General features: G+C 42.2%; 6 protein-coding genes and 2 long non-coding RNA genes across 44 annotated transcripts in view; 4 read left to right on the forward strand and 4 right to left on the reverse strand.

The window, feature by feature from the left end:
- The window catches only part of NRG1 (neuregulin 1), a 503,801-nt gene extending 503,049 nt beyond the window's left edge, over nt 1-752 (forward strand). For 24 of the 25 annotated variants that reach the window (XM_083593317.1, XM_083593316.1, XM_083593320.1 and 21 more), the window contains one exon: nt 1-752. This exon is cut by the window's left edge and continues 114 nt beyond it. In XM_083593317.1, the coding sequence (XP_083449443.1) occupies nt 1-541 (541 nt within the window). In that variant the 3' untranslated portion in view covers nt 542-752. The other variant, XM_083593312.1, reaches the window with a different exon arrangement.
- The window catches only part of LOC310753036, a 76,350-nt gene extending 75,172 nt beyond the window's left edge, over nt 1-1,178 (reverse strand). For 2 of the 3 annotated variants that reach the window (XR_014543095.1, XR_014543096.1), the window contains exon 1: nt 1,123-1,173. This is a non-coding gene — a long non-coding RNA (uncharacterized lncRNA). Of the gene's footprint in view, nt 1-1,122 lie in introns of all 3 variants that reach the window. The other variant, XR_014543094.1, reaches the window with a different exon arrangement.
- A 74,872-nt stretch (nt 1,179-76,050) lies between these two features.
- On the reverse strand, nt 76,051-87,552 carry FUT10 (fucosyltransferase 10). 2 transcript variants are annotated; one of them, XM_083593622.1, is made up of 5 exons: nt 87,335-87,552; nt 84,296-84,601; nt 82,303-82,597; nt 77,883-78,718; nt 76,051-76,570 (listed from the first exon to the last, which is right to left on the reverse strand). In XM_083593622.1, exons 2-5 carry the CDS (start codon nt 84,374-84,376, stop codon nt 76,346-76,348), a joined length of 1,437 nt encoding a protein of 478 aa, XP_083449748.1. In that variant the 5' UTR covers nt 84,377-84,601; nt 87,335-87,552; the 3' UTR covers nt 76,051-76,345. The 2 variants fall into 2 exon arrangements, with proteins under 2 accessions (XP_083449748.1, XP_083449749.1); XM_083593623.1 differs by lacking the exon at nt 84,296-84,601.
- Nucleotides 87,553-94,994: 7,442 nt separating this feature from the next.
- On the forward strand, nt 94,995-108,726 carry FNTA (farnesyltransferase, CAAX box, subunit alpha). Its single transcript, XM_083593807.1, has 9 exons — nt 94,995-95,309; nt 96,438-96,523; nt 98,224-98,338; nt 98,963-99,067; nt 100,989-101,115; nt 101,802-101,950; nt 102,443-102,505; nt 105,528-105,699; nt 107,984-108,726. The coding sequence occupies exons 1-9, from the start codon at nt 95,176-95,178 to the stop codon at nt 108,113-108,115; spliced, it is 1,083 nt and encodes a 360-aa protein (XP_083449933.1). The 5' UTR covers nt 94,995-95,175; the 3' UTR covers nt 108,116-108,726.
- Nucleotides 108,727-114,673: 5,947 nt separating this feature from the next.
- Nucleotides 114,674-158,122, forward strand: KCMF1 (potassium channel modulatory factor 1). 3 transcript variants are annotated; one of them, XM_083593759.1, is made up of 7 exons: nt 114,674-114,792; nt 142,836-143,003; nt 149,051-149,190; nt 152,643-152,744; nt 154,436-154,610; nt 155,124-155,406; nt 157,493-158,122. In XM_083593759.1, exons 1-7 carry the CDS (start codon nt 114,777-114,779, stop codon nt 157,752-157,754), a joined length of 1,146 nt encoding a protein of 381 aa, XP_083449885.1. In that variant the 5' UTR covers nt 114,674-114,776; the 3' UTR covers nt 157,755-158,122. The 3 variants fall into 3 exon arrangements, with proteins under 3 accessions (XP_083449885.1, XP_083449886.1, XP_083449887.1); XM_083593760.1 differs by lacking the exon at nt 114,674-114,792 and adding an exon at nt 115,505-115,526; XM_083593761.1 differs by lacking the exons at nt 114,674-114,792; nt 142,836-143,003 and adding an exon at nt 146,075-146,932 and having other exon boundaries at nt 147,414-149,190.
- Nucleotides 119,316-124,065, reverse strand: LOC310753105. The gene is made up of 2 exons (XR_014543186.1): nt 119,578-124,065; nt 119,316-119,472 (listed from the first exon to the last, which is right to left on the reverse strand). It is a non-coding gene; the product is annotated as an uncharacterized lncRNA (long non-coding RNA).
- A 3,747-nt stretch (nt 158,123-161,869) lies between the features above and the next one.
- Nucleotides 161,870-218,118, reverse strand: HOOK3 (hook microtubule tethering protein 3). Its single transcript, XM_083593274.1, has 22 exons — nt 217,833-218,118; nt 207,110-207,195; nt 201,555-201,627; nt 197,769-197,819; nt 195,889-196,021; nt 195,350-195,417; nt 191,221-191,283; nt 190,056-190,139; nt 188,950-189,113; nt 187,260-187,400; nt 186,459-186,660; nt 184,933-185,043; nt 182,187-182,274; nt 181,353-181,422; nt 180,977-181,117; nt 179,590-179,677; nt 175,520-175,554; nt 175,090-175,172; nt 173,884-173,984; nt 173,360-173,464; nt 171,687-171,758; nt 161,870-169,698 (listed from the first exon to the last, which is right to left on the reverse strand). Exons 1-22 carry the CDS (start codon nt 217,887-217,889, stop codon nt 169,558-169,560), a joined length of 2,157 nt encoding a protein of 718 aa, XP_083449400.1. The 5' UTR covers nt 217,890-218,118; the 3' UTR covers nt 161,870-169,557.
- Nucleotides 218,119-218,273: 155 nt separating this feature from the next.
- RNF170 (ring finger protein 170) lies at nt 218,274-243,593 on the forward strand. Of its 8 annotated transcripts, none has more exons than XM_083593968.1 (9): nt 218,274-218,323; nt 227,090-227,179; nt 228,854-228,997; nt 230,102-230,177; nt 232,058-232,166; nt 232,777-232,850; nt 233,942-234,046; nt 237,486-237,590; nt 239,241-243,593. In XM_083593968.1, exons 2-9 carry the CDS (start codon nt 227,175-227,177, stop codon nt 239,508-239,510), a joined length of 888 nt encoding a protein of 295 aa, XP_083450094.1. In that variant the 5' UTR covers nt 218,274-218,323; nt 227,090-227,174; the 3' UTR covers nt 239,511-243,593. The 8 variants fall into 8 exon arrangements, 6 of the variants coding, with proteins under 6 accessions (XP_083450094.1, XP_083450095.1, XP_083450097.1 ...); XM_083593969.1 differs by having other exon boundaries at nt 232,061-232,166; XM_083593971.1 differs by lacking the exon at nt 237,486-237,590.
- Nucleotides 243,594-243,793: the final 200 nt, after the last annotated feature.

Here is a 243,793-nt window from a genome sequence, read left to right on the forward strand (position 1 = left end):
GTCTGTCCCTTCTGTGGCAGTCAGCCCGTTTATAGAAGAGGAGAGGCCTCTCCTTCTGGTGACCCCACCCCGGTTACGGGAAAAATACGAGCACCACATGCAACAGTTCAACTCGTCTTACCACCACAACCCCGCGCATGAAAGCAGCAGCCTGCCACCAAGTCCGCTGAGGATAGTGGAGGACGAGGAATACGAAACCACACAAGAGTATGAACCGGCGCAAGAGCCCCCCAAAAAACTAGTCAACAGTCGGAGGGCCAAAAGAACAAAGCCCAATGGCCATATTTCCAATAGGTTGGAAATGAACACCGACACAAGCTGTGAGAACAGTAGCTCAGAGAGTGAAACAGAAGATGAGAGGATAGGGGAAGATACACCTTTTCTGAGCATACAAAACCCCATAACAGTCGACCTGGAATCAGCTACTGCATATCGACTGGCTGACACCAGGACTACCCAAAACAGTCGGTTCTCAACACAGGAAGAATTGCAAGCAAGATTGTCCAGTGTAATAGCTAACCAAGATCCCATCGCTGTATAAAAGAGAGAGAGCGAGAGAGAGAGAAACACTTTAAAAAAAAAAAAACCAACCCACATAGATTCACATGTAAAACTTTATTTTATATATTGAAGTACTCCACCTTTAAATTAAAAACAATTTATTTTATTTTAGCAGTTCCGCTATTAGGATTAAAAAAGACAAAACAGGAAAAAAACTTTTATAAATTAAATATATAATGTATATACAAAAAGTGTTATGTGCCATATGTAGCAATTTTTTTACAGTATTTCAAAAATGAGAACGATATCAATGGTGCCTTTATGTTATGTTATGTTGAGAGCAAGTTTTGTAAAAGTTACAAGTGATTGCTGTTCCACAGTATTTCGCAGAAGTCTCTAACATTCTGGGTTATATCTTCCCCACAACCTCTGCCCACAACCCAGCCCCCTTATTTTCTTTGTGCATTGCATTAGTGGCGACTGGCTGTACAACTTGCAAGAACTGCAACAGTCCCTGTGTTTGCTTGCTGTAGCCCCTGATCAAAAATGTTCTGTACTGGCATAGCTACCTAAAGAACAAAGCATACGCCTTTCTTTTATAAGAGGTGGTTATTTCCTTACCTTATATGAGTTGGGTTTTGTCTGCTCTCTCACAGGACCACGGTTTGCTTTGGGAGCCTTGAAGGAAATGGTAGATCCAACCGTTATGCCATTGTTTACGACAGGTCAATACCAAAAGACGCAAAGCTATATTAAATATTTAACAGAAATACTGTGGGCTTTAAGTTTAATAATCAACCAAGAATCTCCCTGAACCTCTATAATTTTTTGTAATCGTGTTTCTTTGAAACACAAGTTCAGGCTTGCTTGGTCACAAAAAGTAAATGCGCCATAATCCAGCAGGGAAGTCCTCCTATGCAATCAACTTTGAAATAAATGGGATCTATATCACAGCCCTTTTGACCAACTCCTATTTATTTCAGTGTGGTTTATACAGGAGAACGCCCTGCTGCATTGTGCCCAAGGTAAGTTGGTTGCAGTTCCTGGGTAAAATATTAGAGCAGCTTTTGTAACCAAACAAAAAAAAGAGGGGGACTCATAGTGCGGGGAATTAAAATGCCAATGATAAAACCACAGTCATTTTGAACCTGTATCTGTACCCCTACCATGGAGTGAAATGTGGTGCGCTTCAAGTGGGTAACATTTTTTTATGTTCAAACTGGAAAACAAATGTCTCTTCTACTGGGGGGATCTCTTCCTTTGCAATCATTGGGACTTAAACATGCTTAACTTTGGTTAGATTTGGATCGAGCCCAAAACTGCCAGCTTACATACAAGATGAAACCCAAATAAGCTAGAATGAGCAGTCTGGTGGGGAAAGGCTAAACATTTAGTAAAATAGAAGGAAAGTGTTGATCTGTATTAGTTTTCATCTAAGTATTTGTAAGGCAAAAATGGTACATTTGTCAAGCATGCATTTTGTTAGATACATTATGCCACTAATCAATCAAATGACTTTTTTTGCCCCAGTCACCTAGAAGGTGAGCTAAGCGAGACCCTATTTTTAGAGAAAAGGGGAGTGCAAAAGGGGATCGTTTCCCCGCATCACTTTTCACCTATCCAAACTTATTCCTCAGAGCTCAACTGAGGATAAAAGAGCTGGGCGTAGGGCAGGCTGTATGGGCATATGCTGCAGGTAGCCCTCCCCTCCAATTTATCCTTAAAATGTGGGCCTCCTACCCTCATTTTATGTGTGAGTGAAGCAGTCTCTGGTTTAAACAAATAGGTATCCCATCTAGTTTGGTCCTTAGGCACCAGGAATAGAGTTATTTCAACTTCTCACCTTGCAAGCCAACAGCCCCTTGTTGGACCTGAGTTTGGGTCAGAATGATAGTCCTGGCCTTTATACATCTCAGTTTATGCAGCACAGACTGGTGACCGAAGGTGGTATTTTCATTCATTTTTGTGAATGAAAAAATAAGGTTGGTTGTGCTGACATTGACTCTCAGGAGAGGGTTAGGAAAAACAAATCTGTTCACAGTTCGTAACTAGTCCTTTGAGTTCAGTTAACACTGATGTATGAGGCTGAGATCTTTGCAACTCCCAGAGAGCCTAATCTGGATAATGTAACTTGAGTGCAGCGTAGTCTAAGGCTGCAGTCCTAATCCTATGTACCCCGAGAAACTTAATCAGTAGGATTTACTTCTGCATAAAGCTATTTAGAATCATGTTGTAACTGTTGATTAAGTTATATTACAGGGGAAAAACCATTGAAACAACTTTCCTGCAATGTAATTTACATGAACACAAGCTTGAAGTTTCCATTTCATCATACTGACTTCAAGCGCATGTTTAAGTGCTTTGCCGAGTATTGGCTGCCGGTTCAGAACCTAACAAGGGAATGTTTTGTAGCATTAGCTTCCTGGAACCCTGGGATTCAGCAGTATTGTCTTCCTTTACTGGTGAAATCTTGTTTTCTCAAGGCAAGAGAAAGCATTGCTCTGTTACCCAGAAACCCTACACTGTCTCCTAAGCCAGCTCAAAACATTACATGGCTATAAGACTTATACTCTTGTGACTTATTTGACCAATGCAGTGTAACAGTAAGAGGCAGAAGGAAGGAGATTCTTTACCAATCTCCAACATTAAACCTAAACCCTGCCACTGGCCTTGGAAATGCATACCTTCTGCATTCATCTTTATTCCACTTCCTAAGGTTTCACATGTATTAAGGTGAGCTACTGCTTCAGTTTTGAGCTCTAGTGTGAGTTAGGCCCTGCTACTGTGTGGATCTGAGAGAAGAGTCTAAATTGAAAGCGGATCAGCTTTAATCCACTTTACAGAGCAGCTGATGTCAGACCTCAATGTTTGGACTGAGTACAATACTGTGCAGTAAAAACATCAATAGAAGCTTCAGACTTCTCATTAATATTCCCAATAGATTTCTTCATTGTACTTGTCTTCCTTTTAGCTGTGTTTGTTTTGCTCCATTTTGTCACATAACAGAAAGGGAAATCACTGGACCTCGTTCTTCACCCGTGTCAGTTTTGATCCTAACTAAATTCACTCTTCCTAACCTAGGACTTGTGCAGACTTTTGCTTGTCTTGCCACTTCCCACCCCCACCCAGTCTTTCCTCTGAAATGGAGTAAAATTCATCGAGTTTTCCAGCGATTGACAATTCAGCGCTAAATAGTGAATTTTCCCAGGGAAAAAGGCAGGGCAATCAGAAAACCTCTTAGTGCGTGACTGTACAGGATTTTACCATTATTCTGTGGTGCAGTGCACCCCTGCAAGTCCAGAAAATGTTACCAGTTACATGATGTTTTGTGTACCTACCCACTCCCTTTAATGCTGAACATTCATGATTTCTCGAAATATGTTGTGCAGACTACTGCAAGATGAAAACTGAATGTGGTACATCAGCCCATCCAAAAACCGAAGAAGAAATAGCACATACTTTTATTACCTTTTGTCCCTTTCTGCTGGCTAGCGTCATTGTTGATAAAGGTTGCTGGATCTCACACTGCTCTGTTAAGCTCATATCTAGGCAAGGAGCTGTCACATTTCTCCATTTAGCACCCTGCTGCAGCTGACAAGTCACCACTAGAAACTGCCTGTTAAAATCATAAAAGTGGGGAAAGAGTATAAGGGCTTAATATTATCCCAGTATTGTAATAATATCTTGGAGGGTAAGTCTGAGTATATATGATATATAAAATATATTTGGTGATACATTACCAAAGGATATTTTAAAGTAAAAGCTAAATGTGACTTTCCCATGGCAAGGTGATAAAAGTTAAAGAGTTCCGCCAAAAGTAGCAAGGATTCAGAACAGTTATTACATCTCTTATGCTGACATTTTATTGATGTAAAATAAAATAAAAAGTTATTTGCTACAGCTGAGGTCAGCATTTCCAAGGTCCGTATGCACTATCATGGATTTGAATGCCGTGGTAGAGGAATTATCAATTTAAAATGTCAGTGCAAATGCATTTTGTTGTTCATTCTATCTGCAACTACAATATAGAAAGTAGGTCTCATTCTTATGCACCAGTTTTATCATTGTTTCTATATTGACAATATATCCTCAGCTATGCCCAAAAATCTGTCATTAGCTGCTGTGCAATAATATAATTAATTAAAAGTTACTAGAGAAATTCTGGAAAGAATGGATTAAAGAGATGAGAAAGTCAGTAGCTAAAATGGAAGGGGAGTATCTATGCATTTTAAGGTGGCCCTTTCATTTACTATTATTTTGCATTTTGGAAATATCACTTAGTTAACGAGAGCAAACACCTATGAATGAGTAAAATATTTGTGAAGCGGATGTTTATAACCAAATCACAGAAAGGCTGCTGAGAATTAGGTGTCTTTTGCTAGATCTCTAAGTTCTTCTGAAAACAGTCTTGTGTAAAAAGTACTACATCTGATTTTAAGTGGTTAGACGATGAGGGGATTGCTAATACTTACATGCGCCCAAGTAAAAATGGGTTACCTATGTATCACCACCTTTGCTTAAAAAATACCTGGAATGTGCTGTACATTAACTACAGTCCTCTGAAATGTAGTAGCTTCTCTCTGTTCTGTTCTTAAAGCTCTGTTCTCTGAAGCACATGAGGTCATAGATTTCCAAAATGGGAACAGTACAAAAGAATCTGTTTTAAAACAGTTTTCCCCCAGTTGTTGTGGTTGCTAAGGAGCCCACAGCCATTGAAATCTAAAAAAGAGAAAAGCCACCAGTGATCAGCTGATTCAAGTGGATTAAAATTTAGGCACAATTTTTTGAAGTAGCTTAAGTTCAATGAAAAACTGGTGGTAAGGCCTTTTAGACTTTTCAAAAAATCTCGGCATTACAACCCTAAGACAATACAGCGGAACCTCGGGTTCCGAAAGTCTCTGTTGACGAACATTTCAGAACACTCAAAACCCGGAAGTAAGTGCTTCCGTACGAGCTAGGAAGTCGAACTTCCAAGGCGGCCTCCGTTTTGAGTCTTTTGCATTGAGTTTTCGGTTTTCAAACATTTCGGAAGTCGAACGGTCTTCCGGAACGGATTATGTTCAAAAACTGAGGTTCCACTGTATACAGAGTGGCTTAAGACAGGGATGGGGATCTTGCAACCATCCAGGAGTCATGGAACTTCAAATCCAATCATCGCTGACCACTGGCCAGTGACAGTCATGCAGATGCTGGAGGAAGTGTGTAAGAACAGAGGACACAAACAGAGGGCAACAAAACATTCTGATCAACATAAAGCTTCCCGTTAGTTCATATATACATGAACTTTGGTCTCTCGTTAATTGTTTGGTCTCTCGTTACTTGTTTACAGTTAAATGTATTATGTTAAAACAGTTTATTTTGGATGACAGGAACATTCCGTCTGGGTTATTAATCGGCAATGGCTCATTTGCACATCTGCAGCAATGCTGCATCTATGACAGAGAAACATGAGGAAATAAATCAAACACTTAGACAACAGCTGTGGTAATGAGCAAGAATTTCTGACCCATCAAAGCAAGCTCTAGAAAAAGCTGCTATTATTATTAATATTTTTTAAAAAGCAACTTCAATTCTCAGGGCACTCTGTTCCAATGCATTCAAGCTTTGCACCATCATCAGGTGCATTTATTAGGTGTAGTCTCCCGTCTCCCACTTAATGTTTGCTAAAAACTTGTCCTGAACGAAACAGCAGTCAAAATAAAGAACTCCTATTCTGAATGTAGTTCATGCTCCCCTGTGGCAAATAGTACCCTATCTCATAAGAAATAAGAGTTCTCCGCACAAGTAAATATCTGCCAACGGATAATTTGTCTGCATCCTTATTTTGTATCCCATCTCACATTGCCATTAATGCACAACCAACAATATAGGCAATGCCCAACATTGGAGTGTACCCATTGAAATCAATTGGCTTAAGTTCATTTGTTTCAGTGGGTCTACTCTGGGTAACAGTCTTATGTGTTTCCTTTTACCTCTTATTTCTTGATCCCAAAGCTGCCACCATGTCCATATTTTCCCTCAGCTCCTTCATCTTAATCCAGCAAAGGATTGGCACCTTAAGCATTTAGAAAGCCTGGCTAAAAGTACACATCTTTCACTTGGAGACGTAGCAAAGGCTGTTCTCACTCTTTTCCAGTACTGGCTGAATTCCTACCAGCCGTGGCAATATCCAACAAATCAAACATATATACGAAATGCTGCAGAGAAATGTAGACAATGAAATGGCCACATACCATTTTAAGTATATATTCTTTTTTCTGTAAATACATCTTGTACATACGTGGATGTTCCCCCACAATCATTTATTGTCTTTATTGTCTTTATGAGTTATATATCAGTTATATCACTGTAAATAACAATGTTCTTTATTATTTATATTTAGGCATTTAAGAGAAAGAAAAGAGGAAGTCTTTTATTTTAAGATAAATGTCAAAAAATGTTTGGTTATACCTTCTCCCTCCCCTCCCAAAAAAAACCCTATAATGTATCCATTAATTTTCATATATATATGAAAATTATATATAATTTTCATATGTATATATATATATATATATATATATATATATATATAATTTATTGGTTTGGAGAGAATGTATCTGTAATGGAAAATGTACAAGGAATGCACAGTGGAAGGCCGCAAGGTACTGATAAACTAAAGAACCTATAATCCCAAATATTAAGCAATAAGCAATTGTTGATTTATTTAACGTTTTGTTGTTCATTTTCAGTAAAGAGGTGCTGGAATAAATTGCTACTGTGTAGTATTGGCACAGTTGCTCTGTAGACCATTTCAGTCCACGAGAGTTCTCCCAACACCACCTGCTCCTCCAGTTCCTGGCACTTGTGTCCAAATATAATGACAGAGTTCTAATGTCATCTATGTTCAGACATCTGTTTGAGAAAAAGTTTGATTCTTTGTTGTCAGTTCCCCCTCCTCTTCCCAATTTCCTCTGTTCTTATTTCTGGAGTAGAGTTGACCATCCAAGTCTGTTACTTGTTGCCTGTGTTCTTAGAGATCACATGTCTAATTGCTGCTAAGCAGTTTGGCATTAATCAGGGTTCAATAAAACAATTAACAATAATTCAGCGACATGTCTGACATGTCCTTAATGTCGCTAGCGGAAACAGCGCAAAAAGATTAGCGGCGGTGGTAGGAATGTGGAAGGGAGAACAAGAACCCGCAAACTGCAGTGTTACGTTTACATGGCTAATTGCAACCATTTCATGGTAACAAAGGCACTGTTAGCAAGAAGCTACAGCCAACCCCATCTACCTGACAAGGGCACCTGTGTGCATGCTCATTTTCAAATACCTGCTTCTCACATTTGTATACACCTACATAATTCACTTTTACATTGTCAAAAATATTAGCTGTGCACCTTGAAAGGAGAGGGGTGAAGAAGACTGTCACATTGCAAGCCGGTCCGTATCCTGAAAAGCAATGGAACTAATTTTCACTATGACCACAGCATCCCTTTGTGAAGCTTAATTCAAGCATCAGGTGCATATGCACTATACAATAGGTTACTTAAGAATGCTTGTGGGCCACTCATTGCTACACAGTTCCCTGGTTCAGATAATTGGCTTACAAGATGCTGCCCATTCAGACCATCACCATTCTATTATTCGACCCAGGGTATATTTTCTCCACAAATATCCACACACATCAGGGCTGGCCAAGGAAAGTGTGCATTTTTCAAAAATCCAAGGATTTAAAGGGGAAAGCCTCTTGGGAGACACAGTTATTCATAACTATCCCATAGTAAAGGTAAAGGTACCCTGACCGTTAGGTCCAGTCGCAGACGACTCTAGGGTTGCGCGCTCATCTCGCTCTATAGGCCGAGGGAGCCGGCGTTTGTCCACAGACAGCTTCCGGGTCATGTGGCCAGCATGACTAAGCCGCTTCTGGCAAACCAGAGCAGCGCACGGAAATGCTGTTTACCTTCCCGCCAGAGTGGTACCTATTTATCTACTTGCACTTTGACGTGCTTTCGAACTGCTAGGTTGGCAGGAGCAGGGACTGAACAACGGGAGCTCACCCCGTTGCGGGGATTCGAACTGCCGACCTTCCGATCAGCAAGCCCTAGGCTCTGTGGTTTAGACCACAGCGCCACCCACGTCCCTATTAATATATACATATATACTATCCCATAGAAACAGCATATTTATGACATGCTCTTGTGGTAGACTGACATCACAGTTGCACACGGAGTAGACAAAGGAATTTGCTCAACCCACCCAGCTGAAAAATAGGGAACACAGCATGGTCGGCTGGGATGGGTAGAGCATGAGGCTCTTGATCTCAGGGTTGTGGGATCAAACTCCACATTGGATGAAAGATTCCTGCATTGCAGTAGGTTGGACTAGATCACTCTTGTGGTCCCTTCCAACTCTACAGTTCTGAATCTAATGGAGAGCAGACAAAATCAGGAAAGAAGAGCAGATTAAGTAGGGTTAGAAAACCACTCTACGGTGCTTACAGCTACAAATGTTTTTAAACTATTCTTTGCTGAAGCAAGGAAAATTGCTCACTCAATTTAGGTTCCACCTTTTCTGATATTTTCTGCTGAAGACAAACTCATAATTTTTCAGTGAAGCAAATGACCAGGGCTTTTTTTTCCAGCTGGAACACATTAGAACTCAGTTCTGGCACCTCTCAGGTGGGCGCCATTGCCATTCTAAGAGAACAAAGGTTCATGATGAGTTCTGGTACCTCCTTTTCTAGAAAAATAGTGCTGCAACTGATAATTTGCGTATTAGAAAGAGCAGATAAGTTCCACACATACTTCAGTTCCAGTACTTTAAAGGTAAAGGGACCCCTGACCATTAGGTACAGTCATGACCAACTCTGGGGTTGCTGTGCTCATCTTGCTTTACTGGCCGAGGGAGCCGGCATACAGCTTCCGGGTCATGTGGCCAGCAGGACTAAGCCGCTTCTGGCGAACCAGAGCAGTGCACAGAAACGCCGTTTACCTTCCCACCGGAGCGGTACCTATTTATCTACTTGCACTTTGACGTGCTTTCAAACTGCTAGGTTGACAGGAGCAGGGACCAAGCAACGGGAGCTCACCCCGTCACGGGGATTCGAACTGCCGACCTTCTGATCGGCAAGTCCTGGGCTCAGTGGTTTAACCCACAGCGCCACCCGCGTCCCTCTCCAGTACTTTAGCTGGGTACAATTATCTTAAGTCAGAGTATTGGCCCATCTAACTCAGCATTGTCTCTACAATGGATGGGAGAGGCTCTCCGGGGTTTTAGGCATGTCTCTCCCAGCCATAACTAAAGATGCTGGAAAATTCTGCATACGAAGTGGATGCTCTGCCACTGAGTGGAAGTGCTAGCTTCCCTTAGGAGAAGTTGCATCAAACGGCAGGCAAAACTAGTTTTCTATTGCTCATGCCACGTCCTGCTCCTACAAGCAAAGGAAGCTGTGCATAATGCAGCTTGCAAAAATTGAACGTGCTAAGCAAAACCAAAACCTTATTTCAAACCCTTGTGAAAGTTCTTAGATGTGGTGACAGTACATTATTCAAGGTTAGGATCTATTCAGTAAATACAGTCGTACCTTGGATCTCAAACACCTTGGTACTCAGACATTTTGGCTCCCACAAACCCAGAAGTGAGTGTTCCAATTTGCAAACGTTCTTTGGAACCTGAACCTTCCACGGCTTTCGATTGGCTGCAGGAGTTTCTTGCAGACAATCAGAAGCTGCGCTTTGGTTTCCAAACGTTTTGGAAGTCGAACGGACTTCCGGAACGGATTCCGTTTGACTTCCAAGGTACAACTGTAAATGGCATTGTGTCTAAAAAAGCCCAAAACCATGTTCATGAGCTGCTTCTCATTGGACCCAGTAAGGATGCACTATGCACAAACACATATCTGCACTCAGATGTGTGAAAAATATACACAAACAGCCATGTATGTCCTCTCATCAATGCACAAAGATTCCACACTCTTCACGCATAGTCCCATGAATCCAAGACAATGTGCCTGTAATCATGTAACCAAGTGTTAGCCTGTAACCATATGTACATTGAAAACGACAGTCAGGGAGAAGGGTTCTCATCTAAACTCCCTGACATGCAAATTTTCTTTGTGTGGGGATTTTCTTTCAGGGGAGGAGCATTCAAGCAAACATGTCTCTTTCCCAGCACATGCACACACCTGCAACAAGTGGTATGATTCAGGAACAGTAAAAGCCATTGTTTATGCACATCAGCCAATACTACATTTGCCTGGGAAGCAATGGGAGTGAGCACAGAAGCAGAAGATTCAATTAGGAAATCAGATTGATCCACTCACATGCTTGAATAGGATCTGCTACGTGGTCACGGTGGGGGTGGGGACAGCTTGGCCTGGGGGTGAGGATTCAGCAGCTATAGCTTTCCACAAGAAGGAGATAAACACTGTTGCCTGCTAACACATATTAGGGAAAAGTTTGTATTAAAATGCAGAGTGAAAAATAGAATTAAAAATGCCTTTTACTAGGAGAAACCGCTTGTAAGAATGGGCATAGTAGGCAAATTTGCATACAAAATTGTATGTTGGGAGTAACGAACAATGAAATGTTGACAAATGCTTGTTAGGCCTTTAAAAAATACACCCACGGAAACTGACGTGGAAATGTGGTGGAATCAAGTCTGGAAGGCTAGAAACTGAAATTGACTGGTGTGCCCATTTCTGACCAAGCATACAGGTACAATTCCACCTGCCCTGGGCCCATTTGCATTGCCTGTACAGTGGTACCTTGGGTTACATATGCTTCAGGTTACAGACTCCACTAACCTAGAAATAGTACCTCGGGTTAAGAACTTTGCTTCAGGACGAGAACATAAATCGTCCTCCGGCGGCGCAGCAGCAGCAGGAGGCCCCATAAGCTAAAGTGGTGCTTCGGGTTGAGAACAGTTTCAAGTTAAGAACGGACCTCCAGAACGAATTAAGTACTTAACCCAAGGTACCACTGTACATACAAAGAACAAATGTCCAGGCCTCTTGTCCGATCCCCTCGCTTCAGCCGGGAAACTCCCAGATTTAACAGAAGAGTAAGGATGTAGATGCCCAGAACAGACAGTTCTTGGCTGACCCAGGAGGAGAACTTACAGTCTGAGCAGCTCTGTTAGGCTAAGCGGAATTGCTGATAGGTTCATTTCTGCCCTTGGCACTTTGCCATTTATCCTTCACACTGCCTCTGAAATGAAAATTACTGTGATAAAGACCCAAGTGCTTGGGGGGGGGGTCATGCGCACAAAGGGAGGGGGGAGCATTTTGCTGTTCATCACTTTCCTGCCCTGTCCTACAAAGCACTCAAGAGAAGCCCAGTCCCCTATATTACTTACAAGAAAGCTCCATATTACTTACAAGACAGCTGCTTGGTCCTAGAGCCTTAGAAAACGAGACAGCAGCCTGCTCTGTCAAGTAACATAAGGCAAGGCTTCTCTTTTTCAGATTAGAGATCTAATAAACGCAAATGCAGGTTGAGATGTGAAGCTGGAGAAGCAAGGAGGTTAGGATGGCATTATAAGGCTGCTATTCCTTTCCATTTTAACAGTGTTAGTGGGATTCTGGTCTGCTATTTAATCTTCACGCTACTGGTTGGCACCGACCCAAACTGTTCTATAAATGTCAGCTACTACAGACCTTGCAGCTTGCTTTATTAGAGAAATGCCTCTTATCTAATAGGAAACAAAATGTTAATCTGTTCGGCCAATTGGGCTTATGCAGAGCCTGATTATCATATGCAAATAGAGAGCACGCTAATTGCAAAATGCTGAAGGGCCCCATTTGTCTTCTGACCTTTACAAAAGCTTAGTGGATAGATTTCAAAGACATGCTGGCGGCGGGGGCGGGAGCAGAGGGACAACCAGCTGAACTCTGATAGGGCATTTAGCAAGAGGAGACTGCTGGCACAACCTATCAGTGGACTGCCACAACCTATAGTTAGAGTTACCAGCTTTTTTTGGCAAAGCTCCTGTGCTATTTAGTGGGACGCGGGTGGCGCTGTGGTCTAAACCACTGAGCCTAGGGCTTGCCGATCAGAAGGTCGGCGGTTTGAATCTCGGCGACGGGGTGAGCTCCCGTTGCTCGGTCCCTGCTCCTGCCCACCTAAGCAGTTCAAAAGCACATCAAAGTACAAGTAGATAAATAGGTACCACTCTGGTGGGAAGGTAAACGGCGTTTCCATGCGCTGCTCTGGTTTCGCCAGAAGTGGCTTAGTCATGCTGGCCACATGACCCGGAAGCTGTCTGGGGACAAACGCCGGCTCCCTCGGCCTAGAGCGAGATGAGCACTGCAACCCCAGAGTTGGCCGCGACTGGACCTAACGTCAAGGGTACCTTTACCTTTACCTGTGCTATTTAGCATTAGGGTGCTCAATGTGCTGTGCATGGGCACCACCAGCACGCTCCTTAGCACCCCCCAAGGCCCACTCCCCTCATAGTTTTTTAAAATATGTTTTTGGGGGGGCGGGGGGGAATTTTGCTTTTTATTTTGATGGTTTAGTTAAGAAGGGCTGTCTGGTGGGGAGTATGGATTTTTGCTTTTTTGTTTTAGTCTGTGTTCTGTTTTGTTTTGTTGTTGTTGTTGTTTTTGTAGGTAGGTAAATTGCTTTTCATGGGGTAGTACTTCTCAGCATTACCAGTTTTCCTTCTCAGAAATGGATATTTTTGTGGCGCTCACAGCAGCCTTGCAGCTTTCCAAATGGCTCCCCAGGCTCAGAAATATCAGGGAAGGCCGCTTTAGACAAGCAGACATTTGGCAGATGATGCCTGGTGGGGAAAGCTCCACTTACTGAGACCTTGTTAAATGCAAAGGACAGGAGACATGCCAGAAAGCTCCTGTTAGAAGAATTAGCCTCCGCCCCCCACCAGAATGTTAGTCCCAATTTTTGAGACTGTGACATTCCTATGTGATGGTGTCTAAAATGTCCTTGCTCAGAAGTATCTCCAAAAAAAAAAGTATGCTTTAATTTCAATCTATCTCCCCTTCTAACTATAGATTTGCTACTTCATTCACAGAAAGCAGCTGCAGATCCAAGCCTGAAAAATCACAGTCATTCTCTTCCTCCCACCCTTCTCTATCCGTTTAACAAGGGCAGCTGCCTGGATAACAATTTCAATTACTATACAGAAGAGGGAGGGAGAAACCTTCACTGCATCTCTGTAAATTCTCTCAATCAATAAGGCAATGGAGTGATGTTGCGGGGAAAACAAACTGTATTTACTCTTCCAATTCAGGCGATTGTGAAGGGCTGCTGGAAAGGTACTTACTGAGAAATTAGCCCAGTGTGAGTCCAATTGGAGGACAAAGCAGCATGAAATGGATGGTGGCCTGAGGGTACCACTCCATCCAGGGGAAAGTCTACTGACAATGAACACTGGATGTGCCCCCTTCTGATTCGGAAACTGCTGCAGCCAAAAAGAAATGAGAGAGAGAGAGAGAGAGAGAGAGAGAGAGAGAGAGAGAGAGAGAGAGAGAAGGTGGGGAGGTTAATTTCATGATAGCAAGCTCCAGTTCCCCTGCAGCAATTGGGAGACGACAATTCCTCCACACAAATTGCTTTAAAAAATGTGAACTCCCCGCAAAAGCTATGCTGATAACCTCTTTCAGCTTTATGCTAACTGTAAAGGATGGGGCAGGTGCTGACAAAGCCATAAAGGGGCCTGGAAGAACTATTTTCACATTTAGCCAAGAAAAGAAAAGAAAATGAGTGCTACTGCACTAACAAAGCCAAGTTCCCAACACTTGTTTACACACCACAGTGAAACTTTTGCACAGCAAAACATTATGTTTCTGAAACAAAATATATTAAAAAAAAATTCCTTCCAGTAGCACCTTAGAGACCAGTTTGTTCTTGGTATGAGCTTTCGTGTGCATGCACACTTCTTCAAATGTTTTTGTTAGTCAGGGACAGTGAAGTTCTACTTCCTAAAAATGAAAATCCTGCTCTGGCTCCCTCTGGCTTTTGAGTTTGCATCAGGCACTATAGCAACATGCTTCAAGTTTAGAAGGTAGAAGCAAAAGCTGAGGTTCTCCAGATGGTACGTTCTGCTGTTCTGCTTTCAGGTGAAGTTTGTTTATAAAGTGACACTTGGCATCAGCAGAAATGGAGCTTTAGCTGAGGGCAGCCTCTTCCATGGCAAAGATCCTAACCGCATAATGCTATGCATGTTTAGTTAGAAGTAAGCCCCACTCTCCCCCCCCCCCCAAGTAAATGAGTACAGTGGTACCTTGGTTCTCAAACACCTTGGTACACAAACAACTTGGAACCTGATTTGCGAACTTTCTTTGGAAGCCGAATGTGCTCCATTTTGAGTGTTATGCTTCCGATTTGAGTGCCACACTTCCATTTTGAGTGTTACACAGAGGTCTGTCTGTTTTTGCTTTTGCGTTTTTGTTTTTACGGCTCTTTTTTTTGCGACTGTGTGGAACCCAGTTCAGCTACTGATTGATTGATTGTGTGACTTCAGTACATTGATTATTGCTTTCATCTTATGGATCAATGGTCTCATTAGATAGTAAAATCCATGTTAAATGGCTGTTTTGGGGGTTGTTTTTAAAAGTCTGGAACGGACTGATCCATTTTGCATTACTTTCTATGGGAACGCGTGCCTTGGTTTTGGAACGCTTTGGTTTTGGAACAGATTTCCAGTATTAAGTAGTGGGTTGACAAAGCAGACGACACAGAGATTTCTCCAAGTGGTTCTTTATAGTAAGCTGGAACTGAACTGAACTGAACTGAACAGCAAACTGCTCAGCCGGCTTGCTTTTATAGGCAGCCGGCTGTCAACATTGTAACAACAACAACCCAGGGTTTCCCACCTAAAGTAACTGACGTGGACCTGAGTGAAAACTATATACAGTGGTACCTCGGGTTACATATGCTTCAGGTTACATACGATTCAGGTTACAGACTCCGCTAACCCAGAAATAGTGCTTCAGGTTAAGAACTATGCTTCAGGATGAGAACAGAAATTGTGCTCCGGCGGTGCGGCGGCAGCAGGAGGCCCCATTAGTTAAAGTGGTACCTCAGGTTAAGAACAGTTTCAAGTTAAGTATGGACCTCCAGAACGAATTAAGTACTTAACCTGAGGTACCACTGTACATGATACTCCTGGTGGCCAGGGTGAGTACTTCAATACATAACATCCAGAATGGATTAAGTTTGAGAATGAAGGTACCACTGCATAGGATTACAGCTCAGGAGATGGGAAATTGGCGGCTACATTCTGCTTCTGCAGACCAGTTGCTGGAAGCTACAGTTCCTGCAGGCATCTGGGTGACCACTGTTGGAGCAGAGCTCATCTTGTGGTCTTAGGAATTCCTCACAAGATGAACTCACTGGGTAGTATTAGGTAAGCCACCATGCTGTTAATCAAACTCCCCCCTACAATACACCATGAAGATATTATAGAGTTGTTGTCAGGATTAACTGAAACCAAACTCTCCAAATGCCCCTATTTTCCAGGGCCAGTCCCAGATTTGCAGAAGCCATTCCGGTTTCTGATTTGATCCTGTAATGTCCTGCTTTTCCTTAGGACATCCCTATTTTCATCAGAGAAATGTTGGAGGGTATGTGATACGATGTACTTTTACTGTAAGGCCCTGCTGTGCAGGCTAGGATAAGCTGGAGGTGGGGGATTAGGGTTTTTTTAAATGCCATTTCAAAATAAGAACATGTTTCTCAGGATTACACTGAAGATAGAGAGCATCAGATTGGGGGATTTTATTTTAAAATACGAGGGAAATCTTAATCGGTGCTTCATTAAGTTTCCCCTGGCTTTGTTGGCTCAGACAATGGCAATACGCTGGATATTTTCTCTTTTGTTTATCAACATCTGTGAGTCGTTCAGGTCAATTAGTTCCATCTGTAGCTGTGACAGCAGCATCTTCTGGTGACACAGCAAAAGGGCCATTAAACGGCTAGAACAGCTGCCTTTTATGTTCCAAATAAGAACTTCCTGCAGTTTCTTTGCAATTCACGTTTGAGTCCAGCATCTTCTGCACTGTTCTTCTGCTAAATAATGGATAGTTTCTATGCAGAGCTTAGTGTGCTCTGTTTTTTTTGTTTTTTTTAATCTGCACCTTGGTAAGACATCTTCTGTGTCAAGAAAGGCAAAGTGCTGCAAACTGAATAAAGTATGCAAAACAAAGACATTTTTATTGCTTATTAATTTTACTCTTTTTCCCAGTTCTGCTTCTTTTATTTACAAGGCCAGGTAAAGACACAGAGGTTCTGATGAACAGTCACTTCTCCAGCTTTTCACTAGGCAAGCCCTATTGTGGGCTGGTGTCAAAGTCTTATACACGTTTACTTGGAATTAATAGGTAAAGTTTGACTCAATGGGGTTTACAGTGAACTTGGGGAACTTGCAGTCTTATAGATGTTGCTTCATGATAACTTTCATCATCCCTGACCTTGATGGCTGGGAATGATAGGAGCTGGAGTTGAATAACTACAAGTTCCCATATAAGTCCAGGGTAAGGTCTTAAGGGACCCCTGACCATTAGGTCCAGTCGTGACCAACTCTGGGGTTGTGGCGCTCATCTCGCTTTATTGGCCGAGGGAGCCGGAGTACAGCTTCCGGGTCATGTGGCCAGCATGACTAAGCCGCTTCTGGCGAACCAGAGCAGTGCACGGAAATGCCGTTTACCTTTCCGCCGGAGCGGTACCTATTTATCTACTTGCACTTTGACGTGCTTTCGAACTGCTAGGTTGGCAGGAGCTGGGACCAAGAAACAGGAGCTCATCCCATCGCGGGGATTTGAATTGCCGACCTTCTGATCAGCAAGTCCTAGGCTCTGTGGTTTAACCCACAGCGCCACCCGTGTCCCATAAGTCCATTAATTACAGAAAGAGGAATCCTTGCCTCTGAGATGTGTGGGAAATCTCTATGTCTTGATGTAACATCTTTGTTTCTGTTTGTGTGAAAGAGGGAGGGAGGGGGGAATTTGGAACAGCTCAACTCTCTGCGCATTGCTTTAGATTGTACAGCTTTTTCCCCTCTCACCTCTCCAGCAATTAGCAAAGGCAGCTGAACACCCAGCTAGATCCAAGAAGGTCGGGTTTCTAGTCCAGAATGGAAATGGCTGCATGCATGACCCATGAAAAAGCTAATGGCAAAAGTATGAACCCAGATCGTAAACAACAAAACGTAGCTGGGAACAGAGCTGGGCTCTTCTACAGCAGTTGTGTTCATTCAATCAAACAGAGCAGCCAGCAAACACTCACTTTTTCTGAGCAGAAGCTAACAGTTCCCAGGCAGACCATATTCAAAGTACATATGGACACACACACACATACATATATATGAGGATGTAGAAGCACAGCTGATATGATTGTGTAAGAAGCAGAGAAGAAGCCTGGAGAGATAAAAGCCATTTTAAAAGCTCTGAACAACTCCTGCCACGTGGAACAAGCAAGAAAGCAAGCAAGCAAACATCACTGCCCTTTTCCACATGGCTAGCATTTTAATATCTGCTGCAAGAGCCCAAAGCCCGCTTACAGCACAATCCAATGCATGCCTGTTGTTGTTGTTTAGTCATTTAGTCATGTCCGACTCTTCGTGACCCCATGGACCAGAGCACGCCTGGCACTCCTGTCTTCCACTGCCTCCCGCAGTTTGGTCAAACTCATGCTGGTAGCTTTGAGAACACTGTCCAGCCATCTCGTCCTCTGTCGTCCCCTTCTCCTTGTGCCCTTCCATCTTTCCCAACATCAGGGTCTTTTCCAGGGAGTCTTCTCTTCTCATGAGGTGGCCAAAGTATTGGAGCCTCAGCTTCATGAGCCAGTGTGGTGTAGTGATTAAGAGCGGTAGACTTGTAATCTGGGGAACCGGGTTCGCGTCTCCGCTCTTCCACATGCAGCTGCTGGGTGACCTTGGGCTAGTCACACTTCTCTGAAGTCTCTCGGCCCCACTCACCTCACAGAGTGTTTGTTGTGGGGGAGGAAGGGAAAAGGAGATTGTTAGCTGCTTTGAGACTCCTTCGGGTAGTGATAAAGCGGGATATCAAATCCAAACTCTTCTTCTTCTTCTTCTGTCCTTCCAGTGAGCACTCAGGGCTGATTTCCTTAAGAATGGATAGGTCTGATCTTCTTGCAGTCCATGGAACTTTCAAGAGTCTCCTCCAGCACCATAATTCAAAAGCATCAATTCTTCGGTGATCAGCCTTCTTTATGGTCCAGCTTTCACTTCATGCCTACTTAGAAGTAAATCCCTAGGTAAGTGGATGTAGGACTGCGGCCATAGCATCTCTGGTTGGCCACTGTGGGAACAGGATGTGGGACTAAGAAGGGCCATTGCCCTGATATCTGAGAGCAGCAGAGAGATAGCTCAGTTAGTAGAGCATGATACACTTAATCTCAAGGTCATGGGTTTGAGCCCCACATTGGGCCAAAGATCCCTGCACAGCAGGGGGTTGGACTAGATGACCATCGTGGTCCCTTTCAACTCTACAATTCTATTCTTCTTATGTTCTTGGCTGTTTAGCAAGTCAACTTTAATAACAGATGAAAGATCCCTTCTTCTTTAGATTAGAAGGAAACAACATCACCCTACCCTTAAAAAAAAACAACTCCTACATGATAGAGTGTTTTATTCTCTTCTTTTATCCAAATCTGTTTCAATTTAAATGGAATATATTCTCCCCCATGCAATTTTCATGAGGTACAACATGAGAGAGAGCGCAGAGCGGTTGTATCATTAGTAGTCGTGCAGGAGAGGGATTTCTGCAAGTGGAGTTTGTCACGCCACAGGGCTGAAGGGATTTGAGAAACTACTCCTACCCAGATCCCCTCCATCTACTGATATTACTGGTACAGAATCCCTTAGCATTACTATCTGGAGTGAAAAAAATAAGGCAGCCCCTTTTTTGTCAATCCATGAGCCTAAAAAAATGATGAGCCATGTTGGGCATTGAAAATGAGTAGTTTTCACAGGAAAAAACCCAACATTACAATGTAATCCTATACATACCTACTCAGAAGTAATTCTCAATCTGTTAAGTTAGTCTTACTCCCAGGTAAGGATCGCAGCCTTAATTGTGTAAAAAAACCAAAAAAACCCATAGTCAATAATAGATAATTTTTAAAAATCTAATATTCAAGTGGGCTATCGGTTTCATGCCTTTAGCCCAAGACGGCAATAAATTTGTGGAGCTTCACTGAAAAAATGCAGACTGAACAGGGTAAACTCTGTAATGATTGTGATGGAAAAACCTTATATTTCACTTATGGATAAAATTGAACTGTCTTCTGCATTTAATACAGCAAAATGTTCCTCACTTAGCCTGCTTTCCGACACTGATGAGCGATTAAACATCTCTTTATCGAGAGAACATTGCTAGCGGAAAACAATATTCTACTTTCATCCGTCAGCACAATTCTAATTATACAGACTTCAAAATGGGGTGGTTGGTACCATATTGAGGAACTAAACTATTTTTATAGACTTGTAACCTTAGTAGAATTACTAGACATGCTGGCAGTACTGGATAGCTTTCACTGAAAAAACATCTTGGCTGGGTAAAAGAGTAGGCGGAATCTAATCCATAATACCCAAATTTGAGCAACAAAACGACTTGACAAATCTGACATATTCTGTGACAGTGGATTGTGTCCAATGAAGTCACTTCACAATACAGTGGTACCTCAGGTTACATATGCCTCAGGTTACATACGCTTCAGGTTACAGACTCCGCTAACCTAGAAATAGTGCTTCAAGTTAAGAACTTTTCTTCAGGATAAGAACAGAAATCGTGCTCCGGCGGCACAGCGGCAGCAGGAGGCCCCATTAGCTAAAGTGGTGCTTCAGGTTAAGAACAGTTTCAAGTTAAGAACGGACCTCCGGAACAAATTAAGTACTTAACCTGAGGTACCACTGTATGTGACTTCCACTCACACAACAGAACTTCGTCTCCCTCTCCTCCCCACGTGCCCCCCCTACCTCGCAGTTGTAGTGGAAATGCGGAAGACAATTGTATTTCGAGGAGTTAGGTGGCATGTCCCTTTCCCTTTGACACCCCCAGTTTGAGGTCTGCTGGATTCTTGTGTTTCACACACCTGTCGGGAGTTTCTTGGGTTCTTCTGTGTTGCAAGTGCTGGCTAGATGCCCGGCTGCAGGTAGTGGGAGACTCTCAGCCGTTCTGTATTAATTCCATCTCAGGGTCCTGGGCTAATCATGAGTAATGCCAGGTGCACTTGATTACATCAAGGCAGGCTATAAAAGCCATAGGTGGGAGGGGCCCAGAGAGCTTCTACCCAGATCAAAGGACCTGATGCTGGGAGACCAACGGTCGGGGTCTTTCTCCTGCTGCTCTACCTGGGGCTCCGGGCAGCTGAAGGGGAGATTGAGTAGCCCCTGTCGGGTATGTTTTATTTTATGCTTTGCATGCCTGCTGTTTATTGTTAATAAAACTGTTTTGGTTCCCCTTCCACCTCCTCATTCCTTTTGTCCTGAAAGAACTGCTGTATTTGGCAGCACAGCAGCTTCCAAATATGCTCTGTCTAGCCCAAAGGTCCCATGGAAGGGCATTGTACAACCTTGGAGCCACTACTAAGAAGGCTCTGTCCCAGCCACCTAGACATGGAGGTGAATGTAAAAGACAGTTCATGTAGAAGAAGCCAGCCCTTCAAATACCTTGGCCTCAAATTGTTTAGGAAGTTGATCCCTGAAAAGTGGACTACACATCTTAACCACATTCAGTAAGGCAGGCAAGAGTGTTTCAATTGGGTCTTTCCGGTCCAAGTCTAAACACACAATCTGCTAAGGGTTTATGTTTGCGTGACTTTGGGCTGGTGACTTTCTCTTAGCCTAACCTACCTCAGCTGGTTGTTGTGAGAATGAAAGAAGATAGCATGGATGGGTGCTCTGAACACTCTGGACAATCTGAAAGAATTTTGTTATTATTAAAACTATCCAATGAGTTCATACTCAGTGCCCCAAACAGTCATTCCCTAAGAATGCGCATCTAACCATTTTTGGCATAAGAGCCTACAGAATGGAATTTGTCGCACAGATAAAGCTCTCAAACAACAGCGAGCCCTGATTCCAAGGACATTTCCTCTGATAACAAACCGTCAATGTGGGGGAGAAAAAATATATATTATCCACTAATTTGTCTGAGGTCAATGATTTCAAAAACAATGTTTAGGAACTCCAGACAAGCCCCGTGCAAATAATCGTTTTATAACTAATCCAGGCTGCAATCCTAAACATGCTGGCAGCAAATCCTATTGAACTGGATGTGACTTCCGAGTAAACATGCTTAGGAATCCTCAGGAAGGCTGAAATTCTACGCTCAGTTGCAGAAGAGTAAGGTACATTGTGCTCTATGGGACTTCCTTCCACGCACAAGAACGGGCTGTGGGTAGTTTGCTAAGCCTTGCAGCTTTTCTTTCAGCCAGGTACATACACGTGAGGTAGCAGGACAAGCCACAATGGGATCAGTGCTGATTATTTAAAAATCCAAACATGAGTTTAAGCGAGAGTGCTGAGGTTGGGGGGGGGACTTTGGCTCAGTTCCCTTTTCTGATATGAAGCTCACTGTGGGTGTTTCTAGACACTGGTGCTAGGAGTGACAGCAACATGAAGACACCTCCTGAAACAGGACAGTTTACTCTATGGTTTTAACCCCTTCATGAATTAATTAGACTCAAGCATGCTGGTTATAGTCATACCTCAGAATAAATACGCTTCAGGATAAGTATTTTCGAGTTGCGCTCCGTGGCGACCGGGAAGTAACGGAGGATGTTACTTCCGGGTTTCGCCACTCACGCATGCGCAGACGGTCAAAATGATGTCACGGGCATGCGCGGAAGAGGGTGAAACGCGACTCGCACATGTGCAGTCGTGTCTTACTTTCTGTTCAGGATGCGAACGGGGCTCCAGAATGGATCCCATTCGCATCCCGATGTACCACTGTATGAGTCAAATTTCATATACAAATCTCATCTTAGAATGCTTGTTGAAAAGGAAGGTCTTCAATATTTTATTTTATTTTATTTATTTATACAGTCGTACCTTGGTTTTCGAACAGCTTAGTTCTCGAACGTTTTGGCTCCTGAATGTCACAAACCTGGAAGTGAGCGTTCCAGTTTGTGAACTACTTTTGGAAGCCGAACGCCCCACCAGGCTTCCGTGGCCAGAAGCTTCCTGCAGCCAATTAGAAGCCATGCTTTGGTTTCCGAATGTTTTGGAAGTCTTCCGGAACAGATTCCGTTCAGCTTCCAAGGCACAACTGTATTTCATTTCAATTATTAAATTTGTATACCACCCTTCTTCCAAAGATGTCAGGGTGGTTCACAGCATAAAAATACAAGATTAAAAAATACATAATAAAAACAAGAATAAAAACAAAGCACACTAATAGCACCCTCCAGCAGACACTGAAAAGACAACTATTCAACTGTCTACTATTCAAGGGGAAGGACTTCCACAATGTTAAAGGCCCAATTCCTATATTATGTGGAAAGGACCTTTCAATGAATCAGCATCCACAGACACGCCTCACCTGCAGAACGCAAGGATCTGCTAGGCACATAAGTAGCTTTCTCCACCTACATAAAGGCAACCCAATGAATCTCCATAATATTAATAATGTGCTTTTTAGCTGCCAGCTCTGCATGCCAAAAAGGCGTGACAGGGGTCTGACAGGAAAACCTCAAATCTGCATCCTTTTAAGATTCAACTTCTACACTGCATTTCTGGGTGACATTTCAGCGCTGAAACAGGAACGAGCCGTTTCATCTATTGGCAAGCTGTAGCTCAAATCCTGGTCTCTAGAGACTACCAGTTAGGAAAGAGAAGAGTCTCTCGAAGGTTGCTTGTACATTTTGTAAACTTCCCCCTCCCTGCCACGCACCTACAATCCCCATTTGGAGGGGTTAATCCGATGACAAGTAAAGGGATTATTAATCGAATCGGCTTTAGACAAGTGCAGTCCAGGGAGCTGTATACTTCTGCCAGTACACCTGCAGACTCCTTTCCCTGTCTGTAGCCCACCCCCTCCCTCCACAACACACACACCTGCTATTCTTAGGCATTTCCCAAGGAGAGACTTGCAACGCTGCCAAGTGGTATGGTTCATTCTGCGTGGTGGATTAATATCCACTCAGGGATCGGGATGAGATCATCTCGCTCAGTTTCATCCATGCTGTCAGGATTCTGAATCTTTGCTAAGACCTCATATATGCTGCAGGCTTTAGGCCCAGTACCCCCATGCACTCAGAATCCACTCTAACATAAGGCTGTAATAAGAACATGTCGCATTAGTACTGCAGCAAATGGCAAAAACCCAAGTCTTCATGAAGAGCAGCTCTAGCCAATAAAGGTAAAGGTGTGTGTGTGATGGAGTAAAACCAGCTGAGGAATAATGTAAGTATACAGTGCCATGCATTCACTTAATTTTGGAAGAGCCCCCACCCCACCTCAGAGTTAAGCAGTTTGAGTTGTGAGAATTAAGGGACGTGGCTTCCTGAATGGAGATAAATGCTTCTCTTTCTTCCCATGATTCATCATCATCATCATTTATTATACCCCACCCATCTGGCCAGGCCTCCACAGCCACTCTGGGTGGCTCCCAATAGAATATTAAAAACATGTTAGAACATAAAAAAATAAAAACTTCCCTAAACAGGGCAGCCTTCTAAAAGTTGTGCAGTTGTTTATTTCCTTGACATCTGATGGGAGGGCATTCCACAGGGCTGGTGCCACTACCGAGAAGGCCCTCTGGCTGGTTCCCTGTAACTTCACTTCTCGCAGTGAGGGAACCGCCAGAAGGCCCTCGGCGCTGGACCTCAGTGTCTGGGATTAAGGTTGGGGGGTGGAGATGCTCCTTCAGGTATACTGGGCCAAGGCCAAAGATGTGATGATGGCCATTAACTTAGCCTCTTCTTTTTTTTAAGAGCTGGAAAAATTGATGGAGCATAGGTCTAACAATGGCCATTAGCCATAGTAGCTACATGGAGCCTGGGCACGCAGATAATCTGGAGGTAAGTTTTTTTTTCTCTAACATTAGTTGACAAGCACTCTCCTTTCACTGGCCTTGCTCAAACTTGCAATGGTTCGATGGCGAGATTGGGTACCTTTCAAAGATCCTTGCTTCTAGCAGCTGTAGCACACATTTTGGCAGGGGAGTGACCTGTCACTTGCAAAAGCAGATGGCGTCTAGGGCATCCTGGAGCCAGAACTTGTCATTTGCCAGCCTGTTGTTTTCCCATCTAGCTCAGGTGGCAGGCTGGAAAATGCCACTGAAAGATGACAGACTGAAAAAATCCCACCTTCGCTTAGCAATGACCAAGTGAAGGGAACATGCATACTTTGATCCATGAAGGAAATGTTAAAAATGGCTCTGTCGACAGTGGTAGGATGATACGGTCAGAAGCACAGCAACTTGTTATCTCATCTACCCCACGGCCCCCTCGCATCATGGTTCATTTATGAGAGCTGAGCACCAGTTTGTGATCTGTCCATGCCTGCAAGCTATGAACCTCAAACAGACATCCATACATACATATGGACAGCTCCCTTGCACACCAAACACATTTTATAATTTCTATAATATTCCCTGAGTGCTCACTGGAAGGGCAGATCCTGAAGCTGAGGCTCCAATACTTTGGCCACCTCATGAGAAGAGAAGACTCCCTGGAAAAGACCCTGATGTTGGGAAAGATGGAGGGTACAAGAAGAAGGGGACGACAGAGGACAAGATGGTTGGACAGTGTTCTCGAAGCTACCAGCATGAATTTGACCAAATTGTGGGAGGCAGTGGAAGACAGGAGTGCCTGGCGTGCTCTGGTCCAGGGGGTCACGAAGAGTCAGACACGACTAAATGACACAACAACAACAACATAATATTCTTTCTTTCTCTCTGACACCCAAGCATACACTGCTCCCTATCCAGCTATACTTCTATAGAAGACAGTGTGGTATAGTGGTTAAGAGTGTTGGACTAAGATCTGGGAGACCAGGGTCCTGGTTTCCACTCAGCCATGAAGCTTACTGGGTGACCTTGGGGAAGCCACACTGGTGCCAGATTAAGGGAGGAGGATTTGCAGCAATAGTCAATAATATAAATCTGAAAATAGGACGAACGTGACAGAACAGGGGGTAGGCAGGAAGATGACAATCTCCTCCTTCACTTGATTTGACAATCATCAGAGAAGGGAGGGGTGGTAGTCCAGAACATATGTTTGCAAAAGGCAATGTGTATTTACTAATGTTTAGCAGGGGTTTTAGCAGCGAGTCTGCTACGCCATGAGCGAATGAAAAAGCAAAATAAGAGTGCTGCAGGAAACCCTCAGGGGAAAGTGTGTCATGATGGACAAAATCTACTGCTCACAAAAGCGGCCCGTAATTTTTTTACTAGCCTTGCAGCAGTGTGGGTAGGGTGCTCACCTGACACCACAGCCAGGATTTACAAGTTTCCCTTGCTCAGCCTCATTCAAATAGAAGCTTCTTCCAGTGACATTTCCACGTTTAAAGCCTTGATGAGCACTGGATGCTCTGGCACCCATATAATTTATAGCCTGTCATTAAGGGCGTTAGATGGAATCTTTTCAAGGCTCGCAAGTTACACGGGGGGTGCTTATGGCAGTGGATGCTTTTGATAGACTCTCAGTCTCACTCATCCTAGTGCTCTGTGTGAGCAACTATTATACTTTTATTGCCTGCAGAAGATGAGCTCGACTGGTTTTGAAGTGTGACCAAGTTCCTGGCATTGTATTGCAGTAAGCCAGAATGACAACATGGCTCTGTTGGGGGATTCCCCACCACCTAATGGTAATTGCCCCACCGGGGACAGGGGGAAGGGATTTTAATGGAAATTGAGACTGGGGAGGGAAGGCTTATTGCACAGCAATCTCTACAAGCATCATGGGGAGAATTGCCTCAAATCTGGTTTTCTCTTCATTAGAAGGAAGCTTTTCATTAGGAATGTATCCCCTTTAAAGATAGCCTTTCCCAGTCTCAAGTCTATGGTTGCTACCTTTGTTCTGGCAAAATACAGGACAGGGTGCGCAATTGGTGGACAATTTTTTGTCTTCAAAAGCAATCCATTACAATGTACAGCGGTACCTCGGGTTAAGTACTTAATTCGTTCCGGAGGTCCGTTCTTAACCCGAAACTGTTCTTAACCTGAAGCACCACTTTAGCTAATGGGGCCTCCTGCTGCCGCCACACCGCCGGAAGACGATTTCTGTTCTCATCCTGAACCAAAGTTCTTAACCCGAGGTAATATTTCTGGGTTAGTGGTGTCTGTAACCTGAAGCGTATGTAACCCGAGGTACCACTGTACTACAGTCTAACAGGATGGTCCCTCTTGAATTTCTCTCTCTCTCTCTCTCTCTCTCTCTCTCACACACACACACACACACACACACACACACAATTTGTAAATTTGTCTATGCTTGGCTACCCATAGCTTAAATACATGACCTTTCACACACCTTTTCCAACACATGCCTTTGGAGAGGATCCCTAACTTGGTAGAGAAAGAGAGAGAAGACCTGAAATACAGGACAAAACTGTATCAATACAGGATGTAACATTTTACATTGAAATACAGGACAATCCTGTATTATACAGCACAGGTGTCAACCCTACTCAAGTCCCCAGATGTTGTAATGCCCATCAACTCCAGCCCACATGATGCCCAGTTGGGATTGTGGGAATTGTAGTCCAGCAACATCTGGAGGGACACGGGTGGCGCTGTGGCTTAAACCACAGAGCCTAGGACTTGCCAATCAGAAGGTCGGCAGTCTGAATCCCCGCGATGGGGTGAGCTCCCGTTGCTCGGTCCCTGCTCCTGCCCACCTAGCAGCTTGAAAGCACGTAACAGTGCAAGTAGATAAATAGGTACCGCTCCGGCGGGAAGGTAAATGGCGTTTCCGTGCGCTGCTCTGGTTCACCAGAAGCGGCTTAGTCATGCTGGCCACATGACCCGGAAGCTGTATGCCGGCTCCCTCGGCCAATAAAGCGAGATGAGCACCGCAACCCCAGAGTCGGCCACGACTGGACCTAATGGTCCGGGGTCCCTTTACCAAACTCCTCTTCTTCTTCTTTTACCTAACATCTGGAGACCCAGGTTTGGGGAAAGCTGTCTTTAAGCCTCAATAGCAGCGTTTTGCCTGCCCACACTGGATAAGCAGCAACCGTCCCTTATTCAATCCGGAAAACTGACATAAATCAACGCAGAAAACAATGAATTACAATGATTTGACAAAGATGTCGCCTGGACTCTCTGTTAAAACAAATGGGGTGGCGGTGGGGAATTGCAATTCCAGAGGAAAGATGGACTATAATTCACTTAGTCCATCTCTAGAATAATGACAGAATTCTCTCCACATCGCCACCTAGGCATAAGCATGGCAGTCCATTATGGCAGCCAGCCCTTGCTAGCAGATCATTCATGGCTAAGGCTTCACATCTCTTTGACAGTAAGCACTGTTTGGCTGCCCAACACTTTTGCAAAATAGAAGGCAGGTCATTGGTCTATGTTTGCACACACAGCACAGAGAGACACCTAGTGGACACACCTGGTTTTGCCTTGTATTGCAAAACAGCTACCTGCCTTCTAGACTGACCAAGTTGCTTCCATTTGGACCTTCAAACAGGTCAGTGGGGCTTTACATTTCGTTGCATTTTTAAGCTAATAACATAAAATCTATTTTAAAAGTGCTTTTTTTCTTAATTTCAAAGTCTGCTTGAAAGTCTGTTTTAGAGGAGTCTAAACCTCATTTTTTGTGAGTTGGGGGGGGATAAGGAAAAGCAATGCTTTTTATCCTCATTAATCAAATTCAGCCAATTGAAACAAAGTAAAGGAGGAGCTCCCAGGCTAACATCAGCTTAAATGCAAGTGTTTGGTTTGGTTTCTGAGCCAGGGATGAAGGGAAAAATTAGTTTCCTTTCACATCTTAATGCAAACCCAGCTTATTCGCGCTTCCCAAACCCAAATGCGCAAACCAAAGCATAGCTACCTTTCCAAATGTGCACTTCTCTGAATGTTGCGGTCCCATTGGAAAACCAAATAAAAGCATACAAAAACAAGTATATTAGGGGAAAGAGTGTCCAAAATGGAGTATGTTAGGAAAAGTAATGTGCACAAATGCATATTGGGGGGGGGGGACATTTTGCAAAAATGTGGGCATTAGACAAAAAATTGTGTACAAAAAAGAATGAAAGAATGTATTGAGCGACATGCACATGTGTATTTGGTATGTACAGATTTACTTTTTAAAAAAGCAAATGGATACGTATATGAATTTAAGGTTGGGGACATGAGACACTTATATCCGATTATCTTCCATCGCTTTCTGGGTCATTTGCTAATGGTGCCTGACAAACTTTCATTCAACATTACGCACCACAACCAAATATCGCTACCTAACTAAAAGCGTGCCAAAATTACATGTGCGAAGTGTGTGTGTGCATTAATTATCTGTCGTGGTGGGGGGAAGCAGGTGCCAGCCAAGAGGCCAAATACCTATCCAAATAATAAATTATTATTATTATTATTAATAATAATAATAATAATAATAATACCCCGCCCATCTGGCTGAGTTTCCCCAGTCACTCTGGGCGGCTCCCAATCGAGTGTTAAAAACAATACAGCATTAAATATTAAAAACTTCCCTAAACAGGACTGCCTTCAGTTGTCTTTTAAAGATAAGATGGCTGCTTATTTCCTTGACATCTGATGGGAGGGTGTTTCACAGGGCCACTACCAAAAGGCTCTCTGCCTGGTTCCCTGTAACCTCACTTCTTGCAATGAGGGAACTGCCAGAAGGCCCTCGGCACTGGATCTCAGCGTCTGGGCTGAACGATGGGGATAAAGACGCTCCTTCAGGTATACAGGACCGAGGCCGTTTAGGGCCTTAAAGGTCAGCACCAACACTTTGAATTGTGCTCGGAAATGTACTGGGAGCCAATGCAGATTTCTCAGGCCCGGTGTTATGTGGTCCTGGCAGCCACAAAGGTGCTGTCCTTAAACATTTCCGGCCACAGAAGCTCTTGTCTCCCTCCACCCATCTTGCCAGGTAAAGCCTTGCCACTGGTTAACCAGGACAGAACTATTCTGTCGCCAAACTACAAATCAGCCCCATGTACAGCCCCTCTTGCTGATGACAAAACGGTTATTGAAGGCTCTCCATCGCTAGCATTGCAGTTGGAAATGTCACAGTTCCAGATGGCACAGCCTCCTGGAAGGGCGGGGGGCGGATGGAGGCTCTCTGCAAATACTCTTCAAGAGTAGCTTCCATTTCACTTCCAGCCTATTGCTAATTTTATTTAGTCACTGATGCAGGCTATTGATTTCAAGGCAGATTTAAACGTCTAACCAAGCCACGGGGGAATAGCGGCATGTATTTAAATTCCATATGTTGATTAAAGCTGTCAAGGGTCACAGATGCAATTATATATGCAAAGCTGAATGCAGTCTATTCCCCGTGTCCTGAAAGGCAGTGATTAAGGAAATGGAGCAAAGCTAAATCCAGAAGCCGAAAAGATTGCGGAAAGGGGGAGATGGGTTCCTCCTGCGAAGACACTTACATGCGTTTATGTTAGAGGTCCATGGATATTGCCCATGTTAAAGGGTATGTGGTGTAGTGGTTAAGAGCGGTGGACTCGTAATCTGGGGAACCAGGTTCACGTCTCCGCTCCTCCACATGCAGCTGCTGGGTGACCTTGGGCCAGTCACACTTCTTTGAAGTCTCTCAGCCCCACTCACCTCACAGAATGTTTGTTGTGGGGGAGGAAGGGAAAGGAGACTGTTAGCCGCTTTGAGACTCCTTAGGGTAGTGATAAAGCGGGATATCAAATCCAAACTCCTCCTCCTCTTCTTCTTCTATGGCAATCCACTGGGTAAGCCATGGACTATTTACCCATCCTAGGAAAGTGAGGGGCAAACCCCATGTTGGACTATAGCCACCAGTTATATTCAGGGCCGGATTTAGGTTTGCTGAGGCCCTAAGCCACTGAAGGTAATGGGACCATTTATATGCCCAGCTGTCCTTTGTCAACAACAATTTGTCTCTGGTTTTTTGTGTGTTGGATATACAGTGGTACCTCGGGTTAAGAACTTAATTCGTTCTGGAGGTCTGTTCTTAACCTGAAAATATTCTTAACCTGAAGCACCACTTTAGCTAATGGGGCCTCCTGCTGCCACTGCGCTGCCGGAGCACGATTTCTGTTCTCATCCTGAAGCAAGTTCTTAACCCGAGGTAATATTTCTGGGTTAGCGGAGTCTGTAACCTGAAGCGTACGTAACCTGAAGCGTATGTAACCCAAGGTACCACTGTATGCTATATGGTAATTTATGTACCTAATAGGTATCTAAAGCCATTTGCACATAACAAATTGTGTATTTTATCAAAGTACAGTCATACCTCGGGTTACTGATGCTTCAGGTTGTGTTTTTTCGGATTACAGACTGCCAAAACCTGGAAGTACCAGAACAGATTACTTCCAGGTTTTGGTGGTTGCGCATGAACAGATGTGCTAAATCGCGCTTTGCACATGGGCAGACGCGCCACTGCTGGTTGCAAACGCTGCGGATCCCTCACGGATCACGTTCGCAATCCAAGCATCCACTGTAATTGTTGAACTTATCTTACATTTTGGAAATGTACATCCAAGTTTTTTCCCCTTTAATTCCCCCCCCCAAGAGAGTGGGGCCCTAAGCTATAGCTTGTTTGGCACTGGTTGTATTAACAGTCACACATTATGCCAAGTTGCAAAGTGCCCTTGGGAGGAGGGAGGGATTTGTTCCAAGTAACTTTACCCTGACCTTCCCACAAAGCTACTTCCACCCAGATCCAGTACTGACTATCAGGGATCAAAACTGATGGTGGGAGAATTTGAGGGGAAAGTCAGACGGCAGGGATAGGATTAAGTAACCACTTTCCTTCTTCTGCACAAACATGCACTCCTGAGAGCACTTTGCAGCAGAGATGGGCAATGTCGCGATTAGGTCATTTTAGACTTTGAACCTAATGGTGAGGAGGGGCTGGCGGGTGAGCACTTTGCGGCCGATATTTGTTTATTTATTTACCTAGCAAAATTGATACATTTACTTTAGTCGTCGGAAGACCTCTAAGCAGCGTACAAAGGACACTGCTTAAAATAGTCATTTTAAAAAAAAACCCTTATAAAAACAAACTTTTTAAAAAAAGTTAGCATGAAATTTAAAATATGAATAAGGCCAACAATGTCAAACAATTATAAATAAAATATAAACAGGAATCAGCAATTTTAAACAATTAAAAATAAAATTACTAGGTGAAGAGTTTCCAAGAGAAGATAAAAGACGTTTTATGTATGCAACAATGGCAGTGAGAATGCTTCTAGCCCAGAGATGGAAGGAAGGAGAAATACCTACAAAAGAAGAATGGCAGATGAAATTGACGGAATATGCGGAAATGGCGAAAATGACAGGGAAGATCCAAAACCAGGAAGATCAAGTATTTTCTAAAGACTGGAGTAAATTTGTAATTTACTTAAAACGCTACTGTAAACAGTTAAAATCTTTGGCAGGGATGTAAAGACACTTGTGATGTGGAATTGTTTTAATGGTAATTATGGTTATATAATAGATAGATAAAGGTAAAAGATGCAGTAAATTTAATCTTAAAAATGGAACCCATGGAGGGACGGAAGGTGGTCTAAGAGTTTGAAAGAACTCTGCATTTTGATGTTTGACATCGCTATGTTTTATAGGTATTAAAACTTTTCGAAACTTAATTAAAAAATTATAATAAAAAAACCAATACAATGAAGACATCTGCCTAATATCAATGGGCAGGGAGTTCCAAAGAGCACAAGCAACCACTCCCTTATGCAGGGGTTGTGTTCTGGGCCTCTGTGCGCAAAAGCCGGTGGCAGCTGTGGTGCAGCAGTTGGACAATGGCAGTGAGGAGGCATATTCATGAAGGAGGGGGACTTAGAGATGGTGTTTTGCTAAGAGCCTTCACTGGAAATTAAACATTATGGACATAAATCTGATATCAGGAATCACAAGACAGAGAAACCAGTAGGAGAACACTTCAATCTCCCAAGACATTCTATACAAGATCTCAAAGTAGATGTCTTATTACAAAAGAATTTGATAAATAGACTGGAAAGAGAAGTTGCTGAATTGCAAGTTATTACCAAACTTAAAACCATGGAAAGACCTGGTCTGAATATAGTGGTACCTCTGGTTACGTACTTAATTCGTTCCGGAGGTCTGTTCTTAACCCGAAACTGTTCTTAACCTGAAGCACCACTTTAGCTAATGGGGCCTCCTGCTGTTGCCGCACCGCTGAAGCACGATTTCTGTTCTCATCCTGAAGCAAAGTTCTTAACCTGAGGTAATAATTCTGGGTTAGCGGAGTCTGTAACCCAAAGCGTCTGTAATCCGAGGTACCACTGTAGAGACATTGGGTTCTTATCTCATTATACATGATAAAGCTATTTTTAGCCATCTCACCCCTTGCTTTTTTCTGTAAGACCAATTGCAGTCGTTAACAGTCGTCAACAGGTTTACCACACCTATCAGCCAATCACCCATTCCCACTACCTTTCTAAGTAATACCCCTCCCCACCCTCCCACTATATATAAGGGTCTGGTGACTTCTGTTTCAGTGTATCTGAAGAAGTGTGCATGCACATGAAAGCTCATACCAATAACAAACTTAGTTGGTCTTTAAGGTGCTACTGGAAGGAATTTATTTTAATTTTTTGTCCCACATTAATTAGTCTATGCAGGGGAAAGGATGCCAGGATGCAGCAGCTGCACAACCGGACAGCTGCAACAGAACATGTCTCTCCCGTATCTGTCTCTAGAGCCACAGCAAGCGCTGTAGCCTTCCAACAGTTTGGCTTCACCCCAAAGGCGCACTTCTCCATTGTCTCCTGAGACAGACAGATGCCAACAATTAGAGTGGCTAGGGAAACCCAGCCAGATGGGTGGGGTATAAATATTAAATTATTATCATTTTTATTATTAAATGTTTTCAAAACTTGGTTCATTTGCCATGCATCTGGGCACGTCTTAAGAGACTGTCACCCAATTTTGCATGACGGCTCCTCAGATCACGGAGCAGATTTCTGTCTATGTTTGGATACAGTTGGGTGCCATTTTGAATCAAGATGGCGGCAGACGGAACCTTTCAAAAGTGCACAGATTTTAACCGCCGATATCAAAACTTCACCGACTTTTTGGCTTCTTAGAATACCTGAGCAACAGCAGGTATGTATGAAACAGCTAGTAGTCTATACAGATGACACTCAGGCAGTGCTGCTGACCCAAACCTGCGTGGCAGGGCTGGGTCTGTAGGAAGAAGAAGAAGAGGAGGAGGAGGAGGAGTTTGGATTTGATATCCCGCCTTTCACTCCCTTTAAGGAGTCTCAAAGCGGCTAACATTCTCCTTTCCCTTCCTCCCCCACAACAAACACTCTGTGAGGTGAGTGGGGCTGAGAAACTTCAGAGAAGTGTGACTAGCCCAAGGTCACCCAGCAGCTGCATGTGGAGGAGCGGAGACACGAACCCGGTTCCCCAGATTACGAGACTACCGCTCTTAACCACTACACCACACTGGCTCTCACTGGAAAGAGTAACCTTCATGGTACTGCCATACAACGGAAAGCCGGTATTTGCGAAGACCAACACACCCTGCTTACTGCAATTTGTCATAAAATTGGATGTTTCCCCACCTCTCCTTCAGCGTGATGTCTGACCCACAAAAACCACAAAACAGATGGAACAGAATGCTGGGGTCTTCCAGTTTCACTCTCACCTTCAAGCAGACTCAAGGAGGGTGTCAAACGCAGACTCAGAGGGGTGTCACAGGTCCAGCAGTAGGAGATGAAGCTGAACAGCTGCACTCCTTCAGACTGCAGGCGGAAAACTGCATGTTGTTGGAAAACTCTCCGCATGTCAAAAGCTAGCAGAGGATGAGAGAAAGACAAACCTGTTTCCAGTGCAACTATAGGAATGAGCGGTATTGAACGTTTGCCTCAGTTGTGATTACCGTATGTTATTATTTGGCTTTTGAGAAGTGCACAGGTGACAAGCACTACCTGTTAAGCGTTAAGTCATAACTGAGGCCTGGTGTGTGAAAACATGGCAGTAGAAATACTGAGGTGGTAGAATGGACTGTGCCAATTTGGACCAGGGTGCTTTTCATTTTAGAATAAATTCATGTTTAGAGTTCTCTGCAAGATTTGTTGTTGTTGTTTTTTAAAAAGCCTAGCATGTAAGGGAAAGGGGTTCCAGCAAAGCCCACACCCTGCTATTCTAGTTTTCTACATGTAGTGAGTTTTTATGCAAAAAGCAACCACCACCAAACCGTTCCGTTGTGTACGTAAACCAGGCCTGTGTTCCACACAATTGCTTTCAATGAGATATAGATCATGATGAGTCTTTGCTGCGTTTGTACTTTTATGTCTTTTCCTCTCTTTCCTTGCAACTAAATGCCTTGTTCCACTTAGTCCTTTGGCTCAACTTTAAGCGCTGCATCAGTTGGCTGTGTTTAAAAATGTACCAGTCTTCCTATTCATAAAATCAGGGCTTAATCAGTTGTTTCTCAGGGCTTAATTTCTCTTAAGATTCAGGTTTGATCTCTAGAAAATCTTTACCCAATCTTAGACAACACACTTACCTGAGAGAAGCTTTTAGGCAAGACCTTCCAAAGTACATACGACCTGTCACAGTCAACACTGCCGGTCACTGTCTCCTTCAGCGTTAATTAACCCCTCTCCACTTCAGAGGTGGCATTTTTGTTTTTCAGCTGCTTGCTGTGATTTCACAGGACTATTTCTCCTGTGAACACAGCAGAACCAGATAACTAAATTGCACCCAATCATTACTGATTTGCTCAACCTGAACTGCCTCAAGTCAGCTGAAACATTTCACTCAACCTGAGCAATCACTCCTGTAATAACACTTTTAATGGAATTTGTAATTTTGACATAAAAACACAGCATTTCTCGTTTCATAAGCTCATTTACCCATGGTTTAATAGTGTGTGTATTAAAACTTCATTGAACCAGATCACCCATATCAGAATCTTTTTTTTTTATAAGCTACGAGTGTTTTATGTCTTTACATGGATTTTTATATGCCTTATTTTCCCTTTCTGTTTCTGAACCACACAACACACACCATGAGAGCAAGCCTTGGGCTCAAGTGCGCCTCTGACCTGTCCTTCTTAACACAGAGACAATTAAATTATTAAATTCTGTGTTTACCATGTTTTATTTGTAAACACAATCTTTCTATCACAACACCGATTCACTCCATCCATGGATGGGATCACCATTAACAGGCCTCCTCAAAGATCCACAGAGGCCTGGGGGTCACTTCCAACTTTTGGGGCTCCTGGCCATGATAAATATTCAAAAATGACAACACAACAAACCCAAAATAAGGCACTCCCCTTTAGGGAGTGGGGCATAAGGCAGCTGTCGCTAGTTGTGGTTTGTTTATATCAGGTGTGGAGAATCTTTGGCTCTCCAAATGTTGCTGAACTACAATACCCATCAGCCTCAGTAGGCAAGCTCAATGGTCAGGAATGATGGAAGTTGTAGTTCAGCTACACAGAGGGCCCAAGGATCCTCACACCTGGTTTATATAATCTGCTGATTTGAAAGGACACAGTCATCATAGTCTGCTGTTGTGCCATCAGAATTGATATATTTTTATATCAATTTAGACCTGAAGGAGCATCTCCACCCCCATCGTTCAGCCCAGACACTGAGGTCCTCTTCCGATGGCCTTCTGCTGGTTCCCTCACTGCAAGAAGTGAAGTTACAGGGAACCAGGCAGAGGGCCTTCTCGGTAGAAGCGCCCTCCTTGTGGAACGCCCTCCCATCAGATGTCAAAGAAATAAACAACCACCTGACTTTTAGAAGACATCTGAAGGCAGCCCTGTTTAGGGAAGTTTTTAATGTTAGATGTTTTGTTGTGTTTTTATATTCTGTTGGGAGCTGCCCAGAGTGGCTGGGGAAACCTAGCCAGATGGGCGGGGTATAAATAATTTTATTATTATTATTATTACTTACTTACAAACAATATTCTTTATGGCAAAACCTACATCATTTACCAGAACTCCATGCCTGTCATCACACATCTTATTTGCAGCTCTAAGCCAAGAGTGTATGTCACATTTTGGTCCACTGCCCATAAGAATAAGTTATCAAATGCAAAACCATTAACAGGTGTCTAAATTGGAGGCCCACTTTGAACATAATGTGTAGGCCACATCCCCACCACCAGGGGACCCCTGTAATTGGCCCTGAGCACAAAGCTCTCTGCAGAAGAGATGTTCAAGTGCTGAATAATTTCTGAGTGAGAAGCAAGGGCTCAAAGCCCACACCGATTTTTGTTCACATTCGGCATTGATGCCTGTAGGTGGGGAGCTGGTAGACGTGCCAATGCACAGATCCCAAGGGGCAAAGGGAGCTGGCGCATGTGGTGTTTGGGGAGGGGCCATGTAGCACATGATTCAACAATTCAAGCATTGCTTCTCAAGAAGGCTGCAATGTCAGGGAAATCCTAGCTACAGGTTGTGCCATTTATTCCTCTAAGTGGTGAGGAGGATTCTACAACTCTTCTGCATACCCAGTTAGAAACCTTGGCATACCCTCCAACATTTCTCCAATGAAAATAGAGATGCCCTATTATTATTATTATTATTATTATTATTATTATTATTATTATTATTGGTAGTGGCACCCACCCTGTGGAACGCCCTCCCACCAGATGTCAAAGAGAACAACAACTACCAGACTTTTAGAAGACATCTGAAGGCAGCCCTGTTTAGGGAAGCTTTTAATGTTTGATGCATTACTGTATTTTAATATTTTGTTGGAAGCCGCCCAGAGTGGCTGGGGAAGCCCAGCCAGATGGGCGGGGTATAAATAAATTATTATTTTTTAATTATTATTTATTAATTCCCCGCCCTTCTGACTGGGTTGCCCAAGCCACTCTGTATGGCTTTCAACATATATAAAAACATAATAAAACATTTTTTTAAAAAAAATCCCTCTACAGGGCTGCCTTCAGATGTCTTCTAAAGGTTGCATAGTTACAGTACTTACCACCTTGGCTTGAGGGTTGTATAACTCCATACCCTCCAACATTTCCCCCGATGAAAATAGGGACGTCCTAAGAAAAAGCAGGACATTCCAGAATCAAATCAGAAATTTGGGACGGCTTCTGTAAATCTGGAACTGTTCCTGGAAAATAGGGACACTTTGAGGGTCTGCAATGGGAGGAGTACAGGGACTCGGGTGGCGCTGTGAGTAAAACCTCAGTGCCTAGGACTTGCCGATCGCATGGTCGGCGGTTCGAATCCCCGCGGCGGGGTGAGCTCCCGTCGTTCGGTCCCAGCTCCTGCCCACCTAGCAGTTCGAAAGCACCCTTAAGTGCAAGTAGATAAATAGGTACCGCTGTATAGCGGGAAGGTAAACGGCGTTTCCGTGTGCTGCTCTGGTGCCGGTTCGCTGGAGCAGCTTCGTCACGCTGGCCACGTGACCCGGAAGTGTCTGCGGACAGCGCTGGCCCCCGGCCTCTAGAGTGAGATGAGCGCACAACCCTAGAGTCTGTCAAGACTGGCCCGTACGAGCAGGGGTACCTTTACCTTTAATGGGAGGAGTGTTACAGCTAACCAGGTGCCTATGTAATAATGAATTCTTGCAGTTTCTTCTGATTCAGGTTTGGGGCAGATGTGCGGTGAAATTATTCCGAGCAACTGGAGGGCGAAACAGATGATCTACCTGGCACGTGATTGCATGAGCACTACGATAAGTGACCTTCCAGGTGGATGGAAGTGGACGTTCCAGAGTGAGAGAGCTCCACTCCATCATAACTGGCCTCCTGGTTAGGGATCTTTGTACACAGCCACCCAAGACAGCAGCAGAATGGCATGCGTGCTGAGAGAAATATGCAGCGCTCAGCACCTACAAAGCTTCACATCTGCAGCAGAAAGAGCTGCATGGCTCTCCGAGATTGAAGCTAGCTGCGGCAAAAAAAAACGGATGGACGGTCCTCCTGCCAACTGCTAAAAGCTTTTCTCCAGCAGTAACAGACTGCCAAGCACTATCCTTCTGGGATATGGCTAGGTCATGTCAGGGTCAACTGCTCTGACAAATTACTGGAATTCTGTCAAGGTACGGAAACTCAGTACTTCCCCCTCCTCCCCTCAGCCCACTTGCGCTACAAGAATCCCCCAGGCTAAACAGTGGCTGCTCTGCTGAATGAATGAATGAATGAATGAATGAACTAATCTAGGAGTTAACATCAGGAGTATGAATGTGTGCGCTGCCGTCAGTGGTACTGGATTACAACTACATCCAATAAAGAGGTGGCCTGCAGCGCAATCTGGGTTTGTTTGTGTAGAAGGAAAACCTAGGGAGTTCCGTGGCGCTAAACTCCCCCTAGTAAGTAAGGGCACATCCTTAAGACCTTAGCTTTCACAGCGGTTTTTCAAGCACACAATATCTATATTTTTTTCCAGTAGCGCAAACCTATACGGTCTACCCAGGAGTAAAACCCATTGAGTTCAGTGGGGTTTTATTCCTAGGTAAATAGTAAAATCATAATATTAAAACAATAAAAACGTAATAAAAATCATAATAACAGACAGCATAATAATGGAATAATCATAATAACAGTCCCCGTCCCCCCAACAAGCTTCAACAGGCCATAGATTATTTAATGGCTAAAGACCTGTATCCCATATAAATAAACAGTAGTAAAAATGCCCTGGACCCTTTTAGAGTCTAGGTCAGGCATAGGCAAACTCGGCCCTCCGGATGTTTTGGGACTACAACTCCAATCATCCCTAGCTAACAGGACCAGTGGTCAGAGATGATGGGAGTTGTAGTCCCAAACCATCTTGCGGGCTGAGTTTGCCTATGCCTGGTCTAGGTGAAGGCTCTTATGACTGAACCCTCGTGCCATACAAGATGAAGTTCTGAATTAGAGATGGAATTTCCCCCATATACACACTTTCATATGAGTATGCATTCAGTCATGCAATTCCCCACCAACCGGTGTAGATCCAGTCTTGTCAGGTTTTAGGAGGAGGTACAAATATCACTCGTAATGCACAGGCTAATAATGGCCGATACAGAATTTCAGCACAGCAAGGGGAAAAACAAATTGGTACCACTCTACACTTCCCCATGGTAAAGATATGGCAGTTGCTTTCACACCCCTTGCCAGTTTAAGTGACTCCTTAAACTACATTCAGATATGTAGTATAGCCAGAATCTATTAATTGTTTCTTTCTCTCAATTTTCCTGAAGCTTCTAACATCACATAGGCCTGTGCAAAGAATCACTTCCTGAAACAATTCTCACATCGCCAGTGAATTAGAGCCTTGGAATTTAACACTTTATTGCTCTTTCATTATTTTAAGTACTGGGGAGAAGAGGAGGGAATTCTGCACTGAAGACATGACCAAACATTATTCAAAGATCAATGTGATTTTTTATCGGACTGCCATCGCAACTGCTTGAATGGCCTTACATGTTCATTACAGAAGGAACAATTCTTCAAAAATTATATTGGTTTCTTCTATTGACTGGTTGTCTGGATAGCATTTCTTCAATTTGGAAGCATAAAGGTCACCTAGAATTACAGATATATTTTAGATGAGGAAAGTACCTGTAAAAATATTTATCTGAAAGCCAATTGTAATCAACCCCAGTGACTTGTTTGCACTAATCCAGATTTTTCATTTGTGTGCTAGTGAAAGCCCTCTGTGCACACAATACAGGCCAGGGAATGTGTATGCAATCACAATTCTCTATATAACCTGCACAACTGAGCCGAAAAACTATAGCTGTGCAAAGAAGGCTAGGGAGGGGCATAGGGTCCACCTCTCCTAACACTTTCCTGAATATGGGGAAGGGCACACAGCTAGCAATGTCAGAGGATTCCTAAGGAAATGGGAGCAGAAATTGCCAAGGTTTGCTTATTTACCCCACGCTCGGAAAGGAAATCAATCCAGCAAATACAATCAATATTCACTGTTGCTGTTGTTTTCAATCCATAAATAATATGGATTGAATTTGCACTGCATTTCCTTTGCAGTTAAATGAATGGTGTGGAATAACATGAGAACCGTGTAAGTAATTATGTAGAATTGTGCCACACCAGGCAGCAAGTCAAGTAACATAGCTTTTGTCAGAAGCCAAGCTGCAGTGGAATGGAAACAGCGCTGCATGCAACCGGTATTACACGGAACGGAAATCAGTACCTTTTACGCCTCCATTAAATGAACTCCCCGTCCTAAGTAGCCCAGTCTTTTTTTCAGTTTTGGTCACAGTGGCCACCGTTTCCCTGTCGTTCCTGTTGGGATTGCATGTTGGGAAACATGCATGCCATTGCATGTTTCAGTAAGGGTCAAAGATATTTTGGAGTGTGTGACTAGAATGAAGATTCCCAGCAAAGGTCAGAGGATGGTTTTGTGATACATTCAAGATTAAACTGCAAAAAGCAGCGCAATGTAAGAACATTTATTCTGGTTATTTTTTATACTACCCAATAACCAGAAACATAGCTACCTACGAAGAACAGTCATACATGATCTGTGAAAGAATGAGAAGTGTTGCGTTCTGTTTAGAGGCCGTTATCCTAATTGCTCTTATGATTAACTGCTAAACTGTTTTGATTTTTCCCCCTTAGAAACATATTCCTTAGAAAAATCTTAAATTGTTGGTGATTAAACCTTGATGCCTTGATTTCCATACCATGCATAACTGCCTTAACCAGATTTATCCCCTCACAGAGCTACAATTCCCAGCACCCATAACAAACTGCAGTTCCCAGGATCCTCTGGGGAGTGCTTTAAATATATGGTGAGTACATGGCTGAAAGCTGGGATAAGTGTTTGTGTGTCTGCTTTCAAACAGTTTTGGGGATTGGGATTTATGACCTCAAATCACTTAAGTTGAGCCTATTGGGGGTCTTGCTTGAAGCTGTGTGCATAGCCCTAAAAATATCTACATGTCAACCCCCTAATTGTAGGTTTATAAATGTGGCCTCTAGCACAAGGCAATATAAATCTATAGAACAATTTCATTTATATGAATTAACTGGGCTGACATCCAAAACATTACGAAAAGTGGAATTATTGGGAAATGGGACGTTGCTTCTCTATAGTACAATCTAGCAAGGCTAAGCAGTTTTAGGTCCCATTTAATTTAAAGTTAAGTAGGTGCATGGCTAAGGAAGCCTATGCTGATATTGTAGTACAAGGAAGAGACGCTGGCACTAAATGGATGCAATGGCTGCCATGTTTTATACTCGCCTAAGAAGGGAAACCCATGGCTAGGAAATTCTCAGAGTGACAGGAAAAACAGCATGCTCACTGTCTCCTCCACAATCAGCAACGTCCAAGCATCACATGGGCAATAAGAGAGCCAATCTGGCCGGTCCAAGCCTCTCAAACCCCCAAACCTCCAACACAGAAAGAAACCAGACTACCAGGTGGCTGCCACAGGTACAACCAGGTAGGACTGGGAGAGACTCCTGCCTTGCTACCAGCCAGTTTAGACAATACTGGGCTAGAAGGTCCAATGGTCTCATTTGGTATAAAGAAGCTTCCTACAAGGTGTGACTGGAAAGTTCGGTGAATGGTCAAAAAAATTGGACGGCGAAAAATAATTGAACATACACACCTTACAGGCCTTCAAAGTAGGTCCCCTCTGATACAATGCACCATTGACAACGTTCGTAGAAATGTTGGAAACTTCTGGAGAAGTCCTCTTTTCGTACTGCTTTCAGTTCCCTCGTCACAGCAGCCTGGATGTGTAAAATATTGGGAAATCTGTGTCCTTCCGGTGCAGATTTCAGTTTTGGAAACAGAAAGAAATCCGCTGGGGCCAGATCGGGAAAATGTGGAGGGTTACTCAGTAACCTCAGTAACAATTTCACACGGAATATGCAATTCTTCCGCCATCATTCGGACAGACAAATGCTGATCCCACATCAATAACTCACGAACTTTGTCAACATTTGTCACCGTTCTGCTCGTTGGTGGTCTGCCAGAGCAAGGGTCATCTTCAATGGTTTGCCGCCCTTCACAGAAACGCTTAAACTACTCATACACTGTCTTTTGAGTTACAGCTTCATTTCTGTGCAGAACTGTGAGCCTTTCGTGGGTTTTCGATGCTGATTGTATGTTCGAATATTTCTCGCTGTCCGATTTCTGTGACCATTCACAGAACTTTCCAGTCACACCTTCTATATTCCTAGCTCTCTGGAGAGTTCTATGATCCCCTTGTAGCTGTCTTTCCTCTAGTGGAGGAAATGCATCCAGCCGCACGGCACCAACAACCAGTGCAGGATTTACGTATAAGCTAAACAAGCTATAGCTTAGGGTCTCCACTCTCTTGGGGGACCCCAAAAAAATTAAAGGGGAAAAAACTGGATGTACATTTCCAAAATATAAGATAAAAAACAAATAAAATAAAACCTACATACAGCAACAGTGTTTTGTGTTGTGTAGGCTCCTATGATGTAAGTAATGGACCCCACCTGCTAGCCTGCTCCCTAAAATATCACTGGTTTGCTCATTTGTATATATAGGGTGCCTACATTCTGCATGGACTGGTTGCATGACAACTTGTGCGAATGGTTTTAGATACCTATTAGGTCCATAAATTACCATATAGCATATATTCAACACAAAACAACCAGCGACAATTTGTTGTTGACAAAGGACAGCTGGACATTTAAAGGGCCCCATTACCTTCAATAGCTTAGGGCCTCATCAAACCTTAATCCAGCCCTGCCAATAATCAAAGAGACCTTATGTGATGTGCCCTACTAAAGCCCAGACCTAAAGCACAACCACTGGCCCAGAATCAACACTTCAAAAACGCACAAGGGATATTTGCTCCATTCACTTCATCTGAAGTTTTCAGAGAACTTAATAGCACATTTTTCCATGTCATTAATTCTGGATCCCACAATGTCTTGTTTGCCTGTCTGTTTACCGTTACTAGGTATTGGGCTGTTGAAGTCAGTCCCTTTCGCATGGACCCCTTCCCATTTGCTGCTCCATCCATCAACTATTCCCTCGACTGCTTCTTTAATTTCAGGCAAATAATTATTTTATCATTTTGTGATGATTTGTGCCATCTGCTAGCCCAGACACTTCAGTAATCCAATCTTGGTGACACTGTTTCTTAGTATTTGTGCCTGCTTTGCTTTTTTGCTTGTGTGTGTGTGTGTGTGTGTGTGTGTGTGTGTGTGTGTGTGTAGGGGGTTTAACTATAAATTCAGAGACCAACTCCACCTTCGGCCATACCAGTGTTTTCGAAACAATTCTCTGGCATGCATTTTCAACACCTCTATCCAAGAAAAAGAGGGCTGCATTTTTATGTGTCGGTAATTTACATGCTGTGAACAACAGATGTCCTAAATTTAGCAGCGAGGGAAGTGTTTCTGAAACTATCAATACCTGAGGCAGAGGGTTCCCCCTCTTCACTGCCTCGCAGGATATATTCAGGAGACAAAAAGGCTCAGGACAAACCCCATCGCAAATCGGAAGTGGAGTCCCTAGGACAGTTGAATGGCACCTCCTTCTGGCAAATCCTGCAGCCAAGCTGGTGTCAAACGTATTGCTCTGCTTTCCTTTGGACCACGTCAGCGAAGCCGAAAGAGGGGTCTTGTTTTCTGGGCAGCCCAAGATCTCCATATTCACTGCCCTGGCTTGCGCCCCGGGGAGGTCACTGCTAATACAGCAGTTTTACTACACCCGTGGAAGCGCACTCCATTCTCTCTTGAGACAGACGGATGCCAGCAACATGGCTGGATCATGCCCACACGTTGATTCCAGCCCAGATTAATACATTTTGCTGCTTAGCAGAAGCCTGAGTTTATTTAATGCTCAGTTTTCCCGCTGATAGAAAGTATATAGCAGTACATAATACAACACTGTGACATGTGTCCGGGGATGACAGTTTATGGCACTTTGTGGAATAAACTGTAAAAATCCTGGGAAGCCATCAGTTGCGTTTTGCTGGACAATTTATGCCGGGATGCTGGGAAAATGAAAGCAGCATTGTTAAATAGTAACTGGCCCCCCTCACCTCCTGTGAGAAATAGCACTTGTTGGGGGGGAAGGAAGCAATCCAACACATTTCACCACAGCACTCCTTATTCTCCTATTTCAACGAAGGTGCCAAAAGTTACAGCCCAATGTATTTTTATTTTTTTATCCGTGAATGTGAATGGGCCCGAATAACTGAAGAAACCATGGAGACAAGGCATGCTCAAGATATGGGGCAACCCATAAGAACTGCCAGAGTTTTACCCCCATCAAAGCTGCTATGCCTTTTTAGCAGCTGGGTGACAAACCGATATTTGGGCTTTTCTCCTCACAGAGGCCCTGTGAGGTAAGTTAGGCTGAGGGACAATCATTGCGCCAAGACCACCCAGTGAATTTGACTGACCTAAAAGAGACGGGGGGGGGGGGGAGAGATAAGATACAGGGAAAGAGGAATGGATAAATGTGTTATTTTAAATTTCTTACTTTTCCAATCTTAAATTCAGTTCTCCTTGATCCTGAAAAAAATTGTGACTTTTTTTTTTTAAGGCTCATTAAATGTTGTCAGCACTTTAGTGTGAATTTGTCCCAAGGTGTTTTTGCTATGGAGTTTCAACTAATATAATGTACAAGCAGGTCCTGCTACCTGCCCACTCATTACCATCCACAAATTCACTTATGCAAACATAAAGAATTATGCCCCAAACCTCACTATACGCTCTGAAGATTCAAACAATATCCAGACAGCTGCAGCTTTCTCACTTCTTTCCTTGTTGTGCTTTGCTGGTCAGCAGCAGCTATTTTGGGGCAGAAAACTTGGAGAGAGCAGGGAGAGAGATTGGACAAATCAGAGAGCAGGAGAGAACAGGCAAATCATTTTTTTTTCCTTTGGCTCTCTTCTGTTCATTGGCCACAGCAATTTTAGGAAGAAACCATTTCAGGAGCGGGGGGGGGATCACTGACTCTCATTGAAATCAATTGAAATCTTGGGCTCGTTAGGCAAATAGGGCCCATGTGTATACATTTTTGCAACTACCTTCCCCTAAAATAATACATTTCTGTAAGTTATTTTCAGTAATATATGACATTTTGTGCACTCTTTACCATAGTATATGTGCGTTTTCGTCCACATTACTTAGCTGGAGAACTGCATTGCAAATTTTAGAGTATTTCAAAGGATGGTTCTCATATTGTTTTGGAAAGTGAGAATTTGGTAGGTTTGCCTTTAAATCTGAACTGAGTTGAACATCTGCCCCCTCCCCAGTGCCGGATTTATGTATAAGCTAAACAAGCTATAGCTTAGGGCCCCACTCTCTTGGGGGCCTCAAAAAAAATTAAAGGAAAAAAACCCTGGGTGTACATTTCCAAAATATGATAAAAAAACACTATTAATATACTTCTTAATTGTATTTCACTAGTAATATACTTCTTAATTGTATTTCAGTTCAACAATTACTTTGACAAAATACATAATTTTGTTATGTGCAAATGGCTTTAGATACTTATTAGGTCCATAAATTACCATATAGCATATATTCAACACAAAAACCAGCAACAATTTGTTGTTGACAAAGGACAGCTGGACATATAGAGGGCCCCATTATGTCCAGTAGCTTAAGGCCTCATTAAACCTAAATCCAGCTCTGCCCCTCCCAATGGGGTAATAAGCAGTGGGAAAGGAAAGTTTCAACTCTTTTTAAGAAAAACATATACCATAAGCGATTGGGACAGACAACGTATCTCATCTGCTGTCATCACATGCAAGATTGATCCTGATATAGCAAGAAGAAACCCCTGTTTTGAATTCTTAGTACTGTAACGCTTTTCTGTTGCCGTTCCAATTGACAAATTTACTCATCCGCGGCTTACCGCTGCAGCCTTTGACACAGAAACCCTGGCCACATATCTGTCAGTGTTAATAAGTATACATGCTATGTAGATCTTTCAGTACACATCAAGTCCAAGTAAACAAATTGCAGTTCCATCTGGTCATCTCCAAGGCAGGTTGCCATTAGCAAAGTGACTAGCAGTCCTCAGAAAAGCTTTCGATTGTATGAGTCATACTTTCCCCCAATCAGTGCAGTCTACAATGTAGGTGATTGTGTAAGAAAATGTCTGGAATGCAATTCACCTAAGTTTAGAATTGTGTCGCAGGGCATGGCTAGGTAAAAATAGCAACCTTTGCTCTATGATGGAGGTGGGAGAGAGAACATTCATTCACACTCACATCCTCACTCTCTCTCTCTCTCACACACACACTATACCTGGTTTAGTTCTGAACTGTTGAAAGATGTCTTTAATATTATCAATAGAGAGATTTTACTTTCTTGGCCTCCATGATCACTGCAGATGGTGACAGCAGCCACGAAATTGAAAGATGCCTGCTTCTTGGGAGAAAAGCAATGACAAACCTAGACAGCATCTTAAAAAGCAGAGACATCACCTTGCCAACAAAGGTCCGTATAGTTAAAGCTATGGTTTTCCCAGTAGTGATGTATGGAAGTGAGAGCTGGACCATAAAGAAGGCTGATCGCCAAACAATGGATGCTTTTGAATTATGGTGCTGGAGGAGACTCTTGAGAGTCCCATAGACTGCAAGAAGATCAAACCTCTCCATTCTTAAGGAAATCAGCCCTGAGTGCTCACTGGAAGGACAGATCCTGAAGCTGAGGCTCCAATACTTTGGCCACCTCATGAGAAGAGAAGACTCCCTGGAAAAGACCCTGATGTTGGGAAAGATGGAGGGCACAAGGAGAAGGGGACAACAGAGGACGAGATGGTTGGACAGTGTTCTCAAAGCTACCAGCATGAGTTTGGCCAAACTGTGGGAGGCAGTGGAAGACAGAAGTGCCAGGCGTGCTCTGGTCCATGGGGTCACGAAGAGTCAGACACAACTAAACGACTAAAGAACAACATTTTTTAAAAAGTTCTTATAACTGTATTTCCAATCATATTTATGCCTGTAAGTGGCCCTTAACGGCTGAAATTCCCTGGCATTTTGGAGCTTGAACGAGCACATAGCTGTCAACGTTTCCCTTTTTTTGAGGGAAATTCCCTTATTCCGAATAGGATTCCTCGCAAGAAAAGTTGACAGCTATGAACGAGCATGGAAAGAAGCCCTTAATACAGCAGGTTACACTTAAAGGTTTTTGTTTTAAGTGAATCCTCCTTTCATTTGCTTTATGTGGCTCTATCTAGCATCTTGGGCTGCCTCTGACTCCTCTTCCTTCCCGCTTCCCTCCCATTGCATCTTGAACCAGGCCCTCGTTTCTTAGGATATATCCTATCCTGCTTAATTGCCTCTTCCTCATGCTTTGCACAGGTCATAAAATGCAATTAAAATAATCAAATTCAGTTCAGCCTCTTATCATGCTACTTTCAGGATTCTTACAGCCGATTGTCTTGTCTCCAACCTGCACCATCATGCTGCCTTTAAGCAGATCTAAATCAAACCTAAAGCACACAGGGCTTGATTATACTGAAGTATTCTTTTATCAAATTGCAACCATAAACCATTTCGGCACATAGCAAACCACAGCCATCCTTGATTCAAACCCCCTCATCTCCCCTGGCTCTCTAGTACTCCAGAAGCTTCTTAGAGTCATGTCATGCACACAGTTCCCCTGCTTTCCTCTCTCTCCGCCCCACAAGCACTTCGATCCCACATGCCATTAAGTGCTGTCAGAAATAGAACCGACTGGGCTGATCACCATTTATTTCTCATCCTGCAGCAAGATCAAGGAACAAGGTCAAGAGGCTTCTCTTGACATATTAAAGAAAGAGGGAAGGGAGGCACATAAAAATCTGTTTGCAGAACAGCAGGCATGTTCGTGTCCTGTAGCAAGAACAACAAAGATCCCAGTGGCCCGCTAGAAAAGACTTGGGCAAATTTATTGCTACATGAACGGCTGCAGAATGGAGCCTCTGCCTTGTCAGATGCCTGTTGAAGGAGTCTAGAAGTTGGTAGGGAAAGGGATGAAGATCTGTAATTTATTTATTTATACATTTACAGAGCAAACCTATATAAGTCTACTCAGAAGTAGGGCTAGGGGAGAAATTAGATTCTGTTTGCATTAACCTGCCCACACACTTTCTCGCCAGAATGGTATGTGCCCTGGTTATCTCCCACTTGCAATACAGCAATGCGCTCTATGTGGGGCTACCTTTGAAGGTGACTCAGAAACTACAACTACAGTAGAACCTTGGAAGCCGAACGCCTGTAAACTCAAACGTTTCGGCTCCCGAATGATTGGAAACCGGAAGTGATTGTTCTGGTTTTCGAATGATTTTTGGAAGCCGAACGTCCGGGACAGCTTCCGCCACTTCTGATTGGCTACAGGACGCTCTTGCAGCCAATCGGAAGCCGTGCCTTGGAAGTCAAACGTTTTGGAAGTCAAACGGACTTCCGGAATGGATTCTGTTCGACTTCCAAGGTATGTCTGTTGTCCAGAATGCCGCAGCTAGACTGGTGACTGGGAATGGTCTGTGGGATCACTGGCAAATTTGCTGTATTGGGTCTTAAAAACCAGGAGCACTTGGGAGCAGCTGCTCCTTCAAACATGGTGATAAATGTCCTAGTCCTGCTGGTTTCAATGGGAGACTTGCTTAAATCTCTACCTTTGACGTCAATGGTATTTTTTTTAAGGTTTATTTTGCCTAGGCAGTGCTCTGAAAATTAACCTTGTTTAATTGTTTCTCACTGCATAGTTGTTTTCTGCATGAATAATCTTCAATTTTTCAATATAGCTGATTTGTAACACATCCCTAAAATTATTGGTCTGTAGAACCGACTTTTGAATGGCATTAGTTAATGCATATCCATTGTGCATGATGCTTTCTGCAGATTCCCTCTATAAACCAGCCTATAATTTTGTGAATATAAATATCTTAGTACTTCATGGGTAGCAATTAACCTTTCCCCAGCAAGCTCATTTATCACTTGAGGTTGCCCATGAAGAAACATCTAGATTCTACTGCTTTCAAATAATTCTGAACGTAAATGAGCCCAGAAATTTGCAGTATGGCATATAAACACCGAGAACAACATAGAGATGTTCAGCATGCTTGCATCTTATTGATTTTGCAGGGAAGTATTGAAGTCCTATTGATTTGATGGGACATAAAACTTGTTCAACATGTTTCAAGGGCAGCTTTGAGCAATTGTGTTGGGAGGGACCCTATGTCTGAATTGGCCAACTTTATAAATTTGATTTTGCACCAACAGTTCTTTGTGAAACAGGAGTATCAAACACAATAAAATGTATCACTGTATCGCAAACGTGCCTTCAGCAGTGGTGAAAATAGGCACACTCCTATCCTTTGGGTTGCCAGAAACGAAACAACTGGGTATTGCCCAAGCAAAAAGCAAATGAAGTAGGAGGTGCAGTGACAGAAAGTCCACAACAGAAAAGGTAAAGGTAAAGGACCCCTGACTGTTAAGTCCAGTTGCAGACAACTCTGGGGTTGCGGCACTCATCTCGCTTTACTGGCCAAGGGAGCTGGCGTTTGTCCGCAGACAATTTTTCCAGATCATGTGGCCAGCATGACTAAGCCACTCCTAGTGAAGCCAGAGCAGCGCACGGAAACACTGTTTACCTTCCCGCCAGAGTGGTACCTATTTATCTACTTGCACTTTGACATGCTTTCGAATTGCTGGGTTTGCAGGAGCTGGGACTGAACAACGGGAGCTCACCCCGTCGTGGGGCCTTGAACTGCCGACCTTCCGATTGGCAAGTCCAAGCGGCACAGTGGTTTCAACCACAGCGCTGCCCACGCCCCCAACAGAAAGCCACCACAAACTCATAGTGAACCTCCCATTGAAAAATGAAGGCACAATGCACTGAAGCATATCTACAGTTGGGCAAAGTATGAATTTATGCAGGAGGTGGACCCAATGTCAAGAAAGTGCAGGCGGGCACTTGGATGAGGATGTTAAGCAGATGTTGGGGAAAGCATGCAGGTGTGAGTAGCTCCAGATCCACTGCCATGTGGATGAGCTCCTGGTTCAAGAGGCGAGGGAGATGGACTTGCAGGCATCTCAGTAAACCCCAGAGAGCTTCTGCCAAGAGGGTGCTATGCTGTCTGGGCAGGAAAGTCAGTAAATCATAAACTGAGAATGGCACCTCAGTGATCAGTAGGCTTGCCGCATTTTTCCTGGTCTCGAAAGACGACTCAATCCACTGTTCCAGAAATGACTCTGCTTTCCCCACTTGGATCTGTACTAATTTGCTGACGGTCTTATACAAAGCATCTCATAAAAGCTCATAAAGTCCCAGCTTGGGAATTGCTAAGAGACGTTCATAGCATTGCCACCTAGTGGCCAGAAGCCAAATTCATTTCATTAGAAAAGTTGAGACTCAACGTTCTTCAGAGGTCGAACACTTTTTCCAAGATGGATGCCATAGGCTTGGGGCCTGTGTGAACAGAGAGCAAAACGAAAACCAGTCATTACCTCAGATTGCTGGCCTTGCCTCAATAAGTTATAACTGACACAAGGCATTACCCAAGTTTCCATTTTAATGTGACATCGTATACCAATTTGTTTTCCCAAAGTTTTATATAGTACAGTGGTACCTTGGTACTCGAACGGCTTGGCTCCCGAACAAATCGGCTCCTGAACGCCACAAACCCGGATGTGAGTGTTCCGGTTTGCAAACGTTTTTCAGAAGCCAAATGTCCGGCACGTCTTCCGCAGCTTCCGACTGAGTGCAGGAAGCTCCTGCAGCCAATCAGAAGCCATGCCTTGGTTTTCAAACCGTTTCAGGAGTCGAACAGACTCCCGGAATGGATTAAGTTCAAGAACCAATGTACCACTGTACCTACCGTATAATGAACACTCGTTTTGATTTGTCTCTAGAGAGGTTATATGACACTGTGTCAATCAATTGTTATCCTGCACTTTCCAGTGCTCCCCCAACCTGTGACTTTTGGTACTGCGAAAAGTTCGGGTTTTCTTAGCATTGAGTTTGCTGTTCCAGAGTGTCAAATCTATGTTTGTGCACCCTAAACTTGCAGTGTATTATTTAATCCCACCTGCCAAAGACAGGCAGCCTGAAAGTGGATTTTTATTTTCTGAAAACTTAATCTCTTATTGTGTGGTGTGAGAATAACATTGTTAGAGCCACAGCCCTTTTCTATTTCACTGCCTTAATCTTCCATACTTCATTTACATCGTTAAGAATCAAAGCTTTTTGGCTGTGCAAGCTTTCGAACTTTTGAACATGTTCACACTGGTGAGTCACAGTTTACCAAGCTGCTTCAGAGCACACAATTGCTTTCCTTGCGGTAAATAACGGGAAATGGGAGGGGGTCAGAGAAAATATTTGCTTGAGCTATGCATGCATGAAGCAAACTGAGTAAGAGGCAGAGGCAATGAGGAAAGAATACAGGCTAGCATTAGGATTTCTACCATGAGCCCTCCCTGCTTTAAAACATACAATGAAACAGGCACTTTATCCAAGCTTGTGGGGTTTTCCAGTGTTGAGTGGGATCAATGCTTCCTTCCCAAATGCTTGGGGAATGAGTCACTAATCAAATGTCAGCTACAATTTCTTCATTGTGCAAAATACCGATTGCTCTGCAAAACTTCACAGAGATGTCGTTTTGCAGGAGAGGGTATTCTGGAATGGGCCCCCCTCCCACCAAATCTAGGTCTCCCCCCCCCACTCCCAAATCTAAGTTTGTTCTTAAATGTCACTGTAAAATATTGACAGATTCTAGAGTTGCCATACGTCTGGACATATCCAGAATACTGCAGTCGTAAGCAGTGCCCGTGCTACCAACTATGTGAACCACCAGTGGCTTTGCTGCCTGTCTGGATCTGCAGAAACAGGCAGTGTTGGTTTGGTGGGTTATGAACTGTGCAGGCCTGCACTAGAAGAAGCAAGAAATCCACTAAATGTTTGGAATCTGTATTTTTAAATGGGTGAGGGGTGGGTGGTGTTGGAGAGAGGTTTGGGAGAGAGAGTCTTACTCTCTTGTGGCTGAGTGAAGCACAATGGCAATTGCTCTTAGCACATTAAAACTTGGTTAGATTTACAGTTGCCCTCCCCCACCTTTAAACAAATGTTCCCCACAAAAATACTTAGGCTAGAATAAATCACAGACACTTAGCTTTGTACATAGGTGAACATTTTACTAATGAATTTTCCAGATGTTATGGCAAACAGGCCTCCATGCTGGCAGTAAACAAAGATGAAAAAGGTTCCAAACAACTTTAAAAGAAGATAACTTGGTTTCCTTGCAAAAGGGATCTTAGAATCTGTGGGTTGGCAAAGATGCAGGCTTTAAAAGCTCCCTTTGGGGGAGATCCAGTTCACTTGGTTTTTGTTGCAGTTGGGAGCCATAGCCACATGGCTTCTTGCTTACTTGTTCCTGGAAGTTACCTTAGCAAGGATCATGCCACCCTGACTTGTGGCTAGATAATACCTCCGCTACCACCTCTTGGTTGACTGCCTTACTGTCACCAGAATTAACCCTTAAATTACTAACTCAATAATGCCTTCCATTGTACTTTCAACGCTTCTCCTTCTTAGCTTCTTTAAAATGTGATAGCAGTGTGTATGTGTGTGTGTGATAACTTTCAGGAACCAGAGAACAACTTCTGTATTTATCATTTTCTTACTGCATTCTTGCAGAAATTTGCTTGGCACCTGTAGAGCAATAGGAGGGCATGTATAGGTGATAGAAGTTTAAGCACCAGCAGAGGCTCCGTTTTAATTTCATTAAAAGCTTCTCGTAAAGTTCTCATTAATCACTTGGCAATGCTTTCACATTAATCTTCCCACTGTGAAGCAACTGCAGCTTTGTACCTCGTCTTTAAGATGCAGGGAATATAATACTGCCGCTGCTTTGCAAAGAATAGAACTTGGAAGATATGATAGGCTGGCCAGGATAGCCCGCCAAAGTCCCTTGAGCCAATCAGAAGGCTGCTAGGCCTCCCTATTTAGGCCAGCAGTCCCTGGGTGGCTGAAGAACAACCCTCCCGCCTTCACATTATGTTGTGCTATGTGTGTCTGTTCTTTCACATTCAAAGATGCAGTGCCTGATGTGTGTAGTTGTATGCTAACCCCTTTTCTTTCCTTCACTACTTCACTACTCAAATGGTGGAACATCCCTATCCCAAACAGGTGTGATCTCAGGGTACCCTGTTAGAGGGGTCTAGTGGGAAGTCTCTGTCCAGAAGCCAGGCGTGGAGCAGATGGACCAAAGAGCATTCAGCAGCAGCCTCAGAGGTCCACCTAGGTAGACTCTCATCTTGAGGTGGTCCTTCCATTCCAGGTTTGACCAACAGGGGCTGAAAATGAATATAGACCCAGTGGGCCAAAGTCTACCTACATCTGGAATCAATAAAGTTGATACCACGCCCTTAGAAACTCTTGGCCCTTCTGCATAATTTTTTCCTAGGTACTTGCATAGATGTTTGTGCTGTGCTTGGACTCTGTGCCTCTTTGCCTGAAGGTTATAATTTATTGTTAAAGACTGCAGGCATCACTCCTTAGCCAATTGTATGCCTACATGAGCTGCACTTGATTTTAAAGAAATGCTCAGATTTACACTACTGGAGAATCTACTCCATTATGTGAACTGTGTGCGACTCAGTGACAAAAGACATCAGCAACGCAGCAATTTGAAAATGAGATAGTTACTGAGAGAGAAATTTACTAATGGAAAGGCCATGTAAAGCAAACTAATGATGTTTTATCTAGACTTTTGTCAGTATGGTGTAGTGGTTAAGAGCGGTGGACTCATAATCTGGTGAACCGGGTTCGCTTCCCTGCTCCTCCACATGCAGCTGCTGGGTGGCCTTGGGCCAGTCACACTTCTCTGAAGTCTCTCAGCCTCACTCACCTCACAGAATGTTTGTTGTAGGGGAGGAAGGGAAAGGAGATTGTTAGCCGCTTTGAGACTCCTTAAGGGGAGTGAAAGGTGGGATGTCAAGTCCAAACTCCTCTTCCTCCTCCTCCTCCTCTTCTTCTTCTAACTAATACCTTGGAATGTCACTTAATTACCACTGGTGACTATTAAGTAGTTGCTTAAATGAGAATTTATTGCTGATGGCTACTAGCTAGTGAGCACCACACCACACTCAGTACTTAATTAAATTTAATTACAGGAAGGAGTCAAGTACTTACTGGAAATTTACCGGTAGTCTAGTAAGTGGATTAAAAGCCCTTTGCCACATTTGTGCAACAAATCCACTTTTATATATATATATATATAAAATCAGCCTTTTTGCTGTTAGAAAAGTGATGGGGAAATGCTCTGAAAAGTGTGGGGTCAACAAACAATTAACAGGAAGCTATATCAACACCCCACAAGCAAAGCCAAGATCAAAGCAAGATGAATGCTCTTTGTTGTATAACCCTCTGCAAACAAATCAGAATGAATAAAGACCGGACAGAGTCTAAACCTCCGTTTAAGCTTTGCAAATCAGGATGAATGCTCAATAAAGAGGTTATCTGGAGGACCCTCATGTCCCCCCAGCTTTGGAAGAAGAAGAGTGATATTGCACTTGATGGTTCAGTTTATGCAGCACCTCACTTGCTGGCACCAATACGAAATGATCTCACTGCTGCTTTCAAGCAACCCACTCCTAAATTCACAAAAGCAATCTCTTTTTATGACTCTCCGGTGCCAGATATCTTTGTCATGTCAGAGTGTATGTTTGTGCTGGTTGTTACTTTGATTGATCTTTACAGCTTAGCATTTTCGCTTTTTATTCACCAGCGTTACAATCCCATGTCACGGGAACTTTATAAATGCTCTGCACGACAGCACTCCAGATTCAGGCAGTCTCTCCCAGGAGACCAGCAGCGTCAGCCCTGTCATTCTCCTGCCTTTTCAAGCCAAAGGCTTATTCCGTCTTGACAGCCAGTAGGTAGGTATGTGGGTGTTCACATCCCCACATTTCCTCCAAGGAGATCAAGGTGGCAAAGATGATTCTCCCACTTCTCATTTTCTCCAGCCCAAGGTCACCCAATGAGCTTCACGGCTGAGTCAGGATTTCAACCTGGTCCTGCATGGACACTCCACTTTTGGTGCTGCATTCTGTATACAAACTCATTTGGGTATCATGGTGCACATAGGCACCAAAATACTTCGATACAGACTCCAAAAAAACTTCAATCCTGACTCAGCCATGGTTACTTTCTATATTATAGCAGTCACACAGGGGCTGCATCTTCCAAGGAGCATCTTCCCGTGGTCCTATCCTTTCCAAGAGTGAACACACCTAAGAAAGGCATCTTTGGCAAGTTGGGCAGCTCCAGGTAACCAGCTTCTTCTGAGAATAGCCCTCTAAGGTGTCCTCACCACCATCATCATTATTACTTATGCCCCGCCCACCTGGCTGGGCCTCCCCGGCCACTCTGGGCAGCTCCCAACTGAATGTTAAAAACACAATACAACATTAAACATCAAAAACTTCCCTAAACAGGGCTACCTTCAGATGTCTTTTAAAAGTAAGATAGTTGCTTATTTCCTTGACTTCTGATGGGAGGGTGTTCCACAGGGCAGGTGCCACTACTGAGAAGGCCTTCTGCCTGGTTCCCTGTAACTTCGCTTCTCGCAGTGAGGGAACCACCAGAAGGCACTTGGAACTGGACCTCAGTGTCTGGGTCAAACAATGGAAATGCTCCTTCAGGTATACTGGGCTGAGGCTGTTTAGGGCCTTAAAGGTCAGCACCAACACTTTGAATTGTGCTTGGAAACATATTGGGAGTCAAGGCAGGCCTCTCAGGACCAGTGTTATATGTTCTCAGCGGCTGCTCCCAGTCACCAGTCTAGCTGCCACATTCTGGATTAATTGCAGTTTCCGGGTCACCTTCAAAGGTAGCCCCACATAGAGCACATTGGAGTAGTCCAAGCGGGAGATAACTAGAGCATGCACCACTCTGGTGAGACAGTCTGCAGGCAGGTAGGGTCTCAGCCTGCGTACCAGATGGAGCTTGTAGACAGCTGCCCTGGATACAGAATTGACCTGCGCCTCCATGGACTGCTGTGAGTCCAAAATTTAAAATCCTAATTAAACATGTGGATGAAAAGGAGGGGTAGGAGAGGCATGCCTTGTCCCCCTCCCTCTCACCTGACTATGGAAGGCCCCCTAATTGGTTTGGGGCCCGGATCCAGGTTGGATCGCGGCCACTTTGAAGTTCTGGATCGGGTCCTGAGACAGATAGGGGTCTAAATGTGCTTTACTGTGTCAGGCTGCAGGCATGGAGGTCAGTGAGGAGCTGCAACAGTGTGGACTTTCCTCTGAGCAAACCGTTAAACCTGGCTTGAAGACAAGCTCAAATATGTGGCATATTGAAAATAAAACATAATGTAGTTTAATATAATTTTAACAGCTGTCAATATATGACACGATCTATGATGCCCATGTTGGGTCCTTTTCCGCATTGCACCCGTGCTAGGTCTGGTGGATCGTTTACGCAGAGTTTCCCTGTTCTTCTCTGCCCCTGCATCTTATTAGCATGCGACGGAGCATTTTTAGAACTGCCGAGTCATCAGATGTCAGCCTCTAATATTGAAACAAATCAATTGAGTGCTGCAGCGAGCGTGCATTTCTGCCAGTTTATGTCACGTCCCCGAGGTTAATGCTGTTGCTACTTCCAGGGTATATTACATTATTGTGCCTGCCGTTTTCATGTCTGTGTCTATTTTTGGATTTCAGACACACACTGTTAAAGACATTGCCCTCCCGTTGAATTACAGAGTTGTGAGATGTTAGCTGTGAATATATGCCCAAGTGTGTGTTTTTCTCTCAAAAGCAAAACAAGACACGGTGCTTTGCATGTAATGACAGACATCTAGATAAAGGTAGGTGTACTCTGTAAAGGTAAAAGGTAAAAGATAAAGGACCCCTGGACAGTTAAGTCCAGTCAAAGGCGACTATGGGGTTGTGGCGCTCATCTCACTTTCAGGCCAAGGGAGCTGGTGTTTGTCAGCAGACAGCTTTCTGGGTCATGTGGCCAGCATGACTAAACCGTTTCTGGCTCAACGGGACACTGTGACAGAAACCAGAGCACACGGAAATGCTGTTTACTTTCCCGCTGCAGTGGTACCTATTTATCTACTTGCACTGGCATGCTTTCAAACTACTAGGTTGGCAGGAGCTGGGACAGAGCAATGGGAGCTCACCCCATTACAGGGATTCAAACCGCCAACTTTCTGATTGCAAAGTCCAAAAGGCTCAGTGGTTAAGACCACAGCGCTACTCGCATCTCTCTGTAAAGGAAGATGACCTCAATGGCCATCTAGCCAGTGGGATGTAGTAGTTAGAGTGTTGCACCAAGGCCTGGAAAACCAGGTTTGTTATAAACAAGCAAACAAACCCATTTGCAAACTGATGCAAAAAACATGGAGGACCAAGCTTCTCAGTTTCTGGAAAAACCGGAAACTGAGAGGAACAGAAAGTGACAGATTTACTCATTATAATAAGGAATGCCTTGAGGAACAGGAACTGGCTAAGGTGCTGAATTATCAATCCAATTCCCCAGGCATCAGCACTCAGAAACTGGTGCTTATATAGTCACAATGGGCTGTGTCATCGGGCATGCTGAATTTTTCAGCAGTCAAATTCTCAAAATGAGGGTTGCTAGAAAGTTGCAACATGACTTGGGGATTCAAAAGGTATTTCGGTTAAATCAATACAATTTAGTTTTGCTTGGTATGTAAAATGCGTGTAAAATTGCATGGGAATCGTTAAAAATGATTGCCAAGTACTTGCAGTTATGTATTAATATTAATAGTATTATTATTTAGCATTGCTTGACATTTTCAGTAGGTAAAATTAAAATTATTTTTGTTTTCCAAAAGCAGTTTATGTACTTCTTCATCAAACGTAGACTCACCAAGCTAAATGTTGTCCAGTCCACAAAAATAATAGCAGATTCAAATTCCTCGCAACCATATTTTTTAAGAAATCTGTCTTACTGAAGAAATGTGCAAAAACTAACCCCCGCCCCATGAAAATGGCATGTGTCCTACTATATCAGTTTGACTTGCCACTATTTGCCTGCAAGGGCACAGGGTTTCTAACGTGGGTTTAGGCCTGATTCTGTAAACATCTGACCTTGTACATGTACTAGCTAAGTCTAGAAGTAAGCTACAGAGCCCAGGCTTTCAGCTACCTGGGAGGTCTGAACATATCGGTGCAGCCAACTACCGATGCTGAAAATACAGATGATATATTGCAACAGCCCTGAGAAGGTTGCTGTTGTGAGAGGCACGCTAGCAGCAGAAATGTGCTGGGGTTGATGTGTGCCCAGCAGCAGCTGTTGAGTTTTACATGACCCTTTTCATGAGAGTGTCAAGGAAAACAGCCCCCACCCCAATGACTATAACAGACCCCAAAAAGCCACAAGAAACAAGCATTTCATTTCAGGCAGTTAAGGGTGATGCTGTAAGAGCCAGGCAAGTGAAGGAAGGAAATATGCTATATTGGGCTTGAGAAAACTCATACCAAGTCAATAATAATAATAATAATAATAATAATAATAATAATAATAATAATTTATTATTTGTACCCCACCCATCTGGCTGGGTTTCCCCAGCCACTCTGGGCGGCTTCCAAAAGGACCAAAAATACACTAATATGTCACACATTAAAAGCTTCCCTGAACAGGGCTGCCTTAAGATGTCTTCTGAATGTCAGGTAGTTGTTTATCTCTTTGACATCTGGTGGGAGGGCGTTCCACAGGGCGGGCGCCACTACCGAGAAGGCCCTATGCCTGGTTCCCTGTAGCTTTGCTTCTCGCAATGAGGGAACAGCGAGAAGGCCCTCGGTGCTGGACCTCAGCGTCCAGGCAGAAAGATGGGGGTGGAGACGCTCCTTCAGGTATACTGGGTATACCAAAGCCAACCAAAAGACAGCATCTCCAGTGGGCTCAGAGAGTCATGAGGTTGCTCCTCTTATTTTAGCCTAATTAGGGATTTAAAAAAAATAGTTTCATAAGTTGTTTCTCAATTTGATTCTTTTAGATGGTTTTGTATGCACTGTGGCATTTTATGCGTTGTGGCTTGCAGTTTTTTTTATTGAACATAGTTTAATAATTATTGCAGTTGTTAAAGAGTGAATTTCTGTTTAATTGTTCTCCGCCGATGTTTTGAGGGTTAACTTCATTGTTTACTATTATATTCTAATACATTGAATATAACTTGCACTGATATAAGACATTCCATTTTAAAGTTAACGTTTTACTATGGCTTTTTGCAGTGGGTCAGATTATTATAAGGGGTGCGTGTGGAGTAATATAGAAAGGTGGTATACAAATAAAAAGTGAAATGAAAAAAATGAAATGTCTGTGTTTGGAAATGGCAAAATGTGTGTGATGAAGGCTTTAACATGCAGGCTTGCCATGGGGAGTGTGGAAACTTCAGTGCAGTTGGAAAGTGCCTTTGATATGTTGTGACTGCCATCATGGCTATTACAAAACCATTGTAATTTGTGGCATGCCATGCCTCCCTTGCTTGAGGTTTGTATGCTGAATGTCGGAAGAGACAGAAAAGAGTCTGAGTGTACCCCTGGCTGGTAAGAAGCTACTCTTGGGGGCTGCTTTTGCTTTTCAGGACTGATGCTTCTTCAGGAATTAGCATTGTCTGCAATGGCTTTTCAACCTACACATATAAGGTAAAGGTAAAAGTTAAAGGGACGCGGGTGGCGATGTGGGTTAAACCACAGAGCCTAGGACTTGCCGATCAGAAGGTCGGCGGTTCGAATCCCCGCAAAGGGATGAGCTCCCGTTGCTTAGTCCCTGCTCCTGCCAACCTAGCAGTTCGAAAGCACGTCAAAGTGCAAGTAGATAAATAGGTACCGCTCCAGCGGGAAGGTAGACGGCGTTTCCGTGTGCTGCTCTGGTTCGCCAGAAGCGGCTTAGTCATGCTGGCCACATGACCCGGAAGCTGTACGCCGGCTCCCTTGGCCAGTAAAGCGAGATGAGTGCCGCAACCCCAGAGTCGGTCACGACTGGACCTAATGGTCAGGGGTCCCTTTACCTTTACTAAAAGGTAAAGGACTCCTGGCCGGTTAAGTCCAGTCAAAGGCAACTATGGGGTTGTGGCGCTCATCTTGCTTTCAGGTCGAGGGAGCGGGCGTTTGTCCACAGACAGCTTTCCGGGTCATGTGGCCAGCATAACTAAACCATGCCATTTACCTTCCTGCCACAGTGGTACCTATTTATCTACTTGCACTGGCATGCTTTCGATAGGTTGGCAGGAGCTGGGACAAGGCAACGGGTGCTCACCTCGCTGTGCAGATTTGAACCGGTGACCTTCTGATCAGCAAGCCCAAGAGGCTCAGCGGTTTAGACCACAGCGCCACCAACCTACACACACACACACACACACACATATATACAGTGTTCTACAAAAGGTGCCACTAAGCGCCAGCATTCTGTCCTCACAAGAAAACTGACCCTGTAAAAGTTTGCCCTTGGGATTTCCTGCAACTTGGGCAGGTGCAAAATGACATGAGTGGGTTATATTTCACAGAGTTGCAGGGAGGACTTTTAAGCAAAATGAAAGCTAAGTCTTCAGCATAATAAGCTTCTTTTTTTGTTAGCAATCTAGTCACCATTTCATCCGAACCGTGGAACTGTGCAAACAAAACCAAGACAAAAAAAATGGAAAGCCTCTAATCAACTCTGCCTATAATGCCAGCCCTATAAACTGGAGATTGGCTTGCAGACCAGATGTGCTATGATGTTTGCAGATACAGATTATTTGTCTCTTTCATTACGGTTATCAAATGATGCATTTGTGGCGTGTGGCATGAAAATCTCCCTGTCCTATTAAGTGGAATACCAGCAGCCTTAGGCCAACCAATCTCTCTCTCTGCATTAAATATATATTGCCTTCCAGATTTCTATCTTTTTTATTTTTTTAAAAAAACAAACCTAAATAAACTCACAATGAAGAAATGTGTGTTCTTCAGCCACCTTAAAAGGATTAGCTGCATCTTTATTTGTAGATCGGGCCAAAAGCCAGAAAAAGCATTCATGCTGTTGCAGGAACTGAATATTTTTTTTTTAGCAGATAGGAATGGGCAGTGGCGGGGGGGGGGGGGGTTGCAGGGGAGACACTCACTCAAGTCCTGGCCTGGCACCCAGCAGGCCAACTGGGGACAAACTAGACATTTGCATGATTGGATCAGTCTGTGTTAAATTGTTTTGTTCTCCTAAGAGAAGCTGGAGAGGTGCTCCTGCTTTTAATCAGATCACAGCATGGAGACAAGGAGGCTCTAAACAGTGGGCGCTGGTCTGTTAGGGCAAATGGGACACAGACCCACCTACCTCGTCTGCTTGCCATCCTACTTACGACCACTCCAGGAGGTAGCACTGGCTGTGAGCTTCCTCCTCCTTGGTTTCCGGAGCTACCCTTGCAGAACTCAGCAGGGAGGGCGATGGGTATAAAATTAGAATTACTCAACTCTGCATGTCATTGGCTCTGGTCTCACCTACAGTTTGGCTTCCTCGCCTTTTGCCCTACCAGCCCCAGTGGACACTAACCACTATTCTGCATGAGGCTAGATGTTGGGGAGGGGGGCGGAAAACATGTGCTTATGAGGTGGAAAGAGTTATGTTCAGGAAAACTGGGTCAGGGAGACTTTTGAAACTTTGCCCAGCTCAGAACAATCTGTTGTTGTCGTTGTTGTTGTTGTTGTGTACTGAAGTTCTCACCCTGGGCCAGCAGGGGCATACTGTAGATAGTTTTCACTCAGGTCCGCATATGCAAATAAGGAATTGAAAGTGACGTTCAGTGACTGGATAGTTACAGAAAGTTGTTACTGTTGCTTTGTGGTTGAGCTCTATATAAGCAGGTTGGCTGAACCCTTCAGTTCAGTTCTGTTCTGGCCTGTGAATAAACAAGAGCTGTCTGAAGAATCGCTGTGTCGTCTGATATGTTCACCCACAACTTAACAGTTGTTGTTATTGTTATTTTGTTTTCCTGAATATTTACCTGACAGTAAGAGTTCTCAGCGGCACCGTTTCTTTTCACACAGTATTTTACATCGAAAAGTAACCACTGCAAGGCCCATTCTCATAATTTTTTTTAGTGTGTGGCGAAACTTGTGGTTTTGAGGCAGCCTGCGTGTTTTCTGTGGAGAGGCAGAATCAAACAGACATTCTCTTCCATCTTCAAAGGCCACAAGCAAAAGCAGTTGTATGAATGCGGATAATCTACACAGAATTCGGATGTCAGGATTCTTCGTGCTGAGATTATAATCCTTCCAACTGTACTAAAAGCTTAAAGCAATGCCTCCTCCCCAATTTCTTATAGGCACACTTTTAAAAATTGCTGGTACACTTCGCTCTTAGCAACCCATGAGAAAGTCATGTCAGCTTTAGGTTCTCTCAGTTTTTCCGTCTTAAAAGTTACTTGTGAGTTTTTGTTCTAGCTCTGGTGTGCCTTCTGATTGGAAGGTAGCACATATAGAGCTGTGTGTGTCTCATGCAGAGACACAGTAGGAACCCATTTTGGAGGACAGATAACTACCGTATTTTTCGCTCTATAAGACGCACCAGACCACAAGACGCACCTAGTTTTTGGAGGAGGAAAACAAGAAAAAAAAAATCTGAATCTCAGAAGCCAGAATAGCAAGAGGGATCGCTGCGCAGTGAAAGCAGCAATCCCTCTTGCTGTTCTGGCTACTGGGATAGCTGCGCAGCCTGCATTCTCTCCATAAGACGCACACACATTTCCCCTTACTTTTTAGGAGTCTTATAGAGCAAAAAATACGGTATTTGTTTAAGAAGTAGCAGAGCAACTCATTTGGACCTGAGTGAGGCTGTTTGGAAGGACAGCAGGCTGGTGCAATAAGCCATGCATAGACGCAGCAGACAGAAGTGAAGACAGAGAACCCATCTCCATTGATGGTTACCTTAAATTCACACAGGAACTTTTAACTATTTTTATTTTATTTTTCGCAGCACACAATCTGGCCTAGAGAGAAGGCCGTCATGCGTATACCTAAAGACCAAGTTGGCAATAAAACTACTGTTTCACATAACGGCTGAAATCGAAGCACTTCTCTCTCTTTCTCTCTCTTCAGGACAGCATGTCTTTTTAATGTGTTTTGAGTGGAAACTGTGAAATACAAGTTTTATGTATTATTACACACAACATCCCTCCTGCCAATCACATGCCTTATAAAGGGCAACAGGCATAAAAAGCAAACCTGTGATGAAAAGTTATGATCAGGATACTGAGTTTCACGGGGAGCCGTTTTCAAGGCCTTAAGTTTGCCTCCATCTGTTTAAACGCTCCATAAATCTCACCAAGTGCACAGATGTACCCACTGAAGCAATAATTACGTGTGTGAGGTTTGATCCTCGGCTGGTAGAAGCAGAAGTTAACCATTTTACCTCAACTATAGAGTCAGCCTTGTCCTGGGAAATAAACAATACACCATACCATGATAAAAAAATGCACGGTACAGTGAGAAGATGACCTAGAGCGAAATAAGGTGCTTCCAGATTGTCATATTCAGTGCTTTTTTCTTTGGGGGGGGCACAGGGGTACGCATACCCCTAGGGGGGCACAGGGGTACGCATACCCCTAAACATTTTGTGAATCTTTGTACTTTGGTCCATATTTATTTCCCCCTATTTGAACTATGGGATGCGGGTGGTGCTGTGGGTTAAACCACAGAGCCTAGGACTTGCTGATCAGAAGGTCGGCGGTTCAAATCCCCGCGACGGGGTGAGCTCCCATTGCTTAGTCCCTGCTCCTGCCAACCTAGCAGTTCGAAAGCACGTCAAAGTGCAAGTAGATAAATAGGTACTGCTACGGCAGGAAAGTAAACGGCGTTTCTGTGTGCTGCTCTGGTTCACCAGAAGAGGCTTAGTCATGCTGGCCACATGACCCAGAAGCTGTATGCCGGCTCCCTCGGCCAATAAAGCGAGATGAGCGCCGCAACCCCAGAGTCGGCCACGACTGGACCTAATGGTCAGGGGTCCCTTTACCTTTAAGCTACAGTATCCTCCCCTCTCTCCCACAGCAACCCTGTCACCTCTTATCTGTGGTATTTGAACTATAAAATGGTGATTTTCTTCAGTCAAAAGGAGAGTACCCCTAAACATTTTTTTAAGGAAAAAAGCACTGGGCATATTTACACACAATCCTATATTATTATTCGTATCATTATTGTTACATTTATTTTATTCATACACACCCTTTCCTGCAAAAAGCTCAAGTGGCACACAGCGTTCTCTGTGTTTACCTTCTTGACAACCCTGCAAGGTAAGCCAGGTTGAAAGATTGCGGCTGGCCCAGGGTCACCAGGTGAGCCTCATGAGATCTGAACCCAATTCTCCCTAGCCCCAGGCCCAACATTTTATCCACAACAACCACAATAAAACTTTTTTTAAAAAAAGTTTTTATTTATACTTTTCAGGTTTATACATTTCATCAATTTTACAATCATTTTAACATTTCAAAGCTTGACTTCCTTCCCCCACTTTCTGGGTTCCTTACATTTATTTTTTAATATCTTGTGCATATCCTAATTCATTTAATTAGCTCAATGAATTATCTTTTAAATATATACCCTTATGAAACTGCAGGTTATTACAATAATCCTGCAAATGTTTTTATCTGTTTGCAATTTATCTGTAAATATTCAATAAACTATTTCCATTCTTTTATCAACAGTTTGTTACCTTGATTTCTTATTCTTGTGGTAAGTTTTGCCATTTCTGCATATCCCATAAGTTTTTGTATCCAATCTTCCTTTGCTGGGACTTCTGCTTCTTTCCATTTTGGGGCAGGTAACATTCTTGCTGCTGTAGTAGCATACATAAATTAATTTCTATACAATTTAGGTAATTCTGTCCCTATAATTCTTAGAAGGAACGCTTCTGGTTTGTTTGTTTTTACAAGGGTTATTTTGAACACCCTTTTCAATTCATTATATATCATTTCCCAGTAAGTTTTAACCTTACTACAAGACCACCACACATGATAAAAAGAACCTTCTTTTTCTTTACATTTCCAACAACCACAACAAAACTTCCAAGGCCATTTCCCCACAACCTTTGGTGTAAGTAATGTTTTCATTTGGGATTTCAAAAAAGGCCCATGAAACTGAGCGGGACTTACAGCACATGTCCTCTCAGAAGAAAGTGCTGCTGAATTCAGCAGGGACTTACTCTCAGGTAAGAGGGGGGTAAGAATGCATCCAGGGGCGTCTTACCCATAGAGGCTAGTGGTGCGGGCGCCAGGGCGCCAACTTCTGGAGGGCACCAGGGAAGAGGCGGAGGCTGGAAGAGGCCTCCTGGCATCAGCTCGCCGCCCTCACCCACCTCCACCATGCCACGCCGAAGTGGCGCCGCGCCTGGAGCCTCCGTCTGCCATGGCCACCATGGCACGAAGCTGCCAGCTGAGCTGGGAGGCGCCGTGTCCAGCCTCCGCCTCTTCCCTGCCAGAGGAGCCACCCTCTGTGGCAATCACACAGGGTCCCTGGACGTTTCACTGTCTATTGATGCCTGCACCACCACTTTATTTCTCGCTGCCACCACCCAGGCCCTACCTGGTACAATACTGAGTCCAGTCAGGGTTAAATTGGAACATAAACTTCTGTTTATTTATTGCAGTTTAACAAGTGTGTGGTTTCATAAACGGTATCGGTCTATTACAATCATGGGGTGCCTGTGCAGACCTATAACTTCCGCTACCTGCTCTCACTCACTAAACCACCTCTCAGATATTTACTTGTCTTCCTAGCCCCTAATTATTCCAGACTCAGCTTATTTCGCTACACTAACTCAGCCTACCCACAGACTCTATCCCAATTCACTCCCACTCCAACCAACCACCCAACGAACTCCTCCCTTTGCCCCTCCCAGAGCTGGTTTTATAGTCCCTCTGACTCCACCCCCTGGGTCCTGATTGGGTAACCTGTTTAACTATTTCACCTCCAGCACTCTCATATGTTAACGTCACACCCTCCAGCTGCTGCACGCCTCCTCCAGCCCCACCGGCAGTGCCGTCCTCCCTAAAAAAAAGGTCAGCAACTCTGGGGAAGGGGGGGCGCCGGAGGGAGCTTTGCACCATGCCACCGAATATGCTTAAGACGGCCCTAAATGCATCCTTACTCACCAATGAACGTGCATAGGTGCAGGTCACAACATTTTCCAATACAGCAAGTTGTATGAAGGTGTTTTTTTAGAGAGAGAGGCGCTCAGACTGTCCCTTTTTAAAACACCAGCCTTAGGTCAGGCCGTGCAAAAGCTGAACCAATGCAGCTGAGGTAATCTGAGCCCTCTGTTTATTCACAGAGGAGATAAAAGCAGACTGCGCAAGCCCTGCCAGCTTCCTTAACGCTCTTATGAGCTTCAGTGAAAGACTTACTTGATGGGGAGAGAAGGAATTTCAGTCTAAAGTAACTCATGGGTCACTGACCTTCCGACTAACGTCACTTACCAGCCACATGCACACCGCCCAGATTGCTCCGGAATCTTCCATCAGAAGTTTAACTGGTGTGAGACTGGGAAGGGATGGCACAGATAGTGAGAGAAAACCCATTTCAAAAGCGCTGTTCTAATTCTTTCACTTTTCCTGAAGAGGTGACTCTTCCAGACTAAGAAAATGCCTGTAAATGTCTTAACAACCTGCGCGTGCATCGTGTTAAAAGTCAAAACCATTTTTTAAAACTGTTCAGATGACAAGGATGCAAATTGTGCTTCTATGGCCTACACCACAGTGACCCCTGGTGGTCTAGATCCAGACAGCCCCATCTGCAATGTCGAAAAGACCTGGGGAAGTTATATGCCATGAGACCACTTAAAGGCGGAAAAAGCCATGGTAATTTCATTTCAATATTGATCCTTAGGATGCGGTTGGAAACTTTATGAGGAGGAGTATATATATTGTAAGAGCTAATAAAAACCCCTGGAATTAAAATGTTGTTTTTAAACATCTAAGTCGCTGCTCACAAGAGATGCAGCTGGCACTATGCTGTTAAGTAATGTTCTGCTTCGTCCTCGGGTTTGTCTGTGTTAAGAATTTACTTATGCTGAGTTCCAGGAATTGACGGAGCAGTCATGACAAGATGCACTTGCACAATTTACGATGTGCCCCTCTGAAGAAGGTAATACTTTCATCTAAAATTATGCAGAAATGTTGTTGTTGTTGTTTAGTCATTTAGTCGTGTCTGACTCTTCGTGACCCCATGGACTGGAGCACGCCAGGCCCTCCTGTCTTCCACTGCCTCCCGCAGTTTAGTCAAACTCATGCTGGTAGCTTCGAGAACACTGTCCAACCATCTCGTCCTCTGTTGTCCCCTTCTCCTTGTGCCCTCCATCTTTCCCAACATCAGGGTATTTTCCAGGGAGTCTTCTCTTCTCATGAGGTGGCCAAAGTATTGGAGCCTCAGCTTCACGATCTGTCCTTCCAGTGAGCACTCAGGGCTGATTTCCTTCAGAATGGATAGGTTTGATCTTCTTGCAGTCTATGGGACTCTCAAGCGCCTCCTCCAGCACCATAATTCAAAAGCATCAACTCTTCAGCGATCAGCCTTCTTTATGGTCCAGTTCTCACTTCCATAGAAGTATTATTTCCGCAGAAATATTATGCGGAGACAAAGGTGCCCCACTTGCCCTAATAGACCAGCCTCCTCTGGCCAAATCTGATTGGCTGCAGAGCATCATGACATTATTCTACCAACTCTGCAGTGTTCGAAACTCCCATTGTTCTATGCGCATTTTGCAGTGGGGGATTTCATTAGTGCGAGCAGTTTCTGAGCTCTGGGTGCAATGCTGAGCCTAAGATTTCAGATTACAACTGCAGAGTGGAAGGAAAGGAGGACCCTTTTCTGCCTCCCCACTTCCAGCTATTCTCTGAAGACTGGAGAAGAGACCCTCTTAAGAATATTAGTGGGGTGGGCAGGGGAAGGACTGGACCATGTGAAAAATGAACAGAATATTTTAGCTGCAGTTCATTCACTTTCAGCTTTGTATTCTTGTTATATGTATAAAAAAGTGTGCCTAGACATTCAATTGTTGCGCCCACAACCTAGCTTTAAGGTGCCATTTAGCTCCTAGCTTTCATATCTCAGTTTCTAACACTGCAACTCTGTGGTCCCTGTGTGGCTGAGACTGGCTGTGCTACTTTACCCAGGAAAAGGAGACTCCATAATTCTAAGGGGGAAAGTGGTCCCAGGACAGCAGCAGGTAGGCAGCGAAAAGCGTCAATGAAAGCTGAACCATCGCACCATTTCACGGGGAGCAGGAAACATTTCTGTGCTATTTTTGACCCCAATGTGGGAGAACATCTGGCACAGCTCTAATTCTTCGTGAACCGCCCCCCCCCCCAATCAGTCGTCTTGATTGCTATGGATTGCTGAAAATATATACCACAACCCAGAGCCAGCTGTCAAATATAAAATATATAGATCAAAGTATGTAACACGGTGAAAACCATGTTTTCATAAATATGAACCTCTAGAGGTCAACCTTCATTTTAAAATAAAGTGTCCTCATGCAAGATGCTATTGTTTGCAATGCAACCAACAACAACAAAAAGAGCTGGGAATCCATATTACATTCAGCTGCAACACATGGAGTGAATAAGGTGATGATGTACTAATAATGTGCCGGTGTCAGGTGGCTCTCCATTGGCTCCACAGTGTGATCAGCCTGGCCAAAAGTAAGCAGAGGAAAGCCAGCAGTGTGGCAAGATTGCCAATGCAGACGTCACCCCATATAAGATGATGCTGTGGTGAGAGCAGTGGGTCGCTGGAGGGTGAGGCAGCAGCTGGTTAGAGGGAGTGGAAGGGTCACGTTTCCCAGCAACTTGGCCTTAAGGACAAGGTGAAGGCAGAGCTAAACGGCTTTGGAAAAAGCTAAGCCAGGATCCTAAGGAGAAGATTCAATAAAGGCACTTTTGCCACTCCTCCCTGCCAGGAATAGAAGGTGGTGTGAACACTTGCTGGTGGAGCACAGTAGAGGCAGCAAGAAGTGAACATTTGGTACAGTTGCAATCAAAATTATTCAGTTCCACCCCATTGCAAATCAGGGGTGGAATAATAGTGAGACTGGAGAAACCAGTACAGTCATACCTTGGTTGCCGAACGCCTTGGAACTCGTACGTTTCAGCTCCCAAACGATCGAAAACTGGAAGTGAGTGTTCCAGTTTCGAACGATTTTCGGAAGCCGAACGTCCGACGCAGCTTCCGATTGGCTGCAAGAAGCTTCTGCAGCCAATCGGAAGCCTCATCTTGGTTTTCGAATGGTTCTGGGAGTCGAACCGACTCCCGGAACGCATTCTGTTCAAGAACCAAGGTACAACTGTATAAGTTGCAATTTCAGCTGAATTTGGAGAAACCACTTGAAGCATCCGTTGTGTTAAACTATTTCAATTGCTTTTCTTTGATTTGCTCATTGCAAACAGCTGAACGTCTGTAAATAGACCCGACCACCACCATGGATGTGAACTCTCTAGAACAAAACCTTCTGCAACACGCACACATGAACACACACCATTCTAAGGCAGATGGCTTTGGTCCTCCTGCAGATACCTCAGTTCGGAAAGTATGAAAAAAAATCTCGCTGTAGGAGAGGAGCATTCCACAACTGAAAGATCTCTGTGTGTTTGGAAATCATTTCCCTCTGTGATCCTAAAAGCATTTTTCAGCAATTAGCACACACATGCGACGTCGTCAAAATGGGAGAGAATGCAGAAGAGATTTTTAAGATCAGCTGTATGTTCCAGGGATTGTAGGTTTCACGTTCCCGTTGTAGAAATGCAAGAAGTGATTTTCCTGGTGCGTGTGAAAGGTGCATATGAAACCTTTCACCGAATTACAGGAGACTGGAGACAGACTAGGCTTTCTTTTGGGAGAGTAGAAAGCGATTTGAAACAGCCATCACACTGTTTGTGCTCTCGCCCCATTCTTGCCTTTGGTAGGCAGGACATGGGTGGCGCTGTGGGTTAAACCACAGAGCCTAGGACTTGCCGATCAGAAGGTTGGTGGTTCGAATCCCCATGACGGGGTGAGCTCCCGTTGCTCGGTCCCTGCTCCTGCTGTTAGGATATTTCCGTTCCACCTTAAAAGGGAGCAGGCTTTGTGAGTCACAGAGTCTGCATATTTCCTGTTCACAGGATATTTCTGTTGTGTCTATGCTTTCGTTTCTCTCTGCCTGAGCAGACCGAAGCAGGCAGTCATGTCTTTTCTTTGTTCTGACCAACGCTGAATAAACTTCTAAATAATACTCTCCTGCGTGCATCTTTCGCTGTGCGAATTCTGCTGATAGAGCGTGCATCAGTTCTGGAATGTGGCAAGCTATTTTCTGGAGCTCGTGTCGCTAATTGCTGATACTGTATCTATGGGAGGTCAATGGATCGTCCGGAGGTGACGTGGGGGCCATGATGGGCCATATCTCCCTGGCAGTATCCCAACACCTGCCAACCTAGCAGTTTGAAAGCACGTCCAAGTGCAAGTAGATAAATAGGTACCACTCCTGCGGGAAGGTAAACGGCGTTTCCCTGCACTGCTCTGGTTCACCAGAAGCGGCTTAGTCATGCTGGCCACATGACCCAGAACCTGTATGCCGGCTCCCTTGGCCAATAAAGCAAGATGAGTGCTGCAACCCTAGAGTCGGCCACGACTGGACCTAATGGTCAGGGGTCCCTTTACCTTTATCTTACCCCAGCTGTTAAAAAACAAAACCAAGTCCTAGCAGAAAAAAATGGTGGCAACACATCTAGGTACCTACATATATACAGTTGCCATTTTCCCCCCGGTAGGGCTGTTGCACTTTTTTAACAGCTAGGTAAAAAGCACCAATTTTCACTGATAAAAGGATTTCCCCCTCTTTTATTTCCCCCTGGAATCAGCATGTTGGGAAAAGCTGCACTTACTATGCATGAAGAAGTCTTTTGGCCCCGTACTTCCAGTTACTTCCAGGTTAATCCCCCTTCCCCATTCAGCAATCTTAATCTGGATAGTGGATCCCCACAGCTTTTCATTAAGAAAAAGAGGTACTCAGTCTTAAGCACACTGTTTAAATATGCTGTTATTCTTGTATGGCATAGTCTCCGTTGGGAACATGAGATGCTAAGGAGTTAGAATTTTCAGTAGCGGGGTTGAAGCAAGGCAGGATATGTGTATTATTCCAGGAGGCTATGCCAGGAACAAGGGGAAGCAGGGGGCAATGGGAGGAGCCATTCCTCAGAAGACCTGTAGACTTACCAAAAAAAGAGTAGATCTGTAAACATTGCAGCAAAAGTGTAGAGCTGGTTGGAGTGATACATGATTCTTCTGCCCTTCTATGCGAGTTTACCCACGTTTGCCATCTTGCTCCTTCCGTTTCTGCTGCATAGTCTCATCTTTCCAAATCATAAATGTGCCACAAAAGCTCCCCTTCAGTAGAATTCAATTTTTCATGGACACTAAATTATTCATGCCCTAATGTGTCCTCCTAGCAGTTGCTTGCAATTTAAGCTATTTGTTCCTCCAACCCCAACCCTCCGGCCAACACACAATAACTCTGCCATTTTGACTGAGCCAGCGAAAACATATCCTGGGCCTTCCATCTCGATGTACATGTTTACAGTTACCACAAGTGTTTTGCTACAGCTGGAGCTTTGCACTGGATATTTTACTACCAAGAGTCAAATGGATATTCTTGGAGATGTCCTTCAACAAAGATCTCCATTAGTCCTGCTTTTTCCTTTTCCTTTTACACAAATGACTCAAACATATACTGTAAGAGGTTAAAATACAGATTCTGTCACAAAGACTCATTTAAGTGCGTCTCAGTAGCTGACTCATGCAACGCTGCCTACAGAAAATGTGCTAAGGAAAATTACCCAAATTATCCTAGCACAGAATTTTCCTTTTTCATAACTGCTGCACACTGGGTTGACATCTTCATCAAGCTATCCACCTCAACCAGTCAAATTCCTGGTAAATCATTGCCAGTTCAGACGTCATGAGTGTACATGTGAATTTAAGAATTTTTTTTGCCTTGATATGCATTGCTGTACAGTGGTGCCTCTGGATACGAACTTAATTCGTTCCGGAGGTCCATTCTTAACCTGAAACCATTCTTAACCTGAGGTACCACTTTAGCTAATGAGGCCTCCCGCTGCCGCCACACCGCGATTTCTGTTCTCATCCTGAGGTAAAGTTCTTAACCCAAGGTACTACTTCTCATCCTGAGGTAAAGTTGTTAAACCAAGGTACTACTTCTCATCCTGAGGTAAAGTTCTTAACCCAAGGTACTACTTCCAGGTTAGCCAAGTCTGTAACCCGAAGTGTTTGTAACCCAAGGTGTTTGTAACCCAAGGTACCACTGTACACAGCTTTACAGTGAATTGCACTTGCCATTTTAGAAAACCATAGAATTGTAGAGCTGGAAGGGACCATGAGCTCATCTAGTCCAACCCCCCTGCGACGCAGTAATCTTTTTGCCCAACATGGGGCTCGAACCCATGACCTGAGATTAAGAGTCTCATGCTTATACTGACTGAGCTATCTTACCTTTTTACTACCCATTCACTCTGTTTGGAGAGATCAGATGGGGCTCCTCACCATCCTTTTTTGTTTTAACTACCCTGAACAATTTAGTATCAGCAAACTTGGCTGCCTCACTGCTCACCCCTCTCTAGATCGTAGATCGTAGAATTAGAAGGGACCCCGAGAGTCATCCAACCCCCTGCAATTCAAGAATATCAACATGCAGTCTCCCATCCAATCTGAAACCATACCGGACCCTGCTTAGCTTTACAAACGTGCTAGAAGTTTTATTGCTGCCCACCTGTCACTCAACCAATGCCATGATGCCAGATTAGCTGGTCTTGTGTCAGCCATGAAACCACCAGCTCTCCCTAACCAGAGCAAATTTGGAAGTTTAAACAAACAGTGAGCGAAAGCTTTTCTCTTTCTTTCTTTCTTTCTTTCTTTCTTTCTTTCTTTCAGCACCCAGAAAACCCTACAGTGGATAAACTGGCAGGATATGAGGAGTGGGGGGGGAGTAGAATATACACCCTGCCTGGAATAGGTGGAAACTTCTTGTGATCCAAAGTCTGTTTGTGGCCAGGGGAGCCAACTTGAATAAAATATTGGGAGGGGGGCAGATAAGGCCTGCCCTGCATAATCAATCACAAGACACGGCATACGCACACCATTTGAATGATGATGCCCATAAACGTTGCAGTTTATTTTATTGGAGGGCAGAGGGACCTCAGCCCCTAGGAGTTGGCTCCTATGTTTGTGGCAACTGAGGAACAATGAAAGGCAACAGAACTCACCCTGCTGTTGAAAAAACCCATTCCTCTTTGGGTGTACAGTGGTACCTTGGGTTAAGAACTTAATTCTGGAGGTCCGTTCTTAACCTGAAACTGTTCTTAACCTGAAGCACCACTTTAGCTAACGGGGCCTCCTGCTGCCACTTTGCTTCTTATCCTGAAGCAAAGTTCTTAACCTGAGGTACTATTTCTGGGTTAACAGAGTCTGTAACCTGAAGTGTGTGTAACCCGAGGTACCACTGTATTTTAATGACGATAAACATCACAATCCCTCCCTCTGTAGATGGAAAGCTTTTTTACAACGGCAGGCTGATCGTCTGCACTCAGAAGCATTCCAGCCTGGCCAAAGGATACAGCTTTCACTTTGACTGAATTTATAGAGAGACCTTTGCTAATCGTTATGGTTGCCAGCTTGTTCTTGAGGTTCTGAGAAATGTCAAGGACCACGTCAAAGAAGGAAGAGCATCAGCAAACACCGGATCAATGAAACTGATGGATGCTGGAAAGGAATCCGGTTGAAGTCCAAGAGGGGGCTGGTTTGCTTTTCTTTTCTTTAAGTACGTAAAGTTAAGATAACCAAACGAAATGTAGTGAGAATGAATGGAAGCATTGCACCTTTTTTTAAAAAAAATACTATGGTGGGCTTTGGTCTGCATAGACTGGCTGGGGAACCTGTTTGTCTCCAAATGTAATAATAATAATAATAAATTTTATTTATACCCTGCCCTCCCTGGGCTCAGGGGGCTAACACCAATGTAGCTGGGCAATTCTCATCACCCCGAGCATTAATGTGCAGGCCTGTGTTAGTGGGGCAAAATTCAAGGCTGCAGTCCCAGGCACACTTACCTAGGAGTAAGCTCTATTGAGTACAGTGGGGCTTACTTCTGAGTAGGAAGTGGTGTTGTAAATATGCTACCGAGGATATTTGGAATGATGCCCGAGAATCTGGAATGCAGCCCCTATCTGTGGATGTTCCCTTTTTAAACACTAGATGGTGGGTAAATCTTAACCAGCACTTTTTGGCCTGTCTCCGGATCTCAGCATATGAGTGCCAAGTGCTAATGCATTTTATATTCTTCCTCCGTATCAGGAAATTTCAGTCTGCCAAATAACAATGGAAACTGCTGATGCTGGGGGTTGGGGTGGGAACGGATGATGCATAAACATGCTGAGCAAAGGAGCACTCTGATAGATCCACTCACCTGCTTTGAGGTGTGTTTGGTCAGAGAGGTCAAACCTGCAGTGCATTCGCTGTTCGTGCCACCCAGCATGGCCTCCATCGCTCACCACAAAAAAAATGTGCGATCAAGAGCAACAAGCTGTCTGTTTATGCACACTTCTTCAGATACACTTCTTCAGTGTATCTGAAGAAGTGTGCATGCACACGAAAGCTCATACCAAGAACTAACTTAGTTGGTCTTTAAGGTGCTACTGGAAGAAAAAAAATTTTTTTTTTTTGACTATGGCAGACCAACACGGCTACCTATCTGTAAGCTGTCTGTTTGTGAGCCTTGATTATGCCTTGTCAGGTCTTGATGCTGCAGATAATGATGTAGTCCTAAATTGTCCCCAGTTCCACATGCAGTGATGAGAACATGTTGACACAGCGAGCGGAGGGGAGGGGAAACCTCTATAAAGATACTCAAATCAAGCCCCAAATCATTTGATATTGTACAGGTCTTAACAAAACAAAATCCCTGCCTCCATGTGCCTCTACACGGTCAGCCCTCCCTCCTTAAGAGAAATGCTTCAGACATTATCAGACCATGGACATGCTGCCTTGCGTTGCTGTTTATAATACTGTTCAATAGATGACATCTCCATCACCCTGGCCCAGCCAGAAATGAAAAGAAAGAAGGTCCTTCATTCAAACCACAAAGTGGCTCTTTACAGAATTTACCAGAGGGGCACAGAATCCAGTCTCCAATAACATGGACCACACTTAGGTGAGACTCTATTTCTAAGGCCTGCTTTCCGTAAACCATCCCCCCCCCAATAGCATTTGGCACACTGCCCCTGAGGTTGCTCCTCCTCCTCCACTGCTCTGCGATTCATCTGCAAGGTCCTCCTTTCTCCTGCACGGCTTGGCTTCCTGTCAGGTGCAGAAATGACATAAGCAGCAAGGCCACCCCTTTAGACAAGGCCCTTTGCTTGAGAGATGCCAGGAAGCCAAACCATCTGGATGGAAGACTTGACACGTATCCAACTCAAGGGTGGGAGGAACGGCAGAGGCAAAATAAACCACACACACAGAGAGGGAAAGTAAAGTGCAGATGGCTGCATTTTGCTGTGAATGCTCCAATGTTAATTACACTAATAATTTATATTAATAGTTTATACAGAACGTTAGTATAAAAAATATAAGATGACCCAACTGGGTCCTTCGTCTTCTGGATTAGTATTCGCTGAATACGATGATTTCTCATCATCTCAGTGGTTAAAACTGCTTCCTATCTTATTAAGGCAACCGACAAACAACAGCTCCTCATAGAGGCTCCTCTGTGTTAGTTTGTTTCCCCCTCTAGCTTGAGTCAAGGGCCTATTGTCTCCCTCTAAGCTCATTCTCTAAACACCATAGTCCAAAACTCCTGAGCCGTGAAATTTCTGTTCCTTTCGACCAGCTGCCTCAGCGCGTGAGCTTCTCTCTTGGACTGCTCAAAGCTCGGTATCCACATCTCCCGCAGAGCCGTTCTGTGCGTATTGCGAGACGGAAAAACAAATGGTTGAGGTTTGGGGCAGCTCAGGTGGCTTGCTTCTGCATTCCACTTTTTTGGTAACATTCCCTGGTTGAGAGAGAAAAAGAGAGAAAGAGAGGTGGGAGGACACAATCTGAATTTTATCAACCACCATGTAAGCAGGGATGAATATACACTCACTTCCACTTAAATAGTGGGGCCTTGGCTGGGGAGGGCGGGGTATTAATAATAATAATAATAATAATAATAATAATAATAATAATAATAATAATAATAATTCTTAAGCTCCCTTAGGAGTGTAGCCAATTATGTTAGTGGAATGGTTTGCACAAGAGAAGGTGCAGGAAGCCGGAATGCTTCTGATGGCTGGTTGCACAACAGACTGCTGCAGTCACAACCTGTCACACAGCCATCTTCCACTAGCACAACTGTTGTGCTGGATTTCATATTGCACAGGTATTATCACCATCATGTATTTATTTATATAGCGCCATTTGTGCGCATGGCTCCGCATTGCGAATGCAGCCCTCCGTCTGAAAAAGACTCCCCTCCCCACTGAGCTAGGAATGAGGTCCACATGTTCGCTCCATGTAGCTTCGAACGGCTGAAACATGCTTGATGCATTTAATAATAATAATAATAATAATAAATTTTTATTTGTTATTGTATCCCACCTTCCCAGGCCAAAGCCGGGGATGCAAACTTGACAGGGCTTGGATGAAAATGTGCCCGCCACTTCTTACCGTCTTTTTTAATGCTGCGGCGATTCTGTAAACAAGCATTATGTTTCACTCAAGAGGCTGTGAAATATTGCAGTTTAATAAACTGTGGGCTGTCATTAGATCTAATCATTGCTTGATGTGTGCAGCCCACTCTGTAGGTCAGCCTTGACTGCCAACTGAAGACTAAGTCAGCAGCATTTTCACTCAAGGCAATGCCTGATGAATTATTTCGCTGCAATATTGTAGGCAGCTGGAGAAGAGTTGAACTCACAGAATATGAGACGGGGGGGTATTTGAAAGCAAAGAACCTGTGGCCCTGCAGATGTTGTTGGACTCCAACTCCCTTCCACCCATGACCATGTCCATGCTGCTAAGTCTGATAGGAGTTGGAATACAGTGGTACCTCGGGTTAAGTACTTAATTCGTTCCGGAGGTCTGTTCTTAACCTGAAACTGTTCTTAACCTGAAGCACCACTTTCGCTAATGGGGCCTCCTGCTGCTGCTGTGCCGCTAGAGCACGATTTCTGCTCTCATCCTGAAACAAAGGGCTTCTATCTGTCAGAACTCATACATCACACCTGCCACAAAGTGACTCCACTCTACAATTAGTACCTGGCAAGTCTGCCTCAGAGATGGTGCGAGCCTGGCTATAACAGGGCAGATGGCTTTATAATTACCTTTGCTTGTCTCCTCATATTTCCCCATATTCTAGTGCACACCATGCATTCAAAGGCATCTATGTAATTGTCCTTCATGATATCTTGCACTCCCCATGTGCGTTCCTTTATAGCAGCAAGCAGGTGTTGGTTGGAGATGTCCCCTTTCAGCTTCCATTCAAGGTAGGCCTCATATTTCTCATCGTCTGCATCCAAAGCTTTGATGTACTGTGCCAGGTCCTTGGGGTGCGAGAATCCTGTGACCAGGATTGCACTCCTATTGCTGGGAAGCCAGTCTTTGACGCTAGGAGAGCCGTAATAAACTGGTACCACACCCAGCTTCAGTGGTCTCCAGAGCTTTTCAGTGATATAATCTTCACAGACAGCATTCTCAAAGGCAAGGACAAATTTGTACTGAGCAAGTATCTTGTAGAAGTTATCGTTATCCATGGAGGCAGGGTTTTCAAGCTGCTCTGGAAGATCTCTGTTATGCAAGCAGGCACCATAGGAGTCTACTTCAATGTGAGCCATAAGCTCCTGTACATAGCTGTCCCGGTCAGAGGGAGGATCGCAGTCAGACTGTACATATACGAGGGGCGCAAGCCTTTTCCTCAAGCTGTTCTTGTTTTGCAAAGGAATCATGTACCTCAGGGATTTTAAGGCCTCAATACTTTCAAGGTACTGTGTGGTGAGTGGCAGATGTGAGTGGCGGCTGAACGTTGCTGTGTGGTTGAACAGAGTGATGGCGGATCTCTGGAAGAGCTTGTAATTGTTTTTGGGTGACTCCTCGTGGAAAAGGGCCCAGTCATGGTGGTATTTTCGGGGGAGAGGTAAGCTATCTATGCTGAAGTCAGTACCTAGATGTTGAAAATACAAATGGGAGAGAGAGAAACCAGTATTGCTCCCAGTGAAAGAAATATTGGAAAACATTATTCCATCTGGCTGCGCTTCCGTGAATGATATGAACAGCATATTACCAAGGCAGCATAGTATTTACGACCATCACCACCCCTCTCTCGCCTATGGCTCCTCCCCACAACATCTTACTAACATGCAAAACAAGTGGGACCCACAATGGAATGTTGCATGTGCTTCTGTTGAGAGAGCAATTTTCCAGCATACTCCATTCCATTCCCCTTTCTCCTTCCCCAAGGTTGCCATTCCACTCATCACACACACACTGTAGCGATCACACAGGGCCCCCGGACGTTTGACGGTCTATTGACCCTGTGCCACCACTGTGATTGCTTTCTTCGCTGCCACCACCCCGTTTCTCACGGGGACACACAGAGTCCAGACAGTTGTTAACATTAACAAATAATCAAGTTTATTTTAAAATGCAGAACAAGCTTATGGTTTCAGTTAGTTTTTCTTGACAGTTTCTTAATCTTAGTTCCTAACAACTTCAAACTGATTATCCCCAACTATCTATCTGACTCCACCTAACAATTCCTCTCACTCTCTCACAATACAACTCTACCAACCCACACCTAATCCTCCCTCTTCCTTCTTCAACTCCCAAACCTCAACTGACTTTCAAAACCTCCCACTCTAACTTTTACTCCTCCCCTTGCATTCCCACTGGCCAATCACATCACACTCATTTAACCCTTTCCTTATGACCCATCTAGGAAGCAAACACCACACACACCAACAGTTGGACAGCATTTCATGCCTGTTGAGGATGCTCAGTTGTCAGAAGCAAGCCAGTGGCAAGTCACACTGTGCAAAGTGGAGTTAATTAGCAAAAATATGGTCACTTGGCGGAGTGTCAGACCTAATGAGCACAGCAACTCGTCTCTGTCAGGTCTTGCTTCCTATGAAGTAGTCACTGAGAATGAAGATCACAGCTGCCTAAGTACCCTCCTCTCCATGGTTCTCCCCCCCCCCCAAGAAATAGGAGACTGTGCCTGTGTGTGAATCTAACTTCTCCTTCACCCTCTTCATGCCTCTTCTGGTTCTGGGAGACCAGGGGGGAAGGGAGCTGGTCTCAGCAGAAGGGGGAAACACCCATGACTCTTCACCAGCCTGACTCATCTCTGCTTCTTGGCCTCCCTTACCCCAATTTCATGCTTCAGCCTCTGGTTCTGGTTCTGGACTGCTCTCTGCCACAGACTCTCCCAGCTCACTAAACCCTGTTACTCCTTCAGATTCCAACACCTTCTCTTACCAGTCCTCCTCCTTCTCCCTCTGACCATTCATCATTGTCCCACCACCACTCTCTGAGCATTGAACCTTCTTCCCTTGGTGGTTCCCCAGCTGGTTCTTCCCACCATTCCTCTGTGTCCAACCAGTCCATGACATCAGTCTTCAGTGAGCTATACCCAGATATACACTTGGGTTCTTCCTAAAGCTTGGGTTTTTTTCTGTACATCTAGTCCTTGGTGTTCCTCCAGATCTGCTGAGAACTCCCAGTTCTGTGTGGGTGATGCCATTTTAGCTACAAATGGGATCCTGATTCTGCTTCTAAGCAGGTAAGCAACAAAGGCTGCAGCAAGGCAGTTCCTAATGGGTCTTCACAATATAAAACAGTTAACACTGCAATCCTATATACAACTGTGAGACCCATTGAATTCAACAGGACTTGTTTCTGAGTAGACATTTATAGGACTGCACTGTAAGTTTATGCTAGTTTTCTATTTGGAGTTCATAAAACATTGCAGGATAAAAAGTGCTGTGATAGGTATCTAAAGTTATATATAAAAAGGATGCTATACATTCTGAGAAAGCTCAATAAAACTTGATTCCCTTAAACTTCCAGTGTTCGAGTCTATCTGAATAATAAATCTCTCTAGATGTGGTTTTGAATTATAAAGGGAATATCCTGCGGACATGTATTGTGAAAATAATATTTTTATTACAGCTCTGAGGAGAGAGATAATAAAGTCAGTTTTGTGCTTGACAGCCAAAATAATTCAGCCCAAGAATCACCAGCTCCATGGGAATCGTGAAACTTGTTTCAAAACTTTTATCTACTTTTCCTGCTCCTGGATTTGAGTTGTATCCATTGGGAGCAGCTGCATGTTTTTAAAGAGAGTAGCTGCATGTTGTGACTTGGGTTTCAGAAACGGAGGCTTTGACAACATTAGCAGCAAAAAAACTGCAGTGCACCCACTAGAGAAGTACTGAATACAATTTTTAAAACCGCATTAAACTGGGGAAGTATGAGACCCTCGAGTGGATATTACAACTTTTTGGTGATATTGTAAACAAACAGAGTCCAATTCTTGGTGAGAAAATAAAGTCAGAGCTGTCTACTAATGGTGAAGATAAAGGATATGCAGAGAGAAGCCTATAAAAGGATACTTCCAAGGTGAAACACTAGGATGACTGATTGATTTGATACAACGCATTAATCTTAGCCAAGCTGATAGACAATATGTCTTAAAGGATGGAAGAGATGATAAAAAATATGCTTAAGACCAGAAAAAGACAGAGAGGCATTACAAGGTTTATGATGAGAAAATGCAGAATAAGATTTGCAATTATGAGCACATTTCATACTTTAATGTTTGTGACAAAATAAATAATGGTCTAAGTTACGGATGGGCAACATGCAGGTCACTGACATAACTGAAGTTTTCTTATGATCCCCATAGGTATTTTCCAAGAGCTTTTATTAAAGTAAGTAGCCAGTCCTTATTTAGTAAGTAGCCAGTCCATTTAGGCTTGAACTGAGATCATGGTTTCCTGTCCCACTTAAGGTATTATTAAGATTTGCAATGCTAGGATGATTGTGTTACAACCAAATAGTATTGTTGTGAAAGGTACATAGATTTTTCACAGACTGTACTTTTTGCATCATGTTGCCATTTGTCTTCATTGTTTGCAATATTTTTTCCTCTAAAAGTGTGTACGTATGCACACACACACACTCTACAATTGAGGATAACAATTCATGCACCTGAGGAAGTAAACATAGTTTACGCCCAAGTAAATCTGTTGGTCTTTAAAGTAACGATAAAATTGGTTTTTTTGCTTGAAACTAATATGGCTACCTCTCTGAAAACTGACTATTCACATTAATTATCTCCATTTCCAGTGTTCAGCTGTGAGTGCCAATCTTTATATGGCCAAAATGGCACCGTCCCCACATAAAAGGGAGGTTTCAGCAGACTTGGGGAAATTTCAGGGTTTGCAGAAGTACAGAAACATCCTTTGGGGGGGAGGAGACTTAAGGCAGTAAGATCAATGGCCATAGCATGCTCACTGACCATGGTGGGGAACAGAAAACCCAGAAGAAAGGAGGACTGAAACTGAGTGGCTGGAATCCCAAACAGCAGACCCCAAAAAGCAGCACGCCACGCTGCAACATTCTGTTGCAGGCCCCACTTCTTTTCTCTGTTATGCTTGGCAGCTACAAGATAAATGAACCATGTGAGCAAGGGGGAAAGGCAAAGTCACTCATCATCTTGAAGAATAAAATGAACCAGCCTCTTACCATAAAACAGAAATGCTTTAGTCATAGAGTTGTGCTGATAGGTCCTGTTGATAGTAAAGAAGCAAGCGTCTTGTCCGCACCGACCAAGCCGCCCTGTCTCTCCTGTCAGCGGAGACCACCACAGCAAGATAGGATATCGGTCGTTGTTCAAAATGGTCTTTGTATCGCTGGGGAGTTCCGGTTTCTTTACAAACAGATAGGTGTATTTCTGCCATTCTTCATCTTTCAGTGCGCTGTTTTGTGAAATGGAGGTTTTCGTCATCTTCCTTTCAGACTTTCCAAGCTCTACAACCACCTTTCAAGGGGAAAGAGAAATCTATCCTTATTGAAGTCTCATTATACATGGCATGAACTATCATTCTGTATAACAGAGCACCCACTGAGGCCTGCTTTAAAATGGAGAAAACAGTAGGCCCTGGTCTCTGCAGAATTTAGTTCTAGTAGATAGTAGTTGGGGAAATTATTAAATGATTGTGACCTTACTATTCTCATGTGACTTAAGATGTTGGGTTGGTTGGATTATTGTTTTCATCATTAGGCTGCCAACTGTTTAATCAACCACAGCAGCTGTGTCTCTTAACAGTATATCCCTGAGAAGCTCAGGCTTCCTCAGCCCTCCAGATGAGTTGAGACTACAATTCCCATCATCCCTGACCACTGGTCCTGCTAGCTAGGGATTATGGGAGTTGTAGGCCAAAAACATCTGGAGGGCCAAGGTTGAGGAAGCCTGCATTAACTCATAATATTTACCTCCATACAGTGGTACCTCAGGTTACATACGCTTCAGATTACATATGCTTCAGGTTACAGACTCCGCTAACCTAGAAATAGTGCTTCAGGTTAAGAACTTTGCTTCAGGATGAGAACAGAAATCGTGCTCCGGCGGCGCGGCGGCAGCGGGGGGCCCCATTAGCTAAAGTGGTGCTTCAGGTTAAGAACAGTTTCAGGTTAAGGATGGACCTCCGGAACGAATTAAGTACTTAACCTGAGGTACCACTGTACTGCTAAAAGCTTCACATGTTAATATCATGCATGCATTAAATTCCTTTACTAATGAAAAATCCATCAATGGGGGAAGCTCATCAGCAGAGGGCAGAGGTTGGGAGAGTTGACTCAGGGAAGGGATGTTGCAGGAGTACACAACTCCCATCAGCCCTGACCATTGGCCATGCTGGCTGGGCCAGATGAGAGCTGGGAGCCCAACATCCATGGCACCAATAGGAGACCTAGTATTTTGGAACACTGTTCCTATTGGATGTAATTCAGTGTAGTGCTAACTGTGGCATGCATGCAAGGACTGCTCACGCAATAAGAATTCCCCCCTTCGCCCCCTTTGTCTAGGTGTTCCCCCAAACCTCCAGAGCAGATTTAGGGGGGCATGGGGAAATCCTGATGCAGGAACAGGCCTTGTTCCATGCATGCACAACAACTTAGTTCAGTCCCAATGAAATCAGTCAAGCACCTACAATTTTGATGCTCTGTCATCTGCTGAAAACGAGGTCTTTTTGTTTTGGTCTTGTCAGGAGTTTTTATTTAGAGAAATCTATTGTTGGTCATTTGCTTTGATGTATTATTATATTTTAGTCCGTTGTGTTTTGGGTGCACACAGCCACAATATTTTTCTTATATGAGTCGGTGCCTTATAAATAAATATAAATACAATCTGGGTGGTCATGGAGACGCCGCATCCCTGGGGTAGAAAGATAGGCAAAAGAGGATCTCCCTTAGGCCCTGGGGACCCAGGGAAAGGTTATGTGGGACTGTGCTGAAGCTGTCTGGGTGGGCAAGCCTGCCCTCCCTTCTCTTTATGCCAACAGTCCCGCCATAGAATCATAGAGTTGGAAGGGACCGCAGGGGTCATCTAGTCAAACCCCCTGCAATGCAGGAATTCTTTGCCCAATGTGGAACTTGAGCCTATGACCCTAAGATTAAGAGTATGGCATGTTTCAGCCTAAATCAGTGCTCATCTCCTGACCCTGAATATCTGTAGTACCTGGAGGGTGACAAGCAGAAAAAAGATGGCCATTAAGCAGAAGCAAGATGCCCAAAATCTCTTCTTCCTCATTGCATTCATGCCTTATTTTTGGGCATAGGAAGCAGGTGTTGCCTCTTCAGAATTGCTGCAACATACTCCACAGATGGTCTTAACTGCTGTTTCCCTTCACCTCCTGGTCCTTCTCCATTGCCACCAGTGATGGGGGAACCAATGTCATCAAGGGCAGTGATGAAAAATTTGCTGCATTTCTGATCTTCTACCATGCAGCTTCTTGAACCAATGGCTTCTTGGAAGCGAATGCATCTGGTAAAGGAAAACAGGGCAGAGGTGTGTTTTAGAGGCACTGGTACAGCCAGTTTGATATACAGTGGTACCTTGGGTTACATACACTTCAGGTTACATACGCTTCAGGTTACAGACTCTGCTAACCCAGAAATAGTACCTCGGGTTAAGAACTTTGCTTCAGGATGGGAACAGAAATCGCGCCGCTGCGGCACAGCAGCAGGGGGAGGCTCCATTAGCTAAAGTGGTGCTTCAGGTTAAAAACAGTTTCAGGTTAAGAACGGACCTCCGGAATGAATTAAGTACTTAACCCGACCTCTAGATGCGAATGGGATCCGTTCTGGAGCCAGAAGCGAACGCAACCCATGTCTGCATGTCTGCATGCGCGGGTCATGATTCACCGCTTCTGCGCATGCCATCATTTTGACCGTTTGCGCATGCGCGAGCAGTGAAACACAGAAGTAACGCGCTCTGTTACTTCCTGGTTGCAGCGGCGCGCAACCCGAAAATACTTATCCCGAAGCTACTTCAACCCGAGCTATGACTGTACTGCGCTTCACTTTATATCAGAAAAGATATTGGACACAGATGTTATTTCATCGTAATCAAGGCTTTGTGTGTTTTATGTCTGTCACCATACAAGTACAAAAGAGAACAGTCTTTCATTTTAGGAACGGAATTCTGCAGTCCAAGAACTTCAGCTTTCTTTATATATAACAGAGTTTCTATTAATAACCAGTTTATAGTCCTTATGGGCTTTGTGCAGGCAACCTCCTTTTAAAAACTGGTGTTCCACTGACGGCTTTCTAGTCTGCAGGTATGGAGGCTCATCTAAGTGTCAAGACATACATACTTTTGTTAGAAGACCAGCAACTTCACATTTGAGTCCTTTAGGAAATCTCTACAGAGTGCCATCTGAACCCAATGATATGTCAGTTTTTAATTTGTCCGTAAGGCCTAAAACCTTGTCACCACTCACTTCTTCAGGTTCCCTTTCCAAAAAAGTTGGTTCAGGCACAGGAATCTATCTGCCCTCAGACTTCCAGCGTGAACAACTCATTCAATTTCTCTGTCATCTTGTTTGCCTCTTTTAGCACATATCTGACTCCGGTCATTGCTGAAAGCTCCCTATCTCATTTCCTGCTACTGCTGTACTTAAATATTTTCTATGGTTGGCACTTATGTTTTTAGGAACATGCTCCTCAAGCTTTTTGTTGTCTCCATCATGGTTTGATTGCATTTATGTTAACAAAAGTCTGTATTTATTTATTTATTTTTTTCATTTGCCCAAGTCTTCCATTCATTTGCCCAAGTCTTCTTGCCTTAAATAGTTTCATTGACTCTGCTTATTAACCAATAAGCAGAGTACTGGCATCCTCTTACCCTGGATTATCTGTTTGGGGAAAAAACCTGAAGCAATTTGTTTCCTTTTCGTGGGATACTCTGGCGCAGCACTACAGTGGTACTTCAGGTTACATTCCTTCAGGTTACATATGCTTCAGGTTACAGACTCCACTAACACAGAAATAGTGCTTCAGGTTAAGAACTTTGCTTCAGGATGAGAACAGAAATTGTGCTCCAGCGGCGCGGCAGCAGCGGGAGGCCCCATTAGCTAAAGTGGTGCTTCAGATTAAGAACAGTTTCAGGTTAAGTACGGACCTCCGGAATGAATTAAGTACTTAACCCGAGGTACCACTGTACTGTTAACTAGCTAAGGCTCACACAAGACAAGACCTCTCACTTTAAACAGGGTAGTACAGTGGGTCAACCTTGACTGCCAACTGAAGACTAAGTCAGCAGCATTTTCACTCAAGGCAATGCCTGATGAATTATTTCGCTGCAATATTGTAGGCAGCTGGAGAAGAGCTGAACTCACAGAATATGAGACTAGGGGGGAGGGTATTAGTAAGCAAAGAACCTGTGGCCCTGCAGATGTTGTTGGACTCCAACTCCCTTCCACCCATGACCATGTCCATGCTGCTAAGTCTGATAGGAGTTGGAATACAGTGGTACCTCGGGTTAAGTACTTAATTCGTTCCGGAGGTCTGTTCTTAACCTGAAACTGTTCTTAACCTGAAGCACCACTTTCGCTAATGGGGCCTCCTGCTGGTGCCGCGCCGCCAGAGCACGATTTCTGTTCTCATCCTGAAGCAAAGTTCTTAACCCAAGGTACTATTTCTGGGTTAGCAGCGTCTGTAACCTGAAGCACCACTGAAGCACCCGAGGTACCACTGTATAAGGATCCCTTTGACTAGAAGAAGCTTCCAGAGTCAAAGTTGCCAACTTTCCTTTACTGGCCCTACTCCTCTGCCTTGAGCAGTAGTGACAAGCATAACTACTGCTATTTCTTCTTTTTAAGTAAAGCTGTTCCTGGCACAAGGATAAAATAAAATGTGAAAATTAAGCAAGCAAACGTTTCCCCATCAGCCTTCTGTTACAGGCACAAGGGACCAGGCAGCAAAACACGATTAGAAATCTGAATTCCTATCCTTGTTTCCCGATGGACTGAAAGACTCAAACGGCCCTTTTATCAGGGCAGCTGGGAGGGCGGAGGAAAGCTTCAGGGAACCAAGAAAGTCTTTCTTTTCTCTCTTTTCCCCGGTCCTTTAAAACATACAACAGCCTCAAGCGGCTCCTTCATCTTTATAGCATTGTGTAACATCCTAGACTGCAGGAGATCTGTCTCTCTCTCTCTCTCTCCCTCTGTGTATGTTTATATATCTATATTTATATTATATTTTAAAAAAAACTCACCCCGGATAACAGCTCTTCCGTCTTGTTGCTGCTAGGCTGTTTTTTGTGGGTTGGTTTTTTTGTTTTTTACTTTCAGTTTGTACTTCTTTTTTTTAATCGCCCTCGGGATTACTGCAAAACCTGGAGAAGGATCGGAAAGCTACAGTGCTAAAAATCGACCGTCCGTTTGGGAAAGCGCCTGGGAAATCCTGTTCATAAATTCCCACGTTCCGGGTTTTACTTAGGAACCAGCTTCGGGAAGCAGAGCCGGAGCCGGGATTTGCGGAGAGAGGCGACGTCGTCGTCTCTCTTTCTCTTTAGATTTTTGTAAAGGAAAGTTAGTCTAATTGCACTAATAATATCAACATTTTAGCGAAGTCATTCCCTCCCTGGAAGAAACCATCGCCCGAGCCAGGCGATCTCGGCAAACCGGGTAGGAAACAACAACAACACGCAATTAAATAAATTGAGCATCAGCGGCAATCTGGGGGTTTTTTGGGAGAAGGGCTTCGGGCTTCTCGTTGGAAAGAGCGCGTTTAAAAGAACCGGCGGCTGCGGCTCTCGCTTTTGCAGGATGGACGGCTGCTGCATTATGCTAAAGCTCTTTGCCAGCGGGAGGACTGAGCTGCGTCAGTGGAATACATACATATATCTTTACAGGAGCGCTAAAAAGCCCTTTGAGATCATTCATCACGAAGCAGCTGAGGATCACACACACATCCGAATCATTTAAGGCGGGACAGTTCCGTCTTTTATCCCTTAATAATGCTTAGCATGTCTTTACTTAAGGTAATTTGTGCATCACGCCTTCTTCTCAGGGAGAGTTCACATAAAACTGAAAATAAGAAATTTAGCAGCCAGCAAATTATCTGTCTTATCAGCTCTTCAAATATATATCCATATGCATAGATAATTTGAAATATGTATACTCTTCAAATATATATTCATATGCATAGATAATTTGAAATATGTATACTCTTCAAATATATATTCATATGCATAGATAATTTGAAATATGTATACTCTTCAAATATGTATCCATATGCATAGATAATTTGAAATATGTATACTCTTCAAATATATATTCATATGCATAGATAATTTGAAATATGTATACTCTTCAAATAGATATTTCAAATTATCTATGCATATGAATATATATATCTACTCTTCAAATATCTATTCATATGCATAAATAATTTGAAATATGCATAACTGGTCATAGAATCATGGAATTGTAGAATTGGAAGGGTCCACAAGGATCATCCAGTCCAACCCCTTGCAATGCAGGAATCTTTCACCCAGGGGTGCCAATTTGAATAAAATATTGGGGGGGGGCGGGCAGCAGGTAAGCCCATCCTGCATAATCGATCACATGATGTAGCACTCACCATTTGAATGGCAATGCCCATCAACTTGAGGGGCGCAGGGCCCCCTCAAATATTTTATTGCGGGAAGTTGGAGCCTATGCTTTCACCCACCATGGGACACAAACCCACAACCCTGGAATGAAGAATCTCATGCTCTACCAACTGAGCTATCCAGCCACTAATGTGGCATTGTGGTGTGCCTAGGACAGGGGTCAGCAAACTTTTTCAGCAGGGGACCGGTCCACTGTCCCTCAGACCTTGTGGGGGGCCGGACTATATTTTTTGGCGAGGGGAATGAACGAATTCCTATGCCCCACAAATAACCCAGAGATGCATTTTAAGTAAAAGGACACATTCTACTCATGTAAAAACACCAGGCAGGTCCCACAAATAACCCAGAGATGCATTTTAAATAAAAGGATGCATTCTACTCATGTAAAAACATGCTGATTCCTGGACCATCCATGGGCCAGATTTAGAAGGTGATTGGGCCAGATCTGGCCCCTGGGCCTTAGTTTGCCTACACATGACCTAGGAGAACAGGTTCATATCCCCACTCAGCTATTGAACACACTGGGTGGCTTAGGGCCAATCACAGCCTAACAGCAAGGTCATTGTGAGGATGGCTTGGGATGGCTCATGCATGCCCTTTCGAGCCCTTTGGAGAAATGGTGGGATGAAAATAATACACACACACACACACACACACACATTGTCTCTCAAGATAGACAGGTGCCAGCAACAATATATGCACACATACACCAAACACTATAGGGACGCAGGTGGCCCTGTGGGTTAAACCACAGAGCCTAGGACTTGCTGATCAGAAGGTCGGCAGTTCAAATCCCTGTGACGGGGTGAGCTCCCGTTGCTCGGTCCCTGCTCCTGCCAACCTAGCACTTCAAAAGCACACATCAAAGTGCAAGTAGATAAATAGGTACCGCTCCAGTGGGAAGGTAAATGGCATTTCCATGCGCTGCTCTGGTTCGCCAGAAGCGGCTTAGTCATGCTGGCCACATGACCCGGAAGCTGTACGCCGGCTCCCTCGGCGAGATGAGCGCCGCAACCCCAGAGTTGGTCACACCTGGACCTAATGGTCAGGGGTCCCTTTACCTTTATTTTACACCAAACACTCAGGACAGATAGTAGTGCACAGTTAGGTTTTTTGTTTGCTCTGAACTTGTCTCATGCCTCCCCACCCCACTTTAAGGGACATCCTTGAAGCTGACGCAGAAAATCCAGCTACTGCAAAATGCAGCGACTTGGCAGACAATTAGCACCATGTTACTTATGCCTGCTGCCAATTAGCTACAGTACCAAACTACTGAACAAAATTCAGAGTGTTGGATCTGCTGTACAAAGCCCTTTACAGTGTGGGGTCGGGATCCTGAGAAAATCCTCCCACCCCTTATGTACCCATCTGTGCTCTGCAGGAGAGGGCATCCTACACATAGGATCTTATCAGGAGGCCCATTACGCATATTACAGGGATCAGGCCTTTAGCCTGTCAGCACCTCCCAGCTTAGGAATTCCCTCCATTATATATCAGGTGTCCCCTTTGCTAATTAATTGTTATTACTTTTCAATTTTTAAAATGAATTTACACCCAATTAATTCAATTTAATACAAATTTAAAGTTGACCTATGTTGTTTTCCGTGGTGTTGCCCTTCTCCCCCCCATTCTGGCTGCATCATACTTTACTCTACTTCACTTAAAATAAAAAACCTTTGATAGCACACTGCTTCCAATTGTTTTTAAATTATTTTTTATTTTTACTTAGATTTTTTTTGTGAAACGAAAACAAACAAGGAGAAGTACATATAGCATCTCCACTTTCAATTCATAAGAGTCTTTTTTCACAGTTCGTTTACATTTGACATGAAACACCATTGTCATAGACTTTGATTGTTGAAGATAATTTAGTGTTGGATAGATAGATTAGGTTAAGTACTTAATTCGTTCTGGAGGTCCGTACTTAACCTGAAACTGTTCTTAACCTGAAGCACCACTTTAGCTAATGGGGCCTCCTGCTGCTGCTGCACCACTGGAGCATGATTTCTGTTCTCATCCTGAAGCAAAGTTCTTAATCTGAAGCACTATTTCTGGGTTAGTGGAGTCTGTAACCTGAAGCGTATGTAACCCGAAGCGTATGTAACCCGAGGTACCACTGTATTGGTTGATGATGTGATAATGAGATGGAATATAACTATGTTACTTGACCTGCTCTGCCATCCACAGGAATCAAGAGGTTACTACATTCTTACTACTGAGAAAGTTTAACATGAAGTAAGTTTCAAAATTTAATGTATGGAGGGCAGTGTTGACAACCTACAAGCTATGAGCTCTTCTTCATGGTACAGTAGTAGGAAAAATACATTGCATCCGATGTGTGTTCACTGTTGACACTTCAGGGATCTGATAACAATGTTAAACCTTTATTGCAAGCTTGTAGTCAGGGCTCTTTTCTTATGTTTAGGGTTGAGCAGAAATGGAAACATTTTGCATGGCCACAAAAGTGGTCCTTATGTCTCCAGAGTTCTTTTCAGACTGCTAGTTTAGAGAACAAGAGGCACAAAACACAAAATCACTCCTCCCAGCTTTTCTCCACTGGCACTCCACATTTCTTCTTTCCCACAAATCCCCATTTGCTCTAGGGCAGTGTTTACCAAACTGTTTTGGACTACAGTTCCCATCATCCCTCACCTGCTAGCTAGGGATGATGGGAGTTGTAGTCCAAAAACAGCTGGAGACCCCAATTTGGGAAACCCTGTTCTAGGGAATAAAAGAGGAGATCCCAGCAAACCCCAGTATTTGGTAATTTGGGCCAAATTGCCAGCCTTTTATAACAGCAGCCCAGCACTGTTTTTGTTTTATTTTATAGTGAACTGTGCCTTGTTTTTAAGGCATTTAGGAAATTGTTGTTACTGCTTGTTTATTAAACTTCCAGTAGAGGAGATCACAGGGCACAATAATAAAAACCACTGCTCCCCCGGCAGCGCCTCCTGCCCTGCAAACTAGTTCCAAGTCCAGTCATGCAAAACTTGTGGGCTCAGATGCAAATGTGCAGAGCTTTTATTAAACAAGTACAAAACTTTGGCATCGGTTTGGAGGGGGTCCCAAAATTTGGGGTCCATCTTTAATAAAGCTGATGTGCCGGTATGTAAAAAGCCACATGGGGTCTGATCTGGATGAGCAATCCAGATGTCACTCTGCATGTATGCATTCTCTGAAGACTCCTGCTCTCCCACAGAGATCTGTCTGGACTGGGTTGTAATGATCTATTTTAGCTTATAGAGAAAACCAAATAATGATACATAAAAGCAAAATGTACAGCCCAGCTCTGTGCATGTTTACTTGGTAATTAAGGCTGCAGACTAAACCTCATTTGCACCGGGTAACCTGGGACCATAAAGATCGCCGAAGAATTGATGCTTTTGAATTATGGTGCTGGAGGAGACTCTTGAGAGTCCCATGGACTGCAAGAAGATCAAACCTCTCCATTCTGAAGGAAATCAGCCCTGAGTGCTCACTGGAAGGACAGATCCTGAAGCTGAGGCTCCAATACTTTGGCCACCTCATGAGAAGAGAAGACTCCCTGGAAAAGACCCTGATGTTGGGAAAGATGGAGGGCACAAGGAGAAGGGGACGACAGAGGACGAGATGGTTGGACAGTGTTCTCGAAGCTACCAGCATGAGTCTGACTAAACTGCGGGAGGCAGTGGGAGACAGGAGTGCCTGGCATGCTCTGGTCCATGGGGTCACAAAGAGTCGGACATGACTAAACAACAACAACAACAAAAAAGGTTTGTATTGGGCAGAGGTGGCTAGGTGCAAACGAGGGCAGGGTTCTTGCAACCTAACAGCAGGTACAGTGCTGAAATTTCCCTCTTCTGTTAAAGGTTCAGGAACTGCCTTCCCCTCCTTTTTTTTGCAGAAATTTTGTATTTATGCAGCCTCTGAGATGGGGGGAAGAATCTGCAGTCTTCCTGATGCTAATACAACTTCTACTCTTCCTAACCATTGACCATATTTTATGAGACGGATGGGAGTTAAGAGTCCAGCAACATCAGGATCACAGATCCACACACCACCCCCTGCTGCCTACACGGTAGCTAGAAACTGTGTTGCAAACCTGTTATGTACTGAGTTGAATAGGATCCAAACTGCAGCAGTCTGATTGGTCCTAGAACAATAGGATTCAGAATGCAGCAGTCTGATTGGTCCTAGAACAATGCAGCAATATGATTGGTTGGCAGGAACCACCCAATCATGCTCCAGATAGAAGTGAATCCACAACCTGATTGGCTTACAGTAGAATTCCGGAATTAGCCAATCATGTGCAGCCCATTGTGTAAATAATGTATATAAAGCAGATACCTTGAGGGGACTTTCATTCATTCCTCCTCACCACTATGAGCTGAATAAAGAGCATGAAATCACTTTGCGACTCTGAGTATATTTCAAAACCATAAATAGCCTCTGTTATAAATGCCATCGCACCAATCTCAGACAAGTTACACTCTTGCAAACGCAACTCCTGCATTTGTACCAGTACTTTCTCTATTGAATTCTGTTTAAAATATCAGTCCTCAAAAGATATGACACTATGCTAAAGAAGAAAATCTCTCTGTAGGGATGGGATTAACATGAATCTGCCTAATTTACTCTTCTTGACTAATAATAATAATAATAATAATAATAATAATAATAAAATTTTATTTATATCCCGCCCTCCCCAGCCAAAGCTGGGCTTAGAGCGGCTAACAACAACAAAAATAGCACAGTTTACATAAAATCAGAGTCAATTAATTGAAATACATTCTAAAATCAATTCAAATTAATGGCAACCATTAGGCTAGAGTTCTAATGAGGATTACAGAAGGAGAGAGGTCAGGCTGTGTCTTGGCCAAGGGCCTGGTGGAACAGCTCTGTCTTGCAGGTCCTGCGGAAAGATGTCAAGTCCCGCAAGGCCCTAGTCTCTTGTGACAGAGTGTTCCACCAGATCGGGGCCACAGCCGAAAAAGCCCTGGCTCTGGTTGAGGCCAGTCTAACCTCCCTGTGGCCCGGGATCTCCAATATGTTTTTATTTGAAGACCGTAAGGTCCTCCGTTGGACATACCAGGAGAGGCAGTCCCGTAAGTATGAGGGTCCTAGGCCGTATAGGGCTTTTGAAGCAGCCATACTCCAAAATTCACACAACTCTGAATTGTGCAGTGCAGTTCTCCAACCCAAAAATGTGTACAAAATCATGTATATTCGTTTTTCTTCTTAAAGTTGTATCACTATGCTTGAAAGTAAGCCCCACTGAACTCACTGGGGACTTCCTCCTGAGTACACGTGCCTAGGGATCAGGTTGTAAGAATCAGGCTGCAATCCTACACGCATATATCTGGGAGTAGACCCCACTGATCTTGCTCCTCTGGTCAGCTAGTATTTGGTCATCTACACAGGTCCCCACTAGCAATGCTGCGCATTTCCCTCCATGACATAGACACTTGAGCACCTCCATCCTGTAGGAGGAACCATAAGCAAGAGAAAGAGACGGATTCGACCCTTTCCTACCCAGAGACACAGTTAAAAACATCTTCACAGGCTCTGACTTAGCAGCCCTCCGATTACTCCACGCATTGGGGGGGGAGGGAGGGAAATGGGTTGGGTTTTTTTTAAGGGTAAATAAAGCAGGTATTTGCAGTGCATTGAAATAATCATGCTCTTCATCTCCCACCCACAAAATTATTTACTCTCAGGAGGGTGATCCTGATCCTGTTCCCTTGCCAGACATGTATATATGTGTATGTATGCATGTATGTATGTGTGTATACATACATATATACATATACATATATATATATGTATAATGTATATCTAAATCAGTGGTTCCCAACCTTTTTTGGCCATGCCCCACCTAAGCATCTCTAAAACCTTGATCCCCCCACCGTGACATATACCGTAATTCTTATTATTCAAAAAGTGAATTCCTATTCACGTGGGGGAAGCCTAAAAGGCCATTAACTGTTAATAACTCATCCTCAAATTGCCCCCCTTAAAAAAATCAAATTGCCCCCCTGTGGGGCGTGTGCCCCACAACGGGAACCACGGATCTAAGTATGCTATTTATCAGTATATATATATATATTAAAGGTACAGACGATGAAAAGCCCCACGATGCCTTGCATATGGCAATGAAGGCGTTCAACTGAGTACCCGAAGTGGAACTAAGGAATGCAAAGCTCTTTGGGCATCTTGTTCTTCCTGCACTTCCGGTGCGGCGACTTCCGCTTTCCTATCTCTATGGCAAAAGCCTTGTTCCCGTTGGCGGAGAGAGAAAGAAGGGCGCTGTGAATCTCTCCCGTTCCTTCCGGCGCGGCTCTTTCGTTGTGGAGGCGCTCTAGGCCCAGCAGCTGCGCCTCTATGCTGCGGGGCGGCGCGTGTTCCTCATAGAGCAGCCTCCGCCGCTTCCTCTCTTCCGGGGTGGGCGGGAGGCGGCGGTGATGATGGCGGACGGGGAAGGCGGCTTAGACCCCGAGCCCTGCGCTCCTCACCTGGAGGCGGAAGGCGAGGCCGCTGGGGACAGCGAGCTGGACTCCGGGCTGCCCCTAGACGCCGACGGCTACGTCCTGTACAGGTATGTACGAATGTCGTGTTTTATATACATATATACATGGGTCTTACTTATGAGTAGACGTGCAAAGGACTGTGCTCCAAAACTTAGTTATATATGGAGAGAAAGAGAGTGTTTTGGAGCGCAGTCCTTTGCATGTCTACTCATAAGTAAGCCCCATGAAGTCCAATGGCATCGACCCCTAGGTAAGCGTGCTTAAGATTGTAACCTCGGGATGCCTCTTTTGTTGTTGTTTAGTCGTGTCCGACTCTTCGTGACCCCATGGACCAGAGCACGCCAGGCACTCCTGTCTTCCACTGCCTCCCGCAGTTTAGTCAAACTCATGTTTGTAGCTTCGAGAACACTGTCAAACCATCTCATCCTCTGTCGTCCCCTTCTCCTTGTGCCCTCCATCTTTCCCAACATCAGGGTCTTTTCCAGGGAGTCTTCTCTTCTCATGAGGTGGCCAAAGTATTGGTGTCTCAGCTTGACGATCTGTCCTTCCAGTGAGCACTCAGGGCTGATTTCCTTCAGAATGGATAGGTTTGATCTTCTTGCAGTCCATGGGACTCTCAAGCGTCTCCTTCAGCACCATAATTCAAAAGCATCAATTCTTCGGCGATCAGCCTTCCTTATGGTCCAGCTCTCACTTCCATACATCACTAGATGCCTTTTTTATGAAAGCCCAAAGCCCCAAACCTGCTGTTTGGTTTATTGCTAGGTTTGTGTGTATTTTGTATTTTGAGTTTGGTTGTTTTAGTAAGTCTGGGTGTAAATGTACAGATAAATGAATGAAACAGATTCACCTAAGCAAGGCTTGGGTTTTTAAAATGAAGGATGCCCAGGTGTGTTTGGATATAGCATCCTCCACTTTCCTGGGCCTCCTTATTACTGGAGAGGGGCTGATCGCTGTGCTTAGCATAGATGGAGAGACACTCTGAATTTTATAATGTCATGAAATATGTGGTTGAAAATAGGGGAATTGTGGTTGGGGTGCAGGGCAGTGGGGAAATTGCCTAAAGGAATCATGGAGTGCTGCCCGCATGTGCGAACCAACCTTGGTTTTTAGGCAGTAGCTCTGAACAATATATGCCCTAGTATTTCATACTTTCCTCTTGGTTGTCAAATTATGATTATTATTATTTTTTACAGGGATAGGAAGGAGTGGGCTGATGTTGAGCCCGTACCTCAAGATGATGGGCCAAATCCAGTAGTCCAGATCATATATAGTGAAAAGTGTAAGTTTCAAGTTCTTCAGTTAAAAAATAAAAGTGGTATGCCCACCTAACTAGAAGTGTAGCCATAGAAAGGTGATTCATTGTTCATTACTATTGTCTTTATGGGAATTCAGAAGTAGAACCGACAGAGTAAGTCAATTAGGATGATTCAGGTCATGAAATAGGGTGTGAGATTAGAACTTCACTTGCTACTAGCACTTAGGTGGAGCTGAAGATTGTTTACAACCCCACCCACATATTAGAAAGCTATCATTAAAGCTTCATGTATATGAGAAGCTGGGATACACATTTAAACCTTATTTGATGCTTGATTGCCCTGGGTTTCTTCAGAACAAAATACCATCAATAAAGAGTTGTCAGAGTTATTGTTTTTAGTAGATCATCTAGATGCAGATAAATCAGTAGCTTTAATGCTTGTTAATGCTGCTGTTTCAGCAAGAAAAAGCAAGCTGCATTAGGTACTTCTGTGTTTGATACACAAACGTACCAAAAGGGTATTTACGTTTTAGGTGCATTTTCCAGATTACTGTACCTTCAATGGGTGGGGGTGGGTTTAAAACAATATTTCTGTAAGCTAAGAGGTTTTCTTACAATCAAGCAGTATATAAGTTTTGTTAAGTAAATAAAACACAATAAGTAAAAAAAAAAATAGAGAGAGAAAGAGAGGACAGGTTTCTTTCTCCTCTGAACCTTCAATCCAAGTGTCGACAGTGGGAGTGACAAAGCAGGAGGAGGGGAGGCAAAGTTAACGACAAACTTTAACAAGTTAACTTCAGCTGAAAATGGTAATTAAAGGTTAAAGCCATTTTGAAGAAGGATTTAAAGGAAGAGGTTGGGAGGTGACCAAAGAGAGAGAGACTCAAACTGTGTTGGTTTTCTGAGAAAGAGTTCCAGGCATAAGGGTGAACAGGCAGAGTTGATGAAGAAAGCTGTGTGGCCTGTGTGGCACATCCCTTGCTCTTGATCTGGAAGCCACAGTTACTGTAGAATGCAGCAGAGCAAGACCCTGTCAGCATATAACACCTGAGCTGGGAGACCTGCGCTGCTTGCCGGTTTGCTAGCAGGCCAAGTTCAAAGTGTTACTATTATTGTAGAAAGCCCTTAACAACTTGGAACCAGGTTACCTGCAAGATGGCCTTATCCCATATAGACCCACTTGGCTGCTTCGAACTGCGGAACTGGCACTGTTACAGGTGTTGCATCATACTGAAAATGGCTTAGGGTGCCAAGAATTGGAGAAGGGAAGATCACAGGCAAGGACGGGGCAGGTAATAAGGGCAGGGAGAGGGTGGGGCAAAGCAGTGGAGAGCTCTAAAGGCCACAGGGCGTTTATGCTGGATAGGGAGCCAGTCTAGGGAGGCCAGGGTATAAGCCATCAGGGATGTGAATGGTTTTGCCAGTAGAAGTTTGGGAAGAGATGAGAAGATCTTTGTTCTTCGAGGAGGATAAGACAATTGATGGTCATGATGGCTGGTGTACTGCCTCCAGCAATGGCCCTGGTATGCCTCTGAACACCAGTCGCTGGGGAAGACTGTTGTTGTGTTCATAGCCAGCTTGAGGGATTCCCATAAACATCTGGTTGGCCACTGTGAGAACAGGATTGTGGACTAGATGGGTATTTTGGCTTCTTCTGACCCAGAAGGAAGGCTAGAGAGTGATTTGACATAAAGTGATTTCTCTCTCTCTCTCTCTCTCTCTAGTTAAAGATGTATATGATTACTTCCGGGCTGTTCTGCAATGTGATGAAAGGAGCGAAAGAGCTTTCAACTTAACGGGGGATGCCATTGATCTTAACGCTGCGAACTACACTGTGTGGTATGTAGTGATGATGAATCTGTCATTTATTGTTAGGTGGGAATTGCTGAGTATACATGAAGAAAACCAGAAGTTGAGTCTGAATTTCTTTTATTTTTGTGTGGAATCTCTAATATTTGGGTAATTTTTATCTGAATAGCTTGATTAAAATGCATTTTTAACTAAGCAGTGAAACTGTGCTAAAATGCTACCTCTCCAGACCTTGTTGCAAAATAAGTGAGTAGACTTTTTCCTTGCAGAAAATTATTGCTCATGTGAGACTTGTATACCATGAGACATGATTGCCATTAATGCATGGCATTGTAACCTTGAGGTTGGATTACTGTCATGAGCTCTAAGTTTGGCTGTCTTCTTTAAAAAAAAATGTCCAGAAACTGCAGGTGATCCAACATGTAATGGCTAGACTCCCTACTGGAAGAAGCTGGGGGAGAACCATGCAATATCTGTCCTTCAACAGCCAATGATTGCTGGCCTCGATGAGAAGTGCTGGTGTTCACTTTAAAATCTCTGAATGGCTGCACCAAGGCCACCTGAAGGAGCAGGTCCTCCTGAGTATTCTTCTTTGGGTCTCGCATTTTGCTGAAGAATATTTTTCTTGTCTGATTATTGTTTTTTCTTCTGCAGGCATTTCCGCAGGGTTCTTCTGCAGTCCCTGAACAAAGATCTACACGAGGAACTCAATTATATCACAGCTATCATTGAAGATCAGCCAAAGAATTATCAAGTCTGGTAATGTCTGGCTCCTTTCTGATAAGGAAAGTTATTTCCCTTGAAAGGAAATGCCCACTTGCTTGGTCTTGGCTGTCTTTTCTAAATTACAAGTGCAGAATCCTTACATGGAGACCATTGTAGATGGCAAGAATGCTTAAGATGAGGAGGGTTTTGTTTATATGATGACACGACATACATAATACGTTTTGCAGAAATGCCAGTATTGTAAATGCTTATAGAAAAAAAAAAAGAAAGTAGGAGTGTTTGCAAACATGCACAAACAGCAACAGAAGGGGGGGACGGGACCCAAAGCAACATTTCATTGGCCATTTTCTGTGTATAACTTGAGAAGAATTACAGTGGTGTATGTTAATATATTATGAGGTATGTTAATATATTATAAAGTCAGTTGCAGCAAACCAAAAAGATTTCGGGGGGGGGGGCAACACAAACTCACAGTCATATAAATTCAAAATTCTTTATAAACATTCTGAATGAAAAACAACAATAATTTGATGTCCACATAAATGCTTTGAGAAGGTGAACAAAATGTCCTTATAAACCAAGCTACTAGGTCCATCAAGAATTACTAGTCTATGAAAATGGTCAAAAGCCTACTTACTAGTTCTTCATAGCATAACAAATAACATTACCTTTGTAAACTTCCCTGTCTGATCACCTTTGTGCAGTTTGTGCTCGCCATAGATAACTAGGCTGATGGCTGTTTTCATGGCTACCTTTGTCCCTCTTTATTTGTTCTTGGTTTGAATATGGCAGGCTGGCAGATGCTTTTTGACTGTGTTCTCGGTCTGTTTCCTTTCCCACCCCAGGCTCAGTTTGACACAACAGCCTGCATTTCTTTTTCCTCATTTGCTAAGGGTCCAACAATAGCTGAAACCCAGAAGGGCAGCCTAAGCCCAATGAGGCTGCTTTAGTCCAGCAGTAGAACTGGTAGCTTACACTGTTGCAGCTGCAGCATCTTCCGGCACTTGACAAGGCAGGGCAGCGTCATGTGGCTCTTGTAAAGTGCCTGAAAATCCTTTTGTTAGCAGGAAAGCTGTGGGCAAGAGTCTGTTGGTTTTCCTGAGATGACATGCTAAGACTGCATGCATTGGGGTGTTGCATCTGTGGGTGGGACTCTGTGTCCCATCTGATTAATGGCTATTAATACTTTGCACAGAAGACGTGGCAAATTCAGACACGTACATCACTTGCATGCTGGCTGTGGCATCAAATGATGAAATTGTACATATGAATAAGCTAAGTGGATTAATCGCTGCAAGGACAGCTTTCTTTCTGCCTCGTATAAACTCAAAACACAATGCTCGTCAGTGGGTGCAACTTGCACTTTCAGCGGGAGAGTTGATAGAACATTGCGGCCTTTAGAAACAACCAAATATGACGATGTGCCACTCATTCAATTACCGTTCCATTGAACGTTTTTGTTTTCGAGTGCAAATGCCCATTATCCATCACTCTTGGCAGGATTGCATTTCAATAAAAAACGGCTAAACAGTAAACAGGCACTGAAGGGTTGCTGGGTTTTTAAAAAAATGGTAAAGGGACCCCTGACCTTAGGTCCAGTTGTGAACAATTCTGGGCTTGTGGTGCTCATCTCACTTTATTGGCCGAGGGAACTGGCATACAGCTTCCGGGTCATGTAGCCAGCATGACTAAGCCGCTTCTGGCAAACCAGAGCAGCGCACGGAAGCACTGTTTACCTTCCCGCCGGAAGGTAATTTATCTACTTGCACTTTGATGTGTTTTCGAACTTCTAGGTTGGCAGGAGCAGGGACTGAGCAACAGGAGCTCACCCCGTCACGGGGATTCGAACCGCTGACCTTCTGATCAGCAAGCCCTAGGCTCTGTGGTTTAGACCACAGTGCCACCCACATTTTTTTTTTAGTTTTGTTTAAATAAGGATTTCTTTATGTTTTAGGCACCACAGACGAGTGTTGGTGGAGTGGCTGAAGGATCCATCCCAGGAACTTGAATTTATAGCAGACATTCTTAACCAGGATGCCAAGAACTACCATGCATGGCAGCACAGGCAGTGGGTCATTCAGGTATTTTGATGTTGCTCTTAGTAGCAAAATGCCCACTGATATTGTACATTGCAAGGAGCCCTGGGGAATGCCACTGGGAGTGGAATCCCTTCACCGATCACTATGGTGGGTAGAAGGCAGGTTTTGCCCCCTCTGCAATGTTGTTCCCATTTGCGTCACTTTTATTTCCGAACCTCCTAACTCTGGGAATGAATGGCAACCATTGACCAAACTGCTAAGGAAGCAAAAAGATGCCCCAAAATTTGGGTTCAGTTTCTTTGTCATACTAGAGTGTGACAGAATGTTGGGAACTGTTGTTTATGTATACAGGTTATTACTGCTTTGAAATGATTAATCAAGGTTGCATTGCAGGGGGTTGGACTAGATAACCCTTGGGGTCCCTTCCAACTGTGATTATAAGTAATTAATCTCATGACTAATGGTATTCTCACGACATGACTCTCATGACATTCTCCTGTGTATGGTATTCAAGATGCTATACCATGTCTGTATTTTTGCTTTTCTCATGGGCATCTTGGCTTGCTAAAAGCTGTCTTGTTGTCCAGACATTGTTCTGTTCATCCTGAATTTTTTTGCTGACTAACTCTTAAAATCTAGAATTGCTTCAGTTGCGGCTGTGGAAATGAGGCTATTTCTCAAATGTACTTCCTCCTTCTAGCATTTCTCCTTTATTGTTGTGCTTTTAGGAATTTAAACTGTGGGATGATGAACTAGAGTATGTGGAACAGCTCCTGAAAGATGATGTCAGAAACAATTCTGTCTGGAACCAAAGATACTTTGTCATTTCAAACACAACTGGTTATAACGATCCTGCTGTTTTAGAGAGAGAAGTCCAGTAAGTAAAATTAATACTCAACTTCATTTGAGGCCATTTACACTTGTCACAGGCAGAAGGATACATCAGAGATGCTTGCTTATATATCCTTGCATGGTTTTTCTTTTGTTTTAGTATATTGGGTTTTACCATTAGATAAGGTAGCCTCTGCCAACCTGATGCCTCCTGATGTTTGGGACTACAACTCCCATCAGCTCCAACCAGCACAGCAGAGTTTGAGAGTTGTAGTCCTCAAACTTTGGAAGGCATCAACTTGGTGAAAGATGAGCTAAGGACATCAAAACTCATGCCCTTGGATTATTTTTGCCTTGGGAATAAATCTTTCTATAGTATTATCTTGAGATATTCCCCACTATTTTTTTTCTTTTTAAAAAAAGAATCTGTAGAACATCTTTTCCTTGGTAGGAAATTTGTTTATGGGAGAGAAGACATTTTTAGTTGAAAGACATATTTCCACACTTCTTTATCAAATACTCTGCTTTTCTTTTTCAGGTTTACCCTAGAAATGATCAAGATGGTGCCCCATAATGAAAGTGCTTGGAACTATTTGAAAGGGTGAGATAAATTTGTTAGCGGCTTTGGCTATTCTGAAGTGCAGAATATGCTAGTGTTTGTTATTTTATTTATTACATTTATATACCACCTTTAAAGGATGTGGGTGGCACTATGGGTTAAAACACAGAGCCTAGGAATTGCCGATCAGAAGGTTGGCGGTTCGAATCCCCGCGACGGGGTGAGCTCCTGTTGCTCGGTCCCTGCTCCTGCCAACCTAGCAGTTCAAAAGCAAGTCAAAGTGCAAGTAGATAAATAGGTACCGCTCCAGTGGGAAGGTAAACGGCGTTTCCGTGCGCTGCTCTGGTTCGCCAGAAGCGGCTGAGTCATGCTGGCCACATGACCCGGAAGCTGTACGCCGGCTCCCTCGGCCAATAAAGCGAGATGAGCGCTGCAACCCCAGAGTCGGTCACGACTGGACCTAATGGTCAGGGCTCCCTTTACCTTTTTACCACCTTTATCTTCCAAGGATCTCAACGTGGTGTTCATGGTTCTCCTCTTCCCCATTTCATCCTCACAACAATCTTGTGAGGTATGTTAGGCTAAGAGATGGTGACTGGCCCAAGGTCACCCAGTGAGTCCAACACTCTAACCCAGGGGTTAGCAAACCTTTTCAGCACAGGGCCGGTCCACTGTCCCTCAGACCTTGGGGGCGGACGGCGGACTATATATGAACAAATTATATGCCCCACAAATAACCCAGAGATGCATTTTTAAATAAAAGGACACATTCTACTCATGTAAAAACACGCTGATGGGCCAGATTTAGAAGGCGATTGGGCCGGATCCAGCCTTTGGGCCTTAGTTTGCCTACCCATGCTCTAACCATTATGCCACACTGGCTTGCTGCACTAATAGCAGGCCCAGGGTTCAGCTTCCTGAAAAATTTTGCTTTCATTTTTAAAACAAGTTTCCTGCCTTTCACCGCAGAGGTATTTGTGAATGTATGTGGGCGGTGCCTATTGCAGCCAATGCGGTTGTGGAATACAATTTCCTACGGTTGGTAAGCTCTAAGTGCATTTGTTTTGCCCCCATGACTAGCAAAACCAGAAGGAAATTGTGCAAAAGAAGACGAAAACGTAAATCTATTCAGTTTGCCTAATTGTTATAAGATGCAGAACCTATGCTTTTTTTCCATTTGTTTTTGACTGCATAACTTCCATATTTTTAGCACAGTGTACGTGGAGCCCTGGATATTTTGTAATTCCAGATATTTTGTAATTCCAGAGGCTGTAAGAAGGAGTTATTCCAAATGATTTTCTGCTCCCGGTTTTGGCAGGGGTAGCAAACCTTAACACAAGTAGAGGATGACTGAGTTGCAAAGCAGCGTGGAGTGCAGACACAAAATGGCTTGCAGAAGGGCTGTGTCCTCCATGCAGGTTTGCTAGAGGGGTGGAAGTTCTCCAAGTGCTTCAGGTGCTGTTGCATGTGCAGAGTGATATTGATCAGCTTCGGGTACCAGAGAAAGACTGCCACTACCCAGCTCTGGAGGCTTTGCGTTTAAGATCAGAAATGAAAATGTCACATTGTAGAGGAAGCACATACTGGTGAGGATGTGGTTGTCTTCAGGGTTGTTGTGTTTTTTTTAAAAAAATTAAAATCATGTAATTTTTCGAGCTGCCCCTAGCATTCAGGGATAGAAGTTGTGAAGAACTGTTGTTGTTGCATATTCTGTACATGGTGGGTGGGTGTCTTATATAATGTAAATGGCTTACATAAACATATTTATATTGGTGTAAGCCATTTTATTGCATAGAGCAAAGTGGTTTGCAGTCAGCATAATCTTCTTCTTTTTTTAAGGCTACAAAAAATAGAACGAGACCAGGAACCACAGTTCTGAAAGAGCCTATAGCCTTGGTTGTTGTTTGTTTCTTTAAAAAATAATTTTTATTAAATATTTTCTTGGTTTACAAAAGTACGTGCAATGTCTCTTTTTTCAGGTTGTAAAGTGTTTTCTGCAGATCAGTTTTGAGACATTAGCGTTGTGTACAGTCTAAGGTTGGGGAAGAAGAGAGGGAGGAGAGGAGGGGCGGGGTGGCGAAACTTATATTCTGTTACATAGTGTACGTGTGGGGTTTTGTGTCAGCATCAACTGAGCAGGTTCTCCTGCCTTGTTGAATTAAAGTTGTACCTGGTGCCCAGATGACATCTGGGAGAAGGCCAGTCGGATTGCACACGCCATGGAGTTCCAGATGTTGTTGGATTCCAGGTCTCCCAACCCCAGCCAGTATAACCTGTGGTCTGAGATGATGGAAGGTAGGGTCCAACAATGTCTGTGGAGCCACAGGTTCTCCAGCCATAGTGTAGACTTTAGTGCTGAGCAAATTGCCAAATCCTGCTTGGTCTGTTGAGGTGCTTTCCAGGGCCTTGTTTCATTTTCCAGGACTTTATCAGCTGTGCACGTTCCCTCTTGCACTTAGCTCATTGCCATATTTCAGGGGCAGGGGGATCTTGCCGCTTGTCCTCTGAATAAAGGTAAAGGGACCCCTGACCATTAGGTCCAGTCATGGCCGACTCTCATCTCGCTTTATTGGCCGAGGGAGCCGGCGTACAGCTTCTGGGTCATGTGGCCAGCATGACTAAGCTGCTTCTGGCGAACCAGAGCAGCACACGGAAACGCCATTTACCTTCCCGCTGGAGCGGTACCTATTTATCTACTTGCACTTTGACGTGCTTTCGAACTACTAGGTTGGCAGGAGCAGGGACCGAGCAACAGGAGCTCACCCCATCGCGGGGATTCGAACCGCCGACCTTCTGATCGGCAAGTCCTAGGCTCTGTGGTTTAACCCACAGCGCCATCCGCGTCCCTCTTAATACCTGGCACTGATTCATGATACTGGTTGAGATGGGTTGTAGGTTAATGATACCTGACACTATTTGTAGTTGCTTGCTTGCTTATCATTTTATATAGGCCATAGGAGATTTCCACGTTCTGTAGGAAGCGTCAGATTGGTAAATATACAGCAAATCGTGTGGTGACCGCATGCAAATGAAGTGTGGCGTTCACAGCTGCATTTTATTTCAGGATCCTGCAGGATCGTGGCCTTTCGAAACATCCAAACCTCTTAGGACAGCTACTGGAATTGCAGCCAAGTCATAGTTCCCCCTACCTGATTGCCTTTTTGGTGGACATATATGAAGATATGCTGGAAAATGAGTGTGAAAACAAGGAAGAAACTCTCAGCAAAGCATTAGAGGTTAGTTTTTAAAAGTTGTTCAGCCCTCTGTGTTACCCTTTCAATAGACTAGTTGCAATAAGCAGATGGGGAACTCAATCTTTTCTCCAGTCTTCTGTAGAATTTAATCTCACCTGTGGATAAATAATCTGTCAGTTTGAATGTGGTAGCACCAACTTTTGGTACCGCAGACAAATTTAGTGAAAGGATAGTGATTTTTAAATTGACATAATTGCAGAATGTTATCCATTTTTGCAGAATTGAAAATTGGACAGAAATGCCACAGACCACTTCTCTGCCATGCACTGCAGTCTGGAAGTTATAATTCTGAGGAAAATACTTGTTTAAGATGCAGTATTAATATGCTGTATAACTACTGTGACTATTACTTTCATGCATGCTGATTATCAGATTGCTAACTATTTAATCCCAGCTACAAAGGAAATGTAAAAATTAAAGGGGTTTCAGTTTTTATGTAACCATTTTGCCTCTTTCCATATATGCTGTTCTGTACAGCAGCTGACTCTCATTTCATCCCTAAAATATGCGCTCAGAACTTTTGACTTATTGTTAAAGGCTTTCAGCCATCTGCGATCAGTCAACACATGAGGGACAGGATTTGCCTTTCTGTCTAGATTCAGCACTATTTATTATTATTATTTTGGTTAGAACCGTGGCAGTTTTTTTTTAAAGGCTTGGTTATAACCTGTGGTACATTGAGAAATGCAGTCTTCAGTTGACAAAAAAACTAGACTGGAAGGGTTGGAAAGCTGTATTTTAGTGTCCATTAAGAGAATTAGGCTTGTATTTTATCCTGCCATGTAGGAGAGAGAACTTTGTGTATTTCATTTGCTTTGCCAAATCTTAAAAGCCAGGCTGAGCTGCCAGATTATCTGGATAGAGTATTTTGCTTTGAGAAAAGGAAAGTCTTTTTTTTACATGCTGATAAAGCCCTCTACCAACTTCCTTTGCACTTCAAAAGATGCCTTTTAATTATTATACTATTATTACAATATTGTATAAACAGTGAAAGTGCAGGTCCCTGCCCAGTGGTGCTTACACTTTAGAAATAGAGAAAAGGGAAGCAACAGAAGGAGGTTAGGAAAACTGAAACTGGTAGGGGAATACAGTAATGTGAATGAATACTCCCGTTGTACATCATTCCACTTCATTGTTGGTGTGTATGGGCCTTGGGGGGAAATGCTAAAGGTTGTATTCATAATTAGGTGACAAAATAGTGAACTGACCCGCTTCATTCTGCAAGAGATGGGATGGGGTATATATAAATGTAATACCTTGCTGCATATACTAAGCCTTCTCCTTTCTTTTGGAGATAACAATTGATTTGCCATTTCAGGACGTTGCCACTGGTACTCTGTGTGTGATGTTCCCAAAGGAACATGAATTACTGTTAACTATTTTTTTTTTCTGAGCAAAATAAATACCCACTTACAATCTACCCCATAAAACAATTGGTTTTTCTCGTTGGGGGTAAGTTTGCACCCTGGTCGGTGTTATATTTTAAGGTGTAAAGATACCCTAAATATGTTTCCTTTGTGTTGCCCTGCTGACTGTCATTTCATCACCTCGGCTAAATTTCTGTTCTTTGCTGTACCTTAAGATTTCTTTCTTTCTGCTGGAAAAGAATTCTAAATCAGTTAGCATGGAGTGGGTTGGAAATTGGAAGATTGTTGGGTATTTACTACTGGAGAATCGATAGTGAATTCCATTACTTGTCTCTCTTCAATATTTCAAGATAAATATCACTGGTGAATACCACACATAACTACTACATCAGGCTTTCTAAGGGCACTGATGAGTATTCCCCAGGAAAACAACAGCAGAGGATTCCATCCTTTTTGGGTCAAAAAATATTATAGAAACTTTTATAAATAAAATCATTGGCTTAAAAACAATCCCTGTAGAATTAGTCTTGATAAATCTTGGTTAGGTTAGGATTCCACTGCTGAAAAATATAAAATAGTTCTGGCAGGGGCTGATGGGAGTTGGAGTCCAAAACATCTGGAGGGTTACCATGTTGTGGCACGCTGGGCAAGATTAAACCCATAGTTTGACTTGGCAGAATGTAGCTTCAGATCCATACACCTGCTTGACCCAGCAGAGTTCTTCCAGTTCCACTATCCAGTGTTGTCTTCTGGTCTGTTGCAGGTTTCCAGAGCAGGGAACTGCCTTTCTGCTTATATTGGCAAAATATGGCCATGAGCGTTTGGGGTGCTATATAATAAACAAAATGGCGGGTGTAAACCATGCAAACTGTCCAAACTTGTAATTCTCCTTTCTGTAGCTATGTGAAATCCTGGCTAAAGAAAAAGACATAATCCGGAAGGAGTACTGGAGATACATTGGACGGTCCCTTAAGAGCAAACACAGCCCAAGTGAGGAGCAGAATGTGCCAACTTACGATGATCCGCAGTAACTCCATGTTAAAGCAGGAAAGAATATGACATTCGGCTCTGGGTGAACTACAAGAACTTTAAGAGTGGAGATAGCTAGGCAGGCAATTAAACAGAGTGATGTTCTCCACCCCTTCCCAAAATATGTTGCAACTCTACATTACTACAGAGGTATTGCTTCTAATCTCACCAGGAGTGTAAGGCACTCTCGATAACATACTGACCCCTGGTTACTGCTGCTGTACAGGTTAACTGTGGGGGTGGTCCAAAGCACTGTGCATTTAAAAAAACACTTAGCAATTACTTGAATTGTACCAAATAAAGGAATTGTTTTCTTCATTTTATGTGAATAATGCTGTACTAGTGATTTTAATGCCCTAAATTGGTTCCCAGTCTTGGCCTCCGCAGAGTGGCCCCTGTTTTCATAAAGCAAGTGCATGTAAGATTCTGAAAGTATTTGAGTTGGATTGCAGAGTCCTCGTTTACAGTGGATTTATGGAGTAACTTAATTTCAGTTACTTGAAGGAATGAAGTTGTATATCTGAGCAGCTATGCAACACTGACGTGTGTTTTCATTGTATCCAACTAATGCCATCAATAATTTGTATTAAAAGATATAGAACTTGTACAAGGACTTGATGTGTGTTTTGAGATTTGGATTTTCTTTAAAAAGAAAGAAAGAAATGGTGTCCCATACAAAGTGGGAATGGCGATGCTGTTGTGAACTCACTGCTAGTTTTGCAGTGCAGGGAAAATGCCTGATCTTGCCACCTTGGCAGCCAGCCTTGCAACAAACCCACTCTATATAGTACAGTACAGTCAAACCTCAGCTCCTGAATGGCTCCATTTTCGAACGTTTCAGCTCCCAAACGCTGAAAACCTTTGAACGTTCTAGCTCTAGCAACCAATCGGAAGCTGCTCCTCGGTTGTCTAACATTTCGGAAGCCGAACGGGTTATTTATATGCCACTGTTCATCTGAGGATCACAGAAGCTAAACCAAGAACAATTCTGGATTATTCCACCTCAAACCCAATATGAGTTTGCAAACCGTGATTCTCTTTCTGGGACAAAATCAACATTTTCTTTCGCTGGGACTATATTGAGTGTGCATGGGGCTTCCCCTCCATTTAATCTTAATATCCTAGAGCTGGATATTTCTGTGTAATCTACCTTCCAAACATCCTAACGGAAGCATCTTACCACTTAAGTTAATGAAACCATGGGGCATAAGAATGTTTCACTCCAGCATGTGGAATTTGAGAGTACTTTAGCATCTAATACAGTACTCATATATTTTGTCTTCCCAAAGGGCCATGGCAATGGAGCCATAAAGCTGCCCTTCGTAAAAATGGCTGTCCACTTTCCTATATTCTTTGAGGCCAGGCTGCCACTAGCAAAGATGGCCACTTTTTTTTTTTTGCTTCCAAGAGGACCAGATCAAAAAATGTCCTGAGAGAAGAGTGTCACAATTTGGTTAGGGGAAACTGGGTAGAAAAATCACTGGAGGGAAAGAGTAGGCAGTGAAATGCAAGAAAGGAACAACAAGAAGTACTGTGGCATCTTAATGACTAACTCTTATTGTGGCTGAAACAAAATAAAAAAATTCCTTCTAGTAGCACCTTAGAGACCAACTAAGTTTGCTATTGGTATGAGCGTTTGTGTGCATGCATATAGTATGCATAATACAGTAGTCCACAAAAGTTTATGCACTACTATAATAAATTTGTTAGCTCTAAGACACTGTAAGTCTTTCTCTGGTTTTTATTGCAAGACACTAACACACAGCTACCCCACTAGAAAAAGAGATAGGCGTTGGAAAGGATACGGGAAATGGGCAATAGGTCTTCAGAGGTGTGAAGAAAAATGAGTGGGGTTGATGAAAAGTTTGGGGTAATCAGGGACAATGAGAATCAATGCATGGCGCTAAAAATATGGAAATTTAGCCTATTGGAATTATTTATAAATAAATCAAAATATACCTTGTGCCTCAGCCCTTGAAGGGCCTGCCAAGACGTTCGTGACATGGGCAGTCACAGACACACAGTGACACCAGCAGCCTCCAAGTAGGATGGGGGGAATGGAAGGTGGTGGGTGCCCTCGTGTGCAAAGGTATACCTAGGGATTGGTTAGGTTGGCCCCTACCAAAGGTGCAGGCCCAGGGGGTTGCAAAAATGGTGCCTCTTACTCTGGTTTGGAGTGCCTAGGAACCCGCCCGCCCATCCAAGCACTCCGTGAACTGCTTTGCCTCGTTGGGTGGCTAACATCTCCTTGCCAAGCGCCCAAGGGAGCCTAAATATGCCTCCGGTCATGCGTCAATATATAAGCTTGTTTTTTTTTAAAAAAAACAACTACCTATTTATTTTCAGCGGTTGATGTGCGCTATTAAAACAGAAGTACTGTATCATTGTTGCCTACCCCCCATATTAATCTTACATGAAATCTTTGTTTATGTAGGATTGATATTCTCATATCCTGGTTTTGGCTTTATACCATAGCTAGCTATATCTTATCCTTCTCCCTTTGTAGTGTTGATCTTTCAAATAATATAGCAGCAACAGCACAGCAAAGTTTGCACCATTGTAATTATTTCAATTCCCCCCACAAAAGTACACTGGCAATTGAAGAAATTCAACATACTACTTTGATTAAACTTGCCTTTTGTCACAAAGCTGTTATTATGGAGGACCATTTTGAGAATTGAGTGAGGGGGCCGACACTTCAAAACCCATCCCATAAAATGGCCTGACAGAAAATTCTGCCACAGGCTTCTCCACAGCTTTTTTGCTGCTATATTGGCAGTTGTTTGAGAAGTCAGCATCTTGCAGTTGGTCAGATTTGGACCAGAACAAAATTAATAAATGGTGCGAATCCTGTTCTTCTGGATTTACTTGGACTTCCAATACATTTTCTGAGGTCCCAATTTGTTGCAAATGGTCACAAACGATAATGCAACACAACCACATATTACACGTGTTCACCTCATGCAAATTCAACCATGCATGCTCAGCCAGAAAAAAAGGGGTGAGCCATCAGGAAAAAAAGCACAGGAAATCCCACTTGCCCTTCCACTCATCAAACAGCCTCAGAGTAAGTGTGGTCCCCTCACTGAGCATGGTTAGTGATTAAAGAACAGTGCAACATTACCCCAAAACGTAAGTCACCTATCTGTATTGGTGTGCAGCTGAAGAGCCAGCAATGTTTCAAAGCTGGAGGAAAAACTTGTTGTGCTGGACTTACTGAGGGATGGCATGTCGATCTGCGTTGGTTCCACAACTACTTTGTCCTGGAGATTAAGTGGTACCTTGCGGAGAAAGAACTTGACCAAGTGTTGCTGTTTGTAGACAATGCTCCTGGTCACTGCACTGTGCACATACAGTGGTACCTCAGTTTATGAACTTAATCCGTTCCGGAAGTCTGTTCTTAAACCAAAACTGTTCTTAAACTGAGGCATGCTTTCCCTAATGAGACCTCCTGCCACCAGGGTCCTTACAGTTCGGATTCCGTTCTTAGACCGAGGTAAAGTTCGCAAACCGGGACACTACTTCCAGTTTTGCAGAGTTCGTAAACCGAATCGTTCGTAAACAGGACTGTTCTTAAACTGAGGTATCGTGTAGTAATGTTGAAGTTGTCTTTCTCTCTCCCCCCCCCCCCATATCACCTCCATCATCCAACCTGATGAGCAAGGTTTTATTTGCTGTTTCAAGGCAACTTACATAGGCTTACATCCTCATGGGTCCATAATGCTAGGGGTGCTGATCCCAGTCTTAATGCGATTGAGTGTTGGAAGGCCTTTAACATTACCAATTGCATCACATATATTAAGCAGGCTATGGATGCAATCAAGCCCGAATCAGTCAATGCATGTTGGCGAAACTTAAGGAAAGAACGTGTGAATGATTTTAAGGATTTCCCTACTATTGACAATGAAGTGGAATTGTTCAGATGGCCAGGCAAGGGATCGGTGATGGCTTCACTGATACCCTTGAGGAAGAAATTGAAGAATTAATTGAGGGACAAAGAGTAACATTGACTAATGAAGTGTTAGAGGAGCTGATAAAATTATGAACAAAAGAAGATGAGGGTGATGAACAGGGTGAGCCAGCAAGTTGGAATCTACATAAATTAGTTGAAGTGAAATGCTTGAATAATTTAACTGCTATGATCCCTCTATGGAATAAAGGCTCAAAATCACACATGCTGTTACAGACACTTTGAGATCATACCAAAAGTGTTTATTTTATTTAATATTACATTTATATTCCATCTGTCCCCCAAAGAATGCACGGTGGCATACAGACTTCTCCTCTGCCCCATTTTATCCTCATAACGAACCTGTGAGGTAGGTTAGGTTGAGCCTATGACTGTCCCAAGATCATCTACAGAGCTTTATGCCAGCTTGAACCCTTGTCTCCCAGGTCCTAGTCCAACCCTCTAGCTGCTTCACTCTTCCACAGTGTGAATATATATGTGAGGACCCACTACACTACTTTTACCTGTAAACAAGAAAATGGATTAAGAGAAGGATTTGCAAGTGTAAATATGTCTCCGACTCTGAGTTTGAAATTCTAGTGGATTTCGAGACATAAATATATATGGGTTTTTTTGGGTGGGAGGGGTGCTCTTTGATTTAAAAAACCCACACAACTACCCACAGCCAGGGCAGAAAACTGATCAAGAGTAACAGTGTGAGAGGGGAAATTAGCAAACAGGAAGGAGTAGCCAATATCACAGAAGACAGAATTGGGATTCAATGTGACCTTAACAGATTGGAGAGGTTCTGCACTTAGGCAGGAAGAACCAACTGCACAAATATAAGATGAGAGACACCTGGATTGCCAGTAGTACATATGTGAAAAGGATCTAGGGATCTTAGTAGACCACAAGCTTTGCATGAATCCACAGTGTGATGCAGCAGCAAAACAAGCTAATGCTGTTTTAGGCTGCATTATCAAGAAGTATAGAGTCCAGATCAAAGGAAGTCATAGCAATAATCTATTCTTCCTTGGTCAGACCAGACTAGGATTACTTTGCCCAGTTCTGGACACCACAATTTAATAAGGATATTGACAAGATGGACCTTGTGCAGATGAGGGTGACCAAGATGATCAAGGGTCTGGAAACCAAGCCTTACTGAGGAAAGGTTGAGGGAGTTTGGTATGTTTAGCCTGGATAAGAGGACTGAGAGGAGATTTGATAGCAATTTTCAAATATCTCAAGGACTTGTCACATGGAAGATGGTGCATGCTTTTTTTCTCGTGCTCTGGAGGCTAGGACATGAACCAATGGATTCAAGCTACCAGAAAAAAGAGATTCCTACCAGCAAGAGCTTTCTGACAGGAAGAGCTGTTCAATAGCGAACAGACTCCTAAAAGAGGTGGAAAGACTCTTTCCTTGGAGGTTTTTAAGCAGAAGTTAGATGGCCACCCATCATGCCTAATTTAGCTGCCATCCCTACATTGCAGGGGGGTTGAACTAGATGACCCTCAGGGTCCCCTTCCAACCATTCTCTGATTCCAAGCCGAGCCTCCCGAGTTTACTCGGAAACAAACCCTACTGTGTTCAAACGATGCCTTCCTGACATGTAAATTAACGTGGTAGCCCAGTGTGTGCTACTGGGACCCCCAAAGCTGCAAGGGCGGGGAACAAACCAGCGCTTGGAGTTTGGACCGGAGTCTTAGTAAAAAAACCAAATCCATAAGCGATGTAGGAATTCCGCCCCGACCCCCAAATTTCTGCACATCTCCCAAGCTGTACATCTATGGGGAGGGCTGTAGGGCCTGGTCTTCCGAGGCTGAAGCCCAGCTTCTCTATTTTATTTTCTTCTTCAAACGAACGGTTGTTGTAGCCGCCCAGAGAGGGAAAGCGCGTTTTGTGAGGGAAAAGAAGGCGGTTTTGTGAGGGAAAAGGACTGAGAGCCGAGAGCGGGGCTGAGGTGCGTGAGGGGAAGGCGAGACCCTCCTCCCCTCAGCCGCCCGGCCGGCTCTTTCCTCCCTCTCTGGCCCGCTGTGCTATTTCCTCTTCCTCTCGGCGGGCGGGAGGAGAGACAGAGAGAAGGGGAGGTAGGCTGGGCAGGCCGGGCAAGGAGGAGGAGGAGGAGGAAGAGGCAGCAGCGGCGGCGCTGTTACCGCCGAGCGTGGTGGTAGGACGACGACGACGACGGACGACGTGGGGAGGGGAATAGACCAGGGAGACCGACGAGACCCGCCGCCGCTGCTGTCGTCGTCGGGCGGGAGGGCGGCGCTAGGAGCTGGCGGGGCCCTGAGCGAGCTTACAGAGTCACCGTGTCACGGCGGCGGCACCCGCCCGTCCGCCCGCCCGCTTGCTGCCTCCCGGGAAGGCGGGGAGGGAGGAACTGCAGCCGCCGCCGCCACCATCCCGGAGAGGCCTCACCATCACTACTACTACGAGCGCCGCCGCCGCCGCCGGAGTCGATTCGCCTCCCTCCGCCCGCCCGCGCCGAAGCGAGCCGCCTCCTGCACACGGAGGGGGTGACTTGGGAGAGGCTAGGCCCAGCCTCGAGCCTCGCCCGGGCCCAGGCTGCGGAGCCGGTGCCGGACAGCCAAGACCGGGGGTGGGTGGGTGGGTGGGGAGGGAAGTGGGGGGGGGGAAGGGAACTGGAGCCCGGGACGGGCCTGGGCTGGGCCGGGCCGGGCCGCTGCCGCCGCCTTCTCCTCTGAACTAGGATGTCCCGACATGAAGGTGAGTGAGTGCGGGGCCGCTGCTGCTGCTGCTGCTGGCCGGGCCTGGGCGACACCGGGCGGGGGATGGGGAGAAGGAAAGGAAGCCAAGGAGAGAGCGAGAGGTGGATCATCATGGCGCCGCCGACGCTGCACTAGGAGGGGTGGCGGTAGTTCGTAAGTCGGCAGCGGAGCCGGGCCTCGGGTAGCAGCCGCAGCCGGCGGTGGCGGGAGAAGGGCGGGCCGGAGCTGCTTTGCATTGTCATGGGGCCTGTGTCCGTTACGGCTCCCTTTTCGTCCCGGACCAGGAGGTGGCCTGAACTGCGGCCTAAAAAAAAACGAGGCCCAGGCGGTTGTGGGCGCCTCAGAGCCTGGCCTGGCTTTGGCCCCGCCCTAAGGGGGGGAATATAGTAGTTATGGGGCGAATGAATGCCGCCCCGTTTCCCGGGACGATCTGCGCCTTTATGGCCGGCGTGATTTGATACGGAGGGGAAGAGTGGATGTGAGCGAGCCAGGCCCAGCTGGCAGGGCAGGGAAGCCCATGGCTTGGCGGGGCTGGGGGGAGAATAGGAAGGGTGGGTTTTAGGGGCAGGCTTGCATTGCCGGACAGAGTTGGGGGTTGTTGTGGGGCACGTGGGAATGGCGTACATAAGGCTTCAGGGCTAACGGCAAGTGAGCGCTTGGGACTGGAGCCGGAGAGGGAAGCTACATTTCGGTGTCTAGGCTTGGTGAACCAAGAGGAAGGGAGAATGGCAGGTAGGGGTGGCTATGCGCAAGGAGAGGATGTTGGGAAAGAAGTGGGGGCAACGCAGAGGGAGGACAAATGTAGTTTGGCACTGTATTGCCGAAGGAAAATGGATGCATGCTCGTCAAAGTTATGGGTGGGGTGGACGATGATTAAATGGTGGAGAAAAACTGGCAGCAGTACCAGTGGGGATATATGCCCGGCAAGGAGGGTAATGTGTGGGTACCAGAAGCCTGAAAAGTGCACAGAGGGCACTTCGTATGTGTGTTAATCTGGTAAGAGAAATGTGCACACAGAGTTGTGCCAAAGTGAAGTGTGGACATGTGAGGAAGTGAGTTTTGAAGAGGAAGTTGAAATTGGGAACACTTCAGAGTTGGTGTGACTTGCAGCATATGCTTCAGGGAATTCTTATTTTGGATGGCAGAGAAAGGCTTGTGATGGGTGGTAGCCATGAAGAGCAGCAAATAATGTAAAGTTGAAAAGGTTCCCTAAGGGAGAGTGAATATATAGGGCCGGATTGTTGATGTAGATAAGGGCTTGGATGATATTCTAAAGTGGTTGAATATATATTTTCATACTTTTTTGCTGTAAAGTTGATTGTAATCTGAGTAGCTGTTGAGAAACTAGTAAATTGCAATTCTATCTAATCTGATAGGTCTCCCCTAGTCTAGGGCAAGTAAGAATTATTTATTATTTACCACATTTACATTCTGCCTTTTTCTCCAAGTTGCTCAGTGTGGTTCTCCCCCTCTTCATTTAATCCCCGCAATAGCCCTGTGAGGTAGGCTAGTCTGAGAGGCTGTGGCTGGCCCAAGGTCAGCCAATGAACTTCATGGCCAAGTGGGAATTTGAACTCTGGTCTCGCAGGTCCTAATTTGACCCTAACCAATGCACCACACTCAAGTATATATACATTCAAGCGTCTTTGTGGCACATACGTCCATATGGGCTGATAAATTCACAATAGCTATTTACAACATGACACCTTAAAAAATAAGTGGCTAATGTGTGGTCCTCCTGATGTTGCTCTACAAGGACCTTCATCTTCCTTGATCGTTTACAGTTCTGGTGGCGCTTATGGGAATGGTAGCTCACCAAGTTCTGAAGGACCACACATTAGCCGCAGCTAACTTGAAACTTACTTTCTTGGATATAATTGTATGCTGCCTTCCTCCTTTTGTTTACTCACATTTTGCAGCACCATAGAAGACAACACGGACAATAGTTCACTTTGCTCTTGATATTCTTTTTTTGTTGATGTGGAAGTAAGTGGATGATCAATAATCAACAGTGAGAGGAACTGAAAATTTGAAAAGGTTTGTGGGTAATAGGAAGAATTATGTGTGACTAATGGACCCTATTTTGTTTTGTTTTCATTTTTCTGGTGATGTTAATTAGCAATAAGATGACATGCAGAAGTTATATGTAGTAAAACTTTTAAACAAGCAAGCACGCATTTAACAGCCAATGGATATGGAACATTGTCATGGAGGCAGATACGTATATATTAATGATACTGAGGAATAAGTAATCCATGACAACCAAAACTTTTGTATTTAAATGTTAAATGTTGCTGAAAGTGTTAACTTCGATTACGTGAAAAATAATCTTCCATTTTTTACTAATGGTTGGTGTCTTTTTGATAGTTGAAACTCCATTAGCTAATTCCATTAGCAAATTCCAGCTATCAAAGGGCACGACTAACCCAACAGTAAAAGATGGAAGATAGTTTTTCAGTGTTATGTAAAGTTCAGTCTTCCATATTTACTATTGGTTAGTGCCTTTTGACAGTTGAAATTCCATTAGCTAATGGAATTTGCTGCCAGATGTGTCAATGAACACAGATTAAATAACTTTACCAGGGGATTTGATGAATTCATGGAGAGGTGTGCCTATCATGGAACCCCCCTGTTCATAGACAGTAAGCCACTGAATACCATTTGCTAGGGGCCAAATGATATGGGAGTGTTCCATTTGTGCTCTGCTTGTTGGCTTCCTGCAAGCCTCTGATTGAAAACTGTTGGGGACAGACTGCTGGACTAGATGAATCCTTGGTCTGATCCAGCAGAGCTGTTGCTTTTAAATTAGTGAATAGTAAGTTATTTTACTGTTGTCCTTTTGAGGCTGAATGGTTCTTACAAGGGCTGCAATCCAGTTGTGTGCAGGCTTCAAGTATAGTAGTGGAATAAAGATCCATTGTAGCTGTGCTAATTAAAATTATAACGGAGAGGTGCCAAGTACGTCTGAGGTTTATATGTATCCTGTAGATGCCAGCTCTTCAAAGTGTGAGAGCTTTCTACTATAAATGACTGTAATAATAGCTGCTTTCAAAGTATTTGTTTGAGGGTAGGATCTTGGAGATTCTGTAGCCACACAATCAACTTGGTGCATGTGCACATGTCCTTGTAATTTGTGAACTTCTGCCGTTTTACAGCCTGATCCTGTGCATTTTTACTTGGAAGCCCCAGTTCAGTGTTCATAGGGCTGCAGCCTTAAAGTCAGTTTTAGTTCCTGCAATGAGATTTCAATGATGAAGAGATTTTTTTTTATTAATGTGGATCAACCCAAACTCAGACACTCTAAAAAAATCTGAAAGAAGTGTGATAATCTGGAGTGTTGTTTTGCAAATTATGGATATTATTCTTAGCTGCATCTTGTTTTAGTATTTGCTGTGTTAGTATTTTGGTTGTTGTTTTTGTTGTGGCCAGTCCATAAGAGAGGACACTAAAATATGATGCAAACATGGCTACAATGCTTGTTTTGGCACCTTCTGAGTTCCCTGACCTTTTTGTCCACTAATAAATCTACATCAGCTGTGAAATTACCTGAGTAACTCCTGTTTCAGTGAGTAATGTTGATTTTCTCAGAAGTAGTTATCTGGACACCCAGTTTGAGTCTTAGCAGGAAGCAAGTAAGAAGACAAATGGAAATACAGTAGAAAGTTTTTGTGCATCAGACAGCTGTTTGAGAGAACTATGTGTTAATGATCTGAGAAGCCTTGGGTTACCAGGGTCCTGTTGTTCAGGAGTAGGTTGGGGTATATTAACTGGTGGCAAAGACTTGGGAACCAAAGCTGGAGTTCCAGGAAGTCAGCCTACTTAACTTGTAGCTGATCTGATATTGGATGTGGCCTCAGTGCCTACTAGAGCATGCTGTCAGTTTATGTAGTGTGGCTGCTCAGATCCCTGCTGGTAGCTTAGTAAAGGAAAGCTTTGATTCTGCAACTAGTTATTGGCTTTCAGTGAAACTGCTTGCTGAACAGTTGTGTTTGATATATTTTCAGTGCTCAGACCATATTTTTTGTTGCTCCCTCTTTGGGTTATGGCAGCTGAGCAATCTTGATCCTGGCTGTAGGTTTGTGGGAACATTTGTTGGGGAATAGTATATATCTGAAAGGCAAATTCTCCTCTGTTTTATGATAGTTCTGAACTGCCCCATGACATTGTCATTGTTTTTGAAGAAATTGTTTTATTCACCCTTCAGTGCAGATGCATTGTAGGAGGGATGGCTTGGACTTAGCTTGATTCCACACTTATTTTGGCATTCTTTGGCTGGTACCCGGTTTTGGCACTTAGGATACACAGCTCCAGAAACAAGTACATAACAAGTTTGAAACATTGTCTGTAATAATGTGTGACATTGCAGGTTTGTGTATTGCTCCAAATATTGTACAAATTGGTCTCTGTAATGTATGGATGTTGAGAATTGCCAAAAGCCTATCTCATCCAGAATTCTATTTACAACAGCAGTTAACCAGATGACCGTGGGACAAACAGGGCATCAAGCAAGCAGAGGTATACTGCCTTTGAATAGGAGGTTTGTTTTTAATTCTCATGGCTCATAATCAGTGAGATTCTTGATGCTCCATGAATTCTTCCAATTCTCTTTTAAAATCATTAAGTTAATGGAAACTACATCTTGAAGTAGTGGGTTTCTTTTGATTGTGCTGACCCTGTCCTAATAGAATGAAAAAGAGGAATAATTTGATTAAATTTATTCTGTGTACAGTGCATAACATAGCCTGGATCCCCCGTCCCTGGCCCCTAGTGCGTAGGTACTCACAATTGTTGCAGGGGATGGGAGACCTTGTAAGCACTCTGCTTGTCCTCTTGTACTCTGTAAAGCCACACTGACATTTGACATCACAGTAGACAAACAATCTGTAACTAAAAAATGAAACAACAGAGGTGAGGGGTGGAAGTGAAGGCAGGAGTTAACAGAGGAATAATGTTATTTCAGTTATACACAATTAGATTGAGTTATGGAGGGGATCGTGAGTTGTGTCAAAGTCTTCACAGAAAAGCTTGGTTTTGAAGGAAAAGAGAGAGGGGGCACCATGAAGTTTTTCTGGAAGGCAGTTCCAGGGGAGAAAGTAATTTCAAGGAACAGGGGATCTTGGGACACCTGTGGGTAGTGGAGCTGCTGGAGCAAAGGTCACAGGCAGTCATATATAGACATGTAAAAATCAGAGATAAAGGAGGTTAAGGCTATGGAGAGGTTTTCAGGTAAGGACAAGGAGCTTATACCTGAGACTGGAAACCAGTGTAGGAATACAAAGAGGGGAAATATGAGCTTATTATCCACGTGCCTAAGCAGGAGGAGGAATACTGATCAAGGAATGTTGATCAATTTCCTAGACAAAGCAGAGTGAGGAGGGCTGCTAGGGAATTAGTTGTATTAATGAATCCCACTTTTCTGTTAAAACAATAGAAGCAGTTTACAGTAGGAGTATAAAAACACATTAAGGTAAAATGAAACTTCAGAAACACATAACAATATAACAGCAGCAATTAAAACTATCAAAAAGCGAGCTAAAAACTCCAGGAAATAACATTTCATATACCGTACCAAACTGGGATTTTAAAGAAAGGCTTTACTAACTGTCTGAAAGCAGGAGATAAGCATGGTAGATCTTCACCAGGAGGAAGTTTTCTAGACCTTTTACAATCTTGGTGCTACCATTGAGGAGGCTCTGTCTCAAGGACCCACCTATCTGATCTTATGTATGAGTAGCACAGAGAGCATGACGTCCAAGGTTTTTTTTTATTGACATTTTTAGTAATCCAAAAGTGCAGTAGCAGGATTTTACATTGTACCATATACATAACAACCAATAAATAATAAGAAACAGAATTAGTGACACCAAGACATCCATGTTTCCTTAGCTGGCATGAATGTTAAATATTGAACACCTAAGTCTGAAGCAAAGGAAATAAAAGTTCCACCAGTTGACATAAAAATGTTCTGGATCTTCGGTCCGTCCTGTAAATATGCAGTTTTGATATGCAGGTGTGTTTTTTGGGTGTTGTTGTTGTTTACTCGTTTAGTCGTGTTCGACTCTTTGTGACCCCATGGACCAGAGCACGCCAGGCACTTCTGTCTTCCACTGCCTCCCACAGTTTGGTCAAACTCACGCTGGTAGCTTCGAGAACACTATCCAACCATCTCGTCCTCTGTCGTCCCCTTCTCCTTGTGCCCTCCATCTTTCCCAACATCAGGGTCTTTTCCAGGGAGTCTTCTCTTCTCATGAGGTGGCCAAAGTATTGGAGTCTCGGCTTCAGGATCTGTCCTTCCAGTGAGCACTCAGGGCTGATTTCCTTAAGAATGGAGAGGTTTGATCTTCTTGCAGTCCCTGGGACTCTCAAGAGTCTCCTCCAGCACCATAATTCAGAAGCATCAATTCTTCGGCGATCAGCCTTCTTTATGGTCCAGCTCTCACTTCCATACATCACTACTGGGAAAACCATAGCTTTAACTATACGGACCTTTGTTGGCAAGGTGATGTCTCTGCTTTTTAAGATGCTGTCTAGGTTTTTTGGGTAATCTGTCCTAATATGTTTAGGGCTTTAAAGGTTAGTGTGAGCCCTTTAAATTGAACCCAGAAACAAATTGGCAAAGAATACAGATAGAACAATATTTCTTTTTTTTTCTTTTTTTTGGTCTTGATCCCTGAAGATGCCAGCAGCATTTTCCATTAAATGAAATGTCTGTGTTTTCAAAAAGGCAGCCCCATGCAAAGAACTATTGCAGTAGTTGAGTCTGGAAGTAACCAGGGCCTGGGTAACTGGCAGTAGGTTCATCTTCTCCAGAAAAGGCTGCAGCTGATGAACCAGTTAGAAATGATAGAAGGCCCATTGCCCATTGCCACCTTCATTATCAGAGAGGTAATGGATGGAGTACCCACAAGCTGCATACCTTCTGCTTCAGGGGAGTATGTCTAAAATAGGTTAAATACCCTTATGAAGAAATACTGCTGGACAATATTTTTATTTTATCTGGATTACATGTGAAGTTAGGATTTCTTGGTGCTGAAGTTGAATCTGTTTAAGTTATTCTGTTTGCTTAAAAAAATTCCAAATGATTTCGTGACACAATTACAAACTTTGACTATCAGTGCTGTTCACTCCAGCTTGCATTCTGTGCATTAACTGGCACTTGCCAAGTATATACATTGTTGTTGTTGGAGTGTTCACCGTTTACTTCCCTCCACTGTGAAAAATATTCATGTAGGACTATCCCATGCTTTTCAGCTTTGCTTAACTACTTAGTAGTTTGTAACACCCATCTCCTTATCCTATAACTGCTAAATTTCCTTAAGAGCATTTAGTAATGCACAAAGTCTCTTTGAAAGCTCAAACACAAAATGTCAAGACTGTCTTTGTTCTTGACATCCTCGATGTATCTTAAGAGGCTGGTGAAGCAAAACTTCCCATTGCAGACTGCTGATTCCACACCCCCCCCCAAAAAAGCAAATGATTTTCCTTCTATATAAAGCCTTCATATCCTTAAGTTTACTTATCACTAATTTATCTGATGGACATGTTATTTCCTGAAGACTCTTGTTTTGAAATTCTACACAATTGGCTACTACCCTATTGGCAAGGAGGCAGGCAGATTTTTAGAAATCAAGTGTTACCGTATTTTAGTCCTTAAAATATTAAATTGGATTGATGACATTCCAACCCTAGTTACTTGTTGCTTTGAAATTGAAATTCGAAATTGTCAGTTCTAAAGCCTCATCCTTTCTCACCTCTATCCTGTTTTAAGATTAAATGCTTGAAAATAAAGGTTCACTTGTGACCATCTTTCTAGCATCTTATGTAGTAAATAAACATGGATGCAAATGACTTTGCTTCACCACAATTTCCCTTTCATTAGTACTCCTTGCATATCTTTGTTACCTACTGCTCTCACTGCCTCTTTGATGGGATTCTTGTTATTAATGTGTATTTTTATTTAAGTTCTGAACTTGATTTATTGTAGTTTTATAAGTTGAAGATCTTTATCAAGCAGAGGCCCTTGGCTTTTGTTCTTTAGTTCGCATACAACATGGAATAATTTGTGGCCCCCAGGAAGAGAAACTAAATCTTCACATCCTTTGTTTTAAGACAGCCAGAGCACAATCTATTCATATATATATGGCCAGGATGTGGGCATATTACATATTGGAATATGCTGAATGTGTATGTCTTTACATTTTCCTGTTGGTGCAGTTTAGATTAGCAATTCAGCTATTAATGAATTCTATTTATCAGTAGCTAATGGGATGAACTGCACTTTGAACCATTTTACTTGCTAAATGCCTGCCTTGGAAGGCCTGTGCAACATCATGGTTGTACAAACGTAATGATCTGTGCAGAACAAGGACTTAATAAGACATTAATTTTTTTTAGTCTTGTCTGCTGCTCCTAAAGACCTTATACCCAAGGTAGAAGTGGACGCTGAGCGGGGTGAGATATATTCCTGATTCTCTGGTTCCTGCCATCTGTGATTTTTTGGAACATTGTCAGTTATTGGCCTTAAATGCACAAAATCATGGGTGGCTTATGAACGGAATTATAGAATAGGCCTGAGTCCTCTTTCATACTTATATTTATAACCCTTCCTGTCAGTACTGAATACATATTGAATAAATATTCCAAGATTTATTCTACAACTTTGTTTACAAAGTGTGTATCTTCTTACACTGAAAGCTTGTTGTAACTTCAGTGGTTGGAATTCAACATATGTACTGTACATGATGAATGAGGTCTACTCGTGCAAGAGGACTTCCTCCCCCTGTGTTTTTGAAACACCTTCAACTTCTACACAGGAAACTAATTCAAACTCCAGAAATATAGTTTCTGTGCAGCATTACTCTACACACTTCACAAAGCTTAGAATCTTAGAATTATAGAGTTTCAAGGTACCAAAAGGGTCATCTAGTCCAACCCCCTGCAGTGAAAGAATATTTTGCCTTACGTGGAGCTTGAACTCATAACCCTGAGATTAAGAGTCTCATGCTCTACCAACTGAGCTATCCTGTTTTTAATCAAGGAGTAATTTGCACTGATATTTTCTGCGCTTAATATAGTTTGCATCTGCCATTTGTTCCTTCTTTTAAAGAGACAAGATAGTATCATTTAGTAAGGCCAAGTGGGTTGAGCAAGTCCTGTGCTTACCTTATGCTGGGTCGAGATATATCACAGAATCATAGAGCTGGAAGAGACGACAAGGGTTGTCTAGTCCAACCCCCTGCAATGCAGGAATCTTTTTTGCCCAGCATGGGCTCAAACCCATGAGTCTCATGCTCTACCAACTGAGCTATCCTTCTCACATTCTGCTGCTGTGCTGGCAGAATGGCTGCCATATCCAATACAGGTCAAGCATATGTGAATAGGGCATATTCAGTAGAATGGTGGGCTCTCCCTGTGTATTTTGCCTGCAGCAGCCAAAAGGCCATCTACTTGGGACACTCATTCACCTTATTCAGGTGATGCCTTGCAGCAGCTGCTGCTGCTACTGCTAATGGCTTTTCTCTCAGAGGGGTAAGATGTATCTAACAGATGGCCTTAATGGAAAACTTGTACTACCAGAACATACAAATGCAATGAAATGCAAATGCACTACCAGAACATATAAATGCAATGCAAAAAAAGCAACACCCACCTGCATAATCTTTTGAAATACAGCCCATTGGTGGGTACAGCCCACCAATCAGAGACACTTCTAACAGCCAATGAAATCACCATGATGAGCACACACTTCTGCACCATCATACACGCAGCAGCCAAGATTACACCAGGACACCCCCTCCTCATCAGCCTCAGTGACACCACCAGCAGTTAGCCCACTATTGCCAGTCTCCAGACATCCTTAGATTGCCATAAGGGGTTCCAGTTCCTTAAAGCTTTTCATAAGCACATACACAAAGGAATGGAAGGAAGATACACACAACACTTGCATGTATTTCTGGGCAGGCTTCTTCTGCAGAGCAAATACAGCATTCCTGCAGTGGGTTCAGGATCTACAAGAGAAAGAAGCATCCTTTTACAAAGCAGCCAAGGGGATGGGCCAAGACATGACAGCAATGATACATACACAGTGACAGCCTTCAGTGACATTGTAAGAGTCATACATTTCTTTTTCTACTGCCCTATTTATGAGCTAATAAGAACTAAGCTCCTCCTCTTGATCCCGCCCACCATCACATCTAAGGAAGACTGTTTGAAATCGCTTCTTGTGGATGCAAATCCCCAAATTTCACGTGGGGTGGCAATCTTTATAGTGCAGGCTTTGAAACTCAGGGCTACTCTGACTGGGTAGTGTGTCCCAGACCTGGACCTGTTTTAATTCTTTGTATTACCTTTTTAACCTAATGTGCCGAGCCTATTTTGGGGCCATTATATGTTTTATATACATCTGCATTTTAGATTCCCGGCGCTGGCAACTAAATTTTTACATTATTGTTTTAGGGTAATTTAAATGTCACAATGCCAGTAATATCGTTTGAATCTTGTTAGGTTGCTTCTCTCTAGCATTTTTGTCTTATCCTGCTATGGCTGTATGCTAATGCAATAAAGGTTTGATGATGACATTGTAGGAGTTAAAGTCCTATGAAGGAGAAGGGGATGGGACTGGCCCTACTCACCTTTTGCATGCATGGAAAAGCTTAGTCATTTACAGTGGACCCTCTGGATATGGATTTAATTCATTCCGGGGGTCTGTGCGCATCCCGAAAAATATCCAGAGGTGCCACTTCTGTGCATGCGCACGATAGGCGAAACCTGAAAAAATACTTCCGGGTTTGCCGCTTTTGCAACCTGAACTTTACGTTACTCTAGAGTAATATAACCTGAGGGTCTACTGCTTTTATTTAAATATTTGTAGGACACTTTACAGGGATTAGTCCTTGCAAGGCAGCTCACAATATTAATTACATTCAAGTATAATTAAACATTGAAACATCTAAAATTATTATAGAATTGGCAAGAAAACACAGTATCAACAAAAAAGGTATAAATATAAAAACAAAAACAAGCTATACAGAAAGTTTAGAAGACAACAGTGAAACAACAAAATGCTCTCTTCCCTTGTGTTGCGGGGTGGAATATTTTCTGTTTCATAAGTTAAGTACTAACAGTGAATAAATGCCAGTTGCAAATACAGGATTGGCTAAGCTTGAAAGTTTCAAAGTTTTTAGCTTTGTTTACTACAACAACAGGCCTGGAAGGTTGCATTTGGCCCATGGACCTGAGCTTTCCCATCACTGCTCTATAGTGCATCAGAAGGCTTTCCAATGCAAACTGAAGAATTAACCTAATTTGCTTAGGAGAACCCACACAATTGCTTCCTCCACTATCTCTTGAGATATTGGAATAATGAAAGTTTTCCTGTCTGGGGTAGTTGTAGGAGTTACTGGGATCATGTACATGAAGCACTCAAAATTTGCTGTTTAAAATCAGAAATGGTTTTTTAAAAAAACATTGTTACTGGTCTTCTTGCCAAATTGAATTTATTTTTAGCCTTGCACATCTTTGGGTAGTTCTCAGATCTTCTACTTCAGCTTCTTCTTAGACTTCTGTGTAACATACCATGTTTAATTTAGAATCATTTTGCATTTGAAATCTTCTGCAGTTTGTGGAATTATTTTGGCCCTTTTTGTTGTAAGTGTGCCATGCTGTTTATGCTCCATGCAGCTTGCAGGCACTTCTAACTGCTGATGACGCATTGGGCAAAAGATTCCTTCATTGCAGGGGGTTGGACTAGATGATCCTCGTGGTCCCTTCCAACTCTACAGTTCTGTGGTTCAATGATTCTATGAATAGCAATGCACTACCAGCCCTCATTTGATTTTGTTTTAATTCAGATGCTGCACTAGATTTTATAGTTGTGTTGTCCAGCGACACAATGTTGAATTTGACCACTGTTGTGCTTAATTATGGTCAATGCTACATTCCTTTATTCAGTTAACAGACACGCAGAATCATTGGGTTGGAAGGGGACAAAAGGCCTCTGCACAGTCTTGTTTGGTATCATTTTCTTTGATTAAAAACTGAGACAAACAAGACAAATGCTCTTTAATCTCCTTTCCATCCTTTAGGTACAGTGGCTCCACATGATTTCTGTTCTTTTTATATATGAAACTGCAAAGTCTCTTGCTAGCTTCAAGGGATTCTTTTATATTCTACACAAGGATGAATTTTACTTTGCCTTTAGCTCTTCTTTCTACTTACAACTCCTAGTATAGGCTTCTTATATTACACTGGTCTAGAGCAGACTTTACATTGATAGAAAGTTCACCCATAGTTGCATACATACATCATTTTATTTATATGCCGCCTTTCCATAGTTAAAACCAGTTCAAGGCAGCTTACAACATAAAAATTATAATTGCAAACATAGCAAAAGTAGTTGTAAACAATAAATAAAATATCAAAAAGTACACAACCAAATTAAACAATTTCCATATAAATCGTGATAGGATCTAAAATAAAGGTACAAAAAATTAATATTAGTAGCAGCAGCAACTCCCCCCCCCCAAAGAAAACCACCTAAACCAGGGGTCAGCAAACTTTTTCAGCAGGGGGCTGGTCCACTGTCCCTCAGACCTTGTGGGGGGCCGGACTATATTTTAAAGAAATGAACAAATTCCTATGTCCCACAAATAACCCAGAGATGCATTTTAAATAAAAGCACACATTATACTCATGTAAAAACACCAGGCAGGCTCCACAAATAACCCAGAGATGCATTTTAAATAAAAGGACACATTCTACTCATGTAAAAACAGGCTGATTCCCAGACTGTCCACGGGCCAAATTGAGAAGGTGATTGGGCCGGATCTGGCCCCTGGGCCTTAGTTTGCCTACCCATGACCTAAATGGTACCCTAGTCCAAGGGTCTGTTCAGCAGCATTCGCTTTTGTAGCTGGAGTCATTTGGGGCCTCGCCCTTTCAGGGCAGGTGGGAAAAGGCCTGCAAGGCAGGGAGCCGGTATTCCAGGACTCACAACCAAGATGGTCTGATAGTTATGAGATCATTAGTGGGACATGAAGTTGCCTGTCCTCTATCTCCGCTTACCCCCCACCAACATACTACAGTGGTGCAGATATTTACTATTGTTAAGGTTAATTAGAGTTCCCTCTTGTCAGGATGTCAGACACCTACCGATGAACATTAGCCACGGAAATATGAAATCTGGATTGAAGAGCATAGCCTTTTCTGCATCCTGCTTCATTTTGAACATTTTGCTCATATTCATATTTTTATTTAATATTTGACTAATAATATAGCTTCTTACCTGATCTTTCCTCCCTTTCAAAATACAGCTCTTCAGCAGTTCAGAATTGTCACGTTTGGACCAGTTGTCTTGCGTGTCAGGAACTGCAGTTCTTGAGTGACAGTGATGTATTGGCCTGGGCATTAGGCTTGCATCTGAAAGATCTTGGTCAAATCCCTAGTGAGCCACAAAGCATACTGATGACTTTGGCCAAGTCACTGTGTATCAGTTGATTCTGTCCCAGAGGTTGTTAGGAGTAAGGAGAGGGGACCCTACCCTGTCTTGAGCTCTTTGGCAGAAAGATAGGATAAAACTTTAATTCTGAAGAACAGGATTAAATTGACAGAGCAACAGTTTTTGAACATCTTGTTGTCTGAGATCTCCTATACATTGTAGATGTGAAGAAGTATAATTATTTGTTAAAACTTAATTATTTTTCTAAACCTGTCAATTTGGTAGTTTATGATGGAGTAAATGGTGTCTAACATGTTTTTAAAATGTCTGATTTCAAGAGAGGATGGAGGTATATGGCGGAAGGAGGTTTTCTTTGAAAACAGTTGAAAGAAAATTCTAGGTACAGCAACAGCTTATAACTTACAAAATCCATGCACTTTGCAGGCTCCTGGGCTAGACTGCTCTGTACTATTTTGGAGATTACAAAATCTGGATAGAGAGGATTTCAAGCATTCCCTAGGAGACCTGGTACAAAAAGTTTGATGGACCACTCTGTGTACTAATATGAAAATACAGTGGCTTGTGTGGTTTATGATTATGGGAGCTGGTGAGAATACAATGAGTGTGTTTACAAACAGAGTGTGGGTGGTGTAATGTGGTGCTTGACGATTCATAAGTCTAAATGCAGGAATAATCGGAATGGGTGTTTTGTCTTTAGGAAATGAGACTTGTGATCTGGTGCAAAGTATTCATAGGCATCAGTTTTTGAAAAAGGTGTCATGTAGTCTCTTGAATTTATTCCAATACATTAAATTGACAAGGAGTTCAAGCTATTTGAGGAAAAGGTACTAAATAAAGTAAAACAAGGAAGCATATGGCCTGTGTGCTGGATCTGGCCCACCCGTCTCCACAGCTTTATCTCCAATTCCTGGCATGATCTTTTAAGGGCAGCTTGCTTTATTGTTTCATCTCAGGAGATAGCAGAGGTGGGAGAGAAAGCCCCTGCCTGCTCTTTAAGTGTAATGGGCAGCATTTTCACTCACTCCGGCACTAGAAATGTTGCCTTTTAGTTTGCAGCTCCTTTAGTTGAGGTTCAGGAAAAGCAAAACTAAATGCTGCAGAAATTGTCTTCACAGTTGCATGGGAGGAGACAAGGGAGGGGGGAAGTGTGAGAGCTTGATACTTGCTTAGTCTTGTTCCAGCTTAAGCATAAGTGACATGCATGTGTGTTTTATCAATATAAAGAAAAGAAGGAAAAAGAAGACAGTGATCAAGTAATTACCTGAAAACCAGTAAAAATTTCCTTCAATACTTTTATTTAAAGAATTGGAACCAAAAACTATTTTTATTGTGGAACTGAAGTTAAGCTTTCCCATAATTGTATTTTCATGCTAGAAAAGGCTTAGCCTGTTGAATTTCTGTATGCCATATTAAAGGCACAAGAATCCTGTGTGTCCCCCCCCAATGTCAACCATAAACTGAAGCCTAGGTGAACCTTTTAGAGACCGAGTGCCCAAACTTCAACCCCAAACGCACTTATTTATCGCAAAGTGCCAACACAGCAATTTAACCTGAATACTGAGGTTTTAGTGTAGAAAAAACAATTCATACATTAACATCTTTTGTCTTAAAAGGAAAATGCAATAACAGAGCTTTCAATGATACAAACAACTTTTTTTTGAAAGGTAAAAGTTTGCATTTGGCATGCTTTTGAACAATTAATGTGATTTTTGCTGTTGTATGCATGCCGATAATTTGTCTAACCTTGCTGAACTCAAGGCGGCTTCCTCCCAAGTAGAAACAACAGACTGGCCGGAGGCCCTGGCGCTTCAGAAGTTGACAACTGCTCAACTGCTCACCAGGGTTACCACCCGAGAGCAGAACAGGAAGGCGGGTCGGGCACAACCAAGCTTGATGGCGGAGAGGCGGAGCTAGCCCAGAGGCGGCCGTCAGGTTTGGTTGCGGTGGCAGATGGGCTTCATCGGTGACTTGAGTAGCGGTGGCACAGGCTTTGGATGGTGCAGCAGTTTCCCAGCATGAGCCCTCCTCCCCACACCCCACCCCCGGTGCAGCCCCGAGGGTGAAAATGGTGCCCTAGCAGTGCTGGGACCATGCTGGAAGTGGCCAGGAGCCTCCTGCAGTGCTGGAGTGCCAGTTTCACCCCCCTAGCTATGGCCCTGCTGGGGTGATGGTGTGTGTGCCCACAGAGAGGGCTCTGAATGCCCCCTCTGGCACATGTACCATAGGTTCGCCACCACTGGCCTAGGCTGTCAAATATTGTTGGATTACAGTAGCTCTCATAAGCCTTAACCATTGACCAGCTCTTACGAGCTCCCTGGTGTCCAAACAACTCACACATGAAACACAGCTCTGACTCCAGTCATTGGCCAAAAGCACTGTTACTAAAAACACTCAGAGGTCCTCTTAACGTTAGGTAAATTTTAAATTGAAATACAGTCGAACCTCCGTTTACATAACCCTCTGGTTACGTAAACATTGAGATGTGTGCACGCACGGCAAACCAGAAAGTATTTTACCAGGTTTCGCCACGCGTGCATGTGCAGAAGTGGTCCTCAGGTTGCGGAAACTTCGGAATCCACCTGGACCTCCGGAATGGATCCCGTCCGCAACCGGAGGTACCACTGTTTTAACCTATTCTAGTATTTTTTCCCCCAGAGGAGTAACCTCTTTGTAGCACCTTAAAGACTAACAAATTTAAGTAACTAAATTTGGCACTGTTTATATACTTTAGAAGCAACATGTATATATTTTGTAATAACACAGATTAAATATTTGTTTTGCAACTATGGTTTCTAAGAGCATTTAGTATGTGCATGATACAGTTAATTGTATTGAAGCTGCATTTCTTAGTGATGGCAAATTTAAAATCTGGCGGCAGAGTCCTAATCACGCTTCTCATGTCAGCTGGTCTGTAGCGACATTTTTTATTTCCAGAGTGCTCCTGTTCCATTTTCTGGTTGCTTTGTATTCTGTGATCTGTTCAAGCTTTTTATGAAAGGAAGATTGCATAGAAGAGATCTCCTTCCTGTCTATGGTCCATAGCCAATGGTAGTGAAGAACCCCATTGTTGTAGTATTATTGCTGCTACTACGTCATCCATGTACAAGATGTTTTACACAGAATGAGAGGACAGGCCCATTTCCCAAGGGGCTTACATTCTAGAACAGTGTTCGAAACTCCCATTGTTCTAGGCATGTTTTGTGACAGGGAATTTCGTTAATGCAAGCAGTTTCTGAGCTCTGGAAGCAGTACTGGGCCTAAAATTTCAGTTTAAAACTGCCACTGCTGGAACGAAAGGAGAAGCTTTTCTGCCTATCCACTTCCAGCCACTGTAGGAGGACTGAAGAAGGGACCCTCATGAGAATATTATGGGGGTGGGCAGGGGAAGTAGGGTTTTGTTTTTTGCAGTCTTCAGATGAGGACTAGACCATGTGAAAAATGAATATAAGATTTTTCCTGCAGTTCATTCATTTTCAGCTTTATATTATTATTGTTTTTAAAAAGCGCGCCTAGTCATTCCGTTGTGGCACCTATAATTTAGTTTTAAGGTGCCATTTCGCTCCTAGCTTTCATATATCAGTTTCTAACGCTGCTCTAAAAATGGACGTGTGGGAGACAACAGAGGAAGGAGAGGGAAGCTTATGTGGAATAATTAAGTGGCTTTAGGTGTCCCTGGTCTCAAGAATGCATTCTAGTCTAATGGTTTCAGTTCCCTGGTTTCCCTTCCTATTGTGAAGGTGGGAAATTGCCTGAAGACAGGTACAAACAGGCAAGCTGTTCTTCAAGGGGGGGGGGATTATCAAATCATAGGACTGAGCAGAATGAGGAAGCAGAGCCAGATTGATAGATGTCCAGTGGGAATTGGGGACCAATTTTCGAGTGTTGGTAAATGAAATCAGAGTTGTCTTTAGTTTCTATTTGTTTAAAGGGTTAAAACACTTTTAAAAAACCTCATAAAAGTATTCCCCACATTGTTTTACCGTTATTTGAAGTTAAAGACAATCATAACTATTAGGGAAATTTTCATATCTTTGAGATGCATTTGTATTCAGTAAGTGTTTTGAGATCATGCAGGGCAGATGCAAACGGAAAAAGTACTGCAGTTGTTTGTTATGGTGTGTTTCTGTCATTTTACTAATTCAAGAGTGTATGCACTCCATTAATTGGGCGACCTGAGGGTATAATAGTTTTCTGTCTGTCTGTCTAATTCAGTTTGGAAATAGTTTTCCAGTGTAGACCAGTTTTTGTGCAGAATTGTGCATCTTAATTGAAGTCCTAAAAGGGGTAAAGCACCTTGTCTACTTTGTTAGCCTCAGTAAACAATAACCACCCATCAAAATAGGACAGTGGTAGTATCAGTGGTGTCCAATGGTAGTATCCTGGTTGTTGTGGATGCAAGCAGTTTTATTCTCCCAATTTCAAACTTGTGTTATCAAAAGCTCCTTCACCAGCCCCACCTGGGCAGACTGCAAGAGACAGAACCATCCAGAAAAGGTCTGTTGAACAGCACTTTGTAGATGTTGGAGTGGTGAAGAAATCTTTATTTGCCATAATCACTGCCACAAGAGGAAGGCGGCATAATGAGCTGTATTTGATCAGAATTGCTGTGATATTTTTTTTGCCACCTGGGTTCTAGCACCCTGAAGCTCTGATGTATACCAAAGATTGGAGCAGACTCTGTGAAGCTGGAAAGGGAGCTGGAGAAGAGTCGCATCAGCCACCTGGTGTTGTGTCTCCATTCCGCAGAGTAGCCAGTGATTTGACAGGACTGTTAGCCATGCCAGCTGGAAAGCCCCCTAGGGTCCCCAGTAATGGAGAGTCTATTAGTCTCCCTGTGTGTGTATCATTCTAATAAGGCCACCATCCTTGCATGGAGGAGAAACCACCAATAATCTAAACCTCGACAGGAAGTGATCTTGACAATGACAAGGTGTTTGCTAATAAATCCCTCACCCTCACATTGCTGTTCTCCTGCTCAGTTGAGAAAATTGAGTATGTCTTGCCATATGTTGGTACACGCCTTTGATTGTCATGGTTGCAAAATGGAAACAAAGCAATATTCCCCTCCTTTACTTTGCCGTAAATGGTCTTATGTACATAAGAGTATATTGGAAGTCTCACTGAAGTTAATATCCCTTGTGGAAATATGTGTCACTGGCTCTTCTAGAATGTGGTTTGCAATACGTATCTGAGTGCACATCTAGTTCAGAGAAGTGCAGTTCATTGAAATTACATCTGCTTTTGGATGTGTGTTTGATTTAAGCTCTCAGGTGTGTATATAAATGCTAATATGTATCTTGGCTAGATAATTTTCATTTGCATGGACATTCCAACACAGCTTAGTCACACATAGCCATGACTAGAGTTAGAATAAGGTAATTGTGTATTGTGGTTTTCTTATTCCACCAAGGAACATTTTCTCCAGGTTTCTCCCCCTCCTCTGTTAATCCTCACACAACCCATGTGAGGTAGGCTAGGTTGAAAGGCAGTGACTGGCCCATGGTCACTCAGTGAGCTTTATGGCCAAGTGGGATTTGAACCCTGGTCTCACAGGTCTGACATTCTAACCTCTCTCTACACCACACTCATAGTTAGTGTTTTCATCAGTTGGGGTAACTAATGCTACAGTGTTGCCCAGTTTTCCCTGTTGTACTTTTTGTGTCTACAGTGGTACCTCAGGTTAAGAACTTAATTCTTTCCGGAGGTCCGTTCTTAACCTGAAACTGTTCTTAACCTGATGCACCACTTTAGCTAATGGGGCCTCATGCTGCCGCTGCACGATTTCTGTTCTCATCCTGAAGTAAAGTTCTTAACCCGAGGTAATATTTCTGGGTTAGCGGAGTCTGTAACCTGAAGCATATGTAACCCGAGGTACCACTGTACTTTGAATGGAAGACTAGATTTCCATTTAGAAGCCTTTCTAGAAATACAGTACCCTTAAATTGAACGTCGTCATAGTTCAAATGGACATAAAACCTTGGTGCATGATACCATGATCATGGGCAAATCAAGCAGACTTCCATGGGAGAAATATTTTTGTTCAGTCTTATTCATAGGTAAGGATTTTAAGGTGAAGTCCTATATCTTCATTGATTTTTTAATAATAATAATAATAATAATAATAATAAATTTTATTTATATCCCGCCCTCCCCAGCCGAAGCCGGGCTCAGGGCGGCTAACAACAATCAAATAATCAAACAATCAAATAAACCAACATTCTAAAAATATTTCATTATAAAATTAATTAAAATCAAGTTGATGGCAACCATTAAGCAAAACTCTGTGCAGGTTGCCAGAGGAGGGAGTCAGGCTGCGCCCTGACCAAAGGCCTGGTGGAACAACTCTGTCTTGCAGGCCCTGCGGAAAGATGTCAGGTCCCGCAGGGCCCTAGTCTCTTGTGACAGAGCGTTCCACCAGATTGGAGCCGCAGCCGAGAAGGCCCTGGCTCTAGTTGAGGCCAGCCTAACCTCTCTGAGGCCTGGGACCTTCAGGATGTTTTTATTTGCAGACCGTAGGTTTCTTTGTGGGGCATACCAGGAGAGGCGGTCCCGTAGGTACGAGGGTCCTAGGCCGTATAGGGCTTTAAAGGTTAAAACCAGCACCTTAAACCTGATCCTGTACTCCACCAGGAGCCAGTGCAGCTGATATAGTACCGGATGAATGTGGTCTCGCAGCGAAGACCCCATAAGGAGTCTCGCCGCGGCATTCTGCACCTGCTGGAGTTTCTGGGTCAGTCTCAAGGGCAGCCCCACGTAGAGCCTATATAGTCTAGTTCAACTAGTAAATTACATGCCCAGTGAAATCCTGTGCATATTTGGAATGAGCCCCATTGTTGCTCCTTAATAAGTGTTCATAGTACTGCAGCCTGCATGTTAAAATGTCCAACAGGAAAGCTCTTTTTGCTTTTGTACCAGCTGAACTATAAGAAATTGGGTCAGAAACCAGTAAGAGATGGTCGCTCCTAAGGTATTTGTCTGAGGATAAAGCTGATAATTGCTCTTGATTATATTGTTTCCTTGTCTTCAGCATTGGAAAGTAGTTTTAATGAGTGAGGTTGCACAGCTATAGACAGGAAGCCCAACCGAAATTAGTTGGACTTAACTTCTGAATAAACATGCTTGGGAACTTGCTGCATATATGACTTCAGCATATAAAATGTGTCAGAATTGTGAGAAAATTGAACTATTTCCACCACATTATATTCATTGGAGCCTGTTCAGAATCGTAGCTTGTTTGTATTTCTCCTCTGCTACTCATATCTGTGTGTTTGTTTTTTGCCAGAACTATTTTATTTGCCCTTTCTGTTTTTACCTTGCAACTTCTCTGTTTTTCTTCACGGCAGCAAAGTGTTAGGTCCCTACTCAATACAAATCAGCCTGTTGTTTCTGCGCTAGGACTTCCCCTCATCCCTAGTTAGAACAACTGAAATCTGTTTTGTAGTGTTTTTCTGGCACACCAGCAAGCCTTTCAGTCCATGGATATTGTTCAGTGATACGCCTTCTTGAATTAATTATAGGAATGAACATTTCAAGACATTATATTGGGTGCTTGTGAAGGAGGCTGTGGAGTCTCACATAAGCAGACTCTTTGAATTCATATTTTTATTGATAACTTTAATTATCAATAAACATACATTCAGGAATCCTACCTACAAAAAACTACATTTATAAAATATGTAATATGGTTTTTCCATCACATAGCAACAACAACAACACCCCCATAAGGGTATAAATATTTTTTGCCCCATAAGCCGCCTCTCAATGCTTGGTAAACATTGAAATGATTTCAGATACAGTGGATTGAAATGTCCTTTGTTCCTAATGCAATATTAATCTTATTAAGCCAACAATGAACTGAGGACAATTCATTAGTTTTTCATTACTCTTCTATTAACATTATTGCTGCTACTAAAAAAATTGCAACTAATTTTCAGTCCTTGTACCAATATAATTTAAAGTTTTCTAAAACCAATTGTGAGCACAGCAGAAGGCAGAGAAGCCACATTATAATAAAATGAGTATGTAGTTAAGGAGCAAAGTTAATCTGTAAGGCCTAAAGTATAATGTCAGCTCCTATACAAGTTGAAATTATACTTAATACTAAAGATACATTTAGTGTGGAAGTCCAATGATCTCACTAATAAAAGCTAAGGAGAAATTAGGACTTTGGGTGAATTTAAAATGAAGACAAAACCAAACTTACAATGTTTTAACATAATGAGTAACAGAGCGGAAGTATTTCGTATATTTGGAACAATACAGAACTGTAAATCTGTACATTTAGAATCTGTCCCCCACTACCTACAGGCATAAATGATGTAAGATCCAAGTTTCTTTTCAGTATTATCTAGATTTTGAAGTATGGGGTTCTTGGAGACTTCTTTGTTTTGGGGAAATAGGTGTGATAAAAGATGCATACTATTCCCACTTTGTTTTATATTAGGCTGCCAGTATCTGCAGCTATAACCTCTTTCCCCATGTTACAGAGAATGCTGGAATCTTACTTTGGATAAAATAATTGCTAAAGTATACAAATTAATATGATTCAAAACTTAAACAGGGTAACTTAGCTTTTCTAAAAGCATTATTTTATTATTGTGCAGCTCACTTTGTCAGAATGCTTAAAGGATGGTGATAAATCTTGTTACTTCCTAATTGTGCAGGAGGGTGTCTGCTTTATCATTAAAATACTGTACATTCTGTGGGCTCTGGCGAGTCAAAGGAAATTAAGTGTTTACAAAAAATATTGTGGTAAGCATCAGCACTTAGTTTTTTGTAAACTTATTCCAAACTGTTAGAAAAAATTAGCTAAATTGCACCCTACACCAGTGTTTCCCAACCGGGGGCCATGTTGCCCCCTGGGGCTCCCCTGGATATTCCAAGGGGTGCCACAGGTGAAAACCGTGTAAATGGGGGCCACAGCATGAGGTTAGGGGATCGCAGAGGGAAGTAAGAAGTGAAGGGGGGAAATCATTTATTTTAAAAAAATCCTGATTGACTGGCTATCTGCTTGGCCAAACACAAGTGGGTAAGGGGGCGGCCCACCAGGGCCTAATGCTCCTTTTTGCCACATGTGTTTTCTTAGAGCAGTCCTGGTTTGTTTCTGGAGGGAGAGAGTGATTTTGACCAGCCTCCCATTTTGACCAGTAGAACCTGCAGTCCAGAACCCCCAGGTCAGGTACGTGTGGTGGTGGGGTGGCAATTGGTAGGGCTGGTCGAGCCAGAGCTGCTTGTTGCTGCCACCAGTGTAGGCCTGACTCTGCAAGGTGCAATCCACCCCAGCGCCTGGCAGATCAGGGCTTTCAGATGTTGCCAAGGGACACGGCCCGTTAGCAGCTTTGGCCCGGCTCTTCAAGGCACAGGGTGAAATCCACCCCAGTGCCTAGCTGAATGGGGTCGTCTGGTGCTGCTGACTTGCATCTAGTAAATACCTAAGTGTCTACTCAGAAGAAAGCCTCACTGAGTTCAGTGGGCCTTACTCCCAGGTAAGGGTGTGTGGGGCTATAGGGTTTTGTCTAGGCAGCCAGGACTCCTCCGGATGACGAGATTTTTTTGCACCGGGTCAGTGAGGACCACTTGCTTTTAAAAATTTCCCCATATATACAGAACTTCCTGTGTGCCTTTTGGATTATATCTGTAGGTTTCCCCCTCTGTGTCAGATAACTGTGCTCAAATAAATGTTGTTTACTTTTTATAATACATGGAAGATGGATCTCCTTTGGGAGGTTCTGAACTCTCCTTTCTTGGAGGTTTCTAAGCAGAGGTTGGATGGCCATCTGTCATGGATGCTTTAGCAGAGTTTCTTACATTGCAGGGGGTTGCACTGGAAAGACGATTCCATGTTTTTCTGCTTTAACAATATTTCATACGTTCCTATCATTTTATGTATTTTGTATAAATTATAAAATATATAAATAAAACATGTTCTGTTTACAAACAAAACATTTAAATAGGTATAAACCTTTCTACCAGTAGGACGGGAGGGGACATGGGTGTAGCCAGAATTTTTGTTAGGGGGGCAGGCTTATGTTGGAGGGCAGAACCTAACCTCAGATTTGTATTGATTTGTATTGCTTTTTACTTATGGGGGGCAGTTGCCCCCCTTGGCTACGCCCATGGGGGGCCACAGGAAGGAAACAAGGTTAGAAGGGGGCCACAGTCAGAAAAAATCACCATGCTGAATTCAAAAGTCCTGAAAACCGCAAAATGATAGCTGTTGGCAATGATGAGAACATGAATGTATTTTCTGTACCTTGTCATCTTGGGTTTATTTTTGAGAAGTGCAGGTGTTTTTGTTTATTTTTATATTGTATTCTGAAAACTGCCATGAACAAATGTGGAATTCCAAGATGTAGTCTATTACTGTACATAAAGGTACATCCAATTCAAACATTTCTCTTATTAGGTCTGAACAACGTATTTTCTCTCTCCCTTTATTGCTTCTTCATCTTCTGGAAGTTGAAGGGGGGGAGGGACCATTGCATATCCTGTTGGCTTAATTAATGCAGTGTCATGTGATGCTTGTGAGTCAGTGTGAAATGAATTTCCCTATAACTAGGGTTGCCACATTTCAAAAAGTGAAAGCAAGGACACCTCAAAAAAATTGTTGAGATAATACATTTGGGTGCATTTACGAGCACTGATTACATATTTTTTAGTTAATGAATGTATTCTAACTAATTGACTTAAATTAATATTGCCAAAATATCATTTATAGGTATTTTAATAGATACTGTAATAAGTTTAACATACAAATTTATTAACCCCAAACTACCATGCAGTATTAAAAATCACATTTGCTTCTAAAAATAGTTTTTCAATCTCTGCTGTAGTAGCATATTGGAACCATAGTTGTCTCAACCAATAAAGGAGTGTAGCCTTCACTCTCAGCCACATCTATTACAATTTGACTACCATTGTTTAATTAGGAGAAATTCTCAAATTGTGGTCTGCAAGCTTTGTTTGTGTGGTCACAGAAAGGTTGCAGAAGAGTCAAGAATATTTGACCTTGGCCCTGTGCTTGATTAATTTTTTTTCAGATGGTGGAGATTGAGGCTGTTTTGACCAGTGCCAGATTATTGAACTAGATAACAAGGCCCTGGCGTGGGGCCCTTGACCTTCATAGTATGTTGCTGGTGATTACTGATTTCTCCCTAAACACCTGCCAGTTAAGTGACTCATTTTAGCAGTCTAGCCTGGTTTATTACGAGATCCACAAAGAACCTCAGCAATTTTCAAGTGGCCTATGGAAAATACAGCGAAAAAAGCGAGAACGATTGGTCAAATGACACTTTAGCTCAATCTGCCAATTTAAAATTGATCCCTCAAACAGAAGAGGATTTGCACCTTCATGGACTGGTGTAGTTTGGGTACTGGAGTCTCTTGAACTTCCTTGCAACAAGTGATCAGGTTCTTGAACTTGCACTGGAAAGGTGTGTAAGTGGTGTAAACTGGGCCATTCCCACTTTATGAATTGTACATCAGTGTTAGAAACTCGGATACAGTTGCCAAATGACACCTTAAACCTGGGTAATAGTCAACACAATGGAATATCTAGGCGCCACCCCCCCCCCCCGTTGCAATGCTGAAAATAAATTGTGTATATCATCAGCACAATAAAATCCAAAAGGCATAATGTGGTGTTTTTCCACACTTTTGCTGCTGTTTTGATTCCCTTGGGTTATTTCAGGTGTCTTTTGTGGCCTTTGTAAAATGGAAGCAATTAACCATTCTGAAAAGAAAGCATCAAAAGGAGCACCGGAAACTGCACAAGGTTGCCTGGCTCCTTCAGGGCTGCCCCAATCAACCGTCAGAGCCCAGCCTGGCCCTGCAACTTTTTTTGGGGGGGGTGTGTGCTCTTGTAAAGGAATTCAATTAAGTAAACACTGCTCCAGAGCATTTAATTACAAAATTGAAATACTGTGATGTTGTATATTGTTGTTTGATACAAACATCATTTACGCCTTCATTATAAGAAAGCTTATAACATTTTGATGAGAAAGCAAACCCCTTTAAGTTTACCTTAACATTTCTAGATGATACCAAAAGAAACAGCAGCCTTTTAAATTTGGACGCGGAAACGTTAGCGCCTGAATAATGCTGAAAACATCTTAGGAAAGTAGTCTGTTCCATCATTTAAAATTAGAATGAGCCATTTTTATCTTTATCCTTCTACCCTCCAGTGGCATAGCTTTCAGTGGTTTTGTCCTATTTCTATTGGCAATCTAAATCTGTTGGGGAAGTAAAAGTGTTTGTGGGGATTGGGGAGAATGAAAACACCTCGGCTGAAGTTCAAGGGCGCATGGTCATAGAGCGACGTTGGAAATGGGGTCAGCGTTCTGGAAATCCAAAGAGAGGTTGATTGAGGCCTGCCATTTAGTTGGAGGACTGTTGGCTGAAAGTGTGGGTGTGATTTTTGTTAGGAAAGCAGTTCTGTTGTATTGTCACTGATGCAAATTCATATTTCACTTATCAATAATTTACTAGGACTGGCAATGTTGGGGGGGGGGATGTCCTCATTACTGTTGTTCATCCAGGTAGTCTGAAAGACGAAGATGCGCAGTGCATTCTTGGTACAAGCTCACTGCATAGCAAGTTGCTATATTTTCTCAGCCTCTGTGCTCCCTGCCCTCCGCCGAATTGTGTGGTCTACGTTACAGTGTTGCTGTAAGCGCTATTTCAGATACCTTGATTTGTAATAAGTGATCCGTGGCAATACTGCCCTTGTGAAGGCTGTGAGCTGCTGTCTGCCAGTTAAGTGTGAGAGTCATTGTAGAAATACAGAACCAGCTGCCAGGGTCTTCTGAAAAATAGTTGTGGTTTTGAGAGATTGGCGTGGATTGAAGCAAGGTACTGCTCATGATCTTTGCTCTAGATCTGTAACTGAAAGAGAACGTTCAGTTCTCTTTGAACTTTTGCATCGCAATTACAGACAGGCAATTGTGCAATTACTATAAATTAGAAGCTTGAGATCATGATTTTACTAGGTATTTTGAAACATACCTAGAAACATTTTAAAGTTGGTTAAATGTTATGTGGCTCTTAACAGATACATAAATAAGATTCCTATTTATGCAAACTTCTAAATAAAAAGTGGGAAGGTTATTACACTTTGTAGTTGTGGGTTGTTGTTTTTTTGCAAATTGTTATCTTTAGGATTATGCATACGTTGGGTTGGATCAGAAGGTAAAGGTAAAGGGACCCCTGACCATTAGGTCCAGTCGTGGCCGACTCTGGGGTTGCGGCGCTCATTTCGCTTTATTGGCTGAGGGAGCTGGAGTACAGCTTCCGGGTCATGTGGCCAGCATGACTAAGCTGCTTCTGGCAAACCAGAGCAGCGCACGGAAATGCTGTCTACCTTCCCACCAGAGCGGTACCTATTTATCTATTTGTACTTTGACGTGCTTTCGAACTGCTAGGATGGCAGGAGCACAGACCGAGCAATGGCAGTTCACCCTGTCGTGGGGATTCGAACCGCCGACCTTCTGATCGGCAAGTCCTGGGTTCTGTGGTTTAACCCACAGCGCCCCCCCGTGTCCCCAGATCAGGATATACTCTTGTGCAAATATAAAATCAAACAGAATAACTTATTCTGTTTGGTGGATGGGATTCTGCTCCAGCAGTAGCTCCACCTTAAGGACAAAGTGGGGGAAAGTGATTTTTGCAGATTTGCCCCCTAGCACCATCTCCCATGCTCTTCTTCTAGAGCTGCTTTTCAAAGGGCTGTAGGTGAATGAGAAATTGGTGAAATTCTTCTTACCCTTCCTCCAGCAGAGTGTTCCAGGAACAGCATTATCCTTGGAAAGTCTGCATCCAAATCCCTGGCTTCAAAAACATTGCAGAATGTGAAGAAAATTTGTATTGTAGAGCGAGGAGCTCTCTGGAATGTTAAACTTGCACCTGTTGTGGGTTACTGTGTGTTTTGAAAGGGAAGATGAATGATTTTTCTGCGTTTTATCTGACAAATGTTGACAGAAGAATAACTTGTTGCTACTTTGGTAACAAGGACTAATAGAGAGGTTGTGTGGTTGTGTCAGATGAAAGATCTGGAGCTGAAAATTTCCTTCTACCATATTCTTCTGTTGAAAAGTTCCTCCTTTTAGAAACTCATTATTTCATTTTGTTATTGACCATTCTTCTGAATTAACACATTGCAAGTCAACTGAAGTGGACACAATAGTAGTTATAGTTAAACTCAAAGTTACCATTAACTTTTAGGTGACTACTACTAGGAAGCACAGATATTTATCTACACAGCTCTTCAAGCGTGCTACGATTAGTATGTTAATGATAACCAGCGATTTTCATACTTTGAGTTCTTGTTTTCAGGGTTAATTAAGAAGATCTTCACTAAGCAACCCAAATGGGTTTCTTTCACATAACGGCAATAACTACACCCAAATTTGTTGTTTGTTCATCCAGTTTATAGCCCACCTTTCTTTCCCAATAGAAACTATGTGACTAACATGAAACACTTAACAGTGGAGTTAAATTAATTTTAAAAGTTGTAGGTATTACTAGATTCACTACTTTACATTTAAATATAGTATAATGTATAGTTAATAACCATTTCTTTTTGTTTGTAGGTGTCAGCTGCGATGCATGTTTAAAAGGAAATTTTCGAGGTCGCAGATACAAGTGTTTAATTTGCTACGATTACGATCTGTGTGCATCTTGTTATGAAAGTGGTGCAACGACGACAAGGCATACAACTGACCATCCAATGCAGTGCATACTAACAAGGGTAGATTTTGGTAAGTGATTCTTGCTTTTTTGGGGGGTCACAATACATATATAGTGATTTTTATATAACTTAGGATGTTTCCCAAAACTAACCTTGCTCTTTTCAGATGGCATATGTATACGTTATTTTGTTTTGCTTTTATTTTTCTTCATTTAGTTTTGATTGCATTTAATATGAGCACTATTCAAACAAGCACTGCACAGGGAATTAAAAAAAGTTAAGCCCCTTGCTGACACTTTATGATTTTTAGCCTCCCATCCAATCGATGTTTACTTGGGAGTTAAGCCTAACTGAACTAGGTGAGACTTCTGAGTCAACTTGCATAGAATTGGGTTTTGTGTATAAGAAGAAACAGGAAGATGGGAAGGGATATTCAATTATTTTAAAAGCACATGAATTTTCATAAACATGAATAATCAAATACAGGTTAATTCCTTTTTATTGTTGCTGTTCATCAGTGGTTTGTTTTGTTTTGTTCTATTTTGTTGAACCTGGAATTAGAAGGAAAAACAAGTGAAGTTAATTCCTTAGCCTTTAAAGAGGAAGTAGTAGTGTGGCAAGTGGAAGTAGAATGCAAATTGTAGATACAGAATTCAAAGTGTAGGGAGATGTGAGAGCGAGAGAAAAAATTTCAAAAATGAATTGCTACCTTTCCCCAGAAAACCGAAGATATAAACCTGTGCAATATGGCTATTCTCATTTTAGTGGTACAGAACTTCAAATATTAAATTCCAATAACATATATATGAAAAGCCCACAGCGTAATCAGAGCAGAGTAAAAGTGGCCAGCATTCCATCAAAAACAACAAGTTGTTCCATTTTGGTGGTCAAAACATGTGTTGGCTCAGCTGGTGTATGTTTTGACCACCAAAATGGAATTAGATGTCTAATTTGTAACTGTTTCTTGTTCTCTCTCTCTCTCTCTCTCTCTCTCTCTCTCTCTCTCTCTGGGAAGAACTGCTGTAGCCACTGCACCACACCTTTTGACTTTGATACATAACATAGTCACTTGCTTAAACCATGTAATTTTGCCTTGCTAGACATACTACAGGTTTGGGCAGCCTCTGTAGCTTCAGTGCACCTTACTCATTTCTTGTATCTCCTTGGGACATACCGCTACCTGGGTTATAATGGTGTTACGGGAGTGTAGCTATAAAATACCTTCCAGTGATGTAAGCAGGTTCTCTTTTACTAATTTTATAGCTCTCTCTTACTTTGAGGTTCTGTGACTTTATCATTGTTGAAAAGTTATTTTTAATATCTATGATCAAAATGTACTTGTCTGAAGCATTTTAAACTCCATTCTTCAGCCTGAGATAAGACTTCTTTGAGGCTAATAATAATAATAATAATAATAATAATAATAATTTTTATTTATATCCCGCCCTCCCCAGTCAAAGCTGGGCTCAGGGTGGCTAACAACAATCAAAATAATCCAACATTCTAAAAACATTCTTAAAATTTTGTTTTGAAGTGGTATTCAAACAGAGGGGGGGCATATTAGCTCTCCAGACAAGTACCAGAGCCTATATTTAGCGGAATGCTGCTTCCAGTGTATGTGGTTGTACGTCTGTCAAGTACAGGTTTGTTTATGGTGTGGTTTACCTGCCTCCTCTCAAGCTTGTTTGGTGGTTTGACAAAAATAGGAGAGCTGTAGTTTCTTCATTCACACGTTACAGTGTTTCCTCCTCATCCACTTATGAATTATGTTTGTCTGCTGTATTCCAGGTTCAACATACAGCCCTTAGCTTGTCCTGTCCCTATTCTCCGAGTGGAGTTGCAGGAAGTCCAGTCAGAAATTTCCCGCAATTTATTCCCTCCCTTCTGCCTGTCCATTTCTCAGCCAGGCTTTCTGTCAAATCTTTGGGAGAAGAGGATCTGTGAAAGAGCCTGTGTGGTGTCAAGCAGGGAACTGGGGAGACCCAGGTCCAGGTTTCCACTGCACCATCAAACTCATTGGCTACTTCACAGCTTGTTGCAAGGATAAGATGGGGTTGAGGGGAAATCTAAAGGCTCATATGTGTTTATTTCAAGAAAATGGGTTCATCCCGGAAGTGTGTTTATTGTTGCATGTCAAGCTTCCAGTCATGGAATATCTGTAATCGCCTCCCTTCATGGATAGGATGGTTTGCATAGTAAATCACCACAACCCATCCCAGTACAGGGAAGTGTATCGTTGTTATGGTGCCTTTTATTATAGAAGAGTCTGCACAGGACATAGATTACAGATGGGAGCTATATGCACAACCAGCAGAGGATTGTGATTGTGCCGGACTGTGCATTGAGAAGAACTGTGCTGCTTCTGCAGCGCTGTGCAGCAGAAGCACAAGGGGAGAGATGGCAAAGTATGAGTTATGAATCAGGCCTGAGTGGAACTAACTTGCTGTTTACAGACCAGCTCATATCCTGTTCTGCTTTCTGGTTTGTTTGCTGTAGTGTAGAAAAGGACTTCTGGAGCTGCAAACTTCTTGCAGAAAATGAGGAGGCCAAGTTTCACTTTGTGAAATGTGACTAATGTCTACTGTGGCTTATAATTTTTCCCATGTTACATTTTGTTCAGACATGTGTCACTGGAAGACCTGAGTATACAGGGCCTTTCCCGCTATATTGGCATATCATTCTGCATTTCATTTTAAAAGAAGATTCAGGAGTGAGGAGCAGGAACAATTCATAAACACAAAGGGACAGGCGGCTCTTTGCATTTCCTTCTCTTTGATGAACCAACCCTTTTTAAAAATTGTTTATTTTTAAATCAATGGGTATGCATGTGTTGTTTTTTTTAAAGAGAAAAGAACAAAAGAACAATACACATCTTGGGTATATAAAAGAAAAAAATGGCATCATTTATATATATATATATACATAAATGCACATTTAGATTAAAATAATGAAAGAGCGTTAACAGATTCTAACTAAGAAAGAAAAATTGGGGTAAGTCATGGATAAGGTAAACAAATGGGGAAAATACTTTCAGATAAATAATTTGTGGGGACTATATTGAGCTTGGGCGATTCTGAGAAATGTAATAAAATTACAGCAAATATCCACATAATCCTCAGGCCCTGCATTTTCCTGCAGCATACACCGCTGATGAGCAATTTTTTCCATGACTGCAGCATGTACAACCCTTTTGAGCCAGTTATTGATTGTAAAATTTGAAACCATCTTTCCATCCCTGGGCCCACAGCAGGGCAGGTTTCCGCTACCAGATAAAGGACAAATAGTTTTAATGTTGCTGAGGAGTTTTTGCTTTAAAATGTAGAGAGGAGGTACCGAGTTTGAATTGGCTGGACTACGTTACCAATAATGTTGCTAATTTCCCCCAGAACTGACTCTTCACATTTCCTTCCCTCTGATGAAACAACCTTTTTTATGATAGCAGGGTCTAGTATATAGAAGACTTCTATCCCACTTTTAAATCTGGGTTCTCAGAGCCGCTTGCGAAAGAAAAATAAAACAATATGAATAAGCATCAAATGAAAACAAATAGCATAAAATGGAACAGGTCCATCAAAGCCAGCAGTTAAGTGCCTCAGCAAATTGATTCACCTGCAAGGTTGACTGCTTCAGCCTGGAGCTCTACTGGCAAACACCATGCTGCTGTCAGGAGGACACCACTCCCCACCCCCCAAAAACCCCCCACCACAAATCACCACTAGCTTTATCTATGGTGTTATGGATACATTGTGATGCCTGGATTGCAGTGCGAAACTCAAGATTTGCCCTATGCGGACATGGATTCCAGAGGTTTCTGGCTAGTGTCTGGGATGACTGTTGCAAATAGCTAAACCAGAACATCATTTACAGAAACAGCGGTAATGGTACCAAAAGCTTTGCTCTGCAGACCAAAACTGATTGGGAGGCTACGTGAACTCTTAAAAACTCTTCATGCTCCTACAGAGATTAAAATCCTTTATAGTGAGAAATACATGTACAGAGGTACCTCTTCTATATTCTAGACCCTACTATCATAAAAAAAGGTTGTTTCATCAGAGAGAAGGAATTGCAAAGAATCAGTTCTGGGTTGCAGTTCTGGGGGAAATTAACATCATTATTGGTAACGTAGTCCAGCCAGTACTTAATTTGTTCCGGAGGTCCGTTCTTAACCTGAAACTGTTCTTAACCTGAAGCACCACTTTAGCTAATGGGGCTTCCCACTGCTGCTGCGCCCCCAGAGCACGATTTCTGTTCTCATCCTGAAGCAAAGTTCTTAACCTGAGGTACTATTTCTGGGTTAACGGAGTCTGTAACCTGAAGCGTATGTAACCTGAAGCGTATGTAACCTGAGGTACCACTGTATTACAAAAAGTGATGGTTCTTCAGTAGATTTTCATTTAAGAAAATATTGGTTGACTACAAGGTGGCGTAGGGAGCTTGTTAGCTTATTGCCATGGATATAGTTTTCTGGGATATTCATTAGACCTCACTTGAAAACCGTATTAATGTCACTTATGTGGCCTCATTAAAATCTGCTTAAGTGCTAGAGTAGAGATATACAGAGCAAGCTTTCTTAAGTACTGTCCTATTTCTGCTGGTTTCTGTGGGACCAAGTAGCAGTCTGTATTCCCGAGTGATGTTCTTGCTCTTCTTCAAGTTCACATAAGCATCATTTGTGAATTTTCATAGCTTGGTACGTACAACAGCATTCAAGGATGTTTTCTGTTTTGTATGCTTGAGGAAGAATAGCTGTACTTGGATATTTTACCCAACCTTTCTTGTATTCACTGTGGAGAGAGTGGGATTATCCAGCTTCAAGCGTTCCGTGTTGCTTTAATGTTTGCATTGTGCAGTTATAACATTTGTTCCCTGTTGAGAAGAGGGGTCAGCAAATCAGAATCCAACATCTGGGACCTGCATTCTGTCCCTACAACCTGTCTCATTCCTGAAGCAAACCTTTCCCCAGGACTGCATTTAAACAGTTTGGTGGTATAGATGTTAATCTTGGTTTCAGATTCTGGTTAAAGGGAATTGTTGGTTAGTTCTAACTAGTGCTGACAGATTCCTTCAGCATAGTTAAGACATGGAGAATAGGTGGCAGTTTTTCAAGGGAGGCAGCACATATATCTAGTAGAGGTTATGTCTGTCATTATCATAGAATCGGAAGGGATCACCAGGGTCATCTAGTCCAACCCCCTGGAATGCAGGAATCTTTTATAACCCACAACCCTGAGATCGATTCTCCTGCTCTACTGGCTGAGTCCAGCCTGCCAAGTGCACTGCTGCTGTTGCTGCTGCTACTCATGGTATATTCATTCAATGTGGGAACAAAGAAAATGCTTCTGCTTTCAATGGAGAAATAACATTTCCCTTGCATAAACACATGTCAAGGGAGGCTTTATTGTCATTCTACAGTTGTGGTGGAGAGCATCAGTTTGTGTTTCTGCTTGTATATTTGTTTGGGGTTGCTTGGCTTTGTGACCACTTTCTTGTGAGTCCAGGTGTACAAACTCCTACCAGCTACAAATGCAGCAGAGGAAAACTGGATCTGGTGTTTGAGCTTTTCTTGTTTAAAGAACTAATGATGTATATTATTCCGTAAGATGCCTTAGTGGTTGTTGACACTGCTTTGTTTTCAGGTGTGAAAATATTAACACACTTAGCACTTCTAAGCATAGTATTATTAGGATTCCTTTGTGTAGGAAAATGCCATTAGCCTTGTAGATTCTTTCTCAATTCTGAATAATATTTTTTTAAAAAAGATTATGTGGCTAACAAAACACAAAACGAAAATCCTGTATTGTGAGAGATGATTAATTGTGTTTGATTGGATGTGCAGAACAACTTGTGTAAACAGTAGAACTTCCCACTCCCCAAAATCTGCTCTGGAGGGTTGGGGGCAAATCCAAAGCAAATTTGGGGGCTGCAGAGGGAAGAAAGAGAGGGAAAGTTGTGTTGTACTCATGGAAGTTCCACACATACTGTGAATTAGTTGGATGCAACTCTTCTTAATTGAATTGTACATTAGACTGTATGTTTGAGTTAAGTTTGGTGTGTCCTATATTTGTAACCATGATCATTTTTTATGAATGGAATTCTCACATCTTATTTTCCCCCCAGATTTGTACTATGGTGGAGAAGCTTTCTCTGTAGAGCAGCCACAGTCTTTTACTTGTCCTTATTGTGGAAAAATGGGGTATACGGAAACATCTCTTCAAGAACACGTTACTTCAGAACATGCAGAAACATCAACAGAAGTGGTAAGCACAGTCGGCCTTGCTTCTGAATAACACCAACACCAACAGTAACTTGAAACTTGAAATTCTGCCTATCGTAGGGGTTTTTTAAAATAGAAAATTAGTTATAATGTATGAATACTAATTTAATATTAAAAGTTGCAGGAGATCACTTACCAATGTCTTTTCCCCCCCATTGACAATTTTATTTTCAAGTTTTCTCTTCTGGCCCCGCTCCCCTGGAAAATCCTCCCATGGAAAATAATACAGACTTTACCTTGAGAATGTACTATATCTGAGCAAATGCAGTTGCCCTTTCTCCATTCCGAATGCAAGGCCATGCTATTTACACTTGGAGGAAACGTGTGACCAAAAGGCTTTAAAAGAGAATCAAGCAAATTCATGGAGCAGAGGGCTATTGAGGGCTAGTAGCCAGGATAGCTATGGTCTGCCTCCATAGCTGGTGGCAGCAGAGCTTTTGAATATCAGCTGCTGGAAACCACAGGAGGGGAGAGTGCTCTTGTGCTTGAATCCTGCTGGCTGATTTCCCACAGGCATGAGTTCGACCACTGTGAGAACAGGATGCAGGATTAGATGGGCCACTGGCCTGGTACAGCAGGCTCTTCAGCCAAATATCTATCTTTAGGGTGTTCAGAGACCTTCACGTACATTATCTCAATATTCCTTACAACTGCCCTTTAAGGTAGACCAGTATTACTATCCATGCATTTCCAGAGGCTGCCCATGAAGCTCATTTGAGCCAGAGACTTGCTGGCTTGTAGCTCATACTCTTTAACTATGCAATATGCTAGCTTTCAGAGGATAACATGCATGGGAGAATATTCAAAAATATTTGGGTTGTGATTTCTTTTGGGGGCGGGCATCAGAGGAAACCTGGTTCTCTCATTTTCTATGCTTTGGTTACAGTAAGATCCCTGTTCTTTTGTTAACATCGCAGGCTTGAGCTTAGTAGGGTGCAGTTTCACTTTTACCTAGGTAAAGGTACCTATATAGTGTTGCCATTGAATCAGCATATTCTGAGTCCATCAGCCTGTGGGCAGTTTGGTGGTTGGAGAATAAAACACATTTTGCTTCCAAGTGCAGGTTTAAATAAGAAATTTGGTGCTGAAATTTGCTAGTTTTCAGTTAAAGAATGTTCAGCTGATTCATCATTTTCCTTTTAATTGATTATGTGTAACTAAATATGCACATTATCAAAACCTCCATATGCTGGCTTGAAGTACTGGACGAAGAACATCTGTTCCATTATTGTCCTTATAGCGAGGTGTTCCAAATATGTAACCAAGCACACCTTTCTGCAGTTGAGGTGTTTGTATACATTCTTGAAAGGCTCAGTTAATCCTCAGAGTTCAAGCTTTCATTGACTAATCTGCCAATTAAACCTTGCAGCACTACTGATCTTACAATTCAGCCTGTAACTTAGTTAGGATTGATTCCACAGGGTGGCAGTAGTGTTTCATAGATGTGAAATACTATACCAGTCTGAATGGTGATGATAGTGCTTAGCAAAGTGCTCCATTCTTCCTAGTATCCCAGGCATTGCTCTTGAGAGTTTTCTGTGCAATGCCGTAGGGAGGTTAGGCTTATTCCAGAAGTAATCAGAGGATCCATAATCCTGTCTCATTCACTTAGAAGTCTCTCTGCCTCTGCAAATGTGGCAGGTTGCTTGCAGGCAGTTCTTAAGGTTTTCCCCCATGCTCCAAACTGGTGACTTAGCAAAGGCAGTTCAGTTAACAGCAAAAAAGAAGACTGGAAGGGGCAAAGGTGCCTGAGCACTGCCCAACAAAATCAGAACTTGCATATAGGTTTATTTAAAATTGTATTCATCAGATTTGATGCACCAATTGGTGTGGCACAGAAAAGCTTTGAAGTCTTGTATGTTTTGGTCTCCTGGACAAACTCACACAGGATTATCTGTCATTTATAAAAATGCTTGGGTTTAAAGAGACTCTGCATAAAGGGATGGAAGAATTATTGGGAAGCAAAACTTCGTATGTGTCGGTGCATGTTCTTGCATAGTCAGATAAGTCTGCATTTTGTGTTCGTTTTACTTCTCATTATTGAAAGCAGAATGGCACAAGACACAGCAAGCTTAAAAGTATGGCGACATGCCTGAAGTTGTTTCCTGTCCCTTTAGTAAAATGATTGAGCTAAATCAAAATCACTCATATTTATTGAAACACAAGTGCTGTTAAATCTTCCCTTTGTAATCGTTTGTTTTCTGTCTAAAGTGGCTGCTGCGTGTCATGTTTCTAATTATTATTACAATTGTTTTATGTATTGCCTTTTGAACCACTGAATCAAGACAATTTGCACATAGGATAATTAAATACAGTTAAAAACACAAAAAGAACAGATGCCTTTAAAACAGAACTAAAACTTTTAACAAATGGACACTCGTAAACACCCATCTATCCATCTGGGAAATGTTGCATCTGCTTTGTGGTTTTGTTTGTTTTTTGCACAAGTCCTACTTTCAGTACTTTTATCTGGCTTGAAAGTAACCTCTTGGCTGGGGTAATAATTGTTTTCAGACAAGACAGCCCTGTGTTTAGTATTGTCCTGTAATACTAGTACAAGTGGTACGTGATCTGCTTTTACCCTCATCTTCTGGAAAGGAGAAACAGCTTCTGTGTGCTGCCTCCAGAATGAGGATCCTCTGCTTTCAAGGCTGCTTGCTAGGCTTTCTGTTTCTCTGCCTTTCTAGAGGGGGGGGGGGGCAGGCGAGTGCAAACCTCCAGAATGAAGCTCTCTCATACAGAATTCTGTTTGGAAGGATGTGCCCCAGTTGCCTGGACTGACCCTATATTTCTTTCCTTCCCTTTCTCGGTAGCAGAGTTTTAGGGACAAAAAGTAGTTCTGTTAGGGAGAGATGGCTAGAAAATCAGTTCAAGCAAGCCCCCTCCCCTGGAGTTTGCCAGGATAAACTAGGTGGAGCTGATGAACTAGTTCCTCTCTAGCAAGGAAGAATATACCAGCCCACACTCTGTCTCCATAGCAGTGCCATGGAAGCTCCCTGCTCTTTTGCCTTCTTTTAGACACAAAGTGCTCCATGTTACGTCTGGAGGAGTCAGAAAATGAGCAGTTGCTTTAAGAGCCGTGGTTTGTGAAGAAACTATGAAGTACCAAGGACAGTTGCTCATCTTGGCTCTTCCCTGTCCAGGAGCATGAAAGGCACAGGGCTGTACCTCTTTGTATGATAGCAGCTCCTTCCTGTTTGTACTGGCAGCAAGGAGGGGAGCAGTGCTCAGGCAACAATCAGGTGAATGAATGGGGGCTTTCCCTGACTTCCTGATTATTTGGAAGGCTGGTCTTGAGAATCGTTATGAACTGGAGGGTGAGTTGTATGAGGGCTGCTATTTTCTCAGCATGTAGTAGCTTCTGTTCAGCGTGTTGGTCATTTTTTTTTGGCCTTGAAGACACTTGCTCATATGGCCTTTCTTCTGTCATTACAGATTTGTCCGATATGTGCAGCATTACCAGGAGGAGATCCCAATCATGTTACGGATGACTTTGCAGCTCATCTTACACTGGAACATAGAGCTCCAAGAGATTTAATATCCTTGCCTAAGTCAGGAAGAAGCAACTGAAGAATTTTTGCCTTCTATACTAATAGCCACCCATGTTGATTCTGAAATAGCTGCTTTTGTTAGCGTGTTACATAGTTTTCTTTGAATAGCTAGATAAGCAAGAGAAACTCTGCTTGGAGCACTTCATGTTAATTGTACCACTATTGGCTAGTATAAACTGATAGGATTTATTTTCCTTTCTTTTGAGGAAAGATTTGAAAGAAATACTTTCTCTCTGAGCAAGTAACCTCTCCTCAAGCTATGGGAATGTTCCAAGAAAGAGTTCAGAAGAATACATTCCTGTAGCTTGTAATTCCATTGGCATGTTGCCTCTGAGACTGTATTTTCTTGATTTGCTTTATTATAGTTCTATGCCGCTTTTCATTCAGATATATCCCAAAGTGGCTTACAAACAATAATTGACAATAACATGACAGAACATCACAAATACAGCACAAATTATATAGAATAATTTACAAATCCTCAGTGAACCAATTACAATCTATAAAATACTATTAACAAAGCAACAACTAAAAAACAAAGGTAAACATCACAATTAATGCAAAAATATATGATTTAACAAATACACACTCCCCACCCCCATGACTGATAATCTTTTACTGTATTCAGCTCATTAAAATACACATACCCATAATGCCCAGGGGAGCAACTCCCTTCTGAAGGTTCCTTGGGCTGGAACTGGGGCAACGCGGGTGAAACTAGCCACCCCCTGATAGCAAACAAAGTCTCTCTCCCCTCACAGTTCTTCCTCTGGATTTGGCATTTGCTGCGCATTGCCCTGCTCTTTGCATCTATAATGCTAATATTGTGCAAAATTGTTTTTAATACACCCAGTGTGATTTTTTTAGATAAGGGGATCTGAAGATAGAAATGTAACTGCTTTTTATGACCTTGCTAGTTACTGGGGTTGTGCTTGGTTCACACCAAGCTAAGCTTGAGAAGACACAAAATAGCAGTGGTTCCCAATTGGGAATTGCCTAACCCACCCAGGGGGTCAGTGCCACCATTCACATAACAAAAACTACATTGGAGATAATCAAAATTTTAGGGGGTGTCCAAGGCTTGACTTTTAAATAACAAGAAATCCACAATACTTAGCTAATTGGGAACCACTGTATTATAGCATTGGGGGCAGGCAAGCTGGAGCATGCCTCTAACTCTAGCAGAGCAGCGCACCCCAAACTCAACACGTTTTGGATGCCAGCATCACACTAAGCAGAGTCTGCATACTCGGTGCATCTGCTTTATGTGGCCATAATTGTGTCAAATAATCGGGCCCTTTCACCAAGTCTGGTGTTCCATTCCTCCCACGCAAGTAATGCAATGGGGAGGGAAATTGCTGCGTCTGCTCTTCAGATGCCATTATTGCAGCACTAGGCTGGGAGGAGAGATTTAAGCCTCTCAGCCCAGCGCTGGCCACGAGAGTGGTGTGTTCCAATTAACAAGAGCTGGGGCGGGGAGGTGTGTTTGCATACAGTATGGATGCCTGGTGAGTGTAGTGCCCTGGCCTTGGAGGGCTGGCTAGCCTTGAATGTGGCCATTTCTCCTCTAAACTACGAAGGAAGCTTTGCTCCTGTTCTTTACAAGTCCATTGTCTTAGTGGCTAAGGCGTTCCTGTTTGCGTGTTGACACTTTCCTTCCCTTAACTCATTGCTTACGACGAATCCAGTGGTGTTCGGCATGTACGTAGAATGTTTCACCCAGGCCGGGGTTTGGGTGGCCCTCGGGCACGTAGATCCAACATGCACTTTACTAGCAGTTCCACTGGTGGTTTTTCATCTTCGCAGAGTTCATATTCTCCAAGCAATAGGGAAGCCATGGATCCTATAGCTGGTAAGATTTGTGAATATTTACATATCCCTTTGTATTTTTGTGCACTTGCATGATTTAAATTCTTCCACCTCGCCCCCCCCCAAAAGCAGGAATATCTGTTGTTAGATTTTATCTCTGTTCCCTCTAGAATAGTCTTCAGTGAATCAGAGCTTTAAACATTCCACATGGATGTTTATATTTTTAAGAAGTTGGTGCAATGATGAACTATTTGAGCTGGCTGAGAGAGTTTTAAGGAACTGCTCTGAGCAATAATTCCAGCCACTTCAAAGTATCTTCACAGCTTGTTGAATGTACTACTGTGTTGTTAAAACACTAATGATGTGTCAGGGTAGGAGATCATTGGGGCTGCATTTTAGGGACTATGAGTATACCTTCGTCCGTTTTACCCTGTAGTAGCAAAATGGGAAGCTTATGGAATAGATACTGTGGGAGAGTGAGGTGGTAGTGGCAGAGGACTGTGTGGTTACGTTAGAGTCCACTCTTAATTCCCGAATCCTTTTTTTATATTGGCAGAGCTTTTATCTCAGTTGTCCGGCGTGAGGCGTTCTGCAGGGGGACAGCTCAATTCCTCTGGCCCTTCCGCGTCTCAGTTGCAGCAACTGCAGATGCAACTGCAGTTAGAACGGCAGCATGCACAGGCGGCACGACAACAACTGGAGACTGCACGTAACGCGACAAGGCGCGCCAACACTAGCGGCGTCACCACCACTATTACACAATCCACAGCAACAACCAACACATCCAACACAGAAAACAGTCAGCAGGCTATCCAGAACTCTCAGTTCCTCCTTACAAGGTAACTCGTTCTAGAGGGTCGGAATTGCAATTATTGGTTCTGAATCACTCCAGGAATTCAGCCCCGCTTTTGAAATTTGTGTATTTTGATGGCATGTTCCTCCTTCCCACAAACTGCTTTTTAGCCACCTCCTTCAGCAGTCATTATCTGCAGCCAAGCACACGTAAACTTTTGTGCCTTTTCTGTTACCGCTTGTATCTACTAAAACGAAATTGTTGGCTTAAGTGGCAAAGGACAGAGAGGGGATAAGAGTTTTAAAGTGGCTCAAACTGCAATTTAGAAGTAGGCTTTGAATACAGGTTTTTCTTCCAATTCGCATTCCTGGAAAAATCAAGAAAATGACTGAGCAATCTGAGGGCTGTTTAATACAGTGCTGTTATGTGTAGATGCACTTCATTATGTTTAACTCTCAATTCCAACATGCTGGCATATTTTAAAAAATATTATGAATCAAAATATATTACAACAAATTAAATCCTTCATATAAAGGTAAAGGTACCCCTGCCCGTACGGGCCAGTCGTGTCTGACTCTAGGGTTGTGCGCCCATCTCACTTGAGAGGCCGGGGGCCAGCGCTGTCCGAAGACACTTCCGGGTCACGTGAAATCCTTCATATACATATGTATAAAATCCTTCATATACATATTCTCAAATCTACGCATTACAAAAATTGTATCTATTGTAAAGTAGAAATACCGAGATAGTAATGGATTAATCAATTATTTCTCTTTAATTCCTCTTTAAACAAAATCTCTATGAGAACTCATAATATAGAACAAAAGGGGACCAATTAATAATGGTACTCCACTGTAGACTGATTATCATATTTTAAATATTATGTTATTTTTAAATCATTTTCATTTCTTCTGACACCTCCCAAAGACATTATTTTACTGAAGGAGACTGTGTTGTCAGTATCAAGCTATGGCCAACTTTGCCTTCACAATTTACATTATATGCTAACTTTGAAATTGTTTATAAAGCCTAAAAGGAAAGTTAGATCCTGTAGAACTGAGACTAATAATCATCTGCTTCCCACGTGTGCCCACTACATATGATTAGCAGCTTCCACTGTCTCCCTACAGCCTGCTTTTGTACCATTAGAAGTCTTAGGTAACCCCAGTGGAGTAAAATACCACATATGGAGTACCATGGCATGGGCCTCTCAAATCTACACAGATATACACAATTGCCATATTTTGAAAAACTTAGCCACATTTTTGAAAAGAGAATTCTTAAGCCACTTTCCCACTTACTCATACTGGCCTCAGTAACTTTGGCCCCTTCAGTTTGGCCCTTCAACTTTGCCTTGCTTACTTCCTCTGTAAGATTACTCTTCCTTCCTCAATTTTATCTTAAGGGAATGCCTTCTTTAAAAAAACAGAGAAGGAACCTTGTTTTAAACATCTCGTTTGTTGTGATTCCTTCATTAAAAAAGGTCTTCTCCTTCTTTGCTTACATCTCGGCAACTTTTATACTTTTGATCAGATAAATTCTAAAAGATACCCAATACCATCTTTGGGTCAGAATAATCCCTGAGTGAAGATTCCTGGGAAATAGATTTTAATCTCAGCTCCTGAATAGGTTCCTGGGGTCCTCCCTTTGTAGCAGAATGTCACAGCGACCCTCCATTTTGTTCCATTTTCACACAAAAAGTACCAAGGTGGCAAACTATGTGATAGCAGAAGATGGGAAAGTTGAATGGTGTGTGCAGCATACATTCAGCTATCAGAGCAGTAATCCCTCCAGTTACTATGCAGGTTTGCTAAAGTTGTATTACCCTGCGGTAAACCGAGAATTTTTCAGGAGAACTGAATGGGTTCCATAGAAGCAGCACTGGAGCAGTTAAGGTCTCAGAGTGCTGGCGCTAGGGACTCAGCGTATTGGATATAAGCCAGGAGTGATCACTGGCAGTCTCTGATCATCTCTTTCCTAGTGTAGAAATAAATCAGATGCATCTTTTCTGAACCCAAGACATCCACAGGTCTTTTCATGATCTTGTAGATTATTAGACACTTGGTGTGTACAGTGTTCCCACGCCTCAGAATTTTCAGCTATATCCTGTTTTGTCTTCCCTTCTTGTGCAGGTTGAACGATCCCAAGATGTCTGAAGTAGAGCGTCAGTCAATGGAGAGTGAGCGAGCTGACCGCAGCCTGTTTGTTCAAGAGCTTCTGCTGTCCACTTTAATGCGGGAAGAAAGCTCCTCCTCTGATGAGGATGAGCGTGGGGAGGTTGCCGATTTTGGTGCTATGGGCTGTGTAGATATTATGCCTTTAGATGTTGCTTTAGAAAATCTAAATTTAAAAGAGAGTAATAAAGGAAACGAGCCTCCTCCACCTCCTCTTTGATGACATCCCACTTCGCAGACAATGTCCTCTGTGCTGTATTTGCCAATGAAAGTGGACAACAACTATCTTGGGTTTGTTTTGGTGATTGTAATTTCAGGTCTGTCACTCTTGTTACATTGTGTACATTCAAAGGAAGAGAGAAAGATATATATGATAATCATTTCCACTTAAAAATAATTTTTACTTCTAGCAGGTAAATGTAGGTTGCAGATCAGAGGGGAAATCCTCTGTGCCCTGTACTTTTTGACATGCAAAAAGGTTCTCCTAATACTCCACATTCAAACTGAAGAGGAAAAAAAAATGAAATCTCTAATGAAGCTGCTGTGTGTATTTATGAATATTAATGAATAAAAACTGCTTGGATGGTTTACCTTTACTGCATGAGGTTTTTTGCAGCGTGCATGAGTTTTAGTGACCTTGTCATTTAAAAAAATTTAAATACAAGGAGTAAAACTATAAACGACTCCCTCCCCCTCCCCCAAAAGCTTTCCCATTATTCAAAGGTTACAAGGCAAAGAAGTTAATGCTCACTTAGCATTGTGTGGCCATCAAGTAGCTTTTGAATAATGTACGTCTGAACCACTTTTATTACATGTGCCGTTTGCACATCATGCAAGCTCTGCAGTGGGACAGCTTGTTTCCAGGGTGTGACGTTTTGCTCGGTGTGACCCTTGTGTTGCTCTCTTTAACCACCACACATCCACGTGGAGTTTCAGCCTGCTTTTTATGCATCTCTAGGAGACACAAAAGTAAGGCCACTGCCAAAATCTTCTGGCAAAGGGGGCTTTTTGTGTGCCCTATAATCAAAATACTTGTTCAACTTTGTTTAAAAGTTTTTTTTCCTTTTTGTGGTTGTTAAAAGAAAACCATTTTCAAACTGTTAAAACATGTTTTATTCAGGTGTAGATTATTCATTTGCTCATTGTCTTAAAAGAAAACAAAAGTTAACCTGGATTATGTTGTCTTAGTTTTAAAAACCTTCACAGTCTCAAATCATATGTTTTTGAGTTATTTATGTATTTGCTACCTAGTTTGCAGAGACTTGTCAGCAACAGGAGAGCTTGAGGAGGTTGACTTCCCAAACTTTTGTCAATATATTACAACTGCATTCTTAATGCTAATTCTAGCACCTTTTTATTTATTATTTCTTGATTTTTTTTCCTGGTATAAAAAAAGTAAAAAGCCTTTTTAATTGAATCATGCCACCTACATGCCTATACTATTAATCCTGTATGTATAAAAATGTACAGTGTTTTTGTGCATAGACTTTCATAATAGCCCCAAGGCAGGGACAGGAGGGTTTTTTTGTTTTGGGGGGGTTGGGGTGGTGGGGAAGGGAATGTAAAGTTAGACTATAAAGACAAAATTGCACACAGCTTCTGATTAAATCTAAACTAGGCTTAGACAATAATCATGTTTATCTCTGGTTCTCTCACTTTCTTCATCTCTATCTCCCCTCTCTACCCTTTCCACCTCTGCTACATAGCAAGCATCTTAGAATTAAATTGCAGACTTGAGCAGGATGGTGGGGTTTTAAAAGGACAGATTCTCATCGAAAATGGGAAAAAGCCCCACCCACTGGTTTTTAGTTTCTGACTCCAGTTATTTCTATATAAAATACAGTACTAGATTTGGTTCTTCTTTTTTTTAGTCTCTGCAACAGAATGTTCTAAGGGGGAATTTTACAGCAGCCCTCTGGTTACCTTGGGAGTTTAACCCAGCTAGGGATTTTTTTTTTTAATTGTTGAGGATTTTCAAAACCAGTTTTCAAGCTGTAGTCTTTTCAAACACACCTGCACATTACAATAAGACACGCAGTTCAATAAAGCATTTTCAAGACTGTTGTTCAGTTGGTTCTTCTTTGGTGTTGGCGTGTTATCCAGACACATTGATGCCAGGCGTTCTTTTTTTCAGTGATATTTTAATAAGACCCACACTGGAGAAGTTCTTGGCTCATAAGATGACATTGCTGTTTTTTTGAGTTTGTTTTGTTGTAAAATGTAAATCTCCAGTATCTGTATGTGTTGGGGCATCTGCGGCAGAAGTACGGGTTTGAGACTGTGCCGAACTTGGGCACCCACAGCATGCCCTCACCAGCTGATAAAGACAGATCCAGTCTCTAAAGCCTCAACTACTGTGAACTCCCCAGAGTGCAAAGGTGTGTTACATTTCAGTTTTTCTAGGCTTTGTTAGATGTTTGCTGGCATCCTGCTCTTCAATTATGCTGGCAGTGTCACTACCAATCAACACAATTCAGCACATCAAAGCAGATGGCTATCACAGAAGTAGACTAAAATTAGATTCAGTTAATGGTTATCAGTGACTGACAATTTTGTTCTTAAACATTTTTGGCAGGAAAAGGACAGAAGTGTGGGCACCAACCCAAGCATTTCTGGGGACAGCAGTCCAGAGATGGACAGCTGTATCCACAAAGGCCTTTACCGCTCACCTAACTGAACAGGTTTGTGGGGGAACCAAGGCACTTTCAACACCTCGGTGAAACTTGCAAGTAGGTGTATAGATTCTGATGCTGAGAATACAATTGTGACACTGCACTTCTCAGTAATGCATTTCAGGCATTGTATGTGAACAGTTTTGGGGACCTTCCAACCTACCTTCAAAATTGGGATTAGCTCCACATTTCTGAGAGGTTCTTGGTGAATGGGTCACGTGCCATTTTTTGCTTGGATGCACTGCTAAGTGCTGCTTGTTCCTGGTGCTAAGCTTCGTTCACGGTACAGGACAGTGGCCAAAATAATGTGCTAAAGTTGTCCATTGGGTGCTGATTCCCTTCCAATGTTTTATGTACTGTTTTGAGATCTTTAAAAAGATACAAAAGTCACGTCACAGGTTCACCAGCGGCAGTGCCTAGACGGTGAAATGTATATATACCTTTCTGAGCTGGCTGCAGGTAGGGGGCCTTTTTGCCAGCACAACAGCATCACATTTTTGCTTCCCCTGATTGCATCCAAGAAAAAACACCTGGCCAGACTCTTCCAGGTACTGTAGTTGACAGCCCATCTGTTTCAACCTGCTACTGTCCTGGGTATAATACTGTAATCAGGTTATTTGGAGAAACATGGCCAGAAGGGCTATGTATTGTTTATGGAAAGTGATTTTATCTACTTTTATCAGAAGTAATCTATATTAGCACGAGAGGCAACTTAGCATCTCCAGCGAGTAGTCACAATGTGCTATTTATTGGTGAATGCTTGCTTAGTGTTTTGACATACACCATACTTCTCTTTCAACACCAACTAAGTTCAAGCCCATCTGGCACGTTGCTAACTTTTGGTTAGGCTTGTTTGAGAATGAGATAGTAGAAGTCTATAATCTTACCTATTTTATGAAGTTTATCACTGCCTTTGAGGATGTCTTCACACAATGCAAATTACAAGCACCTTCACCATCTGCATAGATGAAAATTATCCATAGCCTGCTTGCTCAAAGCAACATAAAGCTGTTACCACCCAACCCAGCTCCATCTCTTCACTCATCCCAAGACAGCTCTTGGGACAGTGCTAATAGACTATTTGTGGTGGTGGTGAAGAGTTCTGCAAAACCTGTATTAGAGGAAGTTGGTAACCAAACCAAGATAACGAAACTTTTGCTATAAAAGGCATTTTCAAAACGGGGGTGAAAAAATCAGCAGGAAAATAAATGAGTTAACGTAAATAAGTGTGATGTTGCAACTTCCTCAGACAAATCCCCCCCTTCCAAACTGGGGGTTTGATGCATTTTGGGGCTAGGATAGCATGTTGGTTGACATTTGGTTCTCTTTCCTTTGGAATACATTTCTTCTGTGCAATAAGATTTTCTCCCCTCTATCAAGGTTCTAGGTTGATAACTTTGTCCCACTGTTACCTATAATTACACTGCCTTAAAAACTGAGTGTGCAGCACTATTAAACATGTTCAAACTCCAATTTTCAACATGGATACATCATATCAAATAGCCCCTCTTTTCTTAGCGGTGAATTGTCTTGACCCTCCCTCACAGGACTAGTTTGAGGATAAAATGGGAAAGACTGTGCGCAACAACCTGAGTTTTCCAGAGAAATGCCGGGATATGTGTATGATAAATAACAATTGCTTCATGTAATAAAAAGCAGCGCCAAGTTTTATATAAGCCTTTATTTACAACTTGTTTAACAACTGTACACTGGTTTTGTAGCCTTGGAAGCATTATTATTTGAATGGGGAAGGGGAGGGTGCTTTGAACACCTGACCATATTACCTTGTCTTTACACACATTCATACTAAAACCTCTACCATGGCAAGATGGTAGATACAGGGTAAGATTCATAGGTGGGGGGAGAATTAATATTTGGTGATTGGAGGAGTTTACACTCTCACGGGGGGGGGGGGGGGGGAAATATCATCGGCAGTTTCATAAACAGTAATTTTGGTAACCAGTCAACATCTAGGTCAGGACAGTCAAGTTGCTATTGAAAAATGGGCAAGGGTAGGGGGGAGAGAGACAACGCGAAAACTACATAACGCACAGTAACCGATATGTTTAAAACATGCTTAGGATCTTAAAGTTGCAGTTGCACAAACCCAAACCGTTTCAAATAGACAGCCAAAAGTGCCTATTGGAGTTTTTACTTTAATCTCACATTCCTCTACGACTCCAGCTAGTGGTCTGACATATTTTAGTAGGCAAAGGGAAAAAAGACACAAGATACAAAAAAGCCCCTGACCTCAAGCCATGTATGCTAAGAGCAGCAGCAAACACAAAACAAGAAGACTCCAAAAGCGACCACACCAGACCAACTACAAGGCAATTCCTTGCAAACCAGTTAACTCAAAAGTTTGTGCAAGAGAAGAAAAGGTAGGAGAGGATATTGATGTCTCATGATTAGGTATTGGAATAATGAAGGCAGCAGACATCTCCCCCTCAAACTGCAAGGAGTTTGGAACTTAAATAGTACTTGTCTATCCAAGTATCCGGCAAGTCTTGCATTCAAATGTTGAACATTAAATTCCTACTACCGGGTCCTACACATCTGCCTAATTCAATCCTAAGCCAACAGCAACCCAGCTTCTCGATGCCAGAGATCCCCACATCCAAGTGGGCAATGGTGAGTGACATACAGGCCTCATCATCCTTGACATTCGATCTGAGCCTGCAAGGGAACCCAGGATCCAAACTGGACCTCAATCTTCCCCCTCCCCTTGCGCACACATTCCTTACTCAAGTTGGGGAGAGAACTTTTGCCACCACACCTATCTTGGAGGCAGCTTGGGAGAGCTGCACATTTTCACTGAACTGCTCTGCTACTTTGGAACTGATCAATTAGTTTATTTCCACCTAAACTACGTCCTTGAATCATCAAATTCAGAGCACAACCAACATTCGGGGGGGGGGGGGGGGAAGACTACATTTAGAAGTTGCTGGTGCTCAGCAAAAGTCTTGGATCAAATAACTTGTCCTCAATTTAATCCCCCTCTGCATGCTCACAACAGAGAGAGAGAGGCTTTGGTTCTGCAGAATACAGTCTTCCTCTCTGTTTAAGCAGGCGACACCAGGGCTAAAAGTGTAAGGCTGTGCTAGAAAAGGCCTGCTAATCAAACCATACAGCGCTTAGTAAGAGTTTCTTTTTTCACTTGACTGTGTAGACAATTCCTATGGCTTAAAAGCAGAGACCAGCAGCTGCACGCCTTGAGGCCAAGTCTGTCCCCTTGAGCAGTCCCAGGATGAAGGCCAGCTGTCAACCGAGAGGCATGCAGAGTGGATGTGATAGCCCTGCCAATGGGACTCGCTGGCATTTTGGAAGCACAGGGATTGAGAGCTGGCCTGCCAATTTCTATTCCATCCTCAAAGCAGCCCTCCTATAAAAATGGTTGCTGACCAGAGGCTTGGAAGGATCATTCACCATCCCGCAGGACGGCTAATGTAACAGTAAGATACTAATGCAGCCACAAAGCAATCTTTCCTCGGGCTGCCGCATTTCCTAGGTCTGCTTCAATGCAAAACAGAATCCAGAGCAGCACAAGCGTGTGCTTAAAAGAGTATAACCTTTTTCTTTTTTTAAAAAAAGCAGCTTTAAAAATAGTTTAAAGGCAGCACAAAGCATTCCAAGTTACACTGTCAACATAATGTACATGTATCGCATGGATGATAGCAATAATTCATAACGTAAAGAAATACATTAGTGCAATCTGAAAGGAAGTTAACGCGGGGATGAGGAAGAGAGAACATAAGATAAATACAGACAACCCTAAATGTAATCCAGAAAGGCCATGTCACATATAATACTGAAACCAAGGAAGAGTATGCTTCTTTGATATTTGTGATCTCCACTGATGTTCCTTTCTGGAGCTGCTTGTACACATCTGCACAGATGGGAAAAGAAGCCTTTAAAAGGAAATGTACAAGTCCGCAGTGGGCGAGGGGGGAAAGCAAGAAAGGATATATACACATTAAGACAGGATGCAACATCAATAAATAAAATATTGCATATATGTCAAGCCTCGGAGTTTCAAATAAAAAACCTGGAAGAGGTCAGGCACCACTTCCTATCTGCTTTCTCCAAGGAAACGTCTTTCTGGACTTTGCTGGTATTAAAAAAAAAAGTATATATATATATATAATATCTATATGTATGTATATAGTATTGAACAACATGGCTCCTTTAGTGCACTTTTAAAATAATAGCAGTAAACAAAGGTGCATTTATAAAATACATTTAAGATTAAATGGTAGCTTAGTAAATGGAAGAAGTTGCAAGAGACTTGCATGTTAATACTGTTAATAGGAAGAATTAAGTAGCAGCGGCAATGGATGTTAGCATTCTAAGTGCTACAGGAGCTCAACAACCTACCCAACACCCATTTTTAGAACTTATGAATACTGTATCAAGTTTCACTCTCTTGGTGGCTGAGAAGAATTGGGGGATTTATAATGTTGGATGGGAAAGTGGTAAAATTGTACGCACACATGGAGATAAGCATCTTTGCAAGCAAATTTTTGCTTTGGAGAAAAAGGTGCCAAGACCTTTAAAATGAGAGGTTTTGCTTATGTTGACTGAACATGAGATAAAAAGAGAGATGGCGTAGACCAAAGAGCCCTTGTTTGATAAACAGTGCAGCAGGTTAAGCAGCCACATATCATCGCATATATCCAAAATAAAAAGGGAGGCGTAGAAGCAGCAAATATTTAATTGCTGTCAAAATGTATTCTTTTAAAAGACATAAAAAACGATGACTACCCTGTTTAGAGACATTTCAAGAAGTTTAGCAAATATGTATAGTTTATGGACTTACACACTGCAACTTTGCTATGACAAGGAAATGGTTCATAAAACATAAGCTACAGTATTAAGCGTTGAAAGCTCATTTGCTAATAAATCCACATAAGATTTTACCAGCTGACTACCTATGTACCCCTATATTAGATAGGATGTCAATGTGCTGAAAAAAAGAAAGAAAATAAATTGCTCTTGCAATTTAAAACTTTCCTGACTGGTTGACTGGAGGAGATCCTGACCATATGCTCCCCCCCCCCCAAAAAAAAACCATTGTTGAGAGCATGTAGAAGTTGGTTTTTAATATACTAAAAGATATTTTGTACATCTTAAAAACTCAGAATTGCTTCCAATGCAGAAACGTCAAGGCTTCTCTGACATGGGGGTCGACGTCTTTTCTCCTAACTCTGGCTGGGGTTCTATCCACGTAGTTTTATAAAAAATTCAACCCAAACTGACAGTGTTTTGAAAAGAGCAATCAGTGTCAGTCTGCTGGCAGTAAACACAACTAAGTGTCTTGTAGCACCTTAAATATTAAGAGATATATTACGGCATAAGCTTTCGTAGATGAGTGTCCATTTCAGATGATGCTTTTTTTTTTTTATTGGTTCAGCCTGAACCATTCTCCAACCCAGACTTCCAGCATCCAACACAGAACTAGTATGGGAGGATAGTTCTAGTCTGTCTTCAAGCCACAAACACATCTTCAGACTTCCCCTGTATGTGGAAGTGGACTGGGGCTATTGTGTTAAGTGACCTGTAACCTGAAGTTCATTACAGGATACAGGCAGGTTCAAATGTGTATCAGTCTGAAAATGAGCACTCCCATTCAGGAATAATGTCCCTTTCTTTTTTCTCTAAAAAAGGTGTCCCAGGGATGAGTTCCACATTCACCTGTCTCTTTGCAAGGTGGAGGTGCAGCTCCTGATCCTGCTTGCATGCAGTGATTCACACAAAGAACTTTGTCAGACATTACCCTATGGGTGGGGTGTGTGCACACAGCTAACCCAAATTATGTCCCTCCAGTGCCATCTATTTTAATGGCTAGGAGACTGAAGGTTTTTCTCTCTTTAAATCTCCCAGTTAAGACTTACTAGGTGACACTGTCAGAAATCCCGCATATCTGATCTGTTTGCAAGCCATAAAAATAATCTGATACACCTTTCAGAGGGTCCCTTCAGTTTCCAGTATTCAACTGCAACTGAATATTGTAACTGATGAAAGACCTAATTCGACAGGAAGAACGTAAGAGACAGATAAAATCTACCAATGTCCTAAATTTGGAGAAAAATACAAACATGAAAAGGAAATTTTTGGAATACAAGAGGGAACATTGCCTAATTTTTAAGTTAAAAATCATACAAGCAAAAGCTACAACCCACACAGCTGTAGGGTGTGTTTTTTCTTGCATCAAGCCAACATCTTACAGCAGCCCCCTCCGCCTCCCTAGCCTTCACTGCCTGAAGACAACTTAGTTGGAGGGATACATTTAAATACAAGCCTGGTAATGCCCACACAACTTGCTGCTAAATGTTTCTTTTAGAAAAATATGAACTCCATTCCATTTGCCTAGCCCAAATTTTATCCATCGTTAGAACACATCTCGAATAAGGAAGTACAAGCCAACATTACTGCTGCTCTATCCGAGGAAAATTCAGTGAACATGTTTATAAAAAATTAACAGACTTGCTTGGTTTATGAATTGTTTCCATTCCACCCAATATAAATATTTTAGAAACAAGCCTTTTATTTCTGTCTCTGCCACAAAATCTGCATACAGCAGCAAGACACAATGACCTTGATATATAGAAAGTCAGTTGCACTTAACTCCTCTAGAAATTAGAGACACTTAATTTAACCACAACTGTCTTTATTCATTTCAAAAGGAATTAAGTGCAACTGTCGTTCTGGGAATTTCGTCCTTGACTGTTGCTTTCCTTGGTTTTTAATGATCAACAAGAATGTATATTCGGTTCTCAATGCATCAAAGTAAAATTTAATTGTGTTTTTAATGAAGGGTTCTTGACATTTCAGAATACTGATAATAAGCCTGCCTCCCACTTCAATGCAAACAAGAAATATGGCAGCCAAAGTGGAGAAAGAAGTTGTTTTTGCTTTCATGCTAGATGAAAAACGAAACAAAAATATGCTGTGGAAGACAGGCAAAACCCCAGCGCCAGCTAAGAGAGAAAGGAAAGCAAGAACGGAAATCAAAAGCAGAAAAAGAAAAAGATGCGGGTTGAATTGTAAAATTAAAGTTGTCTTCAAGTTTCTTTCAGGCACAGAACAAACAGGAATAGTTCTGTAAGATGCACAACAGCCTGTGGAAAAGAAAAAACACTCTCCTGCCACTCCCAACAGAATAAGAAGTTTTTGCCTACAGAAGCATTCAGCTGGCAAAATTAAGACTCCTGGAGATGTTATCTGACCCGGAATAGCAAGTGTAATAATATGCATTACTCTAAAACTGGTTAACTCAATACTAATCACTGCTCTTTTGCTTCCAGTACACTACTTGCCACCAGCAAAAAAAGACAGGATGCCAATCTAACACGTTTGCTTGTAAGTGCAATTGAAAACTATGCATAGATACCTCCCATATTTTGTCTCCAGCTTCAAATGCACCATTGCAGAAAAAGGCAGATTACCAAGTGAATGATCCTGTGAATGATTTTTTTATTTACTTTTATGCCTACTGAGGGAAATACCTGACTTCCTTCACCTAACATTGAAACCATACTACAAAGGGCTAACAACCACACCCTGCCTTTTAATTACTATTCTACACATTACTGAACTTTAAGAACTCCTTTTATGTACTAGGGTGGTGCTGAATAAAGGCAATATTCCTTTTTAAAAATTAAGATGTGCTGTGCATTCTCGCACAAAATGAGGATGAGAAGAAAAACATTTTATACTGAAAATGTGACCATAAAAACCAGGTGGACTTCCAAGTTAAAGCCATCTCTGATTCCTTTCCCCTCCTCGAAAGGAAAAGGTCACTATGATCTACATTTGGAAGGATACACAACAAAAGCTGTTCTCTGCTGAACGTTAGACACACTGAATTTTTATTTTAAGGTGAAGTTTTCCAACAAAACCTCTAAACTACTTCCATGGCGGATCCATATGGAACTACTCGTCTTGAGCAACCCCAAACTTCTCACACATTAATTTGAAAAGGGTGCAAGTGGCTCAACATCTAGAACGCAATACTTGGAAGGATCAGAATCTGAAGGGGAATTGCTAGCCTTCCTTCATGACAAAGACCCATTAACAGTACAGGCATGTATGGAGATTTGGCACAAAAGGACAGCGAGTTTTCATGTCAGAATCACCAAGCCTGAAGGCAATGGTACCATCTGTAAGGCAATGAATGGACTCTCCCTCCTTATTGACCTATTAAAAATAGTCCTCAGTGGTAGATGACAATTTGAGCACAGCATCCACCAAAGACATCCAATCAAAATCAACCCTGATACACCAGGGGTGGGGAAGTTTTGGAACTACAATTTCCATCATGCCTGATCATGTTGCCTGGGACTCAGAGGAGTTTGAGTCAAATGATATCTGGGGGACCAGGAGGGCACTGTTCTACACAGTTCACTGCTTCATAAAATTTCTCCATGATGGTTTAACCATGTAGAATACTAGGCATCTGTAGGATCAAGGCACACAGTAAGTAGAATACTACTATGGTCCCATCTCCTAGGATTTCCAAGCAGGTGGAGAACTGCGATAACATGGCAATGAAAAGGATGGGTGCTCCACTTGGTTAGAGTGCAGAGAGGGAAGCTTTAAAGCAATTGGCCATGCAATGAATGGTTGCCATATTCCACTGTGACTGAACTAAACAAGAATGGAACAGGAACATCAAATCATTTTTAACCTTAGTGATGCTAAAAGGAAAAAAAAGAACATGGGCAAATAAGGACAAAAATCAGCTTGCCTCTCCAAATTAAAGCCAAGAGAAGGATAAATAGAAGGACATGAACACACGCGATCAGGTACTTGCAGCCAGGTTACAGCTTCTGCCAGCATCTGACTATTGCTGCTAACACATTTCATAACAATTCTATGCAACACCATTGCAAATTCCATCACATAATTTAAACAGATCAGACTGGATTGAGAAAGAAAAGGTAATTCCCTTTATACAATGGTAGCCTTGGAAAGGATGGCAACATCATTTGCCAATGGGACATTTTCGGTTTGCTACTTAGCCATCATCAGCTTTCAGGTGAGACAGGACAATTCCATATAAACAAGGGGAAGAGAGGGGGAGATTCCATTATTACATTCCACTAGGTGTTTTCCAACATTTTGGCACATCAAAAGACAAAGGGAAGGCTCCAGAAAGTAAGACTAAAAACATTGAGAAAGTGTTTTCTTAAAAAAGAAAAAAACAACCACCTTCCTGAAATGGTTAACAGCAACCGCAAGGAACAAAGATACAGAAAGGATGCTGGCTAAAGTTTCCTGAAATGCTGTCACTCGTAACAGAAGTAGGCCTTGATCCCAGGATGGCTTCCATTCAAAAGGCAGGGCCTTCTTCTACCTTGCTGTCGCTGGCTGGACATGGCCAGGATAGGCTCTTCTTGTGCTGGTGGCTTGCCTCTGTCTAGCCAGGAAGGACTGTCCTGAACCTGTGGTAGCAAGTCTGTCTTCTGCTGCTTTTTTATGAAGAGCCATACCCTAGAAAGACAAAAGGCAGGTAGATATAAAAGCAGCCTTGCTGGATAATATCAAAGGCCCCTCCTGTCCAGTACAGTGGTACCTCGGGTTAAGTACTTAATTCATTATGGAGGTCCGTTCTTAACCTGAAACTGTTCTTAACCCGAAGCACCACTTTAGCCTATGGGGCCTCCTGCTGCCGCCGGGCTGCTGGAGCACGATTTCTGTTCTCATCCTGAAGCAAAGTTCTTAACCTGAGGTACTATTTCTGGGTTAGCAGAGTCTGTAACCTGAAGAGTATATAACCCGAGGTACCAGCCAGATGCCCATGGGAAGCCCACTATGAGGACATGAGTGTAACAGCAAACTCCCATTCATGCTCCTCATCAACCAGTACTCAGGGAGACAGCGCTTCTGATACTGGAACTAATGCAACTAACATGACTGGTAGTTATTGATAGCTTTATCCTTCATGAATTTGTCGAATCCCCTTTTAAAGGTGTCCATGTTGGTGGCCATCACTATAAATTGTGGTAGCAAGTTCCATAATCGAACCATGTGCTGTGCAAAGCAGTAATTCCTTGGTCTGTCCGGGTTCTGCCATGGATCAGCTTCATCGATAACCCTGGGTTCCAATATTATGAAAGAGGTAGTAACTAAAACATGCATTAAGTTTGCTCTACTACGGTGCGTTGGCTGCTCTGGACTGTCCCTTTCCCAAACAGAGCCACCCAGATTTGGGGCAGGGAGCCAAGAGTCTATAGTAAAACCCAAATGTTCATCATCAAATTTAGCATTTCCATTGCACGTTTTGAGAGTTCTGGCTAAAGCTAAGAGAGAGTAGTTTGCTTAAGGCCATCTAATAAATTCATGGCAGGCATGAGATGAACTTGGCAACTTCCCAGGTGACAATCTTAGCCACACTGCACCAGCATGCATGACCTCTATCAATTCTCCAGCGGCAGTAGTGAACAACTAAACTTCAGAGGTATGGCAACTATAGTGGCATGTCTGTGACGAGGTTGCTTCCTGTGTACAGGTGCAAAGCTTCCACAGATGAGCTGACGCTTGCTGACCAACCCCTACGTATGGGTAACTCCTGGAGGAAGACGAAAACATGCCAATAGACCCAGCTTTAAGGTTATCAAAACCTTTCCTTTCACACTGCTTGATGGATGGATGGATCATGATTCTTGAATTATGGAGGCTAAGACAGTAGGAACCTGCCACCCTTTATTTCCACGATAGCTTTCTGATTAGGGTAGGAATACTTGCAAGCCTCACTTCCTGGCCTGTAGGCTCATAGCTGACATACTTTCAGGTGCATCTTCAGAGCCAAGAAATATAGAAAAAAAGCTCTTTTAAAAAAATGAAAGCCGAGATTCTCAGGAAGCTAGATTATGTACCCTGCTGTTTCAGGCAAAATCAGCCAGCCATTTAGAAGGGTTTTTTAACTATGTTTGACAATTATAACGAGACAGCTGAAAGAAATAGGCCTGGATACAGAAGCCACAGAAGGATGAGTCATGTTACGGAAAGAATTTTAAAAATTCCTCTAGCTTACACCTGCAACTGATCTACTAATCAGAAGGAGGGGTGAAAAGTAGTATTTAGGTGCATTTTAAAAATCAAATATGGGTTCAAAAAAAACCTGAAAGAAGGTAGGCTTTTCGTGTGAAAAGTGACTTTAGCCACAGTAGACTAACTCATGTACCTCCATTATGGAGTTTCCAGGAACGTTTGGGGCTTAGGACCAATGCTGTGCTCTCCCACCCCTCTCCCACCTATTTCCTGCAGCATCACAGCATACACACTTCCTCCTGAAGCCTGGAGCAGAGATCCTGAAGCAGCAAAGAGTAAAAACATACCACAAACTACAAATCTCTATGGTAATCAAATTGACGCCCCTGCACTCAACACTCTCAAGTTTGAGAGTCATCCTTGTTCAGGAAAACCTATTACAAACACAAGTCATATCTGAGTGTTTACTTTCACTTTGGACTACTTACCATATTGTACCAGGCACTGACAAGGTATTTCTCCTCCATATCTCTTTGAGTTTTCGTTTTCTCGTATTCTTTCTAGTTAAGAAAAGCATTATCAAGAGTTTTTGATTATTTGGCATTTGTGCTAAAGGTATTTATGCAGCATTGCAGGTCCAAGTGCATGAATTTTACTCCCCATTAGTTGTAGCAGCATGTGCTGCAGGCCACAGACACCCAGCTCCTCTCGTCATTAGAGCCATAATAAAAGAGCATTTTCAATTAGTGGCCACATGGTGCAACAGGGTGAGCTCCCGTTACTCTGTCCCAGCTCCTGCCTACCTAGCAGTTCGAAAGCATGCCAGTGCAAGTAAAAAAACAGGTACCACTGTGGCGGGAAGGTAAACACCGTTTCCATGTGCTCTGGTTTCCGTCACGGTGTCCCGTTGCACCAGAAGCGGTTTAGTCATGCTGGACACATGACCCAGAAAGCTGTCTGTGGACAAACTCTGGCTCCCTCGGCCTGAAAGCGGGATGAGCACCGCAACCCCATAGTCGCCTTTGACCGGACTTAACCATCCAGGGGTCCTTTACCTTTTACCTTTACATGGTGCACGGCTGCCTGTTTTGACATTCAGGCTGCTCCTTCAAATCAGGAGCCCAGGATGAAAACTTAAGCTAACAGTGAACATTCAGGAGCACAATATAACTGCCAACAGTGCAGCAATTCTATGCACAAGGATAGAGCAATCCTAACTTGGGGCCAGGAAAGAGTGACGTGGCAGATCTCCTGCTGCATCTGGAGCTCTGGCACTCACACCAACCAGGGCAAAAGGTTTGTGAGTGGAGGTGGGTGTGTGAGGAAGCAGTTTCTTGTAATTGTTCATTATGCCAGATCCAGAGCTACAGGCATTAAACCCTGGGTTTTTTGGCACTCCAATTGCTACCACTGGAAGATCTGCTAGTGGTGGCTTTCTGCCTGCCTGGGCAAAGCTGGGACCTCTGACACAGAGGAGAAGTCTGACTGGCAATATTCCTCTCTGTGATGAAGGGGCAGCTGCTCACAATGCAAATCTCGCCCTTATCCATCAGCATCAGGGGAGGGACAGGATTGCTTTCTTGCCAGAGGATTAGCCAGCTGGAAAATCAGTGGAACTTGCTTCTGAGAAAACACACATAGAACTGATCTGCAAGTTACTACTACAGTGGAACCTCGGTTCTCGAACGTCTCCATTGACGAACGATTTGGAACCCAAACGGCGAAAACCTGGAAGTAATTGCTTCTGTTTTTGAATAGCTTCCGCTGCGTGTTTTTCCATTTTTTCAATGGTCCATTGATCCTCAGTTTTCGAACGTTTCGGAAGTGGAATGGTCTTCCGGAATGGATTACATTCGAAAAGCGAGGTTCCATTGTACTGCTATTTATTACAGATGTCTTACCCACCCTTGGCAATAAAGTCTCAGGGTAGGATACAACCAAGTAAAAATACAGTGGGGAAAATTCAATGCAGCCCCATGGCAATCGTTCCATCGGTGCAAGCTTTTCAGCTTCCGAAACAAGTCAATTTTGAAGGGCATAGTGGCAGGGGGAGAAGCCCCACTGCGCACGTACAGGCTTCCATTGGCGGGACTTGTTGGTTGAATCCTGCCCAAGGTTAAACTCAAGTTAAAACAATTTAGGCTAACCCAGCCTAAGTTACCTCTAAAGAATGGAACATCCTGTCACGTTCTTGCAGCTGATTCTTCAGTGCCTGAATCTCAGGTGCTGACCCTTGGTTCTGTTTGGGATCTAAAGTACGGATCACCTGCAAGGGGCAAGAACCATATAGCACAAAGTAAGAACGCAGGAAAATGCCTTCTCCTGGGTCACACTATTTCCCCATCTATCCTAGCATTGTCTGTTGTCCTTGGAAGTGACTCTGCAGGGTTTCAAGACAGACAGGTGTCTTTCCCATCACCTACGTCCCAAATCCTTTAGGCTGAGATGCTAGAGAACCTGGGAACCTTCCAAATGCAAAGTATGCATTCTACCAACTGCGCTATGGATCCTTAACAAGATACACAGAGCTGGCAGAGTTTAAAAAAATAAAAAATCTTAAAACACAATCTAACTCATTCTTGGTATTGGCATATTGTTAATTCCTATTGATAATTTTGTGAGGCTACAGAGGGAGAACAAGTCTCAGCCCTCCAAGGAACGTGGTGGAGAACAGAAGATACTCACACTTTTAGCCTTTTCCAAGTATTTCTTGTATCTTTCCTCCATTTGCTTCATTTCTTCTTCTTTTTTACGCAAAGCTTCTTGCAACTCTTCTATTTTGAGAGCTTTATTGGGAGAAGATGTCACATTTCAGATATTGCTGACAGCTTATAGAAACACTTTTTAAAGTAAGTTTGAAAAGACAGATGTGTTTATGGGGCTATTAAGAATATTTGAAAATGGAAATCCAATCCCTTTGACAGGGAAGATTGCTGGCTTGTAAACACCCTCCCCCAAGAACACCCCCCATTGCACATAAACATGATGTTCAAGTCAGACAGCTCTCTCTCTATATACCTACACACACACACACACACACACACACACACACACACACACTGGGTGGGGAGGTTGAAACCCCTCCATCCAGCGTAACAATGGCGATGCAGAGGAAAACTTGGCAGCAGAGTACACCAAACCTTGTGTCTTCCTCTTCCTTTGGGTTTCATTTGTGTGGACGTTTTTTATTGCGAGTTCTTCAAGGAACATGAACCCATATGCAATTAAACTGCTGTTAGGGAGTTTAGTACACTATTTAAATGATGTTGTGCAAATGGATCTCCGAGGCTGGACAGGGTACTCAAAACTAAAATGTTGACAAGCCTAATTCTGGCATATGTATTGGGGATGTTCATGGCAAGGAGAATGCAGTGTTCTTTATTTATTTATACTCCCAGGGAGAGGTGTTTGTGGGATTTTTTGCCTCAAGTGCCAAAATGATATGGGCAATCTTACATACCATGATCCTTGACTCAATTTCTTTTGGGAGGTGGGGGAGTAAGGGGATATCATCTGCTGTTTTGCTAAGGCAGCAAAATGTCTTGGGACAGCCTTGCAACCTGTTTTTTGTTTTTTTTTTAAAGATTACCTGTCTTCACATAGTGGTGGTATATAATACAAATGGAGGCTACCTATGCCAGACAATTCAATGCCATTTAGAGTGAGTGCCATTTAGAGTGAGTGCCAGTTACAAACATACAACACTGTGTGTTATCTAAATGAAGAAAAGAGCCAATTATCATGATTTAGCTGATTTAAAGGAAAACAACTAAATGCTGTGTTGTAAATAAACCAAATGCAGAGTCCTAAATTTATTTGTGTTTTGAAAGAAGTGTTTTTACGATTATAACAATAAAATTCAGTTACGAGGCAAAATATAAAACTACTTACAACTGTTGTTATATCGAGGCTCTAACTCTTCAATGATAGCTCGCTTCTTCTGAAGCTCATTATTAGCTTCATGCAGCTTTTCACTATTAAAAAAGATAGAGCCAGAGTATGACAGGTTGTTGAACTACTTTTCCCTGGAAAATTCCTATTTCAGAATAACACTCTAAAACTTATGTCAAATTTAACAAAATATATGCCACCTGATCCCTATCGGTAAAATTCATTAAGCTAACAATACAGTCCCAAGATACCCTGAACTGGTGGTACTAACTTTTCAATAAAAATATTTAGGGTTAGGATCTAAAAATAGCTTTTAAATGCTCAATGTATAAACCATCTTCAGCTGGTTCACTCCTTACTGTGCTGCCTGGGATAAGAATAATTGTTTTACTATTCTTACATAAGTAGCAGAAAACATTTTACTACTTACAGATGTTCATCAAGCTTCTTTTTCAGAATGACTGACTAAAAACAAAAGAAAAAAAAGTGTTATTTGAAGCATTCATTGTGGCATAGATTTGAAAACTGAGGGTAGAACAAAAAGTTAAAGCAGATTGAGGTTGAATCCTGACAAGACAGAAGTACTGTTTTTGGGGGACAGGAGGCGGGCAGGTGTGGAGGATTCCCTGGTCCTGAATGGGGTAACTGTGCCCCTGAAGGACCAGGTGCGCAGCCTGGGAGTCATTTTGGACTCACAGCTGTCCATGGAGGCACAGGTCAAATCTGTGTCCAGGACAGCTGTTTACCAGCTCCATCTGGTACGTAGGCTGAGACCCTATCTGCCTGCGGACTCTCTCGCCAGAGTGGTGCATGCTCTGGTTATCTCCCGCTTGGACTACTGCAATGCACTCTACGTGGGGCTACCTTTGAAGGTGACTCGGAAACTACAACTAATCCAGAATGCGGCAGCTAGACTGGTGACTGGGGGCGGCCGCCGAGACCATATAACACCGGTCTTGAAAGACCTACATTGGCTCCCAGTACGTTTCCGAGCACAATTCAAAGTGTTGGTGCTGACCTTTAAAGCCCTAAACGGCCTCGGTCCAGTATACCTGAAGGAGCGTCTCCACCCCCATCATTCTGCCCGGACGCTGAGGTCCAGCGCCGAGGGCCTTCTGGCGGTTCCCTCATTGCGAGAAGCAAAGCTACAGGGAACCAGGCAGAGGGCCTTCTCGATAGTGGCGCCCGCCCTGTGGAACGCCCTTCCAGCAGATGTCAAAGCGATAAACAACTACCTGACATTCAGAAGACATCTTAAGGCAGCCCTGTTCAGGGAAGTTTTTAACATGTGATATTTTATTGTATTTTTGGTTTTTATGGAAGCCGCCCAGAGTGGCTGGGGAGGCCCAGCCAGATGGGCGGGGTATAAATAATAAATTATTATTATATTATTATTATTATGTGTGCAACAAAGCCTAAATGGGCAGCCTCAGGTACTTAATACTTTTCAGCTGGACCCTCAAGTTTATTTCTTCTCACAGTGCAAGACATGTGAAAGCAAGGAAAAACAAATATAAACCTGGAATCCCACCAGGGGAGGGGTGAGAATTGGAGCAGGGAAAGGTTAAGGACCTCCTGCTCTTATACCAAATATCACCCCCCCCCAAAAGTAGCTTTTCTCTGACAAAAGTGCACCACGAGCACAATTCAAAGTGTTGGTGCTGACCTGTAAAGCCCTAAACGGCCTCAGTCCTGTATACCTGAAGGAGCGTCTCCACCTCCATCGTTCTGCCTGGACACTGAGGTCCAGAACCGAGGGCCTTCTGGCGGTTCCCTCACTGCGAGAAGCCAAGTTACAGGGAACCAGGCAGAGGGCCTTCTCGGTAGTGGCGCCTGCCCTGTGGAACGCCCTCCCAGCAGATGTCAAGGCAATAAACAGCTATTTTACTTTTAAAAGACATCTGAAGGCAGCCCTGTTTAGGGAAGCTTTTAATGTTCAATAGGTTATTGTATTTTAGTGTTTTGTTGGAAGCCGCCCAGAGTGGCTGGGGAAACCCAGCCAGATGGGCGGGGTATAAATAATAAATTATTATTATTATTATTATTATTATTATTATTATTATTATTACCACCACCACTGGGTTTTGTTGCCAACATTAGCATACAGATGAATTGTAAAAATGTTAGTTCCGCCCATAAAATATAACAAAATGCTTTTTAAAGAAAGATTAAGGTTGTTCTGCTTTGTACCGCTCATGTACAATGTAATGTGTATCGATAAATTAATTTCAAGTCCAGTTCACACAGCAGCCCCTAAGCAAGGTCCTACGTGACCCATTCCATCTGTAGCAGCTACCTGTTCACTCACCCACCTCGAAAGATGAAGGAATCCTTGAAGCTGTCAGAAGGTTAGTGAAAAGTAGAGGTACCCTCCAAACCATATGCATGGCCAGGCAGAATGGTCTCATTTAGTGCCTGCTGCATGAACTGACCCACAGCTGCATTGGGCATGCTATGTTACAGGCTGGGTATGTGGCTGCTCTGTTCTGGCAGCAATTTTGTCAACTGTCACGCAGCTATTACCCTCAATGACTTTGTAAAAAAAATGAGATAAGGTCGAGGGAGTTAACCGGTGCCACACAAGCCAAAAACATAGCTGCTACATACATGCAATGTAGCCCTATTCAGACAAGGTTCATAGCATATGTGCACCGTTGATCTAAATGCACTAACTTGACCAAGTATGGATTTTTTTTGCTTTCTAAATATATAAGAATGCATAGTACATAAATTTGTTAAACCCACTTCCAAATTGTTCAAAAAGGTATAGCTAGGTTTTGATGAGCATATTGCAAGTCTCATGTAAAAATCTTGTATATGCAATTGACATGTACATTGCCATGTGCAACATTTGCAAAGGAGCGGTGATGATCTCCAATGCCCTCCCCTTCAGAAGGTGCAGTTGAGTCATACATGGGTTTCATGCCAATTCCTACACAGAAGTGTGTTCATTTAGGAATGTTATAAAATATTAAGGCACCCCTATTTAAGAAACAAGGGATTTACAGCCCATGTCATGATTTCTGTCATAAGAACAATGCGAGAACACCGCAATAAATGTAAATTTTAATGTGGCTCAGTCCTGTATGGAAACGCCTACATAAAAATAGTGTAAAAGCATTAACTACAAATTAAATAACTGAAATTGTGGTTGATTGCAGTATTTGTAAACTTCTTCACCTGTGTCTAAGGAAGCATGCAACAAACACAGCTGAAGCATTGCCATGATAACAACACACATAAAAATATTTGGGAGATGTACGCCCCCTAAGGTTCTGCTAAGCCACAGGTGCACAACACGTAGAAAGTGTGAAACATAACATGAATAAGAACGGAAACTTTATCCATTTAAGTTTCTCTTAAAAAGAAAAAACAGAGCCACAAATCGGCATTGACTGATTAAGAGCAGATTGAAGTAAATAGGAAGCCATACTCACAATAGCCTTCAGCAGAAACCCGTGCCGAGAGACAGAGGCAACAGATTAGTACGAAGCAAACAGCAGCCAACAGAATAAACTACATAGTATCTTTCTGAAGAGAACACATTTAAAGCAAGGCATTCTCAGAGCATGCACATTTTCTTCTCTCTCTGCTCTCTAAGGTCTCTTCCTCCTGTCTCATCCTCTAGAGAGCTGTGGAAAGCTAGCACAAACCCGTTTCAAGTATATGAATAAGTGCTCTAATTAAAACACAAATGCTGCAACAAGACATCTTTCAATAAAGCACATACACGAATATCAACTCGACCTAAGCTTTCAAAAGATGGTGGCTGAGGTCACTGTAAGGACTACATGCGAAAGCAACCAGAAGTAATTAGATGAGGTGAATGGCAGCCCACCTAACAATGATACAAAATGCAAATCTCCCCCCACCCCATTCAAAAGTGGCTGGGGCTGTACAGCATATACACCCAAGGAAAAGTAAAAAACTGACACACTTTGCTGAATGCTTTTAAGAGCATGGGCTGCTAATCTGTGGGCCTCCAGCTACTGCTGAATCACAACTTCAAAGACTCAGAGCGGGAAGGGACCCCGAGGGTCATCTAGTCCAACCCCCTGCAATGAAGGAATATCCTGCCCACAACCATCCCTGGGTGGGCTCGAACCAACAAACTTCTTGTCAACAGCCAGACACGCTGACTCATTGTGCCACAGATGACGCAAACTGTAGTTCTACAATGCCTGGAGGTCCACAAGTTAGCCACCTATGATTTAGTGTTTACGTGGTGGTCCTGTACAGTGAACACACCAAACAGATGATCAACTCAGTTGCTCCACATTGACTAGACTTGCTAGCAGGAAGCTTCTTATCTGAAACTGGGAACTCTGATCCCATTTAAAAATAGTTAGAACCAGGGAATCACATTATTTTATTTTTACATGTGAAAGCAAATGAAGCTTTGCAGAAAATTTAAAGTCGATTGAGTTAGAATACCAGGTGCTGGAAAAGTCAGCATTATTATAAACTGATTGCAAGAAGTTTTTGTCTTTTTCCACTTACATCTTCTGTTTTTAAACCTTGCTCCTGTAAGGATTTCTGCAGTTCTTCAACCTGAGATTGTACTTCAAGCAGTCTCTGATTTACAAGCCTAGAAATAATGAGAAAAAAATCACTTTCTTCTCAGACACAACTATTAAGACTTATTTATTCTCCTTAAAACAATAAATCATAGTCACCCAATTTTGTTTACAATTCAGTGTGCAATTCATACAGCATTTGAACAAGTGGCACAAAGTATTATTTTTAAACACATTGATAGCCTCACCTTTCCTTGTGCATTTCAAGGTGGCCAATAGAACTCATAAAACATGTGAAAAATAGCAAGGTAGCAATTGAAGAAGTTAAACATAACAATAAAAATCTAATAGACAAGGAATTATAACAAGGCCAAAGGCCTTAACGCTAAGGTGGCAGGCCAAAAAGGAGGCAGCAAAACAAAACTCTGTCAGCAGGGAATTCCAAAGTCAGGGCATGGCAACAGAAAAGACCTACTCTGTCATTCCTACCAAATGGGGAACTGACAATAATAGGGCCTTTCTAAACAAACTTTATAGTGTGATGAATTAAAGGGCAGCTAAAAGAACAATATTGATTGCCATCTCTTGCTGAATATAGCACCTTGCAAGCTGCTTCCAAAGGAAAATTACTAAGAAAATATCAATACAGTATAAGAAAATCTCTCTGACATTAAAACTTTTCCAGAATCCCATTGTCTCAGACTGCAAGAAAGCAGAGCTCGGCAGGGCATGCCTTTGAACCACCAGGGATAAAGCTTGTGGCTAGAAGACTTCCTAGAGCCCCAGTTTAGAAGCATAATTTCACCAGAGAGTATGATCTTTTGTGGAATGGAGAAAAGAAAGGAGAAACTGGGTCTTCAAGCCTGAAGAATCTTAGAGCTACCTTTAAAATCATACAGCATGTGTCATAAGACTTTCCTAAGACCTACACTTCAAACATGGGTTTTTTTTGCATTTTGTACAGATTTAGGAATGCATTACACAGTACAAACATAGGTGTATGCGATAAGTGTCTCCCATGATGAACACAGCAGCATATGAAGGGGGCACACAAAGATCTTCAAACATGCAATAAATATATCCCGGGGTCAGCTGTGGCTTGTGAGTGTGTTTACCAAATATCTGCAGACACAATGGCCTTCTTCAAAAAGTACAGTCTTATTCCTTTCAAATATTATCATGTTTACCTTGGGTACATGCATCTCCCCTTAAAATACTGTGGAATTCATTGCAGAAACAGAACTTTTGTTATGTTGTATGATCAGTGAAAGATAAAGCTATTAGAGCCCATAACCTTTGTCACAGGGCAAGTAGAACTGAAGAAAAGAGGAACACGGCCCCATTTTGAAGGAAAAACAGCCCTTTCTTACCTGTTCTCAGTCTCCAATTCATTCTTTCGGAGATTAGCATCATCCAGAAGACTCTGTAACAAGGCAATTTTTTCATTATCAGATCCTTCTTGGTTCAACTTTAGTATCTTGTTTTCATGTTGAAGGCGAATGAGTTTTTCCCTTGAATAAACAAGATGAGAGCCAGGATTAGAAATTCAGCAATGGGACTCAGAAGAACACATCAGTAACATTAACACAGAAAGAACAGTATTTTAAGAACTGCCTCACCAAACATTGGGGGGAGGGAACATTATAAACGGAGTGGAGACTGATAACAACAGCTTCTCTTACTACTAATGAAAATATTAATGAAATACAATGCTGACATAAAGAGGACCATATAATTCAGACTTACTTGATTTCAGGGGTACTAATTTCAGCTGCTAAACTGTCAGAAGATTCCTGACCTCCCAGGGGCAACAATCCTATTTTAAAGAGTGAAAAAGAAAATGCTTAGATCATGTAGGGCTAATCTGGGATGTGACCAGAAATAAATTATTTCAAATATATATCAATGCATATTTCAACTTTCATGCTACAATAGAAAGACTTAAAATGTAACTGATATAATCTTAAACTTAATTTTGATTAATGAAACACAGGTGCTTGACAAAAATTCTGAATTAAGGCATTTTGAGCTCAAATTGCTGAATCTGCATGCACCCTTGCAGGATTGCTCCAGGTGAACAGGCAAATGAACTATATTTCAATAGACTGTTACACCTTTTATGACCCCTGAAGCAAACCACTGTGAGATTTTTATGATATTGTGAGAAACAACAGCCTGATTTTCCAATTCTCTAGAATTCAAGTGCTCTGAAAAAAAGCAGTTTATTTATAACATCTGAAGTCTCTCCCTCCCTCCCTGCATGTTTTATCTTCCATATGGAAGGAATCTACTCTTACACCCTAGGACCATAAAGCAAATGACCCTCTTCTCTGGTAACGTCAACCAATTTATTTATTCCATGCAATATAAACCAAAATCTGGGAAGAGCAATAAAGAAATATTAATGGAAAAGAGACCCAGCAAAGGATACTAACTTGGGGCACACAGATTATTAAAATATACTCATGAATAACAGCACCAACCTACTCCCTGAAATGCCACAACAAAATCTTGTATTTCACACACCACACTCTCTACATGATGTTTTAGGTGAAATCTCATAATCTTGATTTTCTTTACCTGAAGTAGTAAGCTGCCCCTCTTGTGCTTGTACACATCGAATCTCTTCAATGGTTTCTTTCAGGGAATCTCTCTCCGTTCTTAACCGCTACATAGAAAGGAAAACATAGATAAATATGTGACAATTCTACAAGCCAACTCATGAAGCACTGCTAAAATGGCTACCATTGCATGTCAGGATTTTAATCATCTATGTATCCAAAAAAAGTCTTCCATGTGAAGAACTTCAAAGCAAAACTAAAAGAAATGAAATGAAATATCTGCTAGTTTGTCTTCTGAAAGGGCCTATTATGCAGTAGGTAAATATATCCAGACTCCACAGACTTGTGGAATCTCAAACCCATCAACATCATGCAGGGCTTTGAACAGCAGAGGAAAAATGCCAGTGCCAACTGTCAAATAGTTCCTTGCACTAACTGGAAAATTGTATTAGCAATTCCAGAAAGTTATGGGGAAGGAAAACAGGCAAGGTAATGCAGTGAAGAAGTATCTGATATATTCCCCATGCCACTTTTGGGGGGACTTTTTGGGGGAAATCAGCAGCATTGCTTTAAAGCAGAAAGGCATTAACTCCTTGTGACCCCCCAGAGCAATAATGCCTGTGTGCCTAGCAGTTTAGAGCTGGCCGTATCCATCTACTAAACAGAAAGAAGACAAAGACCTCCCCCTGCTATATATTAATTGAATGTTTGCACACACTGTCCCAACAGTCCGCCACCTCCAGTCAAACCCTCTTTTACATTGAACGAGGGGTTGTTGCCAAAACCAAGAGTTCTATAGCAACTAGTTCAATTTTTGTCGGTGTTCCAACATCATTACAATGTGCATTTCCTTGCCCGCTGTCAACCTATGAAATGGAGGGATGCAGCAAAATGCACAACATAACAGCGTCAGGGCCAGACAAGTTGAACTAATTGTTAGTGGAGGGAGGGTTGAAGGGCTGGGGAAGAGACTTGGCAAGGGGCTGCCATTTTCAGCCACATCTCAGTGTTCTAACATGTACTTCATAATGTATTTGAATGTAAAAAGCTAGACAGCCACTGCTCTAGAATGCTTGGCCCTTTAGAACCTGAAATTAATATACGTTTTATGTTTTCAATGTATGAATGGTATGTAGGTTCAGAAATGGCCCAGTCAGGCCTACACTATGGTGGCAGCAGGGCCCTCAACAATAAACAACAAAAAAGGAATCATGCTGAAATACGTTGAAAAGAGATTTAATTTCTACCTAGGAAGCAGACAACGATGAAGCAAGAACCAAGATAAGGCTTTGACACAGCAGTTGCAATTGTGGGAGGAAGGAGAGACAGCATTAGGCTGGAGAGACAGAGGTGTGCCTCCAAGCACAGGGAAGGCAAGGACGAGACAGACAATAGCAGGGAGGAAAAGCAACAAACACAGATGTTGGGAGAAAATATGTGCAGCAGGAAAGGGTAAACTTGTGCCAAGCCAAAGAGATGAAGATGGAAAGTGACCCAGGTTTTTAACGAGTAGACCAAGAGCAAGATGTTGATGTACAGACAAACCTCCCTTTCTCCACAGAGCCTGCTCTAGTTAATGAAATAAGGGCTTTTCTACCTAAAGTTGTGCAACTACTCATGTATATCAACTGAAGAAGGGAAAAGTAGTGTTGATGACAGCTGAGCTGGCTCTGGTGTTACAGCCAAATCCATTTTCTCCCTGCACACTGAAAGCTTTTTCAAGTTTATTTTATGCACTTTGTCGACAGAGAATCGAAGTATAGAAGCAGATTTAAATAGAAGAGTACAATGACCTTAGTGATAGGATGTTTTGTGAAAGGTATTCTGAAGTTTTTAAAGGATAGTGAAAGTGGCAGGAGAAAATGTCAGCTCTGGGGCATTGCCTGAAAGTGTGTCAAAAAGAATGCAGAGATGAGCTAACTAACTATAGTTCTGGTAAACAAGAAAGATAAATGCATCACAAACAGTGATGGAAAAGCATAGGATAGGGAAAGATTAAGGTAGACAGTGAACATTTCAATTTTCACCACATTAAATCTGAGATGGGAGATACCCACATCCAGAAGGAAACATCATAGGTCAAACAATCACATGGAAGACAAAAAGACAGGTACGAGAAAGTAGATCTGGGAATTATTTGCATAAACCTAAAACCACAGATGAAAATGCAAGCACCAACAGACACCATGGGTTGGTTGACATGTAACTCCAAGCTATGGTTTTATGCCAACAAGAAAGAGCCCTGTGCTCACAATGCTCTTTCGTCCCAATCCCTGTCTGAACTGCTAAGTTATTTGGTTTATGGCAAACCATGGCTTCCACAGGCTCTCTAAACACACAAATAAACTGTGGAGTGAGAGAGGGAACAGCATGCAAGCTCAACCCATAGACAGGGTAAACCATGGTTTGGCATTACATATGAACTGACATGTGAAACAGCGATGGAGCCTTGTAGAAAACCACGCAGAAAGTGAGACAACATGATCAGTTGCAGTAGTTAAAAGAAGTTACTAGGAACTGTCATGGAGACTTAGAGTGGGAGAGGAGGTCAAAGAAGGTAGACAAAGATAAAGAAGCGGGAAACCAATAGAAGAGCTGGAAGAGGCTTTTAGAAGCACTCCGGAAATCTACTACATTACAGCACAGAAAAAGACATTTAACCTAGGATTTATAAGGGGACAACATCAAAAACCAACTCTTTTAAGAGATAAGAGTTAATAAAGTTGCTTCTATCAAGGATGAAAAAGCAACATTTAGATACATACATCTTTTTCTTTTTGCAGACTGTCTACTTTTTCTTTCAGCATCTTGTACTCAAATTCTAATTTGTCTGCTTTCTTGGATTCTTCAGACAATCTATTCTGGAGTTCAACTACCTGTAAGAGCAAGAAGGGATCACATCACCAATAACACAAAAATGTATGAATCATCGTAAGAGCCAATGGCACGTTCATTTGCAACAATAAAAAAATGTTTATTGTTACAAGAATGAGCCCAGGTGAGTCTTGGACTTGTGCACTCCCCGCTGCAATCTTCCTCGGGTGCAGTAACGACAAGTTCAGAAATTTTTGCTTCTGATTTCAGTTAAGTGCAGATTAGCTTTATATCACACCCTAAACTGGTAAACTTTAGAATGATTCATTGAAACGAACCAGCTGATAAGGGAGCTGTATCAATGGTCGATTTTCACTCAATGGCAATCATAGCTGCCTTCCATTTTCAAATACTGAAATTGCTAAACTGAGATAAATACAATTAGTACTCAATCTGTTGTTTTACTGGTGGTAATATCAGTAGATATGGAGAAGCAAGTATTCATGGAAATGAAACTGGTGTCCAGCTGCTGTCTCCTGCAGAATGAATTACCCAAAGATGTAAGCAGACCTGCTACTGATATCTCACAACTTACTCCATAACACAGCTACGTTAATGCAGCTGAATCTCAATACACTCTCTTTAACACACTGTCTCAGAGTATGACTTGCTTTTCTGGTTATTATACCAGATATATAAAATAAATGCAATATTTGTTCTGCCCTATCAGGGACTCTTACGAAAGACAAAGCTGTTGTTTCCTCAGATACATGGAGAAATATCAGGTGGATGATTTTGCAACGAAGGATAAAACTAAACCAAAATGTGGCAAATTGGAAGCCTTTTTTTGGACCATGGGCCCCAAGTGCCCTATAAATAACCCATTCTAACTCCCTTCCCCATTTTACTTTTAAAACAATTAAAATATTGATTCAACTGAAAACGTTTGTACAAAAGAATATAATTACAACAAAAGGCATTATATTTTATATTTATAATTTCAAAACATTATAAATAATGACCGTCGTTTGAAAAACTATTGGCTGTTCATTACACACTCATCTAAAATGTGCCATTTTAATCATAATTATAGTTGACCAGATTCTATCAAACACATGTTTAATGACAGGGATTGCTTTTCTTCTAGTTTTTACTTGTTAACAAATTCACCACTATTTCTAAGTTCACTTCTAAGACTTGATCCTTTAAAAATAGCAGTCGCCAAGTGAGTTTTGTAGCTGTGGGAATATAAACCTAATCATCCCTAGTCCAAGTCCAACTCTCAATCCAAAATATCATATGGATTTTATGGAATTTGGAATAGTGTTTCAAAGCATTTCTGTGAAAAACTGCATGAGGGATTTTTTGGTCACTAGCTTGGCTGAGGAACAGAAGAAATTGTAAGGTGACTGGCATAAAGCGATTTACAAGTAATAGGAAATGTAGTAGCTCCAATTTCAGTCCCTCCTGTGCTCACCTGTCTCTTGTACGTTTCCAGCTGACTGCGGGCTGCATTGGCTTTCCTCAACTCTTCTTCTAAGCTGACAGTGTTTTGCATGTACATTGTGTTCTTCTCTTCCAAGAGCTTCACTTGCCGCCGTAGATCTCCAAGATCTTCCAACTTCTTTTTGTATGATTCCACCTGGCCTTCTAACTTGTCCACTTTGTCAGATGAATGCCTGGAGGGAGGGATGTTGCACAGATTCCATAGGTGGAAAACCTTTACTGCATGTGTTTTAATGTAAGCGTTTATTAGCTGCTACTCGGCCGAAGCTCTTAGAAAGCATTATTAATAAAATAAGCATACTACAAAATAACAACAGAATTCCAGCATAATATAAAATCAAGAAATCAAAAAGAAAGGGGCAAACAGAGATATTTTCACCTGGCAGAAAAGGAAGGCAATGATTGCACCAGGCAATCTCTCTGGGAATTCTAGAAGCAAAAGACACATCTGAATATGCCCTGTCTCAGTTATCACACCAGCAGCCTTAGTTCAGATGCTGGGAGGACATTGAGGCAGATCTTAAATGTTGAGGGAGTCATACAGACAGAGGCAAGCTGTTAGGTAGGCTGTTCCTAAGCCATTTAGGGCTTTAAAGTTTAAAACCAGCACACTGAATTGTCTCAGTAACGGACAGGAAGCCAGTGTAGCTTATTCAGAACCGGCAACGTACATCCATTAGAAAACTGTGTATAGAATGTATCACTGAACTTTGTTCTAGAGAATCAGCCCCATGAAGAAATACACATTCTTATGGGCAGAGAACTGGCTTACCTTAATACATCCATTTCGTCCTTCAGAGACTGAGCTTCTTCAGCCAGGTTTGTTAATTCTTCATTTTGTTGCCGCAAGTCTACAATTTCCTTTTCCAACTCTTCACAACGAATTCGATAATCATCCTTTGCTGCTTCTAATCTGTAAACCACAACAGATTTCATTTCAATAAACAAATAAACAAGGCAACACACACAAAATGCTTAGCAGCTCCTAGGCAGGATTCAAATTTTCCTCTTTTGCAACCTGAAAACAAAGAAACATAGATAGGACACAACTGAGTTGTTTGTTTCTTTAAAAAAAGAAGCTTAGATTACGGTGGCTGAAAATCCAAAAATAGTGTGCCAGAGTTGCCTCATTCAAGCTCTATCCTCCAGTGACCCCGAAACCCAAAATATATTTTGCCATATAAATTGATCTATTTGCATCAGGAACTGCCATCTTGTAGTAAAAACCTCACAGTTACACAGCATATTCGGCCAAGCTGCACACAAAACTGAAACAGAGCAGCATAACATGAAAATGTGGAATTTCTTTCTCTCACATGCAGGCATTTAAAATAGTTTTCTTTCTTTAAAGTGAGGAAAGAGATACTGGGGTCTTGCTCTGTGGCCCACATCCAGCTGATAAACTTCCATCTAGCACAGGAGTAGGGAACTGTAGCTGGTCAGCAGGCCAGATCCTTGCCTCCCCCTTCACCCTGCCAGAGAACAGATGAGAGGTGGGTGGGGCACTCCTTGCAAAGAGCCCTGCACGGTGCTTTGAAATGCCACTGATTACTGGGGCTTCAAAGAGCTGAGCAGGACTCTTTGCAAGGAGCAAGGGGCTTTCAAAGTGTCCTGCTCATGTCTTTGCAAGGCCCTTTAAGAATCGGTCCCATGGGGAATTCAGTAGTGCAGCCAAGCCCAAAAAACTTTTCTGCTGCAATCAACTGGCTACAGAATTTTGCACAGGGAGATCAGTGGTGGTCTATCCCAGCTCTCTTGCTCTCAGCAAGATTCCCCTGCCAAGGTACAATCAGAAGTGTATTTTACGGCTCCCCACTATGCACTGGAAGCTGTGCCCCCTCCACCTTTCAACAAATTACATAATAATGGCAGGTCTGAGACAGGTGGGTATGGTTTGGAGAAGGTTGCAGGAGAAATCAGGACTGCGCTGGACCTAATTAGGCCTGTAGTCTGAAAGTTGCCCAGCCTAATTTAACAAATGGGAGGGAATACAAGTGAATTTCTGATCAACTTTAATTTCTTCAGTTTAGAAAGTGAAATTGTGCTAGTTCTCAATGCAACATTCATAGTAAGCTTTCAGTGAACATTTCAATTGCTTTCGTTGTCAAAATTATGTGCCACTATGTGCCACTGTGGAAGTTTTCATGATCTGTGATCTAAAACAAATGAAAGGAAAAAAAAACCATTGTGTTCCCTATTTCATAAGTCCCTTGTGCAGAGGACTTTAGGTGGTGGGATATCAGATGGTTCAAAGGTGGATCATCCCACCCACCTGTCAAAGCTGGTGAATGGGAGGTGAGGACAGATAGGGATCTGGCTTGCCAGGCCAAAAACATTCCCCACTCATGACCTAATGTGAAGTTATTAAAATATAACTGAACAAGTTAATATAGTTGGACTGAATTCATTATCTTCCAATACATGGTGGCTGCTGGGACTTTGCACCACCATGCAATTCTCACCTGAAAGTTTCCTCTTGGAGTTGCTCTAACTGTGTCTGTAGCTGCAGATGTCTACGGCCTGCTGGGCTGTTGGGATCTTCTATGGAATCAGACTGATTTAGGCGTTCCATCAAGACCTGGTTCTCTGCTAGCAAACTACTCTTCTCTTCTTGCAGTGTAGCAACCTATTACCAAAACACAACAACAGACAAATGTACAGCTAAAAGCAAATGATGGTGCCACTAGTAAGTCTTAAAAACTAACGTAGAGGTGCAGGGTCAAACTACATATTTAACAATAAAATCAGGTGGAAATCGTTTCAGGGTACATGTGTGTAATTCTCATAGCATACACCAAAGATAACTCTATGCCCACTTAGCAACTCAAACAGGGGTTGAAACAGTTCAACTATGGGACAACCAATTGAGTACGAAGGAAGAAAAATAATAATAGTGCCTTACAAAGGCAGGAAGAGGATAGATAAATTCTTTTATCAATAAGGAAAGTAAATGCAACTTCAAATACAAGTGAACCAACAATATATATGGTTGTATCCAATGTTAGTCATACTCTGAGTAGATGCACTGAAAATAATGAACATAACTAGCATAGGTCCATTGTTTTAAGTGTGTCTACTCTGAACAAAACTTAGTTGGCTAAAATATATTCACTGGTATGGACTGTAAGCTACTAGTAATGGGTGGACAGATGGGAACACCACAGACATGGTTCAGATCACATATTCCCTCCTCCCCAACTTCTTCTTTTGCAACAGAGAATGATTTGCTGCAATACCTAAACTGAGCAGACTGGTTTGCTATGAAAGGAGAAGTCAGGGAGAGCACAAGGGAAGTGGGATGTGAGCACACAAGCTTGAGTCTGCTTCATGTAAAGCCAACAATAATAATTTTATTATTTATATGCCACCCATTTGACAGGGTTGCCCCAGTCACTCCATGTCAAATCATAGTTGACAATGCTCAAATCAAGACACACAATCATGAAATGCACTTTAAATATACAATTATATCTGTAATATGTTATACAAAAATATTTTATTTCCTACAGGTTGAGATTTATAATGCCGAAAATCTTATTTTACATTTACTGTGCAATAGTCTGCTTACCTGCATATCAAGTTCATGGCATCTCTGGGAAATTTCTTCTTTGGTTGCTAAGGCTTCATTTAGTTCTTCTGTTGTTTTCTTCAACTGTATTTTTTAAAACACAATATATTTCCATTTGCTAAAAAGATTACGATGCAATAATTTTCTAAGGCTGTGATCCAAAGAAGTCATTCATGTACAGTAAAAGAAACTAGGCATGCAAGGCACAGCTTAGTTTTATTTTTTAATCATTTCTCTGCAAAATCTCCCACAGAAAGGCAAAAAACTGACAAAGCCTTGCTTCTTTTGGGCTATGAGATGCTGCAGAGAAATGTCTGAAAGCACCAGACGTATACACAAACGATTTTTTGGAATTACAATGCACCACTGTAACAACTTGCATAGTTACAGCATCTTAAAAGGGCAACTACTATCATGGTTAGACCACTAATTATATGTAAACAAGAAATAGAAGTATTTTACATATTCACACTGAGCCCTACAATCTGTACATTAAGAACGCTACAGAAAAACATTACCACGCAAAGTTAATAAAGCTTTTAAAAAACCACTTTTCTTTATAGTTGCATGAAATGAATATTGTTTGCTTTAACTTTTTTTCACACAACACAAAAGACTGGGAAACAAAACACAAGGAATAGACATTAAAGGTAAAACCTGCATAGACCCCTATCCTTACTAGGAGATATTCTATCCTTACTAGGAGAGACAGTGTGCTGGGTTATTTAGGAACATACCAAGCCACTTTACATCAGGTCACACAACTTGTCTATCTAGTCCAAAACTGTATCAGGCAGAGGCCTTTCTTTTTACCTGATACTCGATCCTCTTTAAAGTAGAATCATCCCAGATTGAATCTGGGACATTCTGCCAGCGAAGGATGTGCTCTACTAACTGAGCTACCAATTCCTTCTAAAATTGTTGCAGCGTTCACCCATATTCTATAAATAAAATGGCTCACATCCAGGTTTCTACACATAATGCTTATATACAATTAGATTCAGATTTGTTGTGTGCTGCTAACTTTGATTTTTTTTAAAAGATACAAATTCAAAAAAGCAAAACAAAAAACCCCCAAGCTGTACCCATTTACAATATGCCAAGAAAATTGCATACTGAGTTCCACTAATAAAAAGAAAGAAAGAAAACATCTGGCATTAGGTACCTGACGGTCAAGATCAACGTAAGCATCATTTCCAGCAGAGACTGGAGATTCTTTACTCATCAACTGCAATTAGATTACACTGGATTAGAAAAAGCAAAAGATTTATTTTTATTCGTTTAATAAACAGGGCAGTCTAAAATGTTCAGAAACTTTGGAGTTTGTAGATATATACCCAAAAAAGAAAGCCAGAAGCAAGCAATCAGGAAAATAACTTACTTTTACTAGTTGATTTCACAAGAATAAATACGCTTTTGCATCATTGCTTGGAGAGCGGGTTTGGGTATGGGGAAGAGACCTTTTTGTTAGGCTGTGTCTATGTGTCTAAGGCTGTCACATTCCTTGTTACTTTATAGTCCCTTGCTATTCCAAAGTTATCTTTGTTCTGTACATTTACCAGACAGAACACTTCTCACTCCTAGAACGGAATGGGCAAGGAGTTTTTTTTTGTTCTATTATCAACACCGAGATTTCCTAACTGGGCCTGCAACTGTATGCCCTTATTCACGTTCTTAGTTTTATGCTGTGTCGTGATCAAAAGCAGAGATTATCTTGAGGCGTGATCATAAATCAGACCATATCCAAGGTTGTGGAAGAGCCAGGTTGTCAGCTTCTGCTAGCAGGTGCAGCTGGACAACTCAGTATGTGAATGGGTATGTGTAAAAGCGCCCACACACAAAAATGACCAGCTCCAATGGTAAAGGATAAAGGGGAAACGGAAGGCTAGGATGCTTGGATGTCTTTCCCCCCTTTGATCTTGCAAAATGAGCACCTGGGCCACAGCTCATACAGTGCCAGTTCATGGGATATAATGAACATTAGGACCGGGTTGTATGAAAAACTGCAGAAGCAAACAGAACCTTAGTGTTTATGATCAGGACAGGTCTGTAACAGATGAAAATGTATATAAGACATTGTTATTGTTGGAGATCATGTGCATTTTAAACTAAGCTGAGGTCACCACGTGAATGAAGTGTGCCAATGGCAGAAAATTCACTTCTCTGAGCAGTATTGTAGTTTTAATATTAATATTAATTGTGTGCCATGAAGGGGAAGAACCACAATACACCATCTTGGAATAAAAACAGGACACAACTTAATTGACTATAGATGTGAGATGTCAGGCATTGGGTACTTCCTAAACCAGCCAGCCCACCTGCTGGCTGCTCAACGGGGGTCGCTCCTGAGTAAAGGATAGCCCCTATGACAAACATCAAATAGGGGCAACTTATCAAGAACACCACCTTTTGAGTGTGCCATGGCCCTCAGCCCCTATCTAGATGTTCGAACAAAAGCACCTCCCCAAGGTTCAGGATACTCTGTTACCATAGAGGGTGAAGGAAAAGACTTATAACCCCATCAACAGACCAAGGATCCTACCCAATGCCTTACAAATGGCATGAAAGTTCACTTCTTTGAGGAGTAGTATATTCAGTAGTTTATTTTTAATATAAATATTATACTTTACTATATACAGTACCATCAAGGATATTACTTGGCATTTTGTGCAATATTCAAATAAGTGGCTGAATTACACCTAGATTTCTAGTCTAGACACTTACAAATTTTGTCTGAGGGACTCACGCATGATCCATTGTTAGTTTGCCATTTGTTGCTTGTCATTTATTGAAGCAATCTAAAAAATGTGATGCCTGATGAGTTTCAGGTATGGTATAAAGCTTTCCATCACAGCAATGGTCTCTGCTTTTCCTGCTCAATGTACTTTCAAGTGTGTGTTTTAATAATAATAATAATTCTTCTTCAGTAGTTTTCAGAATTGTGTCTGCCTTCTTTCTTTACCTTAAGGCTTTCCCTAGATTTCCTGGATCCCAGAAAGTTCCAAACATTTTAAATTCTGGGGTCTAGAGGAATGAGCATCTTAAAGAACAATTTAAAAACACAATGTTGGAAAGTAAGCATACTGTTCTACACCAGAATGGTTTTAGTACCTTCCCTGTTGACTGCAGAAGAACCTCAAGTGCTATAAAGAAGAGATGGGGAACCTGTGACCCTCCAGACATTGTTGGACAAAAGCCATCAGCCCTAGACAGCATAGCCAATAGGGATTATGGGCAACACAGTCCAACATCTAGAGAATCACAGATTCCCCACTCCTGCTATAAAGGGTCCAACACTGAAAGTGCAGTGCACTGACTTTCCCTCACCTGTTATGCATGTGCTTGTTATCAACATTGCACTCATGCTGGACAAAAGCCAGAGCCAGTAAAAGTAGTTACTGTATAATTAGTGAATGCTCTCTTCAGGGCCAAGGTGACTTAGCTTCATAGTACCTAGACTGCTTCCATGCTGTTTTCTTTACAATTGCCATCCTTTGCAAGAGACTTAGTGCTACAATGAATCCCACCGTTCTTCTTTGCAATTTTCCTCTTTTATACTATTCCATGCTCTGGGCTTGGAGATTAATGATGAAAACCCTCTTGAAATTACTCCAATGATGGTTTTTTTCCTTGTGAAAAGGTAGAAGGTTTTAATTACTGATTTGATTTATATTCTTGTTTTACTGTTTCCTCTCACAATTTATTATATTTTTAGGGGCAAAACAGTACGAAGAAAAATGTTAGGAAATCAATAAATAAAGCCACACAAACCCTGACAGGGGAAACTGACACTGGAGCAATTGAGAGAGACTATTCAAGGTGCAAATCAAAGTCTACTCATAACTAATTCCCAGATGCGATCAAGAGGAAGTGAAAAACAAAGGCTGAAACTTGCAAACAGGAAACTTTTCAACTGGCATTTGAAAGGACCTTTGTTGAATGGAGCCTGCAAGCAGACATTTCAGAAGGATAGGGAAGGGCACTGCTGGAATATACAGTGGAATATTAATTTTTATGTCAAACCTTTGCTGAAATTCTACTTCCAGCTAATTGCAGAAAAGCAGTGCACTAGAGTAGAGCCCTTTTCTGCAAGTGTGGAAGCACTCCTAGAGTCCGTCTTTTGTCTCCAGGAGTCACAGGGCAGCTTACTAAGCTGTTCATTTTCTCTAAGAATGTCGGATGATGTTTTAGTAGGAATGTAGCTGTTTCATATGGATTAATTTGCTTTAAGGCTGGTAAGACATTCAATAAAATTACCTGCCTCGCCCAGAAAAACCTGCTCAGTGTTGACCAACCAGCTATGAATCCTGTTTCATGCCATATACAGAGCTACCAATACGCAGCAGTGGTTGAAAAAATAACTCCACTTAAATTCATAAATCGAATGATCTTTCAGAAGCAGCAGGGTTCAAAGAAAACATTGCCTAACACACCGCCCTATGAAGTATCCAAATCAACATTTACATCATTCTCAATTGCACCACTTGCAACATTAAAACAGAAAGCTGAAATGACTTCCCTTCACTTCCCTTCAATTAGAGCATATCAGTTTCTAGCATTCCTTAAGCTGCTAAACTGAAATCTGGGACACAATCCAACCTACATCAAAACACTTTTCATCCCTATTAATTTAAACAATTTTTTAAACATGCTCTCTTAAATTAAGGGGACTTAAAAGTGCTTAACTTTGGTTCAAGTGGATCATTGGTTTTCTAATTTATTCCAATACTACTTAATTCACCTTTATGCTAGCATACTGCAAATAGTGCTATCAAATCCAATTACAATTAACCTGAAAACTAGTCATCCAGTTTTAAAAACAATGTTCAAATAACATTTAATGATTACCGCAGCATAATCCTATGCATACCTACTCAGAAGAAAGTCCCATAGAATTCAGTGGGATTTACTTCCAGGTATGTGTGCACTGAATTACAGACTCAGTGAGCCTAGTTACCCTTACTGGAAATGAAGTTCAATCGCCAAATCTTCTACTGCAAACTAAACTAGTAGTTCTAAATTGTTGTGGGAACCACAGGGAAGGAAAGACAAGAAGGGAACCTAGTATTGGTATCCAGAAGGTTATATCTTCTAGATTTAAAGAAAAGTGGAATAGTTTATTAAATATTCAATATACATTAGAAATTTTATTTTGCTATCAGAGGGTGACAATATTTCTCATTTTTACATACCATGCCCTTTTCTGTTAAATTACTTCGTTCTGCTAAACTGAAAGAAGCAGTTATAAGAAACTGCTGTCTCAGCCTTCCATTTACCATCATCCAACTCCTTACCTCCTGAATGGCTGTCATGACAACATGTTGAACAGACTCCTCCATCATCATGATGGTCTGGATATACTCTGTAAGAGAGAAATTTGAGCACGTAATCATCCATACTTACAACAATCAAAAGGATAAATAGCTCTGTGCTTTTGCAGTATTCAAAGCTTCCATCTATCATATTGTAAAGATAAGTTTTTTGTTTATAAACATAAATGAGGCAGGAGAATGGTTTTCAATGCTTGCTGAAAACCTTGCTGCTTAGGCAAGCCTACTCAAACATGAAGTTTTATTATGCATTTTTTTATAAAAAAAAAACACAACCTGTTGATTTTATCTATATTTTGATCATTTTATTATGTCTACATATGTTTGAAGTCTGTTAATTTTATTGATATTTTCTAACAGGTATTTTATGTTACTTTATGTAAACCACTTAAAAGGGTTTTTGTTTTTATTAGATAATGTATAAATATTGTTAAACAAAACAAGAAAAGTTGTTTGTGTGTCCACTTTGAATGATGCACCCTTCCCACCAAAGTTTAACTGACCTTGTTTTTGTTCACAGTTTACAGCACAGCCCAAAATAAGTTGAAGCATCCTTCCAAGCTCAGCAACTTCCGAATGCTCCCCAATCAAGTTGACATCAGGAAGGATAAAATCATTGATCTGTTGCCCCAAAATCTGTGAAAATACAAAGATGCAGACATGGTGAACAGTATAGGGAGAGGGCACATCTCTTGAACTTGGCAAGCCTCCATATCTCAAGGACACCAGAGCTTCAGATGCAGGTCTGAGCCAAAAAGGTACTAACCAACAGTACAGAAGGGGTTTATCTATAGTGGAGAAAAACTGAAGGCAGGAACAAGAAAACCCTTCCCTTGCCTGCTAATTTCATTCAGCAACCCATTCTGCCAAGATGCTGGGGAAAATTTAATTTTAGTCATGCTGTGGTATATGACCCATGACGTGGGCGGCTCATTTGGTCTAGACGCACATGCACATTGAACCAACTAGTCCACTCTTTCCGTGAGAACAGTCTTCTCTTATTTAAACAGCACAGTATCTCTTCTAAGCTACAGCTGACTTTTAACAAGTCTCTTGAGCCACCAACGTTCAAACACTTTGCTCCATAAATATTTGTTGTTGTTGTTGTTGTTGTTTACATTTACTGGTTGCTTTTTTGTCATGGCAACTCAAAGCAACCTACATGGGTAATTATTATTATTTGTCCAAAATAGTGGCATACTTACCGTATTTTTCGCCCCATAGGATGCACTTTTTCCCCTCCAAAAATGAAGGGGAAATGTGTGTGTGTCCTATGGGCGAATGCAGGCTTTCGCTGAAGCCTGGAGAGCGAGAGGCATCGGTGCGCACCGACCCCTCTCGCTCTCCAGGCTTCAGGAAGCTATCCGCAAGCCTTGCAAGCCTGTAGCAGCCTGCAGCCCGAAGCACGGGGCGCCCTCCGGAGGGCTCCCCGTGCTTCGGGCGGGTGTCCGCAAGCCTCGCGCGCCCGCGGGAACTCCCTACGGGCTTGCAAGGCTTGCGGATAGCTTCCTGAAGCCTGGAGAGCGAGAGGGGTCAGTGCGCACCGATGCCTCTCGCTCTCCAGGCTTCAGCGAAAGCCTGCATTCGCCCCATAGGCTCACAAGGCTTGCGGGCAGCAGCCTGCAGCCCGAATCACGGAGCGCCCTCCGGAGGGCTCCCCGTGCTTCGGGCAGGTGTGCGCAAGGCTTGGGGCGGCAGCCGCAGCTGGGGGGGAGGGAATATATATATATTTTTTTATTCCCCCCCCCAAAAGGAGGTGCGTCCTATGGGCCGGTGCGCCCTATAGGACGAAAAATACGGTAAATGTTCTTAAATTTATTTGTTGTAGATTGTTTCTCTTTGTGAAAATAGAAAGCAGAAAGAAATTTTCTGAAGTGAGAGGCTCTCCTAGAATTGCATTAAGGACTTTTTTTTTATTAATACTACAAAGCTGTCTACAAAATCAATTAATGCCAAACACTTAATGTTCCCTATCTTTCCAAAATAAATTTGAATTTTGCTACTGATGGGAAGGCATAGCTATTGCTGAGATAATAAAGCTTAGCCTTTGTGGTTTTATCGACAGATTTCCTAAAGTATCTATTTTAATTGCTCTAAGAAAAAGAGGAAGCACTCATCAGCTTAATAGGAGGTACTTAAACAATGGACAGCATACGGGGGGGAGTGAGTGTGTGCAATTCCTTTTCTGTAAATTACAAATTTAGGGAAAGATTGCCTAAAATATTTATAAAGGATCAGTTTTCTGAATTAAAGAGCTATACTTTTATCTTTAGTAATCCTTATTTACCTGTTACACAAACAGAATAATGAAAATGAAGCACAACAAGTTGAAAGGAGAATGAAGTGCAAAAATCAGTTTGTATAAGCAAACAAAAGACCTTACCTCATGATTGTAATCCAAAATTCCTTTTAAAATTTTCTTCAGATTGCTCACCTTTTAAAAAAAGGAAGAAAAAAATTGCATACTAAGAAACTGTGAGAGTAGGCCACACCGAAGCACAATCTTACGTTGCTGTCTACAAGAATTAATCTTTCTAGCCAAAAGCCATTTCTGCCTAAAACAGCCAATCGTTAAGATTTTTTTCGGCCTAAAGCAGCCAATCATCAAATCAAGATTTTGCAATTAATTTTATTTCTCATTTATAGATTTTCTCTGCCCATATTCAAAGGGACGGGAAAGCAAATAGATATAGCAACTACCTACACCAAAGAGTTTGGGGGCTCAGCCTTATACCCCCATGGTGCTTCGCAAATATAATGATTTCTTTTTGGGCCACACTGGGAACACTGTGCACACAGCAGGGTTTCTGAGCCCTTTCTTGGCAGTATCTGCTTGTCCAAATTGGCAGAGTTTCAAAAGCAGCATCAACGCAACAGGAGTTGGGGGTTGGGAGGACAGAAACAAGTTCTTACACACAACAGAGCCATTAGACAGGCTTGAAACAAGTATGTTCATTCTTCTACCCCACTTCTGAAACTCTTTGGACCGTGCGGTCCTTTTAAGTTGATAGCAAGATGTCAAAATGCCATTAAATTTTAAAAGCTGGATGGCATTTTGACATCTTGTTTTCAGGTTATCAAGACCACAAGCTCCCAAATAATTTAGATTTCCTCATTAGGCAATAAAAATCAATACTTAGGCTTGCTCTCGTTCTCAAATTCTTTAAATGGGCAATGCCAAAAATTATACCCTAGGCAAGAATCAGGACCCACGAGAATGGATTCAATACCATGTGCCAGTACTATAATAAAATGCTTGAAATGATTGTGCAAATCAGCATAATACTTGAAGTGAAAAACTTTATTGGGCAGATAAATTATAGCGTAAACAGAAGAAGTTAAGATTCATTACCAAACTTTTTGAATTAGACAGAATTTAAGGAGCGCAGTTCAATGGGAAGAAATAATTAACTGAGAAAATTATATAAACTGATTATCAGAAATGTATATCTGGATCATGCACAATGCTTGCTTTGTCAGATGATAGATAATAGAATCACAGAATTGTAGAGTTGGAAGGGGCCATGATTGTCATCTAGTCCAACCTCCTGCAATACAGGAATCTGTTGCCCAATGTGGGGCTCAAACCCACGACTCTGAGATTAAGAGTCTCATGCTCTACCGACGGAGCTATCCTTCTTTAAAAGGAGCTATGCTTCTTTAAAAAAAAACACCTCAATTATCTAGACAAGTTATTTCTAAATGGAACACAAGGGGTTGGGGAGTAAATGGTACCAACATAGGATACAGTCTTGAGTGCCAGAAGATCATAACAGAATTCCACCCAAGAAGAGCAAAGTATTTAATGTCCCTGATGGTGCACAAAGCAGTCATTGGGGCAGTTTATCTTTTACTCTTCTGTTGGCATGCTATTGGTTGCTCCATATTACCATCAACCATATCTTATTTTTGAAATACTGAAGTATCATTTCAAATAGTTGCAGGCAGAACATTTTGGCTGTACTGAAACATCTTAGTTTTTGTTCTCTGCCATTTCCCCCAAAGGGAAAGCCACCCAACCATTCCTTGCAAGCAACTGTGTACATAAGAAATAATGCAGCTTGGGTTTCAATGCTGCTGCCTAAGCCTGCAGTGTGAATTCCGAGACAGATTTAGACAACCTGGGGTGACCCACTGACAATACTGCTTCCATGATTCTACTGTGTATCCTACTGTTAAGAAATATGGAAGGCTGTAAGACCCCCGGCTGAATGCAAATCTTTGATATGTCTTCCTGAGAACACTGGCCACATATGGAGCGGCTGCTAATGCATGGAGAAGTGTTCAAGTTGCCTCAACCCTGAAATCATTGCAGATATTTTGGCTATGGGTCTCAACGGCTCTTGTTTTCAAATATCTTTCAGGAATCAAAATGCAGCAGCAGCACCTTAACTGTTTAGAAAATTTATTCATGTGTTGAAAATTCCATACAATTCTCTTGAACTTTCCTGTGAAATTTCCCATCTTCTACCTCCTCAGATATGTAAGAGGGGCAAGTTTTTAATCTTCGGTATACATAAGGAATGCATGCATCTATGTGTACTAGAACATTTTCATTTGGGAACAGATGGGTAGAAAAAAGTATTTCCACCATCAATGCAATTGTTTCTCAACTTTTTACATTCATAAGTCTTACAAGGACAAAGCCATTTGTGCAAGTAAATAAGAACTGTCAAGGATTCTGTTTTTCTCATCCATGAATCACCACAAGGCCAGATTATACTCAATCAAATTTAAAAAGGTAATTCGTAATATTTCATTTCCCCCTGACAACAGTACCACCAAGAAGCAAAGATTTCAGCAAAAGCTCTTGAGACTTGAAAATCAACAAATGTGGAATAATGAGAGTAAGGTGTAGCAGTTCCTCCCCTCTGATTTTTACTAGCCAAGAGGAATCTGGGATTCAAGGCAAAAGCTCCCATTTTACCTCCAGATCAGCAGGTTAGACTGAAAAAGACTCCAATGGAAAGAATTTTAAGCCTTTGCCTTCTGCAAACATGAACTGCAAACATAAAGAGGATTAATTCAGTCTTTTGGCCTGTAGTGTAGACTCCTCATCAGCAACTGGTATGATGAATATGGCACGTGGAAGAAGGAGTGGAGAGCAGTGGGACAGGCCACCCCACCAAGCAAGTCATGAAACCACAACCTCCACTTCCTCCATGCATGTTCCTGCCTCCAGGCTGGCAATTTGGGGCCAGCTGTACATTTTGGGGTAGTAAGAGAAGAGAGTTTTGGCTGTTGAACTGACTGGGAGCCGTGACCACAGTGCTATCAAATTTAACATATATGTAAGTGGACAATTGTCAAGAAAGTTCACACAATCACATTTTATTTCCAAAATGGAAACTTCCTGAAAATGAAGGATTGGTAAAAAGGAAGCTGAAAAGAAAAGTCAAGAGGGTCAAATCTCTCCAGAATCCTTGGGGGTTATTCAAAACCACAATTACAAAAACTTCGCTAGAATGTATACTATAAGGAAAGGTACCCCAGGGCCAATATGATGCCAGCATGGTTGATGAGCAAAGTCAATAAAGCTATTAGGCATGAAAGTCTCTGATTTCATGCAAACATTGAAAGTTCAGAGGCATATGGCATACAGGGATATTAGCTGAGGGTCTCTTAGTTTCCATGTGGTCCAACAGAACTCCCTTTACCGTGCTACTTTCCTCTCAACTCATGATCTCCCAAAAGAATTCAGAATTTTTGTTCCATTAACACTTCACTTCTGAATCAGCATAGAGTAGGTAGGGGTACACTGGGATTAAAAAAACCCCACACCTATACATAAGAAGAAAGATTTCGGTATTATGGATGATATTGAACAAATTTTTACTCAAAGCGGGCCTACTGAAATTAATGGACCTAGCCCAATCCTTTTCATTAATTTCAAGGGGTTTACACTGCATAAAACGTCTCTGAATACTACCCTATATATTTATTTTGGCTTGATCTCATGTCAGTTGGGTGCAGAGGGTCCCATTGTGCAAGCAGAAGTCCTTCAGCAAGGCTTTTGCTGACGGGACCCGTTAGGTAAAATCAGTATTATTCCATAACCTACTCTGAAACTCTGGAAAAGGCAACATAAAATTCATAAAATGCACACACACGTATAACTGCAATACTTTGTATACTGAAAGTTAAAATCAGAGTTAAACTATGAAAATACCTTCAGTCTCCAGTTGTCCCCTACTTCAGTTTTGATTCTGTTTAACCAGTTTTCATCAAAGTACGTTGGATCACTGAAAAAACAAAAGCAGAATAATAGTTAGCAATGTCTCTTACCATCATCTATAGTTTTTAAATAAAATATTACGCTATTACTTAATAATATTATTCATTTCATTTCTATTTGGCTGTCTGGAATAGATATCACGATTGTCAACTCCAACAAAGCTTTCATAAGTTTATTATTATTATTGACATTTATGAGTTGTATGTCTCAATTATATGTTATATATTTACTTTCATCCAAAAGTTCTAGAACATTAATTTATGTCTTATGGTTCCTATATTACTTATCACAATGTTTTTGCAGCCCCTCTTTTTTAAAAAAGCTACTTTATTTGAAGATTTTCTTGCTTTCATTAACCACCATTAAGCCCTCTCATGTTTCTATGAAGTCCTAGAATTTCTCAATTACAAGATCCTTGCCCACAATTACCAATGCACAGTTGAAGGGAAATATTGGGTGTGTTCTAGCACACACCATTTCATCGGAGGAAAGCCAAACTGACACGAATGACAACTTATATAACTGAATGAATGGAACATTTCCTAAAGTCCTCTACTGCAGTTTTCTGAAATACTTGCATCACAAAGTTTTCTGGTGCCCTAGGGTGCTTTAACTGAGCATATTTATTTTACTTGTATTTACTGACTTGTGGGGTTTGTTTCATTCTTGTTTTTGTAACTAAGTCTCATTTTATTTGAAAGTCCACACACTGGCTGACTAGATCTGCTACGGAATTACAACTTAAAAACATTTTTGGTTCCTTTGCCTGTTCATACTTAATGCTAGATAACTCACCTTCACTTTCTTTATTAAGGTTTATAACAGTGCATTTCCTGAGCTTTTGGAAGTAGAGGCATCCTTTTTCAGACATAAAAATCAGTCCTACACTTCACTCACACCTGCAAAATTTACTTTCAGTGTGTATAACACCACTAAGAACTACTTACCCACAGAGGAGCCTACTCACAGTTTTTTCTGCACAAGTCATTGATCAGAGTGTGGCTCCTATCTAGAAAGAGCTAAGAGATGAAGCCGGAAGCCCTTGCTGCAGCTGGGTACTTTGGGTTACAGGCCCTTAAAATATTTAGGGTGGAATTCAACTGGATACTTTGTGCTCACAGAAGAATATTTCATCTAGAGGACAGTTCTCCTAATGGAAGAGGAGGGGAGGTGAATTTGCTGATTTACCTTCATGCCTGAATTCCCTCCTCTTCCATCAGAGGCGGCATCCACCAGGATAGCTCGGCTGGATAGAGTGTGGTGCTGATAATGCCAAGGTTGCAAGTTTGATTCCCATATGGGACAACTGCATATTCCTGCATTGCAGGGGGTTAGACTAGATCAGAGCTTTCCAAACTGTGTGTCGGCTGCAGTGTGTAGGTGTGTCGTGCAAACGTTCCCTACACTCCTCCCGAGGCTGATAAGGGGTTAGTTTAACCTCCAGTTTGCTAGTAAAACTGAATTACTGTGTCGCAAAATGATACATGTCCAAAAAGTGTGTCCCCAGCATGAAAATTTTGGAAAGCTCTGGACTAGATGATTCCCAGGGTCCCTTCCAACCAGATTCTATGAAAGGCCCTTCTGTGAGTACAACAGCACCAAATGTATTCCACCTTTAATTTCTTTCTCATAGCGTGATAGTGCACTCCGCCACACGTATTTGGAATTTAGTCTAACACCTACCTTCCTGCTGTCATGCCTTTTTACGCTTGCAGGTTCCCCCCCAGTACTGCTTGATTTTGAAATAGCAAATTATGCTACTGATCTAGAAGCATGTCAATCCCTTGGACACTCTCCTTCACTTGAACAGTCTCACCTGCCTCTTGACTAAGTTTTTTCTGTGGCACCTGTTTGGAGGAGCAGAAGGAAGAATAATTTGGATATAGTGTAACAGTTCATAATGCTTTTAAATCACAACTTTTTAAATCATTGTTGGGAGGGGATCTTTTTTGCTTACATTTTTTACAATGCTCTGAAAACATGTTCTGTATTTTTCTGTTTCATTATGCTGTGGAAGGATTCAAATTCAGTTTTTGCTGTTTGTTTTCTTTGTTCTAAAAACATCTATTCTTCAAAGTTATGGAAGTTCCTACTATGAGATTAATGTAACTCACAATGAATGAATTATTGTATCAAGTATAGCTTTGTGCCAGGCTGCAATTAAGAATAACTAAGAAATACAAAATCCATTGTATAGAGACCAAATAATCTGTTATGAAGCATTTCTGGTAAAAGATTCATCCAGAATATTCTCTATGCCTAGAAGTCTCTTAGAAATTGGTTTGGCAGATCCATCTTCAAAAATGAATTTAGTATATACTCTTATTATCTGAAAGGAAAACTTCTGACATTACAGTACTCTCAAATTACACAAATTGGAACACTCACAGTTAAATATAATGCCTCTGATAACTGACTTTCCCTAAGTACATAGCTTGTAATGATAATTAATTAATGTTAAAATCTATATTAAAGGCTTATGGTCTCACATCTACTGCAACTTCTTAAGAATTGTGTTGCAGGACAAACAAGGAATTGGGAGCCAATGATGTTAGCAGTGTCAAAAGAACTGATGAGTACTCATTTGTACACTCCTATTTAAGTCAGTCGCATGGGAATATAAAGAGCTGCCATATATGTCAAGGGTGGGGAACCAGCCAGCATGGCACCAGTCAGGGATAACAGGAGCTCTTGCTCAACAACATCTGGAAGGCCAAAGGTTCCCCACCCTGATATCAGTGCTACAGCTCTGTCTGTCACTCTCATTTCTAGAATAGATGAATGTAGATCCATTAGGAGCTTATACCTGCAGTTTATATGGAATGTACATGAGAAAAGTACAACCTTAAATCTGCAGATATGTTTGTATACTGTAGCAGCGTGCAGGTCAGAGTTGTACTGACCTCATTGCCCTGTGTACTCTTTTCTGGTTCAGACTGCACACATCACTCTTCAAACATAGATCACCATCTTTCTGCTCTAGAGCATGAGATCCAAAGTGTGATATGCAAAAATGTGATTAGCCAATGATATGTTGGGACAGCTCTACAGTTGTCATGGCAGTCATAAAACTCTGAATTGCCTCAAAAAGGCTCCTCATGGACCACAACCATCCTTTTGAGAACATCTAGAACAAGTCAGGTAGGAGAATGGCGGGAAGCAGGAAAGGCTTGCTTTGGGTGAGGGGGATAAGATTTAACTTTCGAAATTGGAGTTCAACAGGACAGGAAGCCTGGTGAGTGTGATGGAATCCTCAGAGACTATGATCCTCCCTCCACCCCCACCCCCCATCATTAAGCCAAGGCTCTATGGCTCGTTTATCTCATAATTCAATATTCTTAACTTGTTTCCGCTGAAGAGGAAGTTCATCTCATTTCACACGCCACTCTTTAATTTGTAGGAATTTGAGAGTTAAGATATTAGTAGCACAAAATCTTTGAAGATGCAAGTTAAACCTGCTGAAGTACAGCTTGCTTCTCAGTGGTGAATAACAGGATGGTTGAAATAGAGAGTACAGATGAAGTGCTGGTAACAAAGCCCCAACAAACTGGTTTGCTTAGTTCAAGCAGTAAATGAGCTAGCTTCCATTCCATTTCAGGCATGTTGTGGACAAAGCATATTCACAATTTCTGTGAATAAGTTCTCTGCATTTTTGACGTAAAAGTGACACAAAATGAGCACAAATGTTTTATGCCATATATTAACTAGCAAGATGTCTACCAAATGGTGGGAATGCCTATGGAAATGTAGATCCAACTTGGGATATAGCCAAAAGAATGGGTAAAGGAACAAATCAACTTCTTTTCCTTGATAGCTTTGATCTGTCTTTATTTGGCATACCCCCACGTCATTTCACTCTCTGGGTCAATTTCTTCTGCTTCATCTTTGCTTTACTGCAGCTGCATACCCCTTTTTTCAGTCCCATTAAACTGTAGTCCACCCACACTGTCACATTATTCAGAGAAAAGCCCAGTACAACCAATCCCCACCAGGAAGTCAATGTCTCTTTCTTTTTCAAAATAATTTTTTATGAATGATTTTCTTTCTTTACTTATGTTGATTGCTAAATACAGATCCACACCGAAAGTAGAGATTAATGTAGCAACTGCTGACGTCACAAAGAAAGTTCTTCATCCTTAATGCGAGAGAAATCTGTGCTGTTTCCCTTCACAGTTCAAGGGAAAGGGTCTTTTTGTAGGCCTCTCTTGCAGATGAAAGGTTGTAGGCCCACCAAACATAAGCTGTTACTTTTCTCTCCCTCTGGTTTCAGACTATACCTCTCCCAGATAAAGGGAGAGCTGTTTGGGAGGAAAAGGTGGAACAGTGACAGAGAGGTATAGGACATTATTATATTCTAAATGCTTTTCATGAATATTACCCTCAACAGAAAACCAAGTACTGGGGGCAGGGGGGGGGGGATTAGTCATCTTCAAGCACATTTAATGTCCTTGAAAGACGCTAGATGTAGAAGTGCAAGAAACAGAGCCACTCTGTTTCTAGCAGAGTGCATCTTATGTAAGCAACAGCACTTCCCCCAGCACTGCCTTGACAGAGTCATGACACTGAAAGGCTAACACAGAGTGGGGGGTGAAAGGGTAATTTAGACAGTTTTCAATAAACAAGGTCATTAACAATGCTACTTATGAAGAATAGCAATATGGAGACGTCATTAACTGAACTCTTAGTCACACCAGCTCTGCTATTTCTTTCACTACAGTGCAATTTACTGAACAAGCAGTTTTATTTTTTATTGTGTATGCTCTATATAAAAGCCCACCAAATACATTAAACATCCATTCCCCCTATTCCTTCCTCTATTGCCAACACGACTGTCAAAATATGCTCTTCTGGGTGGAGATCCTTATTCTTTAGTTAAATATGCTATCTTGCAAGACATCATATGCAGTACATTAGTCACAGTCTATAAATAAATTTTTTTTAATTTAAAAAACTACTACTAAGAACTGGCCATGTTTGCACATAATGCTAAACCATAAAAGCCTGGGTTATGAAACTATACTGTGCAGAAATGCCTCCCTTTATGAGAGTGGATAAACAAATCTCAATAAAGATAGCCTAACATACCAGATCAATCTGGCATTGTGGTTTGTTTCACTTTAACCGCCTTGAACTACAGTTTTCTATTGGATTGGCAATTGTGGTTTCCTGGGTCAAGGAAAACCAGGTTTGGATGTTACATTAAGCTATGGTTTACTTGCTCATGCAAAGCGAAGCACGCAGCTCATGCACAAATTGTTTTCTGTGTTTGAAAACAAAAGCTTGATTCACCCAAAAATACATTCATTAATAAAAGTCATTAATGTTTTATTGTTAAACAAAACTTATTGTTGAGCAGTAAAAACACTTAAGATCAGAGTATAACATAGTAAGTTCATATTAGGTGGATACTTGTCGGGGCAAGGGGGAAGTTACTTACTTACTGAGTAAGTAAACACATTCACAGTGATTTTTTAAAAGTGTTCTCTTACATCTTTTGCAGGACTTGGGCCATCACGACTCCATTGGTTAAATCATCCACAGTCTGGCATGGTGCTTCAACATTAAATGTCTGGATCTGAGGAGGAAAAGGTACATTTAGTCAAGTTACACTGTATTGCATCACACCAGCACATCAAGAGATTTCAAAAGCACTGCAGCTCTTACTAGCTGACTACAATACATTATATTATTTATACAATGCAGAGAAAAGTAACAAACGAAAACAATTTAGCCCAAAAGGATAAATACACTGTCCCTACTGGTAATCAAAATTGTAAATAAAAAACTAATGACTTCCTCCGCAAGGCAGTAACTCTCTCAGCCCCTTTATTTATTTTACAATTTATTGATTATATCTCACCTTTCCTTCAATAAGCTCAAAGTGGCACACACAATTCTCCTCCCTCTCCATTTTATCCTCACAACAAATCTGTGAGGTAGGTTAGGCTGAGAGACCATGACTGGTCGAAGGTCACCCAGCAAGCTTTAGGGGTGAACAATCATGAACAGTCCTCATAAAGTGATGGATCCTTTAACAGGGTATCTACATTAGATTTCCCCAGCCCTCCAGTCACTATGAAATTTACTTTCCGTAGGTGGTATGGTAGCTGAGCCAATGACATCTTGGCCCTTTTAATAAAACTTCTGCTATGAAGATGCCCTCAGAAGGTGACTGTTAAAAATCACTGTAGGTTAAATGTGTCAACTGAACTTAACTCAAGAGAAAATAAATTATATGATCTGCACAGATCATATAATGGCACATTAGGTTAAAGTTTCTTTTTATGTCACTTTTCAATCAAACATGACTCACAAGAATAAAATACAAAAATGCAAACTAAAAAGCAAAAGCAAAATAAAGTTAGTATCAATCAAATCCAACAACAGTGACAAAGGGCACAGTATCTCACACAAGAACCAATGTATCTATGTGTGAATTTGAGCAAGAGTATCCATGGATAAGAAGCCCTTATCGGGATATTTCTGCATGCTGTGTCTTGGCTCTTTCCCTCAATTAATACTTCCAAACTTCCACACAGTCCATCATATTTTCTTATCTGGAGATGCACAGGTATTTCTATACCTGAAGGCGCACACCTTTAGAAGCAATTTCCACAGGGTGGAAGTGTGCATAACAGAAGATTGCATCATAAATTTGTTAAGCATTTTGCGTACTTTCCCCTAAAAGTGAATGTTGTTTTTCTCTGCACATTGACATGCTATAAATAACCACTCTAAGCTTCTTTGACTTTGAAATTACACCCCTTTCCACCTTTAAAATACATATTTTGGCCTTCCTGACATGCTGTGATGGAAATGCAATTCACCTCTTCCCTGTCTGCAGCAGCCACCTTCCCTGCCTTCTAGCCAAGTGTGCAACACCAACTCTGTAATATTTGATAATAGTGGTGATTGCAACATTAAGACAATGTCTGCCCATTATCTCCTCCTTTTAGTGTGTGAATGTCTTCTCAAAACTAAGTCTCTGCATTCCCAGTATATGATATTCAGGAGTAAGTGGCCTCTAAACTTGAAACTTTTAGCTAGAATTTATTTAAAAAGTGACCTTTCTCCCACAGCGCAAAAAAAGATAACCTCAAAACAAAACATTAACAATAATCAATGATGCTGTTACATGCCACCCCCGTCTCGAAACATGGTATCTGTATGATATATAGTTTATTTACACACATATACAACCTGCAGCTATGATAGAGGGGCTCACACCATTATCACTCCAGCAAAGTTCTGTTTTTCCCACTGCTACAGCCTTGGATTAAAAAAGAAACCAACCTTTCAACATATGGAAGTCCTACTCCCAACATTAGAGAACTCCTTGTTCCACAAAGTTTTGAGTCAGTGGACTTAGCTGTGGGCACAAGCTCACTTCCACATTTAAGCTCATCATCTTCTTGCACTCTGGGAAGGACTAAACATTCCAAAATACTTGTGCATTATGTTAAAAATGGTGATTAAAAACACAGCTGCCTCCTCCCCTTTCATAATAGGTGTTGGCATTGCTAATACCTGCCTTGGTTCCTCCTTTTTAAAACTTTCAGTTTTCTGGTCACTATGTGTTTTTGCAGTGGCAGCCATGTTATTAACATACATTATCTGGGGGGGGGGAATGGGGGCTAGGACTTGGGGTAGGGGGAGAAATAAAAATGGAAGCTGGAAGACACTTGACAGTGATCAGTACTGCCTACAAGGTACTTTGGCTGAGAGCCCGTACAACCTTGACCCCATCCCTGGTTTTACTAGACGTTATGGCAAGGGATGTTCCTTGGCAGCAGCTGATCTTTTATTTTATTTTTATTGTTGCAAAGTTCCAGTTGCAAAGAGGCCAGTTTTGGCCTCATCAGATTGCAAATGAATGGGAAGCACCTGGAATAGCTGAGGGATGCCTACTTCCTGCTTCAGAGAGGGAGAATATTTTGGAAACTTACAACTGAGAAATCATAAAACCCAAGGCATGCTGGCATGTGTTATACTGCAAACAAAGTGGCTGCTCTGAAAACAAACACTCTCAACACACAAACTACTTTAGGAACTTAAGTCCTTCTGTAGAATGCAGTATTCTACAGTGCATGAACAACAATTTTCAAACCTATTTCCTAACCCTGGAGAGTAGAAATATCCAACCAGTTCTTCATAATAAAACAGGAAGTTAACACCCTGGAAAAAGAATGGGAACACATTTCACCCTGCCCATCTTCACCCAGCTGCTATTTTTTATATATATGTAGAGTTTCAGCTAAACAAGCTTGTCGACCTACCGATCATTTAATCTACCCTAACCAGTTCTTAAAATGTTCACAAACAGGTTAGAGTGCTTGGGTGGATGTGGAAAGTTTCACAAGCAGCTCAGGGACAAGTTTAACTCATTTTCTCACCCAAGTTATCAAAAATACATTTTGGAACAGCCTTCCATCAAATAATTAACATACACGCTTTGGACACAAATGTTAACACTGGAAATTTCCTTTCAGTTGATATCTAAGTGGCTCAAAGCCTTTAACAACAGGAAAGTCTTCTGTTTGTATGCAGCTTCTTCTTGATTTTGATTGCACATTGTTATTCTTATTATCCATTGTTAGGTGCCCTGAAAGGAAGACTGACAGGTTTCAGTACATATTTTAAAATAAACTGTGTACTATGACTTATTAATATCTGTTAATCTCAATGTGAACAGATGCCCTGGGCCCAGGAAACACCCTTACGCATGCCCTTTCCTTTCCAATTTGGTTCAGATGTTACCATCTCAGTCCAATGAACCACAATTTGTGTAATTGGAAACAAGCTTTGTGCTCACATGCTCCCCCTCCCTTATTTAAATATTTACAGGCTTTATTTAACCATACTCTGTGACTTTGAAACCAAGGAAGCTATTGCTGCCTTCCAGATGTTTGGACTACAATTCCCATCATCCAATGACCATTGGCCTTGCTTCCTGGGGCTAATGGAGTTTTAATTCCCAACCAACTAGAGGGGTACCACGCAATGTTAGAAACTCAGATATATAACCTAATTGCCAAATGGCACCTTAAAACTACAGCAGAATGTCTAGGCACCATCCACCCCCCAAATAAGATTTATTGTTATTATTATTTTTCATTTCATTTCAAGACTGCTTTATATTTTAAAGGGGAAAAACTCAGTGCTTTACAACACATTAAAACATTAAATAAAGCAATCCAAATAAAACAAATTCATTCTGCAAGTGACATTTTGCTTTCTCCATATTTATTTACCTACTTAATTTATATAGCTGCCCCATAGCAGAAGTACTCTAGGAAGCCACTATGGTATTGTGGTGAGAGTGTTGGACAAGCACCTTGAAGATCAGGGTTCAAATCCCCACTCAGTCATAAAGCTCACTGGGTGACCTTGGGCCAGTCACAGCCTCTTAACCTACATCACGGGGTCACTGTAGGGAATAACTGAGGAGGGGGTGAACCAAGTACACCTTGGAGAAAAAGGTGGGATATAAATGCAATAAATAAGCTCTTCTGCTTACCTGCTTAAGAAAGCTGGGGAGGGGTCAGCCAGGTGGAGATGTCAGCCACCAAACTGGCATCCAGAGATCTCCACATGGTCACAACTGGACCCGCACCAGTCACAAAACACACCTGGCACATGGCTAATTTCAAACACTGACACCACGTTAAGCAAAGCTGGTTTAAGGAATCCCTACTTTGTGATTCCTCCATCATGGTTTGATATCCTGGGCCATAGGAATCACCTGTACAGACACCACAAGAAACTGTGGTTTCTCCAACCTCTGGAAATCTTGAATTAAGGCACACAAGATAAGTGAACAGACAAATGGATTTTTCTCAGTCCAATAAACTATGATTTGTTAAACTGAGATAATTATGTTTCAAGTGTCAAGCCACTCCAACAGCTGACTTTCAAAAGCATTTGCAGGCAGCCCTGTATCAGAAAGTTTTAATGTTGATGTTTTAGTATGTTCCGATATATGCTGTGAGCCACCCAGAGTGGCTGGGGAAACCCAGCCAGATGGGAGAGGTATAAATAATAATAATAATAATAATAATAATAATAATAATAATAATGCCTACAGTGCTACAGACGCACTGTGACTGAATGTGCATGAAAGGGTGCGTGCAATATTCAGCAGTAACCTCCATTGTACATTCATGGCATTTCTTCTTTGGATCCCAGCCCATAATTCCAACATAGGCATGTCAGTGAAACAAGAAAATCTTCTGAACTAGTCAACTCTAAGCAGAATTCAGTGCCACAGCACGGACAGAATGACTCAAGTTTGTGTAACAGACATATGACACAGACTCCTTTTTGTCAATTTCATTCCTACCAAGCAAATATTCTGATGAAAAATCATTCTCTCTTGCTTACAACTTACTAAATTGTGTGTGCAAATATACCTTCTTCCCATCATTGATAGATAAATAAATAAATAGAATAGGAATCTGTTAAATCAGTTGCTTTATAGAACCCTAAAAATTTAAGTTTTTAAAATAAAAAGAACAGCCACCACCTTACAGACCATAAGTATAGGACTGCTGCAAATATGTTTGAGAAACATTTCTCAAAGGCTGTGCTGCAGTCCATAGTGCTATAGTTCACAGACATGAAGAATTCCAAATCTGAACCCAATAACCACATTACTCAAAAAGTCTTCATTGCTGATTGTTGTTAGTTACAAACCACATACTATCCATAATGTAGTAAATTGTCTTCCTCAGTCTGTACCAATTAGCACACACAGATTTTGCAAATGCTTCTAATATTGGTCTCCATTAGAACTATCAAAACAAAAAGGTCCTGCAAATGCCTTTATTTTAAAATGCTTTTGTTCTATTCAATAAAAGCAACCAAGAGAGTTTTCTACATAGGGTTGGATGCAAGTTAACTTTAATTGATGTTTGGGGCAGTCCCTGACTCCATCTTCCCTGGAGCTACTTAAGTCTTGAGGGAATTGAGGAAAGGCACAGGGCTGTCTTACCCATAGGCACTAGGGGTGCGGGGCACCCGGGCGCCAGGCTCTCAGGGGCGCCAGGCCAAGAGCCCAGGGCCCAAGAGTTGAGTCTGGGGAAGAGCCCGACTGTCAGTCAGAGCACTGCAACGGGCTTTTCTGCTGCGGGCGGCTCTGCACCGCGAGTTTGGGGGCGACTGAGCCAGCAAGATGCTGAGGCAGCCGGGTGGCCCCGCCCTCCTGCGTGCCTGGGACTGGGCAACCAGGGGCGGCGCCAGGTGGATCTTTGCACCCTGGCGCCGCATATGCTTAAGACAGCCCTGGAAAGGCAGAAGAAAAAGAGCCCAGGTAAGAGTCCTTGAGTCATCCAGTTCTGAAGAGACCACCACTTGGCCTTAGAGGACTCTGTTGCTCTACATTTTATACCATTTATTCTTTCGGTATTTTAAAACTGTATACTACTTCAGGTGCCTTGCTATAAAAATGGTATATAATAAATGCAACAAGTAAGTATTGCAAGTGCTATGTATTTCACTGGGTTGACTCTTAAGAATAACTAAATATGCATCCAACCCATAAATGTTTCTCATACTGATGACAAGTCAGTTTAAGGAGAAACACTGTGGTCATGTCAAAACCTGTGAAAGTAGTAGCAGAGTAGTAATTTGTAAGATCAACTAACTATAAAGTCCTGGGTATTTACAAGCTTATGAACAAGTACAACTGTGTGACTTGAAGAACACATCATACCAGTGTGTCTGGATTTAGGTCTCTGCTTCCTTTGGAAGTGCAGAGTATGAGCTACAAAATTAACAGAGAGCGTTCTCTTAAACCTACCAGCTAAACACCAACATAGGATTGCAAAGGCATTCCTGGTAGCTACCCTCACCTAAATGAAAAATATTCCCCTAGAGACTCACTAAAACCCAAGTTTCTTCCAGAAGCAGCATAAGACATGATGTATCAAATGATTCCCATTGACAAGAACTAAAGTGCTATTAGGATATAAGAAGGAACATAGGAAGCTGTCTTATATAGAGTCAGAATACTGGTCCATCTAGCTGAGTGTTGTCCACAATGACTGTAAGTGGGTCTGCAGGATTACCAAGAGGGTTCTCTCCCAACCCTACCTGCAGATGCCAGAGGACCAACCTGGAACCTTCTACATGCAAAGCAGATTATCTACCACTGAGCTACAGCCCTTCTGCAATTTATTCTAGTCACCCATCCATAACTATACATTATAATTTTAAAAACTTATTTGAATTAAACTGTAAATGGAATGGGCTTGCTTAATCCCTTTTCTCTCTCCCTTAAAGGTTATGCTGATTTAGGCAACGAGAAAGACAATGCACAAATGGGATACATCTGTCTGCACTGTAAATGCAGAAAACAAGGTCACTGAAATAGGGAAAAGAGAATAATTTATTCTGAAATGCATTTTCATAATATTATAATAATAATAATAATAATAATAATAATAATAATAATAATACAGTAATAGGATCTGATGTGTATCCCAGGGCCATTTAAAGGTTCCAACATGCAAGAACTTTCTACCAGTTAAGAATGGTGCAAACACTGCCTGTTATTTACTTCTGTTTCCAGGAAATGTAGAATGCAGTAAGTATTCACTTCCTTATTAATTACTTTTCTAGAGAAAGCAGAAAGTTGGAGAGAAAAATACCAGCAATTAATAAATATGGACTCAATGCAAAGCAGTGGAACAGAAAGCCTGCCCTCCATATTGTTGTTTACACACAACAAGAAGTTTCTCTTTCTCTCTTACGACACTAAAACTTGAGGAACTTCAATAAAGCTGAATTTTGAAAGATTCAGAACAGACAAAGGTGTGCACAATGATTTTATACAAATCGTTACCCCAAGTTGTAGCTGATGGCTACTAATCTGGATGTTTTTAAAAGGGGTTTAATCAAATTCACAGTGGATAACCAATGTAAAGTCCCACAGATTTCAATGAGTCTAGTTGAAGCATGGCTTAAGTTTGGAATCAACACATGAAGTCTAAGATGCATATTAACTAAAACAAAAAAAAATCATAAATGCAGAATACAGTTGCAGGAAAATGAAACAACCAGTCAAATTAAAGATTACATGGAAAATAAAGGTGTCCAGCTCCCTTTGAAAGTCAGCGTGTATGGACAGCATTCCAGAGATATACCGTACTTTTCCGTGTATAAGACGAGCTTTTTTTACCTCAAATCAATTCAAAATTGGGGGGAGGGGTCGTCTTATACATTGGTTGTGTGTAGTTTGCCCGTGTGATTGGTTTTTGCCGCGAGCCTGAGATTGTCAGCAGCGATTGGGCGGGTGCTTGGTGACTGCAGCAAGCTCTGTTGTCTACTGGCTGCCGCTGTGTCAATCAGGCGTGCTCAACAACTCTAGGCAATCTCCCCCCACTTTCTTAATCTAGAGCCCCCCAAAATAGGGGGTCATCTCATACATGGGGGCGTCTAATACACGGAAAAATATGGTAGTACTGCAACAGAAAAAGTCAAATCTGGACTCTACATAAGGTGAAACTGAAAGCAGTCTCATTTGAAAAATATTAGTTTCCAGGAACTCGGCCTAGAAATGAATTGGCAGCCAGCACAGGTATTTCAGTCTAGCACAACATTTGAGTATGCATTCTCAAACCTTTCGATAGAAAAAAAAAGCAGTATCTTAAACTAGCTGGAGTCTGATGAAGAGTGTACTGGTGTGATCTTCTGTAGCATGGTGAGGAATACTGTACTTTGCTAACTGGAAAACATCACAGGCTGTTGCACTAATACAGCAGAATCAAGCCTGCACTGGCAACAGTCACCCTCCGAGATACCTAGCATTACAAACACAGAAATGGACATAGCATGTGGGTGGCAAGTACAACAATGGAGGCAATTTATGCCCCTTTTCAGAAACCACAAAACTAACTATGTCCGAACATAACACAGTCAATATGTAGCTGTTAAAAATCAAAGTGCAGTAAGACAGCACAATAAACTCTGCATACATTCATTCGGTTATTTATTTATTTATAGGTTTAATGTGTAAGAGACAAATTTTCACCTGGCAAAGTCCTACTGAAGTTGTGTATCATCCCTGGTGTCCATGTACTTTTTGCTGACAACCTGAAGGTAATTCAGTTCTAGGGATAACAGATCACATGTTCTTGACTGGTGAGGCAATTCTAACCCCAGAGATATGTCAGCTGAGAGAGGTTAGGCTGTGGCATATCTTCTCACCCCAGAATAAACCAATATAAATGGCTTACCCTGGCATATCTACTTACAATGGCTGACAAAAATCCAGGCAGTGGAACGTTACTCTGGTGTAAAGGTCAAAAAGGGTGTGTGTCATGGAAAAACTAAGTTATGCTGCATCCTAACTCCATTCACTGGTCCCACTCACAGACTTCTGTGTAACTTACACCATCAAGAATGAAGGTTAACTAAAATTCAGTCCACGGGACTTAGTGGAAGGTCGGAAATTAAAGGTTTACACTGCTCCCCACAAACCCACACAGTGGCTGTTAGGATACACTTCACCTTAAATTGAATATACACTGGCATATCTGTCCAGTTAAGACTGCTCTGTAATTTAATCAACAAAGCATTCGTTTGTAGGCAACAGCATCTTTCAGAATAGAATTTGATCTTAAATAGCCCTGCTGCAATCAACAGAATTGAATTTGTTTAAGTTCAAGGGTGCAGATTTCTTTTTAATTGAAGTAATAATAAGAACACTACCGGACCCCAATACAAGTTGTTATTCTTTATCTCCTGCACATAATGGGAACTTTATCTTCAGAAGCTTTGTATTCCAGGGTATTTGATTATGGATTCACACACAAGAACATAGGAAACCAGGCATGGATCCCAACTGTCTGCATACACATCTGGCTGAAAAATACACATATGAAATTAGCTTCTTAGCAATGCAGGTTGCCTTTATTTTCTCCCTGCACAGTGCTCTACAAAAGACTGAAAAGTATGACAACATGGAGGTATACCCCAAATATCTCCAACAGTGTATCTCTGTGTTCCATCACTCCTAGCTCTAGACCTGTGGAAATAATGCTCCTCTGGGCCCAAATACCTGAAGTCTCTTTAAAATAGAACAAAGACAAAGATTTTAGATAGACAAAGTACACTACAACAGAATGTGTGGGTAGATTTCCCCCCGAATGCCCAAGTTGCTTGGATGTCAACATCTGAAAACCACAACTAGATACTTACTTCTCTGAAATTAACAGATTATAAGTAATACCCCGCCTTCAAGAGAGAGAGATAGCTATGTTAGTCTGTTGGAGAAAAACCAACCAAGAGTCTTGCAGAGTCCAAGTACTAGCCTTTAAGTAGTTTCTCTCCAAGAAACGTGATTAGGTGCAAACTGTCCCTCTGGTAGCCACAAGTGCAAAGTTTTGCACAAGTTTATACAAACACTAAAACAGACTGATGAGATTTAAAGGGAAGCAGAAGCTGCATTTACAGCAAAGCTGTGAAGGGAGAGATGGCGAAATAAGCAAGCCCAGCCCTTTCATGGCTTGATGACATTAATGCTTTCAAAGGACAAGAAAGATGGGGCGGAATCCAATATTAGTCATAGTCCATACAGACTTATTGAAACTAATGGACATCAAATATCTTAGATCCATTAATTACAGCTGGTCTACTCTAAGTAAATTTTGCTGGATACAATCCACGGGGAGAAGAAAGGAGATACTGGGTGTTCTACTGTGCTTTTTCACATACTAAAAAACAAAACAAAAGCCAGGTGGGCCTTCACAGGGAAACCAATGGCTGGTTCCTTGAGACTGTGTACCTGCCCAACACATGCTTTGCAGAAACTTACTTGCCACCTTCGCACTCTGAATTTTGCATATGAAAACAAATAAATACATAGAATCATACCACTCACTATACGCAGAGTGAGTTGGTAGTTAAGCAGCCCGGATGAATCCAGCGGGTTGCCTGCATCTGAATAAGCAGGATGAGGCTGGGCACATCTTAGGGGGCCGAAGCCCATAACCGGGGTGAGCGAGGCAAAGCGTGTGGAGCCCCTCAAAAGAACAGAGACCGGCTCGAGGCATGGCAGGGCCCAACTGGGAGCTCGAGTTGGAGACAGAAGGAAGCCGCCCAGGCACCAAACTGGGAAAGGGATGGAAGGAGAGAAAGAAAGCACAGGCCCAGGGGGCAAAGGCTCCCGGGGAACGGCACCTTTCCCCCTCGCCACAAGCCTCGGTCACTCACCCAGGTGAGCAAGCTCTCTCCGAGCTCGGCCCGCTCCAGGCTCTCCACATTGAACATGGTGCAGGCCGGGCGGGGCTTTTTCTTCCAGCCGAGGAGCTGCCGCCGCCGCCGCCTGGGCCTCCTCGCAAGGCAGAGTCTTCGAGAGGCGCCGGCCCGCTTTCCGCCGCTCGCTTTCCGCCGCCTCCTCTTTTCTCCTCTCTTGCCCTCAACCCAGGCCGGCACAGCCGGGCCGGGCTGCTCTGTAGCGCAGACACGTCAGCCGGGCCCCGTCGTGGGGGATCCGCCCGCTCCGCTGGCACACCGGCCGCCGACAAGGCGCAGGCGCCCGCCGGCCCACTAGGCCCGCCTTCCCTCAGTCACCCCGCGAGGGAGGAGCGGCGCTCGGGTTGGCTGAGGCGCGCGGGGGGAAGCGGCCGAGGCTGCCACTGCCGCCGCCACTGCCGCCGCTTCTGGTTGCTGAGAGGCCTCGCTTGAGCCCGTCAGGAGCTGAGGTACTGAGGCGAGTGGCCGAGCGCTCGTGAGGCGACCCGCCGCGCCCACTTTGGCGCTCTTTCCCGGCGCGGGCCGGCGGCTCCCGTCCCGCCATTAGAGGCGCACCCCTCGTTTCCTTTGAATATTCTTCCCACTCGTGTTCGCTAGGGCTGAGGCAGCTTTTCCTGAGCCCCTTCGGCGGGACGTGATCCTTATTCCGAGTCCTGACGGTTCTCAGGGGTGACTAGGCCGAAGAAACGAGATTTTTTTAATAATAATATTTTTTTGGAGGGAGGTAGCTTTAGGGTTCCTTCGCGCCAGGCCTCTCAAACGGTATTGTGAAATATTTGCTTGCGGAGGATGCACTGAAATGAACAGGGGGAGTTTTAGTCCACACCCACCCCCGTTGGTTTTATTTTATTTTTATTTGGCAGTGCAGAAGTACTTCTCTGTATAGCAGCGTTTCCCCAAACTTGGGTCTTCGGCTGGCATTTTTTTGAACTACAACTCCCGTCATCCCTAGCTAGCAAGACCAGTGGTCAAGGATGATGGGAACTGTAGTGCAAAAAAAGCAGCTGGAGCAACACACAAGTTTGGGGGAACGCATTTCTCGTCCCCATAAAGTATTGAAATGCTTTATTCCATGCCGCAGGCGCTAGAAAACTTTGATTTAAGCGAGGCTGGTTGGTTTTTTACTGCTGAAATTGCTATTCTGGTAAGCAGCTGCGTTTTGAGTGGGTGGGTGTAAATTTACCCTGAGGTTGCAGCGGGGGTGGGGGTGGGGTTGCGCTCCTTATGGGGGTTGAGGAAAGAAAGAAAATTTGAAAATGGATCTGGTCTATGCAGTCCCAGTTTTGAGCATTCTGGAGGGTAAACTCAGAGAGCTTCTCTTTTGGGTGGTGCTGTATTGGGGTGTGTAAAAAATACAGTGAAACTCCTATCTGGGATTAACTGGGAATAACGTGGCACTTCTCAGTCACTAATGCATTCATGCCTTCAAGAGTTGCCTTGTCAATCTTGCATCTTCATGCGTCACTCCAAGGTAGAAAATGGCACATATACACACCCACCTTCTACCTGGTCACACTGAATAGCCATCTAACCCAGTATTGTCCACTCTGACTGGCAGCAACTCTCCAAGCCTCAGAAATCTCTCCAAGCTCCTGAAAGCTGGTGCCTTTAACAGGGTTTGCTAGGGAATTGAACTTGGGACCTGCTGCATGTGACTCAGGCAATCTAGTACTGAATTATGGTTCACAAGGTACAAATTATTGGAAAACTTGCTCTTGCAAGCCCTACTGAAATTAACAATTGTGTTCTTGCAGAAGCTTTACTAAATATCAGTTGGGATAGCAAAGGAGAAAGGCCTAGTATGTTGGGTTTATTGTTGCTTTCTGACCCTGGGGGAGGGGGAATTTAGGAGTCTGCTTCTATGCTTCAAATAACAGCTTGTGGCCCTCTTGGTGTTGTTTGACTACAATTCCCATCATTCCTGACCATTGGTCATGAGGGCTGCAGCTGATTGGAGGCCCAGGAAGATCTAGAGGGCCAAATATTTGCTACCCCTAGAGAGAAGCTTTACACGACTTCGAGTTTAATGCTCTTAAAGCAGCTTCAGAGACTAGTGGTGTCCAAATGTGTGCCTGATTCAACTCTCTCACCTCATTACAAACTAAGTACAAATCATTGCAGACTTCTTATACCAAATTAGGCCATTGGTCCATCAAGCTCAGTATTGTCTACAGTGACTGGCAACAGCTCTCTGGGATTTCAGACTAGGGATATTCCTAATTCTACCTGGGATTGAAACTGGGACCTTCTGCATGCATAGCAAATGCTGCACCACTGAGCTGTGGCCCTTCTTTTAATGCCACCTCTGCTCATTCTCTGCTTATATACCTGTCTAGTTTATGTTACTCTATAAAGCACCATGTACACAGCTATATAATAATAGAAAAAACCGGCTAGAATTCCTGCTGTATCTGAAACATGCACTGAGAGTGGTAGGTGTGGGGTGCGCCCTTCAGTAAAATACCATGTATACATAATCACAACCTATACAGTTCTTCATGCTAATGAACAGGAAATAGTTTTTATTTACAGTATTTCCTTTGGATACTTGTATCTTGTTTTATAACCCAAATAGAGCAGTTACAAAGTATTTTCATAATAAGAATCAAATTTGACTCAAGTTACCCTTTAGAAGTTACTCTTTAACTTGAACCAGCTTTCTGTTCCACATTTAAGTTGGTGGTGAAATACACTCCTTTGTCATTTAGATTATGTTCACTATGTGTCCTTATTGTGGTCACAAAGAGATAGTGCACTCACATTTACAGTTTGCTAATATGTAAGAAGCACCTTAATTAAAATAGTATAGACCAACATCTAATGGAGATTCTTGAAATCTAGTATATCCTGCACTGAAGTGGAGGTTGCATTGGGTGTCTCCTAAGGTCCTTCCAAATTGTTTTATTTTCTTATTCCAAAACCTTTAATGTTCTAGGTAAGTTTTAAAATGATTTTCCTGAGTCTTTACCTGGAACATTTATTTCAATGTTTTAGCTGTATGCATTGTTATATTTAACTATCCTTTAAGATAATTATTATTATTATTGTTGTTGTTATTATTATTATTATTATTATTATTTATACCCCGGCCTCCCCAGCCAAGGCTGGGCTCAGAGCTGCTTACAAACAATAATAAAGACAAGTTGAATGATTACAACTTAAAAACAAAATTAAAATACAACATTAAAATATTGATACAAGATCTATATTGTATAGACTCAGTTTGTATATATTTGGGTTTCTTCGTTTATTGTGTAGATAACAGATGTGAGGCTCTTAACAGTGTAGTTAAGACACTGAGTAAATGAAGTACATGTAACTTGCAACTTATGCAATTAAACTTGCACACATTTGGTTTTATGTGCTCTGTAAATAAAAATAAAAAGGAGTGAAAGGGGTGGTCGTTCAGGGGGGGGGACTTTGACAATCACACCTGCCATGGAACCCAATGTGTTTTGACTATATGTGATTTTGGCTTTACGTGATATCATTGGAACATAACCCCTGCATAAAATTGAGAGTTAGATAAAGGTAAAGGGACCCCTGACCATTAGGTCCAGTTGTGGCCGACTGGGGTTGTGGCGTTCATCTTGCTTTATTGGCCATGGGAGCCGGCGTACAGCTTCCGGGCCATGTGGCCAGCATGACTAAGCCGCTTCTGGCGAACCAGAGCAGCACACAGAAACGCCATTTACCTTCCTGCTGGAGCGGTACCTGTTTATCTACTTGCACTTCGTGCTTTCGAACTGCTAGGTTGGCAGGAGCAGGGACCGAGCAACGGGAGCTCACCCCGTCATGTAGATTTGAACCACCAACCTTCTGATTGGCAAGTCCAAGGCTCTGTGGTTTAACCCACAGCACCACCCGCGTCCCTAAACTGAAAGTTACCTGTACACAAAAAATGGTGTTTTCTTTCTAAAAAGGAATATAATACCAAATAATCCAGGCCATTCTTAGTTTCAGCATTATTTGCCAACCCCTAGGGAAGAATAACTCAGAATGCTTATTGGAACCTTCTAGTTCCCTGTTGTGCCCTTTGTAAACATGAAAGAGAGTAAACACACACTGAGAGAAGGTATGAACAAACCTTTGAATTATTGTCAATGGAGAAAGAAATCATTCAGCATGAATGTAGTTTCTCTTTCTTGCCTGATGAGAGGTGTGGTGGCAATTCATAAATCTTCCCTTCTTAAGAACAGTTTTAGCTATGTGTTCTTTCTGGATGTCCTCCTGCTTAGGAAGGGATGCACCTTGGTGCTCAGAACAGTGAGAACATTCTATGGGCTTTTCAGAGTGCTAAAGTAATAAATTAACATATCAATAGATCAGGCATCTTTTCTGAGTAGCATGAGTCTTGAATTCATCTGTGCCTTTGGTAGGACTGGGATACACTTACTGCTTTTTCTTGGTTTTCTTTGCCTTTTAGTTCCCATGTGTAAACAAAAATATAAAAGCATAAATTTTGGGGGTTCGTGTTCAGTTGCTCTGGTTTGGTACCAATTCATGTCAATAAAAGTTCAGCAACTGATTTGGTACACATAATGTAACTAGTACAATTCAAGTTCACATGATAAATTTAAAAGAAAAGCCGCATGATGATCATTTGCTCACTGCGATGGAGCAAGCCAACAGTGTTGCAACTAAAGGTGTCTTCAGGCATTCTGCTGAACACACATAGCCAAATCCAGCAGTGCTATCCTTCCCCCTTTTCTTGGAGGAAGGCTTGTTACCTCCCCCATCAAGATTTGTGTTTCACAACTATTCATTTCTGTGTACGCTGATAGCTCCTTATCTCTTTCTTTGTTTCTGCAATATTGGTTTTTCATGTTTGGCTTCACAGTTTATTCCCTATTTCTATTTTAAATTTACATATATGGTGTCATTAATTGCACAGGTAAAGAACATTTGATAAATATGTACTGTATTGCATACTTTGTATTATTCTTTCACCTCGCATATGCGTTGCATGTTCAACTCTTCCATTTTTTAACTTGTATGTTGACCAAGCCCCTATTATAAGGAGAAGGAGGTCTCCATTGCAATCCTTGCTTAATGCTTCCCAGCCCTTTAAAAGGACAGAGTATAAAATTCTGGGAGAAACCCAAATATATAAACCCTCCCACACACTGGGTTTATTTTATGTGCTTGTCCTGGTTTTGTGTGAGCCAGAGAGTGTACTACATCAATAGTTTTGTTGCTTAGATGAATACTTATTTGAACTGTTTTTTAAAAAAAGTTTCGTTGCAGTTCATACTCAACAGAGACTTTCTGTTATGGTTCAGTTCTCTTATGGTTTTTGATTCAGGTTTGTTTTGACTCCCTATTCTAAACTAAATAATGCCTCTACCAAAGAGTTCTCCCCCCATACAGGCCAAAAATGATTGAGTACCTGCCCTCCCCAGTCACTAAATGGTGCAGGAGTAGAGCTAGTAATGCAGAGGCAGAAGATAATGACAAAGATTGGCATAATCAGCTGGCAATTACTAACTGCATATTCTATTGCTATACAATCCACTTTGGAAATTGCCATCTGCTGCCTTTTTGTTATTGGCTCTGCCCATGCACCACAATTTTGTGACTGATGGGCCTCGGTAATTTTCAACCTCTCAAGTGGGCCCTGAACGTAGACATTTTGAGAACCTCTAATATAGACCACTGTTTTCCAAACTGTATTCTAGGAAATGCTTACGTTCTTCTGCACAATTATGGAATTCCATGAAAAGGTATCCCTACCAACCTTTCTCTGCTATCTTGACTTGCAGGCAAGAACTAGGAATGGGAAGTGCCTGAGGGAGCCATGCTGCCTCAATAAGGCTGCCATGATGCCCCACAAGTTATCTACTCTATATGCCAGATTATTAACAAATTTAAATTGGATTTGGGTTCATGGGGTTAGACTCTAGCTTTGCTTTGTACTCAGTGTCTTGGGCAAATTGTTAGCAAGGTACCCACACCAGCCTTTATAACTAGCAACTATAACTAGCAACTATTTTGTGGCAGTGATCACTAGCCCCTAAAGGTTGGCATCCCATAGGCCTAGGGCAATATTGTTTGTATGGGCTACTGGTGAAGCCAAATAGTTGCCCACAAAGAGGCCCCGGAATTCTCTGCAGTACACATAGGGTTCAATAGTAGATGCTCAGGTTCCTCAGCAGACAGGCATTCTTAAAAAAGTTTTCTGAAGGTAGAAAATCTGAAAACTACTGGTGTAGAAGATAACTGAGGTTAATCTTCAAGGAACAGTCTTATAAAATGTGAAATGCAGTAGAGAAATCTTTCTCTAATTTTAAGACTTTAGCTTTAATTGTTCTTATCTGAATGTTAAATTAATTGATTGAAATTTTAATCAGAAATTTAAATTTTAACCACAGATTAAAATTTGTCTGATGGAGGTGAATGTCATCAGTCTGACATGTAACCACTCACGCTTGCCTAATTAGATGGGCAGAAGAACCAGTTATGCCATATAGTGGCATAGCAGCAACTATACCTCTCCTTGTATCTTTCAAGGACTTGAAAAACAGTGAAATGAGCAACCCATGTGAAAAGTGAAGCAATGAAACTGAACAGCAGATAACTGAGAAGCTCTTGGATTGTGCTGCATGCATGATGTAAAAGGGTAGCTAAAAGAAAGTGAGAAGCAGATAATTTTTCCGTACTCGTTTCAACTATTGAACTTCCCACTCGCTAGAGAGGAAATGGATGCTACAGTTAGAATACTTCGTAAAGTTCCGATTGCTGCACATCAAAACGGATATTGTGGAGCTGGAAAAGGGTGATCAAAATGATCAAAGAACTGAGGCAACTGGAGAAAAGGTCAAACACTTGGGGCTTTTTAACTTAGAAAAGAGGTTGGGAGACGTGTAAATTATGCATGGTGTGGAGAAAATGGCTAGGGAAAGGTTTTACTACCTCTTGTATGATACTACAACCTGGGTTATCTGGTGAAGCTGAAAACTAGACAAGAGTGAATACAGTACTTTCTTTTATCTGCACACCCCTATTTTAGTTTTTGTTTCTTGGTCATGCTAAAGTGTGATCACAACTTGGAAGAAGGGGACAAAATGTTGGCAAAATGTTTTACACTTACTGGTTAGGTGATCAGCATATTTATTTAAGCTCACTTTCTTTAAATTATAATGGTTACACTATAGACATCACTGCCTGTGCTTTACTACATAGCCTAACTATTCAGGGCAAAAAAGATTCCAAAACAGTTACTTATGGGAGTTTGCAATCAGTTAAATGTTGCGAATTCATTTTTCACCATGCTTCTATTGTTCAGTTTAAATTGATCCTCCTGGAAATAGAAAATGACACTATAGAAAATAACTCTTACATACATTTTTGTTGCTTTCCGTTTCTTTTCCCCATCACACAGATGTGAGCCGCAGAAAAGCCAATTTAAGTCTCTTTTATTAAATTGGCCTTGATTAACTCAGGAATGCAGATTACCAGACAACATGTATTCAAGGCAGCTATAGAAAAGGGTTACTTGTATACTCAAATATTAAGAGTCTTACATACCCATTGTGCATTTTACATGAAGAGCAGAAGCTGTGGTTTGCCAGTGCCAGCTGACAGTGCAAACCTATAAAGGTCTACTGAAAACTAAATTTCATTGAGTTCAATGGGACTTACTCCCTGGTGAGAGGGCATAGGAGTCTTTTATCTAACATTAAGAAAGGAGTACAATAAATGTAGTTACTCTGGAAGGATATAAAAAGATCAGGGCACATTATTTGAAATTACGTAACGTGCTGAAATTAGCTGGACCTGCCTCTAAGGCTAAGCAGATGCAATTAAGATTTCATTTTATTTTGACTGGCCAGTTACAATTATTTATTCCATCCGACACTGGAGGGCATTCTAAGTATTTCTGAACCATGCCATGTGGCAAAATTCCAGCTTTACCACATGAGAAGCATTTAACAAAGTATTTTCAGTGTCTCTCTTATTAGCTGTCTATTCAAAAGCCTAGTGAAATAATACATCTGCACCAACATGCTCTTTTGTGACCTTAAAATTCAGTGCTTTTTTTTTCAAAAAAGAAAGAAAACTTTGCTCACAAGAATAAAAGCATCTGTTGTAATTAAAATGTAGCTGTTTTGTGGTGCTTTGTTCTTATTCAAGAAGCGATGGAAATAAAAAAAAGAATGTGAATAACTTGAGTTTTTTGCTGTGGGGCCAGTAAATTAAATCGGCCTTCAAAAATTCTATTTGCTAAAGGCAATAAAATTGTTTTTCTCCCCTGCACTCTGCTTTCTTGTTGTGTTTTTGATTTTCGTAGCAGCTCTCATCCTGGTTTTGCTAGATACAAGTAAATGCTTCTGCTTTTATCAGCACTTACCAGTCTATGTATGTATATTTGTAAACACTGATGGGACTGCGGTTGCTTTTGGTCTGTCTCCTTTCCTTGGATGCAAACCTTAACCAAGTACTGCTCAAAATATTTTGAGTCACAGGTTACGTGCATATTTTCTTCTCCGTACTCTGTTCCTTTTCAAATGCAATTCCCCTGCTGGATGTACCTTCAGCAAGCTGATCAGTAGTAACATTAACCCAATTGTAGTTTAGGGTTAACTGTGGTTCCTCTTTAACCAACTTGAAATCATGGTTTCAGATCCTATTTCAAGCACATCCCTGTTAGGGTTAAGTGCAATTCATCTCACTTCCCACACAACAGCTAACCATGGGTTAGGCCCAACAGCATCTTTGCTCCATAGCGAAGGAGTAGCTGTTCTTGATTACTTAATAGCATACTTCAGATATGCATATTTGAGGAGTAGTTAACAGGTCTTCTGAATTTTGGCAAACATGAATGATTGCCATGCACAGAAAGGTGCTAGATAACACTGCTAGCATTTTTCCCAAATTGCTTGGAGATAGAGGGAGAGTGACCCAAAACAGAGACAGATTAAGTGGATACTTGTTTATCCAACTTAATATTTTTAAATGTTAGCTCTTTCATCAAATTTCACCTCAATTTCTTAATGTTTGCACCTCTGTATGTTTCTTGAGTGGATAGGGATGATTTACTAGCATGTTCCATCCAGACCTGACTTGTTTTATATACATACAGCTGCACTTTACTCTGTGTGGGCATAGAAATTACTCAAGCCTATATCTGCAGGTGTGAAAATAATGTAAACATATGTTGTGTTGAAGTATATTTTAAAAAGTAGCCTGAAAATGTTCTCTTTTTGCAGGTACAGCACAGCGGTTTCTCAGATGCTGTGTGTGAAACATTTGCTGTGGGCCTGAAGAGAGCTGCTAATGACATGGTGCTGAGTCTTCCAGATGAGGTAAATAGAAGGAGTTAATGTTGTCAATGTCATGTCACTAAACAAAAGGATTTACCCATTGGCATTTTCAGCTATGTCCTTTGAGGAGGGGAAGCTTACCTGAAAATCAATTTATGCAAGCATAAAAAGGAAAAGGGAAGGCAAGCAAAGAAATTGGCATAAAATTATCATCTTAAATGCATTTACACATCTCACCACTGCTACTACCACTAATAATAATTTTATTATTTGTACCCCGCCCATCTGACTGCTTTGCCCCAGCCACTCTGGGCTGCTTCCAACATATATAAAAACATAATAAAACATTACACATTAAAAAGCTTCCTTATACAGGGAAGGCTCAGTGTTATTAAGTGCATTTACGATTAGCTAATTTCCTCCCAAAACTGGAAAAGCCAGCTGGCGGTGCAACAGAAGATTGAAGTGGTCAGGATGAAAGATAGGAGTAGTTTGGATGAGGAAAGTGCTTGATTCAGTCTGCCATCAACTTCTCTGATATATTGATAAATTGCATAAAAATGGGAGGGAAAGTACATTATTGTACTTTGTTGGGAAGGAGTGGCTTTTTCATCCATCGAGAAGGAATTTGAATTCCAAGTGTGTGAGCAAACAGGAGACCATGGTTGTTCAGTGGGAAGGGGAAAGTGGTCTGCATATGCTCAGATGGACTTTCCCAGGACTCAGACCCGGTATGGAAAACAGACTCCTGGGCTAAGCCCTCGTGATGTCTTAGCACAAATTAAGTTTCCAGACTTTGGGGGAGGAGTTTGGAAAGGAGAACAAGTAAGGACAGCTTGTCTGTAACACAAGTGGAAGGAGAAAGACCATGTTATTGTGAAGAGTTGCTGGAAAACTGAAAACAAAGCATGGATTATTGTATGGAGGGGAACACTGTGTATGTGTTCTCTAGTTCAGTTGTCTGGCAATGGAGGTGGAGTTAGTACTCAATTTCAAGGGAGATGCTGGAGCTTTAATCTATAGGGCAGATATACCATTACCCTGTAATCCTCTTAATTCTGTGATGACAGGGTAGGCTGCAACTTTTTAATGCTGGGGGGAAAGCACTCTGTATATGCCCCAAAGCACACACCATTACTACTTATTTCTGCTTCAAAATTCTGTGCCATAGCTTAACTGACTGATTTTGGACTAATACCTTATTACTGTGCCTGTGCTGCCTAGCTGTTAAATGGGACTGACCTCCTCTAAAGGATAATAAGTGCCGTATATTGCATATATGCATATTATATGTGTTTGTCTTACTATGTAGCACATGGCTTGTCTATCTGCTTTTGATTTTTGTCACTTCTAGTGCATACTTTCCACTGGCAACACATTTGAGACTGGATTGTGTTGGACGTGTCATTAGGCTATTGGCTATTCCCACTGCCTATTGTCCGAATTGTCATCTGTGAAACACATGTCACCACATGAAATCCATGGAATTTTAGAATTCTAGAATGTAGCAGGGTATATGTGACATGGAGTTTGGCCATGTGGAAATCTACCAGTGTGCCATCTTGTCACAGAACACAGTTTGATTTTAAAGTTTGAAGACCAGTGGCAACTTCAAGGGTTTTTTGTCTACTCCTTTTTAGTTGTAGATGTGAGCTAAGCATGAATAATTTTTATGCACATGTATAAATCTGAATGCATGTCTTTCCTGGATTCTAGCTTTGGAATGGCCAGCCAAGAAACAGAAGTTCAGAGATTGATCCTAGATAGTGATTCAATGATCGAAGGAATAAGTGACCAGGTCCTGCTGGCAGTGCTGCTCAGCATCACATTCCTTGCTGCACTGGCATACATGCTTTTAAGGTGAGATACTGTTAGCACTTGACAATGACCTACTGTATTTGTAATGTGTCAGGCATATATATTTAAAGTAATTTAAAATATTTTAAATGATACAACACACCTGTTTTTTGACTGCACATTCTTGGAAGCAGCACTTCAAAGAATTAAACTAGAAAGTCAGTAGGGTTGATTAAAATCTCCCTTCACCCACAAAGCTTTTACTGAGCTTGGGCCAAATGAGATGACCTCCAGTCCTGCATGCTACTCATATTTGGTATATTTACAACACTAGCCAAATTGGGGAAGGAGACAAAGAAAGCATCTTTGCACTGCAGAGTTACAAATATATTTATATATCTACACCCTAACCTGAAAAACCAGTCATAGAAATTGTATATGTTAACACCCTTAGCCTAGCTAGCTTGGAGCATTAACTAGCATAATAAGACTATGATATTTTCCCACCCAAGTTCTCTCTTTGCATAGCTGCTGCTACTTAAAACTGCAAATTCAGCTTTAAGATAGCCCATTTTCAAAATTAATATATGATGAAAACTAATGCAAAATACTTCGATGGGGATAAGAAATTCATTAACATAAATGAAAAGGGAATGATGTCATTACTTTCATCCTAGAGCACAATCCTGTGCATGTCTGCTCAGAAGTAACTCCCACTGAACTTGGTGGGACTTACTCTTAGGTAAGAATGAGTAAGATTGTAGCCTTGAACACTCAAATATTTTTTAAAAAGCTTTCCATTTATGTGCTAATAGTATTTTTTTGAAAAAAAAATACATAGGGTTAGAGTTGTATCTAATGAAGCTCTACCCAGAGTAGACACATTGAAATAATGGACCTAAGGTAGACACGGTCATTCATTTCAGTGGGTCTACTCATGATAGTATGACTAGCATTGGATACTACCCTTACTCTCTGGGACAGGGGGAAGGAATTTTGCGCTGAAGTTTGGATCAAGTGACTTACTACTGCATAAAATGCTATTGTCCTGCAGTTAATTGGAGCGTCTTAGAATTATGAACATGCTAGATGAATTCCATTGTGTATAGCTCTGATTTTGAAGTGTTTTGTTAGCACTGTATTATGCCCTGTATTTTCTCTTAACAGAAATGCCCACCCAGCTATTCATCCAGAAAACCAAGAGCTAGTGAGAGCAATTAGACAACAAATACAATCAGAACAGGTATAATGCTATCTGCTCTTCCTTGCATAAATTGCATTTGGTGCCAACTCTCAAATCTGAACCTCATGGACTTTGTGCTCCTTTAGAGCCAAATCTGGTTATAATACACAGATGCTAGAGAATAGAAATCATGTCTCATGAACCTTTTGTAATAGCTGGAGACTATTCCCTCTGTTTCCCAAGTTCAAGGATGGGTGCTGTGACTTATGTAAAGAAAATGGCATAGCATATGCACAAGAAGGAAGCATTGGCATGCTTGAGGCAACACTGAGAGTGACAGAGGTACACATTTAAAAGAAAAGAAACATTTGGGGGTTGGAGGAAGCCCAAAGGAGGGGGGAAAGATTGACTCTGTATGTGTGCAGTACCAGGAGGGAATGGTGCTAAGGAAGGAGCAAAATAAAAACACAGACACAACCATCCCTCAGGTGAGGAGACTTCCCCATTCTCAGCAGGCTCCTTGCCTGAGAATGGGGAGCTTTGAAGGTGCAGGTGGGGCCAGCTGACAGTCAACCTGATCTGGAACTTCAAAGGCTCCTTCAAACGAGTTAGAATAGATAATCATGCCTCCTGTGTGGTGGTGTAGGCAGCAAATAAAGTCTACTTCATAGCCACCATCACATCCCAAAGTAGCCACTTGGTAGAACTCTTCATTCTACAGCCATACTACCCTGAACACGTCTGATTTTGAAAGCTAAGCAGGGTCAGGCCTGGTTAGTACTTGGATGGGAGACCGCCTAGGAATACCGGGTGCCATAGGCTTTTGCCTCCTTTGTGGGACGTGGGTGGCGCTGTGGTCTAAACCACAGAGCCTGTTGGGCTTGCCGATCAGAAGGTCGGCAGTTCAAATCTCCGCAACAGGGTGAGCTCCCGTTGCTCGGTCCCAGCTCCTGCCAACCTAGCAGTTTGAAAGCACGCCCAAAAAGTGCAAGTAGATAAATAGGTACCGCTCCGGCGGGAAGGTAAACGGCATTTCCGTGCGCTGCTCTGATTTCGGTGTTCCGTTGCGCTAGAGGCAGCTTAGTCATGCTGGCCACATGACCCGGGAAAACTGTCTGCGGACAAACGCCGGCTCCCTCAGCCTGTAAAGTGAGGTGAGCATCACAACCCCAGAGTCGTCTGCGACTGGACTTAACTGTCAGGGGTCCTTTATCTTTACCTTTTAGAACTCTTCAGCAAGTGGTCCATGGTCTGATGAAACCAGCTTCGGTACACACAGACTTGAACCTTCTGGGAATGTGTTGTGACTCTTTTGCTAGGCACTTTGAGGACAAAATCACCTTCACACCAACCTTTATGGTGTTGTTAATGTGGCCTTTCCTCGTATCATCCTGCTTGAACCCTTAGGTCAGAAATTTATTTAATGAGTACCCATGGAAGAACTTTGTGTGGTGGCACCCATACTTTGGAATCCCAACAATTGGTTCTTTTAGGCAAATCCTTAAGACTTTTTTTAATCCAACAAGGCCTTTTCAGCGTACATTGTTAGATAGTTTTCTCATTGGTTTTACAGATTAAGTTAAATATTATATATATATATATATATATATATATATATATATATATATATATATATATAAATATTATATATACATAATATAATAGATATATAATATTATAATATCATATATATATAATATTCTCATTGCTTTAATTAACTTAGTGTTTTGTTTTTACTTTTTTAGACTCTGTAGGTTAACAAGTTGGGTTTTTGCCCTTCATTTTCTACTGTATGATTGTTCTTATGTGAGAATAAAGTCCGGAAAATATACTTGTGAAAAACACTTTCTTCAGATCTTGCAATAAGGATTAGTTTGCAGCTTCTGGCAGATACAGCACTTTGCTCTGCTTGAACAGGTGACACTTCTCATTTCTTCCAGCAGAATGTACTTGAAGACAGACAACGTTTCTATACTGATATGTCATGCCCAGTGTGTTTACAACAGGCTACATTTCCCATTGAAACAAACTGTGGACATCTTTTTTGTGGTAAGCAAAATACGTTTTTGCATCACTTATTGCATTCTGTTATGCTGGTAAGATGTGTTAAGTAAAAGATGTGCAGAAAAAGATCCTTTTGAAAATGTGGATTAGTTTTACAGCAGCATGGAATTCCCCTTTGATTGTTTTCATTCAGCTGATAGTGTTAGATACTAGTTATTTCTAACAGGTATTTAAACTCTGTCAAAAAATGTAAAAATGATCATTGCTATAGCGAATATATTAAATTACTGCCCATTTTTATTCCTGTCCCACTTCATATATATTTTATGTCTATTTGTGTAGGAGGCTCACAGCAACTCATAATACCAGTTTCATAAGAAAGGTTAGGCATAATTGGCATTTAAAGCTGGCAATTGCTTAAAAATGTAGATTGGCACCTATTTCAATATTGTTTGTAAATATTTATTAAGATATTGCTTTGCACCGATGATTTAATGTGTTGTGGAGAAAATAGTCCTTTCACCCCACAAAATGACACTTTTGCATCAGCTTATCATTTGGATCAGCTCATCATTTTTGAGTGTTTGTTGAAATAGCAACTTCTATTTGGTATACTGTCAGTTTAAGAAAATAGTAATGGTATTATTTTATCTAGGTTCCTGCATTATTGCATACTGGAGGTGTGGTCCATGGGGAGGTGCAATACATTGCCCTATCTGCAGGCAAACGGTAATAAGCTGATATTCAAAATTCTGATGTTAACTTTTGGTAACTTTCCCTTCAAAGTTTTTACATGTTTATGTTTCAGGAATATACAGAATACCATTGATACCTGAGTAGAATAGCATTTGCTTTAGAATCTAATGCTAGGCATCATTTTAGATTATGAATCCCAGAGCAGCATCTACATTAATCTTTGTATCAAAGCCAACTAATAATCCCATAGCACCTGCACATTTTAAAAAAAAAAAATTAAAGACATTTGTTTCAAAAATCTCTTAAGTGGGGAGAATAGTGATGTCCTCATCAATTACAGTACAACCTACTGCTCTGTCCCAGCTCACAAAATAATAGCAACATGCTGCCACCTATATGTTTTATAGTGTGTTCAAAGTGAGCAGTGCAAACACAGGACCGAAAAAGGAAACTTTGACTCCTGGATTTCTTCCTCCCTGGTAATTCCTGTTTCAGAGACAACATCATGACAGCTAAGCACCTTAAAGGGGGTAAAGCAGACACAGTGAAACAAGATGAAATAGATGCCATGGCAAGCTTAGTCCCATAGATTTGTGAAGAACTAGCATAAGATTGGTCTAAAGTTCTTCTATCTCTAAGGGAAGATATCTCTAAACTGACAAAAAGTACGGCTGAAACTAAGGGCAAGTGACATGATCAGGGTGTATGTGTAGTCTTGGTAACATAGTTTCATATGTAGATAATAGTTCAATGTTTAAGTCTCTCCCCTGCAACCATTCAAACCAATCTTATGGACTGAATTTCCTGTTTGCTTTGGGTTGTGGATAATTCTACTGTAATATCATGGACTAATTTGGCAGGTGGCTCACAGCCAAACACCCTGGTTTTCAGAACTTGCAGATTTCCTTGAGCTCAACAGTAACTTTAATCTATGTGGTTATAAGAAGATAACTACAACTGCACCCATTTTAGTGCTTGGATTTTGCTTTTATGCTTCAACACATCATTAGTTGGCTTTAAAAAACCCCACACACATTACATTCTGTAACCTTTTAAAAGTACGGTATAAGAAAGGAAACAATCCACGTAAAATCATTAAGTAACTGATTTACTATTGTGTTCAGGTAATTTTATTTTTACCTCTCTTCAGTGAGAGGCAAGAGGATGCAGTGCAGGTGCTTCAGGATGTCAGTGATTACAACAGGAGATTCTCAGGACAGCCAAGATCGGTATGTGTAGGGACAGAGTCAGGAAGACCAGGAACCCACAGTTTCACCCATCTGTTGCATCCAGCCTAGCCTTGGGAGCTGAAGAGGGAGCTGAGGATTGTCCTTCCATTTAGTGTACCTCTGAAATCCACAAGGACAGTCCCCTCCCCAGCTGCAAGATTGAAAGAAGGACTGGGCTTCTGAGGTACCTGTGGCGCTCCAGAAGCAAAGCAGGATAAGGACATGTCTTAACCTTCCTCTTTGGCTATCAACAGCGCAGCCAGGATTTGTAGTTTTGCAGCTGTGGCTCTGAGAAAAGCCCAGGCTGTGTAATCTAATTCTAAGGCACAATTCTCACCCCTTCCCAAGCCCCAAGCTTGAATTTGGGTTGAGGAGTCAGGAGTTGTCTGACTTGGCACTGTGTTACAGAGATGGAGGAAGAAGCCCCCACCCTTTGTGGGGAGGGGACTAGAAACAACATCTTTTGGTTGGCCAGCAAAGCCAGCCAAATTTGAGAACCCCAAAATTTGAGAACTCTCTTGGATGGAAGTTGTGGGTGTGTTCAAGGTGCAATGAGCTCCTGTCTGTTCAGGAACAAGTTTGTTTCCTTGAGGCCAAGGCGGCATATCTAGAAAAGCTTAGAGAGGCAGAGAGAGTGGTGGATGAGGCCCTCAGGGACATTATAGCTCTGTTCCAATTCCTCAGTGATAGCTCCAGGGAGAGTGAGGGTCTTGATGTAGTAGGTATGACAGAATCATGGTGGAGTGGAGAGAACAAGTGGAACACATTATCTCTAGATATAAACGCCATAGGAAAGATGTACTGGAGATGGCGTTGCTCTGTACATCAAAGAGAACATTGAGTCCAGCAAGCTAAAATTCCCCAAAGGGGTGGACTCCTCCACAGAATCATTGTCGATGGTGATACTGGGCCCCAAAAGCAATTTAGTACTAGAGATGTGCTATTGTCCCCTTGATCAAAACGCTCAGGGAGATCTTGAGATAAAAAATGAACCAATAAAGTGTCCCACGGGGGAAATGTTGGTAGTATTGCTACATTTGTCTTCCAGTCACAACAAATAGGTAAAATTTCTAGATACTCTAAATGATTGTTACTTAAAACTCTTGGTCATGGAACCAACCAGAGGGGCGGTGACCCTGGACTTGAATGGCACCCAGGAACTCTAGTGTCTGGAATAACTTTTGCAGGAGAGTCAGAGGAACTGAGGCAGATAGCAGGGACACTAGATGAAGTTCTAGGCCTAATACAGTGGTACCTTGGTTCTCAAACGCCTTGGTACTCAAACAACTTGGAACCCAAACATTGCAAACCCAGAAGTAAGTGTTCTGGTTTGCGAACTTTTCAGAAACTGAACGTGCTCCGTTTTCAGTGTTGCATTCCAATTTGAGTGCCACACTTCCATTTTGAGTGTTACGCTGACGATTTGAGTGTTATGCTGAGGTCTGTCTTTGCTATTTATTTTGCGTTTTTTATTTGTGGCTCTTTGTTTTTGTGACACTTGGAAAACACTGGTTAGGAGGGGGAAAATAACCAAGCACGTGTTGAACAAAACATTCCTGCATTTCAGGAAGTTGGACTATGTGATCCTTGTGGTCGCTTCCAACTCTACAATTCTATGATTCTGTGTATATAGAAGAACAAATCTTGCTGAAGTAGAACCAGCATGGCTTCTGCAAGGGGAAGTCCTAACAATATCTGAGTTATTTGAGAAAGTCAACCAGTATATTGATAGAGGTGATCCAGTTGATATCATGCACTTGGACTTTCAAAAAGCTTTTGAAAAGGTCCCTTGCCAAAGACTCCTTAGTAAGCTTAGCAGTCATAGAATAAGAGGAGAGGTCCTCTTGTAGTTCAGAAATAGATTAAGTAGCAGGAAGGAGAGAGTAGCAATAAATGGACAGTTCTCTGAATGGAGAAATGGAGAAATGTAGAAAGTGGAGTCACTTAAGGATCAGTATTGGGACCTGTGCTTTCTAACTTCTTCATCAAGAGTTAGGACTGAACAGTGAGGTGGCCAAGTTTGCTGATGATACTAAATTGTTCAAAACTGTTAAAAAGGTATTGTAAAGAGCTCCAGAAAGATCTCTCCCAACTTAGTGAATGTGTGGTAAAATGGCAAATGCAATTCAAGTGCAAAGTGATGCATGTTGGGGCAAAAAAATAGTAATTTCACATATATGCTCATAGGGTCCGAACTAGCAGTGTCTGGCTAGGAATGAGATATGGGGGCTGTAATAGATAGCTCTATGAAGATGTGCAACAACTGAAAAGGGCAAATTCCATGCTAGGGATCATGAGGAAAGGAATTGAACGCAAAACTGCCAATATCATAATGCCATTGTACTAATCTATTGTGTGAGTACATTTGGAATACTATGTGCTTCTGGTCCCCACATCTAATAAAGGGTATTCTCATTTCGGCCAAATCTGTGCCATTTGCATTTGAGTTTCCCTATTGTGTTTATTAGGCCTTCATTGAGCCTGCTGGGTTCCCTAGTGCCATTCCCATTCCTCATATGGCAACACTAACATTCCCCCACCTCCATCTATCTGTATAAAATTAAGCAAGTATAAGTTGTTGGCCTGGGCATAGTGATGTCCTGTGAAATCTGTTACACATTATATGCCTATTAACCATATTTATATTCTGCATAGAATTTAATACTATATATTCTTACATAGTCTTGCATTTCTGTAATAATTAAAAACCCTGATTCCCACTGCATGGGGATTCAGTGGCCGACTGTTAGTCGTCCTTTGTAATCAAAATCAGAGGCAAAGTTCCCATGGCAGAATACAGCTCTAGGCTCAAATTCTTGGGAAATTATGCCTCTGTAATGATACATGTGTTTGTGTAATACTACATGTTTGTGTGTAATGTGATATGGGACATGTGTAGTCTTGGTAACATTTTATGCACAGGTAAGAATTTAACACGTTTTAAAGTCTCCTTTGTGCAGCCATCCAGATGAATATTTATAGTGAGGTGCTATATTTATCTTGTGGGCTGTTTCCTGTTTTGCTTCGGACTATGGATAATGCTACTCTAATGTACTGGACTACTTTGCAAGTGCTTTGCACCTTGGTTTTCAGAACTGCCAAATTTGTCTGAGCTGTACGGTATGTGTAACCCCTGTAGTTGTAAGAGACGCCTAGTAAGAATAATTACAGTCACATGTTTTGTTCTTATGCTAGAGCACGTCATTTGTTAGGGTATGGCTTTTCTGTAACCTTTTAAAATTTGGGTGGGGAACCTGTGGCTTTTCAGCTTCTATCATTCCTGAGCAGTGGCCATCGAGAGAGCGGTGGATGGAAGTTGAGAATCCAACAACATTTGGAGGGCCAACAGGTTCCTCACCCCTGTTTTAAAATCACTGCAGTGGAAAGGGGGGAAAGTTTGCATACAGGTATTAAATGATCGGTTTTCTATTGTGTTCAGGTAACTTTATTTTTACCACTCTTCAATGAAGAACAAGAGGATGCAGTGCAGGTGCTTCAAGCTGTCAACGATTACAACAGGAGGTTCTCAGGACAGCCTAGATCGGTATGTGTGGGGATAGAGTCAGTGGGACCAGGGGTACAAATTCCATTCACCAGTAGCACACAACATTACAGAGCGCTGGAGCATCTCTGAAGTGCAGTGCAAGCACGGGCCAGTCCCTGCCCTTCCCTAGCACTAAGGTTGGAAGGAGGAATGGGCTTGTTTGGCTATAGTGCTTTGAAGGTACTCAAGAGTATGGTAGCAGAAGGACAAACCCTAGCCTTGTTCTTTAGCACTGGAGAGAAAGGCCTGGGTTTGTGGTTTTGCAACAGGGCTTCAGAGACAGGTCCAGTCGTCCTTCCAGCCTTGGAGATGGAGAAGAGCTTGTCCCCACATTTGTGCTAGAGTTAGTCCCCACTTCATCCCTTTCTAGCTCCAAGGTGGAGAGGAGCATTGGAGCTGTTTCTGTAATGCACTGTGTAGTGTAATTCTAGGAACAATCTTCCCTGCCCCCTTTCCTAGCCATAAGCTTGCATTTGCGGTGAGGGAGCAAGGGATTCTCTTTGCATTTGTACTGTGTTGCAGAGGTGAAGGAAGTAGACAATGGCCTTTGTGGTGAGGGATCCAGAAACTACTTTTTTTTTTTTTTTGGTCAGCCAGCAAAACCAGCCAGATTTGTGGCCCCCACCCAAGACAAATAATAATCCCTGTTGATGTGGTGAATTTTCGGGAATAAAATAAGGGATTTAATTGAGAAATACCAGCTTTAGAGGCCCCAGGCATGGAGAGTTCCCACCTTTTGTATGTCTTTAGAGACTCAGCAAGCTTTGTCAGAAAAGAGTTTGTGCTATGTAGCAGTTAAGAGAGGGAGCTGTAAGCCTAAAGCAGGGGTAGGCAACCTAAGGCCCATGGGCCACAAGCTGCCCACGGGGGTTGTTTAACCAGCCCACGAGCCACCACCAAACCAAGCCATCTGCTCGGTGAGTCCCCACGTGCTGCGCTAAACAGGCACAGCATGGTGCAGGGACTCGCTTCCACGGCGCCAGAAAATGCGTCTGCATAGACACAAGACGCCGGAAATCGGGGGGGGGGGGTCGCTCAGGCACACACGCGATCTGACCCATGGAGGGATTCCACTGGAGTGAACTGGCCCAGGCGATGTAAACCTTGCCAACCCCTGGCCTAAAGGATCCTTGTTGAAATCTTGCCCCAACCCATTAGTGATGCTTTAGCAAGCCACACTCTCTCACACTCCCCCTCTGCAATCTATTATGATTAATAATATTGGTCTGCCTTCTGGGTTCTTTTGGGTAAGGATTGTTGAGATATAAAGCATTCTAACACTTAGAGAAAGTGATGTTTCAATATTGAGTCTTATTTAAGTATGTTTTGTATTGAATGTAAAATCTTAAACAATATTTTGTTTTTCCCATGTGTTTGTTTAATCTTGTACTTGGTATAAAAAAACCCTGATCCAAGATGCTGTTTATATTCAGAGTCCCTATGAATGAGAATATAGATCTTTAAGAGGGAGATAGTGGGGGAAAGGGTCATGGACACAGTCCAAGAAGGAATTACACTATCGTGCTTTTTCACCAATATTACAATCTGTGTAAATGCACGTGAGCTTGTAATATATGTGTCAAAAGTCCCTGAGATAAATGTACCATGTATAACATTTACCAAAAATTGGTCTTTCTACATTTTGTTTAGATTATGGAAAGGATTATGGATTTGCCCACGTTATTGCGCCATGCGTTCAGAGAAATGTTTTCCGTTGGCGGTCTCTTCTGGATGTTCCGCATCCGAATATTCCTCTGCCTCGTGGGAGCTTTGTTGTACCTGGCATCCCCCCTGGATTTTCTCCCCGAAGCCCTGTTTGGAATTTTGGGGTTTTTAGACGATTTCTTTGTGGTGTTTCTGCTACTCATCTATATATCTATAATGTACCGAGAGGTTGTAACACAGAGACTGAACAGATGAAGGCGAATGTCAGTGACCAACATTCAGGAGCACTAAGGGGGGTGCTTAACTAAATGAGCCACTATGAAATAATCATCTTGACACATTTTCAGTTTCTGCTATTAAATAGCTTCTAGCCAAACATCTTATGTAAGCATGAAAATTGTCATAATGGTGATAGCGAACTGGATTTTCAGTGTTTGTTATATAAAAGAGATCTGATTCAATATGTAATAGACTGCTTACATATGTTTACAGTGGATGAGTAATTGTACGTTATTCAAGGTACCACCAATTATAAGGGAATTTCTTTTTGAATGTTTAACAACAACAAAAAAGTATTCGGTTTAGCTGGACATGTATTTAAGGCACTACTCAATGTACAGTTTTTTTATTCAATGTACAGTTTCAAAGACTGCTTAATGTCTCATTGCGGGTGCTGAAGTGGGAGGGAATTGTTGATTTTTTTAATAACCTAGTTTAGCATCTCTGCCTATGCAGTAAATGCTCAAGCTTGGGCAGCAGCATACTATTGCACAAACATTCTAAGTACAGTATTGCTTTAGCTGCAATTACATACATCTCTCCATATAACATTTGTACCTTGCAGTGTACACTTGTCCATGCCATGATTAATGATGGTATGTGTTACAGATAATTGCTTTTTACATTGCAGGTTCAACATGATGGCTTGGATAAAATAGAAGACAGCCCATCTCAAGAGGGGAATATATAGTATAGTATAATGTAATCTTAACTAAACCTTTGAACTTGAATCAAAACTAGGCTCCCTGATCATGTGAAATGCTAAGTGCTAGTGATTAGCTGAAATCTAAAACTGAATGTTATACTTGAAATAACTTCTCTAAATGGGCACTATCACCGTGTTGTAGGTATACTTACATGCGTGCTTGCTTAGAAGTAATCCTTATTAAACTCACTGGGACTTTCTTCCAACTAAGCATGCATAGAATCGGGGTGCATACCTTCTAAGCTTGCACCACATGGTGTCCCTGAAATGCTATGAAACACCTTGTTTGAGATGCTTACCCTCCATCAAATTTAAATGGTTCTTGAGGCAGGAGAGAAGTGTTGAACAGGTGCAAAAGCACTCCTGATGCTATTGCGTGTGAGACTGCACTTGGGCCACCTGCCCGTTTACGTCTTAGACATACAAAGAACTTTGGCACTGGTGCTTTGAACAGCCCAGGAAGAGGAGAGATAGCATCCTTTTTTATATTCCTACGTACAAGATTTATAAAACACACCCCAAAATGCACAGATCAGGTGCAGGGACTTGAGGCCCCTGTGCTTGGAATGCTCCTTATCACTTAATCATGAAGTCACAGCCTTGTTTGGCCAGTTCCTGCCTCAAATGGTCATCGGGAAGAGAGCATTTTGGCATCACTAGAGACAGAGCTCCTTAAGAGAGAAAGATATGGGATCTTCTGGAGCAGCCTATGGGATCTCACCCCACTCCTCTCCGGTACGAATTTTCTACACCAGCGTTAACTATGGTGAAGGTTTATAGCAACACTAATATTAACTATAGTTAATATCAATCAAGGTTTTATTTTAAGCAGCTTCACTCTCTGTTTTTTTTTCATACTGGCAAAACCTGACTGGTGTTAACCATGGTTGAAGTCAGTACCAATGCAACTCTTAGCCATAGCAGGGAAATTCATGCCAGAGGAGAGGAATGTGAGACACCACAATCTACTCCCGATCATATAACCATGGTTAAGGGAGTGAGAGCATTCTGCGCACTGGTCCTTTGACACTTTGCTTTGTTTAAGGCAGTAACTCCTTCAATTTGATAAAATCCTTGCCAAAGAAAACTCATCCCTCACTTACTTAACTGTACTTTTTTCTATTAAAGTCCCTAAGTACTTGAAAATATATTTGATCCCCTTGTATTCCAGACAAGAGCATATTTTGAAATATTTGTATTGTCCATGCATCCATTTCCTTGCAGGGTATCTGAGTGACATTGTAAGCATATGAACATGTATCAAAATATAAGTTAAGTGCATTGAAATACTAACTTTTGTAGAGTGGGGAGGTTTCTCTCTAGTCTCAGTTTAAGAACCTGTGCATGAACAAGGCAAAGGTTCTCTTAAAATTCAAAGGCGATTTCATTCTCACAAATGTTAATTGTTTCTATGAACTTAGTCTTAAATCTGCAAAATCATGGCTGGGAAAAATGTTTGAATGTATTAATTCTGTCTCGAGATTTACATTTGGTTTGTTCTGTCTCTACTTGACATGAATGTTAAAAACAAGGGAAGGAAAGAGAGTGAATTTAAAAAGAGAAAACACCTCCCGTCAGTTTTACTGTTTTTAAAGGCTGCCTCTAGTTCCTTTCAATACTTCTGCTTACTCTTGTCATCACTAGTATGTGATAGTGATGTGTTGCCTACCTCGGGTATGATGCCAGCCTGATGCACTAAACAAATCTTCCTTTTTTGGTCAACCCAAACTCTATGTAGAAGTTGGGGGAGAACATATGAAAGCACTACTGCACGTCAAGATGTGTAGAGCCTAAAATAAAGTATATAAGAATATAAGTGGGCTGTTTCAGTCTTTGATGTTCCTCTAAAACATCCAAAAACAGTTGCAAAAAGAGGTTGAGTCAAACCCTAGTACATATTGCCTTATTTATTTTCTAGTGGCTGAACAGTCTTCTTATGCAACCCATTTTCGCTTTGAACAAAACCAGATTTCAACTGATTACCCATAACCACAGAGTTGTTTAGTAGCCTTAATGCCCTGTTTGCTACCTGTGCTGATAATTCTCTTTATTCAAGTCTGTATCATCAGTAACTTTACGTAACTTTAGAATGTCTTCCAAGTCGCTTTTGTGTGCCTTCCTCGTCTGTCACTGGTGCTGATGTGAGAAGTGGGCTCGGTCCACATCACACATTGTCACCTGTCACTGTTCAGCACTCGATTTCTGGAACCTCTGCAATCATTCTTGCACCTCATAAAAATAATACAAATACTTTTGTTATACTTAGCTATCCCTGTTCGCAGTGCTGATACTATGCACAGCCTTAGTTATTGGAGCCTTCTGCCTCACCCACGCTCTTCTTGCACCTGTTCCCTATAGGGTACCTTGTTTATTTTTCTGCTCAGTTGTTTTAGCGTCAAATGATAAGGCTATATTTCTTATTTTTAAAAACTGGAGAAATCAACATTTTATATTCTCAGTATATAATTTTAATATGGAATCAGTCATATGATCTCTGTATAATCTCAAACACATACTGTTGCTGCCAACACAAAACTGTGGAGGATAACAGGAAATTTTTATTTCCTATTGTGCATTCTTCTGCATTGCTCTAGAGACGATTTTCTTCCAAAAGGAAATCTGCTTCCTAATCCTTGATGGATAATGTTTGATGTGGGGCATGAACAAACTAATACTATTTTATAGGAATCATTGCCCTTTTTGCCTGCATATTTTAATATGTCCCTCTGAATCGTATCTGGGGACCTACATAGCAATTTCATTCATTCCTAGTAGTAATAAAAATCCATTAATTTGGGGAGAATATTTCAGCTCAAAAGCCACATGCAGTATTACAATCAGATAAGAGAGCTTTTCTGTTTTATTGCAAGGCACTTCTCATTCAGAGGAAAAGATGGATTTTTCCAGTATTAGCTTTAAACATCTGGAAGAATCACTAACCAGAAATCCTAAAGTTTAGGAATGAATCCTGTAGAAAATAAATGATTAAAGTAATAACTATAAAGATTTGGACAAGAGAAAATACTCCAAACAGAAATCTTGTCTTGTATCTCTTTTTCTTCCATTTCCCTGCTAATTAATGATCTGTATTAATAAAGACACTAGTGGCTACATAATGCTTTTTGATGCACACACACTCTATTTCCCAAAACAACCTTAAGGCCACATACTGATTTATTTGCTGCAAGTACTATGTCAGTTGACTTTCATATGAGGAACAATTAATGACCAAAGTTGGTGTAAAAAGGCTGCCAGAGATCTATGCAGTTGTAGGCAGCATGCTACCATAGATGTTTTACACAAAATGTAAGCTGGCTCATGTATTTCCTGAAAATAAACCATGTTTGAAATAAGATATTTTTTTTGTCCATTTACTGTATTTCTGCATATCTTACGCTTTATTCCTTGAAACATAGAATCATAGAGTTGGAAGAGACCACAAGGGCCATTGAGTCCAACCCCCTGCCAAGCAGGAAACACCATCAGAGCACTCCTGACATATGGTTGTCAAGCCTCTGCTTAAAGACCTCCAAAGAAGGAGACTCCACCACAC

The sequence above is a fragment of the Podarcis filfolensis genome (assembly GCF_964270895.1).
Source record: "Podarcis filfolensis genome assembly, chromosome: 17".
Classification (NCBI taxonomy): domain Eukaryota; kingdom Metazoa; phylum Chordata; class Lepidosauria; order Squamata; family Lacertidae; genus Podarcis; species Podarcis filfolensis.

What these genes read in the sequence shown, in the direction of transcription:
- FUT10 (XM_083593622.1), bottom strand. Translation starts at nt 84,376, where the DNA reads ATGAATGCAATGAGGAAGAAGAGATTTTGGGCATCTTGCTTCTGCTTA. An exon ending in TTCTGCTTGTCACCCTCCAG is followed by an intron (nt 82,598 to 84,295) that starts GTACTACAGATA and finishes TCCCCTTGAAAG; the next exon opens with GTGGTTGTAGAGCTTGGAAA. An exon ending in ATATGAGGAGACAAGCAAAG is followed by an intron (nt 76,571 to 77,882) that starts GTAATTATAAAG and finishes TCTCTCAACCAG; the next exon opens with GGAATGTTACCAAAAAAGTG.
- FNTA (XM_083593807.1), top strand. Translation starts at nt 95,176, where the DNA reads ATGATGGCGGACGGGGAAGGCGGCTTAGACCCCGAGCCCTGCGCTCCT. An exon ending in GATCATATATAGTGAAAAGT is followed by an intron (nt 96,524 to 98,223) that starts GTAAGTTTCAAG and finishes CTCTCTCTCTAG; the next exon opens with TTAAAGATGTATATGATTAC. An exon ending in GTTTTAGAGAGAGAAGTCCA is followed by an intron (nt 101,951 to 102,442) that starts GTAAGTAAAATT and finishes TTTCTTTTTCAG; the next exon opens with GTTTACCCTAGAAATGATCA.
- KCMF1 (XM_083593759.1), top strand. An exon ending in ATAGAGCTCCAAGAGATTTA is followed by an intron (nt 152,745 to 154,435) that starts ATATCCTTGCCT and finishes CTCATTGCTTAC; the next exon opens with GACGAATCCAGTGGTGTTCG. An exon ending in TCTCAGTTCCTCCTTACAAG is followed by an intron (nt 155,407 to 157,492) that starts GTAACTCGTTCT and finishes CTTCTTGTGCAG; the next exon opens with GTTGAACGATCCCAAGATGT.
- HOOK3 (XM_083593274.1), bottom strand. Translation starts at nt 217,889, where the DNA reads ATGTTCAATGTGGAGAGCCTGGAGCGGGCCGAGCTCGGAGAGAGCTTG. An exon ending in TTTTGGATTACAATCATGAG is followed by an intron (nt 196,022 to 197,768) that starts GTAAGGTCTTTT and finishes GTATTTTCACAG; the next exon opens with ATTTTGGGGCAACAGATCAA. An exon ending in TGGAAACGTACAAGAGACAG is followed by an intron (nt 185,044 to 186,458) that starts GTGAGCACAGGA and finishes TTGCTCTTACAG; the next exon opens with GTAGTTGAACTCCAGAATAG.
- RNF170 (XM_083593968.1), top strand. An exon ending in AACAAATACAATCAGAACAG is followed by an intron (nt 230,178 to 232,057) that starts GTATAATGCTAT and finishes CATTTCTTCCAG; the next exon opens with CAGAATGTACTTGAAGACAG. An exon ending in CTGTGGACATCTTTTTTGTG is followed by an intron (nt 232,167 to 232,776) that starts GTAAGCAAAATA and finishes TATTTTATCTAG; the next exon opens with GTTCCTGCATTATTGCATAC.